The 245,690-nt window shown below is 38.5% G+C and overlaps 1 protein-coding gene and 2 non-coding genes across 4 annotated transcripts; 1 reads left to right on the top strand and 2 right to left on the bottom strand.

Annotated features, from left to right (window-relative positions):
• Positions 1–2,316: 2,316 nt before the first annotated feature.
• GPD2 (glycerol-3-phosphate dehydrogenase 2) lies at positions 2,317–165,274 on the bottom strand. Of its 2 annotated transcripts, none has more exons than XM_066345092.1 (17): positions 164,900–165,274; positions 127,688–127,797; positions 104,888–105,059; positions 89,544–89,668; positions 87,993–88,090; positions 86,824–86,987; positions 48,124–48,288; positions 47,149–47,293; positions 40,487–40,680; positions 21,339–21,473; positions 20,908–21,083; positions 19,783–19,914; positions 18,431–18,589; positions 10,644–10,756; positions 10,478–10,556; positions 10,202–10,300; positions 2,317–5,671 (listed from the first exon to the last, which is right to left on the bottom strand). In XM_066345092.1, exons 2-17 carry the CDS (start codon positions 127,787–127,789, stop codon positions 5,546–5,548), a joined length of 2,184 nt encoding a protein of 727 aa, XP_066201189.1. In that variant the 5' UTR covers positions 127,790–127,797; positions 164,900–165,274; the 3' UTR covers positions 2,317–5,545. The 2 variants fall into 2 exon arrangements, with proteins under 2 accessions (XP_066201189.1, XP_066201188.1); XM_066345091.1 differs by lacking the exon at positions 164,900–165,274 and adding an exon at positions 164,188–164,356.
• A 35,754-nt stretch (positions 165,275–201,028) lies between these two features.
• Positions 201,029–201,099, top strand: TRNAG-GCC (transfer RNA glycine (anticodon GCC)). Its single transcript has one exon. It is a non-coding gene; the product is annotated as a tRNA-Gly (tRNA).
• A 297-nt stretch (positions 201,100–201,396) lies between these two features.
• TRNAA-CGC (transfer RNA alanine (anticodon CGC)) lies at positions 201,397–201,468 on the bottom strand. Its single transcript has one exon. It is a non-coding gene; the product is annotated as a tRNA-Ala (tRNA).
• Positions 201,469–245,690: the final 44,222 nt, after the last annotated feature.

The following is a 245,690-nucleotide window of genomic DNA, read 5'->3' as shown; positions in this document are numbered from 1 at the left end:
ACTAGAGGAATTAATTTGTGATGTTATGAAATTTTAATTAGCCTATTGTAAAATCAGAATTGTTTACCACAAGTGTCTGAATTCCGATTCTTAGAGTTATTCCAAACAAATAATGAAATAAACTGGAGTAGGGGGTGGGAGGCAGAGTAATTTATGAAAACACAGTACACCATAATTTTGCTATTTTTTTTTCTGCAATAAGGATAGCAAATGATTCACGGGATAAAATGAAATATTTCTCACTGTCATTTCAATGGATCTAAGATTTACAGCTTCTTAACTTAGATAGAAAAACTCTGTATGCATAAAAATAAATTGTAAATCAATTAATGATGGGGACAAAAACAAAAATAAACTGATTTTAAGTAAAGCAACAAAATTAGAAGAGAGAAGTGGATATTTATTCTAAGACCTTTGAAGGAAGGTTTTGAGGGGGAACTGCTTGCTTAGAAGAGAGCATTCATGTCAGGTTAAAGAAAAGTGATCTGTAAACCCAGCTCTTTATATTTAGATTGCTTAGACAAATGCAAGAGGGTAGCTTTTTAAAGTAATCAGATATGCCTAAATTGGATTTTTAAAAATCACAAAATACAATAGTTAAGACTCAGTTTTATAGTATAAGGTGAAAACAAATAAAGAAATCCTGTGACTATGCAAACACAGCTTCCAATTCAAGATTCTCCTAAACAAAAACTCTATAGTCACTGTACCTGGAAAATGAGACCAGATACTCTATTTAAGACACAAAACAGTGGGCGTGAATGGCTCAGAAGCTGGTGGAACCAGTTGTCCCAGGTGCCATGCTCTGATATGCAAGGTGGGTACTGAGACGCAATTCTCCTATCTCTTCCACTGAAATATTATACATTACCTATAACATACATACGTCAGCTTCCATAGTTTCAAGCAACTCCAACATTAATGCAGTTAACTAACAGGAAACCAATGGTAGGGTTTGCTAAACAATGCAATTCGGTGCCAGATGTGGACAACAAGGGTGGCCTTGATAATTTTGTTAAAAATAGTTTTTGCTTAGATCAAATAATCTGATTATTCTGGCTCAGGTATTTAACAAAATACAAAGATATTTATTGCTTTGCAAAGGGCCCACAACTGGCTTTGCACAGGATATGCAGGACTACCCCCAGTGTCATCATGGCTCATATACATCATATGATGTGCATGGATTTCCCAAGTGTATAGGTAATTAGACATCTAAAATAAAGTACAGGCACAGAAGGCTCAGCAATGCCATCTCCTATACATAAATCCTCTCATTATGACGGTACTATATCAATTTAAATTTTCTGTTGTGTCCTTTCTTTACAAGTCAAATGTCATCAGGTGAAGTCTGACACCGTGATACTGCGGTACTGACAAAGATTGCAAATATTGACGTTAGCACCCATTTCTGGTTGATTAACATAAATTGTATACATTTAAAAAACAAGGATCAATCTATTTTGACAAATTTTATGTTGACAAATTTTAAAGTGCTATAAAATTTGATAAGCTAGATCAATGTACAATGTTTTGAGCTGCTATATATTTTTTTCCAGGCACCAAACAAACAGTTCATTGTTGCAAGTCTGTATGGGAGCCATGGCTTTGGGTATGTATGCAGTTTCAGAGAAACTTCAGGAGCTCAGACATGCCTTGAGAACACAAAACCAAAACGCAGTCTCTAAACCACAAATGGAGAGTATGTACCATAGACATGTGTAAATTAAAAGCTATAAAATAACATGGGCATTATAAAATTTGTGTTAAAACTGATAACAGCTTTACTGATTTACTGACAATGAAAATATATAGCATTTTTTTTGTCAGAGCATTTATCAACACTTGGCAACCCTGCACTAACTTGACATGTAAGATGATCAAAATGGATTATGTAATCTTTCCCATTCATTTCTATTGATTTTAGTTATGATAAAATTCATCAGTGTGCCTGGGAACCTTCAGGCTGAAAGGCTCTGGGAGACAAAAAAAAAAAAAAAGGAAAGAAAAAAAATAATTCAACTGAGTTGTAATAGGATGAATGTAATTTTAGAATAGGATTGCACAAATACAGAAGTCATGCCCTAAAGGCTGCAGCAACAAATTAATACAAATAATCCTGGCAGACTCATAAAATTACATGTCTATGCAGAGATTTACTTTTGAGATCAAATTACAAAATTTCAAGCTAAAGAATTAATGTGTAAGTGCCATTAAAAACATAGTTTGTGAAAATATTTTCAAACTTTTTAAACTTCAACAGTAATCAAAATTATTTCTCTGACTGCAAGTAACATCATAATGCCAGCAAATGGATCATTTTAATCAGGTTTATTGATTCATGCTTTCAGTTCTTATTCAGTTAAAAACAAGGCACACTAAATACATCCTCTTATTGCTCTATAAATGCATGCAGTTCATTCCGTATATCAAAAGTAATAAATAATGGTGGTAAAACACCGAGACAGTTATAAAAATGACAACCAGCCTCAAACACAGTATTTAACAGTCCAGTCTAGAACAGTAACTGAACACAATACATAAAAGTGCCACATATGAAAACATGCAGTGTGTATATCCACTTCAGCAGCTGGGCTTTTACTTGATATCCTTTCAAAACACAGTAGGGCTTTTTACTCTCTAAACAGGGTTCACATAATGCAGAACAGGGCAAGGTAATGCGTATTGACACCAATATTATTACATTCATATGCCCAAAATCTTTAAAAATACATAAAAAAGAATAAGCTCAGTGATCATTCTTACAGTAGGTTTAGTAAAAGTCAGAATGAAATTTTTATTGTGTAAAAGAGGAAGCTACATACGCTGAAAAAGACAAAACAAAGCTAGAAACTAAAGCAGAATAGGAAGCATGCATTTAATAGTAGAAAGCCTAAAGTTACACTCAATATAAATTGATTGAGAGCAAGAATATTGCAAACAGCATGTTGGATATGAGGCAGGCAACCTTGGCTTAACCAATAATCCAGCATCATCACTGTCATGACTGCAGCAGGGTTGGAGCAGGGAGGGGCTATTAAAGGGAGCACCCTGCTCTCCACCCAGATGGGGTTTCCACCACCTGAATCCCCTTAAAGGCTCTTGAAAGAAATCACTTGATTATCAAATACATTCTCTGCACACCCCACCCCCAGACTAACAGACGATCTACATCACATTTATATAAAAAGGGGAAAAAATTCTTTTATGCTTAAAGTGCGTTTTGAAGGGGCTTATCTTTCTATTTCTGTTCTCCTTTTCTGAAATCAGGTAAAGGAGCTGTGGGGTTTAATTAAGAACTTACACAAAAATGTGGGGGTGCTTTATTCACAGTAAAGACTTGGAACCAACTCATTTCCAAGACGAGTCTCTGGGATTGATGAAGGAGCGTATGTTTTAGAATTAGCAGATTTTAAGCAAAAGTAAATATGCTCTAAAGCAGAAAAGTGTGCCTTTCTTTGTCCTTAAAAGAACTTCACTCAGAGCAAAGCATGCACAAACGAGGCCTGCATTACAAATAGAGCTGTGCCCATGCCAGTCGTCCAGTTTAAAGCTGGGTCCCCACTGTAATGGGTTCAGGGAGGATGCAAGTCTCCTTATCATGTTCTAACTAGAAAAAGAGGAGAGAGAAAGACAGAGAGCACAAATGTACAATATTGTGGTACATCATCTGTAATGTTTTAAAGGACAGCTCTTGTAGCAAGTGTCACTGGATTCTAAACTGTGAAAGTTACTGTCTTGATAGAAAAACACTAAATTACAAAGCCACGTTTCCATTGTTTTAAAAAAGAAAATAGAAGCCAGTGTAAAAAATTCACATCTTGAAAGAAGAATTTCACAGTGGTACCTGGGAGCATCACTTGCTGTGTTTTAGGTTTTCCATTCAAAGTGGCAAGTTTAAAACATTTTTTAGAAACAAAAGGAGTTAAGATGCTATCTTTGGAGGTGGGGGGTGCTTAAGTGAGTGAATTTCCAGTGTTTGTATTATGACATACAGGCTCATACCCCACTAGATAGAGTCATAAAGATTTCCTACAATATTGGCATGAACAGAAATAACAGCACAAAAGTGTTTTATGTAGCAGTTAAAAAAAACTAAGACTTTTAAGTCTGCACCATGAAAACCTGACATTAACTAAAGGGTTAGATTTCCCATTACATACACAACCTGATCTTGAGACACAAAAAGTAGGTAGTTAACTTTACAAGGGGAAGTACAATAAATAAATATTCAGATATCTGGCTTAAATGCTACCAAAATATTGCAAAAACATATACCAAAATGGCCCTTTAAATTCAATACATTATTTGTTAAATGCAATACAGATTGATTTTTGTTTGTGTTTTGTCTCTATGTGTTGTGTTGGGAGGATGTCTGTGAGTGTGTGTTGAGTGTGGTTTTCCTTTTTTCTTTTTGGTTGACTGAGAACTTTTCCACTAAGTACAGAGTGAGAGGGTTTTATGTAACCAAAAGGATCTTGAGCGTTTTGCCTTTTACAAATAATTATAAAGTTACCTAAGGTCTATTTCTATCCTTGTTACTATCTGTTTACAAATACTCCCCCCCTCCAAAAAAAAAATGCAATAAATTAAGCAAAATAGGTAATGTTTGACAATACAACATGCTCTAAGATATAAGATTGGGGATTAAAAATTGTGCTATCATATGTAGAAATATAAACACAGGCATTTAATCTTTAAGTTTATTAGTATTGTAAAGATTTGAGAAATTTAGTCTCATCCCGTTAGCACTGAAATGCTGGTTTTAAAGTAAAAAAAGCAAGGATCTTCCTGGCAACTATAATAGTCAAAGAAAAACCAGCAGTGACTGAGGAAAAAAACTGAATTGCTGAGATGAAACTATCACTGTAACTCCCAGCAAATGTCACTGCTATCCTTATCTTATACCTGTGATTCTGGGAGCTTTCAGAGTTTCTCTCTGAAACTTGCTCCTGTAACCAGATCTAAATTTTTTCTTCTCTCTCCAGTTTTGCCAGTTATGCTCTAGATATAAAATTGTACAATTGTTTGGATGGGGAAGGCAGGCAAGTTGGAGGGAGAAGGGACTAGGAGGTCTCCAGAAACTATTATCGTAATAGGTCACTCCAGCTCAATTTCTTTTAAGAACAAATACTATCTACGAGGTTAATGCTCTGAGCTTTGTGTATGGCACAAGTTTTTCCAGCTTCTTTTTTCTATGTCAGCAAAAATATTCTACCTCTAGAATTGAATTAGAATCAATGAACAAATGCACAAAAAAGGGAGCATGTCCAGTCTAACAGATCACAAAATGGATACAAAACATTGAGTCACGGTGCACCAGAAATGAGAACAAAGTTAATATACACTTTGCAGAAGCTAGAGCGAGTGGCAAATACAAATAAAGGGTATACACCGACAGCCTAAAGCTTTGGAATGTTTCCCAGTATTAAAGAAAAAGAGAAAGCAGCTATGTCCACTATTTGGGAGTGTTGTATTTTGTAACTGATGTTACATGAAGATTCGTTGTTCCTATGTTTGGTGGCCGAGGATGTCCTGCTCACACTCACAATCCTCCACAGCTTCGGTCCACCGGAATGGGCACTCTTCTGTCCAGGTTCTCTTCTGCTGTTTTCATCAGTATTGCCAGCCGGCTTCCAGATACCCTTCCTTTCTGAATAGCACTCATCAGCTTAAAGAGAAAACACACAATAGATTCAGAAGGCAGGGCTGCTTATTACCTTCATTTATTTATTTATTGATTGATTGATTGTATTTTTTCTGAAGTGAGAAGTGGGGAGGCAGAGAGACTCCCACATGTGCTCAACTGGGATCCACCTGGCAATCCCACTAGGGGGCGATGCTCTACCCATCTGGGGCTGTTACTCCTTCACAACTAGAGCCATTTTAGTGCCTGAGGTGAGGCCAAGGTGCCAGCCTCAGTACCCGGGCCAACTTTGCTCCAATGGAGCCTTGGCTGCGGGAGGGGAAGAGAGAGACAGAGAGGAAGGAGAGGGGGAGGGGTGGAGAAGCAGATGGGTGCTTCTCCTGTGTGCCCTGGCCGGGAATCGAACCCAGGACTCCTGCACGCCAGGCTGACGCTCTACCACTGAGCCAACCGGCCAGGGCCTATTCCCTTCTTAACAGAATTTTAGTAGTTACCTCTGCCATAGGCAGAGGTCATTATGTGCTCCATCAAAAGCCACAGCAGGTCCTACAGGTCAAGTGTACAATTTTTTAATATTTAAAAAATTGGGGGAAGTGGCAGGTGCTTCACCAATGCTGTAGAAACTACACCCATCTAAGAAATCAGCCTGCCTTTCAGTGCAAATCAAATGCATCACTTTATTGCCCCTTAATGTGCTCTGGGCACATATTTTTTTGAGCAACTCAAATATTGGAACTTCAATTTCATTTAAAAACCTTAAAAATGAATCTCAGAGATTGAACAAAGACAAACCACGCTCTATATTTAACTACTCTTTTTTTAATGTTACTGTACTTGACAACCTCAAGCCTCCTAAATCCAAATTCCTTAAAGACCTGATAGAGTAATTCACATTTAAATCCTTGAAAATGGACTCAGAGATCTACCTTAAGAATTAAAAGTACTCCACAGCCAGATTTTAGCTAATTCATTTTTATCCAATGGATAAAATCAGAATTAGTCTTGAAATTATATGCAGTCAGTGGGCAAAGGCCTTTAATCTTGAAGGCACTTTCCAATTATGAGCATAGGAATTTTTTTTCTTTTTCACATTTATGTGGTTTTAACTATTTCCTTTTCTTGATATCACTTCCCCAATCTATTAAATTTATTTATTTCAAAAATAACTGACTAAGCAATTCACCAGAAATATATATATATATTCTCAAAATATTTTTAGGGTTATCGTTTTTAGTTTATAGAGATACATTTCTTTAAATGGATCTGAAAAGAGTCAGACGTATCTGCCAAGGTGCTGGACAAGAATTTCATGACCTTACTAAGAACTGTTTCACAAGCTATTAGAGATTGACTCCTACATGCAGAAGTGGCATTAGAGCCCAAACCTAAAAATAGTCATATAACCATGTAATACCTACTGTGAACCCCCTATGAGGGTTATTGAAAAACCAAACCTATACTGAAAAGGGTGTTCAATGAGGTCAACGTGGGTTCTTAATCTTGAAAAATATTGTATAATAAAACAAAACCCCTGAAAACAGACTTTGTATATGATAAATGATGAAACATAAAGAATGCAGACATCTAAAGACAGAACAATGTATTGTTTGTTTTGTCTCTCATTCCACGAAGACTTTCCAAGTTTATCAGAGCTAACAAATCTGATAAGAGGTGGAGTTTTCTCTTTATCCATAACATTATATGATGTACCAACCTTTAAAAATTCAAAGTTTCTTTAAACATTACATATATCTTGAAACCATATTACAAGAAAAAAAATAACAGAGTGAATATATTTCATGAGAAATACGGTCAGCATTTTTAAAGTTGAAAACTACACTTTGTGCTGTACTTAGTAGAGCATGAATAGTCTCCTATATAGAGAGAACTGGACAAAAAATAAAAAATACTCAATTATTTTAAAATGTACAAGAAAACTTGCAAATGGTATAAATTATTTTCTATGTGTCTATTGCATTAAAAAAAATTACTTAAAACCCAAACCAAACAGCATATCCATAAAATTAGATTCTTATTGTTTCTAAAACCTAGGTCTTCCAACCCTAAATGCTGTTGTTTATTTACAACACACATGAACATAAACTATTTCTTTAAAGTTTTCTAAATCTTGAGACAAACAATAAAATATTCTAAAAAAGAAAAAACTAAACAAACATGAACTAATAGGTTTCTGATGGCCAAGCATAAATTTTAAACTCAATTTAAAATGTGTGCTTAGTTAAATGGTAAGATAAAGAACTAAACATTCTTTTTTGTCATGCTGGACACAACCTGTGAAAATTTTCTACATTTAGATTCAACAATGCTCTTATCTGCAGCTCATCTCCAGAGAGACAATTACCATTTCCTTTGCCTTGATCTTGTTTGTTTAACTTGACACAGTGAAGAAAGGGCTGACATTGACCAAAATCCCCAGCATTAATTTATTTCATGTTCAGCATTCATCATTGCCATGGTGCAAGCAAGACCTGGCATTCATTTGAAATACCTGCCCAAGAAGCACTACAGAAAAAAACCTGGCTGCTTAGAAACCAATACATTCTTCATATGATCAGAATCCTATGGACAGCCACAAATATGTATGCGTTTGTTCAATTTCACTTTTTTAAGGAATGGTTTGCAGCATCCAGTTTGAAGTTAAAGTACCAAAATGTATTTCCTTCATGGTTACAATTAAACAATTGAGCCTTGAGTAAGTAAAAATAGAAGTGCTTGAATTATATGGTCTTAACCCCAGAATGCATGCTTCTTTTGTTTTTCAGGTTTTTATAATGTAAGAATATAATAATTACATTTCAGATTCTCAAGTGACTATGATTCTCAAATTAATGCAACTATGATTTTTAAAACTTTTTCCTTAAAAAGTTACTTTCCACAGGTCCTGGCATGTTAGCTAAGTGGATAGAGCAATGGCCTGGCATATAGACGTCCTATGTTTGATTCCTGGTCAGGGCACACAAGAGAAGCGAACATCTACTTTTTTCCTCTCCTCTTCCCCTCCTGCCGCCGGTAGCTCCACTGGTTTGAGCGTGGGCCCCCAGCACTGAAGATGGCTTGGCTGCTCCCAGCACATCAGCCTCAGGCACTAAAAATAGCGCTCGAGCATCAGCCCCAGATGGGCAGAGCATTGACCCCAGACAAAGGTTGCTAGATGGATCCTGGTTGGGGCATATGTGGGAGTCTGTCTCTCACTCTTCCCTCGTCTCACATTTAAAAACAAAAAACAATTACTTTTCATATCAGAAATAGTGTGTTACCTCCTTGAAGCAGTTAAAGAATGGTCCAGTAGTGGTATTCCATGGCATTCTTCTTTAATAAGCATACTTTTGCATGACTAGGCAGTGTCATAGTGAATAGAGCGTCAACCTGGGAGGCTGAAGACCCATGTTTGAAACCCTGAGGCCGCCAGCTTGAGTGCAGGGTTGCTGGCTTGAGTGTGGGATCATAGACATGACTCCATATAGTCGCTGGCTTAAGCCCAAAAGTCACTGGCTTGAAGCCCAAGGTCTCTTGCCTGAGCAAAGGGTCCGTGGCTCAACTGGAGCCCTCTGGTCAAGGCATATACAGCGTGTCCGTAAAGTCATGGCGCACATTTGACTGGTCACAGGAAAACAACAAAAGATGATAGAAATGTGAAATCTGCACCAAATAAAAGGAAAACCCTCCCAGTTTCTGTAGGATGATGTGGCAGCATGTGTGCATGCACAGATGATGACGTAACACCGTGTATACAGCGGAGTAGCCCACGACCATGCCCGTCGAGATGTGGATGGTACAGAGGAAAGTTCAGTGTGTTCTGTGGCTCACTAAATTCGAATCTGTGACCAAAGTGCAACGTGAATATCAGCGCGTTTATAACAAAGCGCCACCACATAGGAATAACATTACTCACTGGGATAAGCAGTTGAAGGAAACTGGCAGTTTGGTGGAGAAACCCCGTTCTGGTAGGCCATCAGTCAGTGACGAGTCTGTAGAGGCTCTACGGGATAGCTACCTAAGGAGCCCTAAAAAATCTGTGCGTGAGCCCACATCGAACTGCACTGAAGAGGTATGCAACTGGGAGAGTTTTCCTTCTATTTGGTGCAGATTTCACATTTCTATCGTCTTTTGTTGCTTTCTTGTGACCGGTCAAAAGTGCACCATGACTTTACGGACACACTGTATATGAGAAAGCAATCAATGAACAACTAAAGTACCACAATTATGAGTTGATGCTTCTCATCTCTGTCCCTTCCTGTCTGCCCCTCTCTCTTAAAAAAAATCATACATTTTATTCACCCCTTAAAGCCATAATTAACTTAAACTTAAACTGCCCAACACAACAGAATGTGTCTTATAAAAATTAAGAAAAAGAACATGCACTACATAGAGCTTTATTTTTGAGGACAGACATATCAACCTTTACAGGTTTCAAGCTCTCTTCCTTTTCAGAATAAAGTGACAACTGTGTAGCCTTAAAACTCTATTCTTGAGCACCCACTGACAACCAAAAGATGAAAGCAAATACACTTGTTTCCTTTCAGGACAACTTACCTGCAAAAATTCATTGAGTTCAACTTGTCCATTTTTGTTCAAATCTACTTCATTCAGAATTTCATGTAGTGTATTTTCATCCATCTGGATATTGACACTCTAAATAAAAGCACAAAATAACAAGGCTTAATTAAAAATTATACAAATCCTTTAATGTTTCCAACTTTTCAAAAGTGAAAAGAGAAACATTACTATAGAAATCACTAGATAAAAAAGTTATCTAATATAATCTTTATATTCTTTGCCATCCAAGATATGAAACAAAAAAAATATTACCTCTAATACACGCTGAACATCAACAATGGTAATAAAGCCTTTTTGGTCTGCATCAAACTTATGAAATCTCTTCTTGTACCTGGAATACAACATTGAATAATTATAAAATATATTTATGTAGGTGAGGAAAAATAAAACGAGAGAGATAGAAATTTATTATAAGTACCTGTCAACGTCTATAGGCAGGAGGCTGATTTCAGTGCGATCTGTTAACTGTTCTGAACGAGATTTATAGCCCATTTCATAATATAGAAACTTCCTGGCTGTTTCAAGTTCTTCCTAAAACACAGACATACACAAAGTTCAAAGATTTAGGGAAAGATTTCTTGATTTTTTTCTTTTGGTTTTCTAAAAAGAAGATAGCTTATCCTCACCCATCTGACCAGCATACTTTTTTATTGCTTACAGTTTTATTGAAGTGTAATTTATATTCAATAAAATGCACCTGTTTAGACGTGTAGTTTGATGTATACTCTACCATGATCAAAGTATAGAACATTTCTAAAACCCTAAAATTTCCTCTTGCTCATTTGTGGTTCATCTCGTCCCCTGATCTCTAGACCCAGGCAACCACTGATTTAATTGTGTGGCCAGAGTTTTACCTTTTCTAGATTTACATATAAAAGGGTTCGTCTTATACGTGGTCCTTTGTGTTTGTTTCCACAGCATAATGATTCTTATATAAAGATTCACTTATATTGTTGCATATTTTAATATTTTGTTGCTTTTTAGTGATGAATATTCTTTCACAGTATTGACTTACAAAATCTACAGGATCAAATTCTTGTGGTTTTGTGTCAAAATAGCAATTAAAAGTGAAGAAGATATCTATGACTTGAACAACTACTATAATGTGGCATGCAGTACACCAGGACAGACATCATGAGATTAACCAATCTGAAATTCGGTCACTAGGATTTTAATAGTTAGGTGGAAATTACAGAATAATGAAAAGAAACAGCTATCTTGACTAGTTCCTCTTCCTATTTTCAATGTCCCAGCCTCAACTGATACTATTGCTGAGAACACTGCTATTCTTAATTTTCCTCTGTTTCCATCTAAGCACTTTAGAAACAACTCTAATATACTGTATATTGTTCACAAATATCTCTTTCCTTCCTTTTACATATATATAGTAGATATGCACACTGCTCGCCCCTGCCTCCCATGAGTAGACTTCTTAACCCCATTGATGTGAGCTTGACATATGATTAGCTTTAGCTTTGACCAATGGAACATAAATAGATATGATATATGCCACTTCTTAAAGCAACTGCACAACTTTGCTTTGCCTCTCTTGCTTCTCTGCTATGAGAAGGGTATAAATCAGAGAGATCTGAAGATAATCTGGAAAATGGGTAAAAGCTGCAGCAGCTCACATGCAGTTTCATGTGATATGGCTGAACAGTAAGTGCTTGTCATGGTAAAATAATATGATTTTGAAGCTGTTTGTTATATAGCATAACCTAAAGAAAGCTTACTAATACGAGTCTCCAATTCCCCAGACTTCTCATGAAAGGATCTTACACAGGTAACAAGTGCCTCTGCTCCTTTTTCTTGGAAAGGCAAATTATTTTTCTGTGGTTATTCCCTTCTTACTTTCCTATCTCTTAGGAGAAATATATGACTTTTAATATATATATATTAATAAAATAAATATCTATTATAGCAAAATAACATATATATTAAATTAGGAATGCTAAAATATTACCTTATTTAATATATACATAATATATAATATAAATGATATATTATAAAAATATGCTATATATGATATATGTGATATCTATGACATTATATATATATATACACACACACACACACACATAAACACACATGATAAATAGGTATACACAAAATTTGTGAAGTCACAAAGGGCATTATTCACTGGCGGATTACTCTATTCATTCAAAAATATCCACCAGTTATAAAAAACAATATTTCTCCCTCTAAGAACAAGCTCCTCTTTGATTCATGTCCTTTCATCACTTACATAATTTATCCATACTCCATCAAGCAAGAAATCATGAAATTTTAAAGTTGGAAGGGATTTTTCCCTAGGATTCACCTAGTGTACCTCCATAACCCCACATTTTCTTTACAACGTGTCAAAAATGAAAGCATGAGGTCTCCATCTAAAGAACTCTAACAATAGGGTGATAAGTCAATACTGAACGTAGCCCATAAGGGATGACTCCAATTGCTGAAATATTTTGTGTTAAGATTAAACCCATCTCTCTTTGTAGTTCCTCCAATTTGTTTGAGATTAGCAAGTACCTTAAAAGGAGTAGCTGTCAGCTTCATCAATTTAGAGGTATGATTTTTATCAATGCAGTTTAAGATTGCAATCGCATGTGGGGCAGCCATGATCCCCTGCTAACTGCTATGCATTCACACATAACACAAACCATATTTCGTTCTTGCATGTGTTACTGTTAAGCCTTGTCAAATCTATCATGAATGGATGGAGTTGTTTCTTTATGTATTGCAACATTTGCCGTTTATCTCTATTAAATTACACCTATTAAAATTTTGTCTTGTCCCTTGCTTCAATTTATCAACAAACATTCACTCTCCCTCTAGTTTCTTATTATTGGTATGCCAAAGATGCATGGCATCAACACTGTCTCCTAGGCACTTGAAGCAAGGTCGACTAGATCAAACCAAGGACAGAGACAGAGTCCCCATGACCTGCCTGCTACCAGAGACCTCTTCTGAGGCAAACAGCAATTATTTGACTGATTAAAAATCCACCAATTAAAAAAAAAGGCATCACATGGAGCTTCATAAAATGCTTTAAAAGGAATTAAAATATATTGTCCATAACATTTTCCTAATCTAACAATCTTGCTAATCTTTATGAAAAGAAAATGAGAGGTCTGAAATGTTTTTTCTTAAATAATTATTTACTATCTTCTGGTGATCACTACACTTCTTGCCAAACGCCGATAAACTTCAAATGCCATAATCTAGAAAACTTTCCAAGAATAATCTAAGACCACTGGTTTCTAAGTTAGAAACAATATTTTTCTTTCTTTTTTGTTTTTGGAATTTGATGCTACACTTGCCCATCTTCTGTCTTCTGGTTCTATTCCTATTTGCCACAATACTTTAAAGCTCCACAGAGGTTGAATAAATTCTATTTGCAGATTCTGAGTACCCTGAGATATAATTTTTCTTGGTTGGCACACGAATTCATTTAGACCAGGGGTAGTCAACCTTTTTATACCTACCACCGTATCTCTGTTAGTAGAAAAATTTTCTAACCGCCCACTGGTTCTACAGTAATGGTGATTTATAAAGTAGGGAACTAACTTTACTTTATAAAATTTATAAAGCAGAGTTACAGCAAGTTAAAGCATATAATAATAATTACTTACCAAGTACTTTATGTCAGATTTTCACTGTTTGGCAGAATAAATCTTTATAAAACAACTTACTATAGTTAAATCTATCTTTTTCTTCATACTTTGGTTGCTCTGCTACTGCCCACCATGAAAGCTGGAACGCCCACTAGTGGGCGGTAGGGACCAGGTTGACTACCACTGATTTAGAGCAAACTCCTATTTGAATAGCTTCTCTTACCAATATTTATTTGGCCATTTTCACATTGAAAATCATACTCCTTGACCAAAAACAAAACAAGAAACACAATTTGGTATGAAACTCTCAGTTGCAAAGTTCTCTTTTCTCCAGGATTCAAGAACATGGTGCCTGTCTCCTCTAGCAATTATCTCAGGCCTCACTTGCATTCTTTTCCATTTTGAAAAACTATGTTTTGTGTCCTTAACATTTTTTCCAACATCCAGCCAATCCCTGACACTAGTTATTTACATCCATATTATTCTCAGATACTTCTTCATTGTTGAGCACTCATTTCCATCTGTTTTAAATTTGCTGGTTGTCAGCTTTGCTTTTCTTAGTTACTTCCTTTCTTCACTTGCTTCCTCCTCATTGAAATCAATTTTGAAAGAAGTTCTTTTGTGAGACTCAATCTATTTAGGTGGTCTTCTCAGTAACGTCTCTCAATGAAATGTATGTTTTGTTGGAAAGCTATAAGATCTCCTTACCTAACTCTGGGGCAGCACTTCCCAAAGTACTTCCTAGGCACTATGAGTCTCCTTTCCCTCCAGCTTTTCCATAAATTGAGAGTTGAGTCAGTCTCTAAATAAATTCCTTTCTGGAGACTGAAAATTCAAATAGTGTTTTAAAAGCACCAAATTATCTACATTAAAGGAAATGGTTTCATTTGTTTAACTCAGAATTACCCAAATTCCTTTGACCACGCAGTCTCATCTTTTGACTTATATTATTTATACCCCATGGGACACAATTTGGCAGAGTCCCATTTCTTAAATATCCCTAGCAACTTCCCTTCAATCCCTAACACCCCTAGACAATGCCCTCCTACCTAACTGGTTGTTTCAAGTCGGTTAATTTTAATTTTGCATGACAGTTCTCTAAATCTTACTCTAAATTCTAGAAAATATACATACATTTCTAAGGTATAATAATTACTCAATTAGATTTCAAGATCCTTGAAACTATGAGCTATTTATTATTCTCCTAAAATATTTGGTATAATGTTCAGTATACAAGTCACTCATTAAGTATTGACTGGGAAAAACAACCACAATTCATCTACAGAGAGTTATTTATCACCTTGTTCCTCTTTCACTTTTGCAGGTTAAATAATCCCAGTGCTTTTAACCTTTTCTCAGAAGTCCAGCTTTCTAACCTTTAATTCTTTTTCCCTCTCCTTTGTTCTCTCCAGACTGTCCACAGACCTCATTAACACTCCAATGTCTCAGATGCTCAGTAATAACCTGAGGTCTTTTATTTCTGCTACTTTGTTGAGGGGGATGGGAGAATATTCCTGAGTACATAAATCTGCTCATAAAATGTGAACTGAAGTTAAATCTAGTTTCCCTGGGAGTGCCGAACATAATCAGTTTACTGAATTTTCTTCCTCCTTTCTACCTCCTACAGCCTCAATTCCTGGCACAAAATATCTTCCTGCATATTCAAATCATTCCAACAATAATTTTGCAGGAACGCATTATCCTCAGTCATTCTATATGGTAAAAATGATTGGCAGTAGCACAGGAGTAAGCTTCATTCTGTGTTGCCTCCATATATAGCTTTAGTTGGTCAAATCAGGACTCAAAACAGGAAGAGCCATAAAAACCAGTCCCACCAATGCAGAGGCACAGGGCAGGGTGGGCAAAGTGTATGCACTGGGATCAGAATACCTGGTTCCAATCCCAGCTGCACAACTTACCAGTTGTATGAACTCTGACTGGGACTTACTCCCTGAGCCTATTCCTCAACTTTAAAATAGGGGTAAAGGTTTATGACTGAAAGAACTGTGTACAAATGTAAAGGAACTCTTTCGACCAGTGAATTCCACCAGCAGTATACTAAATACATCATGTTAAAGTTACATGAGAATTTTTTAAATGTAGGGCTATGGTTTCACCTCTGAAGACTCTGACTCTGATAAGCTAAAGACAACCCTCAAAACCTGCCCCTTTCTCCTGCATTTCTCAGATGACTCCAGTATATAATCATCTTTGGGAAGCTACACCAGAATGAGAATTTAAGGACAGTCTATGCCAAATCCTTCCTTGTACCTATGACATAGATTCTCAGTAGTGTTCATTCACTCACTCAACAGACATTTATTTAGAACCCACTATATATGCTGGGCACTGAGTGTACAGAGACAAAACAGATCAATCACATCCTCTCTTTTGGAGAGCTTATTTCCTGGAAGAGAGTCAAATAACAAACAACTAAATACATGGTATGTCAAATGGGAATAGATGCCAAAGAGAAAAATAAAATACAAAAAGGGTAAAAATAAAATAGGAAAGAGCCCCTTACAGAAGGGGCTCTTTTATTCAGCCCAGTTAAGGAAGGTCTCTCTGGGGTAAAGACCAGTTGGAATTGAGGGAGTAGGCCATGAAGATATCTAGGGAAGAGCATTCTAAACAGAGGCATCAGCAGGACATGAATGAAGTAAAGCAACCTGACCTGTGGGTAGGAGGGGAATGAATGAATGAATGAGAAGAAACACCAGGGATCAGAAATTTGGTGGCCAATCATGAAAGCCTTGTAAACCACTGTAATCACTGGTTTTACTGTGAGTAAAAGAAGGATGTTTTATCAAAGGAATTATTAATTCCTTTATTCTTTCTAGTGATCGTCTTACTAAACTTATCAGCAGCAATTGATACAGCAGATTGCTTTCCTCTTCTTGAAATACTTTCTTCCTTCTCTTCTGGTCACAACTCTGTCTTGAGTCTTTTCATACCTTCTCCAACCTCACTAGCTGTAACTTTCCCTTTCTCCTGGATTCTTCCTTTTCTCTCTACCATCTCAACTCAGAGAGCTCAGTCTTTGGACTGCTTGCTGTTATCTAACCACATAACTCCCTGGATCTCATCCAGTCTGATGGTTTAAATACCAACTCAAATTTATATCTCCAGTTCAGATCTTTCCTCTGAACTTCAGGCTGACATATTCAACGATCTGGCTTATGTTTTAATAGAATCACTGAAGTTGTTAAAACAACACCCTGGTTTAGGGCAGAGAAGCTATTATAACTACACATATAAAAGATGCTGAATCAGGGTGAGAGCAGTGAAATGTGTCAAGAAGGGTTGAATTCAAGCCATGATTTGAAAGTAAATATAAAGTTTGCTAATGGATTTGATCAGGTTATGATACGAAGATTAAGTCCTAAATATAGAATAGCTATTTTATGACATGGTAAGGTTGGTAGCGGTAGCAGTTTGGGGAAGGCAGAAGGAGATCCAAGAGAGATGGTGCTATGGACTGAACTGTGCCTCCCAAAATTTGTATAATGAAGCCCTACCTCTCAATGTGATAGTATTAGGAGATGGAGACTTGGGGAGATAATTAGGTTTAGGTGGGTTTTAAGGGTAGGATCTCCCTCTCTTTCTCTACCATGTGAGGCCACAGCGAGGAGGCAGCTATCTGAAAGCCAGGAAGAGGTTCTCACCAGAACCCAACTGCACTGGTGCCCTGACCTCAGATTTCTAGCTTACACACTTGAGAGAAATAAATGCCTGTTGTTGAAGCCCCATAGTCTGTAGTATTCTGTTATAGACTAAAGGCAGGTGGTGATCCAGAAAGCAGCTCAAGTAAGAAGGAGGAATCAAGTGAGTCAAGGCCACCAATTAGTTGAGTAGAAGGAGGATGGAGAGTTGACAAGTATATTAAGCAACACGGAGTTATTGGTGAGTGTGAGCAGAGCTACTACAACAAAGTGGCAGCAAAAGACCCTAAATGGAATGTGTTCAAGAAAGACCAGGCAAGAAAGAAATGAACCAGTGAGTATAGAAAATACTTTTTGAATGAATACATGAAGATGTAACTCTGCATACCATAACAGTTTGGTTTTTTTAAAAAAACCATGAAGATCTCTGTTTATTACAATAGGCCCAGGGCTGTATATGTGGGCATCTGAGTATCACTGGCTTTCTTTTTTTAATTGGGATATAAATATAAAATTTCAAATGACACAAATTAATACGCATTTGGTGGTCAAGCAGTAAAACCAAAGGCAACTGGTTTCCCACCAAAGGCAAATTTGCAGGAGTATAAATTTCACTGTAGATAACATTCTAAGAGTGTTTTTGATGAAAACCAGAAAAAGGCCTGCCCACAATCATTATCTTACATTTTCAGGAATTATGACCATAAATTTGAGAGCATTTTTCTATAAGGGATTTTCCAGAAACAACCAACAAATTTTGGTCCAAAAATATCTTTTCAGTTTCCTAAGACCTGGCAATATGCAACACACACACAGAAATTGGCAGGAAATCTAAAGTCACCACAAAAATGATGCTAGCCTCTACTGACAGACTGGGACACTGCGTGTTTATAATGGTTGCCATGATTTTAAAGACTTCTATATAATACCTCTTTTTTATAGTCATTCCAATTCAGTTCTCTGGCCATCAGTTCAACAATCCTGGGGAGGGCTTCCTCTGCTGCCTGGACATTGAGGAAGGCCAGGCGAGTGCGGCGAGAAATCATGTCCACTGCGGTGCAGGCATACTCCTTAATCCCATATTTCACCTGAGTTTCAATTAAAGTAAAATGATTAGTTTAGATTTTTTTTAAAGGGGGAAATAAAGTTTCACCAGAAAACAACCCTGCTTAGAAAAAGCGGTATTTCTCTTTATAAACTCTGGTTCTATAGCAGGCATGAGACAGCGACATCCTACAAGTTCCCCTCTGCCTGCCAAAGGGGTTTGAAAACTGGAACAAATTGTTCAGGAGCTAATAGAACCTGGGACTAATATGCAAACTGCATCACTTTTCATTTACCATCCACAGTGATCATATACCCTCTTTGCTTATACATAATATGGATGTTAATTTACATAGCTGAGTAGGCAAAGAAGAAGTATTAAAAAGTTACGGTCTTGCCCTGGCTTGGTGACCATGAATAAAGCATCCACTGGCACACAGAGGCCGTGGGTTTGACCCCTGGTCAGGGAATGTATGAAAAATAATCAGTGAGTGCACTAAAATGGAACAATTAAGTGAAATGAGTTAATGCTTCTCTCTCTCTCATTCTCTCATTAACACTCTCTTCTTCAAATCAATGTAAAAGTTAAAAAATAAAAATTTATCATTTTATCTCTTTAGGCTCTCCAAAGATTAGGTCTTGGAATAACCAAATAACATAAGTCCTGCTTTCAATCAATAACAAAATGTTTAAAGATGTGTTGTAGAATTATGCACCTGAAACCTCTACAATTTTGCCAACCAGTGTCACACCCAATGAATTAAAAAAAAAAAAAATCAAATGCTTACTAGATACCCAGATTTCAAGATGAAGTGAATTATAAGTAAATATAACATGATTTCTGGTTTCATAAAATGTGAAACCTTGATGAGCAACAAAGCTTAAATCTCTAAGAAGGACTGTCAAATCAAGGTATGTCATCAGATGGCACATAAGTAGTACAAGAGTTACAAATACACAAAAGGGTAAACAACTATGAATGAACAAGATGGGGTAGGCCTGTGGAGGAAAAAGAAATCCATGATGTTTCATTATTATTGCTTTTATCAATATCAACTTAGAATTAAAATAAAAAATTATAATAAAAAAATTTAGGCTGAACAGACATTTTATTCCAGGTTTTAGCTGACATAATATGCATGAAAATTTAGCTATATTTTCATTTTTACAGACAAAAAAAAATCAGATGAACAGTAGCCCACGCAAACAGGAAATTGCCCCGTGGCCATTCACATACCTCTGCTTCGATGTACGGAAATTCTGACACAAGACGCACGCCAACAATGGGCCATCTTTTTCCAGTCACACTTGCCATTTTGGCCACCTCGAAAGCCTTGTCGCCATAGGTGGCAGCAAGATGCTGTGCCACCTGGGGAAACAAAACTGCATTAGGCAGGCACTTGGAATAACAATAGGTTCTAGGTACAAAGCAAAGAAATGTACATGCATCTCTTCTCTGCTTTTTCCAACCCATAAATAATAGTTCTAGGAGAGTGTTAGATTTCGATTTTGTGGGAGGAAACCACTTGGGCCCTGAACACTTAGGCCAGCACTAAGTCCACAGCACATGTGTCATTGTATCCGTGACTGATGAAGCTGCAACCTCCCTCTGCTCCTGTATCACTGCTGAAGAGCAGCTTTCCTGAGGTTCGTGACAGAAAGAATTTGGGATGCTTTGCCTGCTAGGAACAAAGCAAACAAACCCCAGACTTTAAAACAGAAACTCAGGCCCTGGCCGGTTGGCTCAGTGGTAGAGCGTCGGCCTGGCGTGCAGAAGTCCCGGATTTGATTCCCGGCCAGGGCACACAGGAGAAGTGCCCATCTGCTTCTCCACCCCTCCCCCTCTCCTTCCTCTGTGTCTCTCTCTTCCCCTCCTGCAGCGAGGCTCCATTGGAGCAAGGATGGCCTGGGCACTGGGGATGGCTCCTTGGCCTCTGCCCCAGGCGCTGGAGTGGCTCTGGTCTCGACAGAGCGACGCCCCAAAGGGGCAGAGCATCGCCCCCTGGTGGGCAGAGCGTCGCCCCCTGGTGGGCGTGCTGAGTGGATCCCAGTCGGGCGCATGCGGGATTCTGTCTGACTGTCTATCCCCGTTTCCAGCTTCGGAAAAATACAAAAAAAAAACAAAAAACAAAAAACAAAAAAACCCAGAAACTCAAACGTATATCGTCTTTAGGCCACTAAAGCTAATAAGCCCTGCTGTTGTTGTTTTCTTTTCTCCATGAGTTCACTTCCACGGTATACAGACAGAAACAAACCCAGCAAAAGGAAATTCTCAATCAGGGAGGCCACGCCATTGCTGATTCTGTTACTGGTGACAATGAGATTAGGTGAAGAGTAAGATGACATGGCAGTGCACACCCACCTCACTTTCAAGTCCATAATCCTGGACAAGCCTAATGTAGAGTGTGGGGCTCCAATCTTTGCCTCCTTGAAGGAAAAGCCCAACTGTTCTACTTGGTCCTGCCTTCAAATTATGAGCCTTGATAGCAGCGTCAATGGCATCTTCTGCCATAGACCGATAGGTTGTCCACTTTCCACCTACAAATAAGTTGATAAATAATTCATTAGGTTACTATCCCTTATTTTTTATAATTAACGATTTATCAACTTATGAATAACAAATACATCTGTTGTTTATAGGAACTATGGCAAAACAATATGTTAGGCTTTACTCAGAATATTAAAATAATAATAATAAGTCCTTGTTGGTTAGAGTTAAAAGACATTCACTGTAACCAATAAACTCAAGGTCCTATGTAAAGTATATCCAAATATCAAGGTGATACCCCATACCGGCTATCGTGATGAGGCCGCTCTCACTGATATCCACAACATGATTTCGGGAGATGGACTGAGTATCTGCAGACTTGGGATCTGTAACAAGGGGACGAATACCGCTCCATGCTGCCAGGACATCCCCCCTTCTCACTGGGAAGAATGAATGACAAGAGTTAAGAGGATTACTCAAGGATGTCTCATCTCAACGAAACTACGAAACAGTTAATGAGCAGTAGAGTACACCAAAAGGAACACATAAATATGTACTTTAAAATGGAGAGAAAGTCCTTAATTATAAGAACTGAGTAGATAGGTAAGGAGCAGAAAAAATTCAATTATTTTGTTACAAAGCTAATCTCATTTAAACAAAAAAAAACTTGAAAAGCACTGACACTAGTACCAAAGAGGGAACAAAAGAAACAAATACTAGTGACACTTTGCTGGGACAATTTGAACTGGTTAAAAGAACAAAAACAACAAAAAAAGGCAGAAATAAAATAAAAACAACCAACAGACTTATGACTAACTTAACAGTATTTCCTCCCAGAATATACCTTGTTATTTCTTCTCAAGGAAGACAAAGATCCTTAACTGAGCATTACAGGAGGCCTGGCATTGTCAAAGCACATGGCACACACACTTCAGCTCATTTAACCTTACCAAGCCCCATAGCATTTGGTTATTATTATTATTACTGTACGGATGAGAAGAAGATTGGAAAAGTTGAACCAAACTGCCTGAAGCAAACATCTTACAAACAATAGAGCAGCACTTTCTTACCCACTGAACTGTACTTGCAACTGTCATCCTTTCCATGCTCTGCTTTTCCTTTTTAATCCCATTATCTTTATAAATACCACAAAAACAGGTATATGGTCTCCTCCTAATATAGGTACATATTTTAATATAGCTCCTTAAGGACCACTCTCTTAACAGGATTGTATTCTGAAAGAAGTGGTACCCATATACCTCCTACAGGGGTGTCTAAACAAACCCATACCCAAACACCATATCTGAAACAAAGAAAAAAGAAACATAACCTGGTGAGGAAAGCCTCAGACTTCAAGGCTTCTTAACTAGAGACCACAAAGGAGTCTCCTGGCAGGGATTCCGGTCCTAGACCTGTCCCTCTGTTATGTGCACTCTCTCATACAGGTTTAAGCCTAATGGCTCACATGGAATAGGGGTCAATTATTGCTTCACAGGATTCTACAAAAGTCTTTTAAAATCTCAACACAAATCATACTAAGTTTTAATCTTTACAAAAAGCCTAACTAGGAAATTACTACTCTTTTCCATTAGAGTTCAAATCACCATCTGAGTCAAAAATAAAACATAGTCAACCACTGAGAACGTCACTGTGGTCACCACCAAGTATGCTGAGTGTGTCTGTGAAATTCCTTACATAACCATGCTGACCAGGAATTTGGTTTCAACTCTTAAAGCCCTCTGACTAATTTTAAAATTATTTGATGGAAAATTAGATTTTTCTAAAGTAAATCTGAAGCATATGCAAATAGTCTTTGTGGCAAAACCTTTACCTCTTCTGGTATAACAGGAAAAAACAACAACAAACACATCTATGAAATAGTGTTGTCTGAAAACAAAAAGACCAAACTAAAACATTTAAGTTTTCATTCATAGAGAAACAATAAATAAAACATTAGGTATACTGATACCATTGTATTAGAAACTTCACTTATTTTGCTCAATATCTTAACATTCAGCTTTTAGCCAAGGAATTATATCAGATATATCTTGGGGTTAAATTTATTTTAAAAGATACATTTAAGAATAATCAAAATTTTAAATCATATTTAAACTACGAATCAGTCTTTACAGCCTGCAGAATTTTTATATAATTAGACCAGAGGGTGACTAGATCAGGTTATCTCTCTACCAGTTAACTCTCAACCTTGAGGTTTAATGATTTTTATGGATCATTCAAATGCTGTTTGCTGCTGAAGAATAAAGTGCTTGAATCTCTTCACTCCTTAAATTAAATAATGACCAGATCATAAAATAGTGTGTAGCTAAACACATGAAACATGCATTCTAAGCACTTGTATAAAAGACAGCAACTAACTGAACTAACAGCTTTTTCTCCCTCTCACCCACAGTAATATTTTCCCACAGTGGAAACCTTGTACACTGTTAAACAAACACTAAAGTTATCTGAAGAAAAATTCAAATGCAGTGGACTGACAGCATAGAGAATCCTACACTATTGCCTTGAACTGCTGCAGCCATACTGTAAGCAGGAAGGAAATAACCCTAGGCCGAAGCCACCCAGGAGGATGGCACAGGGAAGAGGAGTAACGGCCATGCATACTGCTGAGTCACTACATAAATTAATCACTGTTGAGCCTTTTTATATCTGGAGTTCTTTACAATACATTATTTTACATAACAAAAATACAAATTCAATGACTACTAACTTAAATATTTCCTTCTCCAGAAGTTCCACAAATCCTTCCAGATTCTGTAGAGCAACACTGTTCCACAGACTTTGGTGCAGTGATGAAAATGTTCTCTATCTACACTGTCCAGTGCTACTTACGTACATAGCTATTAAGCACTTGAAATGTGGCTCATGTGAACTAAATTTCAAATCGTACTTAATTTTATCTAATTTAAACTCAAACAGCCACATGTGGCATGATACTGCACAGCTCTAGGGCAAAAGCTGCCCAGTGGTACATCTCAGCTCTGTCCCGCTAGATCAGTGGTTTCACACTTGAAAACCAGTGAAAATAGGAGAATTTTTTCTGGGACCACTAAGGCAGGAATCACCCTGAACATAAGCAAATTCAACTAAGATCATTGGGTCTATAATCTTCATACATGAGGGTGGTTAACTCTTTTGCCGACCAGCACAAAATTTCTGGTAGCCTGGCACCAGTCTGCGGACTGGTGGTTGAAAACACTGTGCTAGATCATCAGGCTGGTTACTACCACCATGGCCTCCTCGCCCACACCTCTAACTGGAGCGTTCTTCCGTGAAGTTCGACTGTACTTCCCTTGCTCATGAGAATACTACTTGCTGTACCAGCACCCCTACACCCAAACACTTGACTGTCATAATGTTCATTTACCATTTCAAAGTATCCCCCTCTCCTACTAATCTCACAAGTTCAAAGAAATAAATGATTTTACTCAATTTAGTACTACCACCCTCAAGCTCTTACCCGGATATCAGTTCTATCATTCAGGTTACATCCAATGCAATGTCATTTCTAATATTTTTCAAGACTTTACATACTGTATCAATGTATATATAGTACGTATAGTGCCCATGTAGAGTGATCAATAAGTATTAAGTGGGGTCATGTATAGTAATCAATAAATATCATATTAAGTGGAATATTGAAACATTCCCTGAACAGTCTATATCAAACAAGAAGTGCTTACATTACCAAATCAAAAGCAAGAATATTTGGGCCTCTGAACCAATATGCAAAGCTTTATATAGGATTTCTAATGACTATATATTAAAATAACTGGATATTCCCTTTCAAAATAAATGAACACTTTAAACAAAACAAGACAGAAAACAATACTTCTATTAAAGTTGAGAAAAATCCTCATTAAAGACCACTTTTTAGAGTGGCTCACCTAGATGTTACCTAGTTGATTTTTTAAGTGCCAATTGCCCAAATGTTTAAAAAAAAAGAACCCACAGAGTATATAAAGTTCTTGGCAATATTTTCAAAAGGATGATGAGAAAATAAAATTGTCCTGCCATCATGTTGAAGAAGTATTTTTATTACAATGCTGATAAATAACTATTCAGGTTTTAGTATATACATGATGTATAAAAATAAAATACCATATAAATAGTAAAGATGAACAGACATTTTTCACAGCTGGTTGAAAGACTAAATGCTATGCAATTTTTTCAAATTATAATTAATATTTTTACTCTTAAAAACTTGGCAAGACAAGTGTTTGTTTTAAAAATTAATAGAAAATGAAGCCCATGGGAAGTGACAATTAAGAGCTAAATGTGTGGTTTTGTTTCACATCACTTATTTAGCCATACAGTTGGGGGCGTTCTTTCTCATGTGTGCCACTTTCAAAAAAATCAATAAAAAGCATGTGAAAATATCTAAATGAACACAGGGGAAATAGTGTCAGAAATCAATACTTCTCTACCAGCATGTTTAACCTGCTGAAATGAAGTGTTAATCACAGAAATAAGATACCATATTACATTTATAAACTAATGAAACTAGAAAAAGCAAAACATGTGACACTATAATTAAACAGCTGGAAGACATCCAAGCCTGTGTAAGTTGATAACCCTGGTACAGTCTCTGGCAGTGAAAAGGCAGGTCTGCAGTGAGTTGATATGGCCAGCTCAGTTGCTAATTGAATAGCAGGCAATCTATAAACACTACTAATTGCATTTGTGAAAACCTGTGCACAACTAGAGAAGCTGCCTAGAGAAGCACTCCAGAAAAACTAAATGGATATAGCACTTAGCAAATCTTCTGTCTCTCAATCCCTTTCAGTCATAGCTTACTTTCGCCACTGCATCCTCCTGATTAACTTCTATACAGCAGACTTAATGATATATTTTTCAAAAGATCATTTTTCTTCCTAACCCAGTATGCACTGCACAACTATCAATTACCCATTCATTTCAGAAAAGAACAAACAAGTAATCTAGAAAATTCAGCCTGTGAATGGAAAGCTTTCTAAATTGTAAAAGAAGACATGGTCTTATCCCCAACAGGCAAAATGCTTTTCAGAATTGTTCCGACGCATTCTGTAGAAGTGTGGCAGCTGCTGTGAACAGCAAGGAGTGTTAAAATTTGACACTTTTTTTTCTTAAGGATATAGCCATTTGGGGAGACTAAGAAACTGTTGTCGGAATTTTACTATTCATCCATTTAATAAATCCTTTTAAAATTATTATTTCAACCCTAGTGAATGCAAACATTTTAAAACTATTGCTCTAGGATCTAAATCACTTTTTGATTTTTGATTCTGTAGAGAAGACTGCTTGGTTGAAGAGCTTAGTTTAGAAAGATGAAATCTCTACCTGAATATACAAATTCAAATAAGGCCAGAGCAAAGTCACTATCATTCTGAAGGTGTCTAGCAACATCCATAAATAAATTAAGGCATAATCTACTCCTTAGTAAATATAATATCACATCATGAAACCCGAAACCACCAATCAGTACTGTACAGTATTCAGAAGCACAAATATTGAGGTCAGACTGACTTTTACTCACATCATGGCTCCAACACAAAAGAGTCATTGGTAAAAAACTTAAGAATGCTAGAACTCAGTTTCTTCATCTGTAAAGTGGGAATTAAAATATACCTCATAAGGTTGCTTTGAGGAATCAAAGAGATAATATAGGCAATATGATTAGCAGAGTGTCTAGCATAAAAAGTGCTCGATAATGGTAGACTTTTAAAAAATAAAGCATGTTTTTTGATTATACAGAAATGGAAAAGTTAAAATATGTGTAGCAACAGCATGTAATAAAATAACTCAGTGGTGCCTGAAGCTGAGTTTTTCTCACATTTCATCAGTATAGAAGAGAATATCTAATTTCACCAAAATTCCTTGGAAAAAAATACAAATATGAATGTCTTCACTTTAAAATAGACATCCTTCAGCTGACACTCTACCGAGACTAAGGGTAAGTCCTCATATACGAGGTTTTCATTCAATTAGAAATAAGAATGAAAAACAACTATAAAGAATAATTCACTGTTAGTTGTTTAAAAGGTAAGTTTATAAGTAGGAAAGTATAATAGATGGGTACACAGGAAGTATATAAAAGAGCTGTGATCTCTGCTTTTATCCGGGTATTTGCTATCTGGTGAGTCCCCAGACCACCAGGAGAAAGTATTGATTTACAGTATTTAGATATTAATTTCAACTACTTTTACAAAAAATCAAAATTGACAAAAACTGTTTGTTAGTTTTACCAATTCCCTGGCTGCCAAAAGGTATGTTAACTGCAACAGGCTTTCTAGATCAACTAGGTCCCACCAGGTATTGCAGCCAGTCTTCCAGCCATTCACAGGCAGAATCAGAGAAGGATCCAGGATCCAGTCCCTGTTACAGCCCAAAGCATATTCCACTGGTGGAAATCCTCACCTACGTTATGGGCATGGAGGCCTTTTGGAACCAAATCTGTTTCCACCTTTCAGCACATACAAGCAGTTAGATTTCTCATCGTCTCTGCATTTGAACTTTAAGAATTTGGAAACTGTCAACATAAAGCTCTCTGCTCTTGAATTAATTTTATTCCTTGCTCTAACAATCAAAACCTCAAGCCCTACAAGCAGGGCCAAGATATAAACTCACTTTTTACATATTATACCCAGGTAAATTTGAAATGAAGCAGAATTCATTAACCATAATCAATATATTAAAATTCAATCATACCCAAAGCATCGTTTCCCAAATAGCTGTGTGTGAGCTTAAGTATTAGCCACATAGATTTGAATTACATGTACTCAATATATTTATACTATTATTGTAGATATACAAAGAGACTCTATTCAAAATGAAATCCATTATTTGAAATTAGAAGAAACTAAACCAGTACAATGTAGATCAATCAATTAAACTAGGAGAGTGACCTGAACCATTTCATAAAGTGGTTTGCTTTGTTTTATTTGTAACTATGTGATAACACAATGAAAAAAAAATCCTCTAGGGAAAAAGGATCCGTAGATGCAAGTGAGCTAAATTAAGGCAAAAATCGCCATCAAATGTCCCCCATTGAAGCCAACATTATAGATGATTCTTGATAGAAATAGATTATTTTTCAACAATCTTAAACTTTCTATCTTCATATAGAAAGATTTCCAAATGCCAACAGCATCAAAAACCCTGAAAACACCTATTACTAATTCATTTTAATTCAAAACACTCCTGAAAGGCAGAGCAGATAGAGTCAAGAACTCTTACCATCAAGGAGCTCCAAATGAAAATATATCTCAGACTATTAACTACAATATAATATGATATACTATTGTAGATCAAACTTTTATGGAAGTACACAGGTGAAAAGTCAAAATTAAAAGTTGGGGGAAAGGGCATTCCTGAGCAAGGGTTCAATCTAAACAAGAAGAAAATTTAAAAGTGCATGACCTGATTTGGATATGATAATACAATAAGATTAGACCATAGAATGCATAGAAGTAGAGGAGTTGAATATAAACCTGCAAAAACAAATGGTGAAAAGCCTTAGATCTCATGCAAGATAGTTTAGAAACTCTTCCAATATTTGAGGGATATTCAGGTGAAGGGATGTGATGATCAGAACTGGGTTTTAGAAAGACAGTTCTGATGGAATGATTCAACAGGGTGGGATGGAGACCTGACATATGATTCAACAGGTGGGATGGAGCCAGTTAGTGGGCCAATGGAAGTGTTCCAGTGAGAAATGACAGGTATGAAACAAGGGAATAAAATGAAAGGGAATCTAAAGAGTGAGCACTGACAGAAATTACACTGGATATGGAAAGAGAAGGATCTCCAGGTTGAGTGACTAGATCAGGGGTCCCCAAACTTTTTACACAGGGGGCCAGTTCACTGTCCCTCATACCGTTGGAGTGCCGGACTATAAAAAAACTATAAACAAATCCCTATACACACTGCACATATCTTATTTTAAAGTAAAAAAAAAAGGGAACAAATACAATATTTAAAATAAAGAAAAAGTAAATTTAAATCAGCAAACTGACCAGTATTTCAATGGGAACTATAGGCCTGCTTTTGACTAATGAGATGGTCAATGTCCGGTTCCATATTTGTCACTGCTAGCGGTAACAAGTGATATGACTGCTTCCGGAGCATACAGTACTCCAGGAGCACAGGCATCCTGTGCCTCTCACTGACCACCAATGAAAGAGGTGCCCCTTCTGGAAGTGCAGCAAGGGCGGATAAATGGCCTCAGGGGGCCGGATGCGGCCTGCAGGCTGTAGTTTGGGGACCCCCGGACTAGATGGATGAGGTGGCTATTTACTGAGCAGGAAATACAGAAGGATAATGTTTGGAAACATCTGAAATTAGCCTGGCTTTTTAAAAAATCACTTTATGATTTAAATAAATTGGTTTGAGAGAAATGGTGGCGTGAGATACTTCTGATCTCTCCCCTTGAAATGTCAACAAATTCTACAACTATACACAGAGAAAAAAACCCAGATGAACCTGAAATATATACACACACCAGATAGACAAAGGTATGATTGTGCAAGAAGGCTGGCCAATGACAGAATCTGCTCACAGAAGAAAAAAAAATGGCAGAGGACTGAGTCTCTTTCCTCACAGACCTGAGGGAGGGAGGCACTGTTGTCGCAGGCTTTGTCTCAGAGGCGGAGCCGGGAGGAGAGTCTGGGGGAAGGAGCTGAGATAGGGGCTACGAACAAGAGTGAGGAGGAGGGCCGTTTCCGGCATCTGCTACACCCATGATTGCAGGCACTGGGCGATTGCAGGTGCTGGGCACACACAAGGCCTGTGGTGCACTCCCAAGTACTGCATGTGAATAGCTTGTGGAGAACAGCTCATGGGGCACTGGGGCGCACTTGATCTGCCCACCCAACCAGCAGAGTTTAACCTTGTGGTGCCAGATGCGCTTGATCTAGGATCTGTGCCCCATCAGCTCCGAAGCACAGGCACCAGCTTGCCCCGCGAAGCTTAGCATGTGTGGGTGGGATGCCTCTCATCTGATATCTCTGCTGCAACTGCTCCTGAAGCTTGGACACCGGCTTGTGTTACGCAGCCTCTGCCCTGCCCAGGGCTGCTCTTTGAGTGCTTAGAGTGGTATCAGAGGGGGGACTAGACTGTGTCACCCCAGCCTCCCAATCCCACACTGCTCCCCTTGCTTTGCCAACAGCGGTGGTGGCGGACCCCTATCAGCTGGGTCTCCAGGCTGCTCTCTTCTGCGAGAGGCCAGGGTGCCCGGCACTTGATCCCCTGCTCTGTTGGGACATGGGGGAGGGCCCCAAAGAATTCCTGGTTGGCCATTGCTAGAGCCATAAAATTGCAAAGCCCCACAACAAGCCCCTCCTACCAACACGACAGCCCTGCCTGTATCATTAGGACAGCGATGCCTCAGCAGAGCTCCACCCAAGACTCTCACAGAGGCAAACCTTGTAGTATATAGCACCTCCTACCAGAAAAAGGAATGTCACCTCTCAAAACTGGAAAAATATATATATTTCTTTTTTTCTCCTTTCTTTTTCTGCTTTTTCCCACTTTTTCTTCTTTCTTTTTTCTTCTCCTTTTCCCATGGGAACTTCATTATTCTTAGTTGTTACATTTTATTCTTGATTTTTGCAAGGGTTTCATTTCTGACACTTTCTCTTCTTATTTCCTCTCCTACCTTTACTCCTGACCTCTATCACCTTTTTTCTTCTTTTTCTTTTTCTTCTTTTCTCTTTTTTCCCTCCTCTCACCTGCATGTCATTTTTCATCAAATTATTATATTTTAGACCCATACTCCTTTTTGTGTCATTCTGCTTGTTTCTGACTTCATTTTTTGTTTTTTAATTTTTTTCTCAGTTTCTGTTTTTTATTATCTGTAGTTTTTTTCTACTCATCATTATTTATAGAACTTTCATTATTTCACGTAATTTTCTTCATTTTTTTAAAAATTATTTTTCAGTTAATGTTTGTCAGGGTTATTGAACAATACCACTTGCAAATACCATCAAGAAATAAGAAATCAAATATGGATATACAAGACATAGATGTAGCTCAGATAGATGAAAAATCTCCAGAATATAATCTCAATTACATGGAAGTCTTGAAGCTTAATGACAGAGAATTCAAAATTGAAGTTCTAAAAATAATCAACAAGATAGAAGAAAACACTGAAAAGCAATTTAGTGAGCTCAAAAAACAACTTAATGAACAAAAAAAGTACTTTCACCAAGGAAATTGAAACTATAAAAAAGAACCAAACAGAGATGAAAAACTCAACACACGAACCGAAAAATGAGGTAATAAGCTTAGCTAATAGAACAGGCCAGATAGAGGAGAGAATCAGTGACACTGAAGACAGGCAACTAGAGATACTACAGACAGAAGAGACTCACAAATTTAAAAATGAGAAAGCCCTACAAGAATTGTCTAACTCTATGAGAAAGAGCAATGAGAATAATGGGTATACAGTCGTACCTTGAGATACGAGCAGACCAACAAACAAATTTTTTTTAAGATATGAGCTGCGACTTGGTCTGTATTTTTGTTTTGAGATATGAGCGAAATACTGAGATACGAGTGGTGATTTGGGAAGCTGCCGCTAGTTGGCGCATTGGTACACGGGTCCAGTATCAGCAGCACACCACCAGCATCTCATTCTTTCTCACGTGTTACCCGCAGAATCAAGTCGAATCTCGTGCGCTGTACTCATTCTTGAATCATATTTGCATTTTTTAATAACCTTTTTTGTGTGCTATCATGGGTCCAAAGAAAGTGAGTGTAAAGGACAGTGGTAAGAAGAAAAAGAGAATGATGTTGATAGAAATAAAGCAAAAAATAATAGAAAAACATGAGTGTGGTGTACGAGTGATTGAACTGGCAAGGCTGTACGACTGCAATACATCTACAATTTGTACCATCCTTAAACAAAAGGATGCCATCAAAAGCGCAAATCCAGCAAAAGGAACTACAATTCTGTCCCAATTAAGGACAAATATCCATGAAAAAATGGAGAAGATTCTGCTGGTGTGTGTGAAAAAGAAAGAGCTGGCAGGAGATACAGTGATGGAGACTACAATATGCGAAAAGGCATGTATTATTTACGGTGGCTTGAAGAAGAAAGAACCATCAACCTCAAAAGAGGCAGCAGAAGATATGTTTAAGGCAAGTCATGGCTGGTTTGAAAATTTCAAGAAGAGATCTGGCATCCACTCGCTGGTGAAGCTGCGAGTGTTGACGTTAAGGCAGCTGAGTACATAGCACATTTTGCTGCACTTCTCACAAAGGAAGGCTACATCCCTCAACAAGTGTTCAACTGTGACGAAACAGGATTGTTTTGAAAAAAAAAATGCCTTGGAGGACTTTCATCACCACAGAGGAGAAAAAGCTACCAGGCCATAAACCCATGAAGGACCCTCTGACCCTTGCCTTGTGTGCAAATGCTAGCGGTGACTGTAAAGTAAAGCCACTGCTAGTGTATCATTCCGAAAATCCTCGAGCCTTTACAACTCACAAGATTCTTAAAGAAAAACTGCAGGTTATGTGGTGCACCAATGTTACGGCATGGGTTACGTGGCAGTTTTTTATTGAATGGGTAATTCTCGTCTTTGGTCCTGCAGTGAAGAAATATCTTCAAGAAAATAAACTCCCAATGAAAGCATTACTAATCCTTGAAAATGCTCCAGCCCACCCACCTGGTCTTGAAGATGACATTCTCGATGAGTTCAAATTCGTGAAAGTCCTCTACCTCCCACCCAACACGACTTCAATCTTGCAACCTATGGATCAGCAGGTCATTTCCAACTTTAAAAAGCTTTACATAAAGCACTTGTTCTGCTGCTGCTTTGAGGTGACTGAGAATACAATTCTAACCCTTCCAGAGTTTTGGAAAGATCACTACAACATCGTGATATGTTTATGCATTATTGACTTGGTGTGGCAAGAGGTTACAAGAAGAACCTTGAACTCGGCATGGAAAAAGTTATGGCCTGATGTTGCAGACAGGGACTTTGAAGGATTTGTAACAGAGACCAAGACCAAGGTAGAAGTGTTGGAGGAGATTGTGTCTCTCAAAAAAATCGATGGGTACGAAGGTAGATTAGGGTAATGTAAACAAGCCTGTCAAGGAACATGAGGAAGAACTCTCAAATGAGGAGTTGAAGGAGCTACAGATGATGCAACAAATGGAGCTTCTGCAAGAGATTAGTAGTGAGGAGGAGGTAGAGTCGAAGGAAGAGATTTTTACAAGTGAGATTAAAGACATACTGGCAATGTGGGAGAAGCTTTCAAGTTTCATTGAAAAGAAACACCCAGAAAAGGTTTCAACTGGTCATGCTTCAGCACTTTTTAATGACACTTGTCACATTTCCGTAATATTTTAAAAGGCAGGCAAAAGCACACCTCTTTAGATAGATTTTTATTCAAAAGTCCTGCAAGTGAAAGTGCTGGAAGTGCAGCCAAAAAGGCAAAAACAGGTGATGATTAAATAAAAAATATGTAATATTAAGCTTAGGTTAAGTTTAAAGTTAAGAAAGAGCATTTTTTTACAATTCAGCTTTTGTGGTTTCATTTTAAGTAAAGAAAATGCAGCTTTAATTTACATTTAGTGTTAAGAAAGTACAGTTTTAGTTTACATGTCTAGAGTGCCTGCACACCTTCCTCCCTCCCTCCTCCTCCACCATTCACCTCCATTAGCTACACTCATCTGTCCCCAAGGTAAGAATACAGTACTAAATAACACTTTTTTCTTTTATTTCATATATTTTGTTATGTATCGGTAAAGTATATATGTGTGTTTCTTATTTAAAAACATGTCTTTTCTCATAGCTTAGGATGCGTTGGGGATGTTTCACAGTGCTGGAACGGATTAAATTTATTTCAGTTATTTTAACTGGGAGAAATTTGTTTGATATACGAGTTGACTGACTTAAAAGCTTGGTTACAGAATGAATTAAACTCGTATCTGTATTAGAAGAAGAAGGGAGGGAAAAAGGAATGGAGAACATATTGAAACAAATAATCGAGGGAACTTCCTAAGCCTGTGTAGAGTTATAGCCTTGAATCCAAGAAGCAAATAGAATGCCGCATTATCAAAGAGACCTACTCCAAGGCACATTGTAATGAAATTATCACAAATTAATGTCAAAGAAAGAATCCTCAGGGCTGCTAGGGAGAAGAAGAATATAACACATAAAGGAAAGCCCATTAGGTTATCATCAGATTTCTCAGCAGAAATTCTACAAGCCCAAAGAGAGTGGACCACAACATTTAAAGTACTGAAAGAGAGGAACCACCTGCCAAGAATACTCTATCCATCAAAGCTATCCTTCAAATATGAAGGGGAAATGAAAACATTTACAGACATACAGAAGCTGGGGGAATTTATCACCAGAAAACCCCCACTACAGGAAATACTAAAGGGGGCTATCTGACCAGATACAAAAAACAAGACAAAACAAAACTACAAGTAAAAATTTTAACAAAACCACAATAAAAACAAGGATAATCTGTGACAACATGACATAAAGGGGGAGAGGATAAAGATCAGCAATAGCAAAGGAGGATGGAGTACAGAAACACTCATTAGATAGTGGACTCTAATAAATATGATAATTTTTCTTTTAATAACCTAATGGTAACCACCCCTGAAAATGCAACTACTGAAACACATAGCTTAAAAAAAAAGAAGAAGAAACAGAAGATAGAAGTATAGAATACCACCAGACAGGAACAAATGACAGAAAAACAAAAAAGAAGAACCAAACAAGACACAAAGCTATCAGAAAACAGTATATAAAATGACAATAGGAAATCCTCAAGTGTCAAAAATTACACTAAGTGTAAAGGGATTGAACTCACCAATAAAGAGGCACAGAGTAGCAGATTGGATCAAGAAAGCAAAACCCAACAATATGCAGCCTTCAAGCTACAAAGATAAAACTAAATTCAAAGTGACATGTTGGAAAACGATTCTCCAAGTAAATAATATCCAAATAAAAGCAGGTGTAGCCATATTCATATCTGACAATGCTGACTACAAGACAACAAAGGTAACTAGAGACAAAGATGGACATTTCATAATGATAAAAGGGACATTGTATCAAGAAGACATAACACTTCTTAATATATATGCATTAAACCAGGGAGCACCAAAATGTATATGACATCTACTAACTGATCCAAAAGTACAAACTGAAAAAAATATAATCATACTTGGAGACCTCAATATACAATTGATGGTTTTAGATCATTCATCCAAACAGAAAATCAATAAAGAAATACTGGCCTTAAAAGAAACACTAGAACAAAGGATATAATAGACATCTACAGGACATTTCATCCCAAAACATCAGAGTATACATTTTTCTTCAGTGTACATGGCACATTCTCAAGAATAGACCATATGCTATGCCACAAAACTAACATCAACAAATTCAGAAAGACTGAAATTATACCAAGCATATTCTATGACCATAAGGCTTTGAAACTAGAATTCAACTGCAAAAAAGAACTAAACAAACCCACAAAAATGTGAAAATTAAACAATATACTTCTAAAAAATGACTGGGTCAAAGAAGAAATAAAAAAGATCAAAAGATATATACAGACAAATGAAAATGACAACATGACATATCAGAATCTCTAGGATGCAGCAAAAGCAGTAATAAAGAGGGAAGTTCATATCATTAAAGGCTTATATGAAAAAACAAGAGAGAACCCAAGTAAACAACCTAACATCACATCTTAAGGAACTAGAAAAAGAAGAAAAAAGGCAACCAAAAACTAGCAGAAAAAAGGAAACAATAAAAATTAGAGCAGAAATAAATGAAATAAAGAACAGAAAAACTATAGAAAAAAATAAATACAACAAAGAGCTGGTTCTTTGAAAAGACCAACAAAATTGACAAACCCTTGGTACTCACTAAGGAAAAAAGAGAAAGTACTCATATAAAAAAAATCCAAAATGAGAGAGGAGAAATTACCGCAGATATCATAGATATACAAAGGATTATTGTAGAATACTATGAAAAACTATATGCCACCAAATTCAACAATCTAGAAGAAATAGATAAACTCCTAGAACAATACAATCCTCCTAGACTGAATCACGAAGAAGTAGAAAGCCTAAATAGACAGATAAGCAGGGAGGAAATAGAAACAACTATCAAAATCTCATCAAAAATAAAAGTCCAGGGCCAGATGGCTATACTAGTAAACTCTACCAAACATTCAAATATTTGGTTCCTATCCTTCTCAAAGTCTTCCAAAAAATTGAAGAATAAGCAATACTTCCAAACATATTTTATGAGGTCAACATAACCCTCATACCAAAATCTAGCAAGGACAACACACACGCACAGAAAAAACTCTACAGATCAATATCTCTAATGAATACAGAAGCAAAAATTCTAAACAAAATACTAGCAGATAAAATACAACAACACATTAAAAAAGTAATTCATCTTGATCAAGTGGGATTCAGCCCAGAAACACAAGGATGGTTCAACATACGTAAAACGATTAACATAATACACCGTATCAACAAAACAAAACCCAAAAACCATATGATCCTATAAATAGATGCAGAAAAGGCATTTGATAAAATACAACATCCTTTTATGTTTAAAACATTCAACAACATGGGTATAGAAGGAAAATACTTCAACATATTAAAGGCTATTTATGACAAACCACCAGCTAACATCATATACTAAATCCCTGGTTGGCAAACTGCAGCTCACGAGCTACATGCAGCTCTTTGGCCCCTTGAGTGTGGCTCTTCCACAAAATAACATGTGCAGGTGCTACTTCAATAAGAAATGTACCTACTTATATAGTTTAAGTTTAAAAAAATTGGCTCTCGCCCTGGCTGGTTGGCTCAGTGGTAGAGCGTCGGCCTGGCATGCAGAGGTCCCCAGTTCGATTCCTGGCCAGGGCACACAGGAGAGGTGCCCATGTGCCTCTCCACCCCTCCCCCTCTCCTTCCTCTCTGTCTCTCTCTTCCCCTCCCGCAGCAAGGCTCCACTGGAGCAAAGATGGCCCCGGGCGCTGGGGATGGCTCCTTGGCCTCTGCCCCAGGCGCTAGAGTGGCTCTGGTCGCGGCAGAGCAACGCCCCAAAGGGGCAGAGCATCGCCCCCTGGTGGGCGTGCCAGGTGGATCCCGGTCAGGTGCATGCGGGAGTCTGTCTGACTGTCTCTCCCCGTTTCCAGCTTCAGAAAAATACAAAAAAAAAAAAAATACAAAAAAAAAAATTTGGCTTTCAAAAGAAATTTCAATCGTTGTACTGTTGATATATGGCTCCGTTGACTAATGAGTTTGCCGACCACTGTACTAAATGGTAAAAAACGGAAAACCTTTCCTCTAAAATCAGGAACAAGACAAGGCTGCCCACTCCCTCCACTCCTATTCAACATAGTGCTGGAAGTTCTAGCCAGAGCAATCAGACAAGAGAATGAAATAAAAGGCATTCATATTGGGAAAAAAGAACTAAAGGTTTCACTTTATGCAGATGATATATGATCCTGTATATAGAAAACCACAAAGACGCCACAGAAAGGCTATTAGAAACAAGAAACCAATACAGTAAGGTCGCAGGATACAAAATTAATATACAGAAGTCTATTGCTCTCTTATATGACAACAATGAAACTTCGGAAAAAGAACTAAAAAAAAAAAATAATCCCTTTTACAGTTGCAACAAAATAATAAAATACCTAGGAATAAATATAACAAAGAATGTAAAGGACCTATATACTTAAAAACTACAGAGCATTATTAAAGGAAATTGAAAAAGACACAATGAAATGGGAAAATATTCCTTCTTCATGTACAGAAAGAATAAATATAGTTAAAATGGCCATATTACCCAAAGCAATATACAAACTTAATGCAATTTCCATCAAAATTCCAATGTCATTTTTTAAATAAATGGAACAAAAATCATCAGTTTTATATGAACCCAAGATAACCTCCAAATAACCAAAGTAAGGAGAAAAAAAAGCTGGAAAGATTACAATACCTGACTTCAAATTATACTACAGAGCAACAATAATCAAAACAGCAATGGTACTGACAAAAAAAATAGACACACAGAATAGAGATCCCAGAAATAAAACCACATATATACAGTCAAATTACCTGTGATAGAGGAGCCAAAAACACATAATGGAGAAAAGAAAGCCTCTTCAATAAATGGTTCTGGAAAAATTGGAAAGCCACATGCAAAAGAATAAAATTTGACTACAGTCTGTCTCCTTGCACAAAAATTAATTCAATATGGATCAAAGACCTTAATATAAGGTCTGAAACAATAAATTACATAGAAGAAAACACAGGTACTAAAGTCATGGACCCTGGCAGAAGAGAACATTTTATGAATTTGACCCCAAAGGCAAAGGACGTAAAGACAAAAATAAGTAAATGGGAGACCACATCAAACCAAGAAGCTTCTGCACAGCAAAGAAACTGACAACAAAACAACAGACAGCCAACTAAGTGGGAGATGACATTTTCAAACAACAGCTCGGATAAGAGACTAATATCCAAAATATATAAAGAACTCACAAAACTCAGCAACAAATAAACAAACAACCCAATAAAAAAATGGGAAGAGGACACGAACAGACACTTCTCCCAAGAAGAAATACAAATGGCCAATAGAAGTATAAAAAAATGCTCATCTTCACTAGCTATTAGAGAAATGCAAATCAAAACTGCAATGAGATACCACCTCACACCTGTTAGATTAGATATTATCAACAAGACAGGTAATAACAAGTGTTGGAGAGGCTGCAGAGGAAAAGGAACCCTCATTCACTGTTGGTGAGAATGTAAAGTAGTACAACCATTATGGAAGAAAGTATGGTGGTTCCTCAGAAAATTAAGAATAGAACTACCTTATGACCCAGCAATCCCTGTACTGCGTATATACCCCCAAAACTTGAAAACATTGGTATGTAAAAACACATGCACCCCCATGTTTATTGCAGCATTACTCACGGTGGCCCAGATATGGAAACAGCCAAAATACCCTTTAATAGAGGATTGGATAAAGATGTGGTACATATATACTATGGAATACTACTCAGCCATAAGAAATGATGACATAGTACCATTTCTGACAACATATATGGACCTTGATAAGATTATACTGAGTGAAATAAGTAAATTAGAAAAAGCTAAGAACTGTATGATTCCATACATAGGTGGGACAAAAAATTGAGACTCATGGACATAGTGCAGTGGTTACCAAGAGGAGGGAAGGGAGAAAAGGAAAAGGCGTGGGGTGAGAGGGAGAGGCTTAAAGAGAAACAAAATGTAGCGTGATGGAAGATGATTTAACTTTGGGTGATGGGTATATGGCATGATTGTCCAAATGATGTGGAGATGTTTTCTCTGAACCTATGTGCTCTGGTTGACCAATGTCACCCTGTTAAATTTAATTGTCTAAAAAAAAGAATCACTTTGTATGTTCATTAAATAAAATGTTATGACATACAAGGTAAATGAAAATGTGTCCAGGTTACCATTGGAAAAAATTAAAATGTGCCTTTTCAATTTAAGCAAGCATACTTGCTCTTCTTAGTTAAATCCACTGTCAACATTCTACTTTCCACACAGTAGCAGCTCATTAAGCTTCTTAGAATACACCTTTATACTCTCTTCTCTCTAATTATTTCCTATGAATATCCCAAATCTGTAAATCAGATTTTGCCAACCTCTAGAAATCAAATCCCTCGTCGGCAAACTGTGGCTTGCAAGCCACATGCAGCTGTTTGGCCCCTTGGGTGTGGCAATGCAAACATTTCATACTGCTTGTGAAGAGCATGCATGTTTAGAGTTCATAAATGGCACTCCAATTTTATCATTAAAAAATTATCAGAAGCCCTGGCCAGTTGGCACAGCAGTAGAGCATCGGACCAGTGTATAGAAGTCCCGGGTTCGATTCCCAGTCAAGGCACACAGCAGAAGTGCCCATCTGTTTCTCTACCCTTACCCCTCTCCTTCCTCTCTCTCTCTCTCTTCCCCTCCCACAGCCAAGGGTCCACTGGAGCAAAAGTTGGCCCGGATGCTGAGGACAATTCCATGGTTCTGCCTCAGGCCTAGAACGGCTCCAGCCACAATGGAGCAATGCCCCAGATGGGCAGAGCATCGCCCCCTGGTGGATCCCAGTCAGGCTTATGTGGGAGTCTGTCTGACTGCCTACCCACTTCTAACTTTGGGAAAATAAAAATAAAAAAATTTTCAGAAAAGGCTTGTCTAAGTTTCATGTGGATGTACAAAGTAGAAAGACAAAAAAGAACTTCTTCCCATTGTGTTATAATTTGGTCTTCACAAATCTTCTAAAAGAAATGGTGAGCACGTAAGAATTAGAGCAGCCAGGTGTGACAGTGAGTCAGATTGGAGACATGGCAATTACCTAGAGAGAGCTGAAATGGATCGAGAGATAAAAGACAAAACTTAAAGGAACGCATACATTACCTTCAACATCACCACTCAGGTAGTTACGCACTTCATTCAAAATAAAGTTGATATCTTCTTCCGAAGGGATAGGATGGTGTGTAACATCAGTTGGAGTGTCGGTAGTGCCAGCTATTGTCATCTTTTGCCAGGGCAAGAAGAAAATAACTCGCCCATCACTGGTTGCTGGATCAAGAAGTCCCATGTTCTCTGGGCTGAGGTTAAAAAAAATGTTTTTTATTTTTGAGATTAGCAAAAATTTAATCTTAATCCACAGTCTATTTTATTCACCAATTCTCATATAAACAAACAAGAACAATGTGAGCTATAATTTTTATTGTCACTAACCTAATCTAGAAATACCTTAAATTAAAAAAAAAATTTTGGTAACAAAATGGAATGAAGCAAGTGTGATAATAATATTCCACAGCAGAACCAGCCCTCCTCATCTCAAAAATAGAAGGTTAATTATGAAAGTAGACTTTAACTTACAATTGTTTGGGTTTTTTATATCCTTGGACCATTCACATCAGAGAATGTCAGTGAGATAAATGTCTATAATTTCTTTTATGATGGTCAATTAAGGATAGCTCTTCAACCTTTTTTCAAGTCTATGAAGAGTATTTCCTGGGACATCTGACATTTGGCACGTCTGTTAGTAGAAGGTCTCAGGAGCACATGAGAAAAATGAAGGGGCTAACTTTCTAGAAACCAAAATGTAATCAAAAAGTTCTTTACTCCTTTGTGCCTAGATAAGCTTGTGCCACTTCACCACATATGAGATTTCTTACTTTATTTCAATTTTACAGAAATCTCAAAAAGTACATCCATAAGAAAAAAGCTCAGTTTTCTACTACTATCTAAATAACAGTATACTAGGATAAGGTCAAAAAACAAGAATGTAGTGAAAATCTTTAAACAGGCAGAAGACACTGGTGTATTTTACTATTAAATCAAGGTTCAAAGGATGCCTCTTCTGACATATTATATAAAATTTTCTAAAATATTAATCAAGAATTTTCACTAATATATACTTAATATTCTAAAACCAAATTATAAAACACACTTGAAGAGGCAAAAAAAAATTAACAAAACCAGTCCAATTGTGTTATTAAATCACTAGAAACTGATATTAATGTATTCACTAATCATTCTAAAAATTTGGAGAAGTTGTTAAAGGAGTGGGAGGAATCTGAAAGTATCACATTCAGATAGAACACTACACATCCCCAGATGGCCGTTTCAATTTGACTAAGTTCTCAAAGCAAGTCAGTGGTAAAGATATATACTATAACTTATTTTTAGCTTCTATTAATGCAACTTCTGCAATAGGAAACACAATTCTATTTGATTTAAATACATTTCAAGAAATCCCCCTTACACCCACAAACTTAAAAGGGCATTCAGTCAACATTTTACATTTCTCATTCCCTTAAAAAGATTTTAACTCAGGTTGATGCATATATGTATACAAGGATTAGAGAGACTAACAACTGTTTAAGAGCAAGTCAAAAATAATTGTTTTTGAAAAGAAATCCAGTCAGCTTAGTTAATGCATTTTATTTATTTAATCCACAAGGAATAAATTTTGTGCCTATTCCTTCAAGTGTGTTTTATAATTTGGCTTTAGAATATTAAGTACATATTTTAAAAGGTTTTATATAATACAGTATGTCTTTCTTTGCAAAACCTATCAGTTTCATGGAATGTCTGCCATGCCTAGGTAGCCATTGGAGAAAGAAATCATGTCTACAGACACTGGGAAGGCACAGGAGAGAGTGGGCCAGTTCTATTCAGCACATGCAGAAAGCACGGAAGTATGTCATTCATTTAAACCCTCAGCTAAAAATTCATCTCTATTCAGGGTTAAAGGAAATAATTTTATTTTATTTTTATATATTGAAAATTCTAAGTATAGAGTATTTTCAATTTCTGTATCATTATATATTTTTTTGTATTTGTCATAAGACTCTCTAAAAATCTTAAAAGAAACTAGTTACTTATGTGTTTGGTAAGCACCTAATTTGATCCTGGGTTAATTAATATGCCCTTAGATTAAATCAGTTACTTTGGGGTTCAAATGAACTCATTCAGAGTTCATGCTTTCAATTTGATAAATAGTACTATATTGAAACAAAAAGATAAATTTCATATTCCAACAAATTGTTTGTTGGTGTATCTTACATATGATCATTTTATGGACCAGATATCATTTAATATGCCAAAATCACTCAATAAACCTAATTAACTTCAGCATAAAATTATAATATTTGGCAACTTAGACATGAAATGCTGTTAGAAAAGCACAACTACTGAATCCTTTAAAAATCTTTCAGTGCAATAAAAGCATTTTAAAGGGTGAAGGTGATGGTTACCAACACACGTAACTGGAACTTGTAAGGAATCAACTGCTTAAGTGAAGACATATGTGTCAAACATAACATTAACAAGCACAGAGGGAAGACAAAACTATTAATGTCTGGTATAAAAATTTAATAATCCATTTGGAAATACCTTTCATCAGCTCTAAATTACCTAATTCATACTCTCCCTTAGGGAAAAGTTTGTTTTCTTATAAAAAATTAATTCTGCAAGGTTACACTAAAGTTTGAAAATGGATAGCAACTATGGAGATGGTATATACAACAGAGTGAAGCCTAGGACTTTTTCAATATTTATGATTCACTTGATATCAGGAGCAAGAAAGTTTACTGCCAATTTGTTTTGTGCATAAGATTAAACATAATTAACAATTTTTTCATGCAGACCATTGCCTTCCTGAAGTACCTTTATTTAAACTGAAATCAATTTATTGTTAACTACTTAGCAATCAGTTGATAGAGCTAACACTATGCACACATATTATAGAAAAAAAACTGATCTCTTGTCAGTGGTAAAAAGCATGTGCAGGCTAGAAGGAGGAGATGATTTTCATGCATTTCAGTCATTTGGTGTATTGTTACTGCTTTTGTAAGAGCACAGCCACAACTCAGATAAAAATTCAGTTTTGTTCTTAAACTAAAGAGTACCTTTAAAGATAAGTGATTTCTATGTGTTGGGTTTCCTAAAATTAAAATCATAATTTTTTAAAAAGTTGTTACCATGGCACAAGAGAACTCTACCTATGGAATGTTAGGGTCATAACCAGCTTAATAAATGGCCATGAAGATACTCTAAAAACAGCCCAAGAAGATATACTCACAAACGATCCTGGCTCTTCATTTAGCAGCCTACCTGCAACAAGTCAGTAGCTACTGAACTCACTGCATTTCCAAACTGAGCAAGTTCTAGTTGAAATGCTAGGTCTTAAGTTATTATCAGGCAGTTTATAAGGCAGCCCCAGGTGGTCTAACTCTCCCTGAGGACCTTGTTAAAGCCATGAGTTGTAAGTGCCGAGTGTGACTGACTGATGAACCCAGAGAGACATTTCAGCCTGAGATCTCTTCATCCCACCCACGAGAATGACTTGAGATGGAGAGCAAAACTTTCCTCTGGGATGTCAGAACTACAACTGCTCAAGGTCCGTGCCAAAAGAGGGAGTAAATCCTTAATCCAAGTTGTACTCCCAAACTAGTTGCAACAGAGCCGGAACAGGAACCGGGCTGCCGACCACTCCTCCAAGGTTGCAGCAGGCTGCGTAGACCTTGCGGTTCAATGCGCTAACTAAACATGGGGATATTCATTCCTCCTCAAGTAGAATGAGATCACTTACATCATCTTAGTCTGACACAGGCCCAGCTGTGACCAACACTTTCATGATTTATGGTTAGGGGACCACAGCTAATGCCAAGTTTTGACGATAAAGAAAGGCATTCTGTTTTGAAAACATTACATCCAGATGGTATATATTTATATTTCTTTAAAAACACCTACCTATTATTAGCGTATTATAACGCATAGTACAGGACAATACTATGTGTAGCATGACCTCGTTCGTGTAAAAACTTTAAACAGATATATATCTGTGCAACATAAACATCAATTTTCTAAAAGGAATCACAAGGAAGTGCTGCTGGTTGCCAGAGAATAACTGAAGTGGGGAGAGTGAGGGGTGGGCATGAGGAGGAAGAGAGCCTTTCCCTTTTCATTCTGTATCTTCCTACTTTTTCTACAGTGATTACTTTTATTTACTTTTGCCTATTATGGGAGTTACCTCAGTAGTAAAATAAAGAATCATATTTTGTGTTCCTGTTTTAACTTCTGTATATTTAGACATTCCCTCAAAGGAGATATACTAAAATTTCAACTAAAGAAAAAAAAAAGCAATACTCTCAATTTGGGCAAGTTAACAACAAAAAAGTTAGGAGAATTCATTCAAAAATATTGACTGATCACTATTATGTGTCAGAAATTGTACCAGGAGCTGAAGATATAGTAGTAAACAAAACAGATCAAAGTAATCAAAGGACCATTGTCAAGATATATACAAATTAAGTACTATCATAAGATAAGGAACCAGAAGCTGAAAGAAGCAGATTGCCCAGGTCAAGCAGCAAGAAGTAGTGAAGAGAAACCCAGGAGATCCTACACCAAGTTATTACCTTTAATCTTACTCTCCATACTATCACCTGCCTGTGCTCATTTTAAATCTTATCCCAAACAATGTCACTATTAAGTGGCAGAAGTGACACAACTGTCCTCAGAAGTAATGCCACAGTAGTAAAAAAAATACAAAATATAACACATAAGAAAATATATGTTGCATCTGGTAAGATCTAAACAAATATAAGGATTATGATTACATATGTGGCTATAGTTTAGTTATTGTATTTTTACAAAGTATTAAAAAACAACTCTCCCCCCCCCAAAAAAAAAGTATAAACTAGGTGGCCTTGCATATTTTTTAATATAATACAAAATAAATGTATATATTTGTGTCTGGAACTATTGTTAAAAACCTATCTATATACAAAAAACATATATTGATGTCTCTCCTTTTCATTTGAACTAAACTTGTGATTAGCAGTTTTTAAAATTCTATTAAGCACTACTGTATAAATTTTTATTATTAACACTGGAAGCACCTTATTTTCTTTGGTCCTAAATGAAAATGCTAATATCAACCAATTATATGTAGACATTTAGAAAACATTGGAAGTCAGTGGATAAGCAATTCTTATTAATATTTCTCTGATAAGATGTAATATTTTTCCCAGTAGAAGTATATTTGACACAAATTAGGTGTATCTTGTACTCTGTTCAGAAATATTCACTTTTTGGAAAACTAATAATTAATAAGGCATCATTATCACATAGCAGGACAGCATTCTAAAAGAATGCAGATATTTAAACAAAATATCATAGATCTGCACATACATTTTACTAAATATTTAAAAATTTATAGATCCTTTATGGGAAATTATAAAAAATATGGAAGAGATGCCTCTCACTCTAAACACACAACCTAAAAATCATCACCTTTAATCCAAAATAATATTACCTAGAGATAATTATTTAAATATTTAACATAGTTCCTTTTAGTCTTTTCTTTATATACTTATATAATATTTAGATCATACTGCACATAAATCTTGTGTCCTCCATTGTAAATTAACATTGTTTTGATTGTTTGGATCATTAGTCTTTCCTAGGACATTAAAATGATAAATAATTTTAATTTAAATAATTTTTAACTTAAAATAATTTAAAAATAAATAATTTTAATTACTACATAATACTCTTTTATTCAGATATACCATACTTATTTTCCTAAGGTTAGGAACCAAACTGGTTTCTAATATTTTTCAGTTACAAATAATAAAATAAGGACTATCTTAAACATAAATCCTAATTTCATACATAATTACTGGTTTGCCTACTTGATTTACTGCATATGAAAATAAAAATAGTATGCAAGTTCCATACTGTGAGCAAGGTCACATAAATTTTTTCCACAGATGTCTTGAAATGCAGATTAGGGATAATTGTTAATTTCTTAGCAGAACCATATAAATTTTTTTGGTCAATTTATTAAAAATTTCAAACATATACAAAAGGAGAGAATATTTTAATGTGCCCTTCACCCAACTTAAACTGTTTTCAATTAAAAGATATTCTTATTACATCTCTATCCCTATCCATTTCTCTAGTTCTGATTATCTTTGTTACTATGATAAGTTAGAAAATAAGTCTGATTTTAACTTGCTGTGATATTTTTCAAAATATATTTCAGAAGTTATAAACATAAAAATACCTGAGTGTTCCTTATTTTAAAATTCTTCATAAGCAAATCTGGGTGTTTTATAAAATTAACTTTTTAATTTTTCAATTAAAATGTCCTTTATGCAAAATTTATTTTTAATGTTCTACCGAAAATTAAAATTCAAAAAACACTACAGCTTAATATCTGAAAATGAGAACACTAGAGATAAAGTACAAAAATGGATTCCAAATCATTAATTCCTATAAAGGAGTATGGCCATAAAAAGCTAAGAAATTGTACTTTGTGTTTTGGATGAGTTCCATTACTGATTTCTCTCTCTCTTACTCTCTCTCTCTCTCTTTTAGTTTATTTTTAAATTATAGTTGACATACAATATTTTATTAGTTTTCAGCATATAACATAGTGATTAGACATATGTCTTCTCATCTATTATTAAGAAAGGTAAGCTAAAAGAATAAATATGGCCGATTTCTGTGACCCTCAGTCTCTGGTGACAATCCCCGAGTCAGAATACAGTTACCTGTAATAACCAGGCATCACAATGTGGACACCGGCACTCGGCTGGCAGATAGCTGTGGCGTTCTTATCATCCATTTTACGCACAGTGTCTGTGAAAGGTCCCGTGGCATTGATAACACACTTGGCTCTCACATCAAATTCCTGCCCTGTGAAAGAAAGCAGCATCAATCACACACCCCATTTGTTTCTCTGTTCACTGATGCCTTGGATTATTAATTCATCTATTAACTTAACCTATGGCGAAGTATATTGTATGCCACACTAAGTGACATGAGCCGCCAGAGTTATTGAAAAGCCACACAAAAGCCTTGCACCTGAGTATATTTTCCAAAACCAAGTGGGGAATGGGGAAGCAAGCCACTTTTTCATTTCAGGCCTGTTATTTTTCAAAATGCCCAGCCTCAAAGTGCCAAATATGAAGAAAGGGGGATGTGTAAATAAGCTGCTTTCTTTTTAAAACTCAAATGTGTAAACAGTGTTGCTGTGAGACCGTACATTTCACATTGCTGGTTTTGTTCAAGGAAATGATGCGATTTTGAAACCGGGCATATGTGGCCATAGATTCAGGACAAGAATGAAATCTAACCAAAGTTAAGTGATTGACTTTAACGATGTGTAAATGTACTGCTTATGTGCCTAAATGATACTTTGAAACTTGGCACATTTATTTCATTGTATTAAAAATGTGTTTCTGTAAAGAAAACAAAATGCATTTATAGCTGTGGGAATTTTGTGGGCACTTATTATTATGATATTATCATCAGTATTATTATTTAACACAAAGGGGAAAACTGCTAGGTCCCGCAAGAGAAAATTTTCATGTTAAACCAGTCATGGTTGACAATAAGGAATATAATTAAGATGACTCTGAAATGTGGCTTAAGTAAAAGAGACGTGACAGAAAAATTATAATTCAATCATTACACAGAAAAGGCAAGACGCTAGGAAACAGCCTCCTGCCGGTGCCGTGGCATACCTGTGAGCACGTCCCTGCAGCGCGCGCCGCTCACGCACTCTTTCCCTGTCTGGGGGTCTGTCTTCTTCAGCAAGCTCAGGACCTCCAGGTAATTGGCCGTGGCAGCGCCATACCTGGCAGCAGTGAGAGCAATGGCGAGGTTCATCCGTGCATCGTTGTGCTGTCCTGCAGCAGGGGAAGACCCAGAGGAGGGACAGGAGTCACCTCGAGCCACAGGCTGGTGGTACAGAAGTGTGTCACAACAGATATGTCACATCTGTCCCTGTCACCCGGAATATACATGATGGCTGGTCAGCTCCGGAAGGCATGATTTAAAAATACATGGTCATTCTCAGGCATTTACCTGCCACTTCAGCCAGTGCCTTTTGTACCACAAAAAGGGTGAAAATATCCCTTTGCTACAGAGCTCATATCAATTATCTGAAAGTTAAGCAATCAGTAATTATTCTCTCAGCTTGGGAACATATGTATATGTCAGACTTCTCCTAATACAGACAACCCATATGTACGAAAGTAAAGCAATTCAAAACTTCAGAATATTTGACACCCCAACTGGTGTTGATTAACAATTTTTATGAGTATGTGCTCCATCTAATATTCAAAATCAAGAGCTTAATCTTCCATAAAGAATATCTCCGTGTTCTTCTATAAAAGGATTTTTCTTGGTTTGAATTTTGATCAGAGCTCCTTAACATGTAACATTTTTTTTAATCGCACATAAAAGGTAAGAAATTAAGCAGGGCAAAATTTAATTACAGAACAATTCCTACCTGTATTGTTAAAGATTTATTGCTGAAAAAATCCTAGTTAAAGAAAACTAAGGGGGAGGAGAAAGGGGGAAAGATGATTAATCACTTTAAAATACTGGCATCACTAGAGACTTTTTCTATTTATTATTGCCAGTGGAGTTAACGCTGACCAGGAAGAATTACTCTACATTGCAGGGGCCAGATTCTCTGTGCCCTGAATAATTAATTACTTGGGGCTAGATGTATTGAAGCAGGGTTCAAATTCCTACACATTGGGATCAGTTCTATCAAGATAATACTGATAAAGGGATGAATTTGTAATGAATATTGTTGTTGATTTATGTTGCCAGCATACCAAACATTTAGTATAAATGGTTTATGTAAAGTTTCTTCCTTGTGATTCAGTCTGTGCAGGGCCAGAAGCACAACACAGGTAATCTGTTCCAGCTAAAAGGGCAAAGTTATAAAGAGGGAATCAATGACTGGAGATGCTGCTGCCCCTCCCCACAAACATCTTATTCTAAAACCACTGGACTAATACAATCAGCCAAGAACCTTTCCCTCAAAATTAAATCCTCCATCAAGTGAAGAACACACACTAAACCTCAACATGCAGAATGAAAAGTAATTGTAGCTTAAATTTAATAGAAAGAAAGTATTAATAGAAGGGGAAATAAGGCAACAGCAGCAGCAGCAGAATCTGAGCTAGAAGTAGGAAGGGTAACATTTATATCCATTTCAACTTAGAGTGATCCTAAAGTTGCTATTAAAACAGTCAGTAGGTATATTTAAAGTTAAGTTTAAGAAACCAACTTTTACTAATATAGGGCTCTTTACTTAAAACCAAAATATGCTCCACAAAGTGAAATACATACGAAGAGTCCAAAGAAATTAAATAAAAATTGCACTATAGATCTTCTATTTACAGAGATGATACATCTATAAACTAAAGAGAGTACCCATTCCATGCAGTCTTTCTAGTAGATTTATGCACATAACAATGAAATACCCTATGGGTAATTTTAAAAAGCCAAGACCTTGGTATGGTAAGGAAACGCTCCTCTATCCAGGTGTGCCTAGATTTACACAGACCTTGGTATGGTAAGGAAACGCTCCTCTATCCAGGTGTGCCTAGATTTACACAGAGTGCAAGTCTCTGGAAAGTCATGTGTGAATCAACTATATTTTAAGTCCTACATAAAGTCAAAGGAATCAGGCAGAAATCCCACTTACTAAATGACAGATTTCTCTGTAAAATTGCATATATATATTACATAATCACCTGGTAATAAAACTTTAAGTTCTGAAAATACAAAATCTTTCTTTTAATACCTTTTAAAATATAAAATATCACTGGAGCAGTACCGGTATATTTCCTCATGCTCTCTGGCTTCTATACTTAAAAAATAAAGCCTCTCTAATTAGCTTCCAAACCCCAATATTTTTGAGGGTAAACAAGATCAACTCAGTTAAAATGTAAGGTGGAAAGGAGTTCTTCTGGTCCTTACTTTCCATACCTGCCCTGATACCAGCAGCACCAGCCTTGACTCAATCAGTATGTCGCTTATTTATGAAGGGCCTTCATGGTATGATCCTTACCCATCCCAGTTCTACTGCCATTTTTCTCACTATCTAGGATTGTGAAATTACTTGCTACTCCCTGGACATCTGTGTTATTTCACACCTTGTTGCCTTTGCCCACACTCATTTTTCTGGTTGGAATACCATTGTGGAAGCTCTGGACAATTCCTATTCATCTCTCATCATCCAGTTCAAACATCTCCCCATAAAGTCTCCCCTTATCTGTGTTCCTCCAAGGCAAAGGTTTTCGTTCCTTCTTCTGAGTTAACATTATATATTGTACATGATGTGTGTGTGTGTGTGTGTGTGTATATATATATCAGCTTAAAAAATAATAAAACTTGGGCCTCAGCAGGTGGTGGCACAGTGAATAGAGCATTGACCTGGGATGCTGAGGACCCAGGTTCAAAACCCTGAGGTCACTGGCTTGAGCACAGCATCATCCGGCTTGAATACAGGGATCATAGACATGACTCCGTGGTCTCTGGCTTGAGCCCAGAGGTCGCTGGCCAGAAGTCCAAGATCACTGGTTTGAGCAAAGGGTCACTAGCTCAGCTGGAGCCCCACCCACCCTGTTCAAGGCATGTATGAGAAGCAATCAATTAACAACTAAAAGTGCCACAACTATGAACTGATGCTTCTCATATCTCTCCCTACCTGTCTGTCTGTCTCTCTCTCTTGCTAAAAATAAGAAGAAGAATAAGCCTTGGTTAGGAGTCAGGCACTGTGACAAATGCAGGGAACACAATGGGGAGAATCATACTGGTGATCTCCAGCCTCACAGAACTTGCATCCCCTTGTAATTACTGTATGATGTGCCACGTCTTCTCGTCCCAGTCAGAGGAAGTCAAGCAGCTTTACTTGTTCATGCCAAGCACAGAATAGGTATCCATTAAGTGTTAAGTGTGGCCAATATCCACAAATAAATAAAATTATTTAAGTCTTAGATATATAGTCTTAATTTTTTCATAATGTTATCTAAATAAATTTTATAAAACTGTATAGTCTATATAAATTTACAGTCCTATCTCTAACTATGGAATGCAGTGCTTTGTCTGGTGTTAAAGAAAGTTCAGACATCAATAAGTTGGTTGCAAGAAATATAAGGGGAGCAGAGAACCCCAAAAAGGTATAAAATCTGAACTTAAACCCAAAGTAGCCCTTATACTGAAGTTGAATAAGTGGGATGAAATGAGAAATAAATATGTATGATTCCCTCAAGACTTACCCCACAAGTTTCCCTTGGTCTGCAAGGGAAAGCTAACACAGTCATTATAAGCTCCTAGAAACTGATGAGTAAGTAAGTGGATTTTCCTCTGGGCCCAGTTTATACCTCCACGCAGAAGTTCCCTTCTTTGCAGACATACAGCATAATTAATTCACCTCCCTGGATTCATGGCAGACCTCCTTGCCTATCCACATTAAATTCACCCTTTACCTGGAGGCACCCAGATGCTTGCAGCGCCTGCTGCCTGGGAAAAGTGGTATATTTTCACTCTTCTTAACTAAATTCTCCCTAGCCCCCTTTCCTGACATTTTGCAAGGTATCTGTATGCCTCCTGTAATTTCATTTCTGGAGAAAAAAATTTCTGACAACACTGCATGTCATTGAAATGCGATACAATAATCTCAACTCCCCCACCCAATTGATCTGCTTATTAAGTTTGGATTTTCAAATCTGTTTCCTGAGAGCCAGGCAACATGACAGTACTCACTAATCAGTGAATAGCTTAACATTGGCACATACACAAGGACCCAGATGGGGACTGTGGAAAATCTGTTTCCTACTCTTCTCCTTTTGTACTTGAAATCTTACATATGTGCACATTCTGAACTTACAACTCGTATGAGAGGAAGCACAGAAGAGGTGGAACTATAACTGTTTTCCCTTGTTTAGAAAAACAAAATGTTAAATCAACCCACTGAACAGAATGTAGGTCAGTGGTGGCAGAGAAGTAGTCTGCCTTAATCCTCAGTGGCCTCACACACAGGATAATGAAAGATATTTTGAGTGAAAAATATTTTAAGATATAATCATAGGATAGGCTTCGAATATAAATATTTTGGAGACATAGCAGTATTGCTCTCCTCAGAGGGTTTCAAAGTTTGGCAGCTAAGTTAACATGCAAAACAGTTGAAAAAAAAAAGAGAAGTAATCACTGAAAGTGTAAACAGTATGAAGAATGAATAAATATGAAAATCCCTAGGTAACAAATTACCTGGCATTTTTCTGGTCCTTCAGATCTACAATTCCATGATGCAGTGAAATTCTACATATAATCTTCTTTTAATACAGTATACCTTAAAATGGCCATTTACAGTGCACAGACCTATCTATTTGGACTCAGGAATTTGTACAGAGAGTCTAATTGTTAGAAAAAATAGTTCTTGATTAAAAAAAAAGAAACAAAAAAAATCTGTAAATTCATTGTCAATTAAAATGACCTCAGTTGAAATGTTGAGAATATTTCTTTTCATCTCCCTGTGCCCTGACCCTCCTTCTAGAAGGGGGGAAAATGCTTGAAATAAAGACTACTTCCCTAAAGATTTAATCCCATTTCTGACAAAATGCACAGGGCATGCTTCATTGTCTCAGACTGACAGTGTCACAGTGACCTCTCAGGCAGCTTCTCCTTAACAGTCAGGCAAAGAGAATTCAGAGGCTAATAACCTACCAAGCTCAAGCTGGTTTAATATAATCATTGTATTTAAAATATCCCTAGCTAATGGGAAGAGTGCAGATAAAGGCAGAGTAAAAAAATGTGTGTGCGTGTATGTTTGTGTGCGTGTGTAAGGATATTACTATATTCTGGTTTAAGTAAATATGATGAATAAACTTCAAAAGGGAAATTAAAATAGAGACCATACTTTTCATGGTAAATTGTGACAACAATGCATTTTCCAAAGTAAATTATTTATAAAAGTGATTACTTGTGCAGGTAGTGGAAGGAATCAGGGAGACACATGAAACAGCTTAGGAAGAATACACCTTACAAAATATGTTGGTGACTGGTTCTGGACTTGGAATGACTACGTCACAAGTTTTGGGTAATTCTCTGGGCTTCAGTGTCCTATGAAAGGAAAGAAGTTGGGTGGCATCTCTGAAATTATACAATGAAGGCAATGGCTCCGATCTTCAATATCTAGCTACTACCCTTTCTAACCTCTCAACTTTTTCTTCTGGTTTTTCTGACTTTGGCTCAATATATCTAAAAAGAGAATGGGCAATTGTATGGCCAGTAGCCGTGGCCAGCATCACAGCCGCCTGGCTCATGCAGGTTCAAATTAGATTTGGACAGATGGTAATGAAACAATGGAGCCAAGAATTGGTGGGCCATTAGCTTTAATCCTAGCTTGCACCCGGCAGGCAAGTAAAAACATACACTGGGCTCCAAAACCCACTCATTCAGTGCTCACAAAGCTACTGACTTATCCGAGTTTCCTAGAATTAAAGGTTTCTAGCTCACCAGCCTTATTCACCTCTGTTTCCCATCTCCTTCTCTCTGAACAAACTCTGTACAAACTGGCTTCTCCCTCAGCACTCCATCATCTTGGCTGCTTCTCCTGGCCTCCTTCAAGTGGTCTCATTCTGCTCTTCTCTCTGCTCTCTCCTCTAATGCTAATCTCTCAGGAACCGAGAGAGAACAAGCTCCCAGTCTGCCCCCATTTATAGTGTAGAAATTCAAGCCTTTTATCCAATATACAAACAAGGAAATCTCTGATACAGTCACTTATCTGAGGCATAATGGGATTCCTCATGAGAGTGTACCACCCCACATCAAAAAGGGTGAGAAAGGCTTAGTCCTAAAACCAAGCCCCAGGCTACAAGGATCCTGCCTATCCACAGCCCGCCCCCAACACACATTAATATAATCACGTCCATCCCAAGCAGGAAGGGCAACTAATATCATCACCTGGGAGATGGGTTTACATGTGGGCAGTACCATCTTTAACAAAGTGAGCATAATATATTTTATCTGTCCAACAGCAATAAATAAAACCAAAAGACTGGTGCTTTATAAAGTATATAAGAAGATAAGATCAGAGATCATGCTCTTACAAGAGATCCATAGTTAGAATGAAATTGTGATTTGATTGACCTTTTGGGCGCCCTCATGTTACAACAGTCTCAGCATAAGATGTTTCAAGTTTATGACACTCACTCCCAAAAAAACGTTAAAAAATTGAGATGTGTTTTGGGTCATGCCATTAGCGTTGTATTTATGGACTATGTCGTACTTACAGACTAACCTGGAACAATTCTTTAAGAAGGTAGAGAGGCCTGCAATAGATCCTGTACCCTCTATATCAGCTGCTTCTCAAGATGAGACACCTGTAGTACAGGCAGAATCATCTCCAGCGTTTCCTGCATGTTCCTTAGGAATCCTGAGTCACCTGACCCAGTATCTCCAGCACCTTCTGCAGGTTCTCCTGCCTCTCCAGCTTCCTCCTCCCAATAGGTCACTCTCTCCCACTTTGCAATGTAATGTCCCTTCCAGCCAACCACAGGCATAAAGATAAGAAAAATATTTTTACACTCATTTTTGCCCTTTTTTCTGTTACTACAGTACAGTGTATAGTACATTTATGTCCTTTTTCTGTGGCTTAGTTGTGTTTTTATGTTCTAGATTATGATTTTATAACTATGTTAGGATAGGTAAGTGACTTAGATCAATGTTGTAGGAGTGGAACTGTGTCGTAACCTGAGGACCCCTGTATTCCCAAAAGTGGCCCAATCCCTTACCCTCCTTGTAGTCATGCCCTTTGCCATGTATCTTCACAGCGTCCTCTCCCAATATGACGTTGGACTCAGTTATGTGAACTTGTTTTGGTCAATAGACTGTTAGTAGATGTTAGAGGGAAAAAAAGGAGGTTCTTCAAATGCCATTAAAAGGACCATCCCCAGGCCAGCCAGCCAGTACTAGGAGGACAGTGAGAGGTATGTGGCAAGCTGCTCCTGTCATTCATTCTGGCAAGGCCATTGAACATCAGCTGACAGACAAGAGTGCACATTCAGCAGAGAGGAGGAGACTCCCTGAGCCAACCCCAAACAAGATCAGAACTTGACCACTCTAATGCATTAGCACTAAATCTTAATCATTTTTATGCTACTGAGGTTCAGTGGAATTGTGGCAATAGGTAACTTACATGATCAATGTAATCAATTTTCTAATAAAGTTAGTCCCAACTGAAAAACTGGTTCTATCTTCAAAAGTGTATTCTAAGATGGCTATTTAGAACACAATTCATTATCCTGTAAAAATGCTATAAATGGTGATGAGGTGATTAGTTTGTGCCACAAGAACTATTTAGTGCACAGGGCATTTAATAAGTGAACTGGTAATGATTCCAAAAGCCTCAATGCCCACCACTCCCTCCTACTGACCTTAAGTCTCCAAGCTGAAACCAGTGTCCATTCTCAAGTGCAACTCTGCTCTTTCACACCTTTGGCTGCTTGCTCTTGTTGTCCTGACTCTACAGAACATCTTACCCCACCTGGTAAGCTATTCAACTTTTCATCTTTCCTTCACAAAACCTTCCCTGACTCCTTTAGACACAAGAGCCTTATCTTCTCTGTGCTTCTATGGCACTTGTAAGTACACTTATTATTGCACAAATTATATTCTAAACATTTGCACTTTACATGCATTTATTCAAAAAACATGTACTCATTGCTTTTTATATACCAAGGATTGCCCTAGGAACCGCGTTTACAACAGATACCCAGCTAGTCCAGTTCTAGGACTAGGGAACCTTGATTCTAATAATATGCTCCAAAAAGAACAGAGAGCATCTTATTCAATTTCGCTGTCACAGTACCTATCATAGTATCTGCTACCTACTAGACATTCAAATACTTGTTGAACAAATGAATGAATGAGGTAATGTACATGAATATAGAACATAATCACAGGTCAAATAAGGATAATGTGCCCAAGGTTTAGAGAGTCTAAGAATAGTCCCCAACCCCTCAGCCCTACCCCACTATAACTGTGGTCTCCACTGAACTAAGGAACTATTATCTATCTACCTAGCTACCCAATAGACCAGGGGTCCCCAAACTTTTTACACAGGGGGCCAGTTCACTATCCCTCAGATCATTGGAGGGTCACCACATACAGTGCTCCTCTCACTGACCACCAATGAAAGAGGTGTGTGCCCCTTCTGGAAGTGCGGCAGGGGGCCGGATAAATGGCCTCAGGGGGCCACATGCAGCCCACGTGGTGTAGTTTGGGGACGCCTGCAATAGACAATGGAAACAGGATGTCTTCTCTTCTATCACAAAATATTTGGTGAAAACACAAGCAAAAGGGGAAGGACAGTGACAAAGTTAAAGCAAGCATTTGATGTATGGTTAGGACAGCAAGTAGCAGATCCCTTTAACACATATTGACTGAGTACCTGTTATGAGCCAGGCATGATGCTAGGCACTAGGCATGCACTGAGTAGGGGGAATAAGACTACCCTTGTCCCTGCTTTATGGAACCACATTCTAATAGGGATGACAGATAAAAACTAAAATAAATTAATAAGACAATTACAAATTACAACAATAGCAATAGAGGGAAAAAATAGGTAGCGTGGAGAGCAACTCCCCAGGGCAGGGGATATATTTTAGACAGGGCAGTTAGGGAAAGTGGTCAAGATTAGCAAGAAATAGAGAAAATGCAAAGACAAGTCCTAACAGCAAGACCACCTCCTATAGACTATAATCACTGCTAATTTGCAATTACATCCAAAGCTTATGTGAAGCATATGTGACTATGTTATTAACACAACTCCATTTGAGAAAACAGTGCTGGGAAAATAATTTTTTTTTCATTTGTACTTTGTTCACCTATATTTAATATATTCTTATCAAGAATTAAGTTTAAAACCCTTTCTGGGTTAATGTATATTTTTTCCAGGAAATGTCTTCTAGTATACAAAACTCAAAATAAAAGCATAATAGACCAAGTTTCTGAATTGGAGTAATTTGCTGTCACTTATCCACACTACCGTTCTCAGGAAGGGACACCTGTTAGCACTGAGCGTGTAATCATTTTTATTATTAAATACAAAGGTACAATTAAGTACAGGCACAGGATATGACCTGCATCAAAATTCTGCCCAGCCTTTTCCCCACAGTATCTGTTTCATTATCTTGGGCCTTTTGTTCTTCTAGGTTTCTTTGTCTCTCCTGAAGTTCTCGAATAAGCTATTTACAATCTAAATAATTAGTAATCAGTGTGGATCTGTGGTCTTTGGCCCCTTGTAAACGAAACATTGTGAAGTGCCTTCACATGATATATTTAAGTACATGAAGTTTCTATTCTCTCACAACTTTCCTTTCTTAAAAAAGTTTTAAATAAATCTAATAAAGAGTAAGTTTTCTACTTTGCAGATATTTAGAAATCTAGCTAGAGTTGAACAAAAATAAAACCACATTTAAACTGCAAGCAACAGAATGCTTTGGATATTCATTAGCTATATCTGTGTAAAAATGTTCTAGACATCAGTTTACAATGAAGACACCATCCCCTCCCATGCCTACACAGGACAATTAATTCTTTCTCTAGCACAAATCTAAATACGTTATTTTATACTTTTAAGAAAAAGAGAAAAGGAGCAATGTGACAAAAGTTACCTGAAATAAAGTTGAAAAGTCAGAAAGCATGACACCCTAGAGAGACTCTTTGGCAGATTATTCCACCATGAGCCCTGCAGCCACGGGTAACCTTCCTTGCTTGCTTGTGAAAGGTACTATCTAACCGATAAAGCCAACTCAGAATGTCTAGCTTTGGTAAAGATCTTGCTATACCGAGAACTGCAGTCTGGGACACATGGCATCTTAACCCAAGGTAACTGTCCTGCAAGTGCCTAAGATTTATTTCTTTTATAAATACTTATTATACACCTACCATGTGCCAGGCATTAAGCTAAGTATCACTGTGGGGAGCAAAAACTGAAACAGATTGGTTCAGCTGCCCCCGGACTCTGAGAAACAAGAGCAAGTTTATAAGTCTAATTTAGAAAAGTTACGAGTCCCTAAAAGTCTCACCACTTCTTAGCACATTTCCTTCCTCTTACCTCTGCAGTTGTCCTAAAGTATCACCAAACATAGGGCTCCAGACATATCTTTTCTTTCATGTTACAGGAAGTTTTGCAAGCTTCTTTCATAAACGTGTGTGTTTAATCAGGTCCCCATCCCTATCAACTGTGCAGTCTCACACTAATTGCTTCATCTAAAGTTATAGTAATGGCATCGACATAGAGTTAATACAAGGAATAAGTGAGGCCAGCAATGTATGTTATAATATAATAGCTCTAAACAAACATTAACTATTATTATTAAAATATAAAAAAAATTCTAGAAAGTCAAGACCACTTTACACCTTGATTTAAAAGTTATGGTTGCCTATGCCTGACCAGGTGGTGGCACAGTGGATAGCACATTGGTCTGGAATGCTGAGAACCCAGGTTCGAAACCCAAAGATGCCAGCTTGAGCACGGGGTTGCCAGCTTGAGCATGGGATTATAGATATGACCCCATGGTTGCTGACTTGAGCCCAAAGATCACTGGCTTGAAGCCCAAGGGCCCTGGCTTGAGCCCAAGGTTGCTGGCTTAGATCAAGGGGTCACTGGCTCAGCTGGAACCCCCTATCCCCGGTGAAGGCACGTATGAGAAAGCAATCAATGAAAAACTAAGGTACTGCAACTATGAGTTGATGCTTCTCATCTCTCTCCCTTCCTGCCTGTCTGTCTCATATGGCTGCCTGAAATGTTTTAAAAATAAAAACAAAGCCATACCACACACACACACACACACACACACACACACACACACACACACAGAGCAAACTTTTCCTGAAATGTGTCACAACAATCTCTGATCTCCACACTTCAGAAATACTGTTTGTTTCTCTCTTCACTTTCTATCTCTGACAAAGTATTCTTCGACATGTATCACAAAAGATAGGATTATAGGAGAATAGTTTTCCATACAGGGAAAAACAGCATTGATGGGGTAACAAAGTGTTTCAAAATATTAGAATCACTAAATCTTAATCTAGAGGAATTCATTTTCTTTCAGTTTTCACAAAAGAAGTCAACACTTACTATAAATTGAGAAAAGTCAAAAGACCCATGTTCTAATTCAGTCACTAGTTGGGTGTCTTATAACCGTCTGAGTTTTGTTTATTTGGTTTTGCTTCCCAGCATCTAACTCCCTTCTTGCAGTCACAGAAGGCTTGCAAAAAGGCAGTCTGCCCCATTCACAGGACAGAAAGAAGGTCCCTGGAACACAGGCCTGTAACTTGGCACTACCGATCAGATGCTCAAAACACAGATATTCATTGAGAGCTAGTGACCCAGAGAACTAGATGTGGAGAATCCATGATGAAGTGGGAGGCAAAACAGCAGCAGCAATAGAAATGTCAGCGGCAGTTGCAGAAAAAGATGCAATGTGTAGTCATCAGCATTAAAGTCTTCAGTGATGCACTGGCTGTGGGACAGCATTTTGCCTGTGACTTTGGTTACTGCAAATCGTTTCTGGTCTCTCATTTTTCAAGCTTTGTCTGCAGTGCTCCCAGATTTCTGCCTGTTGCTCAATGTCCTCTCAGAAAACACCTTTCTCCTCATGTCAGTCAGATTTATTACTTTTCTTGCCTAACACTAAAAACTTGGGCAAATCTCAACCCCTGTGCCTCAGTTTCTTTATTGCTCGAGCTATGGAGTGGAACTGCATTCTCTCTCAGGATCCTTACAGCTCTAACCTATAAATTGCAATTACAAAATTTCAAATAAACCAACTGAAAATTTAAGAAACTAATTCTGTAACAAAGTAAAAGAAGCCATTATGAAACTAATACATCTTTCACAGGACTGACAAAAGTAAGTGAATCCTTTCACTTACAAATAACCACCTTTCAGACCTCCTCTCCTCATTTGTGTGTGAGTGCATACACACAACTTTTTACAAACCTGCTGGAATCGCTCAACCTGCCCCAGGGGTGATTCCGAGTGTGAGCTACATAATAAATATACAGAACCCTGTGCTAAGGAGCAGCTGGGGAATTCTAAGTGGAAGCAGCCTTTTGAGAACCTTTATCTGTTGCAAGGCCAGTCCTGTATCTTATCAAATTTCTCTCTCTAATCACAGAAGGATTCCACACCTTATCAAACTGTTATCAAATCAGCCTGACCAGTCGATGTCCTGATTGTCCGAAAATAATGTGTACTATCACATTAACATGAAGATCCAGCTAATTCTCTGCAGCCCAGGGAGAGCACTGGGCCTGGAGACTCAGATCACCTGAGATTAAGACACAGCATGTCACATACCGACACATCCCTTCACTCATCGAGTCTGTTCTTCACCTGCAAAGTAGGATTTACACTAACTTCTCTGCCAATCTTCCACGGCCTCTGAAATAATCCAATAAGAGCATATGTGGAAGCACTTGTAAACTGGAACCATTATAAAAATGAAAATATTAATATTATTGTTAATGAAGAGCTCCTTCTACTTAATTTACTTTCCCTCTCCCTTTGTTTGAGACAGTCTTTAATTTGTTATCCAAGTCATAAACATTTCTCAGTTATCAAAATAATATCTTTTTGCAATCAGGATTATTGAGAAACTTTATTTGGGGTTTGAAATTCTAGAAGAGTAAAAAAAGTAAGAATTCTTTTTAAATACAAAACAAAATCATTGGGCATACATCACAAATATGTCTTTAAAACCAATATTGTTTCAAACTGCAATAACATTCAATTGCTTCTGCTCAATTTGATATTTACTAAGCAAAATCCTGAATTAACTTGGTTATTCAAATAAGTTTGCCCTACTGGAATTTTTAAAACAACAAACATGAGTTATCAGCTCCACATGGGTCTTTTGTTTCTCATAGAAAGTAATAAATTATTTGAAAATGGCATAATACTTATTATATAAAGAACCCTAAAGATTCCACCAAAAAACTACTGGAACTGATAAATTCAGTAAAGTAGCAAGATGCAAAATAAATACCAAGAAATCAGTTGCATTTTTATATACCAATAGTGAACTATCAAAAAGGAAAACTAAAAACAATCCCATTCAGAATTGCTTCAAAAAAATAAAATATCTAGAAATAAATTTAACCAAGGATGTAAAAGACCAGCACTTGGAAAATTATAAGATACTGAAAAAAGAAACTGAATGAAATAAGTGGCAGCATATACCATGTTCATGGATAGGAAGAATTATCATCATTAAAATGTCCATACTACCCAAAGCAATCTATAGATTCATTGTGATTCCTATCAAGATACCAAGGCTGTATTTCATAGAGCTAGAACAAATATTTCAAAAATTTATATGGAGCCACAAAACACCCCAAATAGCCACCATAGTCTTGAAAAAGAACAAAATTGGAGGATCCACAATACCTGATATCAAACTATATTACATGGCCATAGTAATCAAAACAGCATAAATACAGACATATGAATCAATGGCATAGAATAGAGCCCCAAAATAAACCCACTTTTATGTCAGTTAATATTTGACAAAAGAGGCAAGAACATTCAATGGGGTAAAGATAGTCTTTTCAATAAATGGTGTTGGGAATATTGGAAAGATATGTGCAACAGGAGGAAAGAAGGAAGGAAGGAAGGAAGGAAGGAAGGAAGGAAGGAAGGAAGGAAGGAAGGAAGGAAGGAAGGAAGGGAGGGAGGAAGGAAGGAAGGAAGGAAGGAAGGAAGGAAGGAAGGAACCAGACCACCTTCTTAAACCATACACAAAAATAAACTCTAGATGAATTAAACACTTAAATGTAAGTCTTGAAACCATAAAAATCCTATAAAGAAATATAGGCAGTAAAATCTCAAACATTTCTCATAGCAATATTTTTTCTGATATATCTCCTCAGGCAAGAGAAGCAAACAAACAAAAGGGACTACAACAAACTAACAGTTTTTGTTTTTGCACCGCAAAGAAAAATCATCAACAAAATGAAAAGACAATACACTGAATGGAAGAACATAGTCACCAATGATACATCTGACAAGGGGTTAATATCCAAAAATTAAAAAAAAAACTTATACAACTCAACACCAAAAACACAAACAATCTAATTAAATAATGGCCAAAGGACCTGAATAGACACTTCACCAAAGAGGACATACACATGGTCAATAAACATAGGAAAAGATGCTCAATGTCATTAATCATCAGAGAAATGCAAATTAAATCCACAGTGAGGTATCACCTCACATCTGTCAGAATGGCTTTCAACAATAAATCAACAATCAGCAAGTGTTGGTGAGGGTTTGGAGAAACGGCACCCTTAGGCATTGTTGGTGGGAATACAGACTAGTGCAGCAACTGTGGAAAAGAGTATGGAATTTCCTCAAAAAATAAAAAATGACACTGCTGTATGACTCAGTGATTCCACTTTTGGGAACATATCCAAAGAAACCCAAAACACTAATTCAAAAGAATATATGCACTCCTATGTTCACTGCAGCATTATTTACAATAGTCAAGATTTATTTTATTTTTAATTGATTTTAATTTATTGTGTTTACATGGATTCTAGTGTCGCCCCTGTATTCCCCTCAACATCTCCCTTGCCCCCCTCCCCAGAGCGCCCTCTCCCCTTTCCCTTCAGGTTTTTCCCATTCTATCATCCCCTTTCCCTCTGTCCTCTTTTCCTCTGGTCCCTTTGATCCCTCCTCTGTCTCAATTCTGTTCCTCAGTTCACATTGTTCATTAGATTCCTCAAATGAGTGAGTTCATATGATATTTTTCTTTCTCTGCTTTGCTTATTTCACTTAACATAATAGTTTCCAGGTCCATCCATGTTGTCACAAAAGGTAAGATTTCCTTCTTTTTCATGGCCCTATATTATTCCATTGTATATATATGTACCATAGCTTTTTAATCCAGTTGTCCACTGATGAACACGGGCTATTTCCAGATTGGTTGGCAGGGGTGCCCCCTTTTACCACTCTTATTCAACATAGTTCTGGAAGTCCTAGCCATAGCAATCAGACAAGAAGAAATAAAAGGCATCCAAATTGGAAAAGAATAAGCAAAACTATGATTATTTGCAGATGATATAATACTGTACCTAGAAAACCCTAAAGCCTCAGTCAAAAAACTACTGGATCTGATAAATGAATTCAGCAAGGTGGCAGGATATAAAATTAATACTCAGAAATCAGAGGGATTTTTATACACCAACAATGAACTGTCAGAAAGAGAAATTACAATATTGTATCTTGACTTGATACAATAGTCAAGATTTAAAAGCATCTCCATTGTCTGTCAGTAGATGAGTGGAGCTCATCAATGGAATACTATTCTCCCATAAAAAAGAAGGAAATCTTACCTTTTGCAACAGCATGGATAGACCTGGAGAGCGTTATACTAAGTGAAACAAATCAGACAGAGAAAGACAAGTACCATATAATTTCATGTATATGTACAATCTAATGAACAAAATAAACCAACAAATAAAATCAAAACAAAATCATAGATACAGAGAATAGACTAACAGCAGTCAGAAGAGAAGGAACAGGTTGGAGGCGCTGGGTGAAAAGGTAAAGGGATTAATAAAATAAATAGAAATTCATAAACAGAGAAATCAGTGTGGGTATTATCAGAGGAAGGGGGTGGGGGAGGTAGAAGAAGGCATGGGGGGATAAATGGTGATAGATCGAAACTTGAGATGGGATGAACACACAATATAATGTATAGATGATGTGTTATAAAATTGTGTACCTGAAACCTTTATAATTTTGTTAACCAGTGTCACTCCAATAAATTCAATAAAAGGGAAAAATATGGTGATGGAAGGAGACTTGACTTGGGGTGGTGAACACACAATACAATATACATATGATGTATTATAGGAATGTATAACTAAAACCTATATAACTTTATTAATCAATGTCACCCAATAAATTCAATATAAATAAATAAATAAAAATTTAAAAAATAAATTGATAAATTTGGGGCAGGATCTTAGTTCTATCCACTCAAACCATCACCACCACCAATTTATCTCCAATAGGGACAACAGTGCCTGTCATGTAGGAAGGTGCTAAACTATCTGTTGTCTAATGTAATTCATTTATAATTCAATAGTCTGTGAGTTTGGCTAGTGCCGACCAATTTAGCAGAGCCTGATCACCCTAAGAATAATGAAAAATTAGATATTAAATTTTTACAGCCAATTTTTAAAGCAGAAGACTAAAGTGCAAACACTGTGAGAATTAACTGAACAGGATCCTTCCTTTAATGTAACTAAGGTACCTGATAGTTCTTATATAAAAAGACATAGTTTATACATAATATATTTATAAAAAAATTATGTCAGGCCCTGGCCGGTTGGCTCAGTGGTAGAGCGTTGGCCTGGCATGCGGGAGTCCCGGGTTCGATTCCTGGCCAGGGCACACAGGAAAAGCACCCATCTGCTTCTCCACCCCTCCCCCTCTCTCCTTCTTCTCTGTCTCTCTCTTCCCCTCCCGCAGCCTAGGCTCCATTGGAGAAAAGGTGGCCCGGGTGCTGAGGATGGCTTTGTGGCCTCTGCCTCAGGTGCTAGAATGGCTCTGATTGCAGCAGAGCGATGCCCCAGATAGGCAGAGCATCGCCCCCTGGTGGGCATGCGGGTGGGTCCTGGTCGGGTGCGTGCGGGAGTCTGTCTGACTGCCTCCCCATTTCCAAATTCAGAAAAAAAAAAAATTATGTCAATATGCCAGCCACATATATCAAGTACTATTTCAGATACTCTAGCCGTATTTTAAAAGCCAATCAATTTGCTCTTCTGGAAAGATGAACACAAAGGAGAAAACCAGATTAGCCACAGTATAAAAAAAAGATCTGCTATGAGAAAGTGGCTTGAGTTGTAAGTTGCAGATGATGCTATATAATTATCCAGACTTTTCAAAAGGCTAGAAAAATAGATAACTGCATTCTATTATCTAATTTAAAAATGCACATTTCTAAATAAAAGAAAACAATCCATTTCCTGACACACACACAACACACACAAAAGTTCTGTTTCGTTGATCTAACCTTCAATGATGCTTCAACATCTATCTGGCCAAACTAATCTCATATAAAATTGGAATATGAACAATGTACTGGATGATATTGAAAATTGTTTAATTTAGTTGGATGCAATAATGACTTGCTAGTCATACAGTATATTGCTTTAAAAAAATAATAGCCCTTATCTGTTATATATGCTTTAAATGTTCTAAGTGTGGAGATGGCACACGTGTTCTGAAAATGCCCTGCGATCTCTACTGACCTACTCTGCTGTTGGCTATAATTAAATCAGTGAGCATGACTGTGTTCCAGTAAAACTGTACTTGTGGACACTGAAACAAATATTTTATATAATTTCATGTCACAAAATTTAACCATTTAAAAAATATAAAAACCATTCTCAGCACACAAAATAAGAGGCAGATGGAGACCTGAACTCTGCTCCAGGAGGGAATAAATATAAAAGGAAGGGGGGAGGCAGAAAATAGATTAAGTAAGTCTACCTATGAGTTGATAACTGTTATAGCTGGAGATGATATATATGGGTTCAAACTCCTATTCTACTTTTATATATGTTTGCACATTTTAATAATAAAAATTAAAATTTTATAAGTGATTGAGAATTATTTCACAATGTATACATATATCAAATAATCAATTATACCTCAATAAACTGAAGGAAAAATGTTAAAAAAATTTAAAGGAAAAGAGGAAATAAAAAAGGAGGGGAGGGGATGGGAGGGGAGGGGAGGGGAGAGAGGAGAAGAGAGGAGAGAGAGAGGAGAGGAACCAAACACAGCTTGAGTGCCAGAACTGCCATTCTGCCTAGCCCTTCCCTCAAGGACTGGCCTCTATTTCTCTACTTCAGAAACATGCCTAGTGTCCTTCATGGACTACCCAACTCCTCCCCAAGTCCCCAAGATGTTGTCATGCACTTGACCCTATGGATCATCACTTCACTGAGAAGGCTGCTCCCCTGCTCAGACCCCCATCAGACTCCTGTACGCTGATGAGGGCTGTGAAGAGGCACAGTAAGATTGCAAGTCAGCCGAGACAGGTGGTTTGGACTGCTAGCCTCCCCCCTTGGAAGACTGCTCACAGCCAGGCTAGACCTTGCCATATCTTAAGGACAAGAAACATGTTAGCAGGCAAAGCCAAGGTTTTGTATTACCACATACAGAGCTATTTATAAAAGTAGATTCTTTATATAGTGAGTTTCTTCTATCTAAAGACAATAAGAAAAAGAGACACTCATCTAACCCTTTATCCATATCATAGTTCAGGAGACAAATTCAAAGTCAATTTTATTTATAAAAATAAGTTTTTAAATTTGTCTTGTCACAAATAAAATATTTATATATAAAAATGTTAACTTCTAATTTAAAAATTATGCCTAAGAAAAAAAGACCTAGACGATCACCTTTACAAAAGGCCAAAACTATAATATATTACTCCATTAAAATATAACTTTAAATACAGCATATTAGTCTTCAACATAACACACGTCTCAAACTTCCGAAGAGCACCACACAAATGCGCCTTTGTAAAGCAACCTCACAGCACTTTGATGTGGCCGTATGTTCATTAAAATCAAGTATTACTACTTACATACATAAGGTACATAATGAATTCCGTATGTGTCTAGAGTTGGCTAATGTCATTAAAGCACATGCCAAAAGCACAGACTATAAATCAAAATGCGATTTGTCAAAATAAGATCTTAATATGATACAGGTTAGAAATAAATAAATAAACCACTAGCATTCTGATATGGAATGGATGAGGAGAGCTAAGCTCAAACTGAGACCAGGTTGCAACTGACATCCCTTTGTTCTATGTATAGCTTTGGCTATTCCTCTCTCTCTTCCACCTGGATAAATACAAAATTAGCATGCACCAGGCATTCTTCACTCCCCCAAGGATTTATATCTCTAGTGCCATTTTAAAGACAGATATTCTTTCCAAAACGTTGACATAAACCAGTTGGGCAATTACAGATTTTTTTTTAAAGCCCACATTACTGAATTTTTTAAAAATCTAGATTATTCTTAAAAACAAAATTTGGAAAACACTTGACATTAGTTTATTAATTCACTTCCAAATTTAAGAAGATTTAACAGAAGATGAGAAAAAGCAGACATATAACTAAAAAGGCCAAGCCAACTATCAAAAACTAAGAAAATCTAGTTAGTGGACATTGGAGTAGTACAGAAAATGTGAGCAAAGAGACGAGTTTCATGTCTTACATTTTCCCTTTGCTGTGTCTTCACCTCTCTCTCTCAGTCTGGACTCCTTCAAATCAGCCTAAAGTCTAATCCATACATTTCCAATTAATCAATCACCCAAATACATTCCCTAACAGCCTTAAATACTGTTTGATTCACTGGAGGCCTGCTGCCTGCAGGATTCAAAATAAACTCTGTAGCGTGGTATACCTGGCCCTCCATAACCCGGGCCCTGTTTCCTGTCCACACCTTTCCACTCCCCCTGTGCTCCAGCTCTAGCCACTGCTTTCCCTGTTCTGGGTGCCTTCTGGCCTCTGGCTATAATGTTCCCTTCCACATCCTCTCCAATGACTTCACCTGGCTATACTACTCATTCTTAAAATTCAGCCAAGTGTTACATGCTTAAGAAAGTTTCTCTAAATCCCCCCACACCCACCTTACGTATATGACTCTCACAGAACTTCTCTCACAATACTGAAAATCATTGGTTGGCTAGCCTGTATTCTCCAAGACTCAAATAGCTTTTTCAGGAAGAAAAACACTGTGTTATTCTGTGTTTCTTCAAGACTGATCACGTTATCTATATACACGGTGCTGATATATGGCTACTAAATAGATAAATAAAATTGCTAATCGTATTTTAAAAAGCGAAGAATATTATTCCATTTAGAAAGATAAATGTACACATTATTTCATCTTGCTATGCAAAGTGTTGTTTCCTTTACAGTCATTCCAAACTTTCCAAAACTAATAAATAAAGGCAATCTTGAAGAATACAGACTGAAGAAAAGAAAACCGTAGAAAGTATTGACATTTATTTTTAGAGTTCACACAGATGAGGCAATATAAAACATATGCCTAGACCTCTAGTAGGCACACTTAACTCAGAACTGACACATGTCTGCCCTGGCTGGGTAGCTCAGTTGGTTAGAGTCATCCTGATACACCAGGTTGCGGGTTTGATCCTGGGTTGGGGCACATACAAGACTCAACCAAGGGGTGCATAGATGGGTGGAACAACAAATCAGTGTGTCTCTCTTTATCTCTCTCTCTCTTTCACTCTCTCTCTCTCTCTCCCCCTAAAATCAATCAAGAAAAAATGTAACACATGTCAACACTCAGTCAACTTTACAAATCATGTATCAGTAAGTTCAGCAATGTTTCCATGGAAACTATTTTTGCACATCCTGAGACTTTCCACAAACTTCTGCAGGGCCAATTTATCAAAACAAACTCAAGGGTGATAAGACCCAAACCTGAGGCTGACAGAATCAGATTTTTGTCCGGGCTAAACCACTGATAGGTGAAACACAGGCCCGGCAAGAAGCCCTGAAATTTGAGAAGCAGCAGCTTCAACAGCAGAAACATGAGGCTAAAATGCAATTTCTGCTTTCAAACCATCCTCCAAAGCTCCTTCAAAGGATCTCATAGCTCATGAGTGGATGAAGGAAAGAAGACTGCTTAGCTTTTCAGTATTTCTTTTCCATAGATTAACCAAATATGCATGCAGGATCTATCCAAGTGCTCCTCAATGCTGCAATGGCACAGAATTTTCTGGAGGACTCATATTTGGACGCAGCAAAACTGAAAGTAACGAGTTATCATCACCTGCTGAACACTCCGTGCTCAGTGGCCACGGCTTCCTTCCGCCCTGGGAAACGTCCCTTCTTCGGGAGGTAGATTTGCAGATGGGGGTAACCTAATCCCTGAGGCTGACGTCAGGTGTCCTGTGCTAGAGAGCAACCTGCTGTAGCACACACAGACTTCCACCTGACTCAAGGTGCTATACCGCTCTTTCTCGTTTGAGTTCAGGAGACTTTATGGCAACTTTTTTTGTTATTAATTTTGAGAGAGAGAGAAGAGACCGAGACAGACAGACAGAAACATCATTTCGTTGTTCCACATATTTATGCATTCATTTTTTACTGTTATATGTGCCTTGACCAAGGATTGAACCCGCAACCTTGGCATATTGGGATGCTGCTCTAACCAACTGAGCTACCTCGCAGGGTTATGGCAACTTGTTTTAATATGTATCTGTCCAATACTAGATAAGGCATGATTTGTATATCAAATATAGGTAGTAGATGTAAAAATTAGGGATATTTTCCCCTAAGCTGTCTACTACTCCCTAGCCTTCTACATTCTTATCTGTTGGTTATGCTCAAAACCAGGCTTTACCTGGTTTCTAGGTGGCATTGCTCACTGGTAACTGCTGTTGCAGGCAGCAGAATAATTTTAATGAGAGCTGATAGAAATAGGCCCTCTGGTGTCTCTAAAATTTCAAGTTTCATATCTAAAGAAAAATGGCTAAAATGCCAAAATTCAAAAGGAATTAAGAGAAGAAAATAGTCTAAAATTTGTAGCGCCAATAGTACATGTAATGAGGGGAGGGTACCTACTCCAAATCTGATGTAGAGGTGCACAGAGGCAGGGGAGGGGGAAAGCTTGGTCCTAGACAACCACCCGGCACACAGAAGGCCCTCTAGAACACCTAGAGGCAGTCAAAGGCTGGCAGAATAAAGATTCTAAATAATCAAAAGGGGAGAAGATAAATTCCAGACAAACGTCCAAATTAAAATGTGCAGAGTGAATTTATTCTATTCACATTTGAGGTGGGGTGGGGGAAAGAGATGGACCAAGATTACATTAAATAGCTAATATAGCAAATTTTAATCTTTATTGAATAAGGTATTTAATTGCTTCTAGGTATTTGCATACTTTAAATATAATTTTAAATTGTATGTTTGTTTCATTATGTTTATGTTAATAATGTTTATACAGTGTATTTAGCTTCTTTTAAGTAGTTTTTTGCTGCTTAAAAAATAAATACACTAGGCCCTGGCCAGTTGGCTCAGCGGTAGAGCGTCGCCCTGGTGTGCGGGGGACCTGGGTTCGATTCCCGGCCAGGGCACATAGGAGAAGCGCCCATCTGCTTCTCCACGCCCACCCCCTCCTTCCTCTCTGTCTCTCTCTTCCCCTCCTGCAGCCGAGGCTCCATTGGAGCAAGGATGGCCCGGGCGGGCGCTGGGGATGGCTCCTTGGCCTCTGCCCCAGGCGCTAGAGTGGCTCTGGTCACGGCAGAGTGACGCCCCGGAGGGGCAGAGCATCGCCCCCTCGTGGGCAGAGCATTGCCCCTGGTGGGCGTGCTGGGTGGATCTCTGTTGGGCGCATGCAGGAGTCTGTCTGACTGTCTCTCCCCGTTTCCAGCTTCAGAAAAATACAATAAATAAATAAATAAATAAAATAAAATAAATACACTAGAATGGAGAAATGTTTTTCTCTCTATTCATGCTTAAGTATCATGAGGACACCAATTTTACCCACAGGTGTGACGAGGAAAAGAAACATGCAAGTAGAAGATAGAGGAAAAATATAAAAATATGTATTAATCTTACTTTATACAATTCCTTTTTCTTATAACTAACATTTACTGTTATTTTTTTAAATACTGTTTGATGAAGCAACTACTGAAAAAGATAATACAAATTCATTTTATTCCTTTAAGGAGGGGGTGATAGTGAATTTATCCAATTTGTTAATCCTGACTTTTTTCAGATTACCCTTTAGATGACAATGTATTTATACCTCTTCTTTTACCAAAACAACTACCAAGGTGCAAGGCTTTGCACAGAGGAAATTATCAAAAGAGAGAGAAAAGCCTCTGCAGCCTCAGCTAGCTCTCTCTCAGGCAGACTTGGTCTGCAAAGGGAAGGAGAGCTGCGGAAATCACCGAGTGCATTCACCACTGCATGCATCAGGTGAAAATTAGGATTCAAAACTCCTGGAAATATGAAGTTTCTGGCTTACTGAGAGACTCTGGAGTCACCTGCCTCTACTTCCTTCAGAGTTATATATTAATCATCACCAACACAAAGACATAAAGTACAAGCTATTTTACTTGATTCTTAATCTGATAGTTGCTCATCTAATTAGTGTGTTCTTTCATCATTTTATCATTTTCTGCTGAAAAGACTTATTCTTCTCAATAGAGAGCAAATTACACATCAGTCATAGTTTTTCAGTGAATGCAAGAATATCTATTTGATTCTGATAGTAAAGGAGCAGTAGCATAAGTCGTGTGAGAAGTCAGTTATGTGTGTGTGTGTGTTTAATATGCAGAGCTGAGTTGTTTTCATTTTTAAGTAGGTGTTGTTTTCTGTGGGCAGATATAATGATCTAAGCTATGTTTTATTAATATAGAGTGTGATATAAATAAGTATTAATAGTAATATTGAAACCAGTTTGAAATTCACACTTTAAAATAGTGGTCTATTTGGCTCCAGAGAATATCATCTACCAACCAATGTGTTAGGTTTATTTATAAGAACTATGTACCAATGATTTTTTTCACAGTCTTTCTATGTTACGTTACCAGAATTTGATTGTAGAGTAGGTAGTTGCAACTAAAGTGTGGGGTTTTTTTATTGAGGAGATATTTTTGTTACTGCTATTTCTTTTGAGGTGAGATATCAGCCCGGAATTCCGTAACACAAAGAAAGCTATTGTGTGTTGTGTACTGAACAACTCCAAATGGATTTGGCCATTGCTTTATTCCCTGTTTCTTCCTTTTTCTAAACATCTGAGCAAAACTCTCAATGCCCTTGAAAGAATGCTAGAAAACATGCTAGAGCGGGTATATCACTAGGTACCTAGAGACTCTGCCAACAGATGTGTGATATAATAAAATAGCAAGAAAATCAGTTCCTAAAGACAAATCATTCTAGCTTTTTTTATTTTCTATTTCCCATGTTCCAATAGCAATTATTTCCCACATCACTTTTTTCGAAAAGTCACCTATGACATTATATTTCTAAAGGAGAATTACTTTGAGACAAATGCATTGAATAGTTACCTTAAGCCTCAATATGCAGCACATTTAAACATGGTTTATATTTCTTGGTCATGTGTTTCCCTAATGTCTCTAAAACAAAAGCAGAAAATCCCTCAACCTTTTAAATCTTGACAGTAACACAATTAATTAGGTTCATGTCTAATTTTTTTAAATGTATCATTAATATAAAAATAAAATTTTATTGAGAAGTATATAATCTCATGCACTAATATAAAATAGACCTTTCTATTTAAAAAACTGTAATTAACATGAGCATTTAGTCTGACTAAGCAGATTGGCATTCAATACAAGCAGATGATATGAACTAGGTTTTAGCAAGTTTAAACAAATCAAAGCATATTGTACATAATGATAAAATTATGCATTTGTGACTCACAGCATAATTTTAAAGTCTCTATACAATAAAACTAGTAGCTGTGCCATTATTTTGTAGTATCCAAAGAAATATTTCATTTTCATTTATAAGAAAAATAACTTGAAAATGTGGTTTATTGACGGCTAAGGCTGTACCAATGAATATATACCAAGCAACTAACACAGCTATAAAATTTAATTCTATAAAGTTGGGGTCTTTGATGCTTTTCAAATTCAACTTTTCAAAACCTTGGGGTTCCTCATACTAGTATGGAATGAAATACCCACTATATTAGCTGGCAAAAATATCAAGGCACAACTACTACCTAAGAAATGGTGAGGGGAGCGAACAAAGATATACCTGTAATATACAAACATGCACACACATGCACATACACAATGAAAGAATATACCAAAAAAAAACCCCAAAACAAAAACAAAACCTTTTATTTAAGGAGAATAAGGGAATAGGGTAGAGGGAACAGGGAGAGAAGCTAGACTTATTTGGATAGTTTATATTTTCTATTTTTATTTTTTTACTTTGAAATGTTGTACTTTACATAATCATTAAACAAAAGCCTGTACAGCTTTTAAAAATCCCTAATGATAAAAAGCAAAATTAAATTGATTTGTTATACTGAGTTGGTGGCATAACCACACTGATAGTAACTATTTCAAGTAGCTTCAAAAAAAAGTAATTTGTCTACTTAACCCCACTGGCATCTAAGAACAACAACAAAAATTCTTAAACTGGTTGCATTGATATTTTTAGAGGTATTACTGGTAAAGTAAAAAAAAAAGTCATATAATCCAGAAATTAAAGTGGAATTATGTCTAAGAATTCATTATGTTTTTCTTCTTTAAACAAAACATTTTGCCTGACCAGGTGGTGGCACAGTGGATGTCGACGCAGTGCACAGAGGACCCACGTTCAAAACTCCAAGGTCCCCAACTTGAGTGCAGGCTCATCTGGCTTGAGCATAGGTTCACCAGTTTGAGCGCTGGGTTGCTGGCTTGAGTGTGGGATTATAGACATGACCTCAAGGTCACTGGCTTAAGCCCAAAGGACTTGAAGCCCAAGGTCACTGGCTTGAGTCTAAGGTCACTGGTTTGAGTAAAGGGTCACTTGCTCTGCTGGAGCCCCACCCCAGTCAAGGCACATATGAGAAAGCAATCAATGTACAACTAAAGTGCTGCAACTATGGTTGACGTTTCTCATCTCTTTCCCTTCCTGTCTGTCTGTCCTTGTCTGTTTCTGTATCTCTCTCTTTGTCTCTCTCACTAATAAACATCTTTCTTTCTTTTTTCTTTTTCTACTGAAAGGCCTAGAAATAATGACCAATCAATAGCAATGAACATCCAAAACAAATAGATTATGGTCTCTAATTACCATTTCCCACAGGAATGAACAACGGCTTATTGAAAAAATGGTTGCTTCCAGGTCTAGGGTAGAAAAGTTTCAAGAGGAGCTTAAAATCACCTTTCTTAGCAGATAGCACAGAAGTCATCATGGACCACTGACAGCCAAACTGAGGAGGTGCCCAGGCTAGACACAAGGCAATTTGAACATCAAAAAGTAATGAATTGACATAATATGAGAGAAAATCATGAGTTTAGCTGTAGTTCAATAAATTTCTGTAACATTTGGAGGATGCAAGAACACAAACTCTTATTTTTGAAAACAACTATGAATGGAAAGAATCAAGCATTATCCAGACAATCTATACAAAATGTAACTAAAGGTAGTCAAAGAGTTTACACAGGGAAATTTAAGAAATCCAATAAATGAATGAAGAAGAACAATGTCATTTTTTTAGCCTCTTAATCTCGAACAAAATATTGCTAATTGATCTAGGCAATGATTGTAATGACTGCTTTAAAAAAAGTGGGGGAGCAAATAGACTTGTGATGGAAGTTCATACCACTGTCTATAAATATATATATATATTTTATAAGAGAGACAGACAGAGGGACAGATAGGGACAGACAGACCTTGGGCTCAAGCCAGCGATATTGGGCTTCAAGTCAAGGACCTTTGGGCTCAAGCTAGCGACCATAGTCATGACTGTGATCCCACGCTCAAGCCAGCGACCCTGCGCTCAAACCTGTGCTCAAGCCGGATGAGCCCTTGCTCTAGCCAGTGATTTCTGGGTTTCAAATGTGGGTCCTCTGTGTCCCAGGCTGATACTCTATACATTGTGCCACCATCTGGTCAGGGATCTATAAAATATTTTTGACAAAACAATTTGATCCAGACTCCTTGTAGCTAGTCACTAAAGATGTCCCATCTCTCCCAAACAAATGCTTCCTGTTTTTCTTACTCTTGCATTGCTCTATCCCTTAAATCTGGGCTGTCCCTATAATTCATTTTAATTAATAGAATGTGATAGAAGTGGCAGTGCAACTTCTAGAGTGAGGTCAGAAGACTTGCATTTAAACCGTGGTCTCTTGGTAAAATCATTGGGGTAAGACAGCTACCATGTAAAAAGTCTGACTATGTAAAGTCCAACCCAACCATGTAGAAAAGCCCAGTGAGACAGATACAGTGCTAGCCCCAAGTTGTTCCAGCCCTCTCGGCCGAGGAGTCAGACCTGTAAGGAAGCTTTCAGAAGACTGCAGCTTCAGCCACAATCTTACTGCAGCCACAGTAGGGATTCCCAATGAGAAACATCCAGCTGAGTCCATCCGTCCTCAGAACTGTAAGAGTCCATTGGGGTTTTAAGCTACTAAGTTTGTGTGTTGTGTCTTACGCAGCAACAGATTAATGAAACAAGTCTAACTACCAATGTACAAGAAATGGGAAATTGGTAAATAAAACTATAAGGAGACAAAGAAAGACATGGAAAGCCTATTAGCTAAAAAGAATGAATTGACATAAATAAATTTTAAGATTTTGCTTTATGGGTTGATATTTTTTTTTAATCATGAGCTGATTAAGGTTATGAGACTACAAGGGACATGTACACATGACCAGATATCTGATATTAATAAATTATTGTTACACATCTTAGGTTTGGTTGTATTTTAAAGAATAAAATTCCTTTAAATATACAAACTAAAATATTCACAGATGAAATATCTGGGGGGCAGTAGGGAGTAGACAGAAGTACAGATGAAGTGAAACCATGACTTTTAAGTGTTGAAACTGGAAGTTCATTTTATTAATCTGATATTTGCATATGTCTGAAGTTTTTCTAAATAAAACTGTGCATAGTGTGTAGGACTATGTAGCTGTTTTTTGTTATAATGTTTGACAGACTTAAAACCTAATGTCAGCTGAAAGGTGCCATGATGTTATAATCCATATTTTATAAAACACTTTCCTTTTAGACAAGAAAATAATTTACTTTCACATTCCCACATGTCCAAAATATTGATCCGAATATCTAGCTTTGACACCCCTTCTTCTTTAAAATAGGAATCCTAAAATCCCATCCCAGCATACATACTGAGCCAAGTTAACTAAGATAATTTATGGGGGGGGGGGTTAAAAACATGACTCTGTTGCACAACTGTAAAACTCTGTTGGTAGTGGGGAACATGTGTTTGGCACAATATTTGGCATAAATGCAGTGAACTCTCTCAGAACCTGAGAGCTCAGAGCTCTGTCCTTACTGCATTTGGCCCTAATGCCAAGCACATAGCTGCAAAGCAGTAGAAGCTCCATAAATATTTTCTTAAATGAATGAACCAACTGGGGGGTTGTGAGGGAAAGAGGGTATGGTGTTTTTGATACAAGAGCTTTTGCTTTTGAACCTGCCCCTTTTCAAAAAGGGTCAAAAACAACAGTGTATGAGAGGTACATATCTTATGTGAACACATCAGAACTACATGCTCAAACAACTTATGTGCATAGAAATCCTACTAGCAGTGAATTTTAGCACCGTTTTTAAGATTTTATATACAGAGTACAGTATGGATGAAGACTATCTCATTATCCTACACCTGGTCAAATCTACATTTGTGTGATTTTCTTTTTCTTTAAAAAAATCTATTAAAGAACAAAAGCCTGGTATTTAATATATGCTGGTCAAGTGAGCAATAAACAACTGTAAACTTTCCTAGGGGCTATTTTTGCTCTGTCTCATCATCAGGAAGCTAAAGCATATGTTGAATATTAGCCTGGGTGGACACAAATGTGTCCTATTTATTCAAGGTTTCCTTTGAAGCCACAATTTATAAGTTTTGTTTCTTAGGGGTACATGTCAAACTTCATTTAGCATTAGTTGGTATCCAGAAATACTGAATAGCAAAAGGCAACATTTGGGGGCAAAAAGAAAATATGCCTGCTATATGAGCAATAATGTCAGTTTCATTTATGTAACTCACAGAAAACAAGAGGAGAAATACAATGGAAAACTGATAGTACAAATCAAGATAAAAATTATTCACTTAATTTATAAGTGTAAAACTGCACATGGAGAAGAACTATTAAAAAAACACATTTTAATCGATGTCTAAGAGGTGGATAATTTTAGAGTAAGTTCCTTTAAAAGGTGTGTTTTCTAACTCTTAAATTTCAAAGATTATATATTTTCATGGAACATGTTTGTACAATATTTTCCTTCTTCTTAAGAATGTTTTACAAACTTATCTGGAAAAAATTTTAATTTGTAAAAGGACATTTGTGGAACTGATACTTTACTTTGGAACATTTATATGAAAAGAATTTAATAGACTGTAGAATACCTGTAAAATTGACCCCAATAAAACAATTGACATTTGAATAATGTTCTATAATGTTATTTTACCTTTATTAATTCATTTAACCCTCAAAACACCCTGTCAGTTAAGTATTATAAACCTAAAATTCATGGGCCTCAAAACTCAATAAAGTTTGTTTATAAACCTAAGTCATCTATTTCTACACAATGTTTCAACTGAACTACAATACTGTGGAAAGCAATTTGCAATTATGATTGTGGTGCTTATAGTATAAGACAAGTTGTGCCATTTCAACATTATTTTTCCAAGACTCATTCATGTTGTTCAGTATAGCTTCCTGCATTCACTTTCAATGTTGTGTTTTTCTCCATTTTGTGAATATACTACAGGTTGTTTATTCATTTGTTTCTTAGTAGATACTTGAATTATTTCCCTTTGCAAATATACCCAGTGCTACAATGAACATTCTTGTACTTTTCTCATGGTGGACACTTTGTAAGTTTCTTTGGGGTGTATACTCAATAGGAGAATTGCTGAATCACAAGAAATGTGCATGCTCAACTTTACTACATTTCTAACTGTTTTCCAAAGTGTTTATATCAATAATATAACAGATCACATTATACCTTTACAAATTTTAAAAACAAAACTAAACAAGACTATTTTGAAATGTTTTTATAACATAAAAAGCCAATTTATATGTGTGTTATATGTAGTCTTTTATATGTATCAATATTCATATAACTTTAAACCTCACTATGTATAATAATAAGACCTTAAAAGGAGCCTTCAAAACTATTGGCAAATAGAAGTTTACATTTTAAAATAAATTTATTATTTTATTTTAATGTGAAAATAAAAATAAAAACATTACCAGTTGTTGGGCAAATGAGTTTGTAAAATTTGTGTTTTTTGATTGTGCTCACTTTTATTGTTAAAAATGGCGCTGGGCAGCCATGTGTGTGCTGGCCCTCAGAACAGGGCAATTGATTGCAAACTGTGGATTACCTTCCTGCGTGGGAAGGGCCATTGTTATGCTAATATTTTCTGGAGAAGAGTTTCGCAACAAAAAGTTTTAAAAAGAAAAAGAGAAGGAGAAGGAAGAAAGACGCCAGTTTTTGAGAGTGAGGACGGCGGAGAGAAGCCAAGATGGCAGGGTGCTGAAGGAAAAGCCAGTTTGTGCAGAGAGGAGAAGGGAGAAGGTGTGCAGATGGGGAATCAGAGGTGACTGACACTGATGGTGCCTTTGATTCTAGGAAAAACCAGAGAAGATTCTCCTGGTTGTGGAACTGAAGAATGTGTCAGGGTTTTGGAGCCCTGTGTGTTTGTTGGCCAGAGCGAGAGTAGAATAAAGGAATGGCCCACCATTTTTTGGCTCCACTGTTTCTTTACCATCTGCCCAAATCTAATGGGAACCTGCATGTGAATGGCCACAACGGCTGTGACTACTGGCCATACACCAGTAAATAAAACAATATATCACGTCAAATTTTGATAATTTTGAGGTTCCCAAGATAATAACCCTTCTTACTCAATAGTTTTTGTTTTTGTTTCTTCCCGTCAATCAAACTTCAGGGAAACTGGACCTTGAGAAATTTCTCTTCCAGAGAAATTTATCCTCTCACTAAATACATCTATCTTGAAAATGGTCAAATCAGTCAGTTACCAAGACATAATATAATGACAAATTACTAACCTAGTGGTTCCAAATATAAAAAATAAAAACTAAGTTAGGTGTTACAAAAGTATCATAAATGCCAGTATATAACCTCAATATGTATATTTATTTATAAATACATACCTGTACTACTGTATTCATATATATAAGTTCCTGTACTCATATATTATAGACATTTGAATCAAATATAAAAGGACATTTGTATAGAATTGGAAAGAAACAGATCTAAGTTGGAATTCCAATATGTTCTTCCTACAGCGGGAACGTCCTGAGCTCCCACAAGGCTCACATCAAAGGTCAGCCCACCCTGACGAGAACACATCGGTCAGTTGCTATTCAACCTATTTCTATTCCTCTGAAGAAATTAATGTGTCTGTCAAATTTAAAGTAGGTAACACTCAATTAGTTTAACAATACTGTTTGCATATAATGTAAATGAGGATTAAAGGCACCATCTTTTGATTTGATTTGTGTTCCAGAATCTCAGTGAAAAGACAAAAACAAGAAGCCTAAACCCGAAAACCTCACCTTTCTGTTATAGGGTAATTGATTTTTTTTTAAAGCTTTCAAAGTAGATAAAATCAGCACCTTAAAAGACTTGTCTTGAGCCCAGGCTGTCTTTTATTAAAGTGTACAATTGCAGGTGCATGCCTAGAGGAGTAATAGTTTGTTTCTAACAAAAGAGTCTGGATGCCACAATATGCCTCTTGCCAGAGGCATCGTTCCCCCAAGCACACGGCTAACTGCCTCTCCTGCTGTACCTGTAACAATTTAATTGTATAAGTCAGCCTAGTCAAGCATCTCCAGCTCATGACTGGGAGACATGAAATTCATTGTCATTATTGTCCCTGTCATTTTGGATCATTATATCCTGCTGCAGAATTTTCCTCACTTCAGTGCATTCTTACCTCCAGGAGCCAGGGATTATAACTGAGGTTGGGGTGGGGGCAGGACCGTGAACTACATTTACCTCAGGGGAGCCAGAGATTAAATTGGCTTTGCTCTCTCACAAGCAGAATTCATCTATTTGTATGCTGGGAGTTTCAGGTTGGAATAAAAATGAGTATTATAGTGAAACCTGAGCGTTAATTCCCCCTTTGAAACATGGATATAACCAACTTTTATTTATATGAGGAAAACACAGGTATGAACATAGGTTCATATGTTCATAAGGAATATTTAAGAACATCATCAGGTAAGAAATAACAGAAATCTCTGTCAGTGCCTTGACTCTCAGAAAAAAGAATTTAAAGCTGTAATTTTGTTCTCTAGTTTTATCTTAAAGAGGCTTAATGGGGGCATTTGATGGTTTTAAATATTTAATAATTTTAATTATAGCTCAGTGTTTGTGTGCTGGATTATATGACTGGAGTCCAAAAAGAATGGCACCAAAGATCTACTCTGGAAACAGGAAGACAAGGGTAGTTGATGTAAAGCCAGTAGGCACGGCCAGCATCATGCAGCCGCCTGGCCCATGCAGGTTCACATTAGATTCAGACAGTTGGTAATGAAACAACAGAGCCAAGAACCGGTGGGCCATTAGCTTTAATCCTAGCTTGCACCTGGTGGGCAAGTAAAAACACACACGGGGCTCCAAAACCCACTCATTCAGTGCTCACAAAGCTACTGACTTATCTGAGTTTCCTAGAATCAAAGGTTTCTAACCTCACCAGTCTCATTCACCTCTGTTCCCCATCTCCTTCCTTCTCTCTGCACAAACTCTGCACAAACTGGCTTCTCCCTCAGCACTCTACTATCTTGGCTGTTTCTCCTGGCCTCCTCCAGGTGGCCTTTCTCTGCTACCCTTTTTCTGCTCTCTCCTCTAATGCTAATCTCAGGAACCGAAAGAGCAAGCTCCCGGTCTGCCCCACTTTATACTATAGAAATCAAAACCTTTAATCCAATATACAAACAAGTAAGTCTCTGATACAAAGTCACTTATCTGGGGCATAATGGGATTCCTCATGAGAGTATACCACCCCACATCAAAAAGGGTGGGAAAGGCTTAGTCCCCAAATCAAACCCCAGGCTACAAGGATCCTGCCTGCTCACAGCCCGCCCCCAACACACAATATCACCTGGGCGACGGGCTTCCACATGGGCAGAGCCATCTTTAACAAAGTGAGCATAATATATTTTATCTTCCTAATAGTTGACAAAGGAAGATAAGTCCTAAAGAGACTGGCTTCTTCTCCACAGCTGGTTCACATCATCTCACAGCCTGACTAGTCACCTCAGCCTGTCAGGCCTTAAACACTTTTTTGCTGACTTAGGAGAGTTAGACAGTCACATACTCTCTATCTGGTGTAGAAAAATAAAAAGAAAGAAAAACAATTTTTTTAATAAATCAAGATGTGGCCACTATCTTAACCTGACAAACTCAGGGAAAGCCTACACAATCAATCGCCTTGCGAACTCAAGGAACTAAGGTAAACACAGGATGGTCTAAATCAAACCTTTCTAACTAAGAGCAGTTCATGGTGGGTAGTTAGTTGTAAAGCCAATAGCTGCTGCCACCATCACAGCCACCTGGCTCTTGCAGGTTCACATTTGATTTGGGCAGATCATAATCAAACAACAGAGCCAAGAACTGGTGGGCCATTCTTTATTCGTGCTTGCAACCAGCGGGCCAGAAAATACACACAGAGGGAAAACACTTCCCTTTCCGTTAAGGGCTCCCAAAGCCACTGGCCTTCTCCGGTTTTTCCTAGAATCCAAGGCTCTCACCTCTGTTCACCTCCATTTTGTCTACCTCTCTCCTCTACAACCACGCAGCCTCTTTTCCCTCTCTGCAATGTGGTCTCTTCCCTTGGAACAACGTAGTCTCCTCCTCCTCCAAAAGGGCCTCCTAGTTCCTCCTTTTAAAACCTTTCAGAGGAACAATCTCCTCTTCCAGTAAACATTAGCATAACCAAGCCCCTTCCCAAGCATGAAGGTAATCAATATTATCACCTAGGCCACGGCCATTCACACGGGCAGCCCCATCTTGAACAATCAAAGTGAGCAAAACCAAACAACACAAATTTTACAACTTATTTGCCCAACAGTAATCATGTCCTAAGGAAGAACTTTCTCTAAACAAAGGTCAGTGCTTGCTTTTAGTCAAGCCTGTCTGCTGTCTTTTGCATCTATGATAATGTACCTGATAACATGCCTTTGGAATGTAAAGATCATTTTCCTTCTCCATCAGGCCAGACATCCCCCCCAGAGCAGAAGCCAATAGACTCTTCATTGTTATTGTTATGTGAACAATTAACTGTTAACTGGCTTGTTCCTGCCTATGTAAAGAAATTTCAGCACATACACTTTTTCTTTTTTATCCAATCCCAGAGATTTCCCCACTTTGCTTTATCTTGCCTCCCTAATCTATCACCAATCAATTTCATGTAACCCCCTCAGATCTTCCCCTTTGATTCTGAAGTATAAAATACGTGGTGAAATTACCATCTTCTGGAGCACTTTCTCAATTCATTGAGACTTTGCTTCCTGGCAATTGTCAACAGTTTGGCTCAAATAAACTCATAAAAATTCTTACAGGTTTGGAAGTTGTTTTTACATTGACCCTGGTAAATCCCATTATCAGTGGTGATGGCCATGGCGGGGCTCGACTGATGGCTCTCAGGTAGGAGAGGGCAAGGAGCAAACAGCAAACGCTAGGACACGTCTCAGTCAGAAAACAGTGAGCTGGCTGTATGTTTTCTCTGACAGAATAGGAGAAGAAAATATAACGTGGTATGTCACTTCCTATTCCAACTTTCATTTCATATGGATTTTACTGAGAAATGTGACATTTACTTTGCACTGAAAAAAAAAGTTAGTTATTCCTCTATATGTGTGAGTTTGTTTTCAGCGGCTAACAACAAAATACGGCAATGGATCACACCTACGCTGAGCACAGAACAGCCACTATAATTACTACATTTAAAAGTATATGGACAAAAAAAAAAAGTATATGGAATTTATCAACTTTATTGACTTTTATGGAGAAATAGATTTTTGCCTTAATATATGCAATGGCCATCAATATTTACTTAGGATGAAATGTTCTTATGTGTAAGTAAGAAAAAATTTCTGACCTTTATACATTTTGTACATCAGAGGCAATATCTTTCAGCTAGCTCTAACATCTTGGTATTGAATGAAACTTAACGATTATCTCAGCCACAGTCCAAGTGAATGACTATATTTTCTAGTCTGTCTGACTATATTTTCACACAATTACATTACACTTAGCATTGGTGCTAAAGTAACTGTCTAATGTATTACTAATAAGGGTTTTTAGTTCACAAAACTTGCAGCATTTAAAAGTTTTTTTTACTTGTGCCACTTTTTTTTTATCATAATCAAGATTCTCCCAAGATGAGAGTTATAAATATTATTTCTGTTCACTTTAAAATGGTAATTTTGTTATCTAAATTTCACCTCAAATAAATTACTTGTTAAGTAAAAAAAAGTTATTACAAGAAGCTCAGATGCATTTTTAAATCAGTTGGATGACTGTTATTACACTCTTATAATGTTTATTTATGAAGGATAGATTTTTCTTGTTAAGAAAGGTTTATCTAATAAATTACAATGTTTAGAACTTGTTCGCAGAAGTAAATATTTAAGAAGTTATTTTTTCCTCTTTGAAATATTTGGTAATGGGATGATGATGTTATCTTTTTGGTCAAAGGGTAAGGCATTCCTTCCTTTTTCTAAGTACTTATTTATTGCATTTAATTCCTTTATCTAGATGCTCCTTTTTTGTATCTTATTTCCATGGTAATACTTAATTTGTGCATCGCAGCATTATGTAGAACAGAAGTTACCCTGTGTGTGAATACATTTGGAAACCACAGAACTATACTTGGGTCACTCTCTTGTTTTACTTCCCCTAAAGAATGACAAAGTTGGGTCTATATCATTTTGGAACAAATTTTAAAAGAAATTTTTTTTTTTTTTTTTGTATTTTTCTGAGGTTGGAAACGGGGAGGCAGTCAGACAGACTTCCGCATGCACCCGACCTGGATCCACCCGGCACGTCCACCAGGGGGCGATGCTCCGCCCATCTGGGGCGTCGCTCTGTTGCAACCAGAGCCATTCTAGCGCCTGAGGCAGAGGCCATACAGCCATCTTCAGCGCCGGGCCAACTTTTGCTCCAACGGAGCCCTGGCTGCGAGAGGGGAAGAGAGAGACAGAGAGGAAGGAGAGGGGGAGGGGTGGAGAAGCAGATGGGCACTTCTCCTGTGTGCCCTGGCCGGGAATCGAACCCGGGACTCCCACACACCAGGCCAATGCTCTACCACTGAGCCAACCAGCCAGGGCCAGATTAAAAGAAAATTATTGCAAGTGACTAGAATATAATTATTTTCCCCATTCTATATAATAGTTAAGATTTTACAACAAATTGTAAAATGTCAATTTAAAAATTTTTTAAATAATTATTTTTAAATATTTCAGTAATCTTTTCTAAACTCAAAATTTTGCAACCTATAACAAGATATAAAAGCCATGTCTAAATTAAAGAAATTCTTGATCCCCTTGATTCTGATAGGGTTTCTTTTGCATATGTGACATAGATTTCCCTTTGTTTTCTTATGTAGAAACAGTAAGAATCTATAATTCATAATAAAAGCAAACCAACATAATCAGATATGATATTCACTAATTCTCCTCTTACAGTGTTCAGATTCAAGCTAAACACATAAGCACACGATAAAAGTAGTTAATTTTGACACATCACATAGTAGAGAAAATGACCACATATTTAAGAGGGTTTGTACAGGAGGGATTAGGAACAAGAGGCAGAGGGCACAATGCTTCCATGTCAGGATGAGTAGGTTGCTATTTGTAGAATGCCTTCTTATTCCACCCGGACCCAACCCTCTTTTAATATAATGACCCAATAACTACAAGGGATAACTATTAAGGGTCTGATGCCAAGAAAGCAAATTCACAGTTAAGGTTGTCTTTTAATGTACCATATTTCCCCATGTATAAGACGCTCCCATGTATAAGATGCACCTTAATTTTGGGGGCCTGAAATTTGAAAAGAAATGTACTACCATAAAGATATTGAACTCAAGTTTTATTCATCATAACATTCATACAATTCCTCATCACTGCCAAAACTCCTATCCATTAGCTTGTCCTCATCTGGGTCTGATGACGAATCACTGTCTTCAACAATGAGCACAAAAACAAGTGCGAAAAAGTGAGAAATGCAAGGAAAATGTCTACAACCACTGTATAAGATGCACCCAGTTTTAGACCCCAAATTTTTCCAAAAACGGTGCTTCTTATACATAAGAAAATACAGTAAACCAAGGGCACCAAAACTGTAGTTAAGTGCCCCTCCTGTGGTGTTCAGATGTTGACAGGCACTTTCAACTGTGAATTTTCTAGCTTTTAATGACCCTTAAGAGTTCCCTAATATCATTGCTCCTAAGACATTTATTTGAGTTTGTCCCCTTGTTCCCTCTGCACACACACATTTTACATCCTACATGAAAGCCTAACAGACCACTGAACTGATTCAGAAACTAACAGTTTGGGGGGGAAAGGTGGCGATGGTCTTGAGGATGTCCCGTGATATGAAACAACATAAATATCAAAGTCTCCTGGACAAATAGTTCTTGACACTAAAAGATCAGATATCTACCATGAAATACAAAAGGTCACATAATGAAGATTTAACAAGTCACTATGCTATAGAGCCTAAGCTGTCCTTTGTGTCACAAAACTTCTAAGACTTTTTGAACAAGTATAATTATCTGTGTCCATCAATTTCCTTATAAATAAACATCCTTGGAGTATTTTCCAATTCCACACACCCTTTAAAACTACAGTAAAATTTCCCAAATGGCTTTTACTGCTTTGTTTTATATTGTATTGTGGTCCATCTGGAGATATACTGAAGATATATTATGTTGTTAGTTCCTTCAAATAAAAGTATACAAAATTATATTGTTCACACAAAATGAACATTGAACACATGGCAAATGGATACTACATAATGTCACTGTTAGAAAACATCTAAAAACAACTTTTAAAAGAAGCAAAAAAAACCTGAGGGTTTGGTTTAACAAATCAGTGTTCCCCTACCTTCATCATATATTACATGTTTAAGAATTGTGTCCTGTGCAAAATATAAACATGTCAATTTCAGCCCCAGGGCATTTTTCTCTAGGTTTATAACCCCTTGAAAATAGAGGTTTCAGCTAGAAACCTAACAGATCCTCAGCTCCTTTCAACATTATAATATATTCATAAGGCAAGTAGTCACAGGCAAACACATAACAAATTAAATAACATGAAGGTGTGGTCCAAATTCATAATGAGGCAAATTGACCAAATATAGAAATCAAAGAAGAAGAGAAATATGTAAAATTAAACAATAGGAAAAGCAAAACATTATAGAGAGTGTTTTAACCAGTGTTAAAGAAAATGGTGAGTGGGTGTGTCCACCTCTATTACTGTGTTTTTTGTAAGTTAGCATTAAAATTAAGAACAAAAAACTATCTCACTAAGAATATGCTGCAAGAATCATGAGTGAGAGTCAAGTATCTTGTAAAAAAGGAACCACGTACCATCATAGTAGACAATTGCTCCTACCAGCTTGTCCTTCTGAAGCATAGGGAAATGTTCCAGGGCTCTCGCTTTGCTGAGGACATAACTGCTTTTCAGGCAATTGCTTCCTGCTACCAGATCGTAGAGCTTGATTCCTACCCAGTAGTAAGGCAGCTGCCACCACCTATGGTATAAAACCACGGGGAAAGGGTTCTTTAGAAACTGGGTAACATTAGAGAATCACTTGAAGTTAATAAATACTTTTCACTTAAGAAAAGCAAAGTATATCTAAAGGAGTACTGCAGATGAAGCAGAACTGAATCCCTGTTATCGACAGCAGCCGAGCTGAATTATGTATGTGAATGAATCAGTGAGCCTTTAAATGAGTCACCTGTAAAACAATGGTTCTTGACCTGGTTGCATATTAGAATTCTCTGGAGAGCATCAAAAATAAATACAGATGCCTGGGCCTCACATGTCTAGAAACTGATTTAACTTAACTAGAAAGAGGGCTGGGGTGACTCTAATGAATACCCAGCGGAGAGAATCACTGGCTTAAGATGTCCTAAGCAATCTATGACAAAATATGGATAATTGCAAAATCTGTTTCTAGGCCCCCCCATACCACTCATGGATAACAGTTACATAATCCACTTTTTCATATTACCTGTATTCTAAATTAACAGCATGGATAGCTCTAATAATATTAGGAAAATGGGATTTTTATCATTTAAAATCCAACACCTCTAAACAAAGTTAACTTACCAAATTTAAAATGACCCAAAATGTCTTAGGTTTGGAGGTGGTACATGTGATGCTCGGATTTTGCAGCAGGACAGACTTGGGCCCTGCATTTTAGACTTCAAATGAGCCTCTTATGTTCCTCAGAGCAAATGTAGCTGCTCCTCTATAGATTGTCAGGAAGTGAAGTAAGAAACTACTCATTATAAATACAGAATACAAACTCCTTTGCTTTCAAGATGTAGCCTTTAGAGAAGGTGGTTCAGTGGAGAGCAATTTAGGAAAAGCCATACTTGCATACAGCAAAGGACAATATTTGAGAATGAATAAAGATTAGAAATAATTAAAATTACATTAAGAAATACAGGTAGAGGGAGCATTTCCATTAAAACTGTGTTCTATTGACCTCAGATAAGCAAATGTATATAGATGATATCAAAATGCTCACTTGTAAACTGGCAGCATTATAGGCAACGGGGCTGATAAATGGGGAGCAATTTCTAGCAGGTTGGCGCGCTCGTGAAGGGCTTCTTTTACCATCCTATACTGAAAAGCAAAACAGAGAAAATTAGTTTGGCAGTAACAGATCATAATATTTTCAAATGGCAAATAGACACCCTGCCAACTGATTGATACACAGAAACCTCTCTACCTCTGAGCGAGGATGGCTCCCTCCTAATCAAATTTCTAATAATACATCATGCTGTCAGCCTGAAAGATTTTTTTGAAACCTTAACTGTATTTGCATAGAAGAAAAACACGCTGTCAGAGTTCCCAGGTGTAAGATATTTTCTTGACTTGAGTTATAAGATTATTATAACAATTTATCTTGCATTCTCTATATTGTCCCTTTTCTTGGTCCCCTATAATATTCTCCCATGTATCAGATAACAGATTGTTCAAATTCATGCTAAACATTCCCTTCTTGCCTGCACTAACCCGAGCAGAGATGATACTTAGGAGCTGTATTTTGTAGATTATCATAAAAAAGCTTATCTCTTCACTCCTCTGGTCCTCATTATGCCTCTCTGAAGAACCAGTATTAATAGTACATATATGATACTAATTTTACAAATGAGAAAACTGAGGCTCATAAAAATCAAGTAAGTAAACTGGTGCACATCTCAAGTCATCTAAGTCCTGTGCTCTTCGCAGCCATCATGATGTCAAAGAAACACCTAGGAAAAGGGGACAGATTCACAAGTGACAATGTCAAGTTAGCGCTGCTGTTTTTCATGCATGAAAGGCAGATATGAAGTTCAACTGATTTTTCTTTTTCTTTTTTTTTTTTTTTCTTTTTTTTTTTTTTACCCCTCTGGGAAATGTCATCTTTAACACTGCCTTGGCAGTTTTCAAATGGTGGCAGACTGGACACAATAAAGTGTGACATAAGAAAAGCATGACTCAGATTATCTTTCTTTTAGGAATATGTCAGTGACAAGATTAATGTACGATTGCAGTTTTAATTAAAAGGATTAATTTAATACTCCCCCGTATTACAACACAGCTCCCGGAAACTGCTTGGGAAGTAGCAATTTAGTGCCTTTTGGCAAAAAAAAAAAAAAAAGAAAAGAAAAGAAGAAGAAGAGGAGGAGAAGGAGGAAGGGAGGAAGGGAGGAAGACAGGTAGGAAGGAAGGACAGGAGGGAGGGAGGGAGGGAGGGAGGGAGGGAGGGAGGGAGGGAGGGAGGGAGGGAGGGAGGGAGGGAGGGAGGGAATTACAATTATTAAAAGGCAACACATCCAAAAGTAATTTTGTGAATCTGCTACTTTGACATGCCTGTGTAGAAAAGCCCCGGTCACCCATTAACACAGTACTACAGGAAAGAGCTGGCACACCTCTCCTCTCCTGAAAGATATTCCAGCAGAATACACTAAATAGGTATTTCCAACAGAAAGAAATGTTAAAAGCCAAAAAAAAACAAAAAAAAAAACTGATTTAATTGGGTAGAAAAAAGCATAGTCACAATTTTTGTTTAACAACCAGTATACACAATTACCTGCTCAAAATCCAACTTCATGATAGCCTTCTGAAGATATCTCACACCACCATGGATCAATTTAGTGCTTCTGCTACTGGTCCCTGATGAGAAATCATCTCTTTCTACAAGGGCTGTTTTTAGTCCTGTGTAACCAGAAAACCAAATTAACTTCTTAAATTACACAATTTGTATGTAATTCATTAAAGGCACTTCTCCAGGGTAGAGACAATCACAAGAAAAATTACTCTGAACATGGATAAATTTGTATTCAAAGTGCAGTACACTGTCTATATTATAATGAAGAGATTTTAGTCTCTTCCTGGGGGAAAAGTCAAAGCAGAATAGAAGCATATTAAACTGTGAATGAATCCCAACTAGAAAATATTACAGTACAATTTCATGGCAGTAACATACTCTGGTGCTTTTCGAGGGTCCACAGAGAGCCTGCACCCATCTACGCAGGAGCATGAACTCAGTATTTCCCCGAATCTTTCTGGCACTCCCATTCATCCCTCACTACAACAGTCCAGGTGTGGTCCAGCCCCACGCTTCCATCTACTCTAACGCCTCGTCGATAAATCCAGACTGACCCTCACATATGCCAGCTCTTATGTCTAGAATGATGTTATAGTGGGTATAAAATAGAAAGAGAGACCAAACTTATCCCAACAGAAGAAGAAAATTAACCGCTGATATTGAGGAGCTAGCTCATGGTCTAATTTAAGATATCCAGGCACAATATAGAATTACAAAGAAACATACAAACTGGAACAAACGAACCCAGTACAGAGTATCACAAGAAAAGAAAAGACAATATTCTTGGTAAAGGTGAGGCTGAGCAAAGAAAGGTCAGTTTCAGAAGTCATCCCTCTCCCCCAGCTCTTTCTCTGAGGGTTGCAATAACTCTCTTAGGGATGAAAGTAGCTTGGTTTCGTTTTCTTGCCGGGGCACCCCTACCTCTCCAGGGTTGGGTAGGGCCAGCAGTACTATGAGGCCCATACTAGTTAGAGATGAAATTCAAAACTTCAAAAGACCCAAAGTATATATCAACACCAAGCCATGAGGAATTTTCATGGCCTGCCGTACTCTTGGGGGATGAGAGAATGTCATAGAGTCCAATTACAAGGAGAATATGTAACTGGAGTAGTTTGGGCTCACAAAGCTCATATAAGAGAACCTGTGCATGTATTCAATTCAGAGCCATTTATTACATTTAATACCAAAGGGTCGTTTTCATAACTTTTTACAGCTTAAATATCGTAGCCAAATGTCATCATAAAATCAGGCCAATTCCCTTGACACAAAAGGACAAAATATTTGGAAGCTATGGAGAAAAAAAGTAGAGAACTTTGATTCAAGGGCAATAACTGCTAATGCTCTAACTAACGAGCAAAATAACACAGAACTTAAAGGTATCATGGACCAGGTCACTCCTTTTAAGCATTTATGCCAAGGAAAGATCCATAAAATTCTCAACTATGAAAACCCCCTCGGTGCTTAGTAAATTTATTATTGGACGTATTATAAAAAACAAAAGTATATATCAAGTTAGTATATATATTTTATAAGATTATTGAGAGTTTAAGTGTCAGGCAAAGTGAAGATGTCAGAAATGCATTAGACATAGACTGAACGGTCAAGTAGCTTCCTGCCCAAAGAGAGGCATGTAAAATGCAACCGAGTTTTATAGATACACATGTGAAAATACAAAGGACTCCCCTTACTCCCGGATAGAAATTAAATTCAGGATATAAGCCCAAAAGAGTATAGTCAAGATTACATTTGTAATCTCTTAAGAATGTACTGTCTCAGACCTGGCCGGGTGGCTCAATGGATAGAAAATCGACCTGGTGCTCAGAGGTTGCAGGTTCAATTCGCAGTCAGGGCACATGAGAAGCAACCAGTGAATGTACAACTAAAATGGAACTAAATTGAAGAACGAGTTGATGCTTTTCTCTCTCACACTTGCTCTCCCTTTCTCTCTCCCCTCCTTCCTCTCTCTCTCAAAATCAATGGAAACTTTTTAAAAAAAGAAAGCACTGTCTTGATGAGCTATATCACTTTTTCTTAGTAAGTCCAACACAGAGAGTTCTTCCAGCTCTAAAACAGACCATTTCTCTTCAGCTGAAGATCAGATGAGGGAGTTGACTTTCAAATGACATTTAAGAGCCAGATTATTTAAACTACAATGCTCTTTCATCTTTGGAATCACAGGCCTGGCATCAAGATGCCTATACCATGAGTGGCAGAGACGTAAGATTGAGAAAGGACAGGCAGCCTCCAGTTCAGCTGACGGCTTCCCACCTGGGCCTGCCCAAAGGTATCCTTCAAGCTGTGGTAGAAGACGTCTTAATCCCTAGAAATCCCCATGTCCTAGTATCAAATCCCCTACATTGGTGTGTGGGTTGGACCTAGTGCCTTGCTTCTAATGAATGGAACAGAGTAAGAGTGATGGCATTTCACTTCTGTGATTGTTACAAAAGATTAACGTTTTCTTTTCCCTCTTTTGCTTGCTTAGAAGAAGCAAGCTGCCATGCTGTCAGCCAGGGAACCACAGAAGGCCCTCAGTCAAAAGGTCATGAGGAACTGAGGCCTTGGTCCAAAAACCTGCGAGGAACTGAATCCTGCCAACAACCATGTGACTTGCTAGGAAGCACCGCATCCTGTCCTGTGAGAGACTCAGAGCCATAGGACCAGCGAAAGTTCATGCAGATTCCTGACTCACTGAAACTGTGATAATAAATGTTGTTTCAAGCCACTAAATTTTTGAGTTGTTTATTGATGATGCAATTCCCTGTATGAACAAGAACTACAGCCAAGGCAGGAGTTTTTCATTGTACCAGGATATGGGGTCTTCAAGAAAGGCTGAGTCTACAGAGGAGTGTGTGATCTGCTGGTGCAGGTGCAGGAGAGGAGAAGGGATCACTGGCAAAGATCAGCTTAAGCAAGAGAAAGGTAAATGCCTGAAATGGCCCAACTTATATGTGAGCTACATGTCCCTACTCAGGGGCTGGAGTGCAGGGTAAAAGGGACAATGTGTAGTAGAGCCAGATGGAAAAAAGGTAAAAGGCACATCACAAAGGACCCTTTCACCCACTTTGGGGCATGTGGACCCTGTCCTGTGAGCCACTGCTTCTCACAAGTAATGTCTGATCTCCTCAGAAGAAAACGCATATGAGAACATGGCTGCAAGTCATGGACTGGTTTGAGAAGCAAATGTTTCCTTAGAAAGTACAAGACCAGCATCAGTGCCACGGAGCGTGCACTTGAACACTGGGCTCAGTAACAACAAGGTGTCTATTTAGAAGAACAAGGGTGTGCTTGTTTATCTTTTTAACATTTTTTAAAAAGGAATAAAACTGAAAATCCCTAGTGGTCTTAGTATATTGTTTTGAAGATTACTATTATGCTGTCTGTCAGGGGAAGCACCTAAGTCCTTAAAGCTGAGAAGTCAGAGTAATGTTTTTAAAAGTGTCCTCTGATGTGCCGTGGCCCGATAGCTTGGTTGATTGGAGCGTCGTCCGGAAGCACGACTGATCCCTGGTGAGGGCACATACAGGAATGGATCGATGTTCCTGTCTCTCTCTCTCTCTCCCCCTAGCCCCCTCACTAAAACTAACAAATTTTTTTCAAAAAATAAAAGATTTCTCTGATGGTGGGCCTGGAGGGGGACAAGAGCAGGCGGCAGGAGACCATGCAGGGGCCACGCCCGAAAGCAGGAGCACGGCAATTACAATGCCAGCTTTACGAGGCAGAAGATGGCATCGGAGAGGGATGAGAAGAGAGAATTTTATAGACTTGTGCTAACAGAATACATTTTTTTTCTTTCCCAAACTAACAGCATGAGGCAGGAACTATATACTTTAGGAATTAGCAAGCCATCTCAGGAGGATATTTCAGGGTATTTAAGTGAGAGCTAACACTTTAAAGCCTCAAAACTGCTTTTGCAAGTATTGGACATTTAAAAAAGTTATTCACATTATATATGTGAGAAACCCTAGTGAATACCAACAAAAGTTAAAATGAGCTTCTCTGTCCAACCACGCTGTTTTACTTGTCCCATTATTTCTCGTGTCATATTATCAAGCTACCCGCCAGGATTTCCGGAGCAAACCAACACTGCTCCTTCCACAGCAAAACAAATAGAAAGTTAGTCTCCTGGGTTAGAGCTAATTAATATATTAAAGTAGCTTGTAACCTCAAAGTATTACCAAAAGTTTTTGAAACTGCAAAAAAAGAAAAATAGATATTCTAGAAACAGAAAATATTTTAAAATGTTCAACTGCTGCTATATGCTAAATGTTCTGAATTTCTCATCTTTGTTGACGAGAGCAATGAAACAAGAAAGGAGGAAAGCAATACAAAGTCAAGACATTATTACAAGTTATAATCGTCTCTCAAAAACACATTCCTTCACTCTCAAAAACACGTTCCTTAACTGATTAACCGCTACCTAATATGTTCCTCTCTGACTCACCTATCAAAAATCCAAATGTTTTTCTCCCCTCAAAAATTACTGATTTGAAAAATACTGATCTAAAATTAAGAGCTTAGTTTTCTGATACATTAAGTATAAAGCAAGGAAGTAAAAAGAGGGTGCTATTTAATCTCTCAAAGAGAATGAACAGTATATTTAAGTAATATTCAATACTAACATTTTGTGTTTTAAGGGAAAATGATTAAATGTGAAGGACGTCAAAAATAAGGTACCCAGGCTTCACGCCACTACTCCTGACTGGATTTGAAAAGTTCAAAAAGACCTTCCCTCAGAGCAGAAAGAATGACCTCTCACATGCCCAGCAATGAAGGGCTGGCCTTTCTTCATTTATGGAAATTCAGTAAACTAATTCCAAGTTTTTATGATAAAGAGTTTTTGTTTCTTTTCTTTTTAAAATTTAGTGGGTTTTGTTTTTGTTTTTGTTTTTGTTTTTGTATTTTTCTGAAGCTGGAAACAGGGAGAGACAGTCAGACAGACTCCCGCATGCGCCCCACCGGGATCCACCCGGCACGCCCACCAGGGGGGCGCTCTGCCCACCAGGGGGCGATGCTCTGCCCCTCCGGGGAGTCGCTCTGCCGCGACCAGAGCCACTCTAGTGCCTGGGACAGAGGCCAAGGAGCCATCCCCAGCGCCCGGGCCATCTTTGCTCCAATGGAGTCTTGGCTGCGGGAGGGGAAGAGAGAGACAGAGAGGAAGGGGGGGGGGTGTTGGAGAAGCAAATGGGCGCTTCTCCTATGTGCCCTGGCCGGGAATCGAACCCGGGTCCCCCACACACCAGGTCGAAGCTCTACCGTTGAGCCAACCGGCCAGGGCCTTTAAAATTTAGTTTTTATGGAAAACAATAAGCTCTATCACTGCTAAGATGAATCATAACATTTAGGATGGTATTATACTTTATTTTTTTTTTTTTATTATTGATTGCATTTAGTAGGTATTCACAGTAATTCATGACAGTGGTGAAGTATTAATACTGGTGTAATATTCCTCTGAAATTCTTAGGTGAAATAATAATAGGATTAATTATAGAAGAATAAAGTCAACTTGAAATCTACCTTTCAGTCAGCTTTAGCCCATCTCTCAGCAAGTTAAAACTGTATGCAAGGAGCAAGGGAAGTAAGCCAAATACAGCTCTTTACACTTGAGGAATTTCGAGACTGTTTAGCTACCAAACACCTCAATCTGAACCAATTCATGGATCAGGACAGTTGGATGAAGTGATCACCTTAGTAAGTCTAGTTATATAGATCACTTCTTATACATATATAAATGTCTAATCACCATGTTGTACACCTGAAACTAGTATATGGCATGTCAACTGTAATTGAAAAAAATTTCAATTACAAAAAAGTTGGATGAATATAGAAGGATAATTATCATCAAAGGGGAGGAATGATATGACATTTAACTTTCACAACATGAAACAGAACAGAAGTATATTTTAATACCTTTTACTGATTATTTTATTATGCATGAAAACATGCTCAATATAATAAATGCAGAGAAGTAAAGAGAACAAAATAAAACTCTCCTTTAATCACACCACTCAAAGACAACCACAGTTGACATTTGGGTGTTTAAATGTTCACATTTTCTATGCATGAATATGATTGCATACATACATTTTTCCAAGTTAGGATCATATGATATATTCCTTTCATTTTTTAAATGTAACATTATTTACTGTAAACAACTCCCATGTCAATAATATTTTTCTATTATCTCTCTCTTCTTTTGAGAGAGAGAGAGAAAAAAACAGACAGCAAGAGAGAGAGATGAGAAACATCAACTTGTAGTTATGTTGCTTTAAGTTGTTCATTGATTGCTTCTCATACATGCCTTGGCTGGGATGCCTTGACCTCTTGCTCAAGTCAGCGACCTTGGGCTCAAGCCAGCAACCATGGGATCATTTAGATCAGTGGTAACCAACCTGGTCCCTACCGCCCACTAGTGGGCATTCCAGCTTTCATGGTGGGTGGTAGCAGAGCAACCAAAGTATAAATAAAAAGATAGATTTAACTATAGTTGTTTTATAAAGATTTATTCTGCCAAACTTAGCGAAAATCCAACATAAAGTACTTGATAAGTAATTATTATTATATGTTTTAACTTGCTGTAACTCTGCTTTATAAATTTTACAAAGTAAAGTTACTTCCCTGCTTTATAAATCACCATTACTGTGGAACCAGTGGGAAATTAGAAAATTTTACTACTTACAGAGATACAAAAGTGGGTGGTAGGAATAAAAAAGTTAACTACCCCTGATGTAGATGATCCCACGCTCAAACCAGCGACCCTGTACTTAAGCTAGTGAGCCTGTGCTAAAACCTGTGACCTTGGGATTTTGAACCTGGAACCTCAGTGTCCTAGGTTAACTTCTATCCACTACACCACCACTGGTCAGGCTTTTTAATGTGTAGATAGTATTACATTAAGTATTTACAATTATTTATTTATTCAATTTCCTATTTTTGAACATTTGGGTTATATCCTACCTTCACTCTCACAGATAGAACTGCAAGATTATATTTTCATTTAAACTCTACATCTTTAATTATTTCATTAGAATAAGTTGTCAGATATGAGATTTTTAAAGATTCAATAGAAAGGAAAGAGTAATCCCTATGAAATAACCATCAGCGGACCGAGGGAACAACAGCATAGGTATTAACACCACATGCCTCATGAAAAAAAAATGATATTATTTAATGAAAGGAGAATTTATCTTTCTTCAGAAAAGGTTTGGACAATTACCTTTGGATTTCAGGAAGCCATCGCCATTAATAAGAAAAGGGACTAACCCTAAGGCTGAACATTTTATATGAAGGATCAATTTCTCTAATATATAATACTCTTGTAAAGCTGCAAAGTAATCCTGGCTTTTTAATCCTCCCAGTCAGAATCCTAAGATTTGGACTAGTATTTTCTAACAAGGACTGTTAGCATTTTATAGATTGTATAATATCGGATTGATTATTTAATATCTATTTCTATCTTTATATTAGGATGCAGAGAAACCACTCATGGAGAAACTATGTTAAATTAGAACATATCATTAACATATGTTAATTTCCTTACAACAAAGTGGGCTCAAAAATGTATTAAGCCATAACATTAATTATAATAATATAGTTTCAGGGGAATAAGGCAGTTACTATTGTTGCAGTTACTTTTTAACTTTATTATTATAAACGCAGCTAATGTTCAATGAGAGGAGGAAAGCCCAAACAAGATGAAAAGAGAGAATAATACATCGCTGGCTTCCTCTTTACAAACCCAGATGTAATTAATGTTAACCAAAAAACTGTCCCACGTATCTTACTAGACACTTCCTGTGCTTATAAAAGTATACAACTTGTATACTGTTTTATTTTAAACACAAATACAAGAAACAAGCTCACTCTTCACCACATGTTCTTTTTGTTTTTTCTCACTTGTTTTTCAACTGACAATATATTTTAGCCATTTTTTCTGTAATACTTACAAATTTCTTTTTAATAACTGATATACCTAATTTATTAAACCAAGTACCAATTTTTTGTTATTATATTTATTTTAGAGAGGAGAAAGAGAGAGAGAAGGGAGGGGGAAGAGCAGGAAGCATTAACTCCCATCTGTGCCTTGACCAGGTAAGCCCGGGGTTCGAACTGGCAACCTCAGCGTTCCAGGTTGGTGCTTTATCCACTGCGCCACCACAGGTCAGGCTTTTTTGTTATTATAAATATTGCTACAAATAAAATTTTGATCAATATGGCATTAAGTTGAGCTTTGAACTCCTCTACATACAGAGAAAATTATATACAGTACATATATACAAGGGTGCCTTTTAAGTAGATTTACAAGTTATTCACATGAAAAAAAAGAGATGCGCTTACAATCATTACAGTAGCTTTATTAACTCTTGTGTTTTGCATACTCACAACTGTAAACCTATTTTTCCCACCCTTGTACATGTGATTTTTAAGGACGAGTTGACTCAAAAATAAACACTCCATGGACCAGAAATGTAGCAGGTAGCAAAAACTCAGGGCAGAGTATTCAAGTCCCCACAGCCTCTGTCTTGCTGGGCTCTGGTCTGGGTCTAGAAACAGGCAAAGGAAACCAAGATTTCAGTTCCTAAAGGGGAAGAGGAATGTGTGTCTCCCCGTAAGGAAAGTAAAGAAGCCAGACAAGCGCTTGAATGAAGAGACTGCAGAAAGGCACCAGGTCTTGTGAAAGCTTAAAGGCTCCTTTTCACCACTGTCTGAGGCTGTGGACATGCCTAGAGGCAGAAAGACCAACAGCCCTGGAGCAGCACTTGAGCCGAAGCACCACCAGCTGCTGCAGCAGCTGGTCTACAGGATGCCCAACATCAACACAAGAGTAGAAGACTCACTTTGGTTCTGGGGAAAGTCTCTGATGGGACTGGATGGTGGCAGCAACTATGTCTACAGAGGTCAAGATATAAAAACAGAAAGTGATAACAAAAATTGATTGAATACAAAGGAAGGAATGGAAAAGAAAAAAAGCAAAAAATGAAATGTAAAAAATACACAATAAATCCATGTGGAATCAAATAAATGGAAAGGGATTAAATTCATCTATTGAAATGTGGATTCTATTAGGCATAAAAATTCCAGGTATACGCAGTTTATCATGGACATACCAAAACAGAAAATATAGAACAGTTGAGTCCCTGCTAGAACTTTTATCATGATGGCATTACAAGTTTTTCATTACTGGCCCTGGCTGGTTGGCTCAGCAGTAGAGCGTCTGCCTGCTGTGAGGATGTTCTGGGTTTAATTCCTGGTCAGGACACACAGGAGAAGTGACCATCTCTACCTCTCCCCCCACTCACTTCCCTCACCTCTCTCTCTCTCTCTCTTTCTCTCTCTCTCTCTCTCTCTCTCTCTCTCTCTCTCTCGCTCTCTCGCTCTCTCTTCTCTCTTTCTTTTTCCCTCCTGCAGTCAAAGCTCAGTTGGAGCAAGTTGGCCCAGAATGCAGAGGATGGCTCCATGGCCTCTGCCTCAGGTGCTAAAAAATGGCTCTGGTTGCAACGGAGCAAGGGTCCCAGATGGGCAGAGCATAGCCCGCTAGTGGACTTGCTGGGTGGATCCCAGTGTAGCTAGCGCATGCAGGAGTCTGTCTGCCTCCCCTCCTCTCACTGAATAGAAATAAAAGAACAGTTGAAAAGAATTATGACACAAAACCTCTCTGATATGTTATATATTTCCCAATATATCACGTTTGTTTGATTTCTACTATAGAGAAGTTTTCATTTTTATGAAATCAAATTTAGCAGCATTTTCCAAAAGAAAAATGGCTTTATTGGTGTTTTGAACTCACATATACTTTCTTCTAAAAGTTTTATGGTATTTTGTTAAATCCCTGATCCACATAGAATATGATAAACAGAATATATACGTGTGTGTGTATAAATTTAGAATGTGAATACTCCAATATCACTTATTAATAACCATCAATGACATATCTGAAATATTCTCTTTACCATCTTCTAAATTTCAAATATTTATATCAATTTTAAAGTCTTACTTTTATTCCACTGCTCTCTCTACACCTTTAACAAACTATTTGAATTAAAGCAGCATTAGAATACACTTTAGTATTTGATAGATCTATAGATTTTTTTATCATTATTCTTTTTCAAAATTAGTCTAGTAAATCTCATTGGCTTATTTTTTCAGATAGACTTTAGCATAGTTTCTCTAGCCTCCTCCCCAACTCCTGCTGAAGAAAATCACTAATTTCCAGATTAACTTTAGTAGAAATTTGCAACCTAGTCTAATGAGCAGTGCCCAGCAAAATCTCATATACTGCAATTCTACTGTCCGAAAATAAGATATTCTCTTCCCTCATGGTGGGAGAAGGGTGATAGTAGAAGGAGTGAGAGGGGTGGAAACCTATTAATTCCCAGAATGCCCTATCTTCCAAAGCTCTCCCTTTTCTCCATTTTTTTCCTGAAATGCACATACCTCCTGCTTTTCACAAACCTTTACTTATGCAGAAGAGTTTTATTACATTCCTTCATTTATGTCTGAGAAACCTGAGGCTCTCTGCAAGGTTAAGACACCTGTGGTAAGTCATGGAGTTAGTAAATGAAGTCAAGATTTGATTCCAGTCCACAACCTGAGTCCTTTACCACTGCTATACTGCCTTAGAACTGAAGGAACTGCAGTGAGAATTCAGGAATTGCTAGCCAGATCAAGTCATAAACTAAAAGTATACATACATTTTTAAACAAGAGAACAATAATTAATGTTTTCCTTCAGCAAGAAGCAGTCTTTTTTGGAATGGATAGATCATAAAGGTTACATTTATTAATCAGATTTTAAACCAAACTGTAGTAGGTGATCATTGATACTTAAGTAAAGTCACTTAAAAGAACAAAAAGAACTGAAAGAAAACACCTTAAAGAACACTAAGAGAGTGAATGTATTTATTAGCTCCCCTTCGTTTCAGCTCACGTTGGGGTCAAAGTGCCTACAACCCTGCTTCCAGGCTGTGCTTCTGCCCAGACGCTGGACACAGAGGTGTTAAACGGGGAAACAATTTCTGTTGATCCTAGAGACATGCAGAAGAATGTGGGGAGAACTGTGCATATTAAGTTTATAAAATAATATCCCCAAATGAAAGAAATGAAAATTGATTCCCAAGAAAATGCAGGTGCTAAGAATGCAAATAAATGTTCGTTATGAAGACTTCATGACTCTTTCCTCTTCCTCGTATATTCTTTGTTTATCAATTACCCAAATTATACTGGGGCATAGTATTTTATCAAAAAGCTTGTGCAAACATTTTTATACAAGCCCTTAAACATCTAGTGTTCCCACAAAACTTTGATGTCCTGAAAAATCTAATTATTACTGGTAACTTTAAAAGATCACAGTAATTTATTTTTGTCAAATGTGACTAAAGATTAATGGATACAATCAGGAATAATTTGGTAAAAACATATCAAATGCAGAGAAAGCAAAATTTGTTGTTAAGTGAAGCATCAAATATAATAAAAGAGCAAATTCCATGAATGAACGGCAACAATGCACAATTCATTAACCAAATGCCCATGATTATTTCACACTTCAGGGGACTACTGATATGATCAGAAATGGTAGTAAAAGGATAAATATAGATTAACTTCAGCATTGCTATACATTTTAATTATAAAAGCTACCCCCAGAGGGCTACTGGCACAAAAAAAGAATTACAGACTAAAGTTTATCCATCCCTTTTATACATCATATTTCCACATATATGAAATAACACATTCAGCTAATTATTTTAAAAGACAACAATCAATATGCCAAAAGATATTAAAAGTACATTGTGTTCTTAGCTGTTAGTAACTATACAAATTAAAAGTCTGCTCAACATTCAGACTCTGGAACTATTATCTCTCTAAAATCATCATCATAACTATTATCACTATCCTTACCCCCAATCATTTGCTAATTAACTCGTTAATGTCCCAATCACTACTGAATGTCCTTCACTGCCCAAAGAGAAAAATGTGTTAATTCAGCAAATATTCATTGTGTAAAAGCTCCTAGAGGGCAAGGCCACGTCTTCTTAGTCTGTAGTCTCAGAGCTGACTAAGTACTCGGCTCACCATCAGTATTGTCTCAAATAGAAAAAAAAAAGAACTGGAAACAACCCAAAGGATCATTAATAAGAACATCCAGCCTAACCAGGCAGTGGCGCAGTGGACGGAGCGTCAAACTGGGATGCAGAGAACCCAGCTTTGAAACCCTAAAGTCACCGGCTTGAGTGTGGGCTCATCCGGCTTCAGCACGGGCTCACCAGCTTGAACATGGGGTTGTTGGCTTGAGCGTGGGACCATAGACATGACCCCATGGTCACTGGCTTAAGCCCAAACGTCACTGGCATAAATCCCAAGGTCACTGGCTTGAGCAGGGGGTCAGTCGCTCTGCTGTACCCCCCATCAAGGCACATATGACAAAGCAATCAATGAACAACTAAGGTGCCACAATGAAGAACTGATGCTTCTCATCTGGCTCCCTTCCTGTCTGTCTATCCCTATCTGTCCCTCTCTTTGTCTCTGTCACAAAAAAAAGAACATCCACATCCTTGTGATGAATCTTTCATTAAAAAGAAAACACTACAAAATAGTAGCTACAGTATGATCTTATATTTTTTAAAGGCTATATCTAGAAAGCACATAAAGTGAGCAGAGGTGAGACTTTTCAAAAGGAATAAAAGGCATTTAATAGTGGTTGGCTTATTATTATTTCATTCACACTCCTTCAACAACCCTAACACTTTCAGGGAAGCTGGCTTTCCAACTCCCCTTACCTCCTCCTGCCACTCTAGGTCTCCATTTAAACTACTTCCTCTGCCTTCATAGAATCTTCTCATGTTCTCCTTCTATCACTGACACCCAGTCAGTTCTCAATTCTGGATTCTACCAAATTGTGCATATTTACTGCCTCCACTCTGAGCACCACTAGACAGACATGGGAACAGACATACACATACACACACACAGACAGACACACACACACACACACACGAATCCTGTGTAGACAACAAATTTATATTTACTAATCTCAGCAAAGTAACCCTAACACCCTATCACATTCTCTATAAGGTAGTTCTAAACATTTCGTATATGGAAGTCCCCTATCCTACTTACAAGTAGAACTCAGTGTTTAAGAACAACTCTTTTTTTTTCTGTATTTTTCTGAAGTGAGAAGCAGAGAGGCAGAGAGACAGGCTCTCTCATGTGACCAACCGGGATCCACCTGGCATGCCCACTAGGGGGCGATGCTCTGCCCATCTTGGGTGTTGCTCCATTGCAACCGGAGCCATTTTAGCACCTGAGGCAGAAGCCATGGAGCCATCCTCAGCACTCAGGGACAACTCTGCTCCAATGGAGCCTTGTGAGGGGAAGAGTGAAATAGAAAGGAGAGGGGAAGGGTGGAGAAGCAAATGAATGCTTCTCCTTTGTGCCCAGGCTGGGAATCAAACCCAGGACTTCCAGGGACTTAAGAACAACTCTTAATAGTCACACAATCTCCTATTTTATATCTTAGAATCTTTGTTCTTTGTTTCTGCTCTGAGAAATGTCTCCTACTCCCTGCCAAAACTAAGATACATCTCTGCTATCTCATTCCTGCATTTTTACCAGATCTTGTTCCATATGTTGACTTCTATTACTTGCATATTAAAGTTCTCCTGCACAGTCTTTGAGTCTACAGAAATATTCAAATTGCTCCTATCTTTAAAAAGAAAAATAAGAAAGAAAGAAAGAAAGAACAAAGAAAGAAAAGAAAGTAAGAAAAAGAGAAAAAGTAATTCTTGTACATATTACTTCCTTTCTTTACATCCTACCACACCATCAAGTTATCTCTTTTCTCTTGGGAGTCTAGATTTCTTAAAAGTGCATGCCCATCCCGGTTCCTTCCTTATTGCCTAGCCATTTCTCTTCAGCAAACCTAATGCTCTTTAGGATCTCAAAGTGGTATATTTAGTCAAGTCCAATACCAGGCCCAGTTTTGCCTGTCTACCCTTCTCCCATTCTCCCCTAGACAGCCTGGATGCTCTCAATTGACACACACGCTGTCTCCCATGTGCACTGCCTCCTTGCTGTTCCTCCTGCATGTTCCTTCAGATTGGAATACTTTTCAGCCAGCAATGTTTGCCTATTAATTTCTATCCGTGCTAGGTAGAAGCTTTCATTTTTATGGGCACAAACCCCATTCATGAGGGCTCTGCCCTTATGATCCTACCACCTCACAGAAGCCCTCTCTCCTAAAACTATCACATTGGAAGTTAGGATTTCACCATAGGGAGGACACAATGTTCAGATCACAACAAATTCAATCCATGCCTGGCCTGTGGTGGCACAGTGCATAAAGCATTGACCTAGAATGCTGAGGTCACCAGTTTGAAACCTGAGACTTGCCCAGTCAAGGCATATATGGGAGTTGATGCTTCCTACTCCTCCCTCCTTTTCTCTCTCTCTCTCTGCCCTCTCTAAAATGAACAAATAAAATTTTTAAAAAATAATTCAATTCATGATTTTTTGAAGGAATCTTTTAAACCCACTCTTATTTTATGGTTTAAAATAGTTAATATAATTTATAAATCCAGTTTACCATAATCCTGTACAGTATGATTCTGAACAATATGATGGCCAAAACAGTAAGGATACCAGTGTTAGCTGATACCAGTGTTACAATGTGGAATAAACTCTTCCCACAGGAGTGCTTGGGTACCATATGTGATACATAACTGCCTAACTTCCAATTCCATTGGTGGTGCTAGTTCTAATTTGCATATTAAATATTATTGTTAGTAGTTAGCAAAATTTTATTTTTCTTTCAATAAAAATGGAACTCTATTATTTCTTCCCATAGTTAAATACATTGTTTAGTTTCATTGTTTAGTCTCTTAGATATATATATATATATATATATATATATATCTAAGGTAGAGTATCTAATTACATTAAAGCCCTACCTCATATTTGAAGAAATAATTTCATATTAAATTTAAATTTTTATACATTTTTATTTTTAGTTTTAGAGATATACAGCAAATATTCTCTATGGTGTAGACAATTTATTTGCAAATAAAGTCACAAAAGTAACATTAGATTAATAAAAATCACAGGAATACAGTTTTCTTTTTAAATAAATTCCTTTAAGTATAAAAAATTATATTTAATTTTAAAATTGTGAAAGCTTCTACATTAGAAAAAATATGAAGGTGCTTCACAAATGATGAAAAATGAGTCAACGCAGCGGAAATGTGACTAGTAGCACAGAATGCCTACTGTGTATTTATACTGGGGCAGAAAGATGGCCCCTTCTTTATCCGTGTTACATCCACCCACCTCAGGACTTACCTCTGGTGACAGCATCCAGTGCACAGCCACACCCTGTGGCTCCTCCTCCAATGATAAGGACATCGAATTCAGCCATGTTTTGCAAAGTCAGCAGCTGAGCTTCTCTGGAAGGAGGCTCCCTGTTAACAGGTTCTGAAATGTACTCTGCTGCTTCCACATAGGCCAGGCTCATCTGATGTAAAAGGAAATCATTTTCAGTTGCTCATCTAGAATGCGAATTTATTAAAGTTTACAACATACTATAAGAAATACATCAGGAAGATAAGGAATACTAGAGCTAGACCATAGTCCACGGTCCACAGGAGTTACAGGACCATAACTCATTGGAGGAAAACCAAGTCCTTAAAATCTAGGTGCTTTCCCCTCCATTGAATTACAACTATTGAGCCATGGAAAAGTTGGTTTCAGATTTAACCTCTCAACTGCTTGTTCTTTTTTTTTACAGAGACAGAGAGAGAATCAGAGAGGGATAGATAGGGACAGACAGATAGGAATGGATAGAGATAAGAAGCATCAATCATTAGTTTTTTGTTGCGGCACCTTAGTTGTTCATTGATTGCCTTCTCATACGTGCCTTGACCATGGGCTTTCAGCAGACCGAGTAACCCCTTGCTCGAGCCAGAGACCCTGGGTCCAAGCTGGTGAGCTTTGCTCAAACCAGATGAGCCCACACTCAAGCTGGCGACCTCGGGGTCTCAAAACCTAGGTCGTCTGCATCCCAGTTCGATGCTCTATCCACTGCGCCACCACCTAGTCAAGCTCAACTGCTTGTTCTTGTTTCACATAGAGACAAGCTTAATTATTTTCCACACTGCACAGCAATTCCCAAATACTCTGTCTAACGCAATTTATAGGGAACATGAGGAAATATTTTTATCCAGTAGCAGCAAATTATTCAAATAACATTTAAAAGTTTTGGAAGGAGGAGGAAAAAGCACTTTAAAACTTTCTGCAATTTCTTAAATGTATGTGTTCTTCATTCTTTAATTCCCCTGATAAAATATATTCTAGAGTTTGGAGGTCTGTAAGTTTAAGTCAGTATAATTAAAAAGAATCTGTTTAACACAGGTTTAAATAATCAGCTAAGGCTAATGGGAATAATATTTTTCAAAGATCTTAGAGGCTTACCTATTAAATGTTTTAATATGAAATTATAAGTTTTATATATTTAATATACACTATTTTGATTTTTGAAAGGTTTAACAATAATATAATTAAAGCCAGCTGTAGTCCCTCTAAAGAATAATAACCCTCTTTCATTAGAATGTAATTTATCATTCTAAATCTAAAATGATTCTGGTCTTTAAAAAAAAAAAAAAAAAAGTAGTTGCCAGAAGTCAAGAGTCAAAATCCTAGAAAAATACGTATATGTTTTTCTCCGATATGCTAACACTAGGCTCATTCACTATATTGACAATGCTGGCTAACGTTGCTCTCATAGTTCATTGTCCACAGATACAGCATTTCTATTTTCTCTTCTTTAAATCACAGCATCTGCACAGCCACAGTTGCAGGGGCCACATAAGAAATTTGGAACCACCAGGCCATGACTTGCTCAAGGAAAGGTGATCTTAGTGCTGATCATTCTGACAAGTGAATTTTATTCAGTTAAATAAAGTAAACCAAATTCCTCCGTACAGTTAGATTTCATTATAATTTTTATTTTTTTTAAAAAATCTAGAAGTCATGATATAAGGCTGGTGGCCGTGGCCATGGAGGTTCACACTGAATTCAGGCAGACGGTAAAGAACTGTGGAGCCAGAGGATGGTGGGCCATTCTGTTCATTAGAGTCTCACAATAGTGGAGGAGCTAGTAGACAAGGCAAACTGCATCTCTCTCCCTCTCTCTCTCTCTCTCTCTCTCTCTCTCTATATATATATATATATATATATATATCTCTCTCTTAGAGCTCACAAACAAAACAGGCCAGGGGGGAAAAACCCGTTCTCTGGCAAACAATGGCCCCTCCCAATGGTGGCAGGCAATCTGCAATTTACATTCTGCCATCCTGAGTGCAAGAGCCAATCAGGCAAAGTACAAGGTGAGCAAGCCTAACACAGTTGTTTGCCCAACACATGGAATACAGTGAGAGAAATAAAAATTACCGTCAGAGGGTCCTACTTTAGGTCTTAACACTCTTGTTTACCAGTAATGAACTTTGACCCATTATCTCTCTGGGTCTTGGTTTCTTCACTTACAGAATGTGATAAAGTCCCTGTCATGACTGTCCCTTCATTTCTGTCTGAATGGTACATGATACGAAAGTAGCTGCTCAACTACAACCCACCACACCAAAGAATTATTGTTGTTGCTGTTTGATTCTTAATAGCATATCAAAGGAAACTTTTCAAACATATTTTACTAAGTCTCATAAAAACAAAAAGACATAATTATATTTATATAATTATAAAAGATATAATTTCAGGCTATTAATTCAGATGCCAAGCCGCAAAAATCTTATCCTTTATAAAATTTCTCCTAATTATTTGTTAATAACCTTTTCCCCATGTTCACATTTACATACATTTAAGGTAACAAAATAAATGTAACTGCTAGGTGCTATGGAGACTAAAACAACTTTCAGTCATGATCTATACTTTCTATTATTTAATGAGGAAAAATATATAAACATACCCCCCACACACACAGAATACTGGGCTATGACAAGTTAGATGAGGGAGAGAGAGTCTTTCAGTGGAGGATTTCAACTGGGCCGGACTTGGATATGAGACTGACAAGTGACTAAACCACCAGTGAGTTTTTCCATATCAAAAGAATTTTGCTGACATTTTCTGTTTTCTAGAAATACTTGAAAAATAAATTTTTGTTCTTTTTAAATTGATTTTAGAAAAGAAAGGATGGGAGAGAGAGAAAAACATCAATTTGTTTTCCACTCATTTATGCATTCATTGGTTGTTTCTTGCATGTTCCCTGAACCAGGACCAAACTCACAACCTTGGTGTATCCGGATGATGCTCTGCTACCCGGCCAAGGCCTAAGTCCTAACAAAGTACATGATTCTAAAAGCCCCATATTCTTCTCTGCTAACAGGTCATAACTATGAATATTAAACTCAAATAAACTTCTTCAGTAATTGATGGGCATCTCTCATGTTTTGTGGTTATCTCATTACATTGATTGAACTAATTCTTCTGTCTTTTATCCCCCATCTCATCCTTGTCATCAGCATGCTCCAATTTGTCTCATCTTAACAATCAAAAATACCACTTAACATGTTTCTAACAATCACCCTAAAAATTCTTGAAAGCCCTAGATATCTTTGCTTTTTCTACTGCCTCACCTCCTACTCACTCTAATCTAGATTTTCACATATACATTAGTACCACCACCACCACCACCACCACCAAAACTAGTTAATGTCAAATATGGTGTTAAATCTAATGAGCCTGTTCCATCCCTCATTTTAGCTGTCATATCAGCATAAATATAACTGTTCACTCACTTGGCATCTGGAAGACAGTCTTCTGAGTTGAGATTCTCATCCTCTCTCTTTCATTCTCTCCACACCCATCCTTTTAACCACTTTCTCCTACTTTTCTTTGGATGTCCATCTACTGCTCAATATTAAATGCTGAGGTTCCTATTGGATCTTAGTCTTAATCACTGTTCCCAAATCACTAAAAACTTTCTCTAGAGAATCTCTTCTACCTCCATAGTGTCAGATATCCTTTTTACCATACTGACTTCCAATTTTGTTCCCCTATTCCAGAACTAGCTATCAAACTACCTACTCGGCACCGCCATTTTGGAGGTATCACTTATATTTCAAAACTGAACTGATGACTTTATCTCCCCAAACTTTTTTTGCCCTCTCAATGTTCCTCACCTCAGTAAAGGTACTCTTATGCATCCTGTTCCCTATACCACTCTCTTCAGTACAACACTTGATGAATCACCAAGTTCTACCAACTCCACCTCCTAAAAAACTCTCACATCTAGTCACATAATCTTCACTGTCACTTTCATCCAGGTATCTTCCTTTTCCCCTATACTATATGGTATCCTCCTACAGGGCTCCACTCATTTACCATGCTTCCTTCTGAGTCATGATCTATACTATAGCTGGGTAAACAGTTTAAAACCCAACTAAAGTTGTGTCCATATGTAAAACCCTTCATGAGTTTCCAACTAAAGGGAAGAAAAAACAACATTCAAACCACCTGAAATATGATGAAATGAAAGTCCTAAAACTGAGGAATTAAAGAAGCCACATGGAGATTGGTAGAAAGTGCAGAAATGGGAAACGCCTAATTCCACACCCATGTGAGTTAAACCTGTCAGATAAAACGCAGGAGGGATATCTCAGCTGCAGAGGTTCCCCTGAGGAGTGAGGGGACCCAGCTACACAACAGGTCCCCCAGCCCATGATTACAGTGCTAGGAAGAGAAGTCACCATAACTTTTGTTTGTAAAACCAGCAGGGATGGAGGCTGAGGGAGATGGAAGGCTACTGTGGTACCAGGCAGTTCCTCTTAAAGGGCCTGCAAATGGTCTTACTCAGACTCACTCTCTCTGAGCTCCAACACTGGGACTGCAGCTTGAAAGACAAAGACATATGGAGAGAAACTGAATTGCCTGGCATCAAGGCCAGACATTGGGGGGGGGGGGGGAGCAAGTTTCTCCCATACAGAAGTGCTGGTAGCGGTCACTGTTATTTATCTGAAACCTCCCAAAAAGCCAGCAAGTGGAAGCCATAACTGAGTCTCCATCAATCCAGTTATCACTGTTTGCTCTACCCTGGTGATTCCCAGAGACCCCGCCCATCACCTTACAGGCCCACCCAAACATTTCCATAAAAATGGCTTGTCTTGGCTCATACCACAAATGTGTGTGTGTGTGTGTGTGTGTGTGTGTGTGTGTGTGTGTGTGTGTGTGTGTGTGTGTGACAGAGAAAGAGAGAAAGAGAGACGAACAGATAGGGACAGACAGAAAGGAAGGAAAGAGATGAGAAGCATCAACTCTTCATTGCAGCTCCTTAGTCTTCTTAGCTGTTCATTGATTGCTTTCTCATATGTGCCTTGATAGGGGGGCACTGCAGCAGAGCAAGTAACCCCTTGCTCAAGCCAGCAACCGTGGGCTCAAGCCAGCAACCTTTGGGTTCAAGCTAGTTACCATGGAGTCATGTCTATAATCCAGTGCTCAAGCCAGCAACCCTGAGCTCAAGCTGATGAGCTCGTGCTCAAGCCAGATGAGCCCATGCTCAAGCCGGCGATCTTGGAGTCTCAAACTTGGGTCCTCCGTGTCCCAGTCCAATTCTCTATCCACTACATCACTGCCTGGTCAAGCTCATACTACGAATTTTTGAAAATCTCTCAAACAAGCAGCATCTGGCTTTAGAGTATCCCTATACCTCTTGCTAAGTAGCCCCCCACACAACAGTAGTGACAGCCAGCCTTGGCTCACATCTTGGCCTCTTCTAGGATCTCCAAACCCAATACAAGTAGCAGAGATATGCAGATCACTTTGTAGCTCATGCCAGGTGCCCCTGGAATGACAGCAGCTAACCTTGGCCTGAACCTCCTGAGAGGCCACAGAGCCAGAGGACCCAGTGGACATTATCAGACCACACTGAAGCACCACCAACTATCTCCACAAGCAACATACTCAAGGGATGAACTTAGTGGGCACCAGAGCCCCACTAAAGTAAGTCCTACTCTGTGGTTGGGCCCCTGCACAGCTGATCCTCCATGAGTGTCAGAGGTTGGTAGTCAATAGCCACATCTAGTCTTTGCAGATGATTGAAAATTCCTCCCACTGACATGCCAACAGCAATCAAGGTTCAACTACAAGAGGAGGGTGTACACAGCCCACATGGTGAAGGACAGGGCACACCTTAAGTGCCCACCTTGTGTTATAAGGGAGGCTGTGCTACTGGACCCTACCAAACACTACTACACTAGACCATTCTACCAAGCCTGCGAGAGTTAGTAGCCCCACATAATACATAGAAACAAACACAGGAAGGTCTGTCAAAATGAGGAAAGAAAGAAACAGTCCCAAATGAAAGAACAGAACAAAACTCCACAGAATGAACTAAACAACACAGAGATAAGCAATCTACTAGATGCAGAGTTCAAAACACTGGTTATAAGGATGCTCAATGAACATAGTTAGAACTTCAACAACACACAAAAGAACCAGTCATAAATAAAGGATAGACTAACTGAAATGAAGAATAATGTATAGAGAATCAACAGTAGAGTAGATAAAGCCAGTAATCAAATCAGTGATTTGGAATATAAGGAAGTAAAAACCACCCAATCAAAACAGCAAAAAAAAAAAAAAAAAAAGGGGGAAAGAATCCAATATATATATATATAAAATAATGAGAATAGTGTAAGAAGCCTCTAGGATAACATTGAGTGTATCACCATTTACATCAGGGGTCCCCAAACTTTTTACACAGGGGGCCAGTTCACTGTCCCTCAGACCGTTGGAGGGCCGGACTATAAAGAAAACTATGAACAAATCCCTATGCACACTGCACATATCTTATTTTAAAGTAAAAAAAAAACAGAACGGGAACAAATACAATATTTTATATAAAGAACAAGTAAATTTAAATCAACAAACTGACCAGTATTTCAATGGGAACTATGCTCCTCTCACTGACCACCAATGAAAGAGGTTCCCCTTCTGGAAGTGCGGTGGGGGCTGGATAAATGGCCTCAGGGGGCCGCATGCGGCCCACGGGCCGTAGTTTGGGGACCCCTGATTTACATCATGGGGGTGCTGAAAGGAGAAGAGAAAGAGCAAGAAATTGAAAACTTATTTGAAAAAATAATAACAAAGACTTCCTTAACCTGGTGAAGAAAATAGAGACATAAGTCCAGGAAGTATAGTGAGTCCCAAAGAAAATCAACTCAAAGAAGCCCACACCAAAACACATCATAATTAAAATGTAAAAATTTAAAAACAAAAAGAAAATCCTAAAAGCAGTAAGAGACAAGCAAACAGTTATCTTCAAGGGAGCTTCCCTAAGACTGTCAGCTGATTTCTCAATAGAAACTTTTCAGGACAGAAGGGTTTGGCACAAAATATTTAAAGTGATAAAAAGAAAGAGCCTACAACCAAGGTTACTCTACCTAGCAAAACTATCATTTACAATCAAAGGACAGATAAAGTTTCCCAGACTAGAAGAAGCTAAATGAGTTCAAGACCATCAAATCAGTATTATGTGAAATGTTAAAGGGTCTTCTTTAAGAAGAAGAAAAAATAAATAAATAAATATGAACAATAAAATGGGAATAAATACAACTCTATCAACAAGTGAGTCTAAAAAACAAAATAAACAAGCAACAGAACAGAAACAGACTCATAGATACAGAAAACATTTTGATGGTTGCAAAATGAGAGGGGTTGGGGGCTGAAGGTTGTATTAAAAAGGTGAAGAAATTAAGAAGTACCAATTGGTTGTCAGAGAACAGTCATCAGGATTTAAAGTATATAATAGCAAATATAATCAACAACATTGTAATAACTATGTGTCGTGTCAGGTGGGTGCAAGATTTATTGGCATGATCACTAAGTCATGTAATGTCCAATCACTGGGATATACACTCAAAATTAATATAATATTGTATGTCAACTGTTATTGAAAAATAAAAATGATTGTTTAACTTTTTTTAAGATTTCATTCATTTTAGAAAGGAGAGAGAAAGATATAGATGGATGGGGGCAAAGGGAGGTAGGAGCAGGAAGCATCAACTCCCATATGTGTCTTGACCAGGCAAGCCCAGGTTTTAGAACCGGTGACCTCAGCGTTTTGGGTCGATGCTTTATCCACTGTGCCACCACAGGTCAGGCCAAAAAATAAAAATGATTTTAAATAAGAAGAACAAACTACTGATAGACACAATATGAATGAATCTCATACTCACTATGCTAAGTCATGGTCAGCAAACTATGGTCTTCCACCCAAATCTGGCTGCCACCTGTTTTAATAAATAAACTTCTTTTCAAACATGACCAAACTCAATTATTCATGTATAGCCCATGACTGGAACAGCAGAATGAGTAGTTGCAACCAAAACTATATGTCCTCAAGCCTAAAACATTTACTAAGTGTCCCTTTACCAACAAGTTTGCCAATCCCTGTGCCAAGAGAAAGAAGCTAGACTCAGAAACCTAAATATAGAGTGATTTTGTTTCTGTTACGCTGTGTAAAGGCAAACATATAGGGTCAGAAGACAAATCAGTGATTGGCCGGGTTTGAGTGTTGGGGGTGGGAAAGGAGACTACAAACAGGATAACAGAACGTTTTGAGGGTGATAGAAATACTCTATATGTTGATTGTGGTGATGACTATATGACTATATACACTTGTTAAAGCTCACAGAACTATATATTTATAAAGGGTGAATTTTACTGCATGAAAAGTACACTCCAAATTATATATTAATAAACATAACTAAAAAATAATAGTACACAGTTATTATGTGGGGGGCATTATTATAAAGCAGGGGTCCCCAAACTACAGCCCGCGGGCCGCATGTGGCCCCCTGAGGCCATTTATCCGACCCCCACCGCACTTCTGGAAGGGGCACCTCTTTCATTGGTGGTCAGTGAGAGGAGCATAGTTCCCATTGAAATACTGGTCAGTTTGTTGATTTAAATTTACTTGTTCTTTATTTTAAATATTGTATTTGTTCCTGTTTTGTTTTTTTACTTTAAAATAAGATATGTGCAGTGTGCATAGGGATTTGTTCATAGTTTTTTTTTTGTAGTCCGGCCCTCCAACGGTCTGAGGGACAGTGAACTGGCCCCCTGTATAAAAAGTTTGGGGACCCCTGTTATAAAGGTTTTACATTTTTCTATTCATTTAATTCTCACAATAACCCTATGAGCTATGTACTATTAAACTCTTCATTTTACAGAAGAAGTAACAGAGAAGTTAAGCAATCAGCCTGATTATACAGCTGGTTTATGGTAGAGCTGGGAACTGAACCCACACAGCCTGGCAACAGACTAAGTTTTTTACAAAACCATACTGACTCCACATATAATCCGAGGGGGGGAAAAATGAAGAAACAGACTAAATAGTTATAATAAAATAAGTTATCAACAGTTGTTAACTGCAAAGCTTTTTGTTTTGTTTTGTTTTTTGGTTTGGTTTTGTTGTGGAGGTTTCGCTGCACAGTCCTCCCAAAACAATTTTTTAAAAATATATGGCACTATTGAGGGTAATTTATTTAATTCTGACACTACATTTAAAATAACATTTTATTTTTGTTTATTTTTTTTTCATAAAAGCTGGAAAGTGTTGCAACTGCGAAGCTAAGCACCAAGTTTATTTTAGAGGCAGTAAACAGCCTGAGGCCCTACTTCTAATTATGACGAGAGACTCATTTTGGCTTCATATGGCTTTGAGTCACAAAAACACATCTGCACCTTACCTTCCCTAGAATATGTTGATGGTGGGGAAATAAAGAAGGGAAGCAGCAGGAATAAAACAGTGGAGGTAAGGAACAGCATGCTCTAAGAAATGAGGCTTTGTGCTCCACCTTCCCAGGCCCGCCCTCTTCTCGCCCTCCTCCTGCCTGAGGCCATTTGAGTCCACAGGCATCCGGGAGACAGGCTCCATTCAGGACTGACCCAGAGACGCTGGGAGAAGGCTTGCAAAGGCCACCTGCTCTAAATCACCTGAGATGTCTGTGTCCTAAGAAGACATCTCACCCACTGTCACTCATTCAAGCAACGTGTATTGAAGGCCCTCAAGGAATCTCCACACTGGAGAACAAAACAAAAAGATAAAAAGGAAATTATAATCTCACTTAACAGATGGATTTAAGATAGAGAAGAGGCTACAAGAGTCACAGGAGGCACCCCTAACCCAGACCTGTGAAAGTGTCCTGGAAATTATAGCCAAATCGGGTCATGACAGGTTAATGAGTATTAGCTAGATGACAGTAACAGGAAAGGAAGTAGAAATAGCATGTGCTAAAAACAGAAGTCATATTAGTGAATTACTCATCACATTACTTTCCTGAAAACATGAGCTGCACTTCCAATATTTAAAAACTGCTATGTTTCATATAAAAATCAGAATTTCTATCTATCTGCGAGAACTGAACAGTAGTGCTACCCTTAGGCGGGGCTTGTGCAATTAACCCAGCATCCCCATTCACTAGCGTCATGTTACCAGTCTGGCCCCTGTAGGCACAAGTTTGCCAACCCTGACCTAAGAACAGCACAAGCCCCGCACCACCAGATTCAGAATCTATTTCCTAATTCAGCCTTTGAGGCCGGAAGAAAAGAGAGCCCAAGACACAAAGCACACTGCCTTTTGCCTACCTACTTCCAACCATAGCTTCCAAACAAACAATTCCTCTTCTGGAAGAATCAAAAGAACATCTAATATTTAATATTATTTTGATGTTATTTCTGACCACATTTAATTGTTGTTACAGACTATGAGGATGAAGTGTTTTTATTAACTTGTAAACAAGTTTTAGATACACTTTAAAAAAACAAAATTCCTCCATTATTCTGATAGAAAATGTACAGCTTTTTGTCAAGAGCCTGGTATACTGAACACTGACCAGGAATTGAAAGCCACGTTCAGAATCTTTGAGAGCTTACATCTCAGAGAACAGAATGGGATTCAGAATGAGATCAGTTTCACTATGTCTGTGCACCATTAGACTTGCAAATTAAAAAAAAAAAAAATCCTAGACATTTGCAACTTCAGGTGAGACCGAAAACAAGATCTAATAATTAGTGTCTATTTCTGAAAGAATTGCATATTTAAAGACCACAGGCAATTAACAACCAGGTTGTCCTGTAATCACGTAAAGTAATAATTGGTGTATAAAGTAGGGTTTCATGTAAATCACTTCATACTGCAACTATCATTCTCTCTCACATTATGTGATTCAACCACATATTGATAATGGAACTGCTAGTTGCTTTGTGTTTTGTCATCACTGAAATAGACTGACTGTATCTGTGTTTTCCTGGAAAGTAAAATGCAGTAAACATCTCCTTATGAATCGTAAGATGCTTTAAAATGGCTTTCACCTTCTTAGTCACTTTGTGATTCTAAACAATGATTTTTTAAATCTTGTAATTACATGACAGCAAGCAATATCTCTCTATGTACACATACTTGGTGATGGATTCATGATTACTCTGTAGGATCTTGGAGACTAGACAAAAGAAAACAAGGTAAATTTAGCCTTCCTGGGTAGCTGAGAACACAGCTCCAATTTACCTAAAAGGTGCTATCCAACCTTTAAGTGGCTGGGATGTCTCTGAGAAATCACAGAGAAACTCTTAATAGTAATCATAATATATCCTTATAAAATATTTTATAGCTATAAAATAGGGAAAACACTTTGGCTCTGGTCTGACTCTACTTCAAATAAATTCACATTGTAACAGACTACATAATCTAAGGTTTAAGGGATATGTTTCACCAGTTTTCAAATAAATATTTTTAAAATATAGAATATTGGTGTGGAGCTGTCTAAACTTGCTATTGTTCTTTAATTCCAATAGCGTCCTGAGAATGAAAATACCTAGAGAGGAAGTCTGAGATCTGAGAGGCCAGAGAAGGAAGGAGATGAGAACTGTCACTTGCCTGAATGCTACTAGAGCACACATCCTACCCTGTTAGCTCCGTTAGGTATACAGTGACCACAGAAGGCAGGTACCGTTAGGCACTATCTTTGACCAGCAAGGAAACTGAGTTTTGTGATTTCTTGGATGAGTAACTGAAAGAACCATACGTTGATCCCTGGTTTGACACTAAGTCACATGTCCTTACCACCACTGGATTGTCTTTGCCTACATGTGTGGGTTACCTGGGCCCCGTGATCCACCAGCCTCTCTGACACCGGCAGCGCAGGACGGTGTTGATGGCCGCAGTATGATCAGAAGGCCTAGGGACCCTGCCTAGACTACAGCCAGCCACACTGGACAGTGAGGTTGACAACCGGGTGCCAAGAGGCACCACTTTCCATTAAAACTTCCCTAGTGCATGTATCTGGAAGTGGATACAGAACTAAAAGAAGCTTGTCTTCCCCCATCCTTCTCAGATGAATAAAATGCTCACCCATTTTGAACCCTTCCAAGCAATATTGATGGCCACCGGCTACTTTTCAACCAGATGTTCAAAATAGTTTGGGGTCAGATTTGTGGTACCATTTTCCATCTAGTTGTACTCACAAGTAGATTTCAAAACCTCTTTGTTGAAAAATCAAAAATTGTAATAATAAACAAGTAAAATTAACATTGCCTAACTTATCTTAAAGCATCTATTTTCTTCGTAGTTTGCAAAACCCTACCTAGAGGAAGCCTTCATAACACATTTCCTGCTTAACTATTAAGCAGGAAAATGGGGAGAGAAAAACTAAGGGACTCTCTCAGTCCCACAATAACCCTAAAAAGTTTCTTAAAGAGGCCTTAAAATGAATAAATAGTTGAAAATGAAATGCAAAGTCAAATCAAAATGAATGTCAGTGTTGCTCAGTTAGCAACAGCCTAGAAGCGCACCAGCTGTCAACGCTAATCATAGCTCAGTCGTTGACTCACGGTGTCACCTATAGCAGTTCAGTTAACCTCGCTGGTTTTGCATGCCAGCAATAAAATAGCATCACAAACTCCTCGAAGGCCTGGCGTGAGTTAGAAGGCAAAAAAATATTGCCATGGCCTCACTTTGGAAGCTAAGTGTTAAACAAAAACCAAAATTATAAGGAAGATGATAGGATGCTCTTCAAAGAACATTTCCAACTCTGTCCGCATAATTTTAGTGCTTTGATGAAACATGCCTCTGAAGAAACAGTTAACCATATAGAGTAGCTAAGAATAGTTTCAACTGGCCTTATCGAAAATACAGTGTATTCAGAATCTTTATCAAGCTTTAGCCATCAGACACAGTCTCGACATATTTAGTTGTCTTTCTAGGAGAAAAAAAAACAAAACAGTTTTTCCAGAAATCCATGCACGAGGTTTTAAATAAGAGAAGTAAATGAATGATAGAGTCTTTGGCATAAACTCCTATAATAAACCTGTCATCAAAAGAAATATAGCTCGTCTGTCACATACATTAGAAACTAAAGTCGGGACACAGATGTAATGGCTAGATGCTTAACAAAACTTTTTCTTTTTCCAGAGAACACTATTGGACCGCATTTCCCACCCTCCCTTACAGCTGGCTGGAAATGATCCAGAAGGTCAAAAGCTCTATTAATGTGGCAGAGCCACTAGAATAAAGGGATATGGGTTCCTGAATAATTGCAAGAAACAAGTTCCCAACCTATCCACACTGGACTGTAATGTGGGCAAGAAATAAACCTTAACTGTGATAAGCCACGGAGCTTTGGGGGTTGTTTTAGCTTACTCCATTAAATACAAAAATATGAGATATGGTTAGCACTAAAACCCAAGATCCACAACTCGCCTACTTTGTATGTCGTCCATACATGGTTCAAAATCTTCCTGTGATAGATGAGGCCCCATTGTTTACAGAAAAATAAATCCACATAGGTAAAGCTCCACAAGGGCAGATCATCAAATGCAAGCCCTCCAAACCACGGTGCAGAGTTCTACCTTCATGTTTCACGGAACTGATGCTGATGGCCCTTGAAGTAGCCAAGTAGAAACAAGAACTCTATCTTTCAATCCTGAGTTCTTTCTCCTCCCATGAAATATACATTCCTCACGTGGTAGCTAACAGTATAATTTCCATCTCAACATTAAAATCAACAAAAATGAATACTGTGTAAGAGCAGCTGCTATTACAGTACTTTGTAAGATTGTTTTTTAAGAGAAAGGCTGTTTATGAACCTATGAAAAATGCCTCTGGAGATGGAAGATTATTTACTCAGAGAGAACAAACAAGTCTGGTAGCCTGAATTGATTCACGAAGTTAAAAGCAATCTGGTAAGCAAACATGTCACATAATAAGAGAAATAAATGAGCGACATCAGTGCTCAAGAAACATTATATTAAGTTCAAACCCACAGATTTGCTTTAACTTAAGAATCAGAAGAATATTTACAACTGAGGTTAATTTCTTTCTTCTTATTCTAATTTTTATTTATTGGTTTTAGTGAGAGAGAGAGAGAGACAGAGACAGAGACAGGAACATCGATCTGTTCCTGTATGTGCCCTGACCAGGGATCAAACTGGCAACCTCCGTACTTAAGGATGAGGGTCTAACTAACCATACTATCTGGCCAGGGCATGAGATTGAACTATTTTTATGTGTGACAGAGACAGAGAGAGACAGACACAGAGAGGGACAGACAGGAAGGGAGAGAGATGAAAAGCATAAATTCTTCATTGTGGCACCTTAGTTCATTGATTGCTTTCTCATATGTGCCTTGACTGGGGGGGGGGGCTACAGTAGAGCGAGTGACCCCTTGCTCAAGTGAGCGACCCTGGGCTTCAAGCCAGTGACCTTTGGGCTCAAGCCAGCGACCATGGGTCTATGTCTATGATCCCATACTCAAGTCAGCAATCCTGTGCTCAAGCCGGTGAGCCCACACTCAAGCCAGCAATCTCAGGGTTTCGAACCTGGGTCCTCTGCATCCCAGTCTGACTCTCTATCCACTGTGCCACTGCCTGGTCAGTTGAGGTTAAATTCTTAAAGATATTAAGTGTGTTCAAAAATATATAGTTAGCCCTGGACAGTGGCTCAGTGGATAGAGTATTGGCCCAACATATAGATGTCCTGGGTTTGATTACCAATGAGGGCACAGATAAGAAGCAACCATCGGCCTGACCTGTGGTGGCGCAGTGGGATAAAGCGTCGACCTGGAACACTGAGGTAGCCGGTTAGAAACCTTGGGCTTGCCTGGTCAAGGCACATATGGGAGTTGTTGCTTCCTGCTCCTCCCCCTTCTCTCTCTCTCTCTGTCTCTCTCTCTCACTCCTCTCTCTCTAAAAAAATCAATAAATAAAATATTTAAAAAAAAAAAAAAAAGAAGAAGAAGCAACCATCTGCTTCTCCCCCCCCCCTTTTTCCCCTCTTCCCTTCTAGCATACAGTGGCTCGGTTGGTCTGAACATCGGCTTCGGGCACTGAGGATAGCTTTTTCACTTGAGCATTGGCCCCAGATGGGGTTGCCGGGTAAATCCTGATTGGGGCACTTGTGGGAGTCGATCTTACTACCTTCCTTCCTCTCACTTAAAAAAAGTGTGTGTGTGTGTGTGTGTGTGTGTGTGTGTGTGTGTGTGTGTGTATATTTTTTACTTTTAAAGGCTTTACATTTTTATAGAGAAGTTTTAGGTTTACAACAAAATTGAGAAGAAAATCCTGGGATTTCTCATATGCCTCTTGCCCCACATAAGCATAGCCTCCCCACTATCAACATCCCTGACCAGAGTGGCACATTTTTTTACTAAGAATAAACCTATACTGACACGTCATAATCACCTGAAGTTGATAATTTAAGGGTTCACACTTGATGGTGTATATTCCGAGGGTTTTGCCAAATATAAATACATATATTCATCATTATGATATCATACAGAGTGGTTTCATTGCCCTAAAAATCCTCTGTGATCTGCCCGTTATCTCCCCAACATATCCCTGGCAGCCACTGATGTTTTTACTGTCTCCAGATGTCATATAGTTATAATCACACAGTAGCAGCCTTTCCACAGTACTTTTTTCACTTAATAATATGCATTTCAGGTTCTTCCATGTCTTTTCATGGCTTGATAACTCATTTCTTTTTAGCACTGAATAATATTCCACTGCCTGGATGTACCAACAGTTTATTTATCCATTCACCTACTGAAGGACATCTTGGTTGCTTCCAAGTTTTGGCAATTATATATAAAGCAGCTATAAACATCCACGTGCAAGTTGATATGTTTAGTTTTGTAAGGAACTACCAAATATTTTATATCCCCACCTGCAATAAAAGAGAGTCCCTATGGTTCCACATCCTCACCAGCATTCTGTGTTGTGCTTATGATTTTGGTTTCTCTTCTATCATTATTCATCTGAACTTCATGTTTCTCTAACATCAGTCAGTTTCTGTTCAGCAGTTAATATAAGCAACATTATGTCAACCGAAAGCTCAATTATTTAAAGAAATCTGGTATGTCTTTTTTTTATTATGCCTACCAAGGCTGATTTATTTCAGATTTTCTTATCCTATATCATGGAAAGGGAAAGAAGTACAGTAGACACTAAAGACCTGCTATGTTCTGTGATCACTGACTTCCATATACTGACCGACTTAAGTGTTTGGCAGCGGAAAGAGCCTCAGAGTCAAGTGACATTATCCTTACCTCATGAAGAAACTAGAATTCTAAAAACGTTCATAATCTATGCACAATAACAAGCTCATGAAAACCTAGCCAAACTTGAATAAAAGACATTTAGGAAGTTAAATATCTTTTCATCTGAATATCCATTAAAATAAAGCCCAAAGTACATCTTACTTTGACTAGATATGATCATTCTATCTTTGTTGTTTTGTCAACATTTTGAATTTTGAGTCACTGGTAATACCAACCAAAAGGCCCTGATTTATTAGACTCTTACAAATAATGTATTGAGAGGAAGAGACTGAAATTAAAACAATGTCCTCAAAATTACTATATATTTTAATCATTCATGCATTACTAAAACAATACTCTCAAAATTCCTATATATTTTAATGATTCGTGTATTACTTGGCCTCTCATTAGCATAAATGTTTTTCTTCATAGGTTTTGGTATTAACAATAAAGGTAGAATAGGCTTACCTATATATAATTCAACTCACATAACACATCGCCACTATCATTTTTTTCCATGTTCCGTTAATCAATACACAGAGCCAAGTGGACTATAGTATTTAGTAAGCCACTCAAAGTATAGTGAATTGCTATATCTTACAAAGTGAGACACTACTTTGCAAAGCATAAAGATCCCATCATTAACAGCTATTACTACAACACTGACTTTAGGAAAAAATAAGTTAAGTGTATTTCAAGCTAAAATGCTATATGAAAATTCTGGTTTAACAAAAAATGTTAGAGCTTTTTTTTAGTATTGTTTTTCAAATGTTTCACCAAAGAATTCTAATAAATAGCATTGTACTATATAGTAACTAATTTATCAAAAAGACTATATTCACATAACTTTTTAGGAACATATCAGCCAATATAAATCAAGTCTGCCATAACTCATATAAGCCTAAAGAGGAAAAAAAAACAACAGTGGAAACTTCAAGAAATTTATTACTTACAACAGGAAAAGAGTTTATGTCAATAACTGGGACTGTCCATCTTGCTATTAGCTCATCTTCAGATCAGAAAGCAAGGAGAAGAGAAAACAGAAGAGTGTTTATTATCTTCTAGCCATTCTTCTACAACCTCAGGTGATGGACATACCCTTTGCTAATAACCTCACAGTCTTTTTTTATTTTTTAATTTATTGATTAATTTGAGAAAGAGAGAGAGCAAAACATTGATTTGTTGTTCTACTCAGTTTTTGCATTCATTGGTTGCTTCCTGTATATGCCCTCACCAGGAACTGAACCCACAGCCTTGGTGTATTGAGATGATGCTTTAACTAACTGAGCTATCTGACCAGGGCTAACCTCAAAGTCTTAACAAGGTGTCCCTGAATGCAAGAATCCTCAGGGATAAGAACAACTTTCTTGACAACTATAACTACACTTTATATTCATAACACCTGGGAATCTAATAGTAGCTAATGGTTTTTAAAAGCTTACTGTATTCCAGAAACTCTTCCAAGCATTACTGCTCTTCTACAATATTATAAGGGAAGGATACCAGTTTCTCAAATCATGTCATTTTATTATAACTTTGATGAGATACCATAGGAACTTAACTCTTAAAAAAATAAATTTATTGGGGTGACACTGGTTAATAACATAAGTTTCAAGTTGTACAATTCTATAATACATCATCTGTATATTGCACTGTATGCTCAGTACCCAAAGTCTAGTCTCTTTTTGTCACTATATATTTGACCCCTTTCATCCTCTTCAACCACCCCCAACCCTTCTTTCCCTCTGGTAACCTTCATGCTGTTGTCTGCTGCTATGAGTTTGTTTTGTTTGTTGCTTTCTTTTAATATCCCACATATGAATGAAAGCATATGGTTCTTGTCCGTTTCCATCTGACTTATTTCACTTAGCATGAGACTCTCAAGATCCATTCACAGGAACTTAACTCTTATTTATATCAATTAGCCTATGGTGAAATTGGCTTCCAATTTATATATATCATTTTGTTTAAAGTCACAGAACCTATCGAAGACTTACTGTACTATTCTTCTCATTTTACAGAGACTGACATAATTTAAGAGACTGACAGAATTTAAGAAATTTGCCCATAGTCACCTAGTTCCCGAACAGAGCTAGGTGTTAGAACCGGCAGCCTGCAAAGACTGCTTCAAAGATCATGCTCTTGTTCTTGTTGTTATGTTGCTCAGGAATAACATATTGATCAATAGAATGTCTTAGTTTCTTGATCCTAAGAATATCAGTTATCACACTGAAAAGAAACCTTGTTTTCCCACTCTGAACTCCACTCCCTATGTCTGGTACTGGAAAAAAAAAAAAGACTTTCCCATCCAGACTTTGAGAAAGCTCCATGGTTCTCAGGCTTGAGAACCTCTGAGCTGGTTCACCAAGCCCACTACCCCTTCAGGGGGTAATGGAAGAAGTGAAGCCAGCATGTGCTAGATGCGAGGGCCCACCCTCAGACTACGTAGTTCTGTGTTATATCAACCAGACCACGGCGGCTAAAAAGAAACCCACACTATCACACCAATGTTTCCAGTTAGGAACTAAAAGATGTAAAGTAAATGTTAACTTGTATTTATTTTTTAATTTTTAAAAAATACCGTTGGTCTATTACAAAAAGACAGGAGTCCCAGAGTCCTCAGCTGACTCTCTGCACTCCCAGCCCAGCTTTGCCCCTTCCGGGCAGCCCACCTCCCTGAGGAATCCCCACGCCCCCTGAGGAAGCCTCACAGCTCTGACTGTGACACTCTTCACTCAGCCCTTTGTCAAGGTTGTTTACTAGCTTAAAAATACCCCAGGCTGCCTCTCGTAATTTAAACTCCCCTCTTCATCTACTCCACTCTCCGATCAGCTTGGAAGTAGAAAAAAGGGTCTCCCATGAAATAACGCTTCTCTTTCACTAGATATTAAGAAATCACAAGAAGAACATCCTGTCCTGGGAGGGAGATTAGATCGATGTCTTCTAAGTTTCTTCCTATTAAAAGTTTATATTTAAACAGACATGCTAACTAGGAAGTGACAAGCACCTTGCTACGGAAAATGTGCACCCACTGCAGAAGCTGTTTGCTTGCTAAGTTGCTGGTGGGACTTAGTATAGAGGCAGATATCCTACTACTCAGCCTCCTGTTCCTTGACATATGGGTGGTCTGGGGAGAGAAGAAGTCAAGAAGGCTTTGTGGAAACTTAGTCACCTACTTGTGGGTGAGAAAAAAAAAAGAAGGGGGCAAATAAATGAATGGAAAGCCTCTTCAAGACCACTCAAAAAACCCTACATGCGTAAGCAAAGGGGGCCTAGATGGGGTGTGCACTGTGGCCACACACCTCCTCCCCCGCAGGTGGACAAGGTTAAAGGTCAGCCAACACTCATCTTCTTTTCCCAACCAGCTTCCTCACTGGATGTGAGGTTTGGTTTGCCTAGCTCCAAAAGAAAATATGATAATAATAACAACAGCTCTCTCCTTAGGCCATGATCTCTATCCCTTCTAAATCTGGTTTCATTTATATCAAAAAAATAAAATAAAAAATCTTTAGGCTTCACTTGGGTCAACAGTGAATGCTACTACTCACCATTGAAAAACATAATATAAATGGAAACAATGTGCTTGTATAAAGGAAAGCCATACTACAGAGTAAAGTGAGACCAAAAATTCATTGCTATCACCCCGAACCCCTAACCTGCCCCCAGAATTGCCAGCATCTCCAGAAATGTCTCTATTTCCTCAAGCAACTGGTTAAAATGCAAGTGAACCACAATTTATTCAGTTTCACTGTTTTCTATTTAACTAATCAAAAAAAGTATATGTGATAGTCGTCCTTCTATTCTTTCCCTTGCAAATATAAGCTAAATTAATTAACTTGGGGCCTAAACACTTACAGAACTGTCCCATCACAAAATGTGCTTTAGCAATTGATCAACTTTTAGAATCAACCCATTAGTATTTACAACACAGCCCCTGTCTGTATTCTAGGAAGGACGCTTTATACAGGGAATATCAAATGAGCACAAGCTATGGGTCAAGGGAGACAGAACTGCAGGTATAGAAATGCCACCAAAATGTGCCTCAACTTCAAGTCAAGAGATGGTTTTCTCATACAAGCATCATCTTGAGATTTCACCACCAATTTGTTCTTAAAGGAGAAGAGTATATCAGTTGGATCATCTTATAGAAAACTGAGGGAAAATATATATATAAATACAAGCCAATACTATAAAGTATTGCTCTGTAAAAAAAAAAAAAAAAAAAAAAAAAAGGAGCACACCTAGTCACATTTAAGGCCACACTTCTACAAAATTCAGCCAAATAATATGTATCAAGGGGCAGATTCTTGACTATTGAAGTCAGGAAATATTTTCCCCCTAGAATAAGTGTGACTGGCAGATATTTTCTGAGAGAGGACAGCTGAGGCCTGTGGTCATTTTATGTCAATGGCTCAAATGAGTTGGTCTTCTTTTCCCCCTCACCTCTCCCATTTTTTTTATTTGCCAATCCTTATGGCTACATCTCAACCTGCTTCCCAAAATATGCTCATAGCAGTTGCTTAAAGGGACAGGAATCACCACAATAAAAAATGCACACACTTGGATGCATATCTTATGCAACTCATTGATTGAATATGCCTATGGTGATTTTTCTCAAAAACACTTGTCAGCTTAAAATTATAAATGACTCGAACTGCTGGTATCTGTTTCATTTTGGCTATTAGGGTGGTCAGGATGTCTAATGTAGAAAGAAGGAAATGACAAAATGTCCCAGAAATCAACAGACCTTTGTTTGCCTTGATTTTCCTAACTAAAATTCACCCCTAACTGGATTTACTGGAGACAGTATCAACTGTTTATTCTATTCTCTGAGACTAAAGAGAAATCAAATATTAAAAAAATATATATTAGCATTACCCTGATACAAAGTTAAGTTATAAACTCTGAGGTAGAACATGCTTCCTGTGGCTAACAGTCATAAACCATGTACAGATTTAGTAACAACTTACCATATTAAATGTCATTACCTGTGGCACTGGCATTTTCCAGTGTCATTATGGATAGTACTGGTTAAAGATGGCAGGAGTAATTCAATCCATTAGAGCCCAAGTCTCAAACAAAACTGCATTTCTGAAATAGCCTCAGCAGAAGAACATCTTTTCACACTTACTTTTAAGGAACCAAGACAACATTTTAAAAGAAAGTGTACATCAGCACTGGCCAGGTAGTTCAGTTGGTTAGAGCACTGTCCCAATGAGCCAAGGTTGTGGGTTTGATCCCTTGTCAGGGCACATACAAGAATCAACCAACAAATACATGAATAAGTAGAACAGATTGATGTTTCTCTCTCTCTCTCTCTCTCTCTCTCTCTCTCTCTCTCTTCTCCCTCTCTTTCTCTGCCTCTCTAAAAAAATCAACAAGTTTTAAAAGAATTTTAAAAGGAGTGCATCAAAAAATATCAATGGGCAAAGATAAGTTTCAACTAGTCAATTAATAGTGCCTGCAACATGTATACCTGGGGAAATCTTAAGGTACTGTGCTCACAGTTAAGAATGAAAAAGACTTATTTAACCTGTTCGATATCGTCCATCTTTAGAAGGAAGCACCAATAGTAAGATCTTTTTTTAAAAAAAAACCTATAAGCCAGCAAATTGAATCTTCCCAATATATGTTTTTAAAGTGGTATTTCCCAGTCAGAACATGGGACTCCAAGCAAGTGGCTGGCTCCACTTGCTGTAGCCCAAGCAACAAATATAACCACTACTCAACAACCATGGCTAAAGGTTTTCACAGAAAATGTAGAAGATGAGTGTTCACAGATAAGCCAGCTACAAATAGAACCCCAATTCCTTCCCCTCCACCTGTGTTTCAGGACTGTACCACCCAGCTGGCATCACAAAATGCCCTTAGGTCCCAGGAGACTCACACTGACAGAGATGGCTACCAGCACTACAGGCCTGGGAAAGCAGGCCCGTCCACCACACTGACTTCCTGGCATTAATCTGAATTATGGGAAAGCATAGTTGTAGTGACTTTTCTCTCCAAAGGGGAAAAAAATAAAATGAAAATAAACTGAACACCTTAAATTATTTGAAAACTTCATACCAATTTCACTTTCATGGCTTTCCAACATAAAAATTTTACCAAATATAAAGTACATAAGCAACTAAAACCTGTAAGAAACAAAAGCAAGATTCACAGTTGGACTTTCATATAGTCTCTTTCTTTTCCATTTCCGTCCTCAGCTGCCTGCCTTCTCACAGGACAAACACTTGGCAAGAACGTAGAAGGTACCCGGGCGTTTGGAAGAATTACACAAGGAAAGGCTAAAGGAACAAACCCTGGCACTCAGAAATGAAGCAGTCTTTAAAACCCAAAAAGCCAAAACAGGCTGAATTATATAACACTTTCTGATAAAGAAATTTACTTTTTAAAAATCAGACACATAGTTCCCAAGAATCATAAGGCAGCATTCAAAATTAGTGTCTTTCAGATCAAGCTGATTGTCATACACACGCCCATACACAATCCTTTAACAAATTTGTTTCATAGTATAATAGATACAAGTCCCATTACTTACTTGCTTCCTTCTGTAATGAGCAAACTGAGAGAGGCCTAGAACAGTTGCAAGAGCACCTCCTCCGGCAAGGACAGTCGCTTTCACTGCCTTTTTAAATGCCATTTCTTAGCCTAAAAAAAAAAAAAAGAAAAGAAAAAAGGAAACAAAAGGTTAATTATGATTTTTATTGCATTAACAGACCCAATAATAAAAGGAGACTGTGTAGGTTATGAAACTATATTAAATTTAAAAAGAAAACATAAAATAAATAGATTATTAACATGCCAATTTGAATATTACCATTGAAAAACAATAAACAAAAAAAACCTAGACACAGGAATTGACTATACAAAAGTTACCTTCCAATAGGAATTAAAGAAAACCAAATTAAAGGATAACTGTGGATATTTAAACAGTATAATGTCAAGAGAGGTGTGAAAAGCAATGTCATTGTATATCTGACAAAACTTCACACTGTCCTTGCAGATTTGTTCAACTGCTAATCCCCTCCACAAGAACTGGTAGAAGCCGTCTGTCACTCAACGTGACAATGAACTTCATACCTACTTCAGGTTCTTTGGCAAGTGTTTAATTCAAATTGAGGTACAATGGACTCCCTTCCTGAGTTTCCCCCTTCCTAATGAAGTTCTCACTAGAGCCCAAAGCCCATACGGGTACATTTCTATCCCTAAAAGAGTATACTTTACAGACAAAAAGTCAAAGGAAAGAATGTCTTGATCCTTTCATAAAGTGGCAGTTTAACACTGCTGTAGTTCCTTTCAATAAAGAAACTTAAAAGAAAAAAAAAGGTTATCTCTAGCCAGAGTTGCATGACAGCACAATTTCAAGGAAGAGCTCTCCAGACCTACTACTCTTTTGTGCTCACTGTATACTTCTAAAGCCATGCATTGTGTTAGGTCTTGACTGACTTTCTTCTCATTTCTAAAGCCATGCATTGTCTTAGGTCTTGACTGACTTTCTTCTCATTTCTAAAGCCATGCATTGTGCTAGCTCTTGACTAACTTTCCTCTCACCTTTTTAAAAAAACTACTATTAGACTCCTGAAATTTTTTTAAGTTTTTTTTTTAAGTTTAAATATTCTTTACTTTTCAGAAACAAAAAAAGCATAAATATAAAAATTCTACCATAAAGAACATTAAAAAAACCTTGCTAACTTTTATTGTTCCAAACAATAGAAGATAACACTGTGTGATCACCTAAAAATTTTTAACCTTGAGTCAGTATTACCTGCCTAAGACTTACTCACAATAGCAGCTGGCACACCCACATCTTTCAGGGAAATCACTACCCGGTTTTCCAGAATGGGCGGAGGTCTGACCTGTCTGGACAACACACCTTATACTCTATAGCAGCGGTTCTCAACCTGTGGGTCGCGACCCCGGCGGGGGTCGAACGACCAAAACACAGGGGTCGCCTGACCCACAGGTTGAGAACCGCTGCTCTATAGGTATTTCATGACTTAGGAAAGTATTTAATATGAAATCAGTTTTAACCTAGGAGAGTAAAGAACATAGAGTTTCTCAATGTAAATTATGACAAAATGTTTGGGTCCTAAGACAAAGAATTGCAGTACAGTTAGTAACTATGATTCTACAGAAAATTTATTTTGGAATACTATAATTTATATACTAAAATAAAAGTTGACATCTCTTAAATTTTTATTTTTACTCTGATCTCATTCCTTCTGACAAACTCCTAAGTTCTACGACACATCTTTATCATTAAGATTGTCACCAGAGGCCCTGGCTGGTTGGCATCAGCCCTACATGTGGAAGTCCATGTTTGATTCCCGGTCAGGGCACACAGGAACACAGGAGTAGCAACCATCTGCTTCTCCATCCCTCCACTTTCTCTGTCTTTCTCTCTCTTCCCTTCCTGCAGCCACTGCTTGACTGGTCCAAGCACATCAGCCCCGGTGCTGAGGATGGCTCTATGGAGCCTCCATACTAGGTGCTAAAAATAGCTCAGTTGTGAGCATGGCCTCAGATGGGCAGAGCATCAGTTCCCCTCCTGTCACTTGGAAAAGAAGAAAAAAAAAACATTCTCACCAGAAAAATATTTCGCATCCATATGCTCTCTGGAGGTCTCTTCTTGACTGCCCTTTCTCAATATCAACCATCCTCTCTCTCCCAAGTTACATAAACCAGTTGGTATATGCTGGTTAGGGGTCTCCATTCATCATTCAGTCAACCATAAACAAAACCTAATGTCCAGGCTCTGATAGTAAAAACTAGAGCTAATGTGGAAGACACCCCTCTGTTATAGCTGACCATCACCATTCCTACTACCGCTGTAACGTGCACACAGGTACCTATCGCACAGTAGAAACCCTAGCAGCCCAGAGATTATAGCATGCTAATTCCAGGCTAACTTGGTCCACCTGATAATTGCAGACAGAGTCTAGAGACCTAGTTCTATTCACCTAGAGTCCTAGACAATGCATCTGCCCTCCCCATACTGACAGCAGCCTGGTGGTTTTTTGGATGTGTTTTGTAGCTGGTTGAATTTACTTCAATATCATTGCTTCTGTCTTGTTGATAATGTTATTTATGACATCAGAAAGGATACCACACATCAACATAGCCAGCTGAGGGATGTCATATAATATAAGAAAAATGTTTCAGCAAAGATGTTCACTCAGCCATTTAAGTTTGGAAGTAGTTTTTCCAGTTCTCTAGGTTCCTATATTCTTTGCTCACCTTATTATATTGCTTAAATTTCATTTGTCTACCCTGGCCAGTTGGCTCAGTAGTAGAGCATGGGCCTGGCGTATGGAAGTCCCGGGTTCAATTCCTGGTCAGGGCACATAGCAGAAGCAACTGTCTGCCTCTCCACCCCTCCTACCCCGTCCCATTCCCTTCCTGCAGACAGAAATGGTTCAAGCAGGTCAGCCCCAGGCACCGAGAATGGCTCCATGGCCTCGTCTCAGGTGCTGGAATGGCTCAGTTGCTGAGCAACGGAGCAGCAGCCCCAAATCAGCAGAGCATCGCCCAGTAGGGGCCTTCGGGGGAGGTGGGTATCCTAGTTGAAGCTCATGAAGGATCCTGTCTGCCTCCCTGCCTCTTACTTAATTAAAAAAAATTATTTGTCTGAAACCAAAACTTACCAAGGAGATTCAGGGGTTTCTCAACGATACTAACGCTAACAAAAAAAACTGCATTAATATATTAGTTTGTAAAGTTAGCAATATTGACTATAATTAATAGTTTCTTTGTAGCAATTTCATAAAATAATCTGTATTTTGGGGATCTTTTTTTTTTTTTTTTGTATTTTTCTGAAGCTGGAAACGGGGATAAACAGTCAGACAGACTCCCACATGCGCCCCACCAGGATCCACCCGGCACGCCCACCAGGGGCGATGCTCTGCCCACCAGGGGGCGATGCTCTGCCCCTCTGGGGCCTCGCTCTGCCACGACCAGAGCCACTCTAGCGCCTGGGGCAGAGGCCAAGAAGCCATCCCCAGCGCCCGGGCCATCTTTGCTCCAATGGAGCCTTGGCTGCGGGAAGGGAAGAGAGAGACAGAGAGGAAGGGGGGGGGGGTGGAGAAGCAAATGGGCGCTTCTCCTATGTGCCCTGGCTGAGAATCGAACCCGGGTCCCCCGCACGCCAGGCCGACGCTCTACCACTGAGCCAACCGGCCAGGGCCTGGGGATCATTATCTTTATTGTGATCAAATTCACCCATAAGGTCATCCAGCTAGCTATAATGAATAAATCACTCTTACAGGTAACTCAAAATGAAAGCACAGATTCGGTCAATTTGACCTGGCTCTCCTAAGACCATGACAACGACAACAACAATGATGATGATGATTAATGTTATAATGACAATATTTGCCATTTATTGAGTATTTGCTAATACGTACTATGCTCTTAATTCTTTACATATAATCAGCTCACATCAACCTTACAATATCCTAATTCCATATAAGAGACAGTAGGGGATTTGCCCACTGTCACTCCCTAGTAAGTTACAAAACCACAACTTAGTCTACGCCCTTAAGCACTGGATAGTTCTTCCCTGCCTTTGTTCTCAAAAGGCAACTTCTTCCCAAGAGCCATGCCATATTTTTCTGTTACTCACAAAAAAAACACAAAAAAATGTTCTAGTCTCACCCATAGTGTGGTCCCTTGGCAGTCAGGTTTCATTAAGACCGGGAGAACTCTCCGACAAAATACCTATTAATAACTTGCTAGATAATGTAAGAAATTTGTTTTAATGTTGAAAGAAATGTAAAACCAGATAAATATAAATCATATGCTGTGGACTATTTATATTAATTTACATTCCATTATAAGGAGAGAAGTTTCACAGTGATTATAAAAGGAAAGACTGTTTCCTTCTACTAAGCTGCAGCCAGCAATTTAGGAAAGGGGGACAAGATACAATAAATCTTCACTTTCTGCCACTTCTCAAAGTCTGTTGACCCACGTTTTATCTCACCCTGCATTTTACCCAGCTCAACTTAATTCTTATTATTTTAGGAATCTCATGAAAAATATAGTGAGCCAACAATACGAACAACCACTCAGATCCTATTCCAAAGAGTCCTTGAATGCTCATCTTTTCTGCCTCCTCCTATTCAGACGAAAGGTTATTCTCCCAGCTTAATCATGTATTTGAATGAGTTAACTACACATTTTAGACTTAAAAACAAGAAATAACCCTGAAAAAGGCTGTGAGGGTCCCCTCAGCAACCGCCCACAAGCAAATTTATTCTGGAGCAAAAGCACACTTGGTGGCCCCTGAATTCTTGAAATAGAGTCCTTAAATTCCTCTCCCTGCCTTACAGCCCTAGCTTCTCTCTGTATTTAGCACAAGTAAAAATCCACCCATATGGATTTATCACTCCTCTCTGGATATCCCCTCAGGGCCTCCATCTTGACAAAAATTATCTGATCTTCGGGTCACTCGTGTAGAAATAACAGTTTCCTTTCCAGTCTCCATGCTCTCCATTCGCTTAAGAAAAACTGGGACATTTCATGGTTTTGAGTCTTTTGCCAGCATAGACATAAGCATATTTCTCTTCATCCCTTACAGGAGCAGTCAGTGTGTTTGGGGAGAGGGGAGGGCGTAAGGAAGTGCAGCTCAAAGATCCTTTTCAGAAGATAATGTCAATCATAAACCTTGTCGTCCCTGGGACCGATGTTCTCTAGCAAGACATGGAAGGATTCCATGCTACTCTGATCACACACACTGAGAAAGTCAGATGAAGAAGAAATTTTAAACAGAAAATGAAAACCTCAAGATGTAATCTAGATGCATGTAACATGCGCTACTTTACTAAGCAAGCCCTTTATACGAGCCTATGTGGACTCCAAAGCGGCAGGAGCTCCTTACACTTCAATTGTGTGGTCGCTCACCTTATTGTTGTGCATGGAAAACCAGCCTCCTCATCTACTGTGAGTCATGACAGTCTATCAGACCTGCAAAAACCACAACTCAAAGGGTCAACCCACAAAACAAACAGGTCTCAAGGTCCACCTGTTTACCAATTCAGTAACTTACAGGAGACAGTTACATGAATCTTCCAAAATAAGGGTGCAGGACTTCATAAGAGGAAGTCCTCAGCAACCATGGAACTTGGCAGCAAGTCTATAGCAAAGGGAAGAAGAGGGAGTCAAGTTCAAAAGTTCCTACCCAGCAGCCCCATTTTAACTATCAATGTCAAGATTTCTGGGTGCTTTGAACTAGACATGTTTCAACAAAGCAAACCCTTTGACATCCCAATTGATGTGATATCTAATGTTCTGTGCACTACAAGGAAGGACATCATGGTTCAGGCACATCAAGCATATGCTGATCAAGTGCTTTACATGGTGACAATGAAAGCACTCCATGTACTAACTTCTCTTTCCCCAAGGTGGCCTTTACAGAGTCAAAACTACAAAGGAATTCTCCAAGCCAAGCAGAGGCACTTCTACACACATGTATCTCACACAGCAGCATGTGATCCTCACGGAAGCACAAGCCAGCCCTCAAACATGCTATTTGAAAGCTATCAGATGGAAATAAACAAAATAACATCAGCCCTATCAGCTTCTTTTGAAAAAAGAGAAGAGTCCTAGTTCATAAACTGAAAATCAATACTCCTTCTTTTGGTTGCTTTAAACATTTAAAAAAAGAATTGAGGCCAATCCTGGATAAGAAGTGGAACCAAGGGTTATCCACAAAAGATTATCCCATGGAAATAATTGAATATATCAAGTCTGGAGAAAACAGCAGACACTTTTATCTTTTAATCACCTTCTCTGGCTTTTCCTTTATGTTAGATAGATGATAGAGATAGGTGATGATAGATTAGATAGATAGATAGATAGATAGATAGATAGATAGATAGATAGATAGATGACAGATTTTAAATCCACAAACATAACAGTTACAATGACAAGCTATTGTTGTAAAAAAAAATACATATACTGAACAGGATATCAAAGGACAGACGAAAAAGGTTTTTCTGAAGTGACAGAAAAGTCTTCTCCTGACAAAACAAGAAAGACAAATTAAAGAACCAAGTAAAAGTCAGTAGAGAAGTTAGAAATACAGTGAATCCTCAGACTCTAGAAGTCCCAACTTTGGGGCTGTGGTTGCTAAGGAAGTCAGAACCACATGCTCAGACACTCCGGCATGGCATCCCAACTCCAGAACCACATGCTCAGACACTCCGGCATGGCATCCCAACTCCAGAACCACATGCTCAGACACTCCGGCATGGCATCCCAACTCCAGAACCACATGCTCAGACACTCCGGCATGGCACCCAACTCCAGAACCACATGCTCAGACACTCCGGCATGGCATCCCAACTCCAGAACCACATGCTCAGACACTCCGGCATGGCATCCCAACTCCAGAACCACATGCTCAGACACTCCGGCATGGCACCCAACTCCAGAACCACATGCTCAGACACTCCGGCATGGCATCCCAACTCCAGAACCACATGCTCAGACACTCCGGCATGGCACCCAACTCCAGAACCACATGCTCAGACACTCCGGCATGGCATCCCAACTCCAGAACCACATGCTCAGACACTCCGGCATGGCATCCCAACTCCAGAACCACATGCTCAGACACTCCGGCATGACATCCCAACTCCAGCTTTGCCCTTGCCTTTCACAGCCCATCAGAAAACAAGACTGCTTCAGGAAAGGCATTTCCAATCAAGTTTCCCAAGAAATCCCAAGCCAGAAGGGCCCAACCCCAAAGAAAGAAATAAAATCTTAACAAAGAAAGAATATTCCAATAAAGACAAAAAAATAAAATAAGAAAACAAAGAGAAAATGAAAGAAGACAAATAAAAACACTCTATTTGTATTGGTTCACATAGCTTCAAACCAGAGAGTACTATGGAAGAGCTTCCCACTAGTCTCTCTGGGGCACGTGTAGGTCATTTCAGGAGCAAACACACACCTGCAGATGCCTGAGAAGGAGGTTAGCCCCGAACTCTTCCTCAGGCTCAGTCACAGGAGGTCAGAGCCTGGAAACCTGACAGAAGGAGTTGGCACAGAGTACAGTTGAGCTGGGTCCAGAGTTTCAAATCAAAGTTTAAGAAATGTAAACAAAAGGCAAAATAAATAAAGAAATAAAGGAGATCATTAGATCAAGAGCCATTTAAAGTGTGCAAATCAAAAGGTTTTATTTCTTCCTAAAAAAACGTCTAAAATGTTATTACAAGAATTTTTTGATGTGCAAGTATTTTTTTTTATTTAATATACAATGCCATAACTAATTAGAGAATTTATTTCACAAGGAATTCTAAAATAAAAACCTATAGAAAGGAGAGAGGGCCAGAGAGGAACACGGGACACATGCTTGTGCTCTAGTAATCTTTCGTTATTGTTTGTTTCCTGCCACTTCTGAAATGTACCAGTATTACAGGGTCCCAAATTTGACCCAGTTCCCTTGTTGTCATAAGGTTCACTGTAGAATTACAAGAAATCAATAAAGCCCATCTGAGCTAATAATAGATTTATAATTCTTAAATGTGAATGATCAGTTTAATTTATAATGGAATGATTTCTATTTTATTTGCTTTCCATAGAATTGCTATTTTTAAAATCATAAAAACTATAGTTAGTTCATGCAAGTGAACTTGTTCTCCATTATAAATTCATTTTAAAACCAAAGTTGTTATATATTCACTATCATGCTGGATATGTTATTATTTTTGTTTAAAGTTATAGAACCCTATCTTTATTTTTCCATAAAAATATAATTCTGCCTTCTTTGTTTCATATATATATATAATTTAAAGTAAGTCTGAGGCCCTGGCCGGTTGGCTCCCTCGCCAGTTGGCTCAGTGGTAGAGCGTTGGCCTACCGTGTGGGAGTCCCGGGTTCGATTCCCGGCCAGGGCACACAGGAGAAGCGCCCATCTTCTTCTCCACCCCTCCCCCTCTCCTTCCTCTCTGTCTCTCTCTTCCCCTCCCGCAGCCAAGGCTCTATTGGAGCAAAGTTGGCCCAGGCACTGAGGATGGCTCCATGGCCTCTGCCTCAGGCGCTAGAATGGCTCTGGTTGCAACAGAGCGACACCCCAGATGGGCAGAGCATCGCCCCCTGGTGGGCATGCCGGGTGGATCCCGGTCAGGCGCATGCGGGAGTCTGTCTGACTGCCTCCCCGTTTCCAGCTTCAGAAAAATTCAAAATATATAAAAATTAAAAAAAATAAAGTGTGAAAATCAGAAAATAAAACATCCCTCTTAAAAAAAAATTTAGAACATTCCTTACTGAAAATTTCATACACAAGTCAGGTTAAGGAACTGAGTGGATAACATGTTTAGCATAAAATTAAACAAAACTGCAATTATATATCAACTAATATGAAATACCTCACCAAAGAAAAGGTACAGCAAACACTGGGGGAAGGGGGGGAGAAAGGAAGAAAGAAACACTTGAATTCTGTCTAAGAAGGAATTTTACCGATGAATCACACACACAAAACAAGTTCTTTAGACAAACAGACGACACTGGTCCTGTGCTTCTTGCAATCTGTCTGCCCCTTTACCAGCCCTATTGTTGGGTGAGAAAAATGGTTCACATTCCTTCGGTAGCACAGACTCTTTTTTAGCTTTTTCATGCTGTTATAGAATCTACTTCAGTAATTAAAACAAGAAAAAACCTTTATTATAGAACAAATTGCATACCAAACAGTAGAGTTCAAAATATCTCTTTACATTAAAATATATCAAGCCTCTCATCCAGATTTATTATAACAATCATGGCTGTTGAATATACATCACAAAATGTTTCATAAAAAAATCTACTTCACCATATAAATAAATGTACTTTAAAAGGGCTTAGGTGCTATAAAATAGTGCACAGGCACAGTGAATCAATAAAAAGTGTTTTAGCATATGTACAGGAGTAATAATGAACTTTAACTTATAGCCAAAAATATATAATCTTAAGAAAATATCATTTAAATAGCATGCTCAGAAAAAAATAGTGTTTTAAATAATTCTCTATTTGTCTAAATATTTATTATTTATTTATTTATTTATTTATTTTATTGATTTTAACGAGAGGGGAAGGGAGAGAGAGAGAGGCAGAAACACCGATCTCTTCCCGTCTCTGGACCAGGGATCAAAGCAGCAACTTCTGTGCTTTGGGAAGATGCTCTAACCAACCAAGCTATCCAGACAGGGCTTGCCTAAAGTTTAATTAGAGAGCTCTTTTATTATTTTTCAATATCATATTTTTATGAAACATAGCATTATAAATTAGAAAAAGTTATTTACTGAATGTCATTTTTCTTGATGACTCAAAAAATGTTAAAAGAGATTCAAGATCGTTATTCAGAAATCTCTTATTTTTTGAATAGCAAAGATAAAGAAGGTTTGTGAATCTGTCTCCAATGTAATAAGCCCAAACAAGGCTGACTGGCATGGCACAGTAGATCGAGCATCAACTTGGAATGCTGAGGTCCCAGGTTCAAAACCCCGGGATTGCTAACTTAACCTCAGGCTCACTGTGCTTAAGTGCAGGGTCAACAGTTAGACTGTGGGATCATCAACGTGATCCCATGGTCACTGGCTTGAGCCCAAAGGTCGCTGGCCTGAAGCCCAAGGTCAATGGCTTGAAGCCCAAGGTCTCTGGCTTAAGCCCAAGGTCTCTGGCTTGAGTAAGGGGTCACTGACTTGGCTTGAGTAACGAACGGGTCACTGGCTGGGCTGGAACCCCCTGATCAAGTCACATATGAGAACACAGTGAACAAGTAAGGTGCCACAACAAAAAATTGACACTTCTCATCTCTCTCCTTTCCTGTCTATCTGTCTCTCTTTCCCTCTCTCTCTCAAGCATGTGTATGTGCACAATAAAAAAAAAAGCACACAAAAAAAAAACTTTTAAAAGTTGGCATTTTTACATTTTAAAATGCTGATGCCTATTGACTTAGCTTTTGCTCGTTATTTTATCACTGAATAAGAGAAAAAGGTACCAATTCTTTTAGAAGTTCTAATTGTATTGCATTACAGTTATGCCATTAGAAATGCATTTTAGGACATACTTTTGAACATAGTTCATAAAATCCTGAGCTAACTTAAAAAAAAAAATTATGACTGATAATTAGTTGTAGTTAATTTAATTTACTTACACAGTAAAAAAAAAAAAATAGCTCCAATGATTACAACTTTATTACAGCTCTACTAATGCACATGGCTAAAAGTTATAACAGACACCAAGATATTTGCTAGGGTGGGAGACCAATTATTCTACTTCACTGAGCTTGAGAGGATTCCCCAGGAAATAAAGCTAAGCACACTTTACATCCTGTAGCCTTTTATTCTCTGTAGCTTGCTGAAACTTGCATTTAAAATTCACTCCCTTACACATCTAAGTAATAATCCACTGCATGTATACATGTAACTTCCAACACATGGCCAAATTATGTATACAAAGCATACATGCAATGTAATCTAAGATGTACTAAAGTCAAAATAATCATGTATTGTATTTTTAGCTTAATGAGCACATTCCATAAAAGTGACTGACCTTTAAGGAAATAAGAATCACACAACAGGAGAGACAGATGGCAGTAATTTATATTTCTAACAAAAATTTCATTCAAAAGCATGGAATACATGACCCTGGCCAGGTGGCCAGGTAGCTCAGTTCATTAGAGCATTGTCCCAATATGCCAAGGTTGCTGGTTCAATCCCTGATCAGGGAATATACAAAAATCAATCAATTAATGCAGCCTGACCAGGCAGTGGCGCAGTGGATAGAGTGTCGGACTGGGAAGCAGAGGACCCAGGTTCGAGACCCCGAGGTCTCCAGTTTGAGCATGGGCTCATCTGGTTTGAGCAAAAGCTCACCAGCTTGGACCCAAGGTCCCTGGCTCGAGCAAGGGGTTACTTGGTCTGCTGAAGGCCCACGGTCAAGGCACATATAAGAAAGCAATCAATGAACAACTAAGGTGTCGAAACGAAAAACTAATGATTGATGCTTCTCATCTCTCTCCATTCCTGTCTGTCTGTCTCTATCTATCCCTCTCTGACTCTCTCTGTCTCTGTAAAAAAATAAAATAAAAATAAAAATAAATCAATGAATGCATAAATAAGTGGAACAACAAATCAATGTTGCTTTCTCTTTTTCATCAATAATTTTTTCTTAAGTATGGAATACAAATCATACAACATTTTGTACATGCTCCATCCCCTCATCTCCCAAAAAGAAAAAGAAAATTAGTAGGTATTCCTTCATCTATTCAAAAATACTAAGCATAGCTCTATCTCCACTCTTCAGTCATCTTGGCTGAACCAAACTTGGTCATAAGATCTTCCTTCTCCCCACTGGAGTAAGGCATCCTCTTCAAATACCCTCCTTTCAGATTTTTTTCTTCTTGAAAATGACTGGCACACACCCTAAGTGGAAAGCATTCAAGTATATAAACAAGTCTAGGCACAATGCATGAAATCACTGTACCAATTACATGGCTAATATCCTCGCATTTGACAGTCTAAAATGTAAATAGCATGAATATGTGACAATAAAGGGTTCTAATCAATATTTTCTTTAGAGCTGCTATTGCTGGGGGGGGGGGGGGCAACTCTATATTACTCTATTTCTCAAAACACCAAATTTTTAAAAATCACCAGGAAGGTGAGATTAGGGAGATTTTTCTTAAAATTCTGCTTCTACAGTTAATTTGTTTTGTGATTTCAGGCAAATCATTTGAATTTGTGGTTCCTCACACCATCTATAAATAAAGTGTCTCTGAAAATGTCTAGAGTGATTTTAACTTTAAATCTGTATTATTTTATTCTTTTTCTTTGTTCAATAAGTACAGAAGAAAAAGACATTTAGGTGATACCATCTTAATGTCCTATTTATTTAGCTATGTTGGATAATTAGGCTTGAATTCATTCTATCATTCAGTAATAATTAATAGATCATCTAACATGTGCTAGGTACTGAATACACAACTGAGAACAAATATACAAAAATCTTACCATGCAAGACTTTATATTTGAGTGAAGTTAACAGTTTTTTTTAAGTTTAAACTATTTTAAATTAAAATATTTCAAAAATGCAAGTTATATTTTGTCTTCTTAATAAAGACTATTGTCCATAAAATCAATTATTGATGAGCTAAGGCCGTCCATTTGTATAGCACGCTGTTCTATTGAAAGGTGATGTCCTCAGGAACAGTAGAAGGAACAATAGTATTAGCCCAACCAACAGACTGTTCCCATTTGAATTCTTCCTCTGCCTGCTTCACAAAGTCTTCCAGTTTCTTCCAAACTATCAGGCTGATGGTAATTTTCCCTTTTGATCTTTGAGCTCTCCAGCTCACGTCTAACTAGTTTCCACTGTGGTTAGAAGAATGAGAGTCAAGTTAGCTAAAGCAATGTTTAAAATACAAATAAATAACTCAAGCGCAAGGCAGAAGGAGCAACCTATTAGCAGTTTAGCATTTGAATTTTCAACGTTTTGGCTCTATCTATTCAAAGCCTCTGTCCCCTTCCTTCCTGGCTCTTGGTCAGCGCTGCTTACCAGATATTTCTGAAGTTTGCTGTACACAATACAGATGAAACAAACAACACAAACTTCATAAGAGTATGAAGATTAAGAATTTCAAACCAAACACAAGCACACAGTCCAAGATTAGAAAAAGAAAATTCTTATTTCAATTCTGTCTCATCTGAACAGACCTACATTATCTTGAAAAAATGCAACAAAGCTGTTTGATTCTGCTCTAGAAACAATTAGAACAATTTTTTTTTCTGTGCTGTCTTGGATTTAAAGAAAAGTTTACAGATAAATGGGTAAAAAAAAATCATCTGTCTACCACTCTTAAAAAACTTCAAAATTTCTTGTTGGAGATTGACTTACAAAAAACACACTTACAGTTGGTGAGGGAAAGATAACCATTGTTCACTCTAAGAAAATAACCAAAGCAAGAGTTCAATCAATCGCTCAGGAAAGTCTCACTGAAGGACCTATCCAAGCAGGAAAAAGGAAAAGAGAAATATTCAGTCCTGCAACACACATTCAACTGGAATTTACTGAATGCTTACTATACCCTCAGCCCTGTTCCAGGGGCTAGCAATTTCTCTCCTCTCATAGATTGGGGGAAACAAAAATTGAACATGTAAACAAATTTTTAAATCAAGTATTATGAAACTGACAAGTGCTATGAAGAAAACAAGATGGAATATTAGGTTAGAGACTGACTGGAAGTAGAGGGAATCCACTTTAGGTAGAATGTGCATGGAGGTGATTTGGCAAAAATGTAATTGAGGAGGAAGAGCCAGCCACACAGAGAGCTGAGAGAAGAGCCTTCCAAAAGGAGGACACAGGTATGCAAACATGGCTTCTATGGACACTGAAAGCCACTCTAGCTGCAGCACGATGAGTGATATGGGCACCGTGTTCCAGATGAGGTCAGAGAGCAAGAGAGGTGCTGAGTCATATGTGCCTTCCTCCTAACAAGGTGTTTATTCTGACAAAACAGACATAAAATCAATGGAGGGTCTTAATCAGTGCAATGATATGATGAAATGTGTAGGAAGAAAAGAAAGGGAGGGAGGATCAATTCTAGCCACAGTGTAAAGAATGCCTATTGAAGTGGTGCCATGAATAGAGCATCAGCCTGGCACACTGAGGACCCAAGTTCAAAACTCTAAGGTCACCGGCTTGTGTTCGGGATCATAGACATGACACCATGATCTCATGGTCTGTGGTTTGAGTCCAAGGTCACTGGCTTGAGCAAGGGGTCACTGGCTGGGCTAGAGCCCCCATCAAGGCATATATAAGAAAGCAATCGATGAACTAATAAGGTGCCACAACAAAGAATTGATGCTTCTCATTTCTATCCCTTCCTATCTGTCTCTGTCTGTCCCTGTCTGTCTCTCTCTTTCTCTCTCTCTCTCGCTCACTTAAAAAAATGCCTAATAAGGTAATAAGAGTAAAAGCAGTCATTTTTTTCTTAAGGACACCATAAATCATGTTCATAATGAGTAGATTAAAGTAAGAAAAAAAGTACAAAACAAAGAGAAAGAGTTAATAAATAGCATGAAAAATAGTCAAAATGCAAACCACAATCAAAAATGGGATTCTAGAATAGAGAATCAAATATACTGCTCACAAAAATTAGGGGATATTTCAAAAGGAATATGAAGTGGTGAAATATCCTCTAATTTTTGTGAGCAGTGTACTTCAGGGATAATCTGAACATAAATATCTATTGAACATATACACCTGAAAGACCATCCCTCCATTCAGCCCAACAAGCTAGTAACAAGGAAGAGTAAGTGTCGATTGAGAGAGCCTCTCAGATGCCAACAGCAGAAGTCTTTTGTATATTTCTATTCCATTTTGAGTTGCTGTTGTTTGCAAGGGACTTTCCCCCCCACAACTCATTATGTCTTTAACTGATTTTAGACTCCTCTTAGAAAAGAACCCTGAATCACATCTCAACTAGCTGACATACCCGGAACATTTCCCACCAACCACAGGCTGAGACGCTAAAGAGCTGTGTGAAACTTGCTGACCCACTGAGTATAGATTTAATAGACAAGAGAGACTGCATATGATTAATTGCAGTTATTTATATTTATGGGTTTGAATCTTAAGTATGCCTGTCCTCTCCCTGTTTTATTTCATAATTTTCCCCCTGTTGGAGACTGAAGAGCAAAAGTCAATTGCCTGAGTATTGGCATCACACTGGAAACTGAAGGGCCATGCATTTCAATTCCAGCTCAAGAAACACTCTGGCTGAGCAGATGTAATTCACCAGACCCCAGTGGGCTAGGCTCACACTGTTGTCAGTCAAATCACACAGCTGATGGAAATCAGCAGAGCACATTAGCAATTTACATTCAACAGCCTCTCCTCAACCATAAATTTTGAGAGAATGTTTAGTGAAACCCAAAGTTAACCTAAGAAATTTAGCCCATAGTTTGCGCCTATGTTCTGACCATGAGGCAGTCAGGAGGCAAGTGACTCACAAAAAGAAATTTCTAATAGGACTCCTCCCAAAACTCCAGGTTCCAATGTCAGTGCAGTGACATTCAGGCCTGACCTCACCCAGTGCACTTGTACCTACTCCCTCGGTCATTTGGTTGGCAGCTGCCAGCAGCATGGTTTGTTTTCAGACTGTATTTGACACCCCACCCTATGACAATCTCAGCCTGCACATAGCCAGACTTTGCTGGACTTCAGTCTCCTCACATAAAAGACTGAAATCATATGTACATTTGCTTTCTCGTAGCACTTTTAGACCCTATAGCCTTAGCCTTTTGCTCTCCACGGTCTCTGGCCATTTTCCTGTGTTCTAAACTGGACAATGGATGCAGGTCACTCACCACCAAAATGACTGCCATCAACATCTCTTACCCCAGTCTGACTTGAAAAAGCAACAGTTTTAGGCTGGTAATAATGATAATAAAGTGAAGGAAGATCCAGAAATAAGCGGACAGTTTTATATAAGTTAGACATTCCAGAATATTTTTATAGCTTAAAAATTAATTCTTTCTGGTTTAATTGCACTCTGACTGGAGATGAGCAAGTAGAAAATTAATTATAAAGTGAACAAAAGTAGATAAAGCAGTTTCTCTATGTGTGCATTTTTTAAAAGTATATGTGCACACACGCACACACACACACACACACACACACACGGCTAGAAGGTTATATCCAAAAATGTTTAAAATCTATCTCACCTTTGAATAGTTGAGTTTTTTTGTTTTGTTTTGTATTTTTCCAAAGTTAGAAGCAGGGAGGCAGTCAGACAGACTCCTGCATGTGACCGACCGGGATACACCCGGCATGCCCACCAGGGGGAGATACTCTGCCCCTCTGGGGCGTTGCTCCATTGCAGCTGGAGCCAGTCTAGCGCCTGAGGCAGGGCCATGGAACAGTCCTCAGTGCCTGGGCCAACTTTGTTCCAATGGAGCCTTGGCTGCGGGAGGGGAAGAGACAGAGAGGAAGAAGAGGGGGAGGGGTGTAGAAGCAGATGGGCGCTTCTCCTGTGGCCCAGGACTTCCACACGCCAGGCCAACGCTCTACCACTGAGCCAACTGGCCAGGGCCTGAATGGCAGGGTTTTAAGTAATTTTTATTTTCTTCCTTATGTGCATCATTTTCTAAATGTCTACAATGAGCATGGATTATTCTTATAATAAAAAAAGTCCAGTCTGTGTGTGTGAGAGAGACTATGCGTGTGTGTAGGGGAGAGAGGAACGGAAAAAAAGTAAGAATTCTAAAGAGCGTCATGCAGATAGATAGCTGACATTTGACTAAATCCCATATCATCTGCCCATTACTTGAGTGATTTTCCTGTTACACAACTTTTCTCATCTATAATGAACTAAAGTAAAAGACCCATACAGAGAAAGAAAGAGGATAGTTTGCCTTTATAACTTATTAGGGATCTTGAAGCAAGAACTGGAAAATGTCACAAAATTATCTACCATGTTCTGAAAAACAGTCTCTATACTAACTAGAATGAATTTGCCTTGAGCACCAACACAATAACTCTTTGAGCTCGAGTTAAACTACATTGAAACTAGTCTTGAATTTTTAGTTATTTAATACATTCGCTGAGAGATTTAAAACTTAACACGACATCAAAAATCCCAATAACTAACCAAACCAGTGACTACAAATCTTGATGAAACGTACAGGAATTCGGTGTTCCCCAAGGTTAACTCCACAAGCATAGCTACTCTTCAGCCAACAACACACCCACAAGGGGTATACACTGTGCCAGGCCCTAAAGGAAGCCCACTGATTCAAAAAGGACAGGCCATCTTAGATAGGGCCAACATTCCTTCTGTCTCCCCAACCTGTGACAATTCAGTGCTCCCATGCAGGAACGTATAGCTAGCTACTCCTCTAAGCAGAGCGGGGATCCTCTGGTCAGGGGGTGCTTGCTGTCTTTGTTATATTCAAATGATAACACTGACTAGTCAATAGAACATTCCCTGCAGGAGGCAGTCAGGGCTGGACATCAAAGACAGAGAGCCCTGGACTGAAATCCAACTTAGCCACTTACTATCTGTGTGACTTCTCATCCATAAAATCTCATCTATTTCAAAAGTTATACTGAGAATTTGAGCGAATATTAGTAAGGTGTAAAAATGCATCTGTTATCAACAACTCCCATTACTAGTACATAACATTACTGAGCACCTCCAATGGGCTCCCACACTGGCATCGCCAAATTGGGGTGATAAAGACTCAGGTCAGAGGAGAAAGGGAAGGACAAATGCAGGCAATTTACACAGGGCTATACCCCTGCTTTAGCCAAAGCAGCTCTTGACTCTGACCAAGCAAATGCACTTAAGACTCATGGGTTAGGGAAATAAATCTCATTTTCCCTGAAGAAAAACAGCAGGCAGGCCTCTTTTGGCATGTCTCTATCATCTCTCCCCAAAATAAACATTCACTCAAACAGAACGGATACTGTTCCTTGTTCTACCAAAAACAAAAACCCTATAAAGCCTAACATCTAACACACCTACTTCCAGGCAAGGTCACCTGGTACAGAGGTCAGGGGGAGGCAGCGGGCTCTTTCACTTGAGGTCAGGCTCTAACCACAGGAGTCCAATGTTTATACGTCTAGCTCATCTATCTGGAGCAGTTTAGTTGATAGACACTCCCCATAAGTGGCTTGAGCAAAGGTTTGTGACCTGAGTTAACCCAAGTCACTGGGACAACTTCTTTTCTACAAGAGTGTGTTTTCCTTTTTCCTCTACTTATAATATTTCTTGGAATTTATAATTAGCTCAAAGAGGGCAAGGAATTGCTTTCTGGCTCTGTCAGAAACCCTGAACACCATTTACCTTAAAGAACATACTAATATAAAACCAAAATGCCATCAAAACAATCAGCTCTGAGTTAATATTTTTTAAAGAAATCAAGGTATTTCTTTAAAATGTGTCCCTTGTATTATAATATCTTAATGTCAAATGAAAAAACATAACACGATTTTGGTTAACCCTATAACAAAAACCTGGGAACAAGTGTCAGTGACCCCCATCTTATGTGCCAAAATGGGTCCTGTCAAATCACTCATTAAGTGCATGTGAACCCTGCACAATAGTCTGTGTATTCCCAAGCCACCATTCCCAATGCCCATAGGATCCTTTCCATCTCCCAGTCTCCTCATCACCCCTCAATAAACCTTTGCCCCCTTTAACAATTTTCATTCCCTGTCCACCTGCACTAAGAAGTTGCTCACACCATCTAATTTCACATGTGCCTCTCACCCTCTTCTCTTAGTAGTCCTTATTGCTGATGTCTGATTTACATTATCTCAATTATTTGTTACATATAATTAAACAGTTAGTTCATGTAGAATCAGAAAACCCAAGAGTTAAAAAGCAAAAAGGAATTGGAAAATTTAACGAAAAGGCTCCCCGTAACAATTCTGCAATTGTAAGAAGGTACTGGAAACTGCCCAGTCCTCATACTTAAACACCATGAGAAAATCACATTTGTTTGATGTTTGTATTTTTTAGGGTATGTAACTAAAGAAGTTAATTATTACAGAAAGTGAAAGACTCATACTCTGAAAAGTATAAGACGCTGAAGAAAGAAACTGAAGAAAACACAAATAAATGGAAGGATATACCATGCTCAGGGGACGGAAGTTTTAATATCATTACAATGTCCATACTACCCAAAGTAATTTACAGATTGAAGCAAACTCTATCAAAACATCAATGGCATTCTTCTAAGAACTAGCACAAATAATCCTAAAATTTATATGGAAGTACAAATTACTCTGAATAGCCTCAGCAATTGTGAGAAAAAAGAACAAAGTTGGAGGTATTACATGCCCTGATTTTAAGCTATACTACAAAGCTATAATAATCAAAACAGTATGATACTAGCACAAAAATAGACACATAGAACAGAACAGAGAGCCGCAAAGTAAACCTTTGCTTATTTGGTGAATTAATCTATGACAAAGGAGGCAAGACTATACAACAGGGGTAGTCAACCTTTTTATACCTACCGCCCACTTCTGTATCTCTGTTAGTAGTAAAATTTTCTAACCACCCACTGGTTCCACAGTAATGGTAATTTATAAAGTAGGGAAGTAACTTTACTTTATAAAATTTATAAAGCAAAATTACAGCAAGTTAAAGCATATAATAATAATTACTTACCAAGTACTTTATGTCGGATTTTCACTAAGTTTGGCAGAATACATTTTTATAAAACAATTTACTATAGTTAAATCTATCTTTTTATTTATACTTTGGTTGCTCCGATACCACCCACCATGAAAGCTGGAATGCCCACTAGTGGGCAGTAGGGACCAGGTTGACTACCACTGCTATACAAGAATATACTCTTATTTAAAAGTGGTGATGGGAAAACTGGTCAGATACATGCAAAATAATCAAATTGGACCACTCTTTTACATTATATGCAGAAACATACTCAAAATGGATTAAAGACCTAAATATAAGTGCTGCTGAAATCATTTATTTCCTAGAAGAAAACATAGTCAGTAAACTCTTTGACATCAGTTTTAGCAATTTCTTTTTGAATATGTCTCCTTAGGCAGAAAAAATAAGAGCAAAATAGACAAATGGGACTACATCAAAAAAAAAAGCTTCGGCACAGAGAAGAAACCCGCAATAAAATGAAAAGACAGTCTACTGAATGGGAGAACATATTTGCAAATGACATATCCAATTAGGGTTTGATATCCAAAATATATAAGGAACTCATACAACTCAACATCAAAACAACAGGCAATCTGATTTAAAATGGGCAGAGGGCCTGAATAAACATTTTTCCAAAGATATACAGATGGCCAATAGAAATATGAAAAAATACTCAACATCACTAGTCACCAGGGAAATACAAATCAAAACCACAAAGAGATACCATCTCACACTTGTCAGAACGGCTAGTATCAAAAGGTATCAAAAGGTCAACCAATAACAAGTGTTGACAAGGATGTGAAGAAAAGGGAACCCTCATGCACTCTTGATGGAATTGTAAATTGGTGCAGCCACTGTGGAAAACAATATCGAGGCTCCTCAAAAAACTAAAATAGCCTGACCTGTGGTGGCGCAATGGATAAAGAGTTTACTGACTATGTTTTCTTCTAGGAAATAAATGATTTCAGCAGCACTTATATTTAGGTCTTTAATCCATTTTGAGTATGTTTCTGCATCGACCTGGAACACTGCGGTCATCAGTTTGAAACCCCGGGCTTGCCTGGTCAAGACACGTATGGGAGTTGATGCTTCCTGCTCCTCCCCTTTTCTCTCTCTCTCCTTTTTCTCTTTCTTTCTCTTCTCTAAAATTAATAAATAAAGTCTTTAAAAAATTTTTTTAATTAAAAATAGAACTACCATCTGATCAGGTGGTGGCACAGTGGACAGAGCATCGGACTGGGACACGGAGGACCCAGGTTTGAGACCCCGAGGTTGCCAGCTTGAGTGCGGGCTCATCTGGTTTAAGCAAGGCTCAACAGCTTGAGCCCAAGGTCACTGGCTCGAGCAAGGGGTCACTCAGTTTGCTATGTGCAATCAATGAACAACTAAGGTGCCGCAACAAAGAATTGATGCTTCTCATCTCTCTCCTTCCTGTTGGTCGGTCTTTATCTGTCTCTCTCTCTGACTCTCTGTCTCTGTCACAAAAAAAAAAAAAAAAAAATAGAACTACCATATGACCCAATAATTATACTTTTGAATACTTATCCAAAGAAAACAAAAACACTAATTCAAAAAGATATATGTGCCCTTATGTTCTCTGCATCATTCTAGTAATAGTCAAGATACGGAAGCAACCTAGGTGTACATCAATAGACAAATAAATTAAAAAGATGATATATATATATATATATATATATATATATATATATATATATATATATATATAAAACATTCCATACACTGGAATACTACTAAGCAACAAAATAAAATAAAAATTTACCATTTGCAATGAAATGGATGGACCTAAAGGGTATTATGCCAAGTTAAATAAGTCAGAGAGAGAAAAGACAAATATAATATAATTTATATATGGAATCTAAAAAATAAATAAACAGTGCCTGGCTGGTGGCTCCATGAATAGAGTGTTGGCCCAGCATATGGATGCACCAGGTTCAATCCCCAGTCAGGGCACACAGAAGAAGCGACCATCTACTTCTCCCCCTCTCTCACCCCCTTCTCTCCCTCTTCCCCTCCCTCAGCCAGTGGCTCAATTGGTTTGAGCATTGCCCCACGTGCTAAAGATTGCTCCTTTGAAGTGCATCAGCCTCAGGCACTAAAAACAGCTCTGTAATGGAACACTGGCCCCAGAATGGGGTTGCCGGGTAGATCCTTATAGGGGTGCATGCGGAAGTCTGCCTCACTATCTCCCCTCCTCTCACCTCAAACAAATAAATAATAAATAAGTAAACACACAAAACAAAAGCAGACTCATAGAAACAGAGAACAAATGATGGTTGCCAGAGGGGAGTAAGATGAGTGGATGGGTAGAAAAGGTGAAAGTAAATAAGAGGTATAAACTTTCAGTTATAAAATAAATAAGCTAAAAGAGATGTAATGTACAGCACAGGGAATATACTCAAAAATATTGTAGTAACTGCTTGGTGACAGAGGGCTACTAGACTTAGTAGTGATCACAGCACAAGGTATATAAATGTTGAATAATTATGTTGTAAATCCGAAACTAATATATGCCAATTATACTTTAATTCTTAAAAAAGTGAAGCTAATGATTCGAATTCAGAATAAAGCAGTAACAACTGTGAGCAAAATTGCTACATATTCAAGTAAATTAGTTACTCATTAAAAGAAAAATAACAGGATTAAGAATGCCTCCCCTCCTAACTCATGCCACCAATATTCTTCATTCATCTACTTTATCAGAAAATTTCCCTCCACTGTTGAAGAACAAAAGAATAAACAAAATATAATTTAGATTTCATAACAGAAAGGCAATATACAAATTCAAATATGTATTAAATTTTCATTTGATCAACAAATATTCATTGGGCACCTAGTGTGATAGATTGTGGGTAAACAAAAATGAATAATTTATCATTTCTAGCTTTAAGAAACTCAGAGCTTAGAGAAGATTCTAAGACAGAAAGCTCGGGGAAAAAATAAAACAAATACAAGTGATACAAATAAGGTTTGGAGAAGGGGCGAAGGGGATGATTACCCCTGGGGGAAGGTAAAGATAGGAAACATCATCAAGACAGGTTTGTGGAGAAAGCAATGATTAACTCTAATGTTGACGGTTTACCAGGCACAGGGTGAATGTTAAGTAAAGACATGATGGTATGAATGAATATTTCATTTTTAAGAACAAGGGGGTGTGCCATGCCTGGAGCATAGGATGCTACACAGAAATCAGAACTGAGGAGATGAGGAGACTGAACAGGCAGCAGGAGTACATCTCTGTAGATCTTACATGCCATTCAGAGGACTTTGGCCTTTGTCCAGTAGGCAACAAATTGTCCAAGGAAGGGCTTTTAGGCATATTTGTTGATTACATACTGTGTTATACAGTCTGTGCTAGTCAGTTTATACATGTTATATTCATCCTTATAACATGCCTAGTAGGATTAGACAGGTAAGGGAGAATAAATGATGATGGGGACTGGTGAACACACAATGTAAAAATGATGTAATGCAGAATTGTATACACAAAACCTATCTAATTTTATTAACCAATGTCACCCCAATAAATTCAATTAAAAAAATAAAAATAAAGACCATTCTCCCATTCCCAGTTCCCTGAAGCGCTGCTGGAAGATAAACTAAAAGGGCATGAGTTTGGGAGCAGAGAAATCAGGAAACTGGATGTAGATATTCAGACGTAAACACCTAAGGGTATACCGGACCTACAACGGTGAAAATGGAGTAGAGAGCACAAGAGTTTAAACACATTTTGGAGGGAAGGTTGCTAAAATGATTGCCTGCAGAAGCAGCACTCTTTAGTTTCTGCCAAATAAGAGAAAGTACCTCCCCCCGGAATTACACCACCATCTTGGCTAAATAGAGGCACTCAGAGCACCTAGTGCTCCTGGCCACTTTAGACCAGTCCCCAAGGAGGCTTTTATACTCCAATTGTCCACCAGGCCATCAGAGATGCCCTAGGGCTACAGAAACTCCGAGGAGGCTTTTGCTCACCCTTGGCCACCAAATCCACAGGAGCTGAGATGCCCTAGGGCTACAGAAACTCGGAAGAGGCTTTTGCTCACCCTTGGCCACCAAACCAACAGGAGCTGAGATGCCCCAGAGCTACAGAAACTCTGAAGAGGCTTTTGCTCACCCTTGGCCACCAAACCAACAGGAGCTGAGATGCCCCAGAGCTACAGAAACTCTGAAGAGGCTTTTGCTCACCCTTGGCCACCAAATCCACAGGAGCTGAGATGCCCCAGAGCTACAGAAACTCCAAGGAGGCTTTTGCTCACCCTTGGCCACCAAATCCACAGGAGCTGTCACAAGGTCTTCACCCATCTTCCTCCAAGAAATCACAGGGCTGATGCCAGCATGCCTCACAATCTTCTATCGATCAAGTCTTCACCAGGAGCCCAATCTGCCCCATTTCTCACCTTCTTAGCCCTTCTCCCCCACCCATTCTGTCCTCTAAAACTCACTATTATCCTTCTACAAACTCCTTCATGTTCTCTCTGAATGTTCCTTTCATTAGGCAAAATCCTGAAAACATGAAGCAAGATTTAACCTGAATTTTAAAGGCTGAAGCATATTAACATTGTTTTTCCAGATTCCATCAAGGGGAGGTTTTTATACACTCCCATTTAACTCTAATAATGTTCAGCCTGTATAAACAGGGATGACTGTACCGGTTGCTGAAATAGCAAAATGTCTCTGAACTAGATGGTTGGTAGATCATTTCGTGGGACCTTCCTATAATCAACTGATTAAACAGTTAGTTAATGCCTAGCCCTGACTGGTGGTGGAGCAGTGGATAGAGTGTCAACCCAGAATGCTGAGGTCCCTGGTTCCAACCCCCAAGGTCACTGGCTTGAGCATGCACTCATCAGTTTGAACACAGATCATCAACATGAGCCCAAAGATTGCTGGCATGAAACCCAAGGTCACTGGCTCAGTTTGAGCCCGTGGTCCAGGCACATATGAGAAGCAATCAATGAACAACTAAAATGAAGCAACTATAAGTTGATGCTTCTCATCTCTCTCTCCCTCTCTCTCTCTCCCTTCCTTTCTCTCTCTCTCTCTCTCTCTCTCTCTCTCTCTTTTCTCCCTCTTTCTCAAATCAATAAAAAAAAATTATTTTTAAGAGTTAATGTCTAGCTTCACAAATGACACCAGGACCGTGCTCCCTCCAGACCAAAAGCCTGCATCTGAGATTCCCATTCCACTTGAGTTGCCAATACTCTGAGTAACACCCCAGCTCGTATCCCAAAAATCCCCAACCTGCAGATGGATTAAGTGTCTCTCCTTTCACCTTCCAAATTCTCCTTTATCTTTTTTCAAAAATCTTACCAGTCTGAAGTTCATGTCATTAGACTTGACCACCCGTGAACCCTTCTTCCTGTCACTTACTCATATACTGCTATTTGCCCTCATTCACTGATGACACGAGCACCTGGCTATTTCCCTTTCCAGACTTGTACCTCTCTTCAGCCATGCTGTGTTCTATATTTCCATGGAGCCTCCACTTCCTAAACTACCTCACCTCTGACAATCTTCTCTTTGACCCTGCCTCAGCCACCCTCTCTTACTGTTATACCCTCTGATTTGGCATCTCGATAACCTGCACCAGTTCTGAGACTGTGCATCCCACACTGCGAACACCACCTTCTCTTTTTCCAGCTCATCTATACTGTTGTTGCTACTCCAGCATCTTCTTGGCAGTGTCTGGCTTCTTTATCCATATAATCCAAAAAAATTACATAAAAAAGACTTTGCAAACGTGATTAAATAAGGATCTTGAGATGGTGAGATTATCCTGATTTCCAGAGTGGAACCCAAATACAATCACATAAACCATTATAAGAGGGACACTGTTGGACAAACAAGTGTGTTAGGCTTGGTCGCCCGTACTTTGCCTGATTGGTACATGAGCACGTGGCAGCACCACGTGTGTATAGATAGTCTATGTAAGGTTGCAAGTGTCTGCCCTCAGGGTGGCAGACTCTAAACTGCGACTGCCTGCAGCCATTAAGGGGGGCCATAGTTTGCTATTGTTTGCCAGCAAAAGGGTCCCCCCCCAGCCTGTTTTGCTTGGGAGTCCTGAGAGAGAGAAAAGTATTTTTTTCCCTGCCTGCTTGCTCATCTGCCTTTACGAGACTCTAATAAAGGAAAGGGCCCACCATCCTCTGGCTCCACAGTTCCTTTACCATCTGCCCAAATTCAATGCAAGTCTGCATGGTCACAACCACCAGCCTTACAAAGGCAAAGGGAGATTTGACACACACTGGAAAGGAGAAGGCATTGTGCCCTTAGAGGCAGAGATTAAAGTAGTGTAGCCACAAGCTAATAAATGCTAGAACCCACCAGCAGCTGGGAGAAGAAAGGAACAGATTCTGCCCTACAGCCTTGGAAGACAGCACACACTGCCAATGCCTTGATTTTGGCCGATGATCCTAATTTTGAAATTCTGGCATCCTGAACAATAAGAGACTACATGTCTATTGTTTCACTTCACAAGGTTGTGACAATTTGTTATAGCAGCCATAGGAAACTAATACAGACACCTGTCACTTTAAGTTCCAGTTTTATTTCCCATCTTCTACCCATCAAATTCATTAGAAACACAATTAGGGTTTTGGCACCAGCTGTCCTCTGCCTGGAATGCTCTGCTCTTCTCTTTGCACAGCTAGCTCCTTCTGGTCATTCAGGGCATAGTCACTTGGAGAGGCCTTTCCAAACCAACTGAATCCAAAATAATCCCACAGCTATTATCATTTTGTATGTATCCTCTTTATTTAATCATTATTATTTCTTCCCCAACAACCAGAATATAAACTCTATAAAAGCAGAGAGTATATCTGTTTTGTATACCACTATAATCTTAATTTGTAGAAAAATGCCAGTCACATAATTAGGAGATTAATAAACTGAATGAATGAATGGATGGATGGATGACATAGGTGGGAGAAAACATGGTGGGGCTCTTCAATTATTGAGGACATGGTATTTGGAGAGTGGGGAGAGATGGTGAGTCCTGACTTGACTGTGGGACATAAAAATAGAAATGTCCACTGAGTCCTAATTCAAGGAAGAGCTCTATTGGGGATGTTGACTTGGGAATCATTGAAATGGAATGCAGTTGATAAATCTGATGGTGCAGAGGGCATCTACGATGAGGAGATGAATTAATGAATAGACTCTGGCAACTCCAATATCAAAGAGAAGAACCTTCAGAAAGAGCCATCAGAAGTAGTCTAAAAGAACAAAGAATCGCAGTAACCCAGTGAAAGTTCAATTTCACAAAGAAGAAATAGAACAGTATCACAGGAATTCCAAGTAATTAGTCCCACTGATTTGCCAGTGAGGAGGACACCAATAATCATAACAAGAAAAGATTCATCTAAGATAGAAGCCAAATTTCCACAGTTGTAGAGTAAGTGCAAGGTGAAGAAATAGAAAAACAACTTATAAAATATACTTTCAGAAAGCACAGCCCGAAAGAAAGAAGAAAGTGAGCATGTAGCAAGAGAGGAAGTACAGAGTGGAGGAACGATTCTGATTCTCAGTCTGGTTAACTTTTTGATGGGAGAATTTTGAGCATTCTTGTAAATATTTAAATGCAGGTGAACACTGATAAATCTCATGGAGTAAGCTATCTGATGGGATGGAAGTACTGAGGAAAGACTCAACTTTGGATTAACCTTCCTTTCCTCTGGTAGTAACAGATGGAGTTGGTGGATTTAGATATATAGAAGATGTGAAAGGAGAGCAAAATATTAAAAGTTGACATATCTGTGTTTTCTCAGTATAATAGGATGCAAGAACACTGTGAAGGGGATAGCAAACTCTTTAATAAACACCAATATTCTCTTCTTCCTGGGCTCCCAGCTAGACTGCATTTCCCAATCTCCTTTTGTTAATAAGTGCTTGTGCACCTGATTTCTGGCCAATGGTATTTGAGTGGAACTGATACATTCATTTTAAGACTGAGCATTTAGAGAATGGATATGCTTCTTCTCTTTCACGTTCCATTAGCTGGATGAAGTTGAAAACAAAACTCTAAGAGATGGCAGAGTCACAGAATGAAAGGTTCCAGGATGCCTAAATCATCCAGTGTAGAAAAGCCATCCACCAATCAACACATGATCTGTTGTGTTTGCACTTTACTCTGTTTTCAGATCTTTCTGTTATGAGAGTTTATAGTCTGCTCTAACCACTATCAATCATCTTCCGATTTTAAAAAATGCATAGGTTGGGTGAAAGGCTCAAAGAAAATGGTAAAGATTGGGGGAAAACTATGGCAAGAAATGCTGTCTAGAAACAGGTGCAAGAACTGCAGACCAGGTAGGTGCACCTTAAGCAGGGGTCGGGAACCAATGGCTCGCGAGCCAGATGTGGCTCTTTTGACAGCTGCATCTGGCTCGCAGACAAATCTTTAATAAAAAAAATAATGTTAAAGATATAAAACATTCTCATGTATTACAATCCATTCATTTCCTACCGCTCATGTTCATGGTTGCGGGTGGCTGGAGCCAATCACAGCTGTCCTCCGGGACAACACCAAATTTTTATTGGATAATGTGTAACGTACACAGGTCATTGGACGGCTCTCATGGAATTACATTTTAAAATATGTGGCGTTCATGGCTCTCTCAGCCAAAATGGTTCCCGACCCCTGACCTAGAGAACATACATGTGTATGTACTGCCAAACGGTATGACTGTGTTCATTTTCCCAATATCATTCGTAAACCCAGGTGTACAAGTGCAAAAAGCAGACTGACACCAAGTTGTGGGTTCTTTCCACATACATTAAGACTAAAGAGGATTTTCACAATGTCATGGCTTCCAAGAAGTCCAACCAAAAGGAATGTTATTTTAGGTATACTGTGTTATGCATTCAGTGTTTGAACTAGTTCAGTATCTTGGGCAGAAACTGTTGAACCACGGGGTAAAGTATTAGAAAATGAAAAAAAAAGAAAGAAAAGAAAATGGACATGTTAAAAGGCAAAGTTCAATGAGTACAAAAAGCAGGAAATGTATTATAGATACGCAAATAGGATTATCTCTTGATTCTATTTCTTTACACAGTTTCAAGGGAGTTTCTGTCATACCAGAAAATAACTAACTCTGTGGCTTTGAGTGAGTCACTTAAGTTCTCTGGAACTGTTTCCTCAGTGATATGACAGGGTTCACTGTTGATAGGAGAAATGATATGCGCAAAGTGCTCAGCACACATACTGCCTGGAATGTGGTGATTGCTCCATAAATGTTACATATTGCTATTTATTATAAATAATAAAAAGACAGAGTTGGGTTAACTTTCTAACCCCTTTCCTATTTTAAAATTGTATGAATCTATATTTTTTAGAAAAATATCCCAGCTATTTAATGGTGGACTAGGGTGGGGGAAAGGGGTTAATATTAATGAAAGAAGTAAGTGGAAATATACTTGTCATGACAGATCCTGTGAGCACAGTTAGGAGGGAGAGCAGGAACACAGAATCTTCCAGATGTAAAGGCTAGCATAGAGAGGCTGAGAAAAAGCAAACCTCAGGGAAATAAGAGAAGTCAGGGCAGGGCCCAATGGTGAACAGAACCCACCAGCCAAGACTGTCTTCCACTTAGGCAGGACAAGAGTAATAAAACGCTGAGCTTTTTATAGGTTTTATATGCCATGCAGTCCAGCCACCTCCCTTCACAGAGGAAGAAACTGAAAGTTTCAGAGACTGACCAAAGCCATGCTTAAAAGTGGCTATGATGTGACTTCGGGGATACACAGAAGTTAACACTGCTCCCCAAAATCTCCTTCTACCTAGCCTACATAAATGGTCCTCCAAGTTTTGTCCCTTAGGAATCCAGAAACCTTTGAGAAGATTTTGGATTTTTAAGAGACTGGATTAAGTGGGCAGGTGGGAGAGAAGGGAAAAATGGTGGAAACAAGGGAGCCATCGAGTTCTACCAAAGGCAGCTGAGCCCTCAGTGGATATTAAATGACCTCCTCATCTGTATACTCCTCCACTGATTTTCAGGGATTGCTTTTATAACTTTGGTTCCAATGCAGTTTTCCTTTCCTCCTCCTAAGTATCTTTTAAATATCAAAACTGCCAAATGTTCAGGGAGAAAAGAGGCCAGAATAGATTGAGTATCCAATTTAACTGATTATCTGAGATCCATCTGCCTGTGTTTTATCTGCTCCTTAATCACACCCAACCCATTTCTCCCATGTATTTCTTGAGTAATTGAGAGAATTATGAGGCAATTATTTACTCTACAACTATATACTGGGTTTTCCCCACATGCAAGACTCATAGGTGGGCAGGTGAGGTCTACAAAACTGTGTAAGATACAGCCTTTGTTCTGCATCATCTTCTGCAGAGAAGGAAATGATGCACATTTAATAACCATACACAGGAGTAAATGAGAGACTTGTTAGTGGCATAAAAAAAGTAGTTAAAGGGTTTAGAAAACATACATATTTAATGAAGCATTATTATTATTTTTAGCGAGAGAGAAACAGACAGAAATGGAAAGAGATGAGAAGCATCAACTCATCTTTGCAGCACCGTAGTTATTCATTGATTGCTTTCTTATATGTGCCTTGACCAGCAGGCTCTAGTCTAGCCAGTGACCCCTTGCTTCAGCCAAAGACCTTGGGCTCAAGCCCATGACCCCAGGCTCAAGCTGGTGAGCCCAAGCTCAAGCTAGCAACCTCAGGGTTTTGAACTTGGGTCTTTAGCATCCTAGGCTGATGCTCTATCCATTGTGCCACTGCCTGGTCAGGCTGAAGCATTATTTACAATAACCAAGATATGAAAGCAGGTTAAGTGCCCACTGATAGATAAATGGATAAAGAGGTGGTATAAATTTACAACAGAATATTATTCAGCCATAAAGAAGATAAAACTTTACCATTTGGGTCCAACATAGATGGACCTAGAGGGTTTTACGCTAAGTGAAATAAATCAAAGACAAATTATTATTCCACTTATATGTGAAATAATAAAACAACAAATCTAAACTGACAAACAAAACCAAAGAGGACTCATAAAAACAGAACAGTCTGATGGTGGCCTCTCGAGGGCAGAGGGTGTGGGAGGATGGGTGGAAAGGTAAAGGGCAGGAGGCAATAATACCACGATAACTGCAGTGACAGATAATTGCTAGCCTCACTGTAGTGATCACATTGCAAGCTATACATATATAAATGTCAAATCACTGTATTTTACACCTAAAACTAATATGTCAACTCTACTTAATTTTTTTTAAAAAGTAGAACTTTAGACCAAAAAAAATGCACATAACACTTCTGTCTAGGGCTGTGAAGGAAAGCATCGTGGATCTGACAGTCAGTGGTCAGGACACTCAAGGACTGAGAGGATTTCAAAATGGTGAAAAAGGAGGAAGAACATTAGCATAAAGTAGGCAGTAAGAATAAAACAGATTAAAGAAATTCCAAATAGTCCAATTTGGGAAGATAAAAGAAGAAACAAACCTGAGAAAGGATTGGAAAAGTCCATAAATTCTAAGACAAATATTTAGAACTTGTTTCAATAGGACAGAGTGAGCCACGGAAGGGTGGAACAGAGAGTGTTATGATCAAAGCAGTTTTGACATTACCACAGTGAAACAAAACATCCTTTCTTTATCCCATTTAAATAAGGAAAATGACTTTTGAGAACTTAGTACTCTGAGCTGCATTATTTTTACCACTTTAATATATTTAGTTTATTGTGTTTTAGTGAAATAATGACATAAAATCTTAACCAAAATTTTCCTAAAATGTTTACTTTGGACACATCCTTTTGTTCCTATTGTGGATAACCAACTGGTCTTAGTGGTCACTTGTGGATATAAATTAAGTAGTAAAGCTTTCTAAGCTAATATCAACAAGTCATACTCAGAGGCCATCTTGTGATAGCGGCAACTTCTAAAAATCTTATTTTCAAAACACAGCCTCTCTGTTAGTTTATGGGTTTGTTTTCTCCTCTGTATTAAAATCTTTTACAGAAGAATATAGGTACACAATCAACTATGAGATTCTACAGAGGATATATCAGTATTTCAAAAATATGAGGCTTAAAAAACCATTTAAAGTAAATAGTAATCATTCAAAAAATACCCACACACTAACAGTATCTCACTATTAATAAATTATGCCCTGGCCACTTGGCTTAGTGGATAGAGACTCAGTCTGGTATATGGATATCCCAGTTTCAATTCCTGGTCAGGGCACACAAGAGAACCAACCATCTGCTCCTCTCCCCTTTTCCCTTCCCCCTTCTCTCCATCTTCCCCTCCCACAGCCAGTGAATCAGTTGGTTCGAGTGTCGGTCCTGGACAGCACTGAGGATAGCTCGTTGGAATATCAGCCTTAGGTGCTGAGTATAGCTCGGCTAATTCAAGCATCGACCCCAGACAGGGGCCAATAGATCCCAGTCGGAGCACAAGAGGGAGTCTGTCTCACTATCTCCCCTACTCTCACTTGAAATAGATAAATAAATAAATAATTACATTGGTAATAATTTTAATTTATCTTAATAATTAAAAGACATCCCCAAATAATGTTTTAAGTTTTGTTAATACATATGCGACAACAAATTTTTAGCTAGGAGGGAAACATTTTCTATTAACTAATTTTTCCCACTAATTTTAGTAAACTAATAGGACCAAAGCTTGACCTATTAAATTTAGAAGCCATGTTTTCTCTGCTACATAAATCAGAATTCTGATTTTGAAAGAACCAACATAAAATGTTCAACTGAAAGCTGGGAAACAGAGCACAGACATGACATAGGAAGAAATATTTAAACCAAGGAACCAATAAGAGTCTCCAACAAAAAATGAAAATCCTGGAAAACAAGAAAAAAAAAAAGCACAATCACATTCATGTCAGGACACAAAAGGAGAGCTCCGGACAAACACTGAACCCAATTATTATCTAAACAGTATCAGGTATTTAAACCATTAGCTCTCCAAGCTTCTTTTTTCTTAAATGTCTCTGAGCTCAATCCCTGGTCACATAATACAAGAAGACATCTTCTCTAAAGTTGTTAGAGATTTCCTGGCTTGCAGCCACCTTAGCTCTTGTCTTTCTCACTTAAAGTTGAATCTAATCATTTTTCCCTTCTACATTTCTTTTCCTCATCACGTTAACAATTCTAAAACAAGGAAATATACAACATGCCCTTTATTCTTTTCTTCTTCCCGCCTGCCACAACTTCCAAGTACTCTTTTTATCTCAAAGTTGATGAGTCCTGATGAAAATACCTAAGGGTTTTGATGAACATTAAAAATCACTTTGGGCCTGACCAGATGGTGGCACAGTGGATTGAGCATCAGACTGGGATGCAGAGGACCCAGGTTCAAGACCCCAAGGTCGCCAGCTTGAGCACGGGCTCATCTGGTTTGAGCAAAAAGCCCACCAGCTTGAACCCAAGGTCGCTGGCTCCAGCAAGGGGTTACTCGGTCTGCTGAAGGCCCGCGGTCAAGGCACATAAGAGAAAGCAATCAATGAACAACTAAGGTGTTGCAACGCACAATGAAAAACTAATGATTGATGCTTCTCATCTCTCTCTGTTCCTGTCTGTCTGTCCCTGTCTATCCCTCTCTCTGACTCACCCTATGTCTCTGTAATAAATAAATAAAATTTAAAAAAAAAATCACTTTAGGCCCTGGCCAGTTGGTTCAGCAGAGCTTCGATCCAGCGTGTAGAAGTCCTGGGTTCAATTCCCAGTCAGGGCATGCAGGAGAAGCAACCATCTGCTTCTCCACCCCTCCCACTTCTCTCTCTCTCCTCTCTCTCTCCCTCCTGCAGCCATGGCTCAGTTTGAAGAAGTTAGCCCCATTAACTGAGAATGGCTCCATACCTCACCTCAGGCACTAAAATAGCTCGTTGCCAAGCTACAGAGCAATAGCCCCAGATGGGCAGAGCATTACCCTTAGGTGGCTTGCCAGGTGGATCCTGGTCAGGGTGGATGCAGGAGTCTGTTTCTGCCTCTGTGTCTCTCACTTAATAAATAAAAAGAAAGAAAAAAATCACTTTGATAAAACTTCTTAGTTTAATGCTAGCCAGTCCTTCCCAAAGTCCCAAAATAGCAATCCTGAAATTAGTCAGCTGTACAGGTCCCAAACCAAGTGAGTAGTAATTTTACACGGAAACTTCAGACGAAAACTATATCCACAATTGGATGGAGTAACAGGCCGTCTGACACATTTTTACACAAGTGTGTTAAAAGTGGCAACTCCAATCCTTGGATCTAAAATTTCAAAGACAGTGAAAAGTATTGTTCAGTACATTAAGAAATTTTACTACAGGTTTCTAATATACTTTTCCACAGAAAGTTCATTTTTGAAAGTATATGATTGTGCTAGCTTTTTAATACACTGAAGTACAACGACAACAAACATTCTCGAAACAAAGATGACCTTTTGCTGTAATCTTCAGGAAACCTTAAACCTCTCTGTTGCTGAAGTGACATTGTTTTCATCACAAAATTGTCTCAAGTACTTGATTAAGGCCCATGTTAACATCTCTCTTCCATAACCACAATTTATAAGCCCACATTCTACCACTGGGTATATGATTATGCAAAACCTGTTGGTCTCTAACTATACATATTTTACATCTATGTGTCTTACCTTGTTAAACAAACTCAAACTTCTCAAAAGCAGGATAACCATACTTTTTTCTTACCTAACACTTGTTACTATATAATGCTGCCCAAGCCCACAGAAAACTTCATTTAAGGGACCAGGTGTTGTATAGTTGATTCCTACTGTTGTTTCTGAAGTGTTTTTTCTGCATTTAGGGCAAGCTAGTGAGTCTGGGTGTTAACAAGTAAAAAGAATCAAGTTTTGGAAAACCTAAGCAGAAACATTATCACATTAAAAAAATAATAATAAATAAATACAGAGGAGAAATTAGATAATGATATGGAAATTACTTTCCTCCTCTAACAATCATAGATGTCACTAACCACTGTCCCCTGCCCCTATTCCCCAGTCACACACACCAAATGAAAGAGGAGAAAGCCTGGATAATTTATCCACAACCTGCAAGAGTTCAAGTTCCTAGCTAACTGAACTCTTTGCTCAAATCTTCCATTTATGAACATAAAAAGAAAAATATAAGAAAGCAAGCTAATATTTTAAGTCTTCTACCTGTTCTATGTAATACCTTTACATGTGTTATCTCATATATTATCCACATTTTGCCCAGGAGATAATTGAGGCTCAGTGATATTGAATAGGTTGCCTAAGGTAGAACTTTGGTTTTCTTTCGCCCACCACACTCAGCTAGAATTTGTCCCACAGTTTAATCACTCATTGAGAAAACATTTGCTGAGCACTTATTACATGCTTATCACCACTCTAGACATTAGAAATGCCCAAGTGTGTGAGGCTGACCAAATCCTCTCACAGACCTAACATGCTATTGATAAAAGACAGAAAACAAACAAATAACCTATCAGGATAATTTTAGAGTTATAATAGTTTACCAATATGATTTTTTGTACAATGACAAATTTTTAAAAAGTATGTATAATGAGATTAAATAGTTGCAAGAACTAAATGTGTAGGAAGGGTATAAAACCCACTGACAATTGGTAGCATTGTGGCCTTACTGTCAATTACTGAGTCAGGCCATTGTACCTGTTAATAAATCAGAGCATCAGAAACAGAAGCACAGCTTTAATCCTGCTCAGAATTTCTTTATAAAATCCAGCGACTACGTGAGATATCAGAATGGACAGCTCTACCAGTGTTGGTTCTCAAACCCAAAATTCCTCCTTTTATCCATTATTCACTAATGAACTGGGACATTATTTGAAGAGTTGATTTGTAAAAATCAAGGGAGTGTTATAACTTGACATATGTCTCTATGGTAAACACATCACAAGGTGCCCCAGGCTACACATGATATCCACTGGGCAATGGCATCCAGTTCTCAGCAGATGGCCAGCAAAAACTGTAGGGCTCTGAAACTAGAGTACTTAGTAGTAAGTAGCTACCAGGAAGTGCTTGGCCCCAGTTCGACAGTTGTCATTACCCTCCACATTCCAAAAAGAAACTTCATGTCTCTTAAACTTGGACCATTTGTAACAGCTTTGTTTTAAGCAATCAAGACTCGCTATAATTTACCCTTCCTTCCCTTCCCTCACCTAGTTATACAAGTTGACTAAATTAGCTGTTAGCTATTTCTATAGCTGCCTCTCATGACATTTATAATGTGTTGTGTAATTTAGGTTGGCCCCTGCCATGAAGACTTCTGTGTTTGTAAATTACTTCGCACCTCCTACCTCCTACGGAAGGCTGCTGGAGGGTGAAGGGTCCTCTGCACAAGGTGGAAGGTGTCTCGAGACCAGCAGGGAACAGCAGCACTTCATTCACAGGCTGTACCTTCCTGCCAACACTTTCTTTCAAATCTCTTTTTACTCGGTAGAAGTTACTACTTGGGGAGTGGAGGCTGTTCTGAGTTCAGTGTAAGCCTTCCACTTCCTCCTAAAACTGTCAGCCGCCAGCAGCTAAAGTCCTCAAAGTAGCTTCAGCAACCTATTTCCCTCCCTTGCTTCAGAAGGGAGCGACCATCCTTATCAGGTGAGCGACAAGCTGCAAGTTTGCAGGCAACTTTCAGTTAGATGCCAAAACTCCTGCCACTTAACTAAGGAGGCGAATTTATGACTACACCCCACCGCCCCCCAAAATGTAAACAGCTAAGCCCTGGCTAAGCCTGGGTCCACCTTCTGTTCTTAGGGGGAAATTCTCAATCTTTCCCCAGATTCCCGCCGCCACCCACCCCAACAGCGGGGTCTCAGCGGGCTGGCCCGGGTCAGAAAGGGGCGTCCTCGGGCCTGGGGGCGAGGAAAGCGGGGTCTCCCAGGAAGCACACACCTGAGAGGAATCCAGTGGCGCCAGGGGAGCGAGGGCAGGAGCACCTGGTTTCTCCGGCCGGGGCGGAGTCGGTCTCGCTCGGAATCAGAGCCGCGGCCCTGGGACAGGCGGACAGGCGCGCGGATGTCACCCCGGGGCAGGCTGAGCCAGTGTAACCCGACGCGCCCGGCGCCGCCGCGCCCCCTCCCGCCCGCGCCTTCCTCCTCCCACTCCCGCTCCTCCGCCTCCGCCTCCGCCTCCCCGAGGGCTGGCCTGCGCCGCGCGGCCGCCCCTTGCAGCCCCGGGACTCCGGGCCCAGCTCATTGGGCCCGCGCTCCTCCGGCCCAGCGGGCAGACGCGGAAGTGGGAGCGGGAGAGCCCGGGCTGCGGCGCGGGGACGGATGGGGAGTGGGGGCTTTGCGAACCTGCGGGCGGCGAGCTAGCCAGGTCTCCACCGCCCAGTGAACCGGACGGGATGGGACGGGGACTCGGGGACGCGAAGCCCGCCGGGTGGGGTCGCGGCGCGGCGGCCGCGATGGCCCTCGCCGCGCCCCACTCCAGACCCTGCGCCCCGCCTGGCCAGTCGGCCGCCAGGCAGGGAAGCCTCGGCTAGCCTAGGCCAGAGGAAGATGGGGGAGGTGTCCGATTGCCTCTGTCCTCCACACCAGCCGCCCTCGCCACCTGCCCGGGAGAGGAGACGCTAGCGCGCTTGCACGCGGGTAGGGTCGCTTACCTGATTTCCCGTCACCCGCCCACGAAGCTGGCTTCCTCTGCTCTGCAGGCAGGCTTCCCTGGGCCTACAAACAGGTCTGGAGGCGGGCGAACCCCTGGGACCCCGCCGTCAGAGCCCTTGCCCTGCCCCCACCCTACCCCCTCGCGCGCTCTGGAGGCTCGCCGGGCCTCCTGACTCCCCGCCTGAAGGTCAGCGCGGAGACCCACAGGGAAGACCAAGGCCCAGCACCAGGGGGTGAGATGCTGAGCACAGGCTCCTCGGCCCGGCCTCCAACAGGTGGGGGGTGGCGGAGAGCCCGGCAATAGAGCCTCCGGCTTCCCAGCTGCACACCCCAAAGCGGACCCTGCCCACTGAGCATGCCCAGCTCACTTGATGGCACCACAAGTGTTAGGCCAGGCCAGGTGGACCCAAAGAGGGTGCAGCTGGGGTTCAAGTAGATCCCACTTCTTTAAGATCTTTCTTCCAAAGACCTCTAGCCGCTTTACAAATAATGATTTCTACCTTGGTGTTGGAAAATACCCAGGGGAGGTTTGGGAAGGCCTTCCCAAGAAGGTCGGCCAAACTTATTTGAACCAAAATCACCCTGGTGATTTTTTTCAATTATTTATTAAGTCACATACTAATTTATTTAAATACTGCATACTTATTAATATTGGCCCAGAGGAATGTGAAGGTTCATTGGGTCCCAAATTAAGTAACTTCAGGAAACCAGTCTATCCAGTGGATCTGGTAGACCAGTGGTTTTCAGCCCTGGCTACTGAAGGTGTTCTGAGCAGTCCTCACCAAGATCTGCTACTTTGGCATGTGGGTTATTTTGAGCTGAGGCATTTGAGACTATGGAGGGCTCATGGAAAAACTTTAACTTTTACCTCTCAAAAAACCTAAATTGGGGGCCTTGCAGATAACAGTTATTACAAGAAATAACTTTTTATGTCTTTCCTGTAGGGCAGGGCAAATATCTAATTACTAAACATCTGCTCTTCTTATCTTCCTGCAAATAACCTCCCTCCCTTCCAAAGCCCCAAGGACCTGATGGCGTTTTAACTCAGAATGCCCATATGTACCTCTTTTTACATTTGTCTCTGAACCTCTCCTATATGTGAGGTTCTCATAGGTACCTTTGTAATTACATTTGGTTATTTTTTTTAGTCTTCTCTTCCAGCCTGATGTGTGGTGGCGCAATGGATAAAGTGTTGACCTAGAATGCTGAGGTCACCGGTTCAAAACCCTGGGCTTGCCCAGTCAAGGCACATATGGGAGTTGATACTTCCTGCTCCTATCCTTGTTTTCTCTCTCTCTCTCTCTAATAAAAATGAATAAATAAAAATCTAAAAAAAAATCTCTAATCTCTCTCCTCTTCCTGACTGTTAGACCAGCCAAGCCAGAAGAACCTAGAAGAGTCAGGTTTGTTCCTCCCACAAAATACAGATTACAATGGGAGTGGGGGTGTAAAATGACCAATGCCAAGTTTCCATCCCCATTTCAATTAAATCAGTCTGTGCATGAAACTGAAAGGCAGAAACTGTGGGTCTAACCAACAACACGAGGCTAGTGTGTTCCAAAGGAAAATTTTCTTTATAAATGCCTGGGTGCAGGCAGGCTGAGACAAGCAAAGGGTGTCAGCCCCAAGGAAGGGATGGGTAGGGGTTATATGGATTCATCAAAAGGCCTTGGGCAAAGAACTGCATGAATGCTTCTGTTTGTGGTTGGGAATGGCACCACAGCGCCTCAAAATTGTACCCTAACCCAATTGTCCCTTATCAGCATCCAGCTGCAATGGAAATATAAACCGGATTACTGAGTAGGCAAGGCCTTCTTCCTCCTCCAGACCAACATTGTGCTTAAGAAAGATGGTGGCTGAGCAGCCATTTTGCCTAACAGAAACCTGGAAATCTATACAAAATCTTTTTAAAAATCTTTTTTAAAGCGTGGTTATCAAGGGAGAGATTTAGGAGCCTGTAGCCAGCAGCAATACCTGAAAATTTAACAGAAATGCAAATTTGGCTTCACTCCAGATTAACTGACCCCTAAACTCTGGGACTGGGCTTTTCTGTCTGATTTAACAAACCTTTCTGGTGATTCTGGTGCACGCTAAAGCTTGAGAAACACTGTGTGGATGAAAAAGGGGCCACATAATGAACCTGACTAGCTCAGAGAGAGCTAGCAAGGTAGCCTTGCAAACTCAGAGGCCTAAAGGAACCACACAGGATGGTCCGGAATCAAACCTTTCTAACTAAAAGTAGTTCATGGTGGGTAGTCTTGTCCTAGGAAGGTATTTTTCTCTAACAAAGGTCAATGTTCACCTAAACCCAGCCTATCTGTTGTCTTTTACATCTACAATAATGTACCAGATAACATGCCTTTGAAATGTAAAGGTGATCTTCTTTTCCTGCCCACTAGGGAAGGCATCCCACCAGAGCAGAAACCAGCAAACCCCCTTGTGGGGCAGCTGTGTTAGGCTTGCTCCCTGGTTTACCGGCTGCAAGCCCGTTACCTGATTAGTGCGTGAGCACATGTGTATGACCTATCTGAGACTATGGGTGCTTGCACTCAGAGGTATTGGGAATTGCGGATTGCCTGCTTGCCACTTTAAGGAGCCATTCTTGCTGTTTGTTGGCCTGAGAAGCAATTTTCCCCTGCCTGTGTGCTTGTCCGCCATTGTGGGACTTTATTAAATGGAATAGCCCAATGCTTTCCGGCTCTGTAGTTTCTCTACCGTCTGCCCGAATCCACTGTGGACCTGCCTGGTTTAGGCCACCAGCATTGCACCCCTCATTGATATTATTATCATGTTAATTAATTGCTAACTATCTTATGCCTCCTATCTAAAAGAAGTTTCAGTACATACATTTTTACTTTTGATCCAATCCCAGAGATTTCCCTGCTTTGCTTTTCTCCCAGTTCCCTAACCTATATCACCAGTCAAGCTCATATAACCCACTCATGTCTTCCTCTTTGGTTCGAATGTATAAAATGAGTGGTAACACTGCTATTTTCTATAGCATTTTCTCAATCTGTTGAGACTGCTTCCTGGCAATTGTTGACAGTTTGGCTCAAATAAACTCATAAAAAGTTCTTGAAGGTTTGGAAGTTTCTTATGTTGACCACTGTTTAAAAGTTTCCCCAGGTGCCCTGGCCGGTTGGCTCAGCGGTAGAGCGTCGGCCTAGCGTGCGGAGGACCCGGGTTCGATTCCCGGCTAGGGCACACAGGAGAAGCGCCCATTTGCTTCTCCACTCCTCCGCCGTGCCTTCCTCTCTGTCTCTCTCTTCCCCTCCCACAGCCAAGGCTCCATTGGAGCAAAGATGGCCCGGGCCTGGGGATGGCTCTGTGGCCTCTGCCTCAGGCGCTAGAGTGGTTCTGGTCGCAACATGGCGATGCCCATGATGGGCAAAGCATCAATCACCCCCTGATGGGAAGAGCGTCGCCCCATGGTGGGCGTGCCGGGTGGATCCCGGTCAGGCGCATGCGGGAGTCTGTCTGACTGTCTCTCCCTGTTTCCAGCTTCAGAAAAACGAAAAAAAAAAAAAAAAGTTTCCCCAGGTGACTCAAATGGGCAGCCAGTGTTGAGACCCAATGTGATAGACCAATGCTTTTATATTTTTTCAAATTCCAAACATTTATCTAGAAGAGCAACAAGTTTGTGGGGCAGCTGTGTTAGGCTTGCTGGTAAGTTTACCAGCTGCAAGCACTTGACTTGATTAGTGAGTGAGCACATGGCAGAGGCACATGTGCACAGCCTATATAAGGCTATGGGCGCCTCCCCTGGGCAGCAATTCTTCCAGATAGCTCTCCTGCCTCTGTGCTGTTTCCCCTGCTCCCTCGCCCTTACTGTGAATAGCAGATTTTCTTTTGTTTATTAGCTCTTTCCCTTTTGTTGTGTATTTGCTCGCCTGTCTTTGCAAGCCTCCAATAAACGGGAATGGCCTGACACTTTCCAGCTCCACAGTTTCTCTACCGTCTGCCCAAATCCAGTGTGAACCTGCCTGGACTCAGCCACCAGCATTACAATGTTACACAGAAAAGGAATAATCTAATAGAATTGAGATGCTGGTCTTGTATTTCTTTCCCTCTAGCAACATGCAGAACAGTTCAGTGCTTGGAAAACGGAGGCCATCTGTTTTTCACTTTTGTACTCTGGTGCCTAGCACACTGCCTGTAACATAACAGATATTTGATAAGTGTTTATTGATTTGAAATGAATGCTAGGTGAACAATTTGCTCCAGGGCTTATTATGTCCACTGTATATAATTTCTTACAAGTCCTGGTCACCTTGCCAGCTAACAAGCCCAGGAGGGATTTCTTTTCATTAATAACCCATCACCATCTGTGATGGTCTAACCCAAGTAAGATTCTGATGGAATAGGACATAAGAGGAAATAGAGATTTAGAGAAGGTGACAAAAGTCAGAAACATTGGACATGATTTCTCTTGTCAAAGGTGGGGGCCAAAACAACCAAAGAAAAGCATACGGACACCACGCATCCAGTGAGATTCAGGAAAGACACCGAAGGTGAAAGATGTGTGTGGGAGAGGTTAAAAAGGAGAGATAAAGAAGTGTAAGGTGATCAACCTACTTTTTATTCTGGATCTTCCTTTTCTAAACAACCCCACCTCACCCCACCACTCCCTCATCCTCCACACACACACTTAATCTCAAGGACAGCCTTGAGACAAAATAAGAGAGTGTTGTAAAATACAGTGGTGCCTTGACACATGAGTTTAATTCATTTCATGGCCAAGCTCGTGACTCAGTTTGCTCGTGTCAAATCAAATTTCCCCATTTAAATTAGTGGAATGCAATTAATCCATTTCGGCCCACAAAAAACACACAAATTTTTTGTTTTATATGCTTTTAAATAAGAAAATGTACTTTATATATAACAAATGCATATATATATATATATATATACACATAATAAGAGAGAATGTAAAGAAATAAACTGGTTTACGAAGTATATTTACCTTCAAGATCAGGTGAAGATGCTGGAAGAGGGGGAGATACATTAGCATAACAATGCCCTTCCCAAGCAGGAAGGTAATTAGCAATTTCACAGACAGCTGCCCAGCACCATTTTTTTGTTTGTTTGTTTGTTTTTGTTTGTTTGTTTGTTTGTTTGCATTTTTATGAAGCTGGAAATGGGGAGAGACAGACAGACTCCCGCATGCGCCCGACTGGGATCCAACCGGCACACCCACCAGGGGCGACACTCTGCCCCCCAGGGGGCGATGCTCTGCCCCTCCGGGGCATCGCTCTGTCGTGACCAGAGCCACTCTAGTGCCTGGGGCAGAGGCCAAGGAGCCATCCCCAGCGCCCGGGCCATCTTTGTTCCAATGGAGCCTCGGCTGCTGGAGGGGAAGAGAGAGACAGAGAGGAAGAAGAGGGGGAGGGGTGGAGAAGCAAATGGGCGCATCTCCTGTGTACCCTGGCCGGGAATCGAACCCAGGACCTCTGCACGCCAGGCCGATGCTCTACCACTGAGCCAACCGGCCAGGGCCCCAGCACCATTTTTAACAATAAAAGTGAGTGAACTCATAAAATATAAATTTTACAAACTCATTTGCCCAACAATCATCATTTTCTTCACTGACTTTTGGCTTTTTCGCCACATTTTCCTTACTTTCACTTAGAGGCCATTTCAACAAAAAACTTTCCATGGAAGTTTTGTTCTTCCTCCTTTTCAGAACATTGGCAGGCTATCTAGTGAAGGGTGGCAGAAGCTTATGATTCAAATATCCGCTCTTGACTTGAAGCAAAAAATCCCGCGAATGACTGCTCGTCTCTCAAATTGCTCATGATTTAAAGTGCTCGTGTGTCAAGCTAGCACAGTAGTTGTTTCCATTTACTGCATGAAAACATAGCTTACTTGTAATTATTCAGCAGAAATTAGACATCCACTTTTGTTCAAGGCAAAAATGGCTTTTGAAAAGTTAATTTTTAAAGATAAACACTAGATAATTTCAAAATGCAAAGGTTTATGATATACTTCTGCTTTAAGACCCACAGAAACTTATAAAATCAAAAACTAGTCCCTATTTGTTTCACCAATATTTTCTAAAGGGAATAAAATATAAAAACTTTTTTTTACTTTTAGCCTTATACATAATGCTTTAAAATTTAGGATACTAAGAGAGGGACAGATAGGGGACAGACAGGAAGAGAGAGAGAAATTGATAAGAAGCATCAATTCTTCATTGTGGCATCTTAGTTATTCATTGATTGCTTTCTCATATGTGCCTTGGTGGGGTGGGGGGCGCTACAGCAGAGGGAGTTTCCCCTTGCTCTTTTAGCAACCTTGGACTCAAGCCAGCGACCATGGGTCATGCCTATGATTTCATACTTAAGCCAGCAACCCCGCACTCAAGCTGAAGAGCCAGTGCTCAAGCCAGCAACCTCAGAGTTTCAAACCTCGGGGTCCTCTGCATCCTAGTCTGCTGCTCTATCCACTGTGCCACTGTCTGGTCAGGCTGCCTTTGTATCTCGTTATGACAAGAATTTCAATGAGTTTGGTCACTGATTGGGGTATCTAATAGGAGCATAATTTCCCATATGCCTAAGCAATGTTTTTATTGTTAAGATAATTTTGCGAGGAAAGGAATAATTATTAATTTTAGTACTACTCTGCAGAATTATTACACTAGATCCCCAAACAATATATTTTTTAAAACCTTTCCTATACATATATACACTTACTAAAACTTCTTTTTGCTCATGGAATTAAAACAAAATCAAACAAGTAAGTAGGTTGGGGACTAAAAGCATAGAAAACGGAGTGAGAGTGTATGAAGGGGAGCACATGCCATACCCAGTTAAAAAATATGAAGTCATTATTCCAATAGAAACAATCTACTAGAAACCAGAAAGTTAAAGTCTTAAGTGTTTCTCCTTGTCATCGCAGGCATGACTCAGCATTTGGAATGAAACTATGTTTACTGTCTTTCAGATTGAGAGAGTCAAATAACTTTGGTGCCACCTAAGACTTTTCTCATGTGCCTAGGAAAACTTTAGGACAGTCATGGGTTTTCAGCCTGACATAGCCATCAAAATCTAAAAGGTTTTTGTTTTTCCATTCACTCCTGTTTCACCAAAGATTAAATTTGCCCACAATTAATTTATCTTACTCTTGTAGTATTGTCAGGTGAATTTAGATTGTCTTCTATATTTTAGGGTAACAAAACTATTGAGAATTTCTTCCTTTCCCAAGTTTAGAGAGTAGGTTACCTACTGCTAAGATATCTAAAACCCAACTGCTAGGGCTGAACTTTCCTAAATATGGAGAACGTTCCACTGGTGACTCTACCAAGCACTTTTTATGACCATCTACCACATTCCAAGTGTCAACTGTTTTAGTCCCTGCTCACTTCTAGGATGTCAACTTAAGGATGTCCAAACTGTAAGGAACTTTTATAAAAATTATTTGAGCCAAACAAGAGATATGCCTGGAAGCAAGATCTCAATAGACTGATAAAATGCTTCTTAGAAAGGCAGTTTGTAGCCCTGGCTGGTGACTCAGGGGATAGAGTGTTGGCCCGGTGTGTGGATATCCTGGGTTCAATTCCCAGTCAGGGCACACAGGAGAATTAATCATCTTCTTCTTCACCCCCTCCCTCTTCTTCTTCTCTTCCTCTTTGAGCATAGCCATGGGCCCTGAGGATAGCTCTGTTGGAGCACATCAGCGTCAGATGCTAAAAAAGCTCAGTATTTGATCATTGGTCCTAGAAGGAGTTGCTAGGTGGATTCTGGTCAGAAAAATAAAAAAAAAAAAGGCAGTTTGCAGCTTCCTTTATGCATTCGATATTAAAGAGGGAGCATAAGAATGAAGAGGTGTGAGAAAACAAGGCGGGATTAGATTACGGGATATTTAGCAAGATTATGTGCTTTTTTGAGGGCAGTTTTAATTGAGGAGTCTGAAAATAGGCATTTCAAAGGTGGGTTAATTGAGATTGACCAAAGCAATGGACAGGGCTTGCTTAGGCAAAGATAAATCTTTTACTAAAAAGTTATATGCCTGGAGTTTGACTACCCACTATGAACTATTTTCTTTTAATTTTTAAATTTTTTTTCAATTACAGTTGACATTAAGACTTTATAATTAGATTACCCTGTGAGGTTATTTTCCATAGATCCCTTTTGGGTCCACAAGAGAGAAAGAAGTTTTCAAGTGTTTATTAGTCACCAAAACCCATTATAAAATTTATGTAATAAACCCTGGCTGACTAGCTCAGCTGGTTAGATCATCTTCCCATATGTCAAGGTTGTAGGTTTGATCCCAGTCAGGGCACGGGCAAGAATCAACCAATGAATGCATAAATAAGTGAAACAGCAAATCAACTTTTCTTTCTACCTTCCTCTTTCTCTCTAAAACCAATTAAAAAAAAGATTATGTAATAAAAGGATGAAAGGGGCCATAGTGTTATTAACACCCATATTTTTGTTTTAGAAATGATATAATTAAAACAGGTAGGTATTAAGTAACTTATTTAAGGTTACTTAGTTAGCTAAACATAAATAAGAAACTGCCTGGTGGCGAGAACAATGTGTGGACTTCGAATTCATCCTCATCTAAGTTCTTTTACCTCGACCTGATTCTCCAGCCTCCCTGAATCTCAGTTTTCTCATCAGTGAAGATGTTAATAGTGAGCATCCATATAGTATTTACTCTGCCAGACACTAGTTCTAACAAGGTCATATAATCTTTAATCCTCAAAGTAACTCTCTGAGTTGGTCTGGTTTTTTTGGGGGGTGGGGATTTTTGTTTTGTTTTTACAGATGAGTGAATTGCGGTTCAAATTTATTAAAGTAACGTGCCTAAGATAACACAACTAATATATGGCCAAACTAGGATTGAATGGGATAATATATGTGAAGTACCTGGTTTATGGATTATCAGTAAAGTATCATCAAGGTCAGTTTCCATCCCTAAACCCCAAACATTCTGACTCTTGGTACAATATTGAGCCAAGACACCTTTGTTCTGAGCTCCAGTGTACATTCATTACATTTTTTTACTCTTGTACACTTTAGTAGTTTACATAATTTAAGTACGATATGAACCTACCATCTTATTCATTGTTAACAATAGTTGCGAAAACTAAGAAGATAACCAGATGTTAAACAAAGACAAGGTTACTACTTACAAAGAAAAATCAGTAATACAGAATTCCTAAAAGTTTAACAATGCTGTCCAGGAAAAACCTAAAACAAATCCTTGAACAAAACCTGGCCAGTGACTTTGAGGCTTTGCAATTAGAACAGCTCATTTAGTGGGTCTCCACCTACTTGTTACTTCTTAAATGCAGAACTACAGATGTCTAAAAGTATCCAGCAGAAAAGTCATTGATTCTCAAAGAGTTAGGATCACAAATGAGGTGAAAATATATGATCCTTGAAAAGATGAAATAAAAATACTAAATGTATTTCAATGGGTACTTGAAGTTTTATTTCTGCTTTATGAGAATTGGGGAAAGTATTTTTAAAGTAAATTTTAATACGTTAATATAAAGTGGCATCAAGAAACTCTGTTAGATTTAAAGGTCTTGAGGGTAAAGGAAATGTGAACTTTTTCTTTAGGCAGGTATCCACTCTGTTCTTCAGGCAGGGTAGCCCTGAAAACAAGTTTTAGCAAATGTTGATGATGTCAACTGAATAATGTTGTCTCTGGAACATAGCCTGCTATTTAATAGCAGCGGGAAGGCTGTGGGTAAGCAGAAATGTCCCAAGAAACTCATGCAGAGAACATGAATAAGTATTAGGTTCTGAGGTGAGGGTGAAGTACAATGAAGAATTGGGTTCTTCAGAGTAAACCTGGTTATGATTCTGTGAAAGAGGCAACTGAGCCGAGGGTAAACAGCCCAAGAAAGTGGAGATTTGTTCAGTTCCCCATCTGAATGCCTGTTATATAACCTGGGGATGGCCTGAATCTCAGCAGCAAATGCTTAAAATAAATTTGGCCACTGTTCTTAATGTTCCAATATGATTTTTTTAAATAACTGATTCTGATGAGCAAAAATAGGATAGCAATAACAATGAACAATAATTATGTATCTGTGTGATTAGCTTTAAAATAACAATGCTGTGTCTTAATTCAGCAGCCTTAAAACAGGTAGACATTGACCTAATTTCTGCCAAGCCAAGAGGAAAACACTTTACACCCAGGGCACATAGGCCAGAGAGTAACTGGGGCTGTTCCCTCTACACATACCTTGGCCTCAGAAGCAAATCTCCTTCGTTCCCCTCTATCAGCCAGAGCATTATGTGAAGCCAAATTTAAAAAAAAAAAAATGAACAACAGAAAAATAGAAGATCTTTGCTCTATTTCTTTGAGTCACATATTGAAGTTTACTTTTGAAATAGCTTTTTCGGCAGGTGTTAAACAGAAACATCATCAAGGATAAACTTGACAATTTAATGGAGTGTCTATATTTTTTAATTCTCTAGACCACACTGCAAATAATCTCCTTTCCTTCTTCCTAACTCTTAACCCCAGCCAAGTTTCTGAGAACTGAGACAACTTGATATGTGATAAGAAACCAGAAACTGGTGTCAGGGCATCTAAAAATATTTTTTTCTGGTAAGCATAATATGTGTTCTAAAAATATATTTCAATAGTGGAATATGGAAGAAGGCAATTTTTCCTGAGGGTGTGGTCTTCACTTTCAACCTGGTTTTCCTCTGCTCTTGCAATAAGAGCATAGTCCTGTGCTCCCAAAGATGATCTTCCTGAAGTGGGTCTCAAAGTACTGCTAGTACAATTGTAGCTTTTCTATTATTATGTTTACCCAGATACAACTTATGTTCCTGCTCTTTGGCTAGGCGAAAAGCAGACTGTCCCCAGGCTTATGCTGCTAAAGGAAAGACTTAAAAGTAGCTCTGTGGTAGGTCGAATAACCTCCCTGGAACCTTTGAATATTACCTAATATGGGGTGAGGAAGGATGTACTTTGCAGATTTTGAGATGATAGTATGGACCTTATATGCAATCACACGAATTCTTATGAGAAAGAAGTGATAGAGAGATTTCACACGGACAGTATAAGACAATATGATCATCAACACAGAGATTGGAATATGGAATCATACAGACACAAGCTAAGAAATGATAGCAGCCATCATAAGCTGAAAGAAATAAGGAATGGATTCTTCTCTAAGCCTTCTAGAGTGAGGAAGACCTTGCTGACCTCTGATTTTGGCTCAATGATAATGATTTTGGACTCTGGCCTCCAAAATTCTGGAAGAATATATTTCTGTTGTTTTAACTACCAACTTTGTGGCAATTTGTTACAGCAGCGATAGGAACTGATACAGTTTCCACCATTAACTTTCCTTTGGCATTAACACCAACCTGTCTCTGTAGAGCTACGCCCTCAGTCCATTATTAGTATGTATTTACAAGGTATTTTTCATTCAAGATGCCAAAGCAATATACAACCATATAAATGGGCTCAATTTTCTACCTTGTGAAGGAATCAAGCAATATCAGAGACTTCAAAAATGTGAGAGATTCCTGAATTCTTATTTTATATTTTTTCAGCTTTTTAACAAGTAAAGAAATGCCAAACAAAGGTTGAAAATTTAGAGTATAATGTAAATGTTACAACTGACCATTTCAACAAGACAAGGGGAGAGGAGGGAAGCCTGATTGAGAGTAAAAGTGACTAATGTGACATAACCACACGCAATGTGTGTTTTCATTGGGTCCCGCCTTGAAAAGGAAATGAATGTAGAAGTTTCAAGGACACCAGGGAAAATCTGAGCGTGGACTGAATGAAGAGGACATTAGGGAATTACAATAGAAATTTTTTCAGTGTGATAATTATATTGTAGTTATGTAGGAAACTATCCAAAAGAATGCTAAAGTATTTAGCAATAAAGTAATATATCAACTTTAAGATGATTCAGCAAAAATATAAATGCATGGTTGGTTATAAGTGTTTACTTTTATAATCAACATAGCAAAGTATATATTAACAACTGTTTAATTTGGAGGTAAGTGAATAGATTTTTTTTCTATTTTTCCATAAGCCTTAAGATTTTCATAATCAAAATCTTAAGAAAAAAATAAAGTGAGCAGCCTTTATGCAGGTCTTTTTCATTATTACTGTTACTAGATACTCTGAATTTTTTTAAAAAAAACAAACAAAAAACTAGATATCTGGAATTTGTATATAAAATGCTTTTTCCCCTTAAGAAAATATGAGCAATCAAATTTAATAACAAAACAAAACAAACAAACAAAAAAAGCAGTAAAAACAACAAAACTCTGCAGGCCTATTACAATGCATTTGGATGTGGAAGCTGACCCATAGGCCTCTAATTTACCATCTTTGCTTTAGATCTTATGCACATTAACCCTTTTACTCACACCCACTCTCTCATCCTCCCCCTGATTTTTCTCTTTCAGAATGCTATCTAAGCAATTTCATCCCTTCTCACTCTTGCTTTTCTTTCATCCCAATTGTCCTCTGACACTTTGCAGTTTCACTGAGCAGTTGGCGGGTAAAATGAGAAATAATCAGGCTATGGCTTTCTCTGGAGTATCCGATGAGTTAGCAAACTGAGAATTGTTTAATAATTATCCTTGGGCACTAAACATTATCTTAATGATCTAAAATAGTTATTAACTTCCCCACTTCAGATTATTAAATTGCAACATCTGTCTTCAGGAAACATTTCTATTGCATGTAATATTTGTCAAACATTTACAACTGCTTTTAGTTATATCTCAGACCCTATGATAGCATTATAATTTTTCCTTATTTAATGGCTGAAAACACTAGGCATGGGTCTTAAAGGTAACTTCAGTCCTCTGAATGGATAGGTATTAGACCTAGGCAAGCTTCCTGGATGAAAGGCTGCTGCTTATCCAACTGTGCCACGTTCTCTCTAGCTCTTGTTTGCTTTATTAGCTAATTACCAGGCTGCATATTCAACCCAGGTTCCAACTATATTAAGGGCTATTTACTAGCTAAAATCAATACCTTTCGATTAGACACCTGGCGTGGCTTTTGGTAACTAAGCATTATTTGGGCTTCACTGCTTTTATTCCATCAGAGAGACGGGAAAGTGCTTTGTTTTGATTTTTTACACTTAGTGGCTACTGCTCTTAGCAGTAGGAGATAAAAGGCAGCTGGGATTTGCTCTGCCATGGCAGAGACTAGGAACAAACACGTATTTACTGCACAAGGAAAGGGACAGAGAAAAACAGCACAATGAATAAAGATTTCACTATTTTGAAGTTCTTGTTTTTTGAAAAAATATTTTATTGATTGATTTTAGAGAAGAGAGAAGGCAGGGAGGAGCAAGAAGCATCAACACATAGCAGTTGCTTCTCGTGTGTGCCTTGACCCAGCAGGACCAGACTTTCAAACCAGTGACCGCAGCATTCCAGGTCGACGCTTGATCCACTGCATCACTACAGGTCAGGCTAAAGTTATTTTCAATTACAGAAATCTCTTTGGATATATGTCTAGTATGCCAGGCACCATATTAGCCCTAAAAATAAAAAAAAAATGAATAAAGTACATTTTCCAACTTGAGCAAGTTGGAAAGAACAACCTTGAAACAATAATTTAATAAAAGTGTGAAAAGAGCAAAAAGTAGTTGTAGAACTGGGTTTTGACATAGTGTGGCAAAGGAAATGAGTCCTTTTTTTTAAGAAAAGCAAATGCCAAGAAGGCTTTTGTGTTGTTGATGGTGGTGAAACCAACCTGAAAGGCCCTTTGTAATGTAGGTATCTTATTATAGAAATAATCCATGTTCTTCTTGGAAATATGAAAATACATAGACAAAAAGAAGAAAACCATCTCTGTCACTCACTACTTAGATCACAATTAACTACTGTACATAACTTACTATTAACTTTATAATATTTTCTTTAGATATATATATTCACAACTTTTTAAAATAATGAAAGCCAAAAAATTATGTAAAGACATGGGCTTTGAATCAGATCATTCAAAACCAGGTCTCACTACTTATTATCTTCCTGACCAGGCAGTCTGCTTATCTCTCAGAGCATCCATTTTTTCATCTCTAATGTACGGGTAATGATACCAACCTGAGTGGAGGGTTGTAAAGAAATAAAATTCTTAGGAAACAAACCTGGGAAGTATAAACTACTTAACAGCTTCATTGATCCAACAAATGTTTGATTCTTAGAGATATGTCTTTTGAGTAAAATTACTGAGTCAAAGATAATAAACATTAAAAAAAAACCACTTTTTGACACTTGTTACTAGCTAGCCCAAGGAAAGCTTTCAGTGGAAGGTGTACCAGAGCTGGGTGTGGAGGGCTAAGTGGAAGAGAGGTATGAGGAAAAGAGTTAAGAAAATAGAATGGAGTCACTATGGTCAAGCTACTAAATTATTAAAATCAAGTAGGCTGAAGCATGAGGGAACAATTATATTTGTACTTCAACTAGCCTGGAACTTAAACTCTTAAACATTTTAATTATGTGCCAGTGCCTGGATGTACATTGATTCCATAGTTAAACGTCTGAAGGACTTAAGACAAATGACATTAGCTGGGTAGCTCAGTTGGTTAGAACAATGTCCTGATACTCCAGAGGTAGACAAAAGTAGCTTTACAGTTGTGAGTATATGAAACACAGAGTTTATTCTTATATTATTAACTATTAAGTACTGTCTTTTCCATATAAATAAATGTAAACCTACTTTTGCCCACCTGATATAACTACTTGTTCCACTTAAGAAAGGATGTTTAATTATCCAAATCACTTGACATCTGTTATCTAGAATACCTGACATCTGGAAGATGACCATCCTGAGCCAATCTTGGAGTAAGAATGCAGAACTGACTTTTTCAAATATGTGTTTTTTACTGCAAAAACTCTCACAATTTTTTTTCTCCTTTGTAACACTCTGGACATGGCCCAGTTGTGTTTTTGATTGGCAAATCTTAAGACCCTTGAAGAAATCTTTGTCATTTATTTTTAGTCAAAGCCTCTTGACTCTTTTGAGCTCAGTATGGGTGATAAAGGGGGAGAGGAAAACATGACCAGGAAGAAGATCATTATCTCAAATTGTTCAGAGGTGAGGTCACACTCTAAAGCAACAATTTTCAACCTTTTTCATCTCATGGCACACATAAACTAATTACTAAAATTCTTTGGCACTCCAAAAAAAAAAATTATATTTTTGCTGATCTGACCAAAATAATAATAATAATAATAATTAGGTATAATTTTGATTCATGCATACCAGACAGCTATTGTTGTGTTGGGTATTTCCATTTTTTTATTTGACAGTCTAAGGGAAAAGAGGTCAGTGCTCCTGACTACAAAGTCAGGTACTGCATGTTACTTCAAATATTCTCGTGGCACACCAATTGAAAATCACTGCTCTAAACAGTGCATCTTGAGATGGCATTGTAGGCAACTGTGGTACTCATCTCCTCCCACAATCACACCAAAATTATAACTAAACTACAGAACAACCATCACCCAGAACTGCCTGAAATGTAGTTGAATGGAAGCCCAGAACTGGGGGACTGAAGCTAGAAGAAGACAGGAGGAGGGGCAAACACAAGGAAGGGCTGGACCCACACTCACGTCTGGTGGATAAAAATCTGGAAGGCCTGGCCTGTGGGGCACAGTGGATAGAGCAACAACTTGGAACACTGAGGTTGCCAGTTCAAAACTTTGGGCTTGCCCAGTCAAGGCACGTATGACAAACAATCTATAAAGAACTGAAATGAAGCAACTAAAAGTTGATACTTCTTTTCCCTCACTCTCTCTGTAAAATCTTTTTTAAAAATTCAGAGTGATTTCTCAGCTTAGGAGGTTTTTCTGAGGAGCAATGGGTACCAGCCCTACACCAGGCCCCTCAGTTCCACACCAGGCCTCTCAGCCCAGGGTTCTAGAGGCAGGAAGAGAAGTCCTCATAACTTCTCTCTGTAAAAACCAGCAAGGATTGAGACTGAGGGAGACAGAAGGCTGGTGGAGTCCCAGGCAGTCCCTCTTAAAGGATCCACTTATTTGGACTCACTCCCTCTGAAGTCCAGTTCTGAGGCAGCAGCTCAAAAGATGCCAGAGACATATGCGAAGGAACTGAACTGCCTGGCATCAAGGCAAAACCTAAGGAAGCAACTTTCTGCCAGACAGAAGTGCTGGCAGAGGCCACTGTTTCTCTGATAGCCCTCCCCTCACAGAGCTGGTAGAAGGGCACCACAAATGAGTCGCCATTAACATGGCTCACACTGTTTGCCCCACCCTGGTGATTCCCTGAGGCCCCACCCCATCCAACTTTTAGGCCTACCCAATCTGTTTCTAGTGGCTTTTGCATATCAATGGCCTGTCCTGGCTCTTGCTTCAGGTTTTCTAAAAGTCTCTCAAACAATTAGCATTTAGCCTCAGTGTGCCCCGTGCCTCTTATTAAGTGGCCTCCAGACCAGCAATAGCAACAGCAGGCCTTCCTTCCCAGCTCAGCCTCTCCTGGGCACCTCCAAGCCCAACACAAGTAGCACTACCTACAGATCACTCTGTAGCTCATGCTGGGTGGCTCCAGGCAGAACACGGGTGGCAGCTGACCTTGACGTGCAACTACTAGGAGGCCCCAGAAACACTGCACCCAGTAGGCAGCTTCAGACCATGTTGAAGCATCACCACACAACCACCTCTACAAACGACACATTCAAGGGGTGGGCTCTGGGCACCAGAGATCCCCTGAAGTAAGTCCTGCTCTGTGGGGTAGGCTCCTGCATAGCTGATCCTCCACAGGGGTCAGAGGTCAGCGATCAGAGCCAGTTTTCACAGATGATTGGTCTAGCGGTAAATCTCTCCCGCTGACATGTGAACATCCATCAAGGCTCAACTAAAACAAGAAAGTATTCAAAGCCTACACTGGGGAGGCTGCAGCTCAAGTGCCTAGTCTGAATGATCAGGGAGGCTGTGCCGCTGAACCCTATAGAACACCTACTACATTAGGCCATTATACCAAGCCTGGGAGACATGGCAGTTCTACCTAATACATAGAAACAAACACAGGAACACTGCCAAAATGAGAAGACAAAGAAACATGTCCCAAATGAACAAACAGAACAAAAATTAAGAAAAAGAACTAAAGAAAATGGAGACAAGCAATCTACTAGATGCAGAGTTCAAAACTCTGGTTATAAGAATTCTCAATAAACTTAGAACCTCAATAGCATTAAAAAAAAGTCATAAATGAGGATACACTAACTGAAATAAAGAATAATTTATAGGGAAACAACAGTGGAGTAGATGAAGCCAAGAATCAAACCAGCTATTTGAAACACAAGGAAGCAAAACACACCCCATCAGAACAGCAAAAAGAAAAAAGAATTCCCCCCAAAATAAGGATAGTGTAAGGAGCATCTGGAACACTTGAATCATCACCTCATAAGTGTACCAGAAAGGGAAAAGAGAGAGCAAGAAATTGAAAACTTCTTTTAAGAAATAATGACAGAAAACTTTCTTAACCCGATGAAGGAAATAGACATACAAGTCCAGGAAATGCAGAGAGTCCCAAACAAGATGAACACAAAGAGGCCCACACCAAGACACATCATAATTAAAATGCCAAAGGTTTAAAGACAAAGAAAGAATCTTAAAAGCAGCAAGAGAAAAGCAGTTAGTTACCTAAGAGGGCTCTCCCATAAGACTGGCAGCTGATTTCTCAATAAGAACTTTGCAGAACAGAAGGGATTGGCATAAAATATTCAAAGTGATAAAACAACAAGAGTCTACAGCTAAGATTACCCTACCCAGCAAAGCTATCATTTAGGATCAAAAAACAAATTAAGGGTTTCCCAGACAAGAAAAAGCTAAAGGAGTTCATCACCACCAAGCTAATATTACATGAAATGTTAAAAGGTCTTCTTTAAGAAGAAGAAAAAGATAAAAAATATGAACAATAAATATCAACCATTGAATTTAAAACACAAAATAAAATAACAAGCAGAACAGAAACAGACTTATAGAGTACATTCTGATAGTTGCCAGATGGGAAGGGGTTTGAGGTGATGGGTGAAGAAGGTGGAGGGATTAAGGAGTACAAATTGGTTGTGACAGAATAATCATGGGGAATATTAAGGTGACCAACTTTTTTACAATGAAAAGGAGGGCAAAAATAAGTTGAATAAAACAATATTGTAAATAAAAGAAACATTTTATTTATTGAAACAATAATACACTATAATATGATAAATGCATAATAAAAACATTTGTAATATTTTATATTGTAGCTATGCTTACATGCCTATTAATTTTTAATAAAATTGTAAGAAAAAGTACTCATTTAGTAAAACTAAATATCATAGAAAACTACTAATTTGGAGTGATATTCAAGTGTATTTATAATTTTCTAATTAAAAAACATCTGTTTTATGCAACTATTTAATCAAAATGCATTATTAATAAATATGATTTGAGGTTAGAGTTCCACTTTAAAACTCAAATTTTGGGAAAATACTTGTAAATAAAATTATATGTATTTGGAAATTATTAAATAGATAATGAATTAATAAAACATGAATTGTGCTTACCTGTCTATGATTGAATATTTACTGAGTAATAATCATGAGTCTGCAATGCCGTATGTGCTGTGTCATGTTTCAGTAAGAGGTACATAAAGCCATTCGCATACTCAGTACTATATTTTGCGCTCTCTCAAGGTCTCCCGTGTGGAGCGCATGCATCTCATAATCACGCCTGGCCACACTGTATTGATCCTTGACGAATGTCATGTCAAATACAGATACGTCATATCACATGCAATGGATAAACTCTGCATTGATTGAATACGGACATTTACAGATTAGTCTTCCAATATCAAAAAGGAGGATATGTAGTAGGACACTTTTCGAAGGAGGACGGAACTTACAAAAGAAGGATTGTACTCCCTAAAGGATGATGATTGGTCACCTTAGTATAGTAGTTAATATTTTAGTAACTATGTATGGTGTCAGATGGGTGTAGGATTAATTGGCATGATCACTTAGTAAGTTATGTACTGTCTAATCACTAGAGTGTACACCTGAAAGTCTTATACGAATATAATAAAGTATGTCGATTGTAATTTAAAAATAAAAATATAAATAAAGCAAGGCATCTCTGGGGCTAAATAAATAATGAGGACCAGTAATTTTAAAGGAGAACTTTTCAGGTAATCTAATGTAAAAGATATAAAGAATTAGGGTTGGGTTTTTTTTTTCCAATTCTCAAGTATACCCCAAATAGTAGGAGCACTTCTCAAATGTCAACACGTACCTTTCCTTGATCCACAAAATCAGAAAGAATTTTCAAGGAAGGCAAACCACTGTTACCTCTTAGTCCAGTCTGCCAGTACCTACTCAACCTTCTCTCTGCCTCCATGTAAACTACAGAATGACAAACTGCTTGATGCAAAGTGTTGTTGTTGTTTTATAATAAATGTATATAAAAATAATCTAGAGCATTTATTTTAAAATGCTTATTCCTAGGAGTAAAAGGTAACTACATTGACTTGTCTCTGCAAAAACATGTTAGGGATGAAGATCTGTATTCTAATGAGCACCCACACCGAATCTGGTTGTAGGCAGTCTTCAGACTGCAGTGCTAAACAGACTGCACTATGTTGAACAACTCTGCTGTAGGCCTTTGCTACTCAGAGAGCTGTTCCTGTATAAGCAAGCAAAAGCATTACATGGCTGCTTGTTAGAAATGCAAAATTTCAGACCTTACCCTAGACCTACTATATAGAATTTACACTTTAACAAGTTTCCTGGGCAATTTATATGTACATTAATTTTTGATAAACCCTGTTCTTTAAGATAATTGTCAATAAATAATCTAGGAGTAAATCCAAAACAAAAAAATTTTCCATGAAAAGTAGAAGTCCTATTCGTTTGGTTTTAGGGAATCTAAAATTCAGATAATATTGGATACAGAGAAAATGTAACAAGAAGTCTTGATTCTCAAATTCTTTCCAGCATAACTGAATAATCTGGCTGAAAAAAATTTCCCAGAAGAGTAAACCTGTGGTATATAAGACTCCTCACAAACATTCCAGGAAAAGCAATGAGAAAAAAATGAAATCTAAACGGTCAATTAATAGTTCTCTTGTTATTCCCTTTCACTTATATCAATTTCTAACTCTTTTCTAGGTATAAATGACTTTATGGGTAGTTGTAGCAAAAAAAGGCTTAAATAGCTCAAAGTCTAATCAATATATACTAAATGAAATAAAACTGGTTTGGGTTTTATTTCTCTTGTTAGTTTCTCTTGACCAACCTTTCAAATTGTAAAATTATGCAGTTGGAACTAAAAGTAAATAGGGACAATGATGGAGCTTTTATTTAGCACTACTAGTTGATATTTTAAGAGGTGCAAACTTGGTAGAAATACATCCTATTTAGTTACAAATTTCACTGTGTTAGTCTTTTTAGAAACCAGGTTAAAGATAACCATCTTGTAATAAAATCTGAACATTTGTTAGGATGTCAAAAAATTTCATTAAATAGTTAAATAATTACCTCAGATTGTTATGGTAGAATTTGCAATAAACCCAAAGGGAAAAATATATGTTGGAGTAAGTACCAGTTTTGTATCCCACAAATTCTTGTTTCAAATATACTTACAGAAAAATTTCAAGGTTTGTTAGATCTTAAAAATGCAATGTAATTTTAGTTGTCTTTATCCTGTTTTACTTTAGATAAGAGAATGGTTGGTTTTAATTGACAGCAACAATAAAAAGACGCAGAAATAGCCTGACCAGGCGGCAGCACAGTGGCTAGAGTGTCAGACTGGGATGCAGAGGATGCAGATTCAATACTCAGAGGTCACTGGCTTGAGCAAGGGGTCACTTGCTCTGCTGAATGCCCCCCCATCAAGGCACATATGAGAAAGCAATCACTGAACAACTAAGGAGCTGCAGTGAAAAATTGTTGATGCTTCTCATCTCTCTCCCTTCCTGTTTGTCTGTTCCTATCCATCCCTCTCTCTGTCTCTCTCTCTCTGTCTGTCACACACATACAAAAAAAGATACAGAAATAGCTATAGAGCACCTTATTTCACTAGGAAAATACTTAAGTAAAATTTAAGGAGATGATAGGAGACTGATCACCCTTTCTGGTAATGCAAATTTAACTACAGTCTGTCTCTTCAGACTTGTTCTTGTTGATGATAACACAGATAATGGTGATAAAAGACAAAATAGATCAAGAAAAAGAGAAAAATAAAAGGGAACTTCTGGGTAGTTGAAGAGATCTACCAGACAAGACCAACCAGTAAGGAGTATCAATTTAATGCCAACAGTAACAAGACCTAGAATGCTGATTGTTTTCTCCTTAAAGAAATGCTATTTCTTCATGAAACTAAGCTTCATTATCAGCTACAACACTTCATGATCCATTTGGCTGGTCAAGAAGAAGGGCTTTGTGGAAATCTGTGTGCCATTTTATGATTCATGGAATAATATTTCTCAAATGTTTAATATTTATACATGTTTTGTACTGGCCTTAGCCTATCACTAACCAATGTGCAACTGGATCAACCTTTGTGGTTATTATAATTGCAAGACTTGCTCAGCAATAACCATCAGGAAACTTTGGAAAGATAAAACTTTATTACTTATGGGAACCGGAAATTATATAGCACACCTGGGGCCACACAGAGAGATCTTGGGTGATGAGAGCATGCATAGACCTGGGATTCTAGTTTTATTGGAGTTGAGGGTGGCAGACTGGGGTTTCCTGGGCTCACTCTTCTCTTTTTAATGCAATTAAAATTTTTTTATTGATTGATTTTAGAGAGAGAGGAAAAGGATAGAAAAAGGGGGGAGAGAGAAAAAAAGACATCGACTTGTTGTTCCACTTATTTATGCATTCATTGGTTGATTACTCTGTATGCCTGAGCTGGGATCAAACCTGTAACCCTGACATATGGGGATGAGGCTCTAACCAACTGAGCTACCCAGCCAGGGGTGAGTTCATTCTTTTTTAAATTTGAGATACAGCAGGAGGCCCTGGCCACTCACCTCAGTTGGTAAGAGCCTCTCCCCATTCACTAAGGTTGTTGGTTTGATTCCCTGGTCTGGACACATACAAGAATCAACCAAGTAGAACAACAAATCAGTGTCTCTCTCCCTTCCTCTCTCTAAATCATTTTTTAAAAAGTAGCAGGGACTTTTTAAATTTTTTTATTTTTTCCATTGATTTGAGAGAGACAGAAAGAGAGAGAAAATTATCAACTCATTGTTTCAACTAGTTGTTCTATTTAGTTACGTGCTCATTGATTGCTTCCCATACATGCCGAGTAGGGTTGAAGCCGCGACCTCTGGTGCACTTGCTCAACACTTTATCCATTGAGCAACCCAGCCAGGGCCAGAACTTATTATTATTTTTCAATCCTTATTAATTGATTTTAGAGAAAAAGGAAAAAAGAGAGTGAACGAAACATTGCCTTGACTGGGGATCAAACCCACAACCTTGGCATAGTGGACACTAGGTTCTAACCAATTGAGCTACCCAGACACAGCAGTTATTGCTCTTTTTTTTTTTTTTTTTTTTTTTTTTTACCTTTCATGTTGTAAAGAATGAGATTAAAGGGGAAAAAAAACCAAGAAGTGGTCCAAGGCCAGATTCTTATTAGTAAATTTTATTAATTCACCCTTCAATGAATACTTACTCTATGTGAGGCATTATGCTAGTTTCTGAAAATGCAAAGATAAGTAATACTTAATCTTAAACTAAAATTGCTTAAAAGGTTATAAGGAAACCATACTATTATACAAGAAAACCAGATAAATGTAATTCAGGGTGATAAACCGTTTAGGAGAGATATGTATATGGTCTACCGGAAAGTTCTGTCCGTTTTTGGAATAAAACAAAATACAAATTTTTCTTACCGTCAATAAATTTTATTACATAATATAATTGCCATTATTATTAATGATTTCTTGCCAGCGTGAGGGCAATTTGTATATCCCATTTTTGAAAAATGTTTTATCTTTTGATGCGAAAAATTGAACCAGTGCTTGTTTGATATCTTCTTCATTTTTGAATTTTTTTGCCCTTCAAAAAATTTTGTAAGCAAAAAAACAAATGATAGTTGAAGGGTGCTAAGTCCGGAGAATATGGTGGATGTGACAGAATTTCCCAGCCTAGTTCTGCAATTTTTTGATGAGTCCCCAAAGCAGCATGTGGCCTGGCATTATCATGATGCAGTATGATATTCTTCCTATTGAACATCGCCAGCCTCTTTTCTTGGACTGCTATCTTTAAATTATCCAGTTGCTGACAATACTTCTCTGAATTGAGCTTTTCATTCGGTTTTAAAAGCTCATAATGTATTGGTCCTCGAATGTGCCACCATATACACAACATTCTCTTATTCAGAGTCAAATTTGGTTTAGAGGTGGAAGGGCTAGGTTTTCTGGGTTCACAATATGCCCTTTTCCTTATGATGTTTTTGTGGGTAATTCACTTTTCATCCCCAATTATCATCCGGTTCAAGAAGGGCTCGATTTTGTTCCGAGCAAGCAGAGATGTGCATATGACGACTCGATCATCCAAATTCTTCTGACTTAATTCATGTGGCACCCATCTTGAATATTTCCACACCAATCCTATCTTCCGAATATGGTCCGAAATGGTTTGCTGAGCTGAATTAAGCCTTTCTACGATCTCCGATGTTGTCAGAAAAGGATCTTACTCCTACATGGTCTTAACAACATCATCATCGATCAAAGATGGTCACCCAGAACGTGGCTTATCAGAAAGGTCGAAATCACCTGTTTCGAATTTTTCAAACCATCTTCTGCATGTCCTATCAGAAACTGTACCTTCACCAAACACTTTCAATAAATTTCTACATGCTTCTGTAGCATTTCTTCCTTGTTGAAATTTGTAAAAATACAGTGGCGTAAATGAACTTTATCAGTAGCCATGGGTACACTATCGCTTCACACATAAGACTAATGTGAATCAACTTTGTTTTAGTTAATTTTCTACGTCAGTATGTATACATTAAGTGATAAAAATAGAGAGGCACACATGCACCAAATAAACATGTGCTTATGTGTCAAAACTTGTTGTGATAGAAACGGACAGAACTTTCCAGTGGACCTGATATTAGTGTCCCAGGAGTACAAACAAGTGCCTGAGGATAGTCCAATTTGAGGTTTCAGTAGAGTCAGGTCATAGCTAAGTTCCAGGATCTGGCACCTTACCAGGCACTCAGGAATCATTTTAAAAACACAGGCGTAAGTGAAGGAGTAGAGTCAGATGTTAACTACTTGGATAAACAAAAATAAAGTCAATTCAGATCTAACCTGTCCAGTATGTCACGCAAATGAGTTTGAATTTTAGGATAAAATGATATGAAACATGGGGAAACACTGAAATATTTTCATTTAATTTTAAATCATGAATTCTGACACATTTGTTTAAGTAATTTTTTTTTTCCAGTGTGATTTTAAAGGATGAGTTATTTCCGTTTATATACAAGTGAGGTCTGGGGGAAAATATAAGATGAGGTAGAAGACATGAGATCTTATGCCAGCTCTGTTAGTAACAACCCACTGGTTCTTAGTCAAACCACACCAAATCTGGTCCTCAATTTTTCTCAGCTTTGGAAGCATCCAACTTCTGATTCTAGTTGCAAAGTATATTCAAAGTCCAACAACTGCTCAGTATCATCACTGCTGCCATCTTGGTTCCAGCCTCCACTATCTTTTGCGTAGGTTATTGAAATAATCTCTTAACTCGACTCATTGCTTCCTTTCTTGCCCCATTTACTCTATCCTCAACTCAGCATCCATATAATTCTGTTAAGTAAAATTAGACCGCTTTTCTGCTTAAAATCTTTGAGTGGCTTCCTTTACAGTTGCATAATAGTGCGTGTCATTATAGTGTCTAAAAGATGGAGGAAATAGGAGCACTCATCATCATAATAATATAATTACTGAATCTAGTTCGATATTGTATAATACCTTTATGTCCTTATTTAACAACATATAGGAAGGACCTATTGAACCTTCTGGGACTGTCATTGTTATTTAAAATATATATGGAATAATGTCATTTCTCATTTTTAATACAAATTTCATTGAAATTACAATCATTTAAAAAAATAAGTACTTATTTAAGTCATGCTAGTACTAAATAATATAATTACCTTTGAAAAAGTTTTTAGAACTCATTTACTTTGAATGTAAAAACTTGATTTTTTAAAAAATAAAGTTCACCAATAATATGATGCTACTGAAGCCATTGAAATGTCATAGAGCCACAGAGTTAGAAAGTAACTTGAGATCATTTGGGTCACATCTATTCCATAAAGCATACGAATATCTAAGCTATTCAGGATCCACATACTTCTTAGGATAGAAACACATTTAGATATATCTGTAAGAAGCATTATGAATACTTTCAGATAATAGACCTATGCTTTAAATTTTAATGTGACTATTTGACCTCACATTGATTCTGTCTCCTGCTTCAGCATTGATTATTACAAAAATGTTGGGTTTGACTTTCAGTTTGTATAAAACCTGAAGAATAAAAAAGATGGGTAGGTAGTAAACTGTATTTAATTTGTTCAACAACTATTAGTCTGCTTTTAAAACATAAGTTCTGAAAGTAGTTTTATTAAGAACATTAAGATGAAAATAAATTAATGATATTCTCTGTATAACAATTTTTTAACTTAAGTAACTGCAAGAATGACATGAAGGTCCTGTTAGTCAATTATAAGGGTAATCAAACTCTGTCTCCAAGTGATTTGTGCACTTGCATGAAAACTTTTAAATTTAACAATGAAAATTATTTAAGCAGATGTGACTGAGTTTTTGAGGCAAACGCAATTCAATTGAATACTTTCTGCTGATTCATGAATTGTGTTAAGTATATTAATTGCTTTATTTTCCATCTAGTTACAATTTAGAATGAAAAACACTTGTGTTTCAGTTTCACTTCTGCCTCTTTAAAATAGTAGCTTTTTTTTTTCTAACCCTCTTACCACACTAATAAAATAAAGAAATGTTACTATGACCCAGAGTTTTTGCAAAGTACAATGCCTATAATCATAAGTATACTATAGATATAAAAGGCCACTATGATTATTAATTTTGACATTACCTCTGCCAAAATAGCCCCAAAAAGTCTAAGCAAAGATTATGAAATATGGATGAAATAAAAACTGCCATTTTTGCTAACTTAAAAAAAATATATTTTAGCAACTATGTATTTTTTCTGTTTTATATTTATTTGTCCTTATAGCCATGTTGTTTATTCTTATACTGATTATAAGCAGATTTTAAAATTGATTCTCATTTCTTATTATTAACACCTAACACTTATTGAGCTAAGCTCACTATGTGTCAGACTCTATGGAAGAACTTTGTCTGTGTTAGCCTATTAATTCTCATAACAGCTCTGTGAAGTAAATACAGTTATCTGCCCATTTTATCAAGGAAGAAACTGAGACAGAGAGGTAAATGTCTTGCCTAAGTCATGGAGCTAGAGATGGAGATGAGGTTTAAACTTTGGTAGCATGACCAGATTCTGTACTTTTAATCATTATACTATGCCATGAGGGTGTCATACAATTGTCTGCAGTACTTTCTCAGGTGGACTGATAAGCCCATGTCTTGATTACTCAATACTACTAGGTGCCCAGCTGGTGGAGCAATGGATAGAGCAATGTCCTAGAACTCTGGATAGTGCTGGATCAACACCAAGGTCACCAGTTGGAGCCCAGTCAGGGCACATACGAGAAATAACCAGCCCCGGGCATATAGCTCCATTGGTTGGAGCATTGGCCTGAAGCTCAGAGGTCGCCGGTTTAATTCCTAATGAGGGTACAGACAGGAAAAGATTGATATTCCGGTCTCTCTCTCTCTCTCATTCTCTCTCTCTCTCTCTCTCTCTCCCTTCCTCTCTGCCTACAATTAATAAATAAAACCTTAAAAAAAAAGACTACATTTAAAAAAGTAAAGGAATAACCAATGTTTGTGCAACTGGTAGAAATGTTCCTTGCTGCATACAGAACTTTATGTGGAGAGTTGTACAAATTAGAGTAAATCTGTTATGTTGTATACAGATCAGTTGTCAAGAGTATAAGCACTGTAATCAGAACATCAACCCTCCACTTACTTTTTGAATGACCTTAAGCAGATTACTTAATCCCTAGTTTTCCCATCTGTCAACTAGACATGGTTTAGTTTTAGGTAATTATTTTGCTGTTAGTTCAAGCTGAACAAAGACTGGTTTCTTAAGAATGCTATATGGAGTTTTACTTATTTTCACCAACCCTATTACTGTATTTTTCTTCTACTACGTAGAAGTAGTCTTAGAAGTGGGAAAACAGACACATTAAATGGGAAATAATTAATAATTAGTCTGTGTTAGACATTCAGGCAATTGACAAAATGTAATATTCCTCTCAGCAACACAATATCCTTTGGGGGTAAATATATATTATAAATATAATAGAGGAAAGGGAAAGAATAAAGATGTCTCTAAGTAACTAATAGCAATATTAACCTAATTTTAAACATAAGCTAAAGATAAGATGGTCATGAATGCTAAGGAGTAAAGTGGAGTCAAACAACATATGACTATGAAATACAGCCACTTACAATAAATGAGTGTAAATAAAAAATAAAACATGTGTTAATGGTCCTTAGTGTTCAAGCAAAGTTAAATCTGTATGTTTCTATTGAACTTCACTGCTAGGATAATTCAATCCTGGATGGAAAAAGCTCAAGGCATTTACAAACAACTTGAAAGATGGATTTGCCCATTACATTAGCAAATACTGAAAACCAAATTTGTGCAAAATGCTGAGAGGGCAGGAAGTTTTACAAAGCATTGCTTGGCCTAACTCCCTAGGCCAGCTGCATCTAAATGGAATCCTTGCGTGTGAGCTAAACTGAGCCTAGAGAGTGTTTGGTGGGTTAAAGGAGGTAAATACCCAAAAGAGGGAGTCCTAGGAAGCAATGGAGCTGACAATAATTTCTAATAACAAGTCCAAGGCAATAGGAAAAAAGAAACCACAAGATATACATCCCTAAAAAGCCAGAATTTACAAACAAAGGTGCTATGGAATGCCAGCAGGGCACTGGGTGGTCAGGTTTGAACACAGGGAAAGCGGATCTTTCTATGACTTCCTATACTATAATTTTTTACGAGTATTATTATTTTTTTTAAGTGAAAGTAGAGGAAATAGTGAGAAAAACTCCCACATGAGCTCCTACCAAGATCCTCCTAGGATTCCAGATGAGGGTAATCCCTATTTAGGGCCATTGCTGGAATCAACAGAGCTATCCACAGCGCCTGGGGCCATGCTCAAACAAATTGAGCCACTGATTGCCAGAGCAGAAAGGAGAGAAAGGGGAGAGGGAAGGGAAGTGAAGCAACTCTACTAATATCTTTCCATTCACTCTGCTACCATTTCTTTTAGACTCTGGGTGTTTTCACTCATTCAAACGTATATTTTCTCTACAACCTCATACTCATCATCTTTCAAAGCAATATAAAAAGTTCGCAGATGCTTAGTGCTGAGAAGAATCTTGAGGATCTAGAACAATATCCTAATTTTAAACCTAAGGAAACTCAGGCCTAGAGAAAATACACTTCTCACTTATGAAAATAAATTAAATAACTATACTATTATTTAATAAATAATATTAAAGAAATGTGAAGGGCAGAACCAGAACTGATAGGCTGCAAGGTGCAGGTAGGAAGAGACAGAGCTCTGGAGTCAGACCAAAAAATTAAACTAAGATGGTTGGAATAGTTGGATAAGGTTTCCCAGGAGGAGTTAAAGCTAAAAAGACCATTTGAAATAAACACAGAGAAGAAAGGGAGATTTTCCAGATGGAGAAGGCGAGTTAAACAAAGCCACCATCGTGAGGGGTGAATGTGCTGTATTTTGTGCGTAACAGGGAACCGCAATAATGCATGACAGGCCTGACCCGTGGTGGCACAGTAGATAGATAAAGCATCGACCTGGATGCTGAGGTCACTGGTTCGAGGCCCTGCGCTTGCCCATTCAAGGCACATGCGAGAAACAACTATGAGTTGCTTCCTGCTCCTCTATCCCTGCCTTTCTCTATGTCTGTCTCCCTCTCTCTCTCCTCTCTCTAAAAAAAAAACAAAACAAAACATATAATGGGCCTGGGACTTGAGGAGGCTAGAGAATCTAACTAGGTCCAGTGCCAGGGTACCTTATTCAAACATTAACAATTACAACATGGTAGACAGCAGAGCATTAAACCAAGTGAGACTGTACATTCACGAAATTTGTTCTGAATCAAGCAAGGTTTAGAAAATGTGGTTGGAATTAGAATCCAATGAGGTTTGTGAGCAGAAGAGTAATATAATGAAAACAATGTTTAAGAAAATATAGACTTCTCTGGGGAATAATTCCACAATTTATATCAAAATGTAAAATGCACTCACCCTTTGACTTGGCAGTCACACTTCTAGGAATTTATCCTGCAGATATTTTCACACATGAGCAAAATGGCATTTGTTCAAGGGTATTCACTGCTGTGTGGTTTCTACTAGCAAAGGATCAGACACAAATTAAATGTGCCTTGCTAAGGAACTGATTGAGGTAATTATGATACCTTCATTCAACGATGTTCTCACCACCTTCACACATCTTAGCATTACAGCTGGATTCTGTATTTCCATGCCTGGTTCTAAATCCTTAGGAAACTTGGCCTTAGGGCACTATGTGTGATTGTGAGATGAAATGAATAATGTTTTAATTCCTAGTCAGTAAAGGGCAGTAACAAACGAACACAGAGCCATTAAAGAGAAAGAGGTGACTCTAAGTGCACTTAGAAGGAAAATTTTCTGAAATCTGTTTTTTTTTTGAAAACAAAAAGAAAGAAAAGGCAATGAGCACAGCAGCATGTAAGGCATGTATCACTTGTGCCTAGAAGTAGAATGTGTGATTTGTACCTACATAGAACATCTGTGGAGGGAAACACGAGGACCTGGTGACAACAGTTGCCTCTAAGCAAGGGAGCCCGGGAGCAGGGAGGGCACGTGGGATTCAGACATACTTTTTAACATATACTCTTTTTTTTTTTTAACAATTTTTTATTTTTTAATTACAACAATATTATATATGTTTCAGGTATACAAAATAGGGATTAGACATTTATATAATTTACAAAACTATTCCCCCAATAATTCCTAGAACCCATATGGAATCCTTCATAGCTATTACAATATTAGTGCCTAGGCCAGGGGTCCCCAAACTTTTTACTCAGGGGGCCAGTTCACTGTCCCTCAGACCGTTGGAGGGCCGGACTATAAAAAAAAACTATGAACAAATCCCTATGTACACTGCACATATCTTATTTTAAAGTAAAAAAAAAACAAAACAGGAACAAATACAATATTTAAAATAAAGAACAAGTAAATTTAAATCAACAAACTGACCAGTATTTCAATGGGAACTATGCTCCTCTCACTGACCACCAATGAAAGAGGTGTCCCTTCTGGAAGTGCGGTGGGGCCGGATAAATGGCCTCAGGGGGCCGCATGCGGCCTGCAGGCCATAGTTTAGGGACCCCCAGGCACTTTACTTCACATTCCTATGACTATTTTGTAACTACCAATTTGTACTTTTTTTTTTTTTTTTTGGTGAGAGAGAGAGACAGGGAGGGAGAGAGGTAAAAAGCATCAACTTGTAGTTGCAGCACCTTAGTCCCTCACTGATTGCATTCTCATATGTGCCTTGACCGGGGTGGGGGTGTGCTTAAGCAGAGCCAGTGACCTCATGCTCAAGCCAGTGAACCTGGGCCCAAGGCAGCGACCATGGGATCATGTCTTTGGTCCCACTCTCAAGTTGGCAACTCTACACTCAAGCTGGTGAGGTTGCACCCAAGTCTTGCACCTTGGAGTTTCAAACCTGGGTCTTTAGTGTCCCACGTTGATGCTCTATCCTCTACACCACAGCCTGGTCAGGCCCAGGTTGTACTTCTTAATCCTGTCTCCTTTTTTCATCCATCTCCCCAAGCTCTCTCCTATCTTGCAACCATCAAACTTTTAGCACACTCTTATACCTTTTAAATTTTGCACCATATGCATGAGTTATTTATGAAAGCAAATATATTTTGAAAGACCAAATGACTTATGAGGAAGAAGAGAGGACCTTTGGGAAGGAAAGGGAAAACCATTTCTGCATTGAGGTGATATGTAGCCAAGGGGCATAGCTCAAGTATTTAAATAAATGCTGTACCCAATGATGGGTATCAAGAAAAGGAAAAATAAATTTACACCTACATTTCCTCTACCCTGAGGACTGTATAGATTTGAAATCAAGTCAATTATTGAACCAGCAATGAAGGAATATTTGAATTTTTAAAAATTAATGGAATAAAAAACAGAGAGAGATAGGGAGGAAGGAAAGGAGTAGGAGAGGGAAAAGGAAAATTTAGCAGTGTGCAAGAAGGCAAAGGAAATAAATCAGACGTTTTCCAGGAGCCTAGGGAGTGAGCCGGTAAGGTTCTGCACTAGGTAGAAGGGATGAGCACGAGGAAGAACAGCAAGCTTCAGTACCATTTTAAAAGGGGGAAGTCAGACTTGTTGACTAGTTGGAACATGCTGGAAGTCTAGGAATGAACGTAACATGAACAGGATGATTTTCAATGACAGCTTTCCAGGAAAAATTGCTGCCTTCTCAACATCTGCATGCATCTGAGAATTACATCTGGATTCCTCATTTCCATGCCTTGGTTTTAATCCTTAGGAAAGTAGGCCTTGGGGTACTACTTGTGATTCTAAAATGGAATAAGTAATGATTTAATTCCCAGCCAGTAAAGGGCAATCCAAATGACTGGTTCCACCATTTCCCCAGGGCTAGTTTGTAACCTGGGACAGAAATAAGCTGTGTGTATTAAATCAATACAATCACTCACGAGTTCAAAAAAAAAAAAAAAAGTCAGTGCTTTGGTGGCTGTGTATTTATTATATGAACTATTTCTGTTTCTTAATGGTTTACTTTCTTCAGATGACATTTTTCTGGTCACATTTCCACAGTGAGCCAACACCAGCCAGAGACTAGGTGCCTTGAACAAGTGTTTCAAGAGGCTGTGATGCAACTTACAATCCCCTGACTGCCCATTGGGCTGTCACAACGATCAGGTTTCTTAAAAGAGGCGATTGTGTAACACGTCATTGCATGCCCTGCTTTCTTCCTTTCTGCCAATCCCACTGGGGGCAGTTCATCAGAACGTGGGATGGCAGCAGACCAGGGAAAGTGTTAGTGTGTGCCACCCACAAGGCACTGTTGGCCATCTTGTGGTCTTTCCATGCTAGGCCGCACCAATAACAAAATCACTGTCTGCCGTAGCCTCTCAGATGGGAAACAGGACTAATACAGAGTGCATCTATGAAATATAATAACACCTGCGTTTGTCATGATGTGGTACTGAGAATTAGGAAAGGGGGGTGGGCTCTACCTGCCTGAAAGCCAGGTCTCCACAGATTTCTGACACCACACTCCTCTGCTTCTCTACTGTTGGCTCCGCAGCACCTTCCACTCCCTGAAATCCCTAAAATCTCTGCCCTCAGCTCTATTCTCTTTCTGTGATTTCCTTCATGTCTACACTTACCTTTCACTGTGCAGTGGACTCCCCACTCCGCTGCCTTGCTTTCTCCAGATTTAGATGTCAACCGCCCAGGAGGCATATCCCCCTACTTGCGTCAGTATTTCCAAAGTGAACACTTTTGTCCCACTCCGTCCTTCTACTGTCTTCTCCTCCTGACTTCCAGACAATATACCACTGTTCTCCTAGTCACTTAAGCTGGATTCCTACATTCATTTTTTTTCCTCACTCCGCCTTGCCACAAACCTCACACTAGAGCCCTTCCCTGGTTCAGGCCATCATTTCTTCTCCACTCCCATTATAACCACCTCTTGGGTAAGTTTATCTACTTTTAACTTTCATTTCTCTAACACATTGTTGCCAGGTCATCCCTTCAAATGCTCTGATCCTTTTGCTGAAAAAAAATCTTCAGTGGCTTTCCTTGCTACCGAAGTAACTTTATTCCATCAAACTAGGGATGAGTCCTTCAAATTTTCCTCATGGGTTTTACTGTCCCTTTATAACTTTACCACTCATGAATTTTTTTAATCTTTTCTCATGCTTTTATATTTTCAACCTATACCACATTCTGGAGTAATGAGTTCTCTAATTTTACTATGTTATGTTAAAATAGCTTCACAATTTATTTTGTTCAGATGCAAGTAATATAAATGCTATTGAAGCTAACTTTAAAGAAATAAAAACAACTTATTTTCTAAAGACAACTTTACTGATTCACATAAATCAAAATCCAGAATTTGTTCCAGTCAGGCATGGAAGCTTCTAGGGACTCAATGTCACATTGGAGATGTCCATATTTCTGTCTCTCTCTCTTTCTCAGACAAGGAAGCTAGCATCAGCCACTTCAGCTATAAATTAAAACTGTTTGTTCACTCCAGGTGAAAGGTACTCTTTGCTTATAGTCCTGGCAAGAACATTTTGGCAAGGATTTCATTGTCCCTGGTATGGTCACATATCCACTCCCAAATTAAACACAGTGGCAAAAGAAATATTTGCCTAGACCTGTTTCTCATTGCTATCATTGTGACAGAGAAACACAGATTTGGGGAGGAATTAGCCTTACTCAAATTTCAAGGTATTTGTTCTCTACAGAATAGAATATTTGTCCCAGATTTGTATCAGAAAGTGTGTGAACTTCTGGACACACACACATGCACACACACCCTGCATGATTTTGGCTGCGTAAAGACATAAAAGATATAGACTAAAGAAGCAGAAAAGCTAGAATCCAATCCCAAGTGACCTGTTGAAAAACAAGGTCAAATCATTTTCTTCTCTGAACATTAGTCGTTTAAGATGAGAGAGCTGAAGGAGGGATGTGGTTTTTAAATTGCATTCTGAAGGGCTCCAGCTCTCCAGAAGGGCCTCAGGGCCCCGGCTGGTAAGGCCCCATTTTCTTTGGGATGGAGGGGGGTCACTTCTACCAGCTCATTTTTAAACCCTTCCATTTATTTGCATTTGTTTGATGGGTCACAAGCCTGAAGTAAAAGAAAACTTTATTGGTAACAAAATGTCCAACTCAGCGAGGCTTAGACAATAAAGATCTTTCCTAACCAAAATTCTGAAAGGAGAACATTCCAAGATGGTGCAATGTCTCTGACTTCCTGCTGGGTCATCCTCGGTCATCCTTCAGGTCACAAGATGTCTGGGGAGCTCCAAGCATCATGCTTCATATGGCAGTGTTACAAGCAGGCATGAAAAGGCAGAAGAGATCTCGCATCTTTTCCCAGAAGCTCCTAGCTGACCATACTTCCCTCTCATTGGCAGGAACTGACAGAAACTCATCCCAGATATATCTTTGGAAAGGAAAATGGGATAACTGGCTTGGTGTACCATATTTGTCCCTGAGGTTAAGTAGATTAGTCCTAACTTTACTAAGGAAGAAAGTAAAATGGCCTTTGGTAGGCAGCTAATAATGTTTGCCATTACATCATACTTCTTATTTGATTCCTTCCACCTGTTTTAAACTCTTGGTAGTGTTTCTCACATTGAGGATTTTCTTTTTTAAATTGTTATTTTATTTTGAATCATAATATTTAGGAGTTCAAAGGAACTTAGGTCATTTAGTTCAGGGCTTTTCAAAGTTTTCTTTTACTTCAGGCTTGTGACCCATCAAACAAATGCAAATAAATGGAAGAGTTTAAAAATGAGCTGGTAGAAGTGACACCCCTCCGTCCCAAAGAAAACGGGGCCTTCCCAGCCAGGGCCCTGAGGCCCTTCTGGAAAGCTGGAGCCCTTCAGAGTGCAATTTAAAAACCAGCTCTCCTTCAGCTCTCTCATCTTAAAGGACTAATGTTCAGAGAAGAAAATGATTTGACCTTGTTTTCCAACAGGTCACTTGGGATTGGATTCTAGCTTTTCTGCTTCCTTAGTCTATATCTTGTATGTCTTTATGGTCCTGTAAGATATTTATCTTCAACTTTTTTCTGCATCCACATCCTAAAAAGTCCTTAAAAAGAAATTTTAACAGAATTCTTACATGATTTCAGTAGCCTTTTATGTTCCTTTTCTAGCTCTAATATTCTTGATGTATAATATCCTGAGCTCCATGCAGTATTCCGGAGCAAGTATATAGTGATTTATTCTATTGTAGGCAGAACAGGTGGTGGCTGAACACCCAGATGTTAAATATACTACGTGGGTTCCAATATTTCCACGAGCCTCTGTTTCTCATTTATTGAGTTGGAGTAATTATAATACTTACCTTACTGGGTTGAAATCCATGTGTAACGTGCTTACATAGCTCAGCACATAGACACTGCTATGTGCTTACTGTTATTTTTCCCAAATATCCTCCTTGGCCTTCAGTGAGTCTGAAAATTGTTAGAAATTTCCTTTCAGAGATAAAAGGCCAATGATGCCTAAATCCAAAGCTTCCTATCTTGTATTTAGATCATTTCCATAAATTCATTTTTTTTTTTCACTTTGCCTTCTCCCCCTCATCTATTTTTGTTGTATGGCTTTCAATTTTACTTTTCATAGAAACTAAGGATAAAGGATCAGACTGATACTATTAGTGTTGAAAAGTCATTCACATTTAAGGGGGCAGTTTATAGAATTAGGTGACTGCTAGAATCACCAGTGCTTCACAGTTCCTTATTTACATCACAGAAATTCCAGTTTAGCCTTATAACTTGGTTCAGGATCTCAGTTTCTCTTCACTGCTCCCTTGTCCCTACTCCCCATCCCTGACAAATATCATAGTGTATTTGTCTTAATAGCTAAAATGATTTTTTTAAAGGAATGAGCTGTTGTAAACTATTTGAAGATATAGTGAAGTAATTGTGTAATCCTTTATATATATAAAATTTTCATTTGTCCCCTTCACCAAGGACAGCTTCAGAAGAATCTCCTCATAAAGTTTAACATAAATTGAGATTTTAAAAATAAATATTAATTTTTTGTTAATATTTTTGATAATTATTTGTTACATTACTTTCCCTAAAAATGAATATATAAATACTATATGATTACAAAAAAGGATCATTACATATCTGAAAATATCTCCTTTAGGAATATGTAGAAAGGTTGTTCTTCTGTGAGCATTGGTGGTTCAGTGGTAGAATTCTCGCCTGCCACGCGGGAGGCCCGGGTTCGATTCCCGGCCAATGCAGTCTGTGTTTTTACTTCTATTTCCACTTGCGGTTTTAACGGGTTCAAAAACTGCACGTAATGTTTACTTCATGCAAATAAAGACATACTGATCAAAGGAACTTTCCAGTTTCACTTTTACTTCAGGCAATCGAAAGGGCTGTTTTCCTAACCTTCATTGTTTCTTCCTTTCTTTTTTGGCTTCTCATTTAGATTGTTTTTGTGCGTCCTAGGGTACGTGAGCAAAAGTTATGTAAAGCAATAGAATAAATACAGTGTGTTGCCGAATGTGAACGGAAGGAAAAGGACACCGGCTGCCTGGAGATGCCGGGGATTGAACCCGGGACCTCACACATGCGAAGCGCGCGCTCTACCACTGAGCTACATCCCCCAGCCGGAGTCTGCTTTCCTGTTATAGATCTTCATTCATCTCATTGGGCACAAATCAAATTTCTACATTAGTATTTTAAAAGTTTATTTTGTTGAGTGTTTCTACGAGTCGACCTTTCCCGCTCCAGTCTTTGGCTGCTTCCCGTGGTGCAGCAGGACTCTGCGCAGCCAGCAGTCTGGGACGCAGCGAGAACCAACCATCCTCTAAGCACTCTTGCCGGGCGCCTGGAGCTCGGTAAGGGGGGAATCCGGCGCCTCGCCCGGCCACTGGGCGGGACGGCGCGCACTGAGTGCTCCCCAGATTCGGGGTCCTCTGCGGGAGACTCCAGCCGCGACCCAGCATCCGGGACGCGCCGCAAGCCCTGGTGCCCAGGAGACCTGCTTTTGAAGCAGAGCGGTGGGGACCATTTGTGCGCACCTCAAATCCTCGTATGTTTATGGGTACAGTCCCCACCCCCAAAATAAACTCTCACCCCCGGAAAAAGCTGTGTTCACGCCAAATCCCCACAAATTGGAGTATATCGGGGTTACAGTCAACTCTTGGAGATGAAAATGATTTCGCAACATGCTCTTCTTTTTCCTGGGACCCAAACTGAAAGAAAGAAAGCGACACCGCTATTCTCTTTGTAGTTTAGTTATATATAAAGGATGATAAAGTCAGGGCGGGGGATCTGGTCGAGATCTATTTTCCTCTGTTTGGTATTTACATTTTGGACCCATCTGACTGATATAGTAGTAATAATGTAAGTCACTGAACACCTTTTTTAGTGTCCTCTGAACTTTCCCTAACCGCTGATCGCACTCCCCGCCCCAAATGAAGAAATGTACCACGTCTTCTTTCTCGGGAATTGTTCCCCTCCAGGTCTTTGCCGGCCAGGTAAGTGCATGAGCTAACTGGTATTATAGTTCGATCATGTGTGTTTGGCCCTTCCCGCTAGAGTGTAAATTGATACCACTCCTCACAAGAGAAGACTAAATGGTAGAAGCCTCAGACACCCCAATGAGAAGGAGCAGAACAGAGATTTGGTGTCTAGAGAGCTAGGTCAAGGTTACTTCCAACAACCTCAACAGGTAGCACAAGGAGAGCCTAGAATTTCCACTCCCTGAGTGACAGCAGAGCACCCTTCCTAAATCAAATGGTCAGCAGGTCCAAAGCCAGAAAAGAAAGCAGAGGTTTCAAAACAAAAAACAAAAAAAACAAACAAAAAAGAAAAAAAAACCCACCAGAACAACAAACAAACAAAAAAAAACTAGGCAAACCCCAAGCTTCATAATAAACTCTTAAATCAACAATAAATGTTACTGTGTTTACTTACAGTAATTTAAAAAAATGACTCCTAATCAGATTTTGTTTTTAATTAGAACAAGCCACATGCTGAGCTAATAACACAATAACACAGAATGTAAAAGAAAAAAAAAAAAAAAAAAGGCCACATCATTGAGTCATTAAGGAGTTCTGCTCTAAACCAGAACATTTCCAAACCAAACCCTGCATTCCATCCTGAACTGCTAGGACATGAGCATCTTCAGTTGACGCTGAATCAGGAAACAGGGACAGAGCCATTTCTCCATCCCAAGTCTGTCACCAGTGCACATTACAACTATAATATTGAGTTAATTGGAAAGGAAGCACGTTTGCCTCTGGTGACCTCACTTTGACACCCTCTTTAGGATCCCTTACTCAGCTGTGGCTAATTTGTCCATCACCTGAGACCCTCCACTCTTTCTGGGACTTCTTCCTCAGGCCATTCTGAAATGTCAGAGCTAAAACCAGAGAAGCTCCTTTTAAATGCCCACTTCTCTCACGCTGCCAGTCCAAGGCCTATCTAGCTGCACTTGATAAAGAGAATGAAGCCAGCTGTGAAGCCAACAAAGGATGTGAAGTTGATCAGGAAGCATACTTTTGAATTAGAGGGTCTTTTCAGAAAAACTTGTTGGATCATTTCTATTCTGTATGTATATAAAACTGTCCCAGTTCTGCTCACAAATGAAGGGAGGCTGAACAAATGTCAAAATTATGGAGTATTAAAAATTCCAGCTCTAAAAGTTATTTGGGAAAGGAAGGGGAAAGAGGATAAAGAGGTACAAACTTCTAGCTATAAAATAAGTCATGGAGCCTGACCAGGCGGTGGCACGGTGGATAGAGCATCGGACTGGGACACAGAGGACACAAGTTTGAGATACCAACCCACTGAGTGCAGGCTTGAGCACAGGTTTGAGCGTGGGCTCACCAATTTGAGCATGGGATCATAGGCATGACCCCAAGGTCGCTGGCCTGAGCCCAAGGTCGCTGGCTTGAGCAAGGGGTCACTAGCTCTGCTGTAGATCCCTGGTTAAAGCACATATGAGAAAGCAATCAATGAACAACAAAGGTGCTGCAACAAAGAATTGATGCTTCTCATCTCTCTCCCTTCCTGTCTGTCTGTTTGTTCCTATCTGTCCCTCTCTCTGACTCTCTGTCTCTGTCAATAAATAAATAAATAAATAAATAAATAAATCATGGGGGTATAAGGTACATCACAGGGAATAAAGTCAATAGAATCCTAACAACTATCTATGGTAACAGATGGTTACTAGACTTATGGTGATCATTTTGTAAGGTACATAAATGTTGAACCACCATGTTGTACACCCGAAACTAATATAATTCTGTATGTCAGTCATAATTAAAAATAAATTAATTTTTTAAAAAAGTCCAGTTCTTATGTTCTACCCTCCTCACATCTTTCTTGTCTGGGGACAAATTTCTCCCACTATCATTCTCTTTCTCTGTCACACACATCACACACACACTATTCACAAGGATTGACTTTAGGCCCTCACTCTGAGCCAGGTAACGTTTACCTCTGGCACTGTTTTTCTGCATTACCTTTCACATTCTTGCTTCAGCTCTTGACACTCTTTGTCCAGCAGGTGTAGAGCACCTTTCTGTTGAGCTGGCTCCGAGCTAAATGCTTATTTTCAGTCCAAGCAGTAGTTTTTACTCCTTATAGTACATTAGAATTACTGGCAAAGCTTTAAAAATGCTGATGCTTGTTTGAGCCCAATCCCAAGCTGATTAAATCAGGAGCTCAAGGAGTGGGTCCAGGCATCAGTTTCTTTTGAAACTCACAGTTAATTCCAGAGTTCAGCTAAGCCCAAGAACCACTGCTTGAAGGCTATTAGCATGTTAACAAAGATGACTAGTTGTGGTTGTTAACTTACTGTGTTAATTGTTTTTCAATATATAGATACATTAAATATTTATGCTGGGCACCAAAATAATACAATGTTATATGTCAATTACATCTCCATGAAACCATTAATTAGATTCAAGAAGAGACAAAGAGAGGAATAGGAGGGGAGTACTCTGCATTTGGTACCTGGGAATGCCACGTGCTTGTGGCTTCCTGGGTGAAAATGGGCTAGATTGCTTTACTCAACATCAGGAACAAGTAGCTCTTTAAAAACATTTTTTTACTCCTCAGGGTCATAACTACTAGTAATTCTTCATCTCCACAGTTAATTATCATTAATAACAACCTGAGGGCCAAAAAAAAAAAAAAAAAAAGCTCTTGGTTCCATTTAATTTAGAGGAAGTTAACAAGTTAACGAACATTCCTCTTTTCAATAAGTACCCCAAAGTAAAAATTATAGTGATCATAATTTGCATTTAGAATTAGAAGTATTTATTGAATACTAAGTTAGATCCTACTTGGAAAGATGCAAATTCTATAATTTAAATTCTGGTTTCAAATAAATGGAAACAGAAGGAGGTATATATTTAAGATGGCATTTAAAAGAGATGTTAACCCTCATTGGATAGCTCAACTGGTAAGAGGATGATCCCCACATGCTTGTGGTTCACTCTCTGGTCACGGCACATCCAGAAACAGATTGGTGTTTCTCTCTCTCTCTATCTCTAACATCAATCAATCAATCAATCTATCAAAACTTTCTGTAAAAGAAAGAGAGAGAGAAAGCCCATACTTCTGGAAACAAGCAATAGTCAATTTAAGAAAGGGTGTTTTAAGACGGAAAGAAACCATTATATTTAAATTTTAAAAATATAATTAAAAAAAGACTGGAAGGAGAAAAATATCGATCTATATGGGATATAAAAGATTTTTCCAAATTTAGATGATTTGCTCAACCATAAGAGTTTCTGTAGTCTTATAATATTGGCCCATTCACAAAGCTACAACTATATACTTTCTCATGGGGGTCTCTGACTGAGGTTTTATTTTACCAATTAGCTAACCCCTTTGAGATTAGGTATTGTATTTTATTCTATGTGAATCTCCTTTAGCACCAAGCACCCACTGAGTTCTCAATAGGCATATAATTAATTCATGCTGGCTTACAATTTCAAGTGGAACATTGGTAAAAAGCGTGCTTAAAGGTAAGTGAGCATAAGGGATTTTTATTGGGGTGATGAAGGTTCTCTAAAAGTGGGTTATAGTGACATTTCATAACTCAGTAAAATTACCAAAAATGACTTAATTATGCACTTAAATGGTGAATTTTATATGTAAACTATACCTCAATAAAGTCTGTTTTTTTGTGGGTGTTTTTTTTTCTGAAGTGAGAAGCAGGGGAGAGGCCGACAGACAGACTTCCGCTTGCGCCCAACCTAGATCCACCCGGCATACCCACCAGGGGTGATGCTCCGCCCCTCTGAGGCATTGCTCCACTGCAATCAGAGCCATTCTAGCGCCTGAGGCAGAGGCCATGGAGCCATCCTTAGCACCGTGGCCAACTTTATCCAATGGAGCCTTGACTGTGGGAGGGGAAGAGAGGGATAGAGAGGAGGGAGAGGGGGAAGGGTGGAGAAGCAGATGGGCAATTCTCCTGTGTGCCCTGCCCAGGAATTGAACCTGGGACTTCCACACGCCTGGCCAATGCTCTACCACTGGGTTTAATAGAGTTTTTAAGAGGGGAGTATATAAGGAAACAAAATGTGTTGACAATGGAATGGAATTAATGTGATAGTGCATAACTGATCTGGAAAAGACAAAAGATAATACATGAAAGGAGGAAATTGAAGGATGAAAGACAATGATTTGTAAATGTAGAAGGAAAGGAGAAAATGGTTGTTAGAAAGGGAAACTGTTTCGGCCCTGGCCAGTTGGCTCAGCGGTAGAGCGTCGGCCTGGCGTGCGGGGGACCCGGGTTCGATTCCCGGCCAGGGCACATAGGAGAAGCGCCCATTTGCTTCTCCACCCCCCCTTCCTCTTTGTCTCTCTCCCCCTCCCGCAGGCCCGGGCGCTGGGGATGGCTCCTTGGCCTCTGCCCCAAGCGCTAGAGTGGCTCTCGCATCGCCCCCTGGTGGGCAGAGCATCGCCCCTGGTGGGCGCCAGGGGGCGTGCCGAGTGGATTCCGGTCGGGCGCATGCGGGAGTTTGTCTGACTGTCTCTCCCTGTTGCCAGCTTCAGAAAAATACAAAAAAAAAAAAAAAAAAAAAAAAAGGGAAACTTTCCAGTAACTGTTACAAGAGAGAGTGCAATCTATGTGTTGGGTGCTTAACTAAGGGCAGGAGATACAAAGATAAATTGTACTATAACCACTGTGTAAATGTTCCAAAGCTTTTTTATCGACTCAGGCACTTGTGTAGTTTCCAGATCTTGGCTATTGTAAATAATGCTGCAACGAATATAGGGGTGAATAAATTCTTTCAGATTAGTAATTCAGGATTATAAAGATATATTCTCAGAAGTGAAATCACTGGATCAAAACATAGTTCCATATAAAAATTTTTATTTTTAAACTTTATTTATTGATTTTTTTTTTAGAGAAAGGGAGGAGGAGCAGGAAACATCAACTCATTGTAGTGGCTGCTTCTTGTATGGCCTTGATCCTGCAAGTCCAGAGTTTCAAACTGGTGACCTTAGCGTGCTTTATCCACTACACCACCACAGGTCAGGTCCATTTAAATGTTTCTGAGGTAGCACTATACTGCTTTCCACAGTGACTCAACCAATCTGCATTCCCACCAACAATGCATGACGGTTCCCTTTTCTCTGTATCTTCGACAACACTTGCTGTTTGCTGATTTATTGATGATAACCATTCTGACAGAGTAAGGTGTTATTCTGTGGGGATTTTTATCTTAAGTGAGAGGAGGGGAAATACTAGACAGACTCCCACAGGGATCTGAGGAGGGGGCATGCACCCCCACAGGGATCCACCCAGCAACCCCCATCTGGGGAGGATGGGTGAACCAACCTAGCTATTTTTAGCACCTGAGGCTGACATGCTGGGACCAGCTAAGCTATCCTCAGTGCCTGGGGCTGACACTCGAACCAATTGAGAAATGGTAGGAGAGAGAGAAGGGGGAGGAAGGGGGAAGGAAGCAGTTGGTCACTTCTTTTGTGTGCCCTGACAGGGACAGAACCTGGGACATCCATAAACTGGGCTGACGCTCTATCCACTGAGCCACCTGCCAGGACCTATCCCATGGTTTTTTTTTTGTTGTTGTTTTGTTTTTTTCATTTTTCTGAAGCTGGAAACAGGGAGAGACAGTCAGACAGACTCTCGCATGCGCCCGACCGGGATCCACCCGGCACGCCCACCAGGGGCGGTGCTCTGCCCATCCTGGGCGTCGCCATATTGCGACCAGAGCCACTCTAGCGCCTGAGGCAGAGGCCACAGAGCCATGCCCAGCGCCCGGGCCATCTTTGCTCCAATGGAGCCTTGGCTGCGGGAGGGGAAGAGAGAGACAGAGAGGAAAGCGCGGTGGAGGGGTGGAGAAGCAAATGGGCGCTTCTCCTATGTGCCCTGGCCGGGAATCAAACCCGGGTCCTCCGCACGCTAGGCCGATGCTCTACCGCTGAGCCAACCGGCCAGGGCCCCTATCCCATGGTTTTAATTTGCATTTCTCTGATGATTAGTGACATTGGAAATTTTTTCATGTTTATTGGCCATCTGTATGTTCTCTTAAGAAAAGTGTCTATTCAAGTCCTCTGCCTATTTTTAAATTCGATTTATTTTTGGTGTTGAGTTTTATAAGTTCTTTATCAATTTTGGTTATTAATCCCTTATTAGATGTCTTGACAAATATATTTTCTCATTCAGTGGATTGTATATTCATTCTGTTGATATTTTCCTTTGCTGTGCAAAACCTTTTTAGTCTGATATAGCCCCACTTGTTTATTTTCTCTTTTGTTTCCTAAGGAGATAAATCAGAAAAAATAGTACTATGAGAAATATTCAAGATTTTACTAGCGCTGGCCAGTTGGTTATCAGTTGGCTCAGCCGTAGAGTGTCGGTCCAGCGTGTGGAAGTCCCGGGTTCGATTCCCAATCAGGGCACACAGGAGAAGCACCCATCTACTTCTCCATCCTTCTCCCCCCCCTCTCCTCTCTGTCTCTCTCTTCCCCTCCCGCAGCCAAGGCTCCATTGGAGCAAAGTTGCCCTGGGCGCTGAGGATGGCTCCATGGTCTCTGCCTCAGGCACTAGAATGGCTCTGGCTGCCACAGAGGAAGACCCCAGATGGGCAGAGCATCGCCCCCTGGTGGGTGTGCGGGGTGGATCCCCGCCAGGCGCATGCCGGAGTCTGACTGCCTCACCGCTTCTTATTTCGGAAAAATACAAAAAAAAACCCCAAAAACCAAAGATTTTGCTGCCTATGTTTTCTTCTAGGATTTTAATGGTTTCAAGTCTAAAATTTAAGTATTTAATATATTTTAAGTTTATTCTTGTGTATGTGTAATAAGGTGGTCTAATTTCATTTTTTGCATGTACCTGTCCAATTTTTTCAATACCATTTCATGAATATACTATCTTTACCCCATTGTATGTTCTTGCCTCCTTTGTAAAAAATTAATTGACCAGTTTTGGGCTCTCTATTCTGTTTTGTTTATCTATATGTCTGTTTTTATGCTGGTACCATGCTATTTTGAGTACTATAGCCTTGTAGTATAGTATACTGTAGTTTGATAGATATCTGGTAGCATAATTCTTCTAACTTTGTTCTTCTTTCTCAAGATTGCTGTGGCTTTTTGGAGTCTTTTGTGATCCTATCTAAATTTTTGGAATACTGGTTATAATGGAATACTATATGGTCATAAAAAAGATTAGCTTACCTTTTGCAACAGCATGGATAGACTTGGAGAGCATTATGCTAAGTAAAATAAACCAGTCAAAAAAAAGACACTCATATGTGAAATCTAATGAAAAAAAAGGAACTAACAAGCAAAATAGAGACAGACACATACATAGAAAGCAGGCTTCAGCTGTCAGGGTGAGGGGCTGGAAGAGGAGGGTGGAGAGATTAAGCCAAAGAGGACAAAAAAACAAACGAACAATAAAAACTCATGAACCCAGGCCCTGGCTGGTTGGCTCAGTGGTTGAGCGTCGGCCTGGTGTGCAGGAGTCCCAGGTTCAATTTCCGGCCAGGGCACACAGGAGAAGCGCCCATCTGCTTCTCCACCCCTCCCCCTCTCCTTCTTCTCTGTCTCTCTCTTCCCCGCCCACAGCCAAGGCTCCATTGGAGCAAAGTTGCCCCGGGCACTGAGGATGGCTCTGTGGCCTCTGCCTCAGGCACTAGAATGGCTCTGGTTGCAACAGAGCGACACCCCAGATGGGCAGAGCATCGCCCCCTGGTGGGCGTGCCAGGTGGATCTTGGTTGGTTGCATGCGGGAGTCTGTCTGACTGCCTCCCCGTTTCCAATTTCAGAAAAAAAAACAACAACAAAAAAAAAAACCCTCATGAACCCATTTCTAATTTTTTGAGGAATCTTCATGCTGTTTTCCACAGTGGCTGCACCAGTCTGCATTCCCACCAGCAGTGTAGGAAGGTTCCCCTTTCTCCACATCCTCGCCAGCACCTATCATGTGTTGTTTTGTTGATGAGTGCCATTCTGACTGGTGTGAGGTAATATCTCATTGTGGTTTTAATTTGTATTTCTCTAATGATTAGTGATGTTGAACATTTTTTCATCTGCCCTTTGACCCAGCCATCCCACTTATAGGAATATATCCCAAGGACACCATATCACTGACTGAAACAAAAGAAATGCACCCCCATGTTTATGGCAGCATTGTTCACAATAGCGAAGATCTAGAAATAGCCCAAGTGTCCGTCAGTGGACGAGTGGATTAAAAAGCTGTGGTACATATACACAATGGAATACTGTGGGGCCATGAAAAAGAAGGAAATATTTACCTTTTGCAACAATATGGAGGGACCTGGAAACTATTATGTTGAGTGAAATAAGCCAGGCAGGAGAAAGAAAAATATCATATGACCTTACTCATTTGAGGAATCCAAGGAATAATGAGAACTGAGGAATGGAATTGAGACTGAGGAGGGATCAAAGGGACCAGAGGAAAAGAGGACAGAGGGAAAGGGGATGATAGGATGGGATAAACCTGAAGGGAAGGGGGGAGGGTACTGTAGGGAGGGGGGACAGGGCGATGTTGAGGGGAACTGGGGGAGGGGGGATGCATTCGGGGTGGCCCTAGAATTTATGTAAACACAATTAATTAAATAAAAAAATAAATTAAAAAAAAACCTCATGAACCCCGACAACAGTGATTTCAGGGGAGGGGGTGGAAAAGGTATAGGGGGATAAATGGTGATGAAGATTTGACTTCAAGGGATGAACACACAATACAGTGTACAGAGATGTGTGGTAGAATTGGGCACCTGAAACCTGTGTAATTATGATAACTTGTGTCACCCCAACAATTTTGATTTAAAAATTATAATACAACCTGGTGAATTTTATAGCAGAATTTTGCATGGAATATCTAGGGACAAAACAAACACTCAACATTTTAACTTGCCTAAATTCACATAAGCAGAGATATTGAAAGCAGGAGTCAAACCAAGTTTACCTCAGCCTTAAATCTATAACTCCAGGCTGTATAATTAGCATAAGTCTAAAGAAATGCTTTTTAAACCTGCACCAAAGGCTGCTGTTTTTCTCCAATATCCGTTTTCCCTTCCATGATAATAGGTCTTCTGACTTTCAGCTGAACATCAGGCTACCATGATTAATGAAACGCCCAGCCCTCCCAAGCAATAGTGCGGGGAAAGAGGCACATTTCCTTCCTCTAAGGACATATGCCAGGAGTAGTGAACATCATTTCCCTCACACTCTATTAGCCAGAACTTACTCTCATGGCTCAATCTAGCTACCAAGTGAGGCTTGGAGAAACAAGAGGGTTGAAACTTAAAGAAGGGCACACCTCGGTAGGTGTGCATAGCTTGGGTCCCAAGCAGCTGTGGAGCCACCGTACTAGCCCTACATTGTCTGCATCTGGATTTTATGGGGAACATTTTTTTCTTCGTGTTTAAGCCATGTTATTTAGGATCTTTACTTTTTCTATAATAGGACCTAACTTCTAATTAATAAAAAATACTATTCTTTCTAGGACATAGGTAAACAAATAGACACGTGCTGCCCATGTGGCCCAAACAGACATATTTTGATGGGAAGCAGTATTGTCAGTTTTATAACACTAGCCCCCCCCTCTCGGCACCACCAACGAAGCAGGCTCAGACAGGCTGGATGGCGCCGGTGATTTTCCTCTTCACTAATCCTAGGTGAAGAAAGTAGAACATTCTTGCTTATTTATCACAGAAAGAGAAAAGGAGGTAAAGGCAATTGTACCATAAGGAGATACTCCTTCTCAATAGTTGCTCTGTATTTTAACTAACTTTAACTAATTAGAGGCGAATTAAGAGGGGAAAAGCAGCCATAGCCTTTTCCTTATATTCAGAGGTTTAGCTCCCAATATTAACAACCCCCAAGATTATGCTTCATGCTGATAGCTTACAATTCTAAGCTTTTGTTATTATGTTACAAACTCCTGAGAAACTGAGAAATAGAAATAAATGTCAACTGATATCCCAAATGCTTATATTTCTTGTCCCTCCCTTGACTAACAGAACTGATGCCAAATGTGACATTATTCTTATCCTCTCTTACTCAGGAAGCTAAATAGTTTCTCACTGAGGTACAAAAGGGCTGAAAGGATAATAACAGCATTTAGATAAATGATGTGTGGAACCCAGTGGTAGGATTCAAGTAACTTAACAACTGGTTCTCTGCCTTAATGACCACTTTAAGTATAAAAAATAATAACAATATGCTGAAAGGTAGTTTATTATTTCATGCACTAAATACTTAAATAAGAATAAAAGAGGTACACAAAACTAGATTGTTATAAAACAAGAGTTTTAAAATATTAATGAAAAAATATTAATAATACCTGACAAAATACAATAAAACTTATTTAAGATATTTTCACATTGCTTCTTGATTGGTGTCCTCACTTGCAATTTTTTTTCACCTATGGATGGAATGAACATTAATTACTACAGGCACTTAGAATATGCTGTTGTGCAGATGAATGTTAAAGAAGAATAAGGAATGTAAATTTGTGATTTCCACATTGGGCGGCTGCCCAGGCGCCCACCTTAGAGAGAATCCTGATTATAAGTGCCATTTTCACAACCAGTTCACCAAACTTAACAAAAAACTAAGTATCAGTTCTGCCAAACTGGTGCGAACGGGCTAAAAATTCCACCATTGGTGAAACCCCAGAAAAGAATTCCATAGCTTTGCAAATATACACATATGTTAATATACTTGCATATTCACCATATATTTGAATATATAGTGAATATATAATACATACATGCTTTAAGAACTCTATACAACTTTATTAATGTAAAATTTCTAATATTAGATCACTAAATACTGATTGACTAAATATTCACTCAATAGTGATTGGAAATAGAGATCAGAAGAGAAGGGGGTGTGTAAGATGAATTCCAGTACTCTGGCTTGAATAATTATACACATAGTGTTGTCATTCAAAGAAACAGAAAACATTGGAGACAGAGTGAGCTTTATAGATGGTCATTAATTCTATCTTTATTTTGTTCAATTTGAGATGCATTTATCTCCACAAAGAGAGATCTTAAGTAGATACTTAAATGATAAATTTGGAGACAATAAGAAAGGTTTGGCATTGAAATGTATTGTGTTTTTGATAAACATTGGTAGAAAGAAAATAAAGTCATGGACTGGATAGAACTATTTAGGGAGACAGTAGAGAATGAGACAAGAAAGAACTAGGTCTAGCTGTGAAGAACTTTAACATTTCAAGGTTGAGAAAAGAGAATGAAAAGAAACAGCCAGGGAGACAGGAGGAAAACCGGAAGCAGAGGGTTCCAGGGATCCCAATGGGAAAAGAACGTTTCAGAGGAGAGGTGAGTTTTAAAATACTGACTGACACATGAGAAATCAAGTCAGATATCCAAGATTTAAAATGCCTATTAGTTTTAGTGGCATGGAGATCATTGTTAACTTTAATGATAGTTATTTCACAGCAAACTCAAGTGTTAATTCTTCTAATACATGCTATGCAATTTTCAGTTGCCGGTATTCTCTATGAGAAGTTTCCCTGTCTTCTAATAAAACGACTATTTCTTGCTATTTACCTTTTAACACTTACCTTGAAGAAATTATTTCTTTTGAAACAAATTGATCTGGACATTAGTGAAATCTAGGGAATCAAGAGAGGACAAGAGACAGAAAAAGACTTAAATCAAAGGAGAATTTGCAAATAGTAAAAGCTCTCTTTTTTTCTGGTACTAAAAAAAGTAGCTAAATATAAAGAAATTATCAATAGTGCAATAAGGATATGGTAGAAGAAACTAAAGAATTCTATATCAATACACAGGAGGAACAGGTAAGTCAGACCTAGGTGATCAGGGCAGAGTTCTGGGGAAATTTAAATTATGAGTAGCAGCTAGCCTATCGAGAATGAATGGGAATAAGGAGGTTGAATGAGGACAAGGAGAATGAAGAAGAGAATTCTAAGCACAAGGAACAGAGTATGCAGTGACCTAGAACCCAAGAAGATCAAAGTGGTTTTAAGGGCCAAAAAATAAATATATAGCAGAGGTTATGTGCTCCGTTATGGACTCAGAAAAAGAAGAGTTGAAGGTGAAAGGTAGGCAAGGTGCAGTTTATGCAGGACCTTGTAAATATCATGAACGCTTATAGATCTGTGAGCAACCATGCAGAGTCCTACAGAGGAAAACAAAATGAAATTTTATTTTTAGAAAGTCATTCTGGCTGTAGTATATAGAACATATGGGAGGGGGCTCTAACAGGAAACAAGAAAACCACTGAAACTTCCTCCTGGCGTTCAGCAAAAGATGATGATCTAGGACTCTATTGTCCAATATGGTAGCCACTAGCAACAGTCTATTTAGCTGTGGTCAACCCAAATTGAGAAGCTAAAGACCCTATTAATAGCCTGACCAGGCAGTGGCACAGTGGATAGAGCGTCAGACTGGGATGCGGAAGACCCAGGTTCGAGACCCCGAGGTCGCCAGCTTGAGCGTGGGCTCATCTGGTTTGAGCAAAAATTCACCAGCTTGGACCCAAAGTCGCTGGCTCAAGCAAGGGGTTACTCAGTCCTCCGAAGGCCCATGGTCAAGGCACATATGAGAAAGCAATCAATGAACAACTAAGGTGTCGCAATGCGCAATGAAAAACTAATGATTGATGCTTCTCATCTCTCCGTTCCTGTCTGTCCCTGTCTATCCCTCACTCTGACTCTCTCTCTGTCTCTGTAAAAAAAAGAAAATAAAAAAAAGAAAAAAAAAAGACCCTATTAATAATTTTTTTATCATGATTGCATATTGTAATCTTTCCTTCCTTCCTTCCTTCCTTCCTTCCTTCCTTCCTTCCTTCCTTCCTTCCTTCCTTCCTTCCTTCTTTCCTTCCTCTCTCTCTCTCTTTCTTTCTTTTTTCTTTCCTTCTTTCTTTCTTTTTTGCAAGAGAGACAGAAACAGAGAGAGAGACAGAGAGAGAGGGACAGATAGGGACAGACAGGCAGGAAGGGAGAGAGATGAGAAACATCAATTCTCCGTTGCAGCACCTTAGTGGTTTATTGATTGCTTTCTTATATGTGCCTTGACCGGGGGACTCCAGTCACTTGCTCAAGCCAGTGACCTTGGGCTTCAGGCCAGCAACCTTTGGACTCAAGCTGGTGAGCCCGTACTCAAGCCGGTGACCTCAGGGAATCGAGCCTTGCCCTCTACATCCTGGTCTGATGTTCTATCCACTGTGTCACCGCCTGGTCAATCAAAATAACATTTCTGAATATATTAGATTAAATAAAATAGATTGTTAAAATTAGTTTTATTGTTTCTTTTTACTTTTTGGGGGCTAATAGAAATATTTTAAATTTACACATATGGCTCACATTATTCTTCTCTTGAATAACACTGATTTAGAGCCTTTGCACTGGAAATAGAGAACACTGAATGAATAAAGAGATACTGAGGAAATAGGTTTGACATAACTTCCAAATCAATGGAATACAGATGAGAACATGGAAGGAATAAAAGATGCTTCTGACTTGTGCAACTCTGTGAAAGAATGGCAGATTTAAGAGCTCCTCAGAAAGGCTTTTTGGTTTTTTTGTTTTGTTTTGTTTTGTTTTGTTTACTCTAAGATAAAATATTCATTATGTCCAGATGAAAATATAAAGCAAGGGTAGTCAACCTTTTTATACCTACCGCCCACTTTTGTATCTCTGTTAGTAGTAAAATTTTCTAACCACCCTCCAGTTCCACAGTAATGGTGATTTATAAAGTAGAGAAGTAACTTTACTTTATAAAATTTATAAAGCAGAGTTACAGCAAGTTAAAGCATAAAATAATAATTACTTACCAAGTACTTTATGTCTCATTTTTGCTAAGTTTGGCAGAATAAATCTTTATAACAACTTACTATAGTTAAATCCATCTTTTTATTTATACTTTGGTTGTTCCGCTACCGCCCACCATGAAAACTGGAACGCTCACTAGTGGGCAGTAGGGACCAGGTTGACTACCAGTGATATAAAGGATTCAGCCTGACCAGGCGGTGGCGCAGTGGTTAGAGTGTCGGACTGGGATGAGAAGGATCCAGGTTCAAAACCCTGAGGTCACCAGCTTGAATGAAGGCTCATCTGGTTTGAGCAAGGCTCACCAGCTTGAACCCAGGTTGCTGGCTTGAGCAAGGGGTCACTCGGTCTACTGTGGCCCCCTCGTCAAGGCACATATGAGAAATCAATCAATGAACAACTAAGGAACCACAATGAAGAACTGATGTTTCTCATCTCTCTCCCTTCCTGTCTGTCCCTCTCTCTGACTCTCTCTGTCTCTGACACACACACACACACACACACAAGAAAATATAAAGGATTCAGAACAAATGGAGATGATAAAGATACGTGAAAGTTCCTTAAGTGTCTTACTTGAGTACAAGGGAGACATACCTACCTTATTGCTGCAAAAAAAAAAAAAAAAGGCAGGAAAGGATGAGTATAGTATACAGTTGATTTCATCCATTTGGTGACAATAAATCAAATATTTTCCCATTAAAAAAATCCTTCTAATTTCTCTGCAAAGAGGAGAGTTCATCATCTATTTGGTCTCATGGCCAAATTATTATGTTAATAGATTTGATAAGAGTGGAACGACTAGAAAGGAGTTGGAAGAATTTCCAGGCAGCATTGAGACTCAGCTGAGGTTGGAGAGAGAAATGTAGAGAGGTACTGGCCCAGCAGTCAGGCCAGAGGAAGGAGGTGTCTGTGGCAAAGGGATGATGGGGCCTAAACGTTTGGGAAATGAAAAATTTATGACTAAAGAGATGAACATAGAATTTAAGATTGTCCTGAAAACAAGTAGAATGGAAAGAGGTGACCAGATGCTTGAAGGATTATTTGAGGTTAAGTGAGACAACTGTAATCAATGGGATTTTTGGAATAAATATTTCAAAGACAGGGAATATCAGTGACGACATCACCCTGGAAGTGGATATCTAAAGTAGAATGGAGGCGAAGGTTAATAAAGATAAGATGATTAAGGAACTGATAGGCTTGAGATGCTCACAGGAATATCCATTCACTTTAGGAAGACAGTCAGGTCTAGGTGGAGAAGCCCAATGCATGTCTTTAAGGAATAGAGTTAAGGAAGGATTGGTGACTGAAGGAAGGTAGGTTTATAGCAGAGTAAATATTCAATAAATGTTAGTTTCTTTTAACTATAACAAATTAGTAAATTATTTTATTTTGTGATTTCACATTAGAATAATATTCTATCCTTCTTTCCACAAACACATGGAGACACACTCTCTCAACACACACACATATACTCCACACACACATATATGCTCCTCATAGCTTATATACATTAATCCAGTTTCTTAGACAAAAACTGGTACAAAAAAATGGGGGGAAATGTGTTAAATTGTGCATTTTCTTTTAGTGGGGCAGGCAGAAAAAAGATGTAGAGTTTCTTAGCATCATTAACAATAGAAACTTCATAAATGTGCTCAAACAATAGCTTCTAAAGGTTAGGGGCAAGCCATGCTAGTATATGCTGAAGAAGCATTTTTAAAGACAGATATTTATGGTGAAAAGAGTGCTGAACTAGGAGTCAGAAAACCTGGTATCCAAGCAGATTGGTGAGTTATCAGTTAGGTGTTTTAGGCACGACATTTAACCTTGCTGAATCTCCACCTTCCTATCTGTAGAAGACAGGTGACTTTTACAGCTCCTATAACTCAATAGGGTCTTTTGTGAGGATTCAGTAAGAAAATAGACAGTAAGAGAAATTCCTCTGTGGCTCATTCAATACTTGTATAAGTTATCTGAGGGGACTCCTGACCTAGTTCCAGTAAAAATTCATCATGGTTCCTAAAATACTGATAATATTCACATTCAAAAATTGGGAATAAAGAAATAGATAAAATTTAGAATTCCTGAACAATGGATACTCCTTTATTGATTACTGATTATCATGAACTTTTGTAGGATTTTTTTTCTTGTTTAGGAAATCCCTTTTCGGTTTCCTTAAAAGAGTGAATTTAGAGTCATTTCATTGGAGTCACTTAAGATGTTTGTTTAAAATACAGTTGGCAAGACTTAGCATCCAAAGATTTGAGATCAAGATATTGTATCTTATTTGACTACACACACTAAAAATATTTATAAAAACTTAGTTGAGATACAATTTACATACCATATAATTCACTCATTTAAAGTACACAGTTTATTGGCCATTGACATATTCCCAAAGTAATGTAACCATCATGTAAAATTTGAGATCTATTGGGTTAGATAAAAGTTTTATAGAAGTTGAGGCTGCTCTGTAGTCAATGTGTATATAGAATCCCATCCCAACCCCAAGTATAAAAATAGATGAAAGACAAAATCATCATATGCCCCAGACTAGTCTGCTTCTGAGCGCTGGGGCTTTCTGCAAAACAAATTTCCTTCATTTTACAAAAGGACTAGGAGACACTATAGAGAGAATACAACTGCTGTGTGGCCAAAGGAGTATAGGATGTTCCCCATCCTTGAAAATTTGCAAGCCTTGGCCTTGTTTTTCCAGACTATGGATCAAAAAGAATTTGTAAGGGGAAAGAATCATGATTAGGCTAAAGATCCTCAGCTACATTTAAGTCCTGTTTTCTGAACTAAAGAAGGACTTTTTCTCTTCTTAAGAATTCAGGATCAATGCAACTTGCTAATATCTTTAGAGAGATATTTAGAGAGAGCAAGTCTTTAATAGCTTATTGACATTTTCAGTTTGTCTGCTTCCAGAACTCCATTGTTGACTCTGTTCCATCTCTGTTTAATTAGAGGGGAAAGACTTTTAAACAAAAACACTTCATTGTTCACATAAATGGTAACGTAAATGGTAACATAAATGGTAAGGTGTGAGCCTGAAACACCCAAGGCTTTAGGAAGAGTCACAACTCTATTTAAACTGATGGTTTAGATATATTGCAAAGCATTTTCCTTACTCTGTGGGGAAAAAAATGTGTTCTGGAGAAGCATATTAGAGAAGCTAGGTAAGTTTTCTGGTTTTCATATAGGGTTTCTTATTTAATTTATAGTGTGATAAATTTCTTGAGCATCATATTCACACACACACACACACACACACACACACATATACACATCTGTCCTGTTGGAACTAATAGTCACTCTAGTGAAGTCATATCAACAACACCTGAGTTTGATAATATGGGTAAAAACTACAACTCCCCACACAAACTCTTTTTTTTTTTTTGGATGCAAACAGTTTTTTTTTTTTTTTTTTTTTTTTTATATAATTTTATTTTTTTTAATGGGGTGACATCAATAAATCAGGATACATATATTCAAAGATAACAAGTCCAGGTTATCTTGTCGTTCAATTATGTTGCATACCCACCACCCAAAGTCAGATTGTCCTCTGTCACCTTCTATCTTGTTTTCTTTGTGCCCCTCCCCACCCCCTATCCCTCTCCCATTCCCCCCTCCCCCCCCGTAACCACCACACTCTTATCAATGTCTCTTAGTTTCACTATTATGTCCCACCTACGTATGGAATAATACAGTTCCTGTTTTTTTCTGATTTACTTATTTCGCTTCGTATCATGTTATCAAGATCCCACCATTTTGCTGTAAATGTTCTGATGTCATCATTTCTTACGGCTGAGTAGTATTCCATAGTGTATATGTGCCACATCTTCTTTATCCAGTCATCTATTGATGGGCTTTTTGGTTGTTTCCATGTCCTGGCCACTGTGAACAATGCTGCAATAAACATGGGGCTGCATGTGTCTTTACATATCAATGTTTCTGAGTTTTTGGGATATATACCCAGTAGAGGGATTGCTGGGTCATAAGGTAGTTCTATTTTCAGTTTTTTGAGGAACCACCATACTTTCTTCCATAATGGTTGTACTACTTTACATTCCCACCAACAGTGTATGAGGGTTCCTTTTTCTCCACAGCCTCTCCAACATTTGCTGTTACCTGACTTGCTAATAACAGCTAATCGAACAGGTGTGAGGTGGTATCTCATTGCCGTTTTGATTTGCATTTCTCTAATAGCTAAAGAAGATGAGCATCTTTTCATATATCTGTTGGCCATTTGTATTTCTTCCTGGGAGAAGTGTCTATTCATATCCTCTTCCCATTTTTTTATTGGATTGTTTGTTTGTTTGTTGTTGAGTTTTATGAGTTCTTTGTATATTTTGGATATTAGGCCCTTATCTGAGCTGTCGTTTGAAAAAATCATTTCCCATTTAGTTGGCTTTCTGTTTATTTTGTTATCAGTTTCTCTTGCTGAGCAAAAACTTCTTAGTCTGATGTAGTCCCATTCATTAATTTTTGCCTTCACTTCTCTTGCCTGTGGAGTCAAATTCATAAAATGCTCTTTAAAACCCAGGTCCCTGAGTTGAGTACCTATGTCTTCTTCTATGTACTTAATTGTTTCAGGTCTTATGTTTAGATCTTTGATCCATTTTGAGTTAATTTTTGTACAGGGGGAGAGACTGTAGTCCAGTTTCATTCTTTTGCATGTGGCTTTCCAGTTTTCCCAGCACCATTTATTGAAGAGGCTTTCTTTTCTCCATTGTGTGTTCTTGGCCCCTTTATCAAAAATTATTTGACTATATATATGTGGTTTTATTTCTGGACTTTCTATTCTGTTCCATTGGTCTGAGTGTCTATTTTTCTGCCAATACCATGCTGTTTTGATTGTCGTGGCCCTATAATAGAGTTTGAAGTCAGGTATTGAAATGCCCTCAGCTTCATTCTTTTTCTTTAGGATTGCTTTGGCTATTCGGGGTTTTTTATAGTTCCATATAAATCTGATGATTTTTTGCTCCATTTCTTTAAAAAATGTCATTGGAAGTTTGATGGGAATTGCATTAAATTTGTATATTGCTTTGGGTAATATAGCCATCTTGATTATATTTATTCTTCCTAGCCAAGAACAAGGTATATTCTTCCATCTCATTATATCTTTTTCGATTTCCCTTAACAATGGTTTATAGTTTTCATTATATAAGTCCTTTACATTCTTTGTTATGTTTATTCCTAAGTATTTTATTTTTTTTGTTGTAATCGTGAAGGGGATTGTTCTTTTGAGTTCCTTCTCAGTTGTTTCATTGTTGGCATATAGAAAGGCTATTGACTTCTGTATGTTAATTTTGTATCCTGCGACCTTACTGTATTGGCTTATTGTTTCTAGTAGTCTTTTTGTGGATTCTTTGGGGTTTTCGATGTATAGTATCATATCATCTGCAAAAAGTGATACCTTTACTTCTTCTTTTCCGATATGGATGCCTTTTATTTCTTTGTCTTGTCTGATTGCTCTGGCTAGAACCTCTAGTACCACATTAAATAAGAGTGGAGAGAGTGGACAACCCTGTCTTGTTCCTGATTTAAGGGGGAAAGCCTTCAGTTTAGTGCCATTTAATATGATGTTAGCTGATGGTTTATCATATATGGCCTTTATCATGTTGAGATATTTTCCTTCTATACCCATTTTGTTGAGAGTCTTAAACATAAAATTGTGTTGTATTTTATTGAATCAAGAAGACATAACAATTCTTAATATATATGCACCAAACCAAGGAGCACCAAAATATATAAGACAGCTACTTATTGATCTTAAAACAAAAACTGACAAAAACACAATCATACTTGGAGACCTCAATACACCGCTGACGGCTCTAGATCGGTCATCCAAACAGAGAATCAACAAAGACATAGTGGCCTTAAACAAAACACTAGAGCACCTGGATATGATAGACATCTACAGGACATTTCATCCCAAAGTAACTGAGTATACATTTTTCTCCAGTGTACATGGATCATTCTCAAGAATTGACCATATGTTGGGCCACAAAAACAACATCAGCAAATTCAGAAAAATTGAAGTTGTACCAAGCATATTTTCTGATCATAAAGCCTTGAAACTAGAATTCAACTGCAAAAAACAGGAAAAAAATCCCACAAAAATGTGGAAACTAAACAACATACTTTTAAAAAATGAATGGTTCAAAGAAGAAATAAGTGCAGAGATCAAAAGATATATACAGACTAATGAAAATGACAATACGACATATCAGAATCTATGGGATGCAGCAAAAGCAGTGATAAGAGGGAAGTTCATATCACTTCAGGCATATATGAACAAACAAGAGAGAGCCCAAGTGAACCACTTAACTTCCCACCTTAAGGAACTAGAAAAAGAAGAACAAAGACAACCCAAAACCAGCCGAAGAAAGGAGATAATAAAAATCAGAGCAGAAATAAATGAATTAGAGAACAGAAAAACTATAGAAAAAATTAATAGAACAAGGAGCTGGTTCTTTGAAAAGATCAACAAAATTGACAAACCCACACAAACTCTTACAGAATGTTTAGACCAACCTTTCTTTTTATAGCTGAGAAAACCAAGGCGTCTAGAGATTTGGTGACTTTGAATTAGAACACACTTTCCTGCTTCCTTTATAGTAGATAATCACAACTTTAGAGGAAGTAATCTTGAATTTAAGTTAAGAACTCAAGTATGATTTTCAGGGTAAAGTCCTAAAAGCTTTAAGTCTTAGTCTCTGTCAATAGCCAAATACTATATTTTCAAGATCATGACATTAAAATGAAGGAAAATACAAGTTATGTTTTAAAATTGGTTATTTTCCATGATGTCAAAGTTAAAAGCAGGGAGCTGGTTGTGTTTTAATGATGGTTATATTCCTCTGCTATACACAAAAATTGTCAATTCAGTATAAAGCTCAGCTCAAACTGTCTATGAATGGTTTACATTGTTCAAACCACTGGTAATATTGCCACATATCGATCCCATGTTGATTAAAGCACAGCCCCCCGCCCCCAGCCAACATTACCCTTGTTTACATGTCTTGAAGCAGCCCCTAGTTCCAGGAAATACTTTGTCACTATGCACTTGACAATTTTGGGTTGTCATCAACCACGTCACAAACTTAACACTCAGTGTTCCCAGTCAGTCTTTCCAGGGACCCAACTCACCTCTTTCTGTTTGGGTTTCCATGCTGACATTTAGAAAAACAACAGTCACTTGACTCATAACGTCCTTTCTCTATGTTCGTACCAATTTTATTGACTTTCTCCTAAAAGCTCTAAAATATTTTAAGGATTTTTTTCCTTTTTTGCAAGATTGAGCTTCCAACTTGTATTTTTTAAGTGCTTCCAAATTTTTTCTTAACATATGTTGCACGAAGTCTGTCCTATTAGCAGAACCCACTCCTCTTCCAAATAGTATAAAAATCCAAAGATTTAGCCTTTCAGGGAGCTGCTCTAGGTAATACCTTTAATTTGAGCTATGTGTTTAGTTCAAATCAATTTGTTTAGATTAGGTTTTCTCATGTCACTTATCTATAATCATAAAAGATTCTGAGTTCATATCCATTTCTGTACCACTCAATTTGGTGTTGTATCTGGATGGGGACACATTTCTTTTGTGCTCATTAGGGCAGTGAAAGATTTTTCAAAAAATGAACACAGCAGTATAACATTTAATCCTAACATTTTTGAACAGCTTTCTTTGCTTTTTCTTTTCACTTAGGAAACTATTTAAAATCATAGGATTTGATAAATATGGGTAGCAAACTAAGAACTTTAGAGAGGCATTATTGTGTGTGACTAAGCACTTTGGTGCTGATATCAGATTACAAGGGATTGGATTTTAGTTCTGCTACTTCCTACCTGTGCAACCATGAGGAAGTCACTATCCTTTGTGTGCCTCAGTTTCAAAATAAGAAGAACAAAAGCTAGATGCAGATTGATTAGTAAATACAATACAAAGTACTTAGAATCATGTCACACAGAAATAATAAGTGTAAGCTATTTCTATATAACTACATAAAACAAAACAAAATAAAATATATAAGTCAATCACCAGGAATACAGAAACTACAGAGTTTGGAGGCACAGAGTTTTGTATTCCCAGGATACATAAATAGAATAATTCTATGAGGAATTTGAGGTATCCTTTATTGCTTGAAATTGCTAATTTCTTTTCTTTTCTTTTTATTTTCTTTATTACCTTGATGAACTTTATGTATTGCTTGGAATTTCAACTTGCTTCATAGAGAAATAAATCTGTAAAAGAAAGTATTTAGGACTTTTTTTATGACTGTTATTTGTGACTTTATTTAGTATTGATATCCATTTCATGGTGAGACTAGGATTTGAAAAAAAAAAAAGCTTTTTCTAAATGATTTTGACTGATCTGAACCATTGTGACCCTGGAATTCTCCCACAACAACAGAATCAGAAAAGGCTAGAGAGGTCTGCAGGGAAGCAATGCACGAGAAGGTAGTAGTTCGTTAGCTCCCACCCATTGGGAAGGCCATTCATAACCCAACCAGAGCTCTCACAGACTCATGGCAAGGCCAGAAGCTGAAATAAACATTTCAAATATAATTTAGGATGTTTAATTCTTGATTTGCCTTGTTTTAGTTGGGTAAAGGCAATGGCCCAGCCATTACACAACTAGTTTCTGCTTACAAGTCTGTTAGACAGTTGTAGAAATATTCAAGCTACACAGGACTTTAGTTGCTTATTAAAAGAATGGTGAGAGAACATAATTTTAAAGCTTTCCATTAGCCTGACGAGGCAGTGGCGCAGTGGATAGAGCGTAGGACTGGGATGAGGAGGACCCAGTTCAAGACCCCGAGGTCGCCAGCTTGAGCGCGGGCTCATCTGGTTTGAGCAAAGCTCACCAACTTGGACCCAAGGTCGCTGGCTTGAGCAAGGGGTTATTCAGTCTGCTGTAGTCCCACAGTCAGACACATATGAGAAAGCAATCAATGAACAACTAAGGTGTCACAACAACTAAGGTGTCACAACAAAAAACTAATGATTGTTGCTTCTCAACTCTCTCCGTTCCTGTCTGTCTGTCCTTATCTATCCCCCTATCTGACTCTCTCTCTGTCTCTGTAAAAAACAAACAAACAAAAAAACTCTCCATTAGACAATGGACATTAAATGGATTATACTTTTAAATGAGGTACAGTGTAGTACAATTTACTATAGACATATATATGCCCTGAGGATATGAAGAAAATAGTGATGTGCCTAAAACTTTAGTGCCTGAATAATGATGAAGACTCTCTTGGGCTATATAATTTCTAATTCCTTATGTTGTTTGCTAAGGAATTTAGTAATTCTTTTTCTCTAGTTCTGTCATCTAGGTAGATCTCACCTTCCTGAGCAGATTTCAGGACTTGCATTTCCTTCTCATCTCCTTCAGCACATGTACTCTGCCAGACATTGATTCAACCATAAACTACAGCTTTACAACAAGTACCTTAGCTCTGACCTCAAATCTCAACATGTTGTCAAATATCTGTTGACAGTGCACTGGGTGGCACGGACATCAGACCTACCAAGACAAATATCCTGTGTCCATTCAATTACAGCCCAAGCTCCCAGAGGGAAGGTTCTCAACTAAAGTTAGAAGATAAACCATCTCTCTGGGAGGTCCAAAGGAACATGCAGTGATGGGAAGAAGGCCATTGAGACTCCTAGCTTACATGTACTCTTTTATAAATTCACACAAGCCACAGAGCACCCACACTCCACCAATTATTGGACTTGGCCCTGCATATATGAAGATAGATAACACCTGACCTAACTTTAAGGATTGTACAGCCTAACCATACCAGGTGATGATGCAGTGGATAAAACATCAGCTTAGGACACTGAGGACCCAGGTTAAAAACCCAAGGTTGCCTGAGAGTGAGGTTGCTGGCTTGAGTAAGGGGTCACTTGTTCTGCTGTAGCCCCCCAGTCAAGGCACACATGAGAAAGCAATCAATGAACAACTAAAGTGCCTCAACTATGAGTTGATGCTTCTCATCTCTGTCCCTGTCTGTCCTCTCTCTCTCTAAAACAAAAAAACAAACAAACAAACAAAAAGAAGAAGAAGAAGGAAAAGAAAGAAAAGAAAAGACTGTACAGCCATAAAAATGGTTCTCTGAGACAACAGAGTTAGGAGGAAACTAAGCAGCACTTGTAATTTGAATAGACTTTTTCAAATGAAAAAAAAAGTAAAAACTTGAAATGATAATAAAATCAGTTAAAATCGTTGGGGTTTTTTCTTTTGGTCTATAAGATAACCAAGTAGAATTGTAACAATGTCCATTCTCTATAACAAAAACTAAAGCCCCATATATGGCAGCTTCTACAAAAGAAGTGAACACTAGCCTTTATGGCTTTGACATTCTGAAATAAGGAGGGTGAAAGTAGTTATATAGAATTACACAGATTTTAAAGCAAGAAATTTCTAGATAATTAAGTAATCCAGCTTTTTACGGGCCTTTAATTTATAATCCCACTTGTGACTCCATGGAAAAGCTGATTTAAAAATTAAGACAGCTTTTAATTAGGACAGATCATTAAGCAGGACCATCTGTATTTCATTCAAAGAACCCTTGATTATACCGCTGTTCTATATTTTACCCTAATCTCAGAAATATGTCAATCTGTATATTAAAGTAACTTGGTATTTATTACACTTAGACTATCAATAGCTTATAACCCAAATTTGTCTACATTTATGATTTCAAGAACTAAAATAAAGTCTCATAAGCAACGAGGCAAGTTGCATAGAAAGGAAAAGAATGCCCGTTTCACATGCCTGCTCAACACCACCTTTCCAAGACAACAGAGAAATAATCAACTACAAAGATTTATAGAAAAAACCAACTACAAAGATTTATACTTAAACAAGCTGTCCTTCAGGCTTGAGGGGAAAGGAAGCAATCCTTTGATATGCATTGATTTAGAAAATACAATGGTCAAGAGTTATAATCTGAGTAACTTGGAAATGACTTAATATTAAGAAATCAAAAATACTAAAGTAGTGATATAAAAACTTGCATCGTTTTTCTTTTTTAATCTGGACTCCATTAATCCAGTTGAAAATGTGATATCAGATAGATTCTGTAGTTGTGAAAAAATCTTAATCTGCAATGATTCCCTAATCTGTTCTTTCCTCCTTCTCTATTTGTTACTTTTCTTTTCCTGCTAACTGAATATGAATGTGTATTTGCAAATCTGCCCTGTCAATTTCCATGGACCCTCTCTCCATGTTTAGTGACAACATAAAATAATAGCTGTTGTTCTCTAGTTTTATCATTTACTTAAAAAGGATAAACAATTTCTGTTTAATGATTATATTTGTTTATCTCTGAATAAATATCACAAAAATAAAGAAATAAAATAATGTTATAAACACACAGGAAGAAAAATAACATGAGAGGAAATTATTCTTTTTTTGTGACAGAGACAGAGAGAAAGACAGAGAGAGGGACAGATAGGGACAGACAGGCAGGAAGGGAGAGAAATGAGAAGCATCAACTCTTTGTTGCAGCTCCTTAGTCTCCTTAGTTTTTCATTGATTGCTTTCTCATTTGTGCCTTGATGGGAGTGGGGAGGGGAGCTACAGCAGAGCAGAGTGATCCCTTGCTCAATGATCAAGACAGTGACCTTAGGCTCAAGCCAGAGACTTTGGGCTCAAGCCAGAGACCTTGGGCTTCAAGCCGATATCCTTGGGCTCAAGCCAGTGACCATGGGGTCATGTCTATGATCCCACGCTCAAGCCAGCGACCCTATGTTCAAGCTGGTGAGCCCCTGTCAAACCGGATGAACCCGAGCTCAAGCCAGCGACCTTGGGGCTTTGAACCTGGGTGCTCTGCGTCCCAGTCCAACACTCTATCCACTGTGCCACCACCTGGTCAGGCCATGTGAAGAAATTATTGAAGGGGAGGTCAACAAATTTGGAAGAAAGAAAGCAGATGGATGGATACTGGAAGGTCAGAAATACACCAGGTATCTAAAAAAAGATATAACAGGAGGAAAGATGGGTGAGGGGATAACACACACAAAGGAAGCAAGCAAGGGAGAAGGACTTGATATGGTTGATTCTGTTAATGTTTTTCACTTCAGTGGGACAGTATAATTGTTAAAATTAATATTAAGTTTTTTGGGGTAAATAATGTAAGATTATAGAAAGTGAAGAAAACATAAAAACAGATAATAATTATTTCTGGAAATCAAAGTTATAGAAGAAAGGAAATGTAATCATAATAAATTACATATTTATCTATAAACAATATTTATATGGACACAGCAATATAAGTAATTTACATTGATTTCACCAAAAATTGTGTTATAATATTTGGAGGGTGAGAGGGGAAATGGAAGAGTGCTAAATACTCACCTTCTGGAGTTGGGATGTAATAAGTATTGTTTTAAACCAATAATGATAAGTGGTACTAAAAGCATTAAGAAACATGACAGCAGTCTAGAAGGCAAAGCTGAAAGAATCAAAAGTGGCCAAACTTCGGAAAATGGACTAGGAGGGGTGAATCCACTAGGAGGGGCAGAGAAGAATACTCCTGTGTTTGTATTTGTCATTTTAAATTCCATGCATACACAACTTTGATTTAAAAAAAAAAAAGTTAAAATAAAAATAGCTAAATTATTTACTAAGTTGTGAACCATACTTAAAGAATTATTATACGTAAGTTCCTTTTCTCTCTTCCATGAAATAGAGCTACATATAACAATAGCGGTCATTTTTTATTGGTAGGAAGCTTGAGTTATGGTTTTCCACATCTTTAAAACTCATATTGATTACCTGAGTCATTTTTTTAATTGGGAAAGACTAATAAACCATCCAGTGGTAAATATTATCTGTCATCTAAGACAAATGAGCATGTCTTTGTTAATTATGCTTAAAACACAAGTATAAACAGCTTTACCTTAACTACATAAAATTTTTTGATACATACTGAAAAGTAGAAATGGCATTTCAATAAAAAAAATTTTTTTTGAGAGACAGTGAAAGGGACAGGCAGACAGGAAGGGAGAGGGATGAGAAACATCAATTCTTCATTGCAGCATTTTAGTAGTTCATGGATTGTTTTCTCTTATGTGCCTTGACCAGGGGGCTATAGCAGAGTGAGTGACCCCTTGCTCAAGCCAGTGACCTTGGACTCAAGCCAGCGACCTTGAGCTTTAAGCCAGCAACCTTTGATCTCAAGCCAGCAACCATGGGGTCATCTATGATCCCACACTCAAGCCAGCAACCCCACACTCAAGCTGGTGAGTCCTCTCTCAAGCTGGCAACCTTGGGTTTTGAACCTGGATCCTCTGTGTCCCAGGCTGATGCTCTATCCACTGTACCACCGCCTAGTCAGGCTCAATGAAATTTTTATTTTTGCTTCCCTCCCTCCCTCCCTCCCTCCCTCCCTCCCTCCCTCCCTCCCTCCCTCCCTCCCTCCCTTCCTTCCTTCCTTCCTTCCTTCCTTCCTTCCTTCCTTCCTTCTTTCCTTCCTTCCTTTCTTCCTTCCTTCCTCTTTCCTTCCTTACCTCCTTCCTTCCCTCTTTCCCTCCTTTCTTCCCTCCTTCCTCCCTTTCTCCCTTCCTTCCTTCCTCCCTTTTTTCCTTCCTCCCTTCCTTCCTTATTTTCTTCCCTTTCCTTTTTATTTTACACTTCTGTATTATTCAATTTTAAAAACTTGACTATTTCTCTTTAAATCAAACACATAGAAAACATTATGTTACGTGAAATAAGCCAGCCAGAGAATGACAATTATCATATGATTTCACTCATATGTGTAATCTAATGAACAAAAGAAACTAACAAGAAAAATAGAGAAAAACTCATAGATACAGGTCAGGCTGACAGGTGTGTGTGTGTGTATGTGGAGAGGGGGAAATTGGAGCTGAGAAGGGGCTGGAGGAATTGAGCAAAATAGAAAAAAAAAGAGAAAAACTCACGAACATGGAAAAATTATATATGTTTAAAACTCAATTTAATATAAAATATAAAACTTTGTATATAATATTGTGTATATATTATATATATGATACCTAATGTATAATATAGAGTATATATACTGTATATATGGTATACATACAGTGTATATATAATACATTATATATATTATTCATAGTATATATTGTATGTATATATTGTATATATACAACATATGTTTTATAGACACACATAAGAGAAAAACAACTACAATACACTATATTTTAATGATGGTTATCATCTCAGGTGGGATAAAAACCTTTTCTTCCCTCTAATTTTCTGTATTTTTCATACTTCATTAAAAATATTTTAACACGTCTAAGTATTAAGTAAAGTAAATAACATTTTCCTTAAAGACACGGTTAGTAGCTTCTTTCCTTTTAGCCCAAGCTGTTTTAAAACAGGCAGTAAGTGTCTGTGAAGAGGGCTGATAAATGCGGGTAGCCAATAGCAAATGAGTGAATAAACCTATGAGGGGAATTGTGGTGATTTCTACAATTTAATTCTTCCCCTGCCCATTGTGTGGCATGCTTCTGGTTTTGATGGGATTTATAGCATTTCCAGCTTCTGAGACTGGTCCTGGTGTGCTAAAATGATTAAGATGCTCCCATCTCCTTTAACACAGGCTCCATCTCCATTGGTTCAGGAGCATAGGCACTCAGGGCTGAGCCGGCAATGCATGGCATTCCCTGGCCATAGTCATGAGCTCAGGGATGGTCCCCTCTCCTTAGGGATGGAATTTCATTTCTATTTTCAGGAACAGCATTCTCTTTCACTATGTGGATCTTGGCAGCCACCTTGAGAAACTAGCCCAAAGGCAAAACCAAAACACAGAGGGTAGAACTGAAAGAATCATAGAGCCAGACTTCTGCTTTAACAGCACCTGATGCCCACCACAGGCCTAGGCTTGCAACTTTCCTGAAATAATGGATCATCTTTATTGTTTAAGGAGGAGCTGCACTTGGCAAACTTTGGAAGAGACAATTGTGAGTGTTTCTTATGCGTCAGGTACATGATACATGTTATTCTCGTTTAGTCTACCCAAAGCAACGCTGTTACGTTTTATTACTCTTATTTTAAAGTCAGAAAACTAGTAATAGTGATGTTGGTAAAACTTTACCCAATGATAAACTTAACAATATCTGAACTAATTTTTATTTTGTTAAGAACATTTTTAAAAAGTGTCATGTTTTGTCACAACAATTTTATAAAAGGATAATATTCTAGTGAACAAACTTCAGACGACCATGCTCTGAGAACAAAAGGCAGTCCCTCTCAAGAAAGGTCTGTTCCTATCATTACTTGAGAGCTTTTCATGTGGACACGTAAAAGCAGCATCATGGGTGGGCGCTGGGCCAGCTACATAAGAAATTGTATTCTGATTTAGCGGGACTTGAGTAAGGTCTGCAAATGGGGTTTTTTTCAAAGTCCTCCAGGTAATTCCGATAGCCATGATGGAGAACTAATATTTGAGGAGACAAGTATGCTTCAGCTAGAACAGGTCCCTGCTTCCCCCAGACATTTCTTTCCTGTTCTCCAACCTGCTTCCATTTGCCCTTCAGGCTACATTTCTCAGTCTGGCAGATTCGCGAATCATGTCTCTTCTGGTCCTCAGTTTCTAATAACTAAAGCATTATTTTCCTCTCTCTTGTTGCCTCCGTGATTACCTGGTTCTATTTTGACTACTGCCTTCTTATTCAGAACTGCCCAGAGAAGAAAGACTTTTCTATGAGTCATTATCTAGAAGCTACAAAAAGGCAGCAGTGGCATGACTATTCCCAAAGACCTCACACCTCAGATACTTATCCTAGAGGTGAGAAATCTTCATGAATAATTTTTTCTGACTATATTATATTCTTAAGGGGGGGAAAGATTAAATCACATTTTGAAAACAGATTTGATGATTCCTATGTTCTAATGATAATGATGTTGATAATATGATCCAGGTCATGAAAGAACTGTTCAGTAGTTGACACTTTCTATGTTTTCCTCCCAGTTTCCAAGATCTAAGACTTATTGTGTTAATTGCTAAAACTCAGCTATTATTCCATTTCCCTCCTTCTCTTATTTTCTCTCTAGCTCTTTCTCTCTGTGCTCCCTCCTCCCTCCCCTGTACCTTGTTTCTACTCTGGACATTCACGGCACCCACCCATTCCTGACTTTGCTAACATTCACAGAATAGAAAATCTCTGGTTAGGTTGGTCTGTCAATATCCAATCAGCTGCCTTCCTATTGGGCAGCTTTGGCTCAGGTACACATCACTTGGTCTAAAGAACAATGATCAAAGTAGCAGGGCTGGAATCACTTGAAGCACTCAGCTTCTTTTCTCCAAAAGTTTTAGCAGAGGAAATTTAGCTGGCAAGTCCTCTGAGTCTGTAATTCATTGGTAATCCGGTTTAGCAAATAGCTGGAAAACCCCCAGCAAGATACAGCTAGGAAGAGAGAAAGGTAGCCTAAGTAATGACTGTTCTCACCTTTCTTCTTTAAAATAGTGTGGTGACAATATCATTCTCTAAAGTTAGATTTTCTCAACCACACAGGGAGAGAAAGCCCAGTCTGGTATTTATTTGTAACTTTTACAATCTCAGGATGCATGCTTAAAGGTGTGAGAACATGGTTTCCTGCTTCCACACTGCCTTCATGACATGGCTTCTGTCACCCTCTGCAGTGGCTTCTCTCGCTATTCTGTACACACAGAAGCCCAGCTCTGTCTATTGCAATTCTCGGACTGTCCCACACACTTGCAGAGCAGCCTGCACTGCCTCTCAGCCTTTCTCCTCCTGGCCAACTTCTATTTGAGTTCAAGATTCAACATAGGCATGATTTCCTCCATGAAGCCTCATGAGTGTCCTTGGCTGGAAGTCTTGCCAATGCAAAGCGATTCTCCCTTTTTATTCTCTTAAATAAAGCCTATAATTTGTTCAGAGATCAAACAATAATCCCTAGTTCTCTGGAAAGGCAGCTCCAGTAACTAAGCACTGTCGTGGGAACAACTTGTTTGATTGTTATTGTTGTTTAATCAAATGAGAGGCAGAGAGACAGACTCCTGCATGTGCTCCGACTGGGATCCACCTGGCCACCCTGGTCTGGGACTGATGTTTTGCCCATCTGGGGCCGCTGTTCCGTTGCTCAGCAACTGAGCTATTTCAGTACCTGAGGCAAGGCCATGTAGCCATCCTCAGACCTTCCCAGGGCCAACTAGCTCATTCGAGCCATGGCTGTGCAAACCAGATGCTTTCTTCTCCTGTGTGCCTGATTGGGATTCAAACCTGGGACTTCCACACTTTGGCCAATGCTCTACCATTGAGCCAACTGGCCAGGGCAACAATTTGTAGCCAATAAAATGTAAAGAGAAGTCTGTTAAAGGGTTTCAAGGAAAAGTCTTTTCTCCTTAATAAGAGGACAGTGTACAAGGAGAAACTGGCTTTTCCATACTGCTTCCTTCTCAGGGTATCTGGACCCATTCTTTGCTAGGACAAGTTGCCAGAACATTTTGGTGCTGCAGTCATTATTTGCTTGTGAGGGGAAGGCCAGCAGAATTATAGAGATGGCAGCCTAAATGTCAATGAGCCACTGAACCCAACTTTGTTGAAGCCACTGTTAGTTGATTCTTTTGTTGCTTGCAGCTGAAAACATTTCTAACTGTTGCTTTCTCTGTATAAATTAATGCAATCATGGTAGTGTCCCTGTCATCTCCTCAGAATCAATTCCTCCTGAGAGTGAAAACATCTTCACTCTTAAGCAGTGCTATATATCATTGAGAACAGGAAAGCATCTATTATTAGTGGGTATATTTGGATGCATACTTACCACGCTGATAAAAAAATAAGGCTACCACCCTGGCAAAAAGATTTCATGCTGTCACTGAGTGGCCAAGTGTAATATAAACCTATATTGACCAGGCAAACTGTCTTTCAGTGTGCCTAAATATAGAAACAAAAGAAGGAAAATTTTCAACTGAGTAGAAATAAAAATAATTCCTGGTCTAATAATTTTCAAAGTCTCCCAATAAGAGACCAAACCTCACATTATAAGAGCCAAAAAATTATCTATCATCAGCTATATATGTTTCATGGTCTATATTATTTCTGTCCCAGACACTGGAAGTCTGGACTTCTCCCAGAGAAGAGAACTGTCATCCTGTCACATGATTGCAATTGGCAAGTTTTACCAAGAAATTTTGGCAGATTCTTAGAGCAGGACTAACATATGTTTTATATATGTGTGGGTAGGTGTATATATAGCCATCCATCTACATACATATACGTATACTTATTTATTTATAAGCCTTAGTTAAAGTTAGAAAAATTAATTTAGATGCATATGTATAAGTCACACAAATTAGCACTAGTTTTAGAAGAATTAGTATAACCCTAAAAGAAATCATTCTATTTTTTTAAGTAAAAATGCCAATGTAAATTTTAAAAGTAGAACATCATGTGAGTTAATAACTTTTATCTTTAGATTATTGCTCATTTATGTCAATGATTCATTCATTCATTCATTCATTATTCACAGAAGTCTTTATGAAACCAGCTACAAAGAGATACGACACAAAAGCCAAGTCCTTTCCCTTGAGAATCCTATGATCTAGTAGTAGAGAGAAAAAAACAGAAAATAGTTTACTCACTTAATTATTCAAAAAATCATATTAAGGGCCCTTTATGTCTGTCATACGTGATAACACAGAGGTAAAAAGACAGAGAAATTACCTACTTTCACAGATCTAATATACACAATATTGGGGAGAGAAAAACAGTATACAGACACCATTAACATATATACATAAAATGGGGTGACAAATGAGACTTAAAGACATCAAATAGAATGATGTGACAGAATAACTGCATGACATTTTCAATGGGTGACCAGAAAGACTCCTCTGAGAAAACATTTTAGAGGAGACTCAAGAGGCCATTGGAAAAGATATAAGGTGAATTGAGGGTCTTTTGCTGCTGTTTTTGCTATTGTTATTGTTGATGTTGTAATTGTTGGTGTGTGTATGTGTGTGCATGTGTGTCTGCTTAGAAAAGGCATTACTAGAGGGGGTTAATATAATGGGAGTAATTGAGTAAAGAAATGATTTAGGGGAGGATGAGGAGATAATGGAGAAACCAAGCCTGTGAGAAGGTGAGGGAGAATTGGATCCAGAGCAGAAGTAGAGGGTTATGTAAGCAGACACCTGCTCTACAACAAAACAAGGCAGGCAGAGAACAGGTGCTGAGAGAGGTGGGTGGACAATTTAGGATGGAAAGGTGAAGGAATTCTTATTAGAGTGCTTTTATTTTCTCAATTATTTATGAAACAATGTTAAAAGGAGAGAGTAAGAGGGGTTAGGAGATAAAGGAATAAAGACAAGATGTGAGGTATCATTTTGCAAAGTGGGAGTGCAAAAGTCCTATGGAAGTAGCAAGATTGCTCTTGACTTTTGTGATGGTTAATTTTATATCAACTTGACTGGGCCATGAGGTGTCCAGCTATTTGGGTAAATGTTATTCTGGGTGTGTCTGTGAGGGCCTTTCTGGATGAGATTAACGTTTGAATCTGTAGGCTGAGAGAAGCAGGCCATCCTCCCTGGTGTGGGTGGGCCTTATCCAATCCATTGAAGGCCTGAAGAGAACAAAAAGGCTGAAGAAAGGAAATGGTCTCTCTCTCTGCTTAACTGTATTAAATCTGGGATATGTGTTTTCTCCTGCCTTCAGATTCAGACTTGTACTTGGACCTACACTATTGGCTTACACCCCTGGATTTGGACTGGAACTATACTATCCATTCTCCAGGATCTCCAGCTTGGTGACCACAAATCTTGGGACTTCTTAGACTCCATAGCTACAGGAGAAAACCTCTTATAATAAGTCTATCTATCTATCTATCTATCTATCTATCTATCTATCTATCTATCTATCTATATCTATCTCCTATTGGTCTGTTTCTCTGAAAAATCCTGATTAATACTACTACCCATTTGAGATGTATAGCTAGAATTTAAAAGATTCCTGGCCAGTATAGTTACTGTGTCTTCATCAATGTGTGTTTGTTTTGGTGCATGGGAACTATTGATTGTAACCAGGGTTGCAGCTCATCCAGGTAAAAGAGGTTGGCAGAGAAAAAGAGAAAAGGGTGTTGTCAAAAAGTATCTTAATAATGTATCATCGAATCCTAACAAGGTGCGGAAGGAAGAGAGGACCTGAGCAGGGCTGACTGACAATGATACAGTCACAAACAACAGATTGCAAAGTCTTAATAACATCAAAATGTTGCTTGTGTACATGTACCTGATTTAATGAGCCGTTAGGTGACAGGAGTCAGAGAGTGGCATGCTTGATCTCTTAATTTGGATATGATGGAGTCATTGATAATATCAAGTTCAAAAGAGAAGGTGGCTGAGGGTAGGTGAAGAACAATATTATTCCATTGTAAAGTGGAAGGCTCCAGAAACAAAGTCTGAGGCACTAGAAATATCATCCACTTGGTATTTAAGTCAGTAAAAGGAAAGACTGTGAGAACAATGGCAGAATAATAAGAAGATAACAAACAAGGTACTAATATTACCAAATAAGAAGGAAATTGATGCCTGACCTGTGGTGGCACAGTGGATAAAGAATAGACCTGTAATGCTGAGGTCGCCGGTTCAGAACCCTGGGCTTCCCTGGCCAAGGCAATATGATAAGCAACAAACCAGCAATGAACAAGTAAAGTGAAACAACTATTAAGTTTGTACTTCTTGCTGCACCCACCCCTCTGTAAAATTAATAAATAAAATATTTTTTTAAAGGCACCTGAGTTCTCTTGAAGACAACATCAAGGAGGAGGAGTAGATGACAAAGTCTGATGGCACAAACTTCGAAGAGGTGGAAGGATGAGGGAGGAGAATGGGTTTGGAAGTGTCTCTGGAGAGCGAAAACACCCACTGCAGGATCAAGCTTGTCATTAGGTAGGAAGTTAAAGTGACTATGGTGTGACGGACGTGATTTCAAGAGGTCACATCCAGGTTTTACTTAGAGTAATAGAGCAAAAGAAGTATGCAGAGACGAAGTGAAGGATGCACTCACATTGGCTAATAATGAACTGTTAGCTTTCGGTGGCAGAGTTCCAGAGCTTGAGATGACAGCAGAAGTGAAAGCAGATCAGAGGGGTGGATGTGCAGGTCAGCATGAAGACGAATGTCTAGGCTACGGGTCAGCAAACTTTTTCTAAAAAAGAGCCATATATTTTCAGTTTGGAAGGCCAGATGGCCTCAGTTACAACTACTTGACTTTGCCTTTTTAGTGTAAAAACAGCTATAGACAATATACAAAGAAATGGGCATGAGTTTGTTCCAATAAAACTATGCTTACAAAAACAGGCAGTGGACCGCATTTGGTCCCTGGGTAGTAAAAAGACCAGGTAATGAAATGAACTTAGGCTTCTGATGATAAGTGAGGTAAGACAGAAATGTGCTGAATAGGTGTTTGACACTCTCCTGGAGATGGATGAAAGCCAATTTAAGATGGAAGTTGTGATGCTCCCAAATGTTTGTTGGCTTCTGCAGCTCCCAAATGTGGCAGCCAGAAAGGATAGAAGATCTTGGCATGGAACTATTATGATGGGGCAAGAAGCATTACTTTTGGTGAGGACATCTGTTTTTGAGTGGCCCCAGTGTAATACAGAATGGCAAATAGTTCTGATTTACTTGGAGCTAGAGGCTTGGGACTACCTCTTCTCTAGGATGCAAAGTGCTGTTGACTCCAGTGAGTTGACTACAATTTCAGAGGAAAGGGCGTGGCATGGCAAGGCTTTAATATAAGTGGGAACACAGCTTCTAAAAAAGGAACACATTGCTTGACCAGTGGTGGCACAGTGGATAAAGCATCAACCTGGGATGCTGAGGACCTAGGTTCAAAACCCCAAGGTCACCAGCTTGAATGCAAGCTCACCACCAGCTTGAGTGCAGGGTCGCCTGCTTGATAGTGAGACCATAGACATGATCCTATGGTCTGTGGCTTGAGCCCAATGGTTGCTGGTTTGAAGCCCAAGGTTGCTGGCTTGAGCTCAGGGTTGCTGGCTTAAGCAAGCGGTCACTGGCTCAGCTGGAGTCCCCCAGTCAAAGCACTTATGAGAAGCAATCAATGAACAACTAAAGTGCTACAACTATGAATTGATGCTTCTCCTCTCTCTCGCTCTAAAAAAAAAATAAAAAGACACAAAAGTTTTCTTACTCTACTCCTATCTACATCCAAAAACTCAGTTACATTGGTTGTCTCCAATGTTTTAACAGGTTCCAGTCAAGCTTTTAAATTTTGTTAGACATCAAGTTGTCTCTTTGAGGGCCTGGTGTCTTTTATCAGACTTACTTAGAGTTACTCACTGATCACTCATTATGAGAGTAACTTGAACTCAATATATAAAAATAATTTTAAAAGATCCCTGACTTGAGTTCACTGCAAATTATAAGTAAACTCTGCACCCAAAAATGTTTTCTTAGATGTTTGTTTTTAACGATTCTTAAACAACAGGTTTTTACCCTCATTTCTAAAAGACTTTTTACTTCCAGCCCTAGTTATATCCTACAGAAATGAACCGAAACATCATTGATGCTGTTGTTGTTTTGTGGGTATTATTAAAACATTTCCAAAATGTTTAAATTATTCCTTGATAATAAATCAGGTAGTACTTTATAGGGAGATATTAAGACCCCTGGAATATAAATTGGTGTATTTTACTAGTAACCTGAAGGTATGTAATGTGCTTTTTGGTAGTAAATTAGGTCCTGGGATACTGGTTTATTGCTTATAACTTGAGGTGTCTGTTATACTGATGACAAAGAGATGGGTCTGTATTATAAGAGAATTCTTCATTTGATCTTACTGAAGATATATATATATACATATATATACACATATATATATATTTGACATATATATCTGACATTAAACTGTCTATCTGAGGGTCTGATACCTTGCAGTAGATTCATTTAGAGTCAAACACACACATATATATGTATGTATATATGTGTGTAAATATATGACCTATATTTGACACCAAAACAAATCAATAATTTAGAAAGACTACTTGAATTGTACAATATCAATCACATGGATAATAATAGCAGCTCATACTTATTGAAGCCCTGTTATTCAACATTAATGTAATCATTTTATATACATTAATTCATTTACTTTTTTTTAAGTTAGAGGAGGGGAGATATTGAGACAGACTCCACATGCACCCTGACCAGGATCCACCAAGCAACCCTTGTCTTGGGCTGATGCTCAAATCAACCAAGCTATTTTTAGCAGTTGAGGCTGATGCTTAGACCACCTGAGCTAGCCTCAGTGTCCAGGGCTGATGCTTGAACCAATCAAGCCACTGGTTGCAGGAGGGAAAGAGGGAGAGAAGGGGGAGAAAGAAGGGGACAGAAGCAGATGGTCACTTCCCTTGTGTGCCTTGCATTGAACCTAGAACATCTATATGCCAGACCGATGCTCTGTCAACTGAGCCAACTGACCAGGGCCAATTCATTTACTTCTTACAACAACTGTATGAGTAGGTACAGTTATCCTATCTTTTTTTCTCTTTTTAAGTTAAATTTATTGCAGTAACAATAAAATTATATAGGTTTCATATGCACAATTCTATAATACATCATCTGTATATTGTATTGTGTGTTCACCACCCCAAGTCAAGTCTCCTCCTATCACCATTTACATTCCATCTTAAATATAAGTAAATAGTGACTAATGGCTAGTAAGTGGCAGAGCTGAGTTTGTTTTTTTTTTTGTTTGTTTGTTTTCTGAAGCTGGAAACGGGGAGAGACAGTCAGACAGACTCCCGCATGTGCCCGACCGGGATCCACCAGCACGCCCACCATGGGGCAACGCTCTGCCCATCCCGGGGGTCGCTCTGCCGCGACCAGAGCCACTCCAGCGCCTGGGACAGAGGCCAAGGAGCCATCCCCTGCGCCTGGGCCATCCTTGCTCCAATGGAGCCTTGGCTGCGGGAGGGGAAGAGAGAGACAGAGAGGAAGGGGGGAGGGTGGAGAAGCAAATGGGCGCTTCTCCCATGTGCCCTGGCCGGAAATCGAACCCGGGTCCCCCACACGCCAGGCCGACGCTCTACCGCTGAGCCAACCGGCCAGGGCCGGCAGAGCTGAGTTTCAAAATTAGATTCATTTAAGTGCAAAACCCTTGATCTTAATCTTCATCTTATTACACTTCAGAAACATACATTTTAAGCTAAGTTGAATCAATAAGTAAAAGTCGGTTATTGTAGGACATGGATTTTTGTCACTCTTGACAACAGACATATGTGACATTTCAACTGCTGGCAACAGGTCTTTAAGTGTTCTTCTTAAAAATGCAAATTTGTACTCCTAGAAAGATAACATGTAAAAATAAATATTTTCAAGTTCTTAACATGTATGTCTTTGCTAAATCTTAAAGGAATGGGACAAAGGATAGATACGTTTTGATAAGGTTAAGGAGTGACAGGTATAGAATTAGGAAGGGGCAAGACAAAGCAGGGGTAGAGGTAGGGAGTAGGGAGTACTACCCCTAAATGCAGGCAGCATCAAAAAACTGGATATGTGTGGTGGGGGCTCCTATATTAGGACAGATAATATCTTACAGCAACATAGTTTTGCACAGGGTCATTATTGCTGCTTCTAAAAAAATTTCAATGGTACACCATTAGGAAGTATGATAAAACTGATTTGTGTGAAGTCAAAAAATATACTAGCTGATGTGAGCAGTGACTGAGATATAATTTCTGTTGTCAAAGAGCTTATAATCAAAGAAGTAATTTTTCCCCTTTCCATACCTGTTTTTTTTCCCTATTCTTTACCTAATATCAGAAGACTTTTATCCATAATCACTTGCAACATATGATTTTGAATTAGCCTTATACCCAGGACAGGGACATTAATAAAATTGATTGCTAATTAGTGTTGTTGCTCTTTTTATTGCTACATTTTTAAATCTAAGACTTGCCCAGATATGAGTCATTCATGAAACTTAACTGCAATTTTAGTTAAATACTTAGTTACCATCATCATAATGCTAATAATTATAAGAATGATGATGCTTATCATCATAATAATAAACTGAAGTGGTTTTAGGGTTAGAAATGTGAGTCTAAAAATGAGATCTTCATGGTCTGCATTTATCCTACATCAATAATTTTGCATCAGATTTGCTCAATTTACAAATCAAAAATAGATTTTTCTGTCAGCAAAGATCAGTCTTGTATCTGAAAATCAAGCACAGCTTGTACATCATCATTAACCATAAAGGCTCTGAAATCAGAACCTTGCTGCCAATTTTGTTGATGATGCATAAGAAGAAATGGAGTACAGCTGGCTCTTCTGTCCTGTGCTAGCTCTGCAGAACTGACATTAGTGAGAAATCTGTTTGTTTTTTGTTTCGGGAAATTAAAAAGCTATGACTAACATGAAGCAGAGGGAACAGCTATGTCTGGGTAACAAACAGGTGCCATTTTTATTTTGAAGTTTATTGTTTTCTTGCAGATTCACCTCGATTACTGCTATAGTACTTTAATTTGACCAATGATAATCGCTTTGAAAAGCTATGTGACACTTCTTCTAAAAGAAATTTCTGCACCTAGAGTAGTCCCCCCTTTCTGATAAATAGAGATCCAATTATAAATTATTTATATTTTAAAATCCATTATAATATAATTTTCTTAATGATTATTCTTTATAATAAAGTGTTTACAGGCAAATTGTACCCCTAAATATAGATTTGCTGACATATGACATAACAATGGGCATTTCCTATGGTTTAGGCACAATTTTAATGCCTTAGTTGTGAAGAAATAAACCAGCTTCTAAACATTACCTCAAAATGAGGAAATGAGAGAATTTTCAAACATGGCAGCATTAAAATAATGGCATAAAACTAAATTCTAAACCCATAATTCTATTGGAAGTTTGATGAATCAAGGAGATCCTTACTCTCTTTTCCAGAAAAGCATTAAACATGCTGTACCTATGTGGAGCTAAGTAAGAACTGAGCACACACACAGTAGTTGTCACCACTTCAGGAAATCTAGTGAAAACAATCTTAAAGATCTTTTTAAGACAGAAAACTATGGGGAGGAAGAGAAAAATTAAACAGCAATATATATTGATATTTCTTGAGATTTTATTTATTGATTTTACAGAGAGTAGAGGAGCAAGAAGTATAGTTCTTCACTTTAGTGTTCAATGCATTATCCACTGTGCCACGCAGACCAGGTAACAGCAACATACTTTTAAATATTGGAAAATAGGTGGATGAAACCTGACTTACTTAGCAGATCCCAGAGAGTGGAAACTAAGCTGATCATGGGGAAAGCTGAGAGTCATCCCCATTAACACAGCAGAATCCTCAAAAGAATTGGTAGTGCTGGAAAATACTGGACCTGAAAGTGAAGGGAAAATCAGTGCTAAAGAAGGTTTGCGTGAAAGCTGGACGAAGAAGCAATGATTTCCTTCCCAACTCGATACCACTGGGAGACTGAGGCTCCTCACCTTAGAATAAGTCAATGGTTTCATTTTGGATGGAAGGAGGCCAGGCACAGTTGAAGATATGAATATTCTATTGAAAACAACCCCTCAAACTGCTCCCTACACTTGTTTCCAGGACACTGGCAGCCAGATCTCAACCTGCCAAGAAGGAGCTAGGTGGGCTTTTCTTTGGTAACCTGACCAGCCAAGTAGGAAACACATAAATATACTGCCAATAAGGAGGGATGCCCCACAAACAGCCTTCGTCGATCACCTGCAGTAAAGCTCAAGGTCGGTTAGCCCCATGTGCACACATACATTCAGAACTCTCAATCAATCTTTAGTCTTTCATTCTTAATCAAGAGCAGAAAATCAAAGATTGCAAATTATCTGAGGAAATCTCTAACATAAAAAAGGGAAACCAAACAAACAAGAAGTCAAATGTAACTTGTAGGAAATAGATATCATTATACAAGGAAAAATAAATTTATATACTTATACATATACTCATATACATATATATACATATAAACATATATATTACCACTTGATATAGTCAGAGAATTAAGATTTTATAGCCTTGAAAAATGGAACATTCATAAAACTCTTGAAAGAAAATATATATAGTGGTATAAATTTAAAATGTGGCTTGACCAGGTGGTGGTGCAGTGGTAAGAGCATAAGTCTGGGACACTGAGGACCAAGGTTCAAAACCCTGAGATCACCGGCTTGAGTGTGGGCTCACCAGCTTGAGTGCAAAGTTACCAACTTGAATGTGGGATCATAGACATGACCTCATGGTCACTGGACTGAACCCAAGGTTGCTGGCTTGAGCAAGGGTTCACTGTTTCAGCTGGAGTCCCTCAGTTCAGGAACGTATGAGAAAGCAATCAATGAACAACTAAAATGCTAAAACTATGAATTGATGCTTCTCAGCTCTTTCTCTTCTTCTCCGTCTGTCCCCATCTATCTGTCTCTCTCTTGCAAAAAAAATAAAATGAAAAATAGTAGACACCAATGTTTATAGCAGCATTATTCACAATTGCCAAAATATGGAAACATACCAAACATTCACTGACAGAAGAATGGATAAATAAAACGTGTTATAGACATACAATGGAATATATTATTCAGCGTTAAAAAGCAATGAAATTCTGACACATTTTTTTTTCGCATTTTTTGCATTTTTCCGAAGCTGGAAAGGGGAGGCAATCAGACAGACTCCCACATGCGCCCAACCAGGATCCACCCGGCATGTCCACCAGGGGGCGATGCTCTGCCCCTCTGGGGCATCGCTCTGTTGCATCCAGAGCCATCCTAGCGCCTGAGGCAGAGGCCACAGAGCCATCCTTAGCGACCGGGCCATCTTTGCTCCAATGGAGCCTTGGTTGCGGGAGGGGAAGAGAGACACAGAGAGGAAGGAGAGGGGGAAAGGTGGAGAAGCAGATGGGCACTTCTCCTGTGTGCCCTGGCCAGGAATCGAACCTGGGACTCCTGCATGCCAGGCCGACGCTCTACCACTAAGCCAACCGGCCAGGGCCTCTGACACATATTTTTACATGGATGACCCTTGAAGACATTATAGTAAGTGAAATAAGCCATATACATATGAAAAAATATTATATAATTTTATTTATATGAGACAAGTATCATCTATCAAAGTCAGAGAGAAAAATCACCATGGTGTTTGCTGGGAGGCTTGGTGAAGGGAGAAACAGGGAGTTATTATTTAATGGGTCTAGAGTTTCAGTTTGAGAGAATGATAAAGTTCTGGAGACCGGTGGTGAGGATGGTTACACAACATTATGAACGTACTTAAAAGACAATGAACTGTAACCTCAAAATTGCTTAAAATAGTCAATTTTGTTATAAATATTTTGCCACCATAAAAATAAACAAAAAACAAACATATAAGAATATCAGTTGAAAAAAAATTCAGGAATTTTCTCAAAAAATACAGCACAAACAAAACAAAATGAAGAAGACCAGAAAAGGCATGGGAAAACTGGAGGACAAGTCCAAGCATTACATAGTTTTCAGAAATAAGAAAGAAATTAAGAAGAAATTATCAAAATAATTTAAGAAAATTTCCCACAATTATAAGACATTAATTTCCAGTTGAAATCTTATCCAGTGATCAATATAATCGATGAAAATAAAATCACATCAAGGCATATCATTGGAAATTTTTAGAACACTGACAGCAAAGAAAAGGTCACAAAACTTTTCAGAGGGGGAAGAATTGTGGCAGAAATCACAATGACATTGTATTTTGTAATAATGAGATTGGAGCAATGCCTATAAGTTTTTGAAAAAGAAGTATTTCCCACCTATAACTGTATTACTAGCCAAACTATTAATTAGATGAGAGGGAATAAAAAGATTTTCAGAAATGCAAGGCTTTAAAATAATTTCTTCCAAGACACTCTTGCTATGGGTGTATTGCAGGGGTTGGGAACCTATGGCTCACGAGCCAGATGTGGCTCTTTTGATGGCTGCATCTGGCTCACAGACAAACCTTCAATAAAAAAGTAATAATGTTAAAAATATAAAATATTCTCATGTACTACAATCCATTCATTTCCTACTGCTCATGTTCATGGTTGCGGGTGGCTGGAGCCAATCACAGCTGTCCTCCGGGACAACACCAAATTTTTATTGGATAATGCATAATGTACACAGGTCATTGTGAGGTCAGGAAGTAAACTTCCCTCCTTTTAATCAAGTAGTCAGCTAGCTAATTGCAGAAACCCTTTTGACAAAGAAGATGGCTAAAATAAAAAAAGATGAGGAGTATCATACTTTTCAGCAGGAATGGACAGAGAAATTCGCCTTTGTGGAGAGAGCATGTTCTGCAGTGTGTCTAATATGCAATGATAAAATTGCATCGATGAAATGGTCAAATATAAAGCGGCACTTCGACATACGCCATACTACATTTGCATTGAAATATCCAGCAGGGGACAGCAGGAAGAAAGCATGTCAAGAGCTACTGTGCAGAGTGCAAGCTAGTCAGCAGCAACTTCGTGTTTGGACCCAACAAGGTGACTGGAATTTGGCTAGCTTTGCTGGTGCTTTAGCAATTGTG

The sequence above is a fragment of the Saccopteryx leptura genome, chromosome 7 (genome assembly GCF_036850995.1).
Source record: "Saccopteryx leptura isolate mSacLep1 chromosome 7, mSacLep1_pri_phased_curated, whole genome shotgun sequence".
NCBI classification, from domain to species: Eukaryota; Metazoa; Chordata; class Mammalia; order Chiroptera; family Emballonuridae; genus Saccopteryx; species Saccopteryx leptura.
This window is presented reverse-complemented; position numbering and strand designations above follow the sequence as displayed.

Bases quoted from the DNA above. Each gene is read 5' to 3' on its own strand.
- GPD2 (XM_066345092.1), bottom strand. From the start codon at position 127,789: ATGGCATTTAAAAAGGCAGTGAAAGCGACTGTCCTTGCCGGAGGAGGT. The intron at 105,060-127,687 runs GTAAGTAATGGG...CTTTTACATCAG, and splicing joins CTCATTACAGAAGGAAGCAA to ATGAGCCTGGCCTATGTGGA. The intron at 88,091-89,543 runs GTAATTGTGTAT...TTTGCTTTTCAG, and splicing joins TGAAGTTGGATTTTGAGCAG to TATAGGATGGTAAAAGAAGC.